General features: G+C 40.9%; 2 protein-coding genes across 2 annotated transcripts in view; both read left to right on the top strand.

Moving 5' to 3' along the window:
• The window catches only part of LOC106592618 (A disintegrin and metalloproteinase with thrombospondin motifs 7-like), a 166,638-nt gene extending 131,721 nt beyond the window's left edge, over positions 1–34,917 (top strand). The window contains 2 exon segments of the mRNA XM_045708312.1: positions 6,776–6,938; positions 31,907–34,917. Of these exon segments, the coding sequence (XP_045564268.1) occupies positions 6,776–6,938; positions 31,907–32,055 (312 nt within the window). The 3' untranslated portion in view covers positions 32,056–34,917.
• Positions 34,918–48,281: 13,364 nt separating this feature from the next.
• LOC106562772 (neuronal acetylcholine receptor subunit alpha-7) lies at positions 48,282–207,764 on the top strand. The gene is made up of 10 exons (XM_045708899.1): positions 48,282–48,473; positions 57,410–57,549; positions 58,411–58,455; positions 60,964–61,073; positions 62,984–63,063; positions 200,538–200,705; positions 201,670–201,864; positions 204,431–204,517; positions 204,901–205,010; positions 205,512–207,764. The coding sequence occupies exons 1-10, from the start codon at positions 48,416–48,418 to the stop codon at positions 206,043–206,045; spliced, it is 1,527 nt and encodes a 508-aa protein (XP_045564855.1). The 5' UTR covers positions 48,282–48,415; the 3' UTR covers positions 206,046–207,764.
• The last annotated feature ends 3,440 nt before the right edge of the window (positions 207,765–211,204 follow it).

Genomic DNA, 211,204 nt, shown 5'->3' with positions numbered 1-211,204 from the left:
GAGAGTGGAATAGAATGGAACTCCTAGGTGACAGAATAGAATAGAATGGAACTCCTAGGTGGGAGAATAGAATAGAATGGAACTCCTGGGTGGGAGAATAGAATAGAATGGAACTCCTAGGTGACAGAATAGAATAGAAAGGAACTCCTTGGTGGGAGAGTAGAATAGAATGGAACTCCTAGGTGACAGAATAGAATAGAAAGGAACTCCTAGGTGGGAAATTCACAAACGCATGCAAATTGTAACTGAATAGAAATGGAGCTGAAGCTCTGCTTTGAATAACACAGAAACCCATATTACCTAATGAGAACTCTACAAAGACTTCTCTTCAACAAAGAATAGAATGACTGTGGTTTTGTTAAAACCCGCAATACAACGCAATTTCTGAGTCTGAACTAGAAAACTACAAAAATGATTATTGACTTCAAGCTGCAGAAGATGAGCACCCCAACTTGTTTCAGACCTCATGCTGTTCAGCCAGCAATTACATGACTCATCCAGAGTCCACACCTCCCCATCACTCCTTCCATCCTCCCTCAGAAGTTGTAGCCAAACCAGTCTTTGATAGCAGCGAATACTGTTTTAATCCCAAACCACGTCAAAACTGCAAGACACCCTTTACTAGGAGGGAGAGAGGAAGAGAAAAAAAAATTCACACACACCAAGTCCTCCACTAAGCCTTTGTATTGCCTCCCTCAAGCTAATGTCTGACCTAGCTTAACACGAGCACACACACAGAGTCAGGCTCCCTATGGATTTGTGTGTTTGTGTGTGCCAGGCACGTGCCCACCTCAGGGGCTTGATGAGGAATGACTTTCACCATGATTAGAATGTGGGGGGAGATGGAGCCATCAGGCCTGCTGCTGTGTAGCTGATGTGCTTTGATTTGCTTGGTGGTAATGGCCATAAGAGGAGGGAGAGCCAGGCTGGTGTGGTGCACTATAGGAAGCAAGGACGCTATTGACGAGGGTAGCCTAGGTTTGTGGCAGATGCTGTGCATCTATTCTAATTACTGTGATCAAGAACCCTCTATAAATGGAAGTTACTGCTCATTACCGACCGGATCAATCACCCCCTGTTGTCAATCAATGTTCTTGGTGAACTGTGATTAAAACTGTGTTTGCCTGTTCTTCTGTGGAATACACTTTGTCTTGTTACTGCCATAGGATTGGATCATTATTGAACCTTTTTGGAGGATTGCACTCCATTTCTTTATCTGTTAAGGGGGACACATAACACCAGTACAGTACTGCAGCAGGTAGTCACATGTAGGGCTTTAGCTGTCACTGAATAATGCCAGCTGGTGAATGTCAAGCAAATAACTGCCGGTCTCACGGTAATTGACCATTAATTAACATTAACACATTTAGCATCTTCTAGCTTCCACACATAGCCTACAAGCCACTAACGCAGACCTTTGGAACATCTACATTTTAAAAAGTCTAATAAATCCATGTAATATAGCCTCCATTATTTATTACAGACAGGTCTAAAGAAACATGATATGAAGAAGAACAGAATAGCATACTCTGAGTTGTCCTTATGTTAGGTCCTGATCCGGCTATGTCATATGGCTATGGGCTGCACTAGTTCATTTAGCAGACAAGATTTGGTTAGAATGGGATTATTTTATATTACTTTATAGTATGAAGAATACCATTGAAGAAAGCTGAATAAAATAGTAATATTTTCTCAATGATTTGAGGAAGTGCTCATATGCAGCTATTCTGTGTTGAGCGGTTAACAAAGAAACAGGTACTCCTATATGCTTAATTTAAATTTATTAATGTAACTTTGTTCTACAAACGTTGGGGTATATGTTTTGATTTTTTTATATATTGATGCGACTCTAGAATTATTTGTAAAAAATTGCATTAAAAAGCATTTTTTTGTGCAGGCTGTACACACTTCATCAGTCTCTCCATTCACAATTTGACAAGCACTTGATAATGTCTCGAAATTCCCAGCGTCATCCCCATTATGTGGCCGTAATGCCCTCTAAAAAAATATTTGCCTTTTGTGGCAGTTGTGCCCTTGAGCTGAATATAATAATTATAATTCCCTTCTCCCTACGTGCTCCGAAGCACCTCTCACTCACATAGCTCTCTGTCACGTGATCAGGTCTTTCTCACAGGCTACAAGTGAAAACAGACACATCAGGGACGCAACTGCGCATGTAGATATTGGAAGAACTGTCCACATTTAATTTTCGTCAGCCAACAAGATCAGTAGGCCTAACGAACATCAAAAGCACTAGCCTATGTCAATCTACTATCCCCCATTAGTACAAAAGTTGACCTATTCTGTGCGAGAAATAAATATTTCAAACATAGTCTAAGACAGTTGTGGGATGCAATAGTTTGCAAATTAATACAACCACTAGCATCCAAATCCCTTTTTTACACAATGAGGCTAATGCAACAGATCAGAACGTTTAGCTTCAAATGTTGATAAACTATTAGGCTATTTCTTCACATTATAAGCACAGCAATGTGCACACAGCAATAGGTCATAAGCGTGAATGTTCCATTAACAGGAAAACACCATTATCAAAAGTGACCGCAAATGTGATTATGCATGTCATGCTTTTATTAACCTCTCTAGGGTACGTGGGACGCTACCATCCCACCTGACCAACATCCAGTGAAAGTGCAGGGCGCCAAATTCAAACAACAGAAATTTCATAATTAAAATTCCTCAAACATACAAGCATTATACACCATTTTAAAGATAAACTTCATGTTAATCCAATCACAGTGTCCGATTTCAAAAAGGCTTTACGGCGAAAGCATACCATGCGATTATGTTAGGTCAGCGCCTAGTCACAAAATAACATACAGCCATTTTCCAGCCAAAGAGAGGAGTCACAAAAAGCAGAAATAGAGATAAAATGAATCACTAACCTTGGATGATCTTCATCAGATGGCACTCATAGGACTTCATGTTACACAATACATGTATGTTTTGTTTGACAAAGTTCATATTTATATCCAAAAATCTCAGTTTACATTGGCGCGTTATGTTCAGTAATGTTTTGCCTCAAAAACATCCGGTGATTTTGCAGAGAGCCACATCAATTTACAGAAATACTCATCATAAACGTTGATGAAAGATAAACTTCTCCTTAATGCAACCGCTTTACGGTGAAAGCACACCATGCGATAATCTGAGTACAGCGCTCAGCCACCACAACAAGCCATACAGATACCCGCCATGTTGTGGAGTCAACAAAAGTCAGAAATAGCGTTATAAATATTCACTTACAGTGAGGGAAACAAGTATTTGATTCCCTGCTGATTTTGTACGTTTGCCCACTGACAAAGAAATGATCAGTCTATAATTTTAATGGTAGGTTTATTTTAACAGTGAGAGACAGAATAACAACAAAGAAATCCAGAAAAATGCATGTCAAAAATGTTATAAATTGATTTGCATTTTAATGAGGGAAATAAGTATCTGACCCCCTCTCAATCAGAAAGATTTCTGGCTCCCAGGTGTCTTTTATACAGGTAACGAGCTGAGATTAGGAGCACACTCTTAATCTCAGTTTGTTACCTGTATAAAAGACACCTGTCCACAGAAGCAATCAATCAATCAGATTCCAAACTCTCCACCATGGCCAAGACCAAAGAGCTCTCCAAGGATGTCAGGGACAAGATTGTAGACCTACACAAGGCTGGAATGGGCTACAAGACCATCGCCAAGCAGCTTGGTGAGAAGGTGACAACAGGAAAAACACAAAAGAACTGTCAATCTCTCTCGGCCTGGGGCTCCGTGCAATGATCATGAGAACGGTGAGGAATCAGCCCAGAACTACATGGGAAGATCTACAAAAATGAAGAACTACAAAAATGACTAAAATCTTGTCAATGATCTCAAGGGAGCTGGGAGCATAGTCACCAAGAAAACAATTGGTAACACACTACGCCGTGAAGGACTGAAATCCTGCAGCGCCCGCAAGGTCCCCCTGCTCAAGAAAGCACATATACATGCCCGTCTGAAGTTTGCCAATGAACATCTGAATGATTCAGAGGACAACTGGGTGAAAGTGTTGTGGTCAGATGAGACCAAGATGGAGCTCTTTGGCATCAACTCAACTCGCCGTGTTGGAGGAGGAGGAATGCTGCCTATGACCCCAAACATTATGCTTTGGGGGTGTTTTTCTGCTAAGGGGACAGGACAACTTCACCGCATCAAAGGGATGATGGACGGGGCCATGTACCGTCAAATCTTGAGTGAGAACCTCCTTCCCTCAGCCAGGGCATTGAAAATGGGTCGTGGATGGGTATTCCAGCATGACAATGACCCAAAACACACGGCCAAGGCAACAAGGGAGTGGCTCAAGAAGAAGCACATTAAGGTCCTGGAGTGGCCTAGCCAGTCTCCAGACCTTAATCCCATAGAAAATCTGTGGAGGGAGCTGAAGGTTCGACTTGCCAAACGTCAGCCTCGAAACCTTAATGACTTGGAGAAGATCTGCAAAGAGGAGTGGGACAAAATCCCTCCTGAGATGTGTGCAAACCTGGTGGCCAACTACAAGAAACGTCTGACCTCTGTGATTGCCAACAAGGGTTTTGCCACCAAGTACTAAGTCATGTTTTGCAGAGGGGTCAAATACTTATTTCCTTCATTAAAATGCAAATCATTTTATAACATTTTTGACATGCGTTTTGCTGGATTTTTTTGTTGTTATTCTGTCTCTCACTGTTCAAATAAACCTACCATTAAAATTATAGACTGATCGTTTCTTTGTCAGTGGGCAAACGTACAAAATCAGCAGGGGATCAAATACTTTTTTCCCTATCTGTACCTTTGATGATCTTCACCGGAATGCACTCCCAGGAATCCCAGTTCCACAATAAATGTTGTTTTGTTCGATAAAGTCCATCTTTATGTCCAAATACCTCCTTTTTGTTTGCGCGATTAGTTCACTAATCCAAATGCACAAAGCGCAGGCACTAAGTCCAGACGAAAAGTCAAAAGAAATTCCATTAAAGTTCGTAGAAACATGTCAAACGATGTATATAATCAATCTTTAGGATTTTTTTTATCATAAATCTTCAATAATATTCCAACCGGACGATTTGGTTGTCATTAGAAAGGAAAGGGAACGGAGCTCGCACTCACGGCCGCGCGCGATAAAGAACTAAAGGCTTTCAGCTGAGCCACTTACTGTGAGTGGTCTTATTCTCTCCCCTTTCACAATAGAAGCCTGAAACAACTTTCTAAAGACTGTTGACATCTAGTGGAAGCCTTAGGAAGTGCAATCTGACCCCATTTACACTGGATGTTGGATAGGCAATCACTTGAAAAACTACAAACCTCAGATTTCCCACTTCCTGGTTGGATTTCTCTCAGGTTTTCGCCTGCCATATGAGTTCTGTTATACTCACAGACATCATTCAAACCGTTTTAGAAACTTCAGAGTGTTTTCTATCCAAATCTACTAATAATATGCATATCCTAGCTTCTGGGCCTGAGTAGCAGGCAGTTTACTTTGGGCACCTTAGTCATCCAAACTTCGAATACTCCCCCCTACCCCGAAGAAGTTAAAAAAGTGCATTTTTATGGTGACAATTATCTTTCTCCAAACTCGAAACTCCCGCATTGCGTATGTATGCAAGTTAGGCTCTACACCCACTATGAAGGTGATTTAATGTGCTTAATTTTAAGAAGTTATTTTTACACTTTAGTTGGGATACAAACCTTATCAAAACATATAGGCCTATGGGCTAGGTTACATGAGGTGTGTCACTATGATATGAAAAGTGGCAAAAAAAGATGGGCATCATTCACAAGTAATTATAATATAAATTACAAGTGATCGGCTAATGTTGTCACCCATCAGAATATTTTGTATTTAATCTTGTCATTACATATGCTAAATAATATATGTGTGACATTTTGTTTTGATTTAGAATTAACCATTATCATGCACCTGTCTCGATGTCATCTATGCACTTAAATAGCGAATGGAAGATGCTTTTCCAGCGGTTCATTTTCATGCCAGACAGGTAGCCTATACTCCTGTTGTAAAGAGAAGCAATGTGCTTAATATGACGAAAGTTGAGAAATACATTTAGTAGGCCTAGCCTATAGAAAGCTGATGGGATCCTGCTTTTTTTAATAGAGGCCATCACTCTGTTTTCTCACACAATTGCATAGCCTATAGAAATGTTGAGCAGCATGAGCTCATGGGCTCTCATGAAGTGTTTGATTAGATTTTCGATTACATTTGCATTGATGTCAGAGTGATTAGAGGGACAATAGAGTGCTGTGTACCAGGCAGTTAGCAAGTTTGGTAGGCCTCTAATGACCATCAGCAGCAGCAGAGCTTGGAGAAGCCTAATTACCGTGACTAAACGGTCACGTGGAATTTGACTACCTTCATGGCTCGTGACTGCTGGTGTGGCGGTGACACGGTCACCGTAACAGGCCTAGCCACATTAAGCCATTCTTCATGTTACTTGTCCTGTCTTGAAGATGTGGTGTTTCTTTAAGTTTGCCTGTCTCTACAGTATAGTACAGAAGCAGTGATCTAATGTGTTAGTGTTTAGTTTCTGTTCTATGTCTTATCTGTGTGTGTGTGTGTGTGTGTGTGTGTGTGTGTGTGTGTGTGTGTGTGTGTGTGTGTGTGTGTGTGTGTGTGTGTGTGGTGTGTGTGCATGAGGTTGCATGCCTGTGTGCTTATGACTTAACGTGATGCAGCCTACAGCTTGTCTATCACTGTGTCCAAACAGCCCTCTGTATATCAGTGTGTGTGTCCCATCCCCAGTGCTCTGCATCCTGTGGTGGTGGCATGCAGCGGAGGCTGGTGAAATGTGTGAACACCAAGACGGAGCCTGGGGAGGAGGAGGAGCATGCCCAGTGTGACCCTGAGCCCTGGCCAGAAAACAGCCAGAAGTGTAACCTGAATGAGTGTGACAGCAGCCCCGCTGGTAAGTAAACCACACAACAGCTTTCTGTCTTAAATAATCTATATGATAATATACACCATTTAGCAGATGCTTTCATCCAATGCGACTTATTGTCATGCGTGCATACATTTGACGTGTAGGTCATGGGGGTCCCTATGGGTGGCCTTGGGAATGGAACCCACAGTCCTGAGGTATTAAACACCGTGCTCCACCAACTCGAATTTTCATTTCCCAGAAAATTCTACACTTCCTCTGATTTTAGCTGAATGGATGGGTTAGATGGATAGACAGGCACGTAGACAGTCACGCCGGAAGGCAATCGGGCAGAGAGAGAGAGATAGACAGACGGAGAGAGAGAATCAAACAGACAAACAGACCAAGTTACAGACTCCATTACCAAGTTACAGAGTCCGGTACCAAAGATGTTGGTACAGTAAGCCAATAAATCATGGGAAGAACATCACCACTCTCCTTTCATGGCCAAATTGTTCTGTGCCGTCTTGTAGATTTCTGTAATACAAAGAACTAGTTTTGCAAGAACACTAAGACTTTCCTTGGTCTTTGTCAGTGTTCAAGGCTGTGGCTGTCACCACTTCCATACTCATAACTGACCTTTTCATGCTCTGTGTAGGAGAACTCTTATGTCAGAGTTATTTCACGGCCATACATTTCATAAAACATTTTCTTAACAGTCACTTAGTATTAGATTTGGAATATACAGGTAACTGCCAGAATAAAGGAAATACCAACATAAAGTGTCTTAATAGGGCGTTGGGCCGCCAGAACAGCTTCAATGCACCTTGGCATAGATTCTAGAAGTGTCTGGAACTCTATTGGAGGGCTGCTACACCATTCTTCCACAATAAATTCATTTGGTGTTTTGTTGATGGTGGTGGAAAACACTGTCTCGGGCATCGCTCCAGAATCTCCCATTAGTGTTAAATTGGGTTGAGATCTGGTGACTGAGATACGCGCACGCACGCACGCACGCAGGCACGCACCCACACACACACACACACACACACACACACACACACACACACACACACACACACACACACACACACACACACACACACACACACACACACACACACGTTCCTTTGAGACCCCTCTTTCAAAGTCACTGAGATCTCTTCTTCTAGCCATGGTAGGCAAAATAATGGGCAACTGGGTATTTTTATGCATGACCCTAAGCATGATGGGATGTTAATTTCTTAATTAACTCAGGAACCACACCTATGTGGAAGCACCTGCTTTCAATATACTTTGTATGCTTCATTTACTCAAGTGTTTCCTTTATTTTGGCAGTTAAATGTTGGTTGTAAACTCATATGGTGGTGAAATGCAATATTGTGTGCTAGCTTGTGAGGCATGCCAGTAAACTAAATGTGTCCTAGTTAGTTGAGAAAGACTGACTCAACAGCCATGTCTGATATAACCAGCAAACTCAATGTTTCCTAGTTAGTTGAGAAAGACTGATTCAACAATAACGTGAAGAAGTTGGATGGCTAACTACATTTGACGTTTCAGTCATTTAGCAGACTCTCTTATCCAGAGCATCTTACAGAAGTTAGTCCATACATTTTTGTACTGGTCCCCCTTGGGAATCAAGCCCACAACCCTGGAGTTGCAATTGCCATGCTCTACCAACTGAGCCACACAGGACTCGTTTATCGATCCTGTTTTGTGATATACACCTCTAATGTCGAGCCACTGTGGTTTCTGTATTGTTTATGTTATTCTCATCCTTACAGCTTGTAGCAGTTTATCTGACAATATCAATTATTGATTTTAGAGAGAGAGAGACCTCCCCAAGTAACATACTGAAGCCATGCTATCACAAGAAGCATGTTACACTACCTTATACAGTACCTGGAATCCAAGTCAGAGGAAGGTGTGCTAACTTGGTTGACTTGCGTGTGTACATGTTTGTGCCAACGTGTGTGTTCATGTGTGAATCCCTGGGGTTTAGTGGAGGGTCAGTCTGAATGCCATAAACAGCCTCCAGCAAGGATTGGACACTTCAACAGTTCTCTGACCCTCCTGTTCCTCCTTCCACTTCAGCCTCTCTCCCATGGGTCACTGGCTTTCTCGCACCCTAATTGAAGGGTGCCACCTGCTCCCCACCAAACACCACGCAAACAAGATTACACAGTGGAAAATCTGATCCTTGTGAGAAAGGTAGCTGGCTCTTCTCTGTCGTGTGTAAAGCAAAGAGAGAATCTAACTGTGCTAAATATTGACCTTTAGTATGTATCATGCTAATGCAACATGAAATATGTTATTATATAGATTTTAAACATACAGTGAAATAAATGATATAGATTTTAAACATACAGTGAAATAACATGGCCAAATGTTAATAAATAGTCAATCAGTTTTTAGGGCTGACCCAAGTTTTGTACACTACAAGACTGTTAGCCCACTGAGCTAAAGCATTAGCTTGGAAAGCTAACACAAGTCTAACTAATCACGCATTTAGAGTTCACCGAACCACCTCTGCAACAGATGTGTCTAGAACAGTGGTTCCCAACCTTTTTTGAATTTTCCAAGCGCTGAATTTTCCAGCACACCTAAAATGTCCCTATTAATTTATTTTGTGGTAATGACCTCCATCTCATCTGATCCATATTGAAAATCATCGATTTTCTGTGACAAACATTTTTTATAGGTTAAATACGGTTTATTTGAACTATTTTCATAGTTCCTTAGTCATGATTCATGTGTGTGTACCCCTTTAAGAGCGTCCCGCAAATCCCTGCTAGAAATATATTTTTTTGATCTGGTAAAATATATATTTACTTTTAAACCGTTCGGGCTACAGGCGAGTGTTTTTCTGCATTGTAAAGCTGCAAACAGACCCAAAGCCATGCTCTGTTTGTTGTTTGTTTCTATGGCAGAGGCTGTGCTACAACTAAACCTGTGCTAATGGATCTCACAGGCTAGGAGAAATGATACAAATGCTTGTGATGCAGGCCTCACAAATGATAATAAATGTAACCACAGCCTGAGCGCACTGGACTTGAAACAACCATACAGATGTATCCATGTGCCATTCAATGAATTATCTAAGAGGCTCTGGTGCTCCCAAGTACAAAATTCCCCCTACATTCCACAGGTCACGTTTAGAAGTGAGTGTTCCAAGAAATAATGAAGATTATGAAAGGTTTCGCGGCACACCTGGGAGTTCCTCAAGGCACACCAGTGTGCCGTGACACCGGTTGAAAACTGCTGGTCTAGAGCTCCACTTAAAGTGGCATTCATTATTGGCCCAGCTTATCTCTCCCTCTATCAGCTGGTAACACATATTACAACTTTAAAGACTGAGATTATCATCGACTCGTTTGACTTTCTAAATGAACGTTAGCCTTATTTCTACCCTTCCAGTCACGTCCATCTCATTCCAATCACACAGGGACCTTTGTCTTGCGGTGCATAATTACCTTGGTCACCCTTGAAACGGACTAACTGAACTGTCATTTAAAAACCCATAGAAAATTGCCTTGGCAGTGTTAGCTAATTAAAACAAGATTTAAACTGATGGTTGCTGTGTCCATTTTAGGTCTCCCAGAAATATCTCCCCATACACTATCTTCTAAGGACATGTTTTTATGTGTTAAAATTGTGTTTTCTGAGACCGGTTTGGGGCTCACAGGAGGTACATTTAGACTCGTGGAAAGTTGTTTTAGGAGATACCCACTGGGCACACACATCAATCAGTTCAACAACTAGATTTGATTTACATTTGGTTGAGTTGTCAACTACCATGAATTCAACGTGAAAACAACCGAACAATGTCATCACATTATTGGATTTAGGTCTCTTACATTGATGACTTTTTACAAATCCAAATCTTTTCCCAAGTTGATTCAACGTCAACACATTTTGATTTTTTATTTTATTTTTATTATTACGTGAAAACATTTATTCAACCAGTGTTTGCCCAGTGGGTAATAGGATAATAATACATAATAATTCCCTTCTTGATTCAAACATATCTGACCTATCTGCTGATGTCAGGTGCAATCCTGAAATGATACCTTGATATCACAACATCTTGCATCTGATTGACAGTTGTTACCTCGTCTAACCTTTTACCGTTCTGTGTAAACCAATCTTCCAATGCCTGTCACTGTTGAAATTGACGGTAGAGGTGAAAATCTTTTGAGATGGGCTTCTCATCCAGAATACAGATTTTACAGGCATCATCCCTGTGCAACTACAGTTTATAATCCCTACGGCTCTTCGAAGACTGATACGTGTTGAAATTGATTTTACGAGACAGGGCAGTAGCGATTCAGAATATTTATGTGCAGTAATTTAGCGAAGAACCTTGATACTAAATCTTAGTGGGAATAACACAGGCCTTAACCTATCCTGAAAGGATTTGATTGCTTGATATGGAATGTCATCACTTCTGCATTTTATTATCAAGGAGAAACCACAAGACAAAAAGGAGTGTGAGATCAGTGTCTGGGTTTTGTCTCTTGCCTTTGAGTTTGATTCGTAACGTAGTGAGAGAGAGAAGAATCCATCCACTTAGAAGGTCCAGTGCCAAGACTGTGGTTAATGGTGGCCATTTTGGAAACCACTGCCACACAAATTAGTTGTTGCTTTTAAAAACTGGTCAAGTACCAGATGTGTTAAGTTAAAGCAATAGTTCGTCCATATTTCATTACAAAATGGCTTATTTGTTTCCTTACCCTAAAAGCAGTCTGGACAAAGAGAGACATTAACCCACATTTGTTTTGTGTACGTAGCCACTGTCACCAACCGCTATCCTTAGCATTTTCTAACTAAAAACATTTACATTTTAGTCATTTAGCTTATGTTCTTATCCAGAGCGAGTGTTAGTTCACAAAAAAAAAATTATAATTGTGAGGGGAGCATGTGCTGTGGGGTTATTACAAATATTGTATGAATGTTATGACCAAGCTATATGATCAGTTTTTACTTAGTGAACACCCTGGCTGTATAAAGTGTCACAAAGAGAGATAGTGAAAAGGAGAGCAAGGCAGACTGACTTCTTACCCATCCATCAACCAGACTGGTGCTTTATTGCTACAGCTGGTGAGTTCTGCTGGTATTGACTTGTTTGTATCCTAAGGCTAACAGAAGTGTAATCCCAGAGCCATCTGTTGAATAGGCTGCTGTATAGACAGTTCAACCTCAGGTAATGGGAGGTTTATGTTGTCTACTACTGTAGGAACGTTTTTAAAGACATGCATTGTTACTTGTTAAATATACCAGACATTGCACCATTCCCATCTGCCTTGGAGGGATATAAAAGGAAGAATATAACAGACTGGGAAGTCCAGGAGTCAACCACATTTGAACCCACATGTCGAGCACATTGTTCAGACCCTTCTATGCAAAAAATACGCACTGCAGTTTACCAGTCTCCCCCCCAAAAATGAGTTGCTCTAGTCGCTATTGCAAATGATTTGATTTCAACACGTATTCAGAACAGGCCCACGCCGTTACATAGGAAGTACAGTATGCAGACTTATATTTTGAACATGTTTTGTATTAACATCACAGTTCAGGCCTTATGGTAATCCACTATATAATCCACTATATTTAGTATAGTTGTCTACGTCCTGCTTGCTATGTTTTGATTTGAAGCTTCTGAAAGAGGTTGCTAAGCTATGAAAGATAACAGCATCAGCGTTGTAGAGACTTCTCTTCTAACCATTCCCCTAATGGTGTGGAATGTCTGTTGCTATTTCACAAAGCCTGTGGAATACCAGACAACAGTTTGCCACCATGAAAGCCTTTTTGTTTGGGCGGATGATGTTTGATCACAAGAATGAGATGTTTTGGAATGGTTGGCGTTTGAAAAGTGAAAGCAGAGAGTGAATAAGGGAAATTATCATGATGGCTGTCATGCCTCTGTCTTTAATGGAAGCCTTGAAGTCCATGACCCACATGAGTTTGGGCCTGGAGCTCCAGTTCTGTTGAAACAGAGGAAGGTTCTGACTCATGGCCAAGTCCACAACAACTCTTGGCTCTTGGCTGTGCATGTAATTCCATTTATATGAGTGTTGATAATGGCCCACTGTGTGTTAGTTGAATTGCATAAGAATGTCTCATTATTCTTCGGCTGAAGACTCGCACAGCTGATTGTGACATAGGGACCTTGCGTAACTCTGTTATCAACCCAGAAAAAAACATTACTCTGACATAAATGTAACATTATTCGGAGACAAGTTATTTTGGCTCATTTGCGGTGTCTGTGGTATTTGGACTTGTGTGCTCCGTTGAGCAGTCCACATTTCTCTTGCAGCACAATTCTATTTTAGTGATCAATCAACGAGGCCTGCTTTTGCAGATTTTCTTCAATAAGATTTTGGCATGCAAAAGTTTTCCCTTCAAAAAACACTCAAGGCTAAGTTTTCTTTTGCTCATTTGTGCTGTCTGTGAGGTTGGTACTCACATGCCCTGTGAAGACAATTGGTTGGCTAGTACAAAGCTTCTATTTTTGTGTTTGCAGATATTTTATTATTTCTGTTTGTCTGACTTTAGGATGTTGACTGGAGAAGTTTTCCTGTCGCAATATTGCTGTGGCATTTCAAATGCTTCTATCTCCAAATAATGATCTGTGGCATGAAAGCATAATCTCTGTTATCCCGTCTCAGAGAGGGGTAGATGTGAGACAGAGGTGATGTGGCGCGGATCCTGTCTTAACTGCTGACATTCACAACTACCCAGAGAGGTGTTTCTTCCAATCACTGAGGCATGTCATAATGTGTGTTGAGAATGGTGGCCATTTTGTCTTTTTAAAGTCTCTGTGTGGTCCATCTCCTGGAGGATTTGACCTTGATATGACTTGTCCTTGTCCAGATGACATCATGGAAATAACACTGGTTGAGGGCGGTTGTAAATCACTGTTTATTAAGCTTGCAGCATAAACTTTGTAGCTAACAATTCAAAACCACATTGTTATGTTGTGCTGAATACTTTAATATAGTGTTTTATGGTTCACGTTTTTTACTGCAGCAGTTCAGTTTTTCCAGTGGGGTGAGGGTGTGTGCGTACAGTGTGTGTGTGCGCGTTAGAGGTCACCTGTACCCGAAGACACGATCCGGGACCCAGGAAGATCCAGAATTCTAAATAATATCACGGGTCTGGGTTGGATCTGATATGATTGCCTCGGGTATGTGTAATTTTAACTGACTTGAGAGCAAACTGCAAAAACATATATATTATCAAATACAAATTACCTATCAACTATTAAAGACTACCAGAACCCACTGGATTCTCCAATTACATTGAATGAACTACAGGACAAAATAAAAACCCTCCAACCCAAAAAGGCCTGTGGGGTTGATAGTATCCTAAATGAAATTATAAAATGTACAGACCACAAATTCCAATTGGCTATACTTTAACATCATCCTCAGCTGTGGAATCTTTCCCAATATTTGGAACCAAGGACTGATCACCCCAATCCACAAAAGTGGAGATACATTTGACCCCAAGAACTACTGGGGGATATGCGTCAACAGCAACCTTGGGAAAATCCTCTGCATTATTAGAGAGAGAGAGCGAGAGAGAGCAAGAGGACCTAACTCACTCTATTAAATTAATCAAAACAGGAACATTTTACATTTGGGTGGAAATTATCTCAGCAGAGAAAAATGTCATCCTGTGTGCTACCTATATCCCCCAGTAGAATCCTCATACTTTAATGAAGACAGCATCTCCATCCTGGAGGGGGAAATCAATCATTTCCAGGCCCAGGGACATGTACTAGTCTGTAGCGACCTAAATGACAGAACTGGATAAGAACCTGACATCCTCAGCACACGGGGACAAACACCGACCTGGAGGTGACAGTATTCCCCGCCCCATATGCCCCCCTAGGCACAACTACGACATCATAACCAACAAAAACGGGTCACAACTCCTGCAGCTCTGTCGCTCGCTGGGTATGTACATAGTCAATGGTAGGCTTCGAGGGGACTCCTGTAGACTACTTTATCACTGACCTCAACCCAGAGCCTCTCAGCATTCAGTCAGTCCACTGACACCCTTATCACATCACAGCAAAATTACAGTCTACTTGAACAGAGCAATACTCAATCATGAGGCATCAAAGCCAAAGGAACTAAATAATATTAAGAAATGCTATAGATGGAAGGAAAGTAGATTGGAAACCTACCAAAAAACTATTAGGCAGCAACAAATTCAATCCCTTTTTGACAACTTCCTAGACAAAATGTTTCACTGAAATAGTGAAGTTGTAAACTTGGTAGTAGAAAACCTGAACCATATATTTGACCTCTTAGCTTCCCTATCAAATCTAAACATTTCAAACAGAAAAAAAGGAACAGCACATCAGAAATCAGCTCAATGTAATTGAAGAATCCATAGACTCTAACCACTTCTGTGAAAATTGGAAAACACTAAACAAACCTCAACACAAAGAGTTTCAGTTGAAGTTGGAAGTTTACATACACCTTAGCCAAATACATTTAAACTCAGCTTTTCACAATTCCTGACATTTAATTCGAGTAAAAATTCCCTGTTTTAGGTCAGTTAGGATCACCACTTTATTTTAAGAATGTGAAATGTCAGAATAATAGTAAAGAGAATGATTTATTTCAGCTTTTATTTCTTTCATCACATTCCCAATCAGAACTTTACATACACTCAATTAGTATTTGGTAGCATTGCCTTTAAATTGTTTAACTTGGGTCAAACTTTTCGGGTAGCCTTCCACAAGCTCCCACAATAAGTTGGGTGAATTTTGGCCCATTCCTCCTGACAGAGCTGGTGTAACCGAGTCAGGTTTGTAGGCCTCCTTGCTCGCACACACTTTTTCAGTTCTGCCCACACATTTTCTATAGGATTGAGGTCAGAGCTTTGTGATGGCCATTCCAATACCTTGACTTTGTTGTCCTTAAGCCATTTTGCCACAACTTTGGAAGTATGCTTGAGGTCATTGTCCATTTCGAAGACCCATTTGCGACCAAGCTTTAACTTCCTGACTGATGTCTTGAGATGTTGCTTCAATATATCCACATGATTTTCCTACCTCATGATGCCACCTATTTTGTGAAGTCCCTCCTGCACCAGTCCCTCCTGCAGCAAAGCACCCCCACAACATGATGCTGCCACCCCCATGCTTCACGGTTGGGATGGTGTTCTTCGGCTTGCAAGCCTACCCGTTTTCCTCCAAACATAACGATTGTCATTATGGCCAAACAGTAGTCTGGCTTTTTTTATGACGATTTTGGAGCAGTGGCTTCTTCCTTGCTGAGGGGCCTTTCAAGTCATTTTTTATTTATTACCTTTATTTAACTAGGCAAGTCAGTTAAGAACACAGTCTTATTTTCAATGGCAGCCTAGGAACAGTGGGTTAACTGCCTTGTTCAGGGGTAGAACGACAGATTTTTACCTCGTCAGCTCAGAGATTCAATCTTGCAACCTTTCGGTTACTAGTCCAATGCAATAACCACTAGGCTACCTGCCGCCCCATTATGTCGATATAGGACTTGTTTTACTGAGGATATAGATACTTTTATACCTGTTTCCTCCAGCATCTTCACAAGGTCCTTTCCTGTTGTTCTGGGATTGATTTGCACTTTTCGCACCAAAGTACGTTCATCTCTAGGAGACAGAACGCGTCTCCTTCCTGAACGGTATGGCGGCTGCGTGGTCCCATGGTGTTTACACTTGCATAATATTGTTTGTACAGACGAATATGGTACCTTCAGGTGTTTGGAAATTGCTCCCAAGGATGAACCAAACTTGTGGAGGTCTACAATTTGTTTTCTGAGGTCTTGGCTGATTTCTTTTGATTTTCCCATGATGTCAAGCAAAGAGGCACTGGGTTTGAAGGTAGGCCTTGGAATACATCCACAGGTACACCTCCAATTGACTCAAATGGGGTCAATTAGCCTATCAGAAGCTTCTAAAGCCATGACATAATTTTCAGGAATTTTCCAAGCTGTCACAGTCACAGTCAACTTAGTGTATGTAAACTTCTGACCCACTGGAATTGTGATACATTGAATTATATGTGAAATAATCTGTCTGTAAACAATTATTGGAAAAATGACTTGTGTCATGCACAAAGTAGATGTCCTAACCAACTTGCCAAAACTATAGTTTGTTACCAAGAAATTTGTGGAGTGGTTGAAAAACAGGTTTTAGTGACTCCAAGCGTATGTACAAGTGTAGGTACATTTCATACAAAGTCATCAAAGCGGCAATAGGCTACAGTCATAGAGATTCCGTGTGTGGAAAAGTTTTTTATTTAACTAGGCAAGTCAGTTAAGAGCAAATTCTTATTTACAATGATGTCCTACCCCGGACGATGCTGGGCCAATTGTGCGCCGCCCTATGGGACTCCCAATCACGTCCGGATGTGATACAGCCTGGATTTGAACCAGGGACTGTAGTGACACCTCTTGCACTGAGATGCAGTGCCTTAGACCGCTGTGCCACTCGGGAGCCAGTCAGGAATTAGGAGATGTCTAATCAGTGGAAGAGTTAAAGTTAAAGGAGAAGAATGGGGTACAATGACCAAGAGCCAAAAGGTAGGCTGCTACTTTATATTCTGAATGGTGTTGTTATTTGTAACTGAGAAAAGCACATTCATTGCAGCCTCAATTAGCCTATCTAGCTAATGTTAGCTCGCTTAACTAGCTTTGCCCTGTTTGATGCAGTCAAGACATGTACTATGCAATCATATTTGATGATAAAAAACCTAGCTACGGCAGCTATTAGACTAGTATCGTGCGACTCGGCTTGGTTGGTTGCTGTCTCTCCCTCCCTCCTCGCTTCTCTCCGTGTCACTCATTCACAGTACAGCCGCTCCCCCGCCTGCTAGAGCGGCATCTCTCTCTCCCTCCTCGCTAATACATTTTTTTAGCTTAAAATAATACTTTGCTGCTGCTTCCATCACTCGGATGGGATCGGGTACTGATACTATCAGGTCTATATGGAACGGGTCTAGTTGTCCTTGGGTCCGTTCGGAACAGGTCTCTATATTTCAAAAATATATATTCATGTATATCCGGTCCGGGTGTGAAAGCCGCAGGTCCATTTCGGAACGGGTCTAACTTTTTGGACCCGTGAAGACCTCTAGCATGCGTGCATACGTTCATTCATGTGTGTTCATGCATGTGAGTGTGTGTCTATGTGTTCATGCATGTGAGTGTGTGTGTCTATGTGTTCATGCATGCGAGTGTGTGTCTCTGTGTGTTCATGCATGCGAGTGTGTGTCTCTGTGTGTTCATGCATGTGAGTGTCATGGCTATCCCCCCAGAGGGAAGTGTGTGTACCTGGGCTTTACCAAGTGTCAGGTGTGTCACGCCATCAAGGCCTTATGGGAGAGAACCAGTCCAGAACCAGTCCAGGGTCAGAAACAGAAACATACAATTCCCAAACTATGTCGATGTCACTGGTACTGACGGACTGGGGGGGGTCCTGGTACTGACTGACTGGGGGATCCTGGTACTGACTGACTGGGGGGTCCTGGTACTGACGGACTGGGGGGTCCTGGTACTGACTGACTGGGGGGTACTGGAACTGACGGACTGGGGGTCCTGGTACTGATGGACTGGGGGGTAATGACGGACTGGGGGTACTGGTATTGACTGACTGGGGGTACTGGTACTGACGGACTGGGGGGTCCTGGCACTGACTAACTGGGGGGTTCTGGTACTGATGGACTGGGGGTACTGATGGACTGGGAGGTACTAGTACTGACTGACTGGGGGGTACTGGTACTGACTGACTGGGGATACTGGTACTGACTGACTGGGGGGTACTGGTACTGACTGACTGGGAGATACTGGTACTGACGGACTGGGGGGTCCTGGCAATGACTAACTGGGGGTACTGGTACTGATGGACCGTGGAGTACTGACGGACTGGGAGGTACTGGTACTGACTGACTGGGGGGTACTGGTACTGACTGACTGGGGGGTACTGGTATTGACTGACTGGGATATACTGGTACTGACTGACTGGGGGGTACTGACTGACTGGGGGGTACTGGTACTGACTGACTGGGAGATACTGGTACTGACGGACTGGGGGGTCCTGGCAATGACTAACTGGGGGGTACTGGTACTGATGGACCGGGGAGTACTGGTACTGACGGACTGCGGGGTCCTGGTGGGCGCATGAATCTCATTATGGTTTGTTCATGCTACACAAGCAGCACTACAACACATCTAATAACAATAGCAACCTGATTTGAAGAATACTAAAGAATACTGGTGTGGTGACCGTTTTATGTAATGTGTAAAAGCTCTGTCCTCCACTGAAGTGCTCCAACACCATGAATAAAAGTAGGGCAGTATGTTCATATGCACACAACATGGCCTCTCACTGACTCAATAACAGTTTGAGTGAACATCAGGTGTCTTCTACGGTAGTGCTGCTGGTGCAGTGAATATGCTGTGCCTTGTTCTTCCATTAGCCCTGTATAGAGCCAGATGAAACCCATCAGTGCTTCTTCCCTCAAATTGGACCAGTCCACACAAAGCCTTCTTCACATTCTATTACTGGACCTTGGATGAAATAGTTCATAATAGAGAATTCATGTGGTTTCTCTGCCTGGAACACCCAGGAGAAAAAGCTAATAAGACAGACAAAAGCTTATAGAAAAACATGAATAAACCAGGTTGGATTGGCACTGAGCAGGTCTGTGTTATCACACGTGTCCACCTGTCTGATACATGTGGTAGGGGACATTAATGGAGCTTCTCTGGTGGAAAGAAATTCATTCTGCTGTTGCCCCTCTCTACCATGTGAATCATATAAGCAGACAGAAGGACTAGTCAATAAGGGGCTAAGAACAAAACAAAATAAAAGACCATTTAAAAGGCCATTTCCGTCAAACTTCGCTCTCGTGCTTCAAACAGGAAGTGTGTGTGTGTGTGTGTGTGCTACATAGTGAAGAAGAGAGAGGTAAAGCATGAGCCAGCATGTGATAAACAGTTACATTTCTCGTCTACAGCAACAGGGAAATCACTGTATGCTTCAGGCTTCCCTCATTATGCTTTATGCTTCAGGCTTCCCTTCCTAATGCTTCAGGCTTCTCTTCCTAATGCTTCAGGCTTCCCTTCCTAATGCTTCAGGCTTCCCTCATTATGCATCAGGCTTCCCTCATTATGCTTCAGGCTTCCCTCCATTATGCTTCAGGCTTCCCTCATTATGCTTCAGGCTTCCCTCCATTATGCTTCAGGCTTCCCTCATGCTTCAGGCTTCCCTCATTATGATTCAGGCTTCCCTTCCTAATGCTTCAGGCTTCCCTCCCTAATGCTTCAGGCTTCCCTCCCTAATGCTTCGGGCTTCCCTCCCTAATGCTTCAGGCTTCCCTCCCTAATGCTTCAGGCTTCCCTCATTATGATTCAGGCTTCCCTCCCTAATGCTTCAGGCTTCCCTCCCTAATGCTTCAGGCTTCCCTCCCTAATGCTTCAGGCTTCCCTCCCTAATGCTTTAGGCTTCCCTCCATTATGCTTCTGGCTTCCCTCCCTTATGCTTCAGGCTTCCCTCTATTATGCTTTGTACTATTTAATTGTTAACTCCGTTTGTACACTCCTCGATTCCTCATCTCTGTGCCTTTCTGTTTCTGTCCAGCACCGGACTATTGGATGTGTGCATGGGGCGGCAGGCAGCCTAGTGGTTAGAGCATTGGGACAGTAACCGAAAGGTTGCTGGATTGAATCCCCGAGCTGACAAGGTTGTTCTGCCCCTGAAACCCACTGTTTCCCGGTAGGCTGTCATTATAAATAAGAATTTGTTCTTAACTGACTTGCCTGGTTAAATACAAAAAAAGGTTTCCTTTTTCACTACCTGATTTATTACTATGGACAGTGAGGGGAGGCTGCCTGTCCTTGTTAATTACCATGGACAGTGAGGGAGGCTGCCAGGCCTTGTTAATTACCATGGACAGTGAGGGAGGCTGCCAGGCCTTGTTAATTACCATGGACAGTGAGGGGAGGCTGCCAGGCCTTGTTAATTACCATGGACAGTGAGGGAAGCTGCCAGGCCTTGTTAATTACCATGGACAGTGAGGGAAGCTGCCAGGCCTTGTTAATTACCATGGACAGTGAGGGGAGGCTGCCAGGCCTGGTTTATTGCTATGGACAGTGAGGGAAGCTGCCAGGCCTTGTTAATTACCATGGACAGTGAGGGAAGCTGCCAGGCCTTGTTAATTACCATGGACAGTGAGGGGAGGCTGCCAGGCCTTGTTAATTACCATGGACAGTGAGGGGAGGCTGCCAGGCCTTGTTAATTACCATGGACAGTGAGGGAAGCTGCCAGGCCTTGTTAATTACCATGGACAGTGAGGGAAGCTGCCAGGCCTTGTTAATTACCATGGACAGTGAGGGGAGGCTGCCAGGCCTTGTTAATTACCATGGACAGTGAGGGAAGCTGCCAGGCCTTGTTAATTACCATGGACAGTGAGGGGAGGCTGCCAGGCCTTGTTAATTACCATGGACAGTGAGGGGAGGCTGCCAGGCCTTGTTAATTACCATGGACAGTGAGGGGAGGCTGCCAGGCCTTGTTAATTACCATGGACAGTGAGGGGAGGCTGCCAGGCCTGGTTTATTACTATGGACAGTGAGGGGAGGCTGCCAGGCCTTGTTAATTACCATGGACAGTGAGGGGAGGCTGCCAGGCCTGGTTAATTACTATGGACAGTGAGGGAAGCTGCCAGGCCTTGTTAATTACCATGGACAGTGAGGGGAGGCTGCCAGGCCTGGTTTATTGCTATGGACAGTGAGGGGAGGCTGCCAGGCCTGGTTTATTACTATGGACAGTGAGGGGAGGCTGCCAGGCCTGGTTTATTACTATGGACAGTGAGGGGAGGCTGCCAGGCCTGGTTTATTACTATGGACAGTGAGGGGAGGCTGCCAGGCAAGGGGGAATGTGGAAAATGTGCAGTGGGCTGTGACTGAGTGCAAAGCCTTCTGTCTCAGTGAACTCAGCAAGTCTAATGGTGTGTATCCCAATCTCACTTTCTCTTCTCCTCTAATTGTCACACCTCTTCTCTTATTTCGCTCTAATTTCTCTCTCTCTCTCAACCCCCCCACCCCACCCTCTCTCTCTCTCTGTCAACCCCCCCACCCTCTCTCTCTGTCTCTCTCTCTGTGTGAAAGTTGACAGCGCTGGGCAGCTTCCACAAGTCAGTAATGAGGGGTACTCTGGGGAAGCCCCTGCCCAAGGAGAGACTCATTGATCCAGACAGACCGACAGGCCGGCTAGTAGTTCCAAACCCCACAGCTCCCTCTCCAAAGCGCTTTTCCCCTGAGCACACACAGACAGGTTTGGTAGAAAGTTTGAGATTTAAAGTTGGAATTGATAGATCACAACTCTGGTTGTTACTTGGTAGGGAAAAAAGGTACTTATAAACTTGGTGGTTCTAGTCCTGAATGCTGATTGGCTAACAGCTGTGGTATATCAGACCGTATACCACGGGTATGACAAAACATTTATTGCCTAAATATGCTTTGTCTGATATGTCATTGGGTTGTTTGGAAGGTGGTCATTCATATACATTCATATTCATTAACATAGGCGGTGACCCGATCCTGTAGGTTCATGCTCTACAACATTTGCAGAGTACGACCCTGCCTCACACAGGAAGCGGCGCAGGTCCTAATCCAGGCACTTGTCATCTCCCGTCTGGATTACTGCAACTCGCTGTTGGCTGGGCTCCCTGCCTGTGCCATTAAACCCCTACAACTCATCCAGAACGCCGCAGCCCGTCTGGTGTTCAACCTTCCCAAGTTCTCTCACGTCACCCCGCTCCTCCGCTCTCTCCACTGGCTTCCAGTTGAAGCTCGCATCCGCTACAAGACCATGGTGATTGCCTACGGAGCTGTGAAGGGAACGGCACCTCCATACCTTCAGGCTCTGATCAGGCCCTACACCCAAACAAGGGCACTGCGTTCATCCACCACTGGCCTGCTGGCCCCCTACCTCTGAGGAAGCACAGTTCCCGCTCAGCCCAGTCAAAACTGTTCGCTGCTCTGGCACCCCAATGGTGGAACAAGCTCCCTCACGACGCCAGGACAGCGGAGTCAATCACCACCTTCCGGAGACACCTGAAACCCCACCTCTTTAAGGAATACCTAGGATAGGATAAAGTAATCCTTCTAACCCCCCCCCTTAAAAGATTTAGATGCACTATTGTAAAGTGGTTGTTCCACTGGATATCATAAGGTGAATGCACCATTTTGTAAGTCGCTCTGGATAAGAGCGTCTGCTAAATGACTTAAATGTAATGTAAAAATGTAAATATATCACTGTTCCTCTACATAGACTATATGCAGTATGCCATGGTTGAACCTTTAGTAATGGTCCTTGTTCATTTTGGTAGTTATTTTAGATTTAGTCTTAGTTTTAATCTTAAAATACCTTTTTAATCACATTTTAGTAATTTCATCCTTCCTTAGTTTTAGTTATCAGTTTTAGTCTAGCTTTAGTCAGACATTTTAGTCACCATAGTCAGTGTGTTTGTTTCTATTAAATAATGAATATTTAGGCTTCCTGTAACTTCCATCATGTGCACATTTCATATCAAATTAAATGTCCATTAGTTTCATGTGGAATTCTCGTCTCGTTACATTTTCATCTACTAAAATGTATTTGTAATAGTTATTGTTTTTTTTCCAGGGCGTCTCGTCTCGTTATCGTCATAGTTTTAGTCAGGAAAAGTAGGTTGTTGAGTATTTTTCATCATAGTTGTTGTTGATGTAGCTTTAAACCAGTGCGTTGTGATCCTCTTGCCAGGTCCAACCTCTCCCTGGTCTACTGGCCTGCATTTCCAATGTGAATGAGGTCATCCCATCTCTCCCGGAGTCATGCCCCAGTAGTACGTCTAATGAACCCTGGGTTATATTCAGTCACTGTGAAGAGGATGCAAAGAAATGCACCCTCTTTTCAAACAGTGCAGTACAGTGGCGTGGGACGAGAGTACGAGGTCTGTGAACAAGAGGCTCCAGTTGCTTCAAATTTCCCCCCGGTGCTATAATAGTCCATGGATACTGCTGCTTCCAGTACAGTTTGAGAGTGGAAAGCCAGAGGAAGTCCACATAAAGCAGGCCTACAGGATGTGCCTCTCTCCCCCCTCTCTCTGTGTACTGTCATGTTGTTCCATGTGGGAGGGGTTGGACGGTTAGTGGGGGAGTGGATCATACCATAAGAAGGGGAGGTGGTGGGGGGAGGGGTGCAGGAAACGGTGTGGGATAGCATTTCAGCTGTGACCTCTGACCCCTGTGATGTTAGGGCACTCTGTGATCTGGGGCAGCATAGGGAAATTATGTTGCGCTGACAGAAGCTTCTGAGGACTGTGAGATAAATTGGTTTCTCTGTGGTGGAGCTGGTGGTTAAGACAGGAGTGTAGTGGACTTGACTGAATCCTCTGTGGTGGAGCTGGTTGTTAAGACAGAAGTGTAGTGGACTTGACTGAATCCTCTGTGGTGGAGCTGGTTAAGACAGGAGGGTAGTGGACTTGACTGAATCCTCTGTGGTGGAGCTGGTGGTTAAGACAGGAGGGTAGTGAACTTGACTGAATCCTCTGTGGTGGAGCTGGTGGTTAAGACAGAAGTGTAGTGGACTTGACTGAATCCTCTGTGGTGGAGCTGGTTGTTAAGACAGAAGTGTAGTGGACTTGACTGAATCCTCTGTGGTGGAGCTGGTTAAGACAGGAGGGTAGTGGACTTGACTGAATCCTCTGTGGTGGAGCTGGTGGTTAAGACAGGAGGGTAGTGAACTTGACTGAATCCTCTGTGGTGGAGCTGGTTGTTAAGACAGAAGTGTAGTGGACTTGACTGAACCCTCTGTGGTGGAGCTGGTTAAGACAGGAGGGTAGTGGACTTGACTGAACCCTCTGTGGTGGAGCTGGTGGTTAAGACAGGAGTGTAGTGGACTTGACTGAATCCTCTGTGGTGGAGCTGGTGGTTAAGACAGGAGTGTAGTGGACTTGACTGAATCCTCTGTGGTGGAGCTGGTTGTTAAGACAGAAGTGTAGTGGACTTGACTGAATCCTCTGTGGTGGAGCTGGTTGTTAAGACAGAAGTGTAGTGGACTTGACTGAACCCTCTGTGGTGGAGCTGGTTAAGACAGGAGGGTAGTGGACTTGACTGAACCCTCTGTGGTGGAGCTGGTTGTTAAGACAGGAGTGTAGTGGACTTGACTGAACCCTCTGTGGTGGAGCTGGTTGTTAAGACAGGAGGGTAGTGGACTTGACTGAATCCTCTGTGGTGGAGCTGGTTGTTAAGACAGAAGTGTAGTGGACTTGACTGAACCCTCTGTGGTGGAGCTGGTTGTTAAGACAGGAGTGTAGTGGACTTGACTGAACCCTCTGTGGTGGAGCTGGTTGTTAAGACAGGAGTGTAGTGGACTTGACTGAACCCTCTGTGGTGGAGCTGGTTGTTAAGACAGGAGTGTAGTGGACTTGACTGAATCCTCTGTGGTGGAGCTGGTTGTTAAGACAGAAGTGTAGTGGACTTGACTGAACCCTCTGTGGTGGAGCTGGTTAAGACAGGAGGGTAGTGGACTTGACTGAACCCTCTGTGGTGGAGCTGGTGGTTAAGACAGGAGTGTAGTGGACTTGACTGAATCCTCTGTGGTGGAGCTGGTTGTTAAGACAGAAGTGTAGTGGACTTGACTGAACCCTCTGTGGTGGAGCTGGTTAAGACAGGAGGGTAGTGGACTTGACTGAACCCTCGGTGGTGGAGCTGGTTAAGACAGGAGGGTAGTGGACTTGACTGAACCCTCTGTGGTGGAGCTGGTGGTTAAGACAGGAGGGTAGTGGACTTGACTGAACCCTCTGTGGTGGAGCTGGTTGTTAAGATAGAAGTGTAGTGGACTTGACTGAACCCTCTGTGGTGGAGCTGGTGGTTAAGACAGGAGGGTAGTGGACTTGACTGAACCCTCTGTGGTGGAGCTGGTTAAGACAGGAGGATAGTGGACTTGACTGAACCCTCTGTGGTGGAGCTGGTTGTTAAGATAGAAGTGTAGTGGACTTGACTGAACCCTCTGTGGTGGAGCTGGTTGTTAAGACAGAAGTGTAGTGGACTTGACTGAACCCTCTGTGGTGGAGCTGGTTGTTAAGATAGAAGTGTAGTGGATTTGACTGAATGCTCTCAAGCCATGGCTTGTCTTCCAGCTACATTAGGGGCGAAAAACACTGAGGCGGATTGTTAAGTACTTTCCGTGTGCCCATGTCTGTCCAATGATGAAGTACAGTAGGAGGATTACTGTGTGTGGAAGAGTTGTGTTGGAACATTTGACACAATAATGTACTTGTTCCTAACTTGTACAAGTCTGAACAACCGGAGTTCATCTCGCTGTTTATTAGCTCAAGATTGGCTGTAGACTGTTGTATTTGAGCAAGACGCTCTTTGTATGTTTTTGTGATCCATTTTAAAATGGAATAAAGTATATTGTATGTCTTGGATGTGTGTCAGAGGGGATAGATAGAAAGCCTGCAGCCGGCATATTCTGTACCACATGCTTCAGTCGACCTCGCTTCACAATATACTGCGCTTTCTTTATTCCTATCACTGTGTATTGTGGAGCTGGCTGAGGAAAGCATATGGGAACAGAATATACTACTATCTCCTCCTTGACTACTATCTTGACCTTGACCTAGAATTCCCCATTTAAGATGGCTCATCTACCATGATTCAGATTCATGAGACACGGATATGTTCCTATACCACCACTTCATTGCTGGTTATTGTTTGTATATGTTTTGTATATTTTGTTCTGAATGTTCTTGCTGTTGGGCTCTGGTGGGTAAGATTTCCAAACTTGAAACGTACTCACCAGTGAGGAAAAAAACATGGCTCCTCTAGCTAATTAGTCTGCAATGAGATTTGCTTGTTGTGAGATATTTTGTGAAATGTACAAAATATTACCCTGGACTCTATAGTTTAAGCAAGGAGTCAACTCAGGATGTTGGAATTTCAGCATTACAAATTACTCCAGTTCCTAGAATAGTTTCAGCAAATGGTCTGTGCCAAGAAAAGCATATTTATTTCAATCTCTATTGCGTTTCCTGGGTTTACTGTGATAACAACCCAGCTCTCTGGGGGGTCTCGCTACCTAGCATTACAGCAATATTAGAATTTGACTGGAGAAGGAAGCTTTGTGCACACTTAAAGCACACTGTAGACAGGATACCTCCACGAAATCGCTGCTGACAAAGGTGAGTCGTGGTTAAAAATAAAGCTTTGCTTTTCGGTGACTGTTAGTGTATGTGCGTATCCTGTCTGCTTTTATTCACAGGATTATGTCTTGTTTTTACTCAGCACCTGCAACTCAACACCTCAGCAACTCATCCAAACTCACCTTCCACTGTCGCTACGCTAACTCACCCAGACTCAACTTCCTCCAGTCTCTACTCTAACTCATCCAGACTCACCTTCCTCTGTTGCTACGCTAGCTCATCCAGACTCACTTTCCTATGTTGCTACGCTAGCTCATCCAGACTCACCTTCCTCTGTTGCTACGCTAGCTCATCCAGACTCACCTTCCTCCCAGTCGCTACTCTAACTCATCCAGACTCACCTTCCTCTGTTGCTACGCTAGCTCATCCAGACTCACCTTCCTCTGTTGCTACGCTAGCTCATCCAGACTCACCTTCCACTCAGTCCCTACGCTAGCTCATCCACACCCACCTTCCTCTGTTGCTACGCTAGCTCATCCAGACTCACCTTCCTCTGTTGCTACGCTAGCTCATCCAGACTCACCTTCCACTCAGTCCCTACGCTAGCTCATCCAGACTCACCTTCCTCTGTTGCTACGCTAGCTCATCCAGACTCACCTTCCTCTGTTGCTACGCTAGCTCATCCAGACTCACCTTCCTCCAGTCTCTACTCTAACTCATCTCAACTCACCTTCCTCCAGTCTCTACTCTAACTCATCCAAACTCACCTTCCTCTGTTGCTACGCTTGCTCATCCAGACTCACCTTCCTCCCATTTGCTACTCTAACTCATCCAAACTCACCTTCCTCTGTTGCTACGCTAGCTCATCCAGACTCACCTTCCTCCAGTCTCTACTCTAACTCATCCAGACTCACCTTCCTCTGTTGCTACGCTAGCTCATCCAGACTCACCTTCCTCCAGTCTCTACTCTAACTCATCCAGACTCACCTTCCTCCAGTCTCTACTCTAACTCATCCAAACTCACCTTCCTCTGTTGCTACGCTAGCTCATCCAGACTCACCTTCCTCTGTTGCTACGCTAGCTCATCCAGACTCACCTTCCACTCAGTCCCTACGCTAGCTCATCCAGACTCACCTTCCTCTGTTGCTACGCTAGCTCATCCAGACTCACCTTCCTCTGTTGCTACGCTAGCTCATCCAGACTCACCTTCCTCTGTTGCTACGCTAGCTCATCCAGACTCACCTTCCTCTGTTGCTACGCTAGCTCATCCAGACTCACCTTCCTCCAGTCTCTACTCTAACTCATCTGAACTCACCTTCCTCCAGTCTCTACTCTAACTCATCCAAACTCACCTTCCTCTGTTGCTACGCTTGCTCATCCAGACTCACCTTCCTCCCAGTTGCTACTCTAACTCATCCAAACTCACCTTCCTCTGTTGCTACGCTAGCTCATCCAGACTCACCTTCCTCCAGTCTCTACTCTAACTCATCCAAACTCACCTTCCTCTGTTGCTACGCTAGCTCATCCAGACTCACCTTCCTCCAGTCTCTACTCTAACTCATCCAGACTCACCTTCCTCCAGTCTCTACCCTAACTCATCCAAACTCACCTTCCTCTGTTGCTACGCTAGCTCATCCAGACTCACCTTCCTCTGTTGCTACGCTAGCTCATCCAGACTCAGCTTCCACTCAGTCCCTACGCTAGCTCATCCAGACTCACCTTCCTCTGTTGCTACGCTAGCTCATCCAGACTCACCTTCCTCTGTTGCTACGCTAGCTCATCCAGACTCACCTTCCTCTGTTGCTACGCTAGCTCATCCAGACTCACCTTCCTCTGTTGCTACGCTAGCTCATCCAGACTCACCTTCCTCTGTTGCTACGCTAGCTCATCCAGACTCACCTTCCACTGTTGCTACGCTAGCTCATCCAGACTCGCCTTCCTCTGTTGCTACGCTAGCTCATCCAGACTCACCTTCCACTCAGTCCCTATGCTAACTCACCCGGACTCACCTTCCTCTGTTGCTACGCTAACTCATCCAGACTCACCTTCCTCTGTTGCTACGCTAGCTTACAGAGACTCACCTTCCTCTCAGCTCCTGGTTCTCAGGTAGTCCTGCCCCCAGAGCATCACTTGAGGTTTAGGAGAATGAGGCAGAGAACAGGAGAGGAAGGCTTCAGTTAAATCCTTCCCTCCACTCCCCTGCAGTGGGATGATAAAGGCAGTAGAACAATGAAGTCATTTCTAGTCCAGATGCTGAGAGGTTGGTTTTAAGAGACTATGGTGAACACTCTGAAAAACTGCTGAGATTTAGTACCTCTGAGATCTCTCTTTGTGTACAGCAGAGCTCAAGACCATCTCAACTTGACTTTGTTACAGAATGGTCCTGTAAAGCGTTCATAACTGTATATATAGCTTACGATGGATTAATTCCATTGCACTTTCCCATCATTGCTGGCCTTGTTTTTAGTTGGTACTTTAAACCAAATTGGTTACAGATTCATCACAATGTTCATGTAGCACTCAAGAAGACATCTAACTCCATCGCTTACTATTCATTTTTCAATTACATTTCTCTTTTCAATGCAAGAGGTGATCGATCATGCACAATCTTCCAAGAACTCAACATCCTCATCTCTACTTCTAAGGACATATCCTTGTAACCAGTGTTGGGGATAACTTTACAAAAGTAGAGTGTTACGTAATCTGATACATTTTTATGAGTCACTAGTAATATAACGCTTTACTTTCCATTCAAAGTAATATTGTAAAGTAAGTAATATGTAATATATTTCTATTTCAAGTAACTAATCCCAACAACTGCCTTCATTTCTTTTCATTGTGATTCTAATCACTAAGATCTGGCCTTGCATTATCAGTTGAAAAAAATGTAGGATAAAAGATAAATCTTACTGTAGACTGGAAAAGACCGCTTGAGAGCAGAGTTTAGCTCATTATTGTTTTTATTTCTGTTAGTTAGTTTTCAATATAGTTTTCAATATACCTCTGGCAATGTTTTATTAATTGAATAACTTATTCCTTTTTCCATTTCATATTCACTGATGTGCTTTTAATGGTGCTGTGAGAGGATAAATATTCCAAAGAACTTCTGCCCTCAATTTCCCTCGGCAACCGTGGCTTCAATCTATTATTCCCACAATACATCTGCAGGCGCTGAAAACGTTTTCATCCATTACAGGAGGTTAGCTACAGTCACAAGCTACAGTCATTTTGCACCCAATGGGGATATTATTTGGTTATTAAACCCCACATTATCTTTTTTTTAATCTGGGATTTCTCAGGGGAATTATTTGAAATGTTTTAATTATACAGTATTTGTCTAAATTTCCCATTGACAGCGAGGTATGATTTGATCTAAAGATATACTCTACTAAGTTAAAATCATACAGGGTTGACCTCTATCTCCCTTCCAAAGCACAGATGAATGGGGACGTATACCGCATAACTATATTGTTCTTCATCACTTTTAATGTCTCATAAGTGTCTTTCATTTGTGTGTTTTTGTTGAAAGGATCTGTATTGCTAGGACAAAATGGACAACGTCAGCAACACCCACTACAATCACTAAGATCTGGTACATGTCAGCCCTGAGGCCTCAGCAGACTTTAATTTCCCCTTTCTCTCTGTCTCAGATCAGGCCCCTATATGCTTTACATGTATATTTTAGCATAGGATTTGTCTTAATTACATCATGCATACAGATGATAGTGATTTGGCATTGTTAGCATCTCGTACTAGCTATACCTTGTTTAAGTGACCTTGGATGACTGGTCAACTCCTCAAAGGAGGTCTGTGACCATTAGTGATGAAAGATTATATCAGCTGATCTAAGAAGGGCTATATAAATACATTTGATTTGATTAGGAAAATTCCTCATCACCTTGTAAAATGCACAATAGCTGATTTGGTGATGATGATGTTTCTCATTATGTAACTTGTGAAATGTCATTATAATATTATGCAATGAACAAATCACATTATAATGAAGCAATCCCATAATCATGAAGACTTGTTTCGTTGTGTCATTCCATCATACTCTTATGACATCCATGTAATGTGAACCATGTGCTGCTTCGCTAGTGGTATTTGTGGCTATAGCCAGTCGTTGTCATGCTGGTAAGTCCCTCTCAGCTTTCCCTATATGAGAAAACCATGCTTGCATTTTGGTTATTTCACAATCACATAGTTACATTCTCACCACACATGTAATGTGAACCATGACCCTGACAACAACATACTGTATCATATGAGTGTTGCTAGTGTCTGTGCTTTTGTATTGCTGCAAAGCTGTGACTTTCAGATTCCTTTAAGTTGTTGTCCCCATGGTGCACATCTCTGTTGAATTCAGACGTCCCAGTGCCCTGACCTGAAGGAGCCTGTCAAGCATTTATAACACAAACAACCTTCGTTAGCACGCCTCTGTGAGCCTTGTTAGCGCGCCTCTGTGAGCCTCGTTAGCGCGCCTCTGTGAGCCTCGTTAGCGCGCCACTGTGAGCCTCGTTAGCGCGCCTCTGTGAGCACAGGGTAATAGAGCATGAGCAGGAATGCCTATGAGCCATCTGAGCAGTGACCTTTGAACTTAAGGGGCTCAGTGGTCCTGGTGTGTAGTTATTCAACCTTTAAGATCTCTTCATAGTACAAAGTCTGACTTGGGTCACAGTCTCTATTGGGCATAGGTAGCAATTATCTTTTCTATTAAGGGAACTTAGTTATGCAGAAGCTGTTGGTGTCCTTATTATGTCCTTATTATACCGAATTATTATACCGAATTGTCTCACAGATAACTCTCTCTGTGTCTCTGTCTCTCTCTCTCTCTCAGGGCTCACGTGTCTTCGTGACCGCCTCACATTCCGTTTCTGTCAGACCCTCCAGTGGCTTGGCCGATGCCACCTGCCCGCCGTGCGAACGCAGTGCTGCAAGACCTGCGGCCGGCGTTCCCGTGGCAACGAGCGCACGTCCCGTCGCTGAGGTCAGCGATCAATATAGGGTGGACACGGTCACCCACACTCTTACACTCTCACACGCACAGACATGGACACGCACAGACATGGACACGCACACACATGGACACGCACAGACATGGACACGCACACACATGGACATGCACACACATGGACACGCACACACATGGACACACATGGACACACACAACACATACAGATGATCAGGTAACAGCTCTGGACTTGCAAAATTGCAGCATCCATCTTGTCTATCTGTCATTGAAGGGTGAATCTTGAGCTGGATACACACACACACAATTTCTCATACAGGGGTCTAGTGTCAAATTGGTAGCTACACTCACCCTGCTGTCCTGGCTGCTGGGTCAGAGCTGCTGGGTCAGAGCTGCTGGGTCAGAGCTGTTGGGATAGAGCCACATTCTGGGGGGTAGGAAAACCATACCTGAGCTGTGCTTGATTAGTTTGCCTGGTATAATGGAACCAATGGAATAGTCCCAAAGGTGCTAATAGAATTATATCAAGCACTCCTCAAAAAAATGATTTAACACATAGTAGGATGGAACCACATGTCACAACACAAATTCCGCCAAACTGTATAAAGAAGAAACATGGTTGTTGCTCTCTCTACTGTTGAGATAATGATGTGTTTGTTTGCACTTTTCTCTCTGATGGATCCAACTGTTATTCTGTTTTGATTGTGAGAAATGTTGCAGCTGGAACACGGGGTTTAGTCATATGTCTGGTTCAGCCAGTAGCAACGTGGACTGGAACACGTGGTTTAGTCATATGTCTGGTTCAGCCAGTAGCAACTCGGACTGGAACACGTGGTTTAGTCATATGTCTGGTTCAGCCAGTAGCAACGTGGACTGGAACACGTGGTTTAGTCATATGTCTGGTTCAGCCAGTAGCAACGTGGACTGGAACACGTGGTTTAGTCATATGTCTGGTTCAGCCAGTAGCAACGTGGACTGGAACACGTGGTTTAGTCATATGTCTGGTTCAGCCAGTAGCAACTCGGACTGGAACACGTGGTTTAGTCATATGTCTGGTTCAGCCAGTAGCAACGTGGACTGGAACACGTGGTTTAGTCATATGTCTGGTTCAGCCAGTAGCAACGTGGACTGGAACACGTGGTTTAGTCATATGTCTGGTTCAGCCAGTAGCAACGTGGACTGGACCAGCGTACTGATTTAGCATACAGTTGTTACACATTGGTTAACTACAAGATTACCTTGTAGCTCGTACAATGCTTTGTCTTGATAGCAGCTGATGTAGCGACAAGTACATGTAGTGTAAGCAACACCACTTGTCAAGTTGGTTCCCAGCTTGTGAATAATGCTTTATAAAGCAGCTACGTAGTGTAATTAGAGTTTCATGAATGCTTATGAAGTGAGTAAAAAAAAAAAGCCAAATTCTTTGACAATGGTGCTGCGAAAATAACCTGGTGCTAGAGGCGGCCTCGAGCGTCAAACTCCGTCAGGTGTTGGCTGACCAGTGCCTTTTCTACTTGAATCCTTCCTTCCATTAAAGTATTTGTCTCTAAATTCTGCCGTTTTAGTATTTGACATTTTAGTATTTGTCTCTAAATCTCAGTAGAATTCAGCTTTGACCTTACGTACAGTAATGGGAGAATTGTTGTTCAGTGTACAGGTGAATAGAATCATTAGAGTAATGTTACTTTTAGCCATTCTCAGAGAATTACGGAGGGCATAGAGGTTTTAGAACAACAGCAAGGGAGGAATATATGAATTGCTAATTTAAGTTATCAGTGCATTGCTTTTATAAATTAGAATGAATAATTTTGTATGCCTCCAAGATTGAGTATTTCTACTGTCATTTTGATGTAGTGAGTGGCTGTCATATTTTGTTTAGGCAATATGCAAACACTTGACCCGCCTCCCCTAATTTATGCACTCAGATGTGTAATTATTACTAATGATGATACATTGTTCTAAGAATTAATTTCCTGTCAAATGTTTCGCTTTTAAATCAGTTCTTTCAGAATTCCTTTGTTTTTGAGGATACTCTGTTAAAAAACAACTAAATATTTTCTTATCATGGCACTGATAAATCAGCAATACTTACAGTAGTTTCAACTCTGAGACCTTTATTCTTATTCACCTTTCTTTTAACCACTTTTTTTGACAACTTAGTTTATTTTGTAAATCTGTGACCACTGAGAGATACCGTATATGTGTCACTTTTGACTTTGAAATGTCCTTTTTTAGTTTGACCATACACATTAGAGTTGATAATGATGATAAACCTTCAGCAGTCCTTTACGAGACTCAGAAGCAGTTTATATCACTCCTGATTCAGGGATCCTTTTAGTCATGCAACCTGAGGAAATTAGGATTTACCACAAGGTTTGTTCTGACAGATGAGTGATTAGTCTTGTAAATGTTTTGCTTTATAAGTGATGTATCCTCTATGTACAGTCATGTTTTTCCAGCAGCTTCCCATTCCTGTAGGGGTGGGACAGAGGTTATTCTATGCTCTGGGCTATATTGGCACCATCTGTAAGCGCTGTGGTGAGGTTGAACTCTGACTTCCACCTGAGGTTGATGGTGAGAACCAGGGCAGAGTAGCTGCCTGAGGCTTTCCTGCAGTGGATATGTGGCATACTACTATTTGTGAAACAACGTTTGCATATTCATCTCTAAAGGGCACAGGGAAAGATCTCTTTTGTTGTTTCATCTTGCCTCTTAACAATGCTCAGCATGTTCAACAGCACTCAAACCCATCCACTTACAAAATCCATTTCATCATGCTTTTTTGTGTTCATCAATAGTACATTTATTTTGTAACATAAATGTTTGTACTTTACATTTTGTATTTATACCACTTCAAATAAAATTGTTGAAAATAAAAACCCAGTTTGATGCATTATTCTGCTGTGTTTCATGATTAAAAAGAATATTCCATGTACAGTGTTTCCATTCAAAGCTACAGGGAGGCTGGTTGTCAAGTATTTCATGTCTCCAGTCAGAAAGTCACAGATCTGAAACTCTTTATGCAGGCAGCTTTTCACTTGAGACGATTCAGACCAGAAGCCAACGTCCTCAGAGGAAGTAAAGCACTGCTGAGGGTTTTTATGTACACCAGTTTCTTTTCTTCTTCTTTTGTAAGATTCTTTTTTTGTAACAATACAAACGACAACATACAAGACACTCACAAACATCCACAACATCACCCCTGCCCGGACCCAAGTGCTCACACCCTCCATCTCCAGCGCATCAAACTGCACCATTTTGTTTCTCTCTGTCGCACATGCACTTTCAACATTTAGATAATAAAACATCTGACCTTTCCATTGTGTTAACAATGGAGGATTGGTTGATTTCCAGTTTTGTAAGTATACGTTTTTTTCAAGATGATTGATGAGAAAATTATCGTCCAACCCATCGGGTATCTCACTGCACCTTCATATGTCTTGAAATATGCAGACAGACAAATTAAAAGTAAATTTACATTGTAATACAGCCAACAGCCAACTTTGTCCACCATTTTAAAAAAAACACATCACTCTTTTCCACCCAGCCTTCGTTATCTCAGACACATGGACTGGAGGGTGATTTACACTTTTTCAATTAACAATCATTTAGATAGGTAAAGAAGTGGTGGAGTTTTGGAGAAAGGAGCCCCCTCTGAGATGTGCAATAATAACTTCAGAGTTATTTTTTTACTGTTACAGCTTCATTCTGTAATCACATGGTGGTGTTTTGTGAGTTCTCTTCAGTAACAAAGCCTTGAAGATGAGCTAATAACCACTGAACACTTGTTGTATTCGGCGCATGTGGCAAATAAAGTTTTATTTGATAAGCATTCATAACCATTGATAATGTTCATAACCATTGATAACATTTTTTTTTCTCCAATTTCATGGTATCCAATTGGTTGTAGTTACAGTCTTGTCTCATCGCTGCAACTCCCGTACGGACTCAGGAGAGGTGAAGGTCGAGAGCCATGCGTCCTCCGTAACACTGCTTCTTGACACAATGCCCATCCAACCCAGAAGCACCAATGTGTCAGAGGAAACACCGTACACCTGGCGACCTGGTCAGCGTGCACTGCACCTGGGCCCACCACAGGAATAGCTGAGATAAGGATATCCCTGCCGGCCAAACCCTCCCTAACCCGGACGACGCTGGGCCAGTTGTGCGCTGCCCCATGGGCCTCCCGGTCGCAGCCGGGTGCGATAGAGCCTGGACTCGAACCCAGAATCTCTGGTGGCACAGCTAGCACTGTGATGTAGTGCCTTAGACCACTGCCCCACCCGGGAGGCCACATTCAGAACCATTGATAACATTCAGAACCATTCATAACATAGATAACATTCATAACCATTCATAACATTGATAACATTCAGAACCATTCATAACCATTCATAACATTCAGACCCATTCATAACATTGATAACATTCATAACCATTTATAACATTCATAACCATTCATAACCATTAATAACATTCAGAACCATTCATTCATGTATGCAGTTAGACCCTCAAAGTCATACCAGTTAGTGTTACCAGATCAGTATGATTGCTACCCAGAGAATACCATGCTTTAGTTCTACCACTATGGACTCCAATGAGGCTTCACTAAGGGTCTTTTACAGCCTGGGGCCACAGGGACAGTTAAACCCCTTCCACTGGGCCTTGTTTTGTTATGGGTCTCAACAGCTTGTTAAAGGTCTCCCTTGTATAAGCACAGTGGAGCTAGTCTCTACTCTTTCACAGAGGATCACTTGGCCTGTGTCATGATACCCACAAACACAGTTCTATTCAATCTGGAAAGATGAACAGATTCCTGGATAGAAATGAAAAGCCGACATTTGCAGTCTCTGCTAAAGCGGGAACATGTCCTTTTAAATGTCATTTCTGCGGTAAAGCTGAATTTCTGCCATGCTGATTGAATAGAACCCAGTAAGATAAGGTGGGATAGTAATGTCTGTGTGGTGTCCATATGTCCACAGTTCTGTCCATTACTTCTGAATCAAAGGAAACATGATGTTAACATACACATACTGTAGTTCTGGGGTGGGTTGAAGTAGGAGCGGCAGGACAATAACAGCTTTTGTTGACCAGATTCACAGCTTTGCACAGTGTTAACAATGACTTTGCACTGTGTTAACAATGACTTTGCACAGTGTTAACAATGACTTTGCACAGTGTTAACAATGACTTTGCACAGTGTTAACAATGACTTTGCACAGTGTTAACAATGACTTTGCGCTGTGTTAACAATGACTTTGCACAGTGTTAACAATGACTTTGCACAGTGTTAACAATGACTTTGCACAGTGTTAACAATGACTTTGCACAGTGTTAACAATGACACGTGACTACTCTTGTTGATGCTGCTCCAGCTGACGACTTCATCACAATTGAACTCTTCAGTTTCCACCGACTTCCATTCGGATTGCAGCAGGTATCTGAGGATTTCTTGAAAAGGACAGCTAACAAAATGTCACACCAAAAACATTGCTATCTGGTCATGCCGCAAAGCTTGCTGTCAAAATGTGTGTTTAACCAACCCTAACCTTTTAATCAACCCTACCTCTATCAACAGCCGTGTATCCCACAAACAATGCAAAGTGGTGTGATAATTGAAAACAAGCTTTATCTTCAACCTCAACGCTTAACCTTTACCATTTATCCACCTTGCTACCATGGTAACAGACACAAGGCTGTAAACCAATCAAAGCAAGCAATGTCTGACTTTAGACATCAAAATCTTGTGAAAGTTTACACAGTTCTCACTATAATCATGCTGCAACAAAGGAAATGTAGGTGTTTTATCTCTGTTTTATCTCTCCTGTTGCACCAAACATTAGTTTGTTTGTTGGTGATTTCCTGTTGAAAGATGTGGCTGATACAATCAACTACAGAACACATCTGGTTTCCAAATGTTACATAAGCTCGTAACAGGATCTGCTAACAATTAGAGGGATGCAGAGGAAAGAAAAGTGGATTTTATTGTCTATTGAGTGTAGACAAATTAATGCAGATTGTATTTTCCCTTGGGTGATTGCCAGGCTACACTGTTCACAGAAACTAATTTCATTAGAGAAGCTCCACAATGGCACCGTTGCTGGTTGGCTTTATCTCTGGCCTGAGGGCATGGTGTCCCACTCTGAAGCTCTCTTAAATACGGATCAGTCACTCAGAACCGGACTAATGCCAGTCTCATTCTGATCCCACCAGTCTTGAGATGGACTTGATTACCAATAGGAAGGGTCTCGAGGTACACTGTACACAGCCTCAAATAAATATAGAGCCCTAGAAGGTACACTGTACACAGCCTCAAATAAATATAGAGCCCTAGAAGGTACACTGTACACAGCCTCAAATAAATATAGAGCCCTAGAAGGTACACTGTACACAGCCTCAAATAAATATAGAGCCCTAGAAGGTACACTGTACACAGCCTCAAATAAATATAGAGCCCTAGAAGGTACACTGTACACAGCCTCAAATAAATATAGAGCCCTAGAAGGTACACTGTACACAGCCTCAAATAAATATAGAGCCCTAGAAGTGGGTGTCTCCCTTTAAGCCAAGTTCAATCAATTCCTTCATTTTAAACTGCCATGAAGCCACATGAGATTGCTTGGAGGAGCTGGGTTCAATTTGGTGCTCAGAAAAAGTGATTGTTGTTTTGTTGCTTTGGAAATGATTCCGCTGCCAGTAGAGCACAATTACAATACAACCATAACAACAGCTAAAAATATGAAACTGAATGGCTTTGTGTCTCTGAAGATTTAAAGTAATCAGTTATATTTGGCTGTGTCTAAAGCCTGTCTATTGTGCTTGTGACTTGTTTTTCAAGTATAAATGTAGCCTATTATCACTTAAATGTGAAATCCATCTATGGAAGTTAATACTACTAATTACCTTGTTGTCCTCAGTGTGTTATGTAAAACTCGAGCATGTTGTTATGTCATCTTTTAACAACGCAATCGCAATTTGAGAGTTCTACGTTGCAAATGATAGTGTATGATTGTACCGCAACTTAACTTCATTGTTGTCACATTCAATGGTTCATGAAAGAACCAGAAGTAGAAACACCATTCACACCAAAGCAACCCCTCCACTAGTCCAGAACAAATAGGTACTCTGTCACAGAAGATTTCTCCATTGGTACCATAACTTATCAAGCCTGTGGTAACATAGCAGGCCATCCCCACTGGGCACACACTGGTTGAATCAACGTTGTTTCCACGTCATTAAAATGAAAATCCGTTGAACCCTACGTGGAATAGACGTTGAATTGACGTCTGTGCCCAGTGGGTTCCTGCCATTACAATAAGTTGTAGTAGGAGACCTACACTGCCTCCAGAAAGGATTCACACCCCTTGACTTTTTCCACATCTTGTTGTGTTACAGCCTGAATTGAAAATGGATTATATTGAGATGGTGTGTCACTGACCTACACACAATACCTCATAATGTCAAAGTGGAATAAAGCTTTTAGAAATTGTTACAAATTAATAAAAAATTAAAGCTGCATTGTCTTGAGTCAATAAGTACTCAATCCCTTTGTTATGGCAAGTAAAAATGTGCTTAACAAGTCACATAAGTTGCATGGACTCACTGTGTGCAGTAATATAGTGTTTAATATAATTTTTTTATGATTACCTCATCTCTGTACCCTACACATACAATTATCTGTACGTTTCCTCAATCAAGCAGGGAATTTCAAACACTGATTCAACCACAAAGACCGGGAGGTTTTCCAATGCCTCGCAAAGAAGGGCACCTATTGGTAGATGGGTGAAAAAAATGAATAAAGGTTTATGAATACTTTCTGAAGGCACTGTATGTTTAGAGAAGAGAAACAGCGCCCCTCACTGGCAGAATTAGTACATTACATGGCAAATGATAATCTCTAAGGTAACAGGAAAGATATCATAATGGGACCCATTGATCATAACCACTGTCTCTCTAGCTCTCTCTCTCTGCATCTCTCTCTCTCTCCAGTTCTCTCTCTCCATCTCTCTCTCTCCCCTCTTGTGTTCTTGTCTTCTTCCATCAGTTTTCCTAGGGGCCTTTAAGTGTTGAAATATTGTAGCCTTAAGCATCACCTCAAGCACTGGTTTTCATCCCTGAGCATTGCTTTTCACAGTAAATCTGTGAAATCTGTTAAATCTTTTCAGGGAGATTAGAAGTGAGACTTTAATTGTCTGGTCTATAGGGTAATATCTTGTCTGACTTTGGGAACTAAGTGATGGTGGGTTAGGTGGGTTGTCATGTAAGGCTATATATAGAAATCACCTTAAACTGTTTTGCAGTAAATTGCCATTAGGTTTTAGCTCGTAGGCTATTGCAGTTTTAAAACACATGGACAACCTGATTCCTAGTCCCTGAACATAAACCAGATGGCACTTCTCTGTTTTGTTTCAATGTGTTTGTCCCCATCTCGTTACCACCAGGTAGAGCATCTAGTCTCACGCTGCATTCATTTCAAAGTTCTCTAAGGTACAGTATAACAATTAACTAAGCCCTTGCACTCGTGGGAATTGGCCTATATGGATAGGGCTACATTGAAATGTTTCTTACAGAAGAAATATGGAACGCATAACCATGGTAACAATGAAAAGGGAACAGTTTGGCATTTATGGGAACATTATTAGACTAAAGGTGAGGACACAACAGGTCACCTAACACAAGACTGAATTCAAACCTTACACTGTTGATTTGATGTGCATTTTAAATGAACCGTACTTTTCGCCGAGAGGTCTAACTGGTGTTTCCGAGTGGCCACAGACCTCTCCAAAGTGTGCACATTTCTTTAAAGGAAAGATTCATAGATGTTATATTGTATGTGTGCGTCCTTTGAGCGACATTCTATCGATTCCCGGAATAATTTCATGTTTTGAAGTGTATCGGAACTATTCGCCATTCAAGCAGGCAGAAATACAGGCGGTATGATGACTTTTACATCCGTCTGCTTCAAGCATGCAGCAGTTTAATATTGGAAATGAGAGGAGCATAATTTTACAACGAACCGGAACAGAGCCCTAGGCACTAGATATGGTGAAGGAGATGTTTTGGCATCACACTGAATATCACAGTTCTGTTGTACAAATTGGGATGTTTTGCCGACAGCCTAACTCTCGTTAGATGAATGAAAAGTCAGCTGAGGATTTAACCTCACGGCCAACAGCTCTACTTCTACAGCTGATCTGTGCACTGTAGAATAGATACACTGTGTCAGCAGGTTTCAATAGTTCAATTGTGTCAAGATGAATGAGCGTACAGTACTGCTCTTAGATACGGTATAACAACCACAATATGATGGAGTATCATTTCTGTCTTGGCTGTGAAGACTGCAGTATGAAAAACACAAGGGAAGCAACATAAAAAATGATGTATGAGAAGTTCTCTACCGGTCTGATCTAGTAAATGGTATTACTGTTCCATTTCTCCATAGTTCAAATGCTTAACAATTTAGTTATTGTGGTGGGTCATTCTTGAATTGTGGTGGAAATGCTGTCCTTTGACTTTGGCACCATGTAAAAACACTTTACAATTACAAAAACATGACAAATACTAAATGTTCAGTTTTATTTAACTGTTGTTTAATAACAAAACATGTGTACATCCTTTATACTGCAACACATATATTTGTATGCATTGTAGAAACTACTGGGGGCCAGCAAATTGGCTTGTGCCACTGGTGATGTGTAGTGACATGGTTTTGGGATTTAGAGCCAAGGAAGCAGCTACTCTTCCTGGGGTCCAACCAGGCTTAAAGCAATTACATCGCAACAAAACACAACAGCAACCTACATCCTCAATAAAACAATACACCATAAAAAGGTATTATTCTAATGTGAGCCAGAGGTGTCAGGGAGGGACAGAACGATCGGTCAGTGATATACCAAAACACATTCCTGGTGTTGTAGTAAGGACACTACAAAAAGAAAAGCACTGTCCAAAAGGTCCAGTTGAACATTTTCCACAACTTGTATGCTCACCCCAACCAGCTCTTAAAAAAAATCCTTAAAGGGGCAGTCGGCAGGTCCTACATCAATGTTTGTATAAATAAATGAATTTGATGTACTCATTGATTCTTGAAAAACTTAATGAGCTTAGTTCAGCTGTCACACCCCATCAAAACCCAACATAGAAGCTTGTTTTACTCCTATGTTTGTAAACAATGAAAATGTAAACAAACATTGTAGCCTCAACTTGGTTAAAACTATAATTTTGATATCATAGATGGTCAGTCCTTTCATCCATAGCACTGTCTATGAATTAGGTGGTTACATTTCTCCATCCCCATCCCTCAGAAATACTTTTTTCAACTGCTGATTGCCCCTTTAACATTGTAAAATTGATTCAATTGTTTTTTTACATCTACACACAATACCCCACAATGACAAAGCAAAACCAGGTTTTTAGAAAAATGTTCACATTCATTCAAAATAAAAAACAGAAATACCTTTATTTACGTAAGAATTCAGACCTTTTGTTATGAGACTAGAAACTGAGCTCAGGTGCATTCTGTTTCCATTGATCATCCTTGAGATGATTCTACAACTTGATTGGAGTCCACCTGTGGTAAATTATATTGATTGGACATGATTTGGAAAGGCACATTTGGAAAGGCACGGTACAACAGTTACCAGTGCATGTCAGAGCAAAAACCAAGCCATGAGGTCAAAGTAATTGTCCGTAGAGCGCCGAGACGACAGGATTGAGTCGAGGCACAGATCTAGGGAAGGGTACCAAAACATTTCTGCAGCATGGAAGGTCCCCAAGAACACAATGGTCTCCATCATTCTTAAATGGAAGAAGTTTGGAACCACCAAAGACTCTTCCAAGAGCTGGCCGCCCGGCCAAACTGAGCGATCAGTTATAGGTTTGAAGAACTCCTCAGGACATTTCCTCACACCGTATTATAAACAGACCTTGATTTTCATCTCAAGAAAGCTTTTGATGTTTTTTCTCTCTGTCCATCCTTGTAGCCACATTCAAAGGGTAAGAAAGAGAACATTAGTGGTTGGTATTCCGCAAATACATATGCAAATACACTTCAATAATGAACACAAATAGGCCCGCTCAATACATTATGGAAACAGAACAAAACTGTAATTCTCTTGGACGATCACTAGATGTCACCTCATCTTTAAAATAGAATATCTGTATCTGTGTTCCCTTTTGAGCATACATTTATACATTATATGTTGGGGTGTTGTCTGTGAATGGAAATAGAAGAAACCAACAGGGTTAGAAACCCAGATCTCCTGCGCACCAGAAAATAGTTGGCCTTTTATTTCACCTTTATTTAACCAGGTAGGCTAGTTGAGAACAAGTTCTCATTTGCAACTGCGACCTGGCCAAGATAAAGCACAGCAGTTTGACACATACAACAACACAGAGTTACATATGGAATAAACAAACATACAGTCAATAATACAGTAGAAAAAATACAAATCTATATACAGTGAGTGCAAATGAGGTAAAATAAGGGAGGTAAGGCAATAAATAGGCGATGGTGGCGAAGTAATTACAACATAGCAATTAGACACTGGAATGGTAGATGTGCAGAAGATGAATGTGCAATTAGAGATACTGGGGTGCAAAGGAGCAAGATAAATAAATAAATACAGTATGGGGATGAGGTAGTTGGATGGGCTGTTTACAGATGGGCTATGTACAGGTGCAGTGATCTGTGAGCTGCTCTGACAGCTGGTGCTTAAAGCTAGTGAGGGAGATATGGGTCTCCAGCTTCAGTGATTTTTGCAGTTCGTTCCAGTCATTGGCAGCAGAGAACTGGAAGGAAAGGCGGCCAAAGGAGGAATTGGCTTTGGGGGTGACCAGTGAGATATACCTGCTGGAGCTCGTGCTACGGGTGGGTGCTGCTATGGTGACCAGTGAGCTGAGATAAGGTGGGCTTTACCTAGCAGAGACTTGTAGATGACCTGGAGCCAGTGGGTTTGGCGACGAGTATGAAGCGATGGCCAGCCAACGAGAGTGTACAGGTCGCAGTGGTGGGTGATATATGGGGCTTTGGTGACAAAACGTATGGCACTGTGATAGACTGCATCCAATTTGTGGAGTAGAGTGTTGGAGGCTATTTTATAGATGACATCGCCGAAGTCGAGGATCGGCAGGATGGTGGTATGTACAAGGGTATGTTTGGCAGCATGAGTGAAGGATGCGTTGTTGCGAAATAGGAAGCCGATTCAAGATTTAATTTTGGATTGGAGATTCTTAATGTGAGTCTGGAAGGAGAGTTTACAGTCTAGCCAGACACCTAGATATTTGTAGTTGTCCACATATTCTATGTCAGAACCGTCCAGAGTAGTGATGCTGGACGGGTGGGCAGGTGCGGGTAGTGATCGGTTGAAGAGCATGCATTTAGTTTTACTTGCATTTAAGAGCAGTTGGAGGCCACGGAAGGAGAGTGGTATGGCATTGAAGCTTGTCTGGAGGTTAGTTAACACAGTGTCCAAAGAAGGGCCAGAAGTATACAGAATGGTGTCGTCTGCGTAGAGGTGGATCAGAGAATCACCAGCAGCGAGAGCGACATCATTGATGTATACAGAGAAGAGATTCGGCCCGAGAATTGAACCCTGTGGCACCCCCATAGAGACTGCCTGAGGTCCGGACAACAGGCCCTCCGATTTGACACACTGAACTCTGTCTGAGAAGTAGTTGGTGAACCAGGCGAGGCAATCATTTGAGAAACCAAGGCTGTTGAGTCTGCCAATAAGAATGTGGTGATTGACAGAGTCGAAAGCCTTGGCCAGGTCGATGAATACGGCTGCACAGTAATGTCTCTTATCGATGGCGGTTATGCTATCGTTTAGGACCTTGATCGTGCCTGAGATGCACCCATGACCAGCTCGGAAACCAGATTGCATAGCGGAGAAGGTACGGTGGGATTCGAAATGGTCGGTAATCTGTTTGTTGACTTGGCTTTCGAAGACCTTAGAAAGGCAGGGTAGGATAGATATAGGTCTGTAGCAATTTGGGTCTAGAGTGTCTCCCCCCTTTGAAGAGGGGGATGACCGTGGCAGCTTTCCAATCTTTGGGGATCTCAGACGATACGAAAGAGAGGTTGAACAGGCTAGTAATAGGGGTTGCAACATTTTCGGCAGATTATCCCGCTAAGCCAAAGCCTGTAGCAAATGCAACTCTTCAGGTATCAGGCAAGGTTACTCATCATGTGAACAACTAGCCAGGAAGAGTCATTACCAGAGGAAGCTGTGGGATTGTATTGTGATTGAAGTTGTCTTTCAGTGTGCCTGGTGCTAGTGTAATGGAGGCAGTTCGGTGGCCACGCACATGACGAGTAACTTTGCCTAGTGTTGAGTAACTTTCCCTGACACTTGAAATATTTCATTGCATCCCCAAGCTATACTGAACAAAAATATAAATGCAACATGTAAAGAGATGGTTTCATGATGTCATGACGTTGGCCTGTTGGGGGAGGTTTATGACCCCCATATATACCTTTCCCCTTTTCTCTCTCTCTACTTTATAGAGTTGACTCTTGTAAAGCCTTTTTAACATAGAGAGTCTAGTAACATCAAAACGTGGGAAACAGAACCATATTTCGGTAATCCAACCAGTTGAAAATATGCGTTGGTACTTAATGAATATGATCTCAGATCAGTTGTTGTCTGAGACATTACTACTAATGACAGGATGACATAAACTGTATCTTGGAAAGTCGACACATTCTAGTTATCAGATTCACATGGAATTGTTGTGCAATTTTAAATGTTTAAATATGAAACTATTTGTGAAAAGATTAAATGTAATTTCAACGTGAAGATGACGATCAACACGCCGAAAGGATGAATTTCGACTATACCAGCCAGAATATAGCATGAGCTTAAAGTATGGCAACTTGGTGTAAACTTTGAACTCTTATTCACTAAAGAAGTGATACCTCCTAGCCGATTGAGTTAGCCGCAGCAACGGTAAACGTGGGCTAGGAGAGGACGGACAGAGTATCTATTCTACCATGCTTCAGTTCACCACTAGACATTCTTCAGAGGACAAGAGATCCATGCTGGACAACCCGGCCTTCTATCTACGACCAATCTACCGAAGCGCAGCTCAGAGTAAATATTTATTGCATTTTCCTTTTCAAATGGACGGTTATTTAGAATGCATAAAATACTGTATTTACGATAGCATAGCTTCTCCCTTTGTTACTCAGTCTTCCCCGTCTTTCACTCAAACCCAACCCCCTTTCTTTGTGTAACCAGCCGTCATATCTGTTCTGTCCGCTAGGGACGTTTTGCTTTATGACATAATTAGTATTCAATGTATGATCTATTCTGTGTACATGTAATTCTGTGTGATTATTTAGGTATTTAGTAAATAAATAATTAAACCAAATTTTGCATTGCTGATTCAACTTGTGAGCCAGGGTTCGTGAAGATAACCAAGAATTTACAACTTTCAGATGAGACTGAATAAGGTGAGGATTAAATATTGAGTGCTACTGATGCAAAAGATTACTAGGTCTTTAAGAGTTTATTCGGAAGATAACAGCTCTATAAACAATCTTTCGTGGTGCCCCGACTTTCTAGTTAATTACATTTACCTGATTAGCTTAATCAGGTAATATTAATTACAGAGAAATTATTTTTTAGAATAGCATGTCATATCACTTAATCCGGCATAGCCAAAGACACGACAATGAGCAGAAATAAAAGATCCCAGACATTTTCCATATGCACAATGTAAAATTAGTTTACATCCCTGTTAGTCAGCATTTCTCCTTTGCCAAGATAATCCATCCACCCTACAGGTGTGGCATATCAAGAAGCTGACTAAACAGGATGATCATTACACAGGTGAACCTTGTGCTGGGTACAATAAAAGGCCACTCTAAAATGTGCAGTTTTGTCACACCACACAATGCCACAGATGTCTCAAGTTTTGAGGGAGCATGCAATTGGCATGCTGACTGCAGGAATGTCCACCAGAGCTTTTGCCAGTGAATTGAATGTTCAATTTTCTATCACAACGTCGTTTTAGAGAATTTGGCAGTACGTTCAACAGGCCTCACAACCACAGACCATGTATGCCCGGACCTCCACATCCGGCTTCTTCACCTATGGGATCATCTGAGACCAGACATCCGGACAGCTGATGAAACTGAGGAGTATTTCTGTTTGTAATAAAGCCCTTTTGTGGGGAAAAACTGGGCCTGGCTCCCCAGTGGGTGGGCTTGGCTCCCAAGTGGGTGGGCCTATGCCCTTCCAGGCCCACCCATAGCTGTGCCCCTGCCCAGTCATGTGAAATCCATAGATTAGGGCCTAATGAATTCATTTAAATTTCCTTATATGAACTGTAACTCAGTAAAATTGTTGAAATTGTTGCATGTTGCATTTATATTTTTGGCTTAGCAGGCTAAAGTGTTGTTCTGGTGTACAGAACAGCAGGTTCCAACCCTGTCATTACACTAGTCTAAAATCAATGCGCAGAGAGCCCGACATGTCTAGGATGTACGGTGGTGCATGGTGGTGTTGTGTTGCTGTCCTGGTTCATGCCTCCAGGAAGCAATTTGCATACATTAAACAAATTTTAAAAATGCTAAATTAGGCAGTTGGAAAATGAAAACAGGCACTTTCCATTTCACATTGCATTTGCCATTTTCTGTATATCATTTACCATTTTCATGAAACATTTCGCTTTACATTTTCCATTTTTCAATTAACTATTTTCAGTTTAAATTTTTTATTACGTTTATTGTGGCAAAAATAATGACCACTAATATGAAAATATAAATACAATTATCTTTTTCACATTCCAATTTAGCATTTCATTTTCAAAGTGGCGCTGATTATCCTCCACATCAGCATGGTGTCAGAGAAAAATCCAATCAACTGCGTTACTGAAAGAAATCCGAAAACATTCAGAAACACTTCAGATGTCATGTTTTAATAGCCTGAACATTTACTTTTACATTTCCCTATTTGAAGTAACATGTAGACATCATTTGACAAGAAAAAGTGCTGTGCGTAAAGTTTGGCCACTGTAGCTATCGTCAACATTGCTGCGCGCATAAATTGTATAACTAGTCAGGTGGCACAATGTCTCCGGTATAGTGACAATGGTTTACTTTATTGTACTTTTGCAAAAGGCAACAGCAAGTCTGTCACTGCAGCGCAATGTGACAGACCCCTCTCTTGTCAAACATATTTAGTAGGAGGGGCGGCGGCTTTATCTAGGTCCCAGTCCCACTGCTGCCGCCTCCCCCCGCTCACATCTCTTCCAGCCTTCACACTTCAGTGAGGAAGACTATGGAGGATGATCATTGATGTTTGATATTTTTATGAATTAAAATACATCCGGAGTTCAGCGGGTCTATGCCAGACACTTCTATTGAAAGCAATGATGGGTCCATGGAATGCTCTCCTCTACATTGCAGTCACTGTCTGCCTATTGAAGGGTAAGAAGTAATGCATGTATTTTAATTGTATTGTTATGTGCATCCTAAATGTTCATTAGATGTGCTATTGGTGTTCAGTGCTGCTTTCAAATGAAGTTGTTGGTCAACGTCAGTTGTGCACAGGGGATACATTTTGACAGTTACTGTGCTGAACATACTGTATCACTCCATGTTTTCAATGCATGTATCCTAGCACCTCTGATCCTAATCTATCCATGTATTACTACTGTCTATTCACATGTTGAATCCCAGGACTGCTTCAACAGGCTTGATTCAGGCTGCTACTCAAAATCTGACATAAAAAGTTTTAAATGAATAAATAATATGACAGCTTGTAAATAGATTATAAATAGATGCTGTATTTACATCAGCAACATCACTATGCAGATGGCTTTGGCAGGCACAAAGAGAATGAACAATGACTTACGTGCCATGCATTTACATGTAGTTATAACCAGTAAGCCTAGTTAGTTATTCCCCATTAGAACTGTGATGAAAGCATGCACTCCATAAAACAAGGTGTGGACATGATCTGCATATTCAAGACAGTGAGAAATAAATTAAGCAACAATCTATTGTGAGAAAATTATGAGAAACAACCTTTGTTTGGACAGATGTGTTATACACCTCAACTTATATATGGTATACACCTCAACTTAGATATGATATACACCTCAACTTAGATATGATATACACCTCAACTTATATATGATATACACCTCAACTTAGATATGGTATACACCTCAACTTAGATATGATATACACCTCAACTTAGATATGATATACACCTCAACTTATATATGATATACACCTCATCTTATATATGATATACACCTCAACTTTGATATGGTATACACCTCATCTTAGATATGATATACACCTCAACTTCTATATGATATACACCTCATCTTAGATATGATATACACCTCAACTTAGATATGGTATACACCTCAACTTAGATATGATATACACCTCAACTTAGATATGATATACACCTCAACTTAGATATGATATACACCTCAACTTAGATATGATATACACCTCAACTTATATATGATTTACACCTCAACTTATATATGATATACACCTCAACTTAGATATGATATACACCTCAACTTATATATGATATACACCTCAACTTATATATGATTTACACCTCAACTTAGATATGATATACACCTCAACTTAGATATGATATACACCTCAACTTATATATGATATACACCTCAACTTAGATATGATATACACCTCAACTTAGATATGATATACACCTCAAGTTAGATATGGTATACACCTCAACTTATATATGATATACACCTCAACTTAGATATGATATACACCTCAAGTTAGATATGATATACACCTCAACTTATATATGATATACACCTCAACTTAGATATGATATACACCTCAACTTAGATATGATATACACCTCAACTTAGATATTGTATACACCTCAACTTAGATATGGTATACACCTCAACCTATAATCACACATAATAATAAGGAGATTAAGATCAATGACAATTTTAAGTCATAGGTCATAGGTCAATGAAATGGTCATTGTGACAAATATTACATCAGTATTGGCAAAGCATCATATTAATTTGCTTTCCAAGGTGATGTTTCCCATTGAGTGCTGCATTGTCATGGATGGTCACACTCCCATGTGGCTTGTAGCTCTTGTTTAAGACAAAGCTGTCACAAGATGTCATGACATTGCATCCTGAGTAACAGTATTACCCACTCCTCTTCCTGCCTGTGCTTACTCTGAAAGCATATATACTCTGTCTTTCCTTGTTCATGTTTGTTCATCAGTCATATATACAGTGCATTCGGAAAGTATTCAGATCCCTTGACTTTTTCTACATTTTGTTACGTTACAGCCTTATTCTAAAATTGATTAAATAGTTCGTTTTTTTCTCATTAATCTACACACAATACCCCATAATGACAAAGCAAAAACAGGTTTTTAGAATTAAATATCACATTTACATAAGTATTAAGACCCTTTACTCAGTACTTTGTTCAAGCATCTTCGGCAGCGATTACAGCCTCAAGTCTTCTTGGGTCAGCTTGGCACACCTGTATTTGGGGATTTTCTCCCATTCTTCTCTGCAGATCCTCTCAAGCTCTGTCAGGTTGGATGGGGAGCATTGCTGCACAGCTTTTTTTAGGTCTCTCCAGAGATGTTTGATCAGGTTCAAGTCCGGACTCTAGCTGGGCCACTCAAAGACATTCAAAGACTTGTGCAGAGGCGCTGAAAAACATCCCCACAGCATGATGCTGCCACCACCATGCATCACCGTAGGGATGGTGCCAGGTTTCCTCCAGACGTGACGCTTGGCATTCAGGCCAAAGAATTCCATCTTGGTTTCATCAGACCAGAGAATCTTGTTTCTCATGGTCTGAGAGTCCTTTAGGTGCCTTTTGGCAAACTCCAATGGGGCTGTAATGTGCCTTTGGTCCCATGTGGCTCAGTTGGTAGAGCATAGTGTTTGCAATGCCAGGGTTGTGGTTTCGATTCCCACGAGGGATCAGTATGAAAAGAAAAATGTATGAAATGTATGCATTCACTACTGTAAGTCGCTCTGGATAAGAGCGTCTGCTAAATGACTAAAATGTAAAATGAATGGTGGAGTGCTGCAGAGATGGTTGTCCTTCTGGAAGGTTCTCCCATCTCCACAGAGGAACTCTGGAGCTCTGTCAAACCATCGGCTACTTAGTCACCTCTCTCTCAAGGCCCTTATCCCCCGATTGCTCAGTTTGGCCGGGCGGCCAGCTCTAGGAAGAGTCTTGGCGGTTCCAAACTTCTTCCATTTAAGAATGATGGTGGCCACTGTGTTCTTGGAGACCTTCAATACTGCAGATCTGTACCTCGACACGATCCTGTCTCGGAGCTCTACAGACAATTCCTTCGACCTCATGGCTTGGTTTTTGCTCTGACATGCACTGTCAACTGTGGGACCTTATATAGACTTATATAGACAGGTGTGTGCCTTTCCAAATCATGTCCATTCAATTGAATTTACCACAGGTGGACTCCAATCAAGTTATAAAAAGCATATAAAGGATGATGAATGGAAACAGGCTGCACCTGAGCTTAATTTCCAGTTTCATAGCAAAGGATCGGAATACTTACGTAAATAAGGTATTTCTGTTTTTTATTTTTAATACTTTTGCAAAAATGCCTAAAAACCTGATTTGTCATTATCGGGTATTGTGTGCAGATTGATGAGGGAAAAACATTATTTAATAATATTTCTGAATACGGCTGTAACGTAACAAAATGTGGAAAAAGGGAAGGGGTCTGAATACATTCCGAATGCATTGTATACATGGAGTACACAGTGCAATGAAATGCTTACTTGCAGGTCCACATCTCATCAGGTTCACCTCTCGTCAGGTTCAACTCTCGTCAGGTTCAACTCTCGTCAGGTTCAACTCTCGTCAGGTTCAACTCTCGTCAGGTTCAACTCTCGTCAGGTTCACCTCTCGTCAGGTTCAACTCTCGTCAGGTTCAACTCTCGTCAGGTTCAACTCTCGTCAGGTTCAACTCTCGTCAGGTTCACCTCTCGTCAGGTTCACCTCTCGTCAGGTTCAACTCTCGTCAGGTTCACCTCTCGTCAGGTTCAACTCTCGTCAGGTTCAACTCTCGTCAGGTTCAACTCTCGTCAGGTTCACCTCTCGTCAGGTTCACCTCTCGTCAGGTTCAACTCTCGTCAGGTTCACCTCTCGTCAGGTTCAACTCTCGTCAGGTTCACCTCTCGTCAGGTTCACCTCTCGTTAGGTTCAACTCTCGTCAGGTTCACCTCTCGTCAGGTTCACCTCTCGTCAGGTTCACCTCTCGTCAGGTTCACCTCTCGTCAGGATCAACTCTCAACAGGTTCAGCAGCAAAAATAGAAGAAAGGAAAGGGTAATACAAAATGTAACTGTCTGCACTCCATTTAGTAAGACCTCCGCTCTGGAGTCTCCAGTCTATTTGCAATACCTAATTGAATTCTCGGAGGGAGAGAGAGATCGAGAGATTAAGAGTGAGATGTAGAGATGGAGAGAGGGGGGGAGAGATAGAGAGTCTTGGCCAGCTCTCTGCTTTATCTATCTAACTGACATTGGTGGGTCTCCTAGATTTAATCAAGAAGTACAGGAGATGCTTTGTCTCCGTCCTCTGTTCCCTAGCCACCCTTGGTATTGGAAAACATCAGAAAGCTACTTTGTATTACCGTCAGTAATATTACTAATGTACCCTGATGAATGACTGATACATCTTTACACAATAACACAGTGATGTTATCCCACTGATGGTAACACTGAAATGTGATTATGAAGAGGGCCCGCGATCCAGAGGGGAATCAGACCGTAGACAAAGAACAAGCTTTTATCTGATCTTCCAGTTCTGAGAGCCTCTGTATGCGACCTGGGTAACTGATGAGGGACATAGATGTTTTCTTACAGAACTTAGAAACAATTTCAAAATAGACAGTGAACCCTTGAGCTCTCCGAGCAACCAAATCAAATGAATAAAGTGCTTTCCCAGAGGTGTTTCTGGGTAATTGGGTTTTGGCTATTAGAAAAGTAAGTGGCCATCCGGCGTCTAAAGTGCCTTAAAATAGAGTAAGACCTTTTCAGAGAATTAAAGCGGGAGGACTCTGAATGAACTGAATACACTGTGTTGTTATGGTCCATGCGTAGCTGGTAGAAAACACCTGGGTTCTGTTCAGTGCAGCGCACCGTGACAATGTTTTGCAATAGTTAACAAAAATCTGTGATCTCACTGGACATTTTTAGGTAGTTTCAAAACGTTTTGTTTCTGTACTGAACATCACCATGGACATGCATTCCAATGACTGGTACTGTAGAAGGGCTTAGTAAGACATGTCAGAGATTACTGAGGTTCTGAGAGTTATAGGGTGTCAGTATGCTTCTAGCTGAATCTAGCTGGAGAAAGTTTGATGAGGCTCTTGGATCAATAAGCAAGCATCCAAATGAGCTGGACCGGCTGTCCACCAGGTGGTTTATAGTCTCTCGCTCTTGCTCTCGCTCTCTCTCTCTCTCTCTCTCTCTCTCTCTCATTCTCTCTCCCTCTCTCTCATTCTCTCTCTCTCATTCTCTCTCCCTCTCTCTCGTTCTCTCTCCCTCTCTCTCTCATTCTCTCTCTCTCTCATTCTCTCTCTCATTCTCTCTCTCTCTCTCTCTCTCTCTCTCATGCTTTCTCACATGCTCTCTCTCTCTCATTCTCTCTCTCTCTCTCTCATGCTCTCTCTCTCTCATACTCTCTCTCTCATTCTCTCTCTCACTCTCTCTCTCTCTCTCTCTCTCAAATTCAAGCTGCTTTATGAAAAACGTTGTGTCAATATTGCCAAAGCAATAATGTATACAATATACATTGTAATAAAATAGTAAAGAATAAAGAATAATAATATAAAATGGTAGTAAATAATAATACAAAACAATTCTAAAAGTAACAACAATAAAATGGTAACAGTCAATAGTAGAAATATAATACATAGAAAAGGCTAAACATGGAAAATGAAACTAGAACTAACTTAGAACTAACTGTCATCCTCACCATTACATCAATACTACAACTACCATCATCATTACTACTACCACCACCATTACATCGATACTACAACTACCATCATCATTACTACTACCACCACCATTACATCGATACTACAACTACCATCATCATTACTACTACCACCACCATTACATCGATACTACAACTACCATCATCATTACTACTACCACCACCATTACATCGATACTACAACTACCATCATCATTACTACTACCACCACCATTACATCGATACTACAACTACCATCATCATTACTACTACCACCACCATTACATCGATACTACAACTACCATCATCATTACTACTACATCAATACTACAACTACCATCATCATTACTACTACCACCACCATTACATCGATACTACAACTACCATCATCATTACTACTACCACCACCATTACATCGATACTATAACTACCATCATCATTACTACTACCACCACCATTACATCGATACTACAACTACCATCATCATTACTACTACCACCACCATTACATCAATACTACAACTACCATCATCATTACTACTACATCAATACTACAACTACCATCATCATTACTACTACCACCACCATTACATCGATACTACAACTACCATCATCATTACTACTACCACCACCATTACATCAATACTACAACTACCATCATCATTACTACTACCACCACCATTACATCGATACTACAACTACCATCATCATTACTACTACCACCACCATTACATCGATACTACAACTACCATCATCATTACTACTACATCAATACTACAACTACCATCATCATTACTACTACCACCACCATTACATCGATAGTACAACTACCATCATCATTACTACTACCACCACCATTACATCGATACTACAACTACCATCATCATTACTACTACCACCACCATTACATCGATACTATAACTACCATCATCATTACTACTACCACCACCATTACATCGATTCTACATCAATACTACAACTACCATCATCATTACTACTACCACCACCATTACATCAATACTACAACTACCATCATCATTACTACTACCACCACCATTACATCAATACTACAACTACCATCATCATTACTACTACCACCACCATTACATCAATACTACAACTACCATCATCATTACTACTACCACCACCATTACATCGATACTACAACTACCATCATCATTACTACTACCACCACCATTACATCAATACTACAACTACCATCATCATTACTACTACCACCACCATTACATCGATACTACAACTACCATCATCATTACTACTACCACCACCATTACATCGATACTACAACTACCATCATCATTACTACTACTACCACCTTTACATCAATACTACAACTACCATCATCATTACTACTACTACTACCACCACCATTACATCAATACTACAACTACCATCATCATTACTACTACTACTACCACCACTATTACATCAATACTACAACTACCATCATCATTACTACTACCACCACCATTACATCGATACTACAACTACCATCATCATTACTACTACCACCACCATTACATCAATACTACAACTACCATCATCATTACTACTACCACCACCATTACATCGATACTACAACTACCATCATCATTACTACTACCACCACCATTACATCGATACTACAACTACCATCATCATTACTACTACTACCACCTTTACATCAATACTACAACTACCATCATCATTACTACTACTACTACCACCACCATTACATCAATACTACAACTACCATCATCATTACTACTACTACTTCCACCACCTTACATCAATACTACAACTACCATCACCATTACTACTACTACTACCACCACCTTACATCAATACTACAACTACATCATCATCATTACTACTACTACTACCACCACCATTACATCAATACTACAACTACCATCATCATTACTACTACAACTACCACCATCATCATTACTACTACTACTACCACCACCATTACATCAATACTACAACTACCATCATCATTACTACTACAACTACCACCATCATCATTACTACTACTACTACCACCACCATTACATCAATACTACAACTACCATCATCATTACTACTACAACTACCACCATCATCATTACTACTACTACTACTACCACCACCATTACATCAATACTACAACTACCATCATCATTACTACTACTACTACCACCATCATCATTACTACTACTACTACCATCATCATTACTCCTACAACTACCACCATCATCATTACTACTACAACTACCACCATCATCATTACTACTACAACTACCACCATCATCATTACTGTTTACTATGCAGATGTTATTATTCAGTGTCCCTCAAGCAAATGCATATTTGTTTATTTGAATTCTTTCTTTTGAAGCAGTGCTGGTGTCAGTTTGGTTGGTTTGGTCCAACACCAGCTGACTGAGAGGGCTCGTTTCTGGGCTCAGTTCTTGGGTTTGAAGTGAATTTGGACTTGGACTTTAATTTAGGTGTAACCAAAATGTGTATGGTCTTCAGATATTTTTTTCAGATAGAATTCTGCATGTAGGGCTTCAATTGGATGTTTGTCCCACATTTTAAAGTCCAGTTTATTGAGTGGCCCCCAAACCTCACTTCCATAAAGAGCTATTGGTAGGATTAGGCTGTCAAATATTTTGGTCCAAATTCTAATTGGGATGTTGATTTTTTTATAATAACATTTTTATTGCATACAATGCTTTTTCTTTGAGTGCATTCATTGCCATATAAAAAATGTCCATATAAAAAAATTGCTGTCATTCTCTCTCACTCTCTCATTCTCTCTCTCATTCTCTCTCTCTCATTCTCTCACTATATTGAAGATTAAACGAAAAAGTGTATGGTCCATCTGCTGATCTAGTTTACAGCATTATCTCATTTGCTGCTCTAGTTTACAGCTTTATCTCATTTTGCTGCTCTAGTTTACAGCATTATCTCCTTTGCTGCTCTAGTTTACAGCATTATCTCATTTTGCTGCTCTAGTTTATAGCATTATATCATTTTGTTGCTCTAGTTTACAGCATTATCTTATTTTTCTGCTCTAGTTTATAGCAATTATATCATTTTGCCGCTTTAGTTTATAGCATTATATCATTTTGTTGCTCTAGTTTACAGCATTATCTTATTTTGCTTTGGGTCATGTATGTGACAGAGATAGTGAAAGGAATTAGTAAAAAAGCATGACCATTTTTTACCACACTGCGGTTAACAAGACATGTTATTTTCGACTGTACAACAGGGACTACATACACATCTACGCAAAGTCTATCGATCTTCAGAGAAGACCAAGCACATTTTAAAACAGAGGCTCAAATGTCTACATCTCTTGTGGTTTTTCCCCTGGCAGTGTCCCTCCAAGGGGAGCCCCAGCGGAGGCTGTACAAGGATCTTATGGCCAACTACAACCCACTAGAAAGGCCAGTGTTCAATGACACCCACTCCCTCACCGTCAACTTCAGCTTTAGTTTGATGCAGATCATGGACGTGGTGAGTTACTGTGGTATGCAAGTTAACAGAGCTGAGATTTTTGCGCTAACCCAACACTAACAGCCCTGATTCAACTCAAATCAAGGATGATTAGTTGTTTTGTATTATCAGATGTGTTAGCCCTGGGCTGGAACAAAAATGTTCACCTCTGGGGTCCTTCAGGAATGGATTGAGAAACACTGGGTTGTTGTATTACTTTATTCTCTGATGATACAAACTGACATGTTGATCTATCTCTCTCTGATGATACAAACTGACATGTTCATCTATCTCTCTCTGATGATACAAACTGACATGTTCATATATCTCTCTCTGATGATACAAATTGACATGTTCATCTATCTCTCTCTGATGTTACAAACTGACATGTTGATCTATCTCTCTCTGATGATACAAACTGACATGTTCATCTATCTCTCTCTGATGATACAAACTGACATGTTCATCTATCTCTCTCTGATGATACAAACAGACATGTTGATCTATCTCTCTCTGATGATACAAACTGACATGTTGATCTTTCTCTCTCTGATGATACAAACTGACATGTTCAGCTATCTCTCTATCATGTTACAAACTGACATGTTCATCTATCTCTCTCTGATGATACAAACTGACATGTTGATCTATCTCTCTCTGATGTTACAAACTGACATGTTCATCTATCTCTCTCTGATGATACAAACTGACATGTTCATCTATCTCTCTCTGATGATACAAACTGACATGTTAATCTATCTCTCTCTGATGTTACAAACTGACATGTTCATCTATCTCTCTATCATGTTACAAACTGACATGTTCATCTATCTCTCTCTGATGATACAAACGGACATGTTCATCTATCTCTCAATGCAACAGGATGAGAAGAACCAGGTTTTAACAACCAACATATGGCTGCAGCTGGTAAGACATTTTTCCATTTGCCTGTTTTAACACGTTTAATTTAGACTATATACTATACTGTACTATACTGCACTATACTATAGTGTACTGTACTGTACAATACACTAGACTACACTACACTATACAATATTATACCATACTGCACTACACTACACCTCCATCTATCTTGCAAATTGGTCAACTCAGGAACAATAACTAAGCTGCTCAGTCACACAAAACTGAATGAAGATGACGTTTATGTTTTATGACAGTTAGCCCTCTCCCGCTCTCGCCTCATCAGCAAACTGTATGAATGTTGTGTTGGCTGTTTTAAATCACCTTAACGAATGGACAACCTCCAGACAGTCAGTCCTTCATAGAGCCACTCCATAGACCTTATAGATAGATGTGACCTTACTCCAGAAATAGGCTATTATAGCATCCCTCTGATAACTATCCATTGTCTGTGGCTCAACCCCCTGGTGGGGAAGACAAAGTTACATTAAGACAATGAAATGTATACAAACCAACATCCATCTCTAGACTCTCTAATCTGTTTGAGCACCCAGGACAGCTTGCTAAAGAAAGTCATTGAGACCGTGTTGATATTGCTACACTTACAGTACACTCATAAGGTGGTGTAACCTCTATCTGTTATGTCTGCTAACACTTATTGATTACAACATGACTGCCAACCTCCCATATAAAGAATGAAAACTGACAATACACTGGCTAAAAAGCATGAACATGTAATTATTTGACAGGGTATGCTTAGTCATGCTCCATACTAGGGCTCCGTTTGTTGTGATGTGTCATGGCATATCAAACACGACGTATGGAAACCTCACCTTGCTACACCAGGCAACAGTCTGGTGTTGTTGAAATGATAAACAGTCCACGCTACCCATCTCAAATCTCAAAGTATGATACAGGATGTGTAGGCCATTGTAAGATTCATTACCTTTTCAAACCAATCATTTACAACCCTCAAACTGATTGATAATGGTCACTATGTCCATGACTTGTTTAGTCATCCACATTTGGACTAGAATTGGAATATACATGTAACTGCCAGAATAAAGGAAACACCAACATAAAGTGTCTTAATAGGGCGTCGGCCTGCCAGAATAGCTGCAATGCACCTTGGCATAGATTCTAGAAGTGTCTGGAACTCTATTGGAGGGATCCAACGCCATTCTTCCACGAGAAATTCCATATTGGTGTTTTGTTGATGGTGGTGGAAAACACTGTCTCAGGCATCGCTCCAGAATCTCCCATTAGTGTTTAATTGGGTTGAGATCTGGTGACTGAGACACACACACACACACACACACACACACACACACACACACACACACACACACACACACACACACACACACACACACACACACACACACACTTTAAACCCCCAATGCTCCTTTGAGACCCCTCTTTCAAAGTCACTGAGGCATTTTTATACATGACCCTAAGCATGATGGGATGTTAATTGCATAATTAACTCAGGAACCACATCTGTGTGGACGCACCTGCTTTCAATATACAGTACTTTGTATCCCTCATTTACTCAAGTGTTTCCTTTATTTTGGCAGTTAAATGTAGATCTTAGAAAAGATTGGAATATAGCCTTAATCCTATAAAATGTTTATTCCTTGATACAGTTGTTTATTATAGACTGGGACAGATTCTAATCTGATCTGCTCTGTGTGTTTAATAAAGACTGGGACAGATTCTAATCTGATCTGCTCTGTGTGTTTAATAAAGACTGGGACAGATTCTGATCCGATCTGCTCTGTGTGTTTAATAAAGACTGGGACAGATTCTAATCTGATCTGCTCTGTGTGTTTAATAAAGACTGGGACAGATTCTAATCTGATCTGCTCTGTGTGTTTATTAAAGACTGGGACAGATTCTAATCTGATCTGCTCTGGGTGTTTATTAAAGACTGGGACAGATTCTAATCTGATCTGCTCTGTGTGTTTAATAAAGACAGGGTTCTGTCAGCAATACCCTTAGAGTCCCACAGGAGGCTGCTGAGGGGAGGATGGCTCATAATAATGCATTGCATTTAATGGAATGGTATCAAACACATGGAAATTAGGTGTTTGATGTGTTCGATAACATTCCATTTATTCCATTCCAGCCATTACTATGAGCCCGTCCCCCCCCAATTAATGTGCCGGCAGTCGCCTGTGCCTTAAACATAACAAGCAGTAATACAAACAGCTAGTCATGACAAACAGCTATAGTTAACACTCCTACACTTCTTATACCCTTTAAAGATGTTCCTTTTTAACAGCTTCTCAATTGTTGCTATGCAATGCCTGATTTCCCCAGTTACCACAAAACTTTTACCATTTCCATTTTCAGATGAATCTGCATAGATGGATACATTGTTTATCAAACCCTGATTAGGTTCAACAAGCGATGCGAGGCCACAGAACCTCCCACTAATGGATTTAGCTTGTCTGGAAAGGTGTGTGGAGGAGTGGTGAGAATATGATGAGTGTGTTATGTTTCTCTCTCCAGTACTGGAATGATTATTACCTGCAGTGGAATCAGTCTGAGTACCCTGGGGTGGCCAATGTGAGATTCCCTGATAGCCAAATCTGGAAGCCAGACATCCTGCTGTATAACAGGTTAGTACTATACCAGTGATCTTGGACCCCATAACCAATTCTTGCTCTATACAGCTGGCCAACTCCATTATTATGGCCTCTAATGTATTACCATGAAGTGGAAGCAGGACTTATATAGTTTGTAAGACAGGTGTTGAGCTCATACCTCTTGTACATGAAATTCTTTTAGACATATTGCCATATGACAGTGTTGATTTGAGGAAATAAATTGGAAATGGAAATGTACAATACACAGATTATAATAGCATGAACTGCTTCTTTAGGAGCCAGCCTGATCTCGTGAGCTCACAGAATGATGTGCATTTTAAGTAAGGCTGGCCAGCAATGCTATTCTTCATGCAAATAAAGTCAGAAAAAAGCAAAAGAGTATTTCACCAAAAATGCAGATTTCCATATGCTATTGTATACCATTAACCCTCATAGGCTTTCTTCAAGGACAATCACAGTGATGAAATTGGAAATACATGTAAATAAAATGGTAACAGCAGAACCCCCTGCCTTTTTCCCCCTGCAGACAACAACATTCTCACCCCTATCTGTCACTGTTCTATTGAACAAAGCCTTAGCTTCACCCCAGTCGATTACATTCCACTATGGTGACTTTTTGCCTCCCATGGAATGGCAACTCTTTTAACTTGAGCTCACCTTCCTCCATTCCTATTGAAACCGCTGGGAGTTCATTTGGAGGAGTGCATTATGTGTTGCGAGAGACAGCGCTCTACACTGACTAGGCCATCTCTAGGGGAATGTAGCTGTTGCTATGCTGCAACAAAGGAACCATACTTCAGGTCTTCTATCACACGGTAACCTAGAAAATAATGAGACAGGAATACTAATTTCGAAGGCAGGCATATCTTTTTAACGTTTTAACACCAGCTACAGTATTAGAATTGATACAGTACATTTTCTTTGCCATGTAATCCTTTGTGAGTAGTATGAATGGAAGTGGAGCTACATCATGATTAACAGTCTATGTTGCTCTAGTGATTTATAGCCGTATGATTCATGATCATGGTTTTCACAGCTCAAGGTCATACTACCACACCAATAAAAGACTGTTGTGTTGCTGTCTGCACATTAATGTAGTGGGTCCCAACCCTCTTGTAAGGGCCTGCCTATACATTAATGTAGTGGGTCCCAACCCTCTTGTAAGGGCCTGCCTATACATTAATGTAGTGGGTCCCAACCCTCTTGTAAGGGCCTGCCTATACATTAATGTAGTGGGTCCCAACCCTCTTGTAAGGGCCTGCCTATACATTAATGTAGTGTGTCCCAACCCTCTTGTAAGGGCCTGCCTATACATTAATGTAGTGGGTCCCAACCCTCTTGTAAGGGCCTGCCTATACATTAATGTAGTGGGTCCCAACCCTCTTGTAAGGGCCTGCCTATACATTAATGTAGTGGGTCCCAACCCTCTTGTAAGGGCCTGCCTATACATTAATGTAGTGGGTCCCAACCCTCTTGTAAGGGCCTGTCTATACATTAATGTAGTGGGTCCCAACCCTCTTGTAAGGGCCTGCCTATACATTAATGTAGTGGGTCTCAACCCTCTTGTAAGGGCCTGCCTATACATTAATGTAGTGGGTCCCAACCCTCTTGTAAGGGCCTGCCTATACATTAATGTAGTGGGTCCCAACCCTCTTGTAAGGGCCTGCCAACCGCTCCGTCGTGCAAGCACACCTAATTCCACTAGTCAACCAATCAGAACATCTAATTCCACTAAGCAACCAGTCAGCACACCGAATTCAACTAGTCAACCAATCAGCAAGGCAATCATTAGTTAAATCAGCTGTGCTACTGTAGTGTTGTAATGTAACTCGTATTTGGGATGGCTGGGCATCCCCAAGGAGCGGGTTTGGGAACGACTGCACTAATGCCCACTTACTGAACACATCCATGTTCTCCCATAGTGCCGACGAGAGGTTTGATGCTACCTTCCATACCAATGTGTTGGTCAACTCCTCTGGGTCCTGCTCCTACTTGCCTCCAGGTAAGTATAGCTCAAGTACCATCCCTGGATATCCATATTCAATACCTTCCACATTAACTCTGTTTTCCCAAGTCAGTTCCACTGAACCATAAAAGCTCACCTTCTATGGTTTTGACCTGTTCAGTTGGCTGGGGTCTAAGCTAGATGCCCTCAATCTCACCCAAATAATCATGGAACCTACCAGGTACAACCCCAAATCCGTAAACACGGGCACCCTCATAGATATCATCCTGAACAACCTGCCCTCTAAATACATCTCTGCTATCTTCAACCAGGATCTCAGCGATCACTGCCTCATTGCCTGCGTCCGTAATGGGTCCGCGGTCAAACGCTCCCTAAAACACTTCAGCGAGCAGGCCTTTCTAATCGACCTGGCCCGGGTATCGTGGAAGGATATTGACCTCATTCCGTCAGTAGAGGATGCCTGGTTATTCTTTAAAAGTGCTTTCCTCACCATCTTAAATAAGCATGCCCCATTCAAAAAATGTAGAACTAGGAAACAGATATAGCCCTTGGTTCACTCCAGACCTGACTGCCCTTGACCACCACAAAAACATCCTGTGGCGTACTGCATTAGCATCAAATAGCCTCCGCGATATGCAACTTTTCAGGGAAGTTAGGAACCGATATACACAGGCAGTTAGGAAAGCAAAGGCTAGCTTTTTCAAACAGAAATTTTCATCCTGTAGCACAAACTCCAAAAGGTTCTGGGACACTGTAAAGTCCATGGAGAATAAGAGCACCTCCTCCCAGCTACCTACTGCACTGAGGCTAGGAAACACTGTCACCACCGATAAATCCACGATAAATGAGAAATTCAATAAGCATTTTTCTACAGCTTTCCACCTGGCTACCCCTACCCTGGTCAACAGCTCTGCACCCCCCCACAACAACTTGCCCAAGCCTCCCCTATTTCTCCTTCACCCAAATCCAGATAGCTGATGTTCTGAAAGAGCTTCAAGTTCTGGACCCCTACAAATCAGCTGGGTTAGACAATCTGGACCCTCTCTTCCTAAAATTATCCGCCGCAATTGTTGCAACCCCTATTACTAGCCTGTTCAACCTCTCTTTCGTATCATCTGAGATCCCCAAAGATTGGAAAGCTGCTGCGGTCATCCCCTCTTCAAAGGGGGAGACACTCTAGACCCAAACTGTTACAGACTTATATCTATCCTACCCTGCCATTCTAAGGTCTTCAAAAGCCAAGTTAACAAACAGATCACCGGCCATTTCGAATGCCACCGTACCTTCTCCGCTATGCAATCTGGTTTCCAAGCTGGTCATGGGTGCACCTCAGCCACGCTCAAGGTTCTAAACGATATCATAACCGCCATCGATAAAAGACATTACTGTGCAGCTGTCTTCATTGATCTGGCCAAGGCTTTCGACTCTGTCAATCACAACATTCTTATCGGCAGACTCAACAGTCTTGGTTTCTCAAATGACTGCCTCGCCTGGTTCACCAACTACTTCTCTGACAGAGTTCAGTGTGTCAAATTGGAGGGCCTGTTGTCCGGACCTCTGGCAGTCTCTGTTGGGCTGCCACAGGGTTCAATTCTCGAGCCGACTCTGTTCTCTGTATACATCAATGATGTCGCTCTTGTTACTGGTGATTCTCTGATCCACCTCTACGCAGACGACGCCATTCTGTATACTTCTGGCCCTTCTTTGGACACTGTGTTAACTAACCTCCAGATGAGCTTCAATGCCATACAACTTTCCTTCCGTGGCCTCCAACTGCTCTTAAATGCAAGTACAACTAATTGCATGCTCTTCAACAGATCGCTGCCCGCACCTGCCAGCCCATCTAGCATCACTACTCTGGATGGTTCTGACTTAGAATATGTGGACAACCACAAATATCTAGGTGTCTGGTTAGACTGTAAACTCTCCTTCCAGTACCTTTATTTGCACATTCATCTTCTGCACATCTATCACTCCAGTGTTTAATTTCTAAATTGTAATTATTTCCCCACTATGGCCTATTTATTGCCTTACCTCTCTAATCTTACTTCATTTGCACACACTGTATATAGACTTTTCTATTGTGTTATTGACTGTACGTTTGTTTATTCCATGTGTAACTCTATGTTGTTGTTTGTGTTGCACTGCTTTGCTTTATCTTGGCCAGGTCGCAGTTGTAAATGAGAACTTGTTCTCAACTGGCCTACTTGGTTAAATAAAGGTGAAACAAAAATCAAAATAAAAAAGTTTTCGCTAGGAACAGTGGCTTGCGAAAGTACTCACCCCCCTTGGCATTTTTCCTATTTTGTTGCCTTACAACCTGGTATTAAAATAGATTTTTGGGGGGTTTGTATCATTTGATTTACACAACATGCCTACCACTTTGAAGATTTTTTTATTGTGAAACAAACAAGAAATAAGACAAAGAAACGGCAAACTTGAGCGTGCATAACTATTCACCCCCCCCCCCAACGTCAATACTTTGTAGAGCCACCTTTTGCAGCAATTACAGCTGCAAGTCACTTGGGGTATGTCTCTATAAGCTTGGCACATCTAGCCACTGAGATTTTTGCCCAATCTTTAAGGCAAAACTGCTACCGCTCCTTCAAGTTGGATGGGTTCCCCTGGCGTACAGCAATCTTTAAGTCATACCACAGATTCTCAATTAGATTGAGGTCTGGGATTTGACTAGGCCATTCTAAGACATTTAAATGTTTCCCCTTAAACCACTCAAGTGTTGCTTTGGCAGTATGCTTAGGGTCATTGTCCTGCTGGAATGTGAACCTCTATCCTAGTCTCAAATCTCTGGAAGACTGAAATACGTTTCCCTCAAGAATTTCCCTGTATTTAGCGCCATCCATCATTCCTTCTATTCTGACCAGTTTCCCAGTCCCTGCCGATGAAAAACATCCCCACAGCATGATGCTGCCACCACCATGCTTCACTGTGGGGATGGTGTTCTCGGGGTGATGAGAGGTGATGAGAGGTGTTGGGTTTGCGCCAGACATAGCGTTTGCCTTGATGGCCAAAAAGCTCAATTTTAGTCTCATCTGACCAGAGTACCTTCTTCCATATGTTTGGGGAGTCTCCCACATGCCTAATGGCGAACACCAAATGTGTTTGCTTATTTTTTTATTTAAGCAATAGCTTTTTTCTGGCCACTCTTCCGTAAAGCCCAGCTCTGTGGAGTGTATGGCTTAAAGTGGTCCTATGGACAGAAAGTCCAATCTCCGCTGTGGAGCTTTGCAGATCCTTCATGGTTATTTTTGGTGTCTTTGTTGCCTCTCTGATTAATGCCCTTCTTGCCTGGTCTGTGAGTTTTGGTGGGCGGCCCTCTCTTGGCAGGTTTGTTGTGGTGCCATATTCTTTCCATTTTTTAATAATGGATTTAATGGTGCTCTGTGGGATGTTCAACATTTCTGATATTTTTTATAACCCAACCCTGATCTGTACTTCTCCACAACTTTGTCCCTGACCTGTTTGGAGAGCTCCTTCGTCTTCATGGTGCCGCTTTCTAGGTGGTGTCCCTTGCTTAGTGGTGTTGCAGACACTGGGGCCTTTCAGAACAGGTGTATATATTCTGAGATCATGTGACACTTAGATTGCAGACAGGTGGACTTTATTTAACTAATTATGTGACTTCTGAAGGTAATTGGTTGCACCATATCTTATATATAAGCTTCATAGCAAAGGGGGTGAATACATACGCACGCACCACTTTTCGTATTTATTTATTTATTAATTTTTAAACAATTATTTATTTTTTTCATTTCACTTCAGCAATTTGGACTATTTTGTGTATGTCCATTACATTAAATCCAAATAAAAATCCATTTAAATTACATGTTTTGCAACAAAATAGTAAAAATGCCAAGGGGCCACTGTACATATCCAGGATCAGCTTTCATAACTTTAACCGTTAACTTCACTCTACTCCTGGAAAGAAAGTGTACCCAAACGCGCTTTAGCCCAGCTTGAAAAAATGTATTGACCCGTTGAAGTATCCTGGTGTAAGGAATGATTTTTGGATTCACTCTACTCGTTTCAGTTACCTTGAGTTAATGTCAGGTTTCAGGGAAGATGACGCCACAGCGTGAGGCTAGTCTTGCTAGGACTATCTGACCTCCACTGCACAAGCCAAATGCACAGTCAGTCATTAGATCAAGATCGTGGTAGGAAGGATGTTTTGGCTTTCAAAGCACTTTATTTATTATTTTGTCCAACATCCCGGAACCATAATCCAATTTCATCTTTGATATCAGATGATTCTGAAAGCTCTACCACTATGTTCAATTGACCATCTGTTCTTTAAAGGGGCAATCTGCAGTAGCTACATCCATTTTTGGACTTATGAAATAAATATATGTACCCATTGATTATTTAAGAATATAACTTATAAATGCCCCATGAGCTTAGTTCAACTGTCGTACCCCATTGTAACCCAAAATATAAGTTTGTTTTACTCCAATGTTTGTAAACAAACACTCTATAGCCTCGAAACATGGTTTAAACTATAATTTTGATATCATGGCTGGTCAGTCATGCATCTATAGCTCTGTATATGAATTTGAGTGGTTGCATTTCTCTAGCCCCATCCCTCAGCTTTTTAGCGAAACAGTGGCTGGGAGTTTGCTTTGTTATTGTTTCAACCGCTGATTGCCGCTTTTAAAGATGTGTCCAGATATGACAATAAACCATTCTCAACATTTAACCCAGCGTGAGAAAGAAATGCAATTGATTTTGGTTGAGCGGGATTTTTATACAGTAAGTTAAATTAACCCAGTTAACCCAATCTAATATTTTCGGACATTTGATATCCATACTAAGCAGATTTAGCACTATTCTGTCATTTGAGAAATATTGCTTTGAAATACTTGTCTTTGTATTATCACAAAATACACTACTTAAATGTTGCCCTATTATTATCTGTCTATTTCTACACTTCTGGGAGCCTGAAATTGGTGCAGAATAATAATAGTAAGAAGAATTACGAAGAAGAAGATGAAGAAGATAATTAGAATGCTGTGTCTTTCATTCCAACCAATACAAGACCACTCCCGTTTTAGCCCCACTTCACTGCAGATTAAATCCATTTATTTGTTACTTTTCTAGATTGTCCACGTTTTTTTTTTCTCCCACCCAAGAGACCCGACAATCCTCCTGTAACTTTCCTTCAGTCGTTCAGGATGCAGGTCATCATGCTTGCGTCCCAAACAGCACCCTATTCCCTATGTAGTTCACATGCACTACTTTTGACTAAGCCTGTATCACATGTAGGGAATAGGGTGCCTTTCGAGACATAGCCATAGTCCCTGAAGATATGAAAGAGAACAGTAGGTGGTAAAATCTTATATAGAATTGCAACATTCTACCAAGGAGCTGTGGGTGTGAAAACACAATGTTAAAGGTCCGATGCAGACGTTTTTATCTCTATCAAATCATTTCTGGGTAACAATTAAGTACCTTACTGTGATAGTTTTCAACTAAACGGGTCAAAAAGAAACAAAAATGTCTTCTTAGCAAAGATTTCTCAAGATAGAATTCAACTAGGACTGTCTGGGAGTGTTCTGAGTGAGGAGGGGGAAACAGAGAATTCAACTAGGACTGTCTGGGAGTGGTCTGAGTGAGGAGGGGAAACAGAAAATTCAACTAGGACTGTCTGGGAGTGTTCTGAGTGGGGAGGGGGAAACAGAGAATTCAACTAGGACTGTCTGGGAGTGGTCTGAGTGGGGAGGGGGAAACAGAGAATTCAACTAGGACTGTCTGGGAGTGGTCTGAGTGGGGAGGGGAAAACAGAGAATTCAACTAGGACTGTCTGGGAGTGGTCTGAGTGGGGAGGGGGAAACAGAGAATTCAACTAGGACTGTCTGGGAGTGGTCTGAGTGGGGAGGGGACAACTGAAAACTAGCTGTTATTGGCAGAGAGGTTTGGAACTCTCTTTCTTATTGTTCTATTAACTAATTCACTGCCTGGTGATGTCACCAAGCAGGCAAAAACTCCATAACACCAAAACAGGCTGAAATGTATTTTTAAACAGCTCTTCTGAAAACAACGCTGGGCATTATCATAATTTTCACAATTTCACAGTATTATTCCAAACTCATAGTGTGGAAATATATATTTAAAAAAAGTTGAAAATCACATTTTTGACTGCACTGGGCCTTTAAACTACATTTTTAACTGTGGTTGGGTGAGGAGTAGATTTTTTTCAGTTGCTACAATCTTCAACACTGTCATTCTTATTTTGTCTTCAGACAACACAATAACTCCAAGTATTTTTCAGTTTCTGTTTTACTTTGGCCGACAGTCTGATTCCCTAACAAACTAGTTTTATTAATTGGATTACTTCGTATCCATCGAGTGTTTCCTCCGTTGCATTGATGTTCATTTGTGATGTGTTTAAAATGCATTCTACATTTTAATTCCACATCAGTGCTGCTTGGTTCATAAGATTGGCTCTGTTCATTCTGTAGAATAACATGCGTAGGATTGAGATTGGCTCTGTTCATTCTGTAGAATAACATGCGTAGGATTGAGATTGGCTCTGTTCATTCTGTAGAATAACATGCGTAGGATTGAGATTGGCTCTGTTCATTCTGTATAATAACATGCGTAGGATTGAGATTGGCTCTGTTCATTCTGTAGAATAACATGCGTAGGATTGAGATTGGCTCTGTTCATTCTGTAGAATAACATGCGTAGGATTGAGATTGGCTCTGTTCATTCTGTATAATAACATGCGTAGGATTGAGATTGGCTCTGTTCATTCTGTATAATAACATGCGTAGGATTGAGATTGGCTCTGTTCATTCTGTAGAATAACATGCGTAGGATTGAGATTGGCTCTGTTCATTCTGTATAATAACATGCGTAGGATTGAGATTGGCTCTGTTCATTCTGTATAATAACATGCGTAGGATTGAGATTGGCTCTGTTCATTCTGTATAATAACATGCGTAGGATTGAGATTGGCTCTGTTCATTCTGTAGAATAACATGCGTAGGGTTGAGATTGGTTCACTCTGTTTTTGTCAGAGGTCTGGGAAGTGGGAAGATACTGTAGTGTAAGTGAAGTCTGACCAAGCACTTAATATACTGTAGTGTAGGCAGAGCCGGTCCTGTCCTCCCTGGGGCCCTAAGCAACATTCTGCTAAGGGGCCCTCCTACCTGACCCGTGAGCCATGTAAACCGTTTACCATTGCCATACAGTCACACCTGACACCTCAGTGCTCCCACTACAACCCTCTCTCCTTTAAAACAGTTTTCTCCATCTGTCAGTCTAAGAATAAGTAGACCTATACAGAACAGACTGAGGTATAAACAAGCAATATTTATTTAATATAATATCTTAAGATAAGTGTATATTAACATTAACATAAATAATAAATTGCAGAAAATATAAAATATATAAAATAACAAAATATAACACTGAGCTTTGGCTCTGCTGTTTGGTAATTAGTCCAGTCCTCACAATATTATACAATTAGCTTTGTCTATACAATGTAAACATAAGCCTATGGGCTATGGCTGCAGCTATATGTTTCAAAATAGTCAAATAAAACCTACAGTTGAAGTGGGAGGTTTACATACACTTAGGTTGGAGTCATTAAAACTCATTTTTCAACCACTCCACAAATTTCTTGGTAACAAACTATAGTTTTGGCAAGTCGGTTAGGACATCTACTTTGTGCATGACACAAGTCATTTTTCCAATAATTGTTTACAGACAGATTATTTCACATATAATTCAATGTATCACAATTCCAGTGGGTCAGAAGTTTACATACAGTAAGTTGACTGTGTCTTTAAACAGCTTGGAAAATTCCAGAAAATTATGTCATGGCTTTAGAAGCTTCTGATAGGCTAATTGACATCATTTGAGTCAATTGGAGGTGTACCTGTGGATGTATTTCAAGGCCTACCTTCAAACGCAGTGCCTCTTTGCTTGACATCATGGGAAAATCAAAAGAAATCAGCCAAGACCTCAGAAAACAATTGTAGACCTCCACAAGTCTGGTTCATCCTTGGGAGCAATTTCCAAATGCCTGAAGGTACCACGTTCATCTGTACAAACAATAGTACGCAAGGATAAACACCATGGGACCACGCAGCCGTCATACCGCTCAGGAAGGGGACGCGTTCTTTCTCCTAGAGATGAACGTACTTTGGTGCGAAAAGTGCAAATCAATCCCAGAACAACAGCAAAGGACCTTGTGAAGATGCTGGAGGAAACAGGGTCAAAAGTATCTATATCCACAGTAATACAAGTCCTATATCGACATAACCTGAAAGGCCACTCAGCAAGGAAGAAGCCACTGCTCCAAAACCGCCATAAAAAAAGCCAGACTACGGTTTGCAACTGCACATGGGAACAAAGATCGTACTTTTTGGAGAAATGTCCTCTGGTCTGATGAAACAAAAATGCCCATAATGGCCATAAAGACCATCGTTATGTTTGGAGGAAAAAGAGGGAGGCTTCAAGCCAAAGAACACCAACCCAACCGCGAAGCATGGGGATGGCAGCATCATGTTGTGGGGGTGCTTTGCTACAGGAGGGACTGGTGCACTTCACAAAATAGATGGTATCATGAGGGGGGGAAATGATGTGGATATATTGAAGAAACATCTGAAGACGTCAGTCAGGAAGTTAAAGCTTGGTCGCAAATGGGTCTTCCAAATGAACAATGACCCCAAGCATACTTCTAAAGTTGGCCCATCCAAAGGAATGGGCCAAAATTCACCCAACTTATTGTGGGAAGCTTGTGGAAGGCTACCCAAAACGTTTGACCCAAGTTAAACAATGCTACCAAATACTAATTGAGTGTATGTAAACTTCTGACCCACTGGGAATGTGATGAAAGAAATAAAAGCTGAAATAAATAATTCTCTCTACTATTATTCTGACATTTAACATTTAAAAAAAAAAATGTTGATCCTAACTGACCTAAGACAGAGGATTTTTACTAGGATTAAATGTCAGGAATTGTGAAAAATTAAATGTATTTGGCTGAGGTGTATGTAAACTTCCGACTTAAACTGTATACAGCTATGTGATTATCTTTGGTTCCCTCTACAGCCTGGGCATTTTCATTATCAGCATGGGCACCAGTCTATCTGGACTGTCTGGAAGAAATTGAGAAAGTATGTCACATAGTTAGTTAAGAAGTCATTTACACAAATGCACTTCTGCTATACAATCTTAAATCTTACTACGTGTGTAAACATTTGAATGTTTGAATTAAAATCTTACCATCAAAATATTCCTCTTCTGCACTTTCTTGAGGCAAAATCCTCAACGATGTCATAATAGGACATGTGATTCCCCACGTCATGATTTATACTCATGATGGCCAGACCAATCAAACATTCCTGTGACATGGAAGACCTCAGGTAGCTTTTGATGAGCTTTCATTTTGAAAAGGTTAGGATAGAGTTCCTCCAGGTTTTTCTCACCGAGAAAGGAAAGCAGCTCAAAGGCACTCATCTTGTCTGATGGCAGATCAGGTCAATTCTGAATCTCGTGTGCCAGATCCATTCCACTGATGTCACAGTCATCTCTGACGGTTAGAGTGTTTTCAACTTCCATGCAGTGAGCCTTTAAAGATTCACTGGACATCTGAGAGGCAGTGCTGAAGTTCAGAAGCACTCCATATTTGGTTTTCACCTGGTTGAGTGTTTCAAATCTCTCATCCATGGATGTCACAGCAGAGTCGACCACAATGTTGAAGTAGTTGACTTCAAGTTTTTCAGTGCATCAGTCACTGGTTCATCAGGAGCATCATAGCTGAAATGCCTCTTGCTGTTTCTCAGTCTCTTCTCTTTCAGAAAAGCCTCCACATTCATTTCTTCACAAATGCTTTTGGCTGTTGTCTGGGCCTCAGAGAATCCAGTTTCCCGGTATGTAATGAGGGAGGCCTTTGCATTTGAGATTAAATTCACTGTGATATCCAACTGCATTGAGGCGGATTGGAGGAGCTTGTTCGCCTTCTGTGTCATTGTCAGTATCTCACACCATAGGACACGGCAAATCAACAAGAGGTAGGATCCAACTTCCTCTGCAAGTGCTCGTGCCTCCACTTTGGCCACAGGATCATTGATCGTCTGTCTGGCTTCCAGTAATGCCTCCCGAACCTCAGAAGCCTGATACCTGATTGCATGAACACTTTGGAGCCTACTCTCCCATCTTGTGTCACTCCATAACTTCACGGTTATGTTCACATGTTTCTTCAAAACACTCCATCTTTGTGTGCCAGCTGAAAAGAAGGTAAAGAGCTTTTGCACATGCCCAAAAAACCGAACTGCATCTTTTGAAGATTTGGCAGCATCTGCAATGACAAGGTTTAGAGTATGTACTCCACATAGCAGTCTGGCTTTACTCCTTGTTGCTTGCCCTTCATGTTGGCCCCATTATCATAAGCTTGCCCTCTGCATTCCTCAAATGGAATCTTGAGCTCGTTCAGCTTATGTAAAATGACAGTGGACAGATTCAAGCCTGTTGTAACCTCAACATTCACAAAGCCGAGGAAGTGATCCTTGATCTCTGGCTTTCCCTTTAAAGCCACACTTCTCAGAATAATGGACATTTGCTCCTGGTGACTAATGTCAGGTGTACAGTCCAAGATAATAGAGATGTACTTGGAGATGTACTCTCTGTAACCAAGCCTCTCGAATGATGGGGGGGGGGGGGGGTGGAATCAGGAGCAGGAGAGCAGAAGGGTTCCAGGAAAATCCCCCGTTTATTTTGGCAGAACCGAAAAGCACAACGACACATACAGGGGAGAAACCTCAACTCCGTTATGCCACAAGCAAAATGTCCACGGTAAAACACGTACCGTACAAACAACAAACAACACCCGTGGTGCAGGCACGCACCCCTTACATGTTGCCTACAGCAAGATAATCCCGCACACAGCCTAACCTGCTGCGGGGAAATATAAACCCACCAAAATCAAACAAAACAAGACACTGGTGTGTAAAACCAGACAGAACTAAATGAAAAGGAAAATGGGATCGTGGGCAGTTGGTAGGCCGGCGACAACGTCCGCCGAGCACCGCCCGAACAGGGAGAGGAGCCACCTTCGGTGAAAGTCGTGACGGTCTCTTACTTGAGTCACTATTGCTTCCAGAATCTTGTCACTCACAATCTGTATCAGCTCATTCTGTGTGCGCTTCCCAAGGTAATGAGCATGTGTCTCTCCATCTTTAATTTTGTTGAGATGATTTTCCATAACGGGGTCAAATTTAGCCAATAATTCAACCTCTTTTAGGAAGTTTCCATTATCTGGTTGGAAGAGTTTGTCTGATGAACCCCTGAGAATGCTAGGTTTCTTTCAGCCAGAGATTGGGTGATACTTATTAAACATGTAAGGACATCCCGTAATCTCTTTCTTTCAGCCTCCAAAACTGTCATTTGTATCTGGTCAAGAGTCTGTCCCCAACTTAGGTGCAGATCAAGTTCTCTCCACTTAATTATATTGTTTGTGTTCAGGACTACCCTCATGGTGTTTCAGAATGGCGTTAACATTTGACCAGTCATTCACGCCTTCCTTTATTATTTTGTAGCCTTTGGTAGAAAATAGCTTATAGCAAAAACAATACACAGCGTTGTTTTTGATTGAGTATGAAAGCCAGCTCCTTGTAATCTTTTCCCCATTTGACAGCTGTCTCTTTAATAAGCCTGAATGGAAGCAGCAACTGTTCTATTAGGGTCTGAGCTGCTTGTATCTGATGCTGGCTGTACACCTCTGGTTGTGCTAGTACTGGCTGAGGCTGCCTGTACTTCACCTGGGTCTGTGTTAGTACTTGCTGAAGACGGCTGTATTGGGTCTGTGTTAGTACTTGCTGAAGACGGCTGTATTGGGTCTGTGTTAGTACTTGCTGAAGCTGCCAGTACTGGGTCTGTGTTAGTACTTGCTGAAGCCGGCTGTACTGGGTCTGTGTTAGTATTTGCTGAAGCTGCCAGTGCTGGGTCTGTGTTAGTACTTGCTGAAGCCAGATGTACTGGGTCTGTGTTAGTACTTGCTGAAGCCGGCTGTACTGGGTCTGTGTTAGTATTTGCTGAAGCTGCCAGTACTGGGTCTGTGTTAGTATTTGCTGAAGCCAGATGTACTGGGTCTGTGTTAGTACTGGCTGAGGCTGGATGTGGATCAACTGAGTCTGTGCTTGTACTGGCTGATGACCCAGCATCTCCTCTACTGACAAACTTAAGCATAGCACCTGTAAATTATAGATAACAATACTATTTTCTCAGCTGCCTCAGGCCCATTCAAACTGGCTCCCCCAGATTTCCTTTTATACATTTTCAAGTATAATATACTATTTATACTATGGCTTGGCTGAATACTTGATGGTTATTATTTACTGAGAGATGTGCATCCATATTGCCCAATACGCCCAGCTAATCAACTTTTAAATTCAATATATAAATCAATATTCAATCCATTGCTTTCCATCTTACATTAGTCCAGAGTTGTAACTAAACCTTGATTGAGAGACTAGATAATCATTGTCTTGTTTTAAAATGATGTGCGCCTGTGAGGAGTGCCATCACGCCCATATTTTGTCTGGACTGGTCCCCACAGAGGTTGCTGCTGGAAAGTGCGAGTTTCATTTAGTGCACGCGCATATGAACGCATGTTCACGCGTGACACGGTTATCTTTTCCGAGTTGGAGTTTATAAACACAGTTGCCTGTTGGCGTTTATCAAACGTAATAAATAGTTGTATTTCACTCTCACTTTTGTCAGGCACAAAGTCACTGAACACAACCCTGGAAGTGGCTGGCAAACAAACAATACAGACAGACCAAGAGATGCACTGCCCAGCTAGGTTAGCAAGACAGACAGACTAGAGAGAGATGCACTGCCCAGCTAGGTTAGCAAGACAGACAGACTAGAGAGAGATGCACTGCCCAGCTAGGTTAGCAAGACAGACAGACTAGAGAGAGATGCACTGCCCAGCTAGGTTAGCAAGACAGACAGACTAGAGAGAGATGCACTGCCCAGCTAGGTTAGCAAGACAGACAGACTAGAGAGAGATGCACTGCAAGCTAGCACATCTACTTAACGTTACTGTTATTTGCTGACAAACTTGGAGAGGAGAGAACACAGGTTTACCTGATAGCTATTCCCGCAATTCACTCACATGGTGTTCTTTTTCGTGACCAGAAGGAAAGTTCTGCTTCATCCTCTCATCGAAGTTGTAAACATTGACACCCGCTTTAACACGAGGGGTTAGGTCTGTCTGAACAAACCCCTTAATATGCTGTAGTGTAAGTGCTGTCTACCCAAGCCCCTTAATGTACTATAGTGTAGGTGCTGTCTGACCAAGCCCTTAATATACTGTAGTGTAGGTGCTGTCTGACCAAGCCCTTAATATACTGTAGTGTAAGTGCTGTCTGCCCAAGCCCCTTAATGTACTATAGTGTAGGTGTTATCTGACCAAGCCCTTAATATACTGTAGTGTAGGTGTTATCTGACCAAGCCCTTAATATACTGTAGTGTAAGTGCTGTCTGAACAAGGCGCTTAATATACTGTAGTGTAGGTGCTGTCTGACCAAGCCCTTACATACATCTATCAAGACACACAGCGTCAAAAGAGCCATGACACTGTCTTATCAACTCCGCTCCTCTGACACACACACACACACACACACACACACACACACACACACACACACACACACACACACACACACACACACACACACACACACACACACACACACACACACACACACACACACACACACGTGCGTTTACCATGTGAGTAGGTCCTCAACCTGTCAGTGTGGGTGATTACTGTTCTGTTCCCTCTTACTTTTCCCTTACTGTAAGACAATACTGGGTCTCTGTACCTCAGCATCCAAATCAACATGGCTGGAAATAGCCCATTACTAGATTTCCTCTGAATTGATAGTGGCGTTGTGGACAAATTGCCTCCTAACTTTTCAAAATGAACACTTGTTCAATCAGACAAACCATTATGGCACAAAGATTTATCAATGCTTTACTGCACAAGAAAGCCATCGGGTAAGACCACAATAGTTGAGCAATATGAGTGAAGAGGCAGGCAGAAACATTGTAGAGAAGATCAGTGTTCAGAACCAAATTACATTTTCGGGCATTTGTCTTCGTGGGCCGGTCTCCATTACATGTAAATGGAAAACCATTTTGCACTGCCTTCTCTTTTATGGCCTTTGTCTCCCGCCAGAGAGTTGTTTTCTCATCCTCTAATAGATTTCTTTAATAAAGATGAAGATGTTTTATACCTGTCTTTCTCATGATCGAAAACTGGGCACTCATTCCTATTTCTCTGATTTGAGTTTACTGTTGTGGTGTATAGGCCTGTCTTTACTGTTGTTGTGCTGTAAAGGACTGTCTTTACTGTTGTTGTGGTGTATAGGACTGTCTTTACTGTGTTGGTGGTGTATAGGACTGTTGTGGTGTATAGGACTGTCTTTACTGTTGTTGTGGTGTATAGGACTGTCTTTACTGTTGTTGTGGTGTATAGGACTGTCTTTAATGTGTTGGTGGTGTATAGGACTGTTGTGGTGTATAGGACTGTCTTTACTGTTGTTGTGGTGTATAGGACTGTCTTTACTGTTGTTGTGGTGTATAGGACTGTCTTTACTGTTGTTGTGGTGTATAGGACTGTCTTTATTGTCGTTGTGGTGTATAGGACTGTTGTGGTGTATAGGACTGTCTTTACTGTTGTTGTGGTGTATGGGACTGTCTTTACTGTTGTTGTGGTGTATGGGACTGTCTTTACTGTCGTTGTGGTGTATAGGACTGTTGTGGTGTATAGGACTGTCTTTACTGTTGTTGTGGTGTATGGGACTGTCTTTACTGTTGTTGTGGTGTATAGGACTGTTGTTTACTGATGTTGTGGTGTATAGGACTGTTGTGGTGTATAGGATTGTCTTTACTGTTGTTGTGGTCTATAGGACTGTTGTGCTGTATAGGATTGTCTTTACTGTTGTTGTGGTGTATAGGACTGTCTTTACTGTTGTGTGGTGTATAGGACTGTCTTTACTGTTGTGTGGTGTATAGGACTGTCTTTACTGTTGTGTGGTGTATAGGACTGTCTTTACTGTTGTGTGGTGTATAGGACTGTCTTTACTGTTGTTGTGGTATATAGGACTGTCTTTACTGTTGTTGTGGTGTATTTTACTGTTGTGGTGTATAGACTGTTGTTGTGATGAATAGGAATGTTGTTTACTGTTGTTGTGGTGTATAGGACTGTCTTTACTGTTGATGTGGTGTATGGGACTGTATTTACTGTCGTTGTGATGTATAGGACTGTCTTTACTGTTGTTGTGGCATATAGGACTGTCTTTAATGTTGTTGTGGTATATAGGACTGTTGTTGTGGTGTATAGTACTGTTGTTTACTGTTGTGGTGTATAGACTGTTGTTGTGGTGTATAGGACTGTTTTTTTACTGTTGTTGTGGTGTATAGGACTGTCTTTACTGTTGTTGTTGTGTATAGGACTGTTGTGGTGTATAGGACTGTCTTTACTGTTGTTGTGGTGTATAGGATTGGCTTTACTGTTGTTGTGGTGTATCGGATTGGCTTTACTGTTGTTGTGCTGTAAAGGACTGTCTTTACTGTTGTTGTGGTGTATAGGATTGTCTTTACTGTGTTGGTGGTGTATAGGACTGTTGTGGTGTATAGGACTGTCTTTACTGTTGTTGTGGTGTATGGGACTGTCTTTACTGTTGTTGTGGTGTATGGGACTGTCTTTACTGTCGCTGTGGTGTATAGGACTGTTGTGGTGTATAGGACTGTCTTTACTGTTGTTGTGGTGTATGGGACTGTCTTTACTGTTGTTGTGGTGTATGGGACTGTCTTTACTGTCGTTGTGGTGTATAGGACTGTTGTGGTGTATAGGACTGTCTTTACTGTTGTTGTGGTGTATGGGACTGTCTTTACTGTTGTTGTGGTGTATAGGACTGTTGTTTACTGTTGTTGTGGTGTATAGGACTGTTGTGGTGTATAGGATTGTCTTTACTGTTGTTGTGGTCTATAGGACTGTTGTGCTGTATAGGATTGTCTTTACTGTTGTTGTGGTGTATAGGACTGTTGTAGTGTATAGGACTGTTGTGGTGTATAGGACAGTCTTTACTGTTGTTGTGGTGTATAGGACTGTCTTTACTGTTGTGTGGTGTATAGGACTGTCTTTACTGTTGTGTGGTGTATAGGACTGTCTTTACTGTTGTGTGGTGTATAGGACTGTCTTTACTGTTGTTTGGTGTATAGGACTGTCTTTACTGTTGTTGTGGTATATAGGACTGTCTTTACTGTTGTTGTGGTGTATTTTACTGTTGTGGTGTATAGACTGTTGTTGTGATGAATAGGACTGTTGTTTACTGTTGTTGTGGTGTATAGGACTGTCTTTACTGTTGATGTGGTGTATGGGACTGTATTTACTGTCGTTGTGATGTATAGGACTGTCTTTACTGTTGTTGTGGCATATAGGACTGTCTTTAATGTTGTTGTGGTATATAGGACTGTTGTTGTGGTGTATAGTACTGTTGTTTACTGTTGTGGTGTATAGACTGTTGTTGTGGTGTATAGGACTGTTTTGAAGGCTGTTTTTACTGTTGTTGTGAGGACTGTTGTGGTGTATAGGACTGTCTTTACTGTTGTTGTGGTGTATAGGATTGGCTTTACAGTTGTTGTGGTGTATAGGACTGTCTTTACTGTTGTTGTGGTGTATAGGACTGTCTTTACTGTTGTTGTGGTGTATAGGATTGTCTTTACTGTTGTTGTGGTGTATAGGATTGTCTTTACTGTTGTTGTGCTGTAAAGGACTGTCTTTACTGTTGTTGTGGTGTATAGGATTGTCTTTACTGTGTTGGTGGTGTATAGGACTGTTGTGGTGTATAGGACTGTCTTTACTGTTGTTGTGGTGTATGGGACTGTCTTTACTGTCGTTGTGGTGTAAGGACTGTTGTGGTGTATAGGACTGTCTTTACTGTTGTTGTGGTGTATGGGACTGTCTTTACTGTTGTGGTGTTGGACTGTTGTGGTGTATAGGACTGTCTTTACTGTTGTTGTGGTGTATGGGACTGTCTTTACTGTTGTTGTGGTGTATGGGACTGTCTTTACTGTCGTTGTGGTGTATAGGACTGTTGTGGTGTATAGGACTGTCTTTACTGTTGTGGTGATGGGCTGCCACACTTGTTTTCTGGGGGTTGTTTACTGTTGTTGTGGTGTATAGGACTGTTGTGGTGTATAGGATTGTCTTTACTGTTGTTGTGGTCTATAGGACTGTTGTGCTGTATAGGATTGTCTTTACTGTTGTTGTGGTGTATAGGACTGTTGTAGTGTATAGGACTGTTGTGGTGTATAGGACTGTCTTTACTGTTGTTGTGGTGTATAGGACTGTCTTTACTGTTGTGTGGTGTATAGGACTGTCTTTAATGTTGTGTGGTGTATAGGACTGTCTTTACTGTTGTGTGGTGTATAGGACTGTCTATACTGTTGTTGTGGTATATAGGACTGTCTTTACTGTTGTTGTGGTGTATTTTACTGTTGTGGTGTATAGACTGTTGTTGTGATGAATAGGACTGTTGTTTACTGTTGTTGTGGTGTATAGGACTGTCTTTACTGTTGATGTGGTGTATGGGACTGTATTTACTGTCGTTGTGATGTATAGGACTGTCTTTACTGTTGTTGTGGCATATAGGACTGTCTTTAATGTTGTTGTGGTATATAGGACTGTTTTTGTGGTGTATAGTACTGTTGTTTACTGTTGTGGTGTATAGACTGTTGTTGTGGTGTATAGGACTGTTTTTACTGTTGTTGTGGTGTATAGGACTGTCTTTACTGTTGTTGTTGTGTATAGGACTGTTGTGGTGTATAGGACTGTCTTTACTGTTGTTGTGGTGTGTAGGATTGGCTTTACTGTTGTTGTGGTGTATCGGATTGTCTTTACTGTTGTTGTGCTGTAAAGGACTGTCTTTACTGTTGTTGTGGTGTATAGGACTGTCTTTACTGTGTTGGTGGTGTATAGGACTGTTGTGGTGTATAGGACTGTCTTTACTGTTGTTGTGGTGTATGGACTGTCTTTACTGTTGTTGTGGTGTATAGGACTGTCTTTATTGTCGTTGTGGTGTATAGGACTGTTGTGGTGTATAGGACTGTCTTTACTGTTGTTGTGGTGTATGGGACTGTCTTTACTGTTGTTGTGGTGTATGGGACTGTCTTTACTGTCGTTGTGGTGTATAGGACTGTTGTGGTGTATAGGACTGTCTTTACTGTTGTTGTGGTGTATGGGACTGTCTTTACTGTTGTTGTGGTGTATAGGACTGTTGTTTACTGTTGTTGTGGTGTATAGGACTTTTGTAGTGTATAGGATTGTCTTTACTGTTGTTGTGGTCTATAGGACTGTTGTGCTGTATAGGATTGTCTTTACTGTTGTTGTGGTGTATAGGACTGTTGTGGTGTATAGGATTGTCTTTACTGTTGTTGTGGTGTATAGGACTGTTGTGGTGTATAGGACTGTTGTGGTGTATAGGACTGTCTTTACTGTTGTTGTGGTGTATAGGACTGTCTTTACTGTTGTGTGGTGTATGGGACTGTATTTACTGTCGTTGTGATGTATAGGACTGTCTTTACTGTTGTTGTGGCATATAGGACTGTCTTTAATGTTGTTGTGGTATATAGGACTGTTGTTGTGGTGTATAGTACTGTTGTTTACTGTTGTGGTGTATAGACTGTTGTTGTGGTGTATAGGACTGTTTTTTACTGTTGTTGTGGTGTATAGGACTGTCTTTACTGTTGTTGTTGTGTATAGGACTGTTGTGGTGTATAGGACTGTCTTTACTGTTGTTGTGGTGTATAGGATTGGCTTTACTGTTGTTGTGCTGTAAAGGACTGTCTTTACTGTTGTTGTGGTGTATTTTACTGTTGTGGTGTATAGACTGTTGTTGTGATGAATAGGACTGTTGTTTACTGTTGTTGTGGTGTATAGGACTGTCTTTACTGTTGATGTGGTGTATGGGACTGTATTTACTGTCGTTGTGGTGTATAAGACTGTCTTTACTGTTGTTGTGGCATATAGGACTGTCTTTAATGTTGTTGTGGTGTATAGGACTGTCTTTACTGTTGTGTGGTGTATAGGACTGTCTTTACTGTTGTGTGGTGTATAGGACTGTCTTTACTGTTGTGTGGTGTATAGGACTGTCTTTACTGTTGTTGTGGTATATAGGACTGTCTTTACTGTTGTTGTGGTGTATTTTACTGTTGTGGTGTATAGACTGTTGTTGTGATGAATAGGAATGTTGTTTACTGTTGTTGTGGTGTATAGGACTGTCTTTACTGTTGATGTGGTGTATGGGACTGTATTTACTGTCGTTGTGATGTATAGGACTGTCTTTACTGTTGTTGTGGCATATAGGATTGTCTTTAATGTTGTTGTGGTATATAGGACTGTTGTTGTGGTGTATAGTACTGTTGTTAACTGTTGTGGTGTATAGACTGTTGTTATGGTGTATAGGACTGTGTTTTACTGTTGTTGTGGTGTATAGGACTTTCTTTACTGTTGTTGTTGTGTATAGGACTGTTGTGGTGTATAGGACTGTCTTTACTGTTGTTGTGGTGTATAGGATTGGCTTTACTGTTGTTGTGGTGTATCGGATTGTCTTTACTGTTGTTGTGCTGTAAAGGACTGTCTTTACTGTTGTTGTGGTGTATAGGACTGTCTTTACTGTTGTGGGGGTGTATAAGACTGTTGTTTACTATTGTTCTGGTGTATAGGACTGTCTTTACTGTTGTTGTGGTGTATGGGACTGTCTTTACTGTCGTTGTGGTGTATAGGACTGTTGTGGTGTATAGGACTGTCTTTACTGTTGTTGTGGTGTATGGACTGTCTTTACTGTTGTTGTGGTGTATAGGACTGTTGTTTACTGTTGTTGAGGTGTATAGGACTGTTGTGGTGTATAGGATTGTCTTTACTGTTGTTGTGGTGTATGGGACTGTCTTTACTGTCGTTGTGGTGTATAGGACTGTTGTGGTGTATAGGACTGTCTTTACTGTTGTTGTGGTGTATAGGACTGTCTTTACTGTTGTTGTGGTGTATTTTACTGTTGTGGTGTATAGGATTGTCTTTACTGTTGTTGTGGTGTATGGGACTGTCTTTACTGTCGTTGTGGTGTATAGGACTGTTGTGGTGTATAGGACTGTCTTTACTGTTGTTGTGGTGTATGGGACTGTCTTTACTGTCGTTGTGGTGTATAGGACTGTTGTGGTGTATAGGACTGTCTTTACTGTTGTGTGGTGTATAGGACTGTCTTTACTGTTGTGTGGTGTATAGGACTGTCTTTACTGTTGTTGTGGTATATAGGACTGTCTTTACTGTTGTTGTGGTGTATTTTACTGTTGTGGTGTATAGACTGTTGTTGTGATGAATAGGACTGTTGTTTACTGTTGTTGTGGTGTATAGGACTGTCTTTACTGTTGTTGTGGTGTATGGGACTGTCTTTACTGTTGTTGTGGTGTATGGGACTGTCTTTACTGTCGTTGTGGTGTATAGGACTGTTGTGGTGTATAGGACTGTCTTTACTGTTGTTGTGGTGTATGGGACTGTCTTTACTGTTGTTGTGGTTTATAGGACTGTTGTTTACTGTTGTTGTGGTGTATAGGACTGTTGTGGTGTATAGGACTGTTTTGGTGTATAGGACTGTCTTTACTGTTGTTGTGGTGTATAGGACTGTCTTTACTGTTTTGTGGTGTATAGGACTGTCTTTACTGTTGTGTGGTGTATAGGACTGTCTTTACTGTTGTGTGGTGTATAGGACTGTCTTTACTGTTGATGTGGTGTATGGGACTGTCTTTACTGTTGTTGTGGTGTATAGGACTGTTGTTTACTGTTGTTGTGGTGTATAGGACTTTTGTAGTGTATAGGATTGTCTTTACTGTTGTTGTGGTCTATAGGACTGTTGTGCTGTATAGGATTGTCTTTACTGTTGTTGTGGTGTATAGGACTGTTGTGGTGTATAGGATTGTCTTTACTGTTGTTGTGGTGTATAGGACTGTTGTGGTGTATAGGACTGTTGTGGTGTATAGGACTGTCTTTATGTTGTTGTGGTGTATAGGACTGTCTTTACTGTTGTGTGGTGTATGGGACTGTATTTACTGTCGTTGTGATGTATAGGACTGTCTTTACTGTTGTTGTGGCATATAGGACTGTCTTTAATGTTGTTGTGGTATATAGGACTGTTGTTGTGGTGTATAGTACTGTTGTTTACTGTTGTGGTGTATAGACTGTTGTTGTGGTGTATAGGACTGTTTTTTACTGTTGTTGTGGTGTATAGGACTGTCTTTACTGTTGTTGTTGTGTATAGGACTGTTGTGGTGTATAGGACTGTCTTTACTGTTGTTGTGGTGTATAGGATTGGCTTTACTGTTGTTGTGCTGTAAAGGACTGTCTTTACTGTTGTTGTGGTGTATTTTACTGTTGTGGTGTATAGACTGTTGTTGTGATGAATAGGACTGTTGTTTACTGTTGTTGTGGTGTATAGGACTGTCTTTACTGTTGATGTGGTGTATGGGACTGTATTTACTGTCGTTGTGATGTATAAGACTGTCTTTACTGTTGTTGTGGCATATAGGACTGTCTTTACTGTTGTTGTGGTGTATAGGACTGTCTTTACTGTTGTGTGGTGTATAGGACTGTCTTTACTGTTGTGTGGTGTATAGGACTGTCTTTACTGTTGTGTGGTGTATAGGACTGTCTTTACTGTTGTTGTGGTATATAGGACTGTCTTTACTGTTGTTGTGGTGTATTTTACTGTTGTGGTGTATAGACTGTTGTTGTGATGAATAGGAATGTTGTTTACTGTTGTTGTGGTGTATAGGACTGTCTTTACTGTTGATGTGGTGTATGGGACTGTATTTACTGTCGTTGTGATGTATAGGACTGTCTTTACTGTTGTTGTGGCATATAGGACTGTCTTTAATGTTGTTGTGGTATATAGGACTGTTGTTGTGGTGTATAGTACTGTTGTTAACTGTTGTGGTGTATAGACTGTTGTTGTGGTGTATAGGACTGTTTTTACTGTTGTTGTGGTGTATAGGACTTTCTTTACTGTTGTTGTTGTGTATAGGACTGTTGTGGTGTATAGGACTGTCTTTACTGTTGTTGTGGTGTATAGGATTGGCTTTACTGTTGTTGTGGTGTATCGGATTGTCTTTACTGTTGTTGTGCTGTAAAGGACTGTCTTTACTGTTGTTGTGGTGTATAGGACTGTCTTTACTGTTGTGGGGGTGTATAAGACTGTTGTTTACTATTGTTGTGGTGTATAGGACTGTCTTTACTGTTGTTGTGGTGTATGGGACTGTCTTTACTGTCGTTGTGGTGTATAGGACTGTTGTGGTGTATAGGACTGTCTTTACTGTTGTGTGGTGTATAGGACTGTCTTTACTGTTGTGTGGTGTATAGGACTGTCTTTACTGTTGTGTGGTGTATAGGACTGTCTTTACTGTTGTTTGGTGTATAGGACTGTCTTTACTGTTGTTGTGGTATATAGGACTGTCTTTACTGTTGTTGTGGTGTATTTTACTGTTGTGGTGTATAGACTGTTGTTGTGATGAATAGGACTGTTGTTTACTGTTGTTGTGGTGTATAGGACTGTTTTTACTGTTGATGTGGTGTATGGGACTGTATTTACTGTCGTTGTGATGTATAGGACTGTCTTTACTGTTGTTGTGGCATATAGGACTGTCTTTAATGTTGTTGTGGTATATAGGACTGTTGTTGTGGTGTATAGTACTGTTGTTTACTGTTGTGGTGTATAGACTGTTGTTGTGGTGTATAGGACTGTTTTTTACTGTTGTTGTGGTGTATAGGACTGTCTTTACTGTTGTTGTTGTTGTGTATAGGACTGTTGTGGTGTATAGGACTGTCTTTACTGTTGTTGTGGTGTATAGGATTGGCTTTACAGTTGTTGTGGTGTATAGGACTGTCTTTACTGTTGTTGTGGTGTATAGGACTGTCTTTACTGTTGTGTGGTGTATAGGATTGGCTTTACTGTTGTTGTGGTGTATCGGATTGTCTTTACTGTTGTTGTGCTGTAAAGGACTGTCTTTACTGTTGTTGTGGTGAATAGGATTGTCTTTACTGTGTTGGTGGTGTATAGAACTGTTGTGGTGTATAGGACTGTCTTTACTGTTGTTGTGGTGTATGGGACTGTCTTTACTGTCGTTGTGGTGTATAGGACTGTTGTGGTGTATAGGACTGTCTTTACTGTTGTTGTGGTGTATGGGACTGTCTTTACTGTCGTTGTGGTGTATAGGACTGTTGTGGTGTATAGGACTGTCTTTACTGTTGTTGTGGTGTATGGGACTGTCTTTACTGTTGTTGTGGTGTATGGGACTGTCTTTACTGTCGTTGTGGTGTATAGGACTGTTGTGGTGTATAGGACTGTCTTTACTGTTGTTGTGGTGTATGGGACTGTCTTTACTGTTGTTGTGGTGTATAGGACTGTTGTTTACTGTTGTTGTGGTGTATAGGACTGTTGTGGTGTATAGGATTGTCTTTACTGTTGTTGTGGTCTATAGGACTGTTGTGCTGTATAGGATTGTCTTTACTGTTGTTGTGGTGTATAGGACTGTTGTAGTGTATAGGACTGTTGTGGTGTATAGGACTGTCTTTACTGTTGTTGTGGTGTATAGGACTGTCTTTACTGTTGTGTGGTGTATAGGACTGTCTTTAATGTTGTGTGGTGTATAGGACTGTCTTTACTGTTGTGTGGTGTATAGGACTGTCTATACTGTTGTTGTGGTATATAGGACTGTCTTTACTGTTGTTGTGGTGTATTTTACTGTTGTGGTGTATAGACTGTTGTTGTGATGAATAGGACTGTTGTTTACTGTTGTTGTGGTGTATAGGACTGTCTTTACTGTTGATGTGGTGTATGGGACTGTATTTACTGTCGTTGTGATGTATAAGACTGTCTTTACTGTTGTTGTGGCATATAGGACTGTCTTTAATGTTGTTGTGGTATATAGGACTGTTTTTGTGGTGTATAGTACTGTTGTTTACTGTTGTGGTGTATAGACTGTTGTTGTGGTGTATAGGACTGTTTTTTACTGTTGTTGTGGTGTATAGGACTGTCTTTACTGTTGTTGTTGTGTATAGGACTGTTGTGGTGTATAGGACTGTCTTTACTGTTGTTGTGGTGTGTAGGATTGGCTTTACTGTTGTTGTGGTGTATCGGATTGTCTTTACTGTTGTTGTGCTGTAAAGGACTGTCTTTACTGTTGTTGTGGTGTATAGGACTGTCTTTACTGTGTTGGTGGTGTATAGGACTGTTGTGGTGTATAGGACTGTCTTTACTGTTGTTGTGGTGTATAGGACTGTCTTTACTGTTGTTGTGGTGTATAGGACTGTCTTTATTGTCGTTGTGGTGTATAGGACTGTTGTGGTGTATAGGACTGTCTTTACTGTTGTTGTGGTGTATTGGACTGTCTTTACTGTTGTTGTGGTGTATGGGACTGTCTTTACTGTCGTTGTGGTGTATAGGACTGTTGTGGTGTATAGGACTGTCTTTACTGTTGTTGTGGTGTATGGGACTGTCTTTACTGTTGTTGTGGTGTATAGGACTGTTGTTTACTGTTGTTGTGGTGTATAGGACTTTTGTGGTGTATAGGATTGTCTTTACTGTTGTTGTGGTCTATAGGACTGTTGTGCTGTATAGGATTGTCTTTACTGTTGTTGTGGTGTATAGGACTGTTGTGGTGTATAGGATTGTCTTTACTGTTGTTGTGGTGTATAGGACTGTTGTGGTGTATAGGACTGTTGTGGTGTATAGGACTGTCTTTACTGTTGTTGTGGTGTATAGGACTGTCTTTACTGTTGTGTGGTGTATGGGACTGTATTTACTGTCGTTGTGATGTATAGGACTGTCTTTACTGTTGTTGTGGCATATAGGACTGTCTTTAATGTTGTTGTGGTATATAGGACTGTTGTTGTGGTGTATAGTACTGTTGTTTACTGTTGTGGTGTATAGACTGTTGTTGTGGTGTATAGGACTGTTTTTTACTGTTGTTGTGGTGTATAGGACTGTCTTTACTGTTGTTGTTGTGTATAGGACTGTTGTGGTGTATAGGACTGTCTTTACTGTTGTTGTGGTGTATAGGATTGGCTTTACTGTTGTTGTGCTGTAAAGGACTGTCTTTACTGTTGTTGTGGTGTATTTTACTGTTGTGGTGTATAGACTGTTGTTGTGATGAATAGGACTGTTGTTTACTGTTGTTGTGGTGTATAGGACTGTCTTTACTGTTGATGTGGTGTATGGGACTGTATTTACTGTTGTTGTGATGTATAGGACTGTCTTTACTGTTGTTGTGGCATATAGGACTGTCTTTAATGTTGTTGTGGTGTATAGGACTGTCTTTACTGTTGTGTGGTGTATAGGACTGTCTTTACTGTTGTGTGGTGTATAGGACTGTCTTTACTGTTGTGTGGTGTATAGGACTGTCTTTACTGTTGTTGTGGTATATAGGACTGTCTTTACTGTTGTTGTGGTGTATTTTACTGTTGTGGTGTATAGACTGTTGTTGTGATGAATAGGAATGTTGTTTACTGTTGTTGTGGTGTATAGGACTGTCTTTACTGTTGATGTGGTGTATGGGACTGTATTTACTGTCGTTGTGATGTATAGGACTGTCTTTACTGTTGTTGTGGCATATAGGATTGTCTTTAATGTTGTTGTGGTATATAGGACTGTTGTTGTGGTGTATAGTACTGTTGTTAACTGTTGTGGTGTATAGACTGTTGTTATGGTGTATAGGACTGTGTTTTACTGTTGTTGTGGTGTATAGGACTTTCTTTACTGTTGTTGTTGTGTATAGGACTGTTGTGGTGTATAGGACTGTCTTTACTGTTGTTGTGGTGTATAGGATTGGCTTTACTGTTGTTGTGGTGTATCGGATTGTCTTTACTGTTGTTGTGCTGTAAAGGACTGTCTTTACTGTTGTTGTGGTGTATAGGACTGTCTTTACTGTTGTGGGGGTGTATAAGACTGTTGTTTACTATTGTTGTGGTGTATAGGACTGTCTTTACTGTTGTTGTGGTGTATGGGACTGTCTTTACTGTCGTTGTGGTGTATAGGACTGTTGTGGTGTATAGGACTGTCTTTACTGTTGTTGTGGTGTATGGACTGTCTTTACTGTTGTTGTGGTGTATAGGACTGTTGTTTACTGTTGTTGAGGTGTATAGGACTGTTGTGGTGTATAGGATTGTCTTTACTGTTGTTGTGGTGTATGGGACTGTCTTTACTGTCGTTGTGGTGTATAGGACTGTTGTGGTGTATAGGACTGTCTTTACTGTTGTTGTGGTGTATAGGACTGTCTTTACTGTTGTTGTGGTGTATTTTACTGTTGTGGTGTATAGGATTGTCTTTACTGTTGTTGTGGTGTATGGGACTGTCTTTACTGTCGTTGTGGTGTATAGGACTGTTGTGGTGTATAGGACTGTCTTTACTGTTGTTGTGGTGTATGGGACTGTCTTTACTGTCGTTGTGGTGTATAGGACTGTTGTGGTGTATAGGACTGTCTTTACTGTTGTGTGGTGTATAGGACTGTCTTTACTGTTGTGTGGTGTATAGGACTGTCTTTACTGTTGTTGTGGTATATAGGACTGTCTTTACTGTTGTTGTGGTGTATTTTACTGTTGTGGTGTATAGACTGTTGTTGTGATGAATAGGACTGTTGTTTACTGTTGTTGTGGTGTATAGGACTGTCTTTACTGTTGTTGTGGTGTATGGGACTGTCTTTACTGTTGTTGTGGTGTATGGGACTGTCTTTACTGTCGTTGTGGTGTATAGGACTGTTGTGGTGTATAGGACTGTCTTTACTGTTGTTGTGGTGTATGGGACTGTCTTTACTGTTGTTGTGGTTTATAGGACTGTTGTTTACTGTTGTTGTGGTGTATAGGACTGTTGTGGTGTATAGGACTGTTTTGGTGTATAGGACTGTCTTTACTGTTGTTGTGGTGTATAGGACTGTCTTTACTGTTTTGTGGTGTATAGGACTGTCTTTACTGTTGTGTGGTGTATAGGACTGTCTTTACTGTTGTGTGGTGTATAGGACTGTCTTTACTGTTGTGTGGTGTATAGGACTGTCTTTACTGTTGTTGTGGTATATAGGACTGTCTTTACTGTTGTTGTGGTGTATTTTACTGTTGTGGTGTATAGACAGTTGTTGTGATGAATAGGACTGTTGTTTACTGTTGTTGTGGTGTATAGGACTGTCTTTACTGTTGATGTGGTGTATGGGACTGTCTTTACTGTTGTTGTGGTGTATAGGACTGTTGTTTACTGTTGTTGTGGTGTATAGGACTTTTGTAGTGTATAGGATTGTCTTTACTGTTGTTGTGGTCTATAGGACTGTTGTGCTGTATAGGATTGTCTTTACTGTTGTTGTGGTGTATAGGACTGTTGTGGTGTATAGGATTGTCTTTACTGTTGTTGTGGTGTATAGGACTGTTGTGGTGTATAGGACTGTTGTGGTGTATAGGACTGTCTTTACTGTTGTTGTGGTGTATAGGACTGTCTTTACTGTTGTGTGGTGTATGGGACTGTATTTACTGTCGTTGTGATGTATAGGACTGTCTTTACTGTTGTTGTGGCATATAGGACTGTCTTTAATGTTGTTGTGGTATATAGGACTGTTGTTGTGGTGTATAGTACTGTTGTTTACTGTTGTGGTGTATAGACTGTTGTTGTGGTGTATAGGACTGTTTTTTACTGTTGTTGTGGTGTATAGGACTGTCTTTACTGTTGTTGTTGTGTATAGGACTGTTGTGGTGTATAGGACTGTCTTTACTGTTGTTGTGGTGTATAGGATTGGCTTTACTGTTGTTGTGCTGTAAAGGACTGTCTTTACTGTTGTTGTGGTGTATGGTTTACTGTTGTGGTGTATAGACTGTTGTTGTGATGAATAGGACTGTTGTTTACTGTTGTTGTGGTGTATAGGACTGTCTTTACTGTTGATGTGGTGTATGGGACTGTATTTACTGTCGTTGTGATGTATAAGACTGTCTTTACTGTTGTTGTGGCATATAGGACTGTCTTTAATGTTGTTGTGGTGTATAGGACTGTCTTTACTGTTGTGTGGTGTATAGGACTGTCTTTACTGTTGTGTGGTGTATAGGACTGTCTTTACTGTTGTGTGGTGTATAGGACTGTCTTTACTGTTGTTGTGGTATATAGGACTGTCTTTACTGTTGTTGTGGTGTATTTTACTGTTGTGGTGTATAGACTGTTGTTGTGATGAATAGGAATGTTGTTTACTGTTGTTGTGGTGTATAGGACTGTCTTTACTGTTGATGTGGTGTATGGGACTGTATTTACTGTCGTTGTGATGTATAGGACTGTCTTTACTGTTGTTGTGGCATATAGGATTGTCTTTAATGTTGTTGTGGTATATAGGACTGTTGTTGTGGTGTATAGTACTGTTGTTAACTGTTGTGGTGTATAGACTGTTGTTATGGTGTATAGGACTGTGTTTTACTGTTGTTGTGGTGTATAGGACTTTCTTTACTGTTGTTGTTGTGTATAGGACTGTTGTGGTGTATAGGACTGTCTTTACTGTTGTTGTGGTGTATAGGATTGGCTTTACTGTTGTTGTGGTGTATCGGATTGTCTTTACTGTTGTTGTGCTGTAAAGGACTGTCTTTACTGTTGTTGTGGTGTATAGGACTGTCTTTACTGTTGTGGGGGTGTATAAGACTGTTGTTTACTATTGTTGTGGTGTATAGGACTGTCTTTACTGTTGTTGTGGTGTATGGGACTGTCTTTACTGTCGTTGTGGTGTATAGGACTGTTGTGGTGTATAGGACTGTCTTTACTGTTGTTGTGGTGTATGGACTGTCTTTACTGTTGTTGTGGTGTATAGGACTGTTGTTTACTGTTGTTGAGGTGTATAGGACTGTTGTGGTGTATAGGATTGTCTTTACTGTTGTTGTGGTGTATGGGACTGTCTTTACTGTCGTTGTGGTGTATAGGACTGTTGTGGTGTATAGGACTGTCTTTACTGTTGTTGTGGTGTATAGGACTGTCTTTACTGTTGTTGTGGTGTATTTTACTGTTGTGGTGTATAGGATTGTCTTTACTGTTGTTGTGGTGTATGGGACTGTCTTTACTGTCGTTGTGGTGTATAGGACTGTTGTGGTGTATAGGACTGTCTTTACTGTTGTTGTGGTGTATGGGACTGTCTTTACTGTCGTTGTGGTGTATAGGACTGTTGTGGTGTATAGGACTGTCTTTACTGTTGTGTGGTGTATAGGACTGTCTTTACTGTTGTGTGGTGTATAGGACTGTCTTTACTGTTGTTGTGGTATATAGGACTGTCTTTACTGTTGTTGTGGTGTATTTTACTGTTGTGGTGTATAGACTGTTGTTGTGATGAATAGGACTGTTGTTTACTGTTGTTGTGGTGTATAGGACTGTCTTTACTGTTGTTGTGGTGTATGGGACTGTCTTTACTGTTGTTGTGGTGTATGGGACTGTCTTTACTGTCGTTGTGGTGTATAGGACTGTTGTGGTGTATAGGACTGTCTTTACTGTTGTTGTGGTGTATGGGACTGTCTTTACTGTTGTTGTGGTTTATAGGACTGTTGTTTACTGTTGTTGTGGTGTATAGGACTGTTGTGGTGTATAGGACTGTTTTGGTGTATAGGACTGTCTTTACTGTTGTTGTGGTGTATAGGACTGTCTTTACTGTTTTGTGGTGTATAGGACTGTCTTTACTGTTGTGTGGTGTATAGGACTGTCTTTACTGTTGTGTGGTGTATAGGACTGTCTTTACTGTTGTGTGGTGTATAGGACTGTCTTTACTGTTGTTGTGGTATATAGGACTGTCTTTACTGTTGTTGTGGTGTATTTTACTGTTGTGGTGTATAGACAGTTGTTGTGATGAATAGGACTGTTGTTTACTGTTGTTGTGGTGTATAGGACTGTCTTTACTGTTGATGTGGTGTATGGGACTGTATTTACTGTCGTTGTGATGTATAGGACTGTCTTTACTGTTGTTGTGGCATATAGGACTGTCTTTAATGTTGTTGTGGTATATAGGACTGTTGTTGTGGTGTATAGTACTGTTGTTTACTGTTGTGGTGTATAGACTGTTGTTATGGTGTATAGGACTGTTTTTTACTGTTGTTGTGGTGTATAGGACTGTCTTTACTGTTGTTGTTGTGTATAGGACTGTTGTGGTGTATAGGACTGTCTTTACTGTTGTTGTGGTGTATAGGATTGGCTTTACTGTTGTTGTGGTGTATCGGATTGTCTTTACTGTTGTTGTGCTGTAAAGGACTGTCTTTACTGTTGTTGTGGTGTATAGGACTGTCTTTACTGTGTTGGTGGTGTATAGGACTGTTGTGGTGTATTGGACTGTCATTACTGTTGTTGTGGTGTATAGGACTGTCTTTACTGTTGTTGTGGTGTATAGGACTGTCTTTACTGTTTTGGGGGTGTATAGGACTGTTGTTTACTATTGTTGTGGTGTATAGGACTGTCTTTACTGTTGTTGTGGTGTATAGGACTGTCTTTACTGTTGTTGTGGTGTATGGGACTGTCTTTACTGTTGTTGTGGTGTATAGGACTGTTGTTTACTGTTGTTGTGGTGTATAGGACTGTTGTGGTGTATAGGATTGTCTTTACTGTTGTTGTGGTGTATGGGACTGTCTTTACTGTCGTTGTGGTGTATAGGACTGTTGTGGTGTATAGGACTGTCTTTACTGTTGTTGTGGTGTATAGGACTGTCTTTACTGGTGTGGTGTATAGGACTGTCTTTACTGTTGTTGTGGTTTTTAGGACTGTCTTTACTGTTGTTGTGGTGTATAGGACTGTCTTTACTGTTGTGTGGTGTATAGGACTGTGTTTACTGTTGTGTGGTGTATAGGACTGTCTTTACTGTTGTTGTGGTGTATTTTACTGTTGTGGTGTATAGACTGTTGTGGTGTTGAATAGGACTGTTGTTTACTGTTGTTGTGGTGTATAGGACTGTCTTTACTGTTGATGTGGTGTATGGGACTGTATTTACTGTCGTTGTGATGTATAGGACTGTCTTTACTGTTGTTGTGGCATATAGGACTGTCTTTAATGTTGTTGTGGTATATAGGACTGTTGTTGTGGTGTATAGTACTGTTGTTTACTGTTGTGGTGTATAGACTGTTGTTATGGTGTATAGGACTGTTTTTTACTGTTGTTGTGGTGTATAGGACTGTCTTTACTGTTGTTGTTGTGTATAGGACTGTTGTGGTGTATAGGACTGTCTTTACTGTTGTTGTGGTGTATAGGACTGTCTTTACTGTTGTGGGGGTGTATAGGACTGTTGTTTACTATTGTTGTGGTGTATAGGACTGTCTTTACTGTTGTTGTGGTGTATGGGACTGTCTTTACTGTCGTTGTGGTGTATAGGACTGTTGTGGTGTATAGGACTGTTGTGGTGTATAGGACTGTCTTTACTGTTGTTGTGGTGTATAGGACTGTCTTTACTGTTGTGTGGTGTATAGGACTGTCTTTAATGTTGTGTGGTGTATAGGACTGTCTTTACTGTTGTGTGGTGTATAGGACTGTCTATACTGTTGTTGTGGTATATAGGACTGTCTTTACTGTTGTTGTGGTGTATTTTACTGTTGTGGTGTATAGACTGTTGTTGTGATGAATAGGACTGTTGTTTACTGTTGTTGTGGTGTATAGGACTGTCTTTACTGTTGATGTGGTGTATGGGACTGTATTTACTGTCGTTGTGATGTATAGGACTGTCTTTACTGTTGTTGTGGCATATAGGACTGTCTTTAATGTTGTTGTGGTATATAGGACTGTTTTTGTGGTGTATAGTACTGTTGTTTACTGTTGTGGTGTATAGACTGTTGTTGTGGTGTATAGGACTGTTTTTTACTGTTGTTGTGGTGTATAGGACTGTCTTTACTGTTGTTGTTGTGTATAGGACTGTTGTGGTGTATAGGACTGTCTTTACTGTTGTTGTGGTGTGTAGGATTGGCTTTACTGTTGTTGTGGTGTATCGGATTGTCTTTACTGTTGTTGTGCTGTAAAGGACTTTCTTTACTGTTGTTGTGGTGTATAGGACTGTCTTTACTGTGTTGGTGGTGTATAGGACTGTTGTGGTGTATAGGACTGTCTTTACTGTTGTTGTGGTGTATAGGACTGTCTTTACTGTTGTTGTGGTGTATAGGACTGTCTTTATTGTCGTTGTGGTGTATAGGACTGTTGTGGTGTATAGGACTGTCTTTACTGTTGTTGTGGTGTATGGGACTGTCTTTACTGTTGTTGTGGTGTATGGGACTGTCTTTACTGTCGTTGTGGTGTATAGGACTGTTGTGGTGTATAGGACTGTCTTTACTGTTGTTGTGGTATATAGGACTGTCTTTACTGTTGTTGTGGTGTATTTTACTGTTGTGGTGTATAGACTGTTGTTGTGATGAATAGGACTGTTGTTTACTGTTGTTGTGGTGTATAGGACTGTCTTTACTGTTGTTGTGGTGTATGGGACTGTCTTTACTGTTGTTGTGGTGTATGGGACTGTCTTTACTGTCGTTGTGGTGTATAGGACTGTTGTGGTGTATAGGACTGTCTTTACTGTTGTTGTGGTGTATGGGACTGTCTTTACTGTTGTTGTGGTTTATAGGACTGTTGTTTACTGTTGTTGTGGTGTATAGGACTGTTGTGGTGTATAGGACTGTTTTGGTGTATAGGACTGTCTTTACTGTTGTTGTGGTGTATAGGACTGTCTTTACTGTTGTTGTGGTGTATAGGACTGTCTTTACTGTTGTGTGGTGTATAGGACTGTCTTTACTGTTGTTGTGGTGTATAGGACTGTCTTTACTGTTGTGTGGTGTATAGGACTGTCTTTACTGTTGTTGTGGTATATAGGACTGTCTTTACTGTTGTTGTGGTGTATTTTACTGTTGTGGTGTATAGACAGTTGTTGTGATGAATAGGACTGTTGTTTACTGTTGTTGTGGTGTATAGGACTGTCTTTACTGTTGATGTGGTGTATGGGACTGTCTTTACTGTTGTTGTGGTGTATAGGACTGTTGTTTACTGTTGTTGTGGTGTATAGGACTTTTGTGGTGTATAGGATTGTCTTTACTGTTGTTGTGGTCTATAGGACTGTTGTGCTGTATAGGATTGTCTTTACTGTTGTTGTGGTGTATAGGACTGTTGTGGTGTATAGGATTGTCTTTACTGTTGTTGTGGTGTATAGGACTGTTGTGGTGTATAGGACTGTTGTGGTGTATAGGACTGTCTTTACTGTTGTTGTGGTGTATAGGACTGTCTTTACTGTTGTGTGGTGTATGGGACTGTATTTACTGTCGTTGTGATGTATAGGACTGTCTTTACTGTTGTTGTGGCATATAGGACTGTCTTTAATGTTGTTGTGGTATATAGGACTGTTGTTGTGGTGTATAGTACTGTTGTTTACTGTTGTGGTGTATAGACTGTTGTTGTGGTGTATAGGACTGTTTTTACTGTTGTTGTGGTGTATAGGACTGTCTTTACTGTTGTTGTTGTGTATAGGACTGTTGTGGTGTATAGGACTGTCTTTACTGTTGTTGTGGTGTATAGGATTGGCTTTACTGTTGTTGTGCTGTAAAGGACTGTCTTTACTGTTGTTGTGGTGTAAGGATGTCTTTACTGTTGTGGTGTATAGGACTGTTGTTGTGATGAATAGGACTGTTGTTTACTGTTGTTGTGGTGTATAGGACTGTCTTTACTGTTGATGTGGTGTATGGGACTGTATTTACTGTCGTTGTGGTGTATAGGACTGTGTTTACTGTTGTTGTGGTATATAGGACTGTCTTTAATGTTGTTGTGGTGTATAGGACTGTCTTTACTGTTGTTGTGGTGTATAGGACTGTCTTTACTGTTGTGTGGTGTATAGGACTGTCTTTACTGTTGTGTGGTGTATAGGACTGTCTTTACTGTTGTTGTGGTGTATAGGACTGTCTTTACTGTTGTTGTGGTGTATTTTACTGTTGTGGTGTATAGACTGTTGTTGTGATGAATAGGAATGTTGTTTACTGTTGTTGTGGTGTATAGGACTGTCTTTACTGTTGATGTGGTGTATGGGACTGTATTTACTGTCGTTGTGATGTATAGGACTGTCTTTACTGTTGTTGTGGCATATAGGATTGTCTTTAATGTTGTTGTGGTATATAGGACTGTTGTTGTGGTGTATAGTACTGTTGTTTACTGTTGTGGTGTATAGACTGTTGTTATGGTGTATAGGACTGTGTTTTACTGTTGTTGTGGTGTATAGGACTTTCTTTACTGTTGTTGTTGTGTATAGGACTGTTGTGGTGTATAGGACTGTCTTTACTGTTGTTGTGGTGTATAGGATTGGCTTTACTGTTGTTGTGGTGTATCGGATTGTCTTTACTGTTGTTGTGCTGTAAAGGACTGTCTTTACTGTTGTTGTGGTGTATAGGACTGTCTTTACTGTTGTTGGGGGTGTATAAGACTGTTGTTTACTATTGTTGTGGTGTATAGGACTGTCTTTACTGTTGTTGTGGTGTATGGGACTGTCTTTACTGTCGTTGTGGTGTATAGGACTGTTGTGGTGTATAGGACTGTCTTTACTGTTGTTGTGGTGTATGGACTGTCTTTACTGTTGTTGTGGTGTATAGGACTGTTGTTTACTGTTGTTGAGGTGTATAGGACTGTTGTGGTGTATAGGATTGTCTTTACTGTTGTTGTGGTGTATGGGACTGTCTTTACTGTCGTTGTGGTGTATAGGACTGTTGTGGTGTATAGGACTGTCTTTACTGTTGTTGTGGTGTATAGGACTGTCTTTACTGTTGTTGTGGTGTATTTACTGTTGTGGTGTATAGGATTGTCTTTACTGTTGTTGTGGTGTATGGGACTGTCTTTACTGTGAACTGTTGTGGTGTATAGGACTGTCTTTACTGTTGTTGTGGTGTATGGGACTGTCTTTACTGTCTTGTTGTGTTGTGGTGTATAGGACTGTCTTTACTGTTGTGTGGTGTATAGGACTGTCTTTACTGTTGTTGTGGTGTATAGGACTGTCTTTACTGTTGTTGTGGTGTATAGGACTGTCTTTACTGTTGTTGTGGTGTATTTTACTGTTGTGGTGTATAGACTGTTGTTGTGGTGTATAGGACTGTTGTTTACTGTTGTTGTGGTGTATAGGACTGTCTTTACTGTTGTTGTGGTGTATGGGACTGTCTTTACTGTTGTTGTGGTGTATGGGACTGTCTTTACTGTTGTTGTGGTGTATAGGACTGTTGTGGTGTATAGGACTGTCTTTACTGTTGTTGTGGTGTATAGGACTGTCTTTACTGTTGTTGTGGTGTATAGGACTGTTGTTTACTGTTGTTGTGGTGTATAGGACTGTTGTGGTGTATAGGACTGTTTTGGTGTATAGGACTGTCTTTACTGTTGTTGTGGTGTATAGGACTGTCTTTACTGTTTTGTGGTGTATAGGACGTCTTACTGTGTGTGGTGTATAGGACTGTCTTTACTGTTGTTGTGGTGTATAGGACTGTCTTTACTGTTGTTGTGGTGTATAGGACTGTCTTTACTGTTGTTGTGGTGTATGTACTGTTGTGGTGTATAGGATTGTCTTTACTGTTGTTGTGGTGTATGGGACTGTCTTTACTGTCGTTGTGGTGTATAGGACTGTTGTGGTGTATAGGACTGTCTTTACTGTTGTTGTGGTGTATGGGACTGTCTTTACTGTTGTTGTGGTGTATAGGACTGTTGTGGTGTATAGGACTGTCTTTACTGTTGTGTGGTGTATAGGACTGTCTTTACTGTTGTGTGGTGTATAGGACTGTCTTTACTGTTGTTGTGGTATATAGGACTGTCTTTACTGTTGTTGTGGTGTATTTTACTGTTGTGGTGTATAGACTGTTGTTGTGATGAATAGGACTGTTGTTTACTGTTGTTGTGGTGTATAGGACTGTCTTTACTGTTGTTGTGGTGTATGGGACTGTCTTTACTGTTGTTGTGGTGTATGGGACTGTCTTTACTGTCGTTGTGGTGTATAGGACTGTTGTGGTGTATAGGACTGTCTTTACTGTTGTTGTGGTGTATGGGACTGTCTTTACTGTTGTTGTGGTTTATAGGACTGTTGTTTACTGTTGTTGTGGTGTATAGGACTGTTGTGGTGTATAGGACTGTTTTGGTGTATAGGACTGTCTTTACTGTTGTTGTGGTGTATAGGACTGTCTTTACTGTTGTTGTGGTGTATAGGACTGTCTTTACTGTTGTGTGGTGTATAGGACTGTCTTTACTGTTGTGTGGTGTATAGGACTGTCTTTACTGTTGTGTGGTGTATAGGACTGTCTTTACTGTTGTTGTGGTATATAGGACTGTCTTTACTGTTGTTGTGGTGTATTTTACTGTTGTGGTGTATAGACAGTTGTTGTGATGAATAGGACTGTTGTTTACTGTTGTTGTGGTGTATAGGACTGTCTTTACTGTTGATGTGGTGTATGGGACTGTATTTACTGTCGTTGTGATGTATAGGACTGTCTTTACTGTTGTTGTGGCATATAGGACTGTCTTTAATGTTGTTGTGGTATATAGGACTGTTGTTGTGGTGTATAGTACTGTTGTTTACTGTTGTGGTGTATAGACTGTTGTTGTGGTGTATAGGACTGTTTTTTACTGTTGTTGTGGTGTATAGGACTGTCTTTACTGTTGTTGTTGTGTATAGGACTGTTGTGGTGTATAGGACTGTCTTTACTGTTGTTGTGGTGTATAGGATTGGCTTTACTGTTGTTGTGGTGTATCGGATTGTCTTTACTGTTGTTGTGCTGTAAAGGACTGTCTTTACTGTTGTTGTGGTGTATAGGACTGTCTTTACTGTGTTGGTGGTGTATAGGACTGTTGTGGTGTATTGGACTGTCATTACTGTTGTTGTGGTGTATAGGACTGTCTTTACTGTTGTTGTGGTGTATAGGACTGTCTTTACTGTTTTTGGGGTGTATAGGACTGTTGTTTACTATTGTTGTGGTGTATAGGACTGTCTTTACTGTTGTTGTGGTGTATGGGACTGTCTTTACTGTTGTTGTGGTGTATGGGACTGTCTTTACTGTTGTTGTGGTGTATAGGACTGTTGTTTACTGTTGTTGTGGTGTATAGGACTGTTGTGGTGTATAGGATTGTCTTTACTGTTGTTGTGGTGTATGGGACTGTCTTTACTGTTGTTGTTGTGTATAGGACTGTTGTGGTGTATAGGACTGTCTTTACTGTTGTTGTGGTGTATAGGACTGTCTTTACTGTTGTGTGGTGTATAGGACTGTCTTTACTGTTGTTGTGGTGTATAGGACTGTCTTTACTGTTGTTGTGGTGTATAGGACTGTCTTTACTGTTGTGTGGTGTATAGGACTGTCTTTACTGTTGTGTGGTGTATAGGACTGTCTTTACTGTTGTTGTGGTGTATTTTACTGTTGTGGTGTATAGACTGTTGTGGTGATGAATAGGACTGTTGTTTACTGTTGTTGTGGTGTATAGGACTGTCTTTACTGTTGATGTGGTGTATGGGACTGTATTTACTGTCGTTGTGATGTATAGGACTGTCTTTACTGTTGTTGTGGCATATAGGACTGTCTTTAATGTTGTTGTGGTATATAGGACTGTTGTTGTGGTGTATAGTACTGTTGTTTACTGTTGTGGTGTATAGACTGTTGTTATGGTGTATAGGACTGTTTTTTACTGTTGTTGTGGTGTATAGGACTGTCTTTACTGTTGTTGTTGTGTATAGGACTGTTGTGGTGTATAGGACTGTCTTTACTGTTGTTGTGGTGTATAGGACTGTCTTTACTGTTGTTGTGGTGTATAGGACTGTTGTTTACTGTTGTTGTGGTGTATAGGACTGTCTTTACTGTTGTTGTGGTGTATGGGACTGTCTTTACTGTTGTTGTGGTGTATAGGACTGTTGTGGTGTATAGGACTGTTGTGGTGTATAGGACTGTCTTTACTGTTGTTGTGGTGTATGGATTGTCTTTACTGTTGTTGTGCTGTAAAGGACTGTCTTTACTGTTGTTGTGGTGTATAGGACTGTCTTTACTGTTGTGTGGTGTATAGGACTGTCTTTACTTTTGTGTGGTGTATAGGACTGTCTTTACTGTTGTGTGGTGTATAGGACTGTCTTTACTGTTGTTGTGGTATATAGGACTGTCTTTACTGTTGTTGTGGTGTATTTTACTGTTGTGGTGTATAGACTGTTGTTGTGATGAATAGGAATGTTGTTTACTGTTGTTGTGGTGTATAGGACTGTCTTTACTGTTGATGTGGTGTATGGGACTGTATTTACTGTCGTTGTGATGTATAGGACTGTCTTTACTGTTGTTGTGGCATATAGGACTGTCTTTAATGTTGTTGTGGTATATAGGACTGTTGTTGTGGTGTATAGTACTGTTGTTAACTGTTGTGGTGTATAGACTGTTGTTATGGTGTATAGGACTGTGTTTTACTGTTGTTGTGGTGTATAGGACTGTCTTTACTGTTGTTGTTGTGTATAGGACTGTTGTGGTGTATAGGACTGTCTTTACTGTTGTTGTGGTGTATAGGATTGGCTTTACTGTTGTTGTGGTGTATCGGATTGTCTTTACTGTTGTTGTGCTGTAAAGGACTGTCTTTACTGTTGTTGTGGTGTATAGGACTGTCTTTACTGTTGTGGGGGTGTATAAGACTGTTGTTTACTATTGTTGTGGTGTATAGGACTGTCTTTACTGTTGTTGTGGTGTATGGGACTGTCTTTACTGTCGTTGTGGTGTATAGGACTGTTGTGGTGTATAGGACTGTCTTTACTGTTGTTGTGGTGTATGGACTGTCTTTACTGTTGTTGTGGTGTATAGGACTGTTGTTTACTGTTGTTGTGGTGTATAGGACTGTTGTGGTGTATAGGATTGTCTTTACTGTTGTTGTGGTGTATGGGACTGTCTTTACTGTCGTTGTGGTGTATAGGACTGTTGTGGTGTATAGGACTGTCTTTACTGTTGTTGTGGTGTATAGGACTGTCTTTACTGTTGTGTGGTGTATAGGACTGTCTTTACTGTTGTGTGGTGTATAGGACTGTCTTTACTGTTGTGTGGTGTATAGGACTGTCTTTACTGTTGTTGTGGTATATAGGACTGTCTTTACTGTTGTTGTGGTGTATTTTACTGTTGTGGTGTATAGACTGTTGTTGTGATGAATAGGACTGTTGTTTACTGTTGTTGTGGTGTATAGGACTGTCTTTACTGTTGTTGTGGTGTATGGGACTGTCTTTACTGTTGTTGTGGTGTATGGGACTGTCTTTACTGTCGTTGTGGTGTATAGGACTGTTGTGGTGTATAGGACTGTCTTTACTGTTGTTGTGGTGTATGGGACTGTCTTTACTGTTGTTGTGGTTTATAGGACTGTTGTTTACTGTTGTTGTGGTGTATAGGACTGTTGTGGTGTATAGGACTGTTTTGGTGTATAGGACTGTCTTTACTGTTGTTGTGGTGTATGGGACTGTCTTTACTGTTGTTGTGCTGTATAGGATTGTCTTTACTGTTGTTGTGGTGTATAGGACTGTTGTGGTGTATAGGACTGTTTTGGTGTATAGGACTGTCTTTACTGTTGTTGTGGTGTATAGGACTGTCTTTACTGTTTTGTGGTGTATAGGACTGTCTTTACTGTTGTGTGGTGTATAGGACTGTCTTTACTGTTGTCTGGTGTATAGGACTGTCTTTACTGTTGTGTGGTGTATAGGACTGTCTTTACTGTTGTTGTGGTATATAGGACTGTCTTTACTGTTGTTGTGGTGTATTTTACTGTTGTGGTGTATAGACTGTTGTTGTGATGAATAGGACTGTTGTTTACTGTTGTTGTGGTGTATAGGACTGTCTTTACTGTTGATGTGGTGTATGGGACTGTATTTACTGTCGTTGTGATGTATAGGACTGTCTTTACTGTTGTTGTGGCATATAGGACTGTCTTTAATGTTGTTGTGGTATATAGGACTGTTGTTGTGGTGTATAGTACTGTTGTTTACTGTTGTGGTGTATAGACTGTTGTTATGGTGTATAGGACTGTTTTTTACTGTTGTTGTGGTGTATAGGACTGTCTTTACTGTTGTTGTTGTGTATAGGACTGTTGTGGTGTATAGGACTGTCTTTACTGTTGTTGTGGTGTATAGGATTGGCTTTACTGTTGTTGTGGTGTATCGGATTGTCTTTACTGTTGTTGTGCTGTAAAGGACTGTCTTTACTGTTGTTGTGGTGTATAGGACTGTCTTTACTGTTGTGGGGGTGTATAAGACTGTTGTTTACTATTGTTGTGGTGTATAGGACTGTCTTTACTGTTGTTGTGGTGTATGGGACTGTCTTTACTGTCGTTGTGGTGTATAGGACTGTTGTGGTGTATAGGACTGTCTTTACTGTTGTTGTGGTGTATGGACTGTCTTTACTGTTGTTGTGGTGTATAGGACTGTTGTTTACTGTTGTTGAGGTGTATAGGACTGTTGTGGTGTATAGGATTGTCTTTACTGTTGTTGTGGTGTATGGGACTGTCTTTACTGTCGTTGTGGTGTATAGGACTGTTGTGGTGTATAGGACTGTCTTTACTGTTGTTGTGGTGTATGGGACTGTCTTTACTGTTGTGTGGTGTATAGGACTGTCTTTACTGTTGTGTGGTGTATAGGACTGTCTTTACTGTTGTGTGGTGTATAGGACTGTCTTTACTGTTGTTGTGGTATATAGGACTGTCTTTATTGTTGTTGTGGTGTATTTTACTGTTGTGGTGTATAGACTGTTGTTGTGATGAATAGGACTGTTGTTTACTGTTGTTGTGGTGTATAGGACTGTCTTTACTGTTGTTGTGGTGTATGGGACTGTCTTTACTGTCGTTGTGGTGTATAGGACTGTTGTGGTGTATAGGACTGTCTTTACTGTTGTTGTGGTGTATGGGACTGTCTTTACTGTTGTTGTGGTTTATAGGACTGTTGTTTACTGTTGTTGTGGTGTATAGGACTGTTGTGGTGTATAGGACTGTTTTGGTGTATAGGACTGTCTTTACTGTTGTTGTGGTGTATGGGACTGTCTTTACTGTTGTTGTGCTGTATAGGATTGTCTTTACTGTTGTTGTGGTGTATAGGACTGTCTTTACTGTTGATGTGGTGTATGGGACTGTATTTACTGTCGTTGTGATGTATAGGACTGTCTTTACTGTTGTTGTGGCATATAGGACTGTCTTTAATGTTGTTGTGGTATATAGGACTGTTGTTGTGGTGTATAGTACTGTTGTTTACTGTTGTGGTGTATAGACTGTTGTTATGGTGTATAGGACTGTTTTTTACTGTTGTTGTGGTGTATAGGACTGTCTTTACTGTTGTTGTTGTGTATAGGACTGTTGTGGTGTATAGGACTGTCTTTACTGTTGTTGTGGTGTATAGGATTGGCTTTACTGTTGTTGTGGTGTATCGGATTGTCTTTACTGTTGTTGTGCTGTAAAGGACTGTCTTTACTGTTGTTGTGGTGTATAGGAATGTCTTTACTGTGTTGGTGGTGTATAGGACTGTTGTGGTGTATTGGACTGTCATTACTGTTGTTGTGGTGTATAGGACTGTCTTTACTGTTGTTGTGGGTTATAGGACTGTCTTTACTGTTTTGGGGGTGTATAGGACTGTTGTTTACTATTGTTGTGGTGTATAGGACTGTCTTTACTGTTGTTGTGGTGTATAGGACTGTCTTTACTGTTGTTGTGGTGTATGGGACTGTCTTTACTGTTGTTGTGGTGTATAGGACTGTTGTTTACTGTTGTTGTGGTGTATAGGACTGTTGTGGTGTATAGGATTGTCTTTACTGTTGTTGTGGTGTATGGGACTGTCTTTACTGTCGTTGTGGTGTATAGGACTGTTGTGGTGTATAGGACTGTCTTTACTGTTGTTGTGGTGTATAGGACTGTCTTTACTGTTGTGTGGTGTATAGGACTGTCTTTACTGTTGTTGTGGTTTTTAGGACTGTCTTTACTGTTGTTGTGGTGTATAGGACTGTCTTTACTGTTGTGTGGTGTATAGGACTGTCTTTACTGTTGTGTGGTGTATAGGACTGTCTTTACTGTTGTTGTGGTGTATTTTACTGTTGTGGTGTATAGACTGTTGTGGTGATGAATAGGACTGTTGTTTACTGTTGTTGTGGTGTATAGGACTGTCTTTACTGTTGATGTGGTGTATGGGACTGTATTTACTGTCGTTGTGATGTATAGGACTGTCTTTACTGTTGTTGTGGCATATAGGACTGTCTTTAATGTTGTTGTGGTATATAGGACTGTTGTTGTGGTGTATAGTACTGTTGTTTACTGTTGTGGTGTATAGACTGTTGTTATGGTGTATAGGACTGTTTTTTACTGTTGTTGTGGTGTATAGGACTGTCTTTACTGTTGTTGTTGTGTATAGGACTGTTGTGGTGTATAGGACTGTCTTTACTGTTGTTGTGGTGTATAGGACTGTCTTTACTGTTGTGGGGGTGTATTGGACTGTTGTTTACTATTGTTGTGGTGTATAGGACTGTCTTTACTGTTGTTGTGGTGTATGGGACTGTCTTTACTGTCGTTGTGGTGTATACGACTGTTGTTGTCTATAGGACTGTCTTTACTGTTGTTGTGGTGTATGGGACTGTCTTTACTGATGTTGTGGTGTATAGGACTGTTGTTTACTGTTGTTGTGGTGTATAGGACTGTTGTGGTGTATAGGATTGTCTTTACTGTTGTTGTGGTGTATGGGACTGTCTTTACTGTCGTTGTGGTGTATAGGACTGTTGTGGTGTATAGGACTGTCTTTACTGTTGTTGTGGTGTATAGGACTGTCTTTACTGTTGTGTGGTGTATAGGACTGTCTTTACTGTTGTGTGGTGTATAGGACTGTCTTTACTGTTGTGTGGTGTATAGGACTGTCTTTACTGTTGTTGTGGTGTATGGGACTGTCTTTACTGTTGTTGTGGTGTATAGGACTGTTGTTTACTGTTGTTGTGGTGTATAGGACTGTTGTGGTGTATAGGATTGTCTTTACTGTTGTTGTGGTCTATAGGACTGTTGTGCTGTATAGGATTGTCTTTACTGTTGTTGTGGTGTATAGGACTGTTGTGGTGTATAGGATTGTCTTTACTGTTGTTGTGGTGTATAGGACTGTTGTGGTGTATAGGACTGTTGTGGTGTATAGGACTGTCTTTACTGTTGTTGTGGTGTATAGGACTGTCTTTACTGTTGTGTGGTGTATGGGACTGTTTTTACTGTCGTTGTGATGTATAGGACTGTCTTTACTGTTGTTGTGGCATATAGGACTGTCTTTAATGTTGTTGTGGTATATAGGACTGTTGTTGTGGTGTATAGTACTGTTGTTTACTGTTGTGGTGTATAGACTTTTGTTGTGGTGTATAGGACTGTTTTTTACTGTTGTTGTGGTGTATAGGACTGTCTTTACTGTTGTTGTTGTGTATAGGACTGTTGTGGTGTATAGGACTGTCTTTACTGTTGTTGTGGTGTATAGGATTGGCTTTACTGTTGTTGTGGTGTATCGGATTGTCTTTACTGTTGTTGTGCTGTAAAGGACTGTCTTTACTGTTGTTGTGGTGTATAGGACTGTCTTTACTGTGTTGGTGGTGTATAGGACTGTTGTGGTGTATAGGACTGTCATTACTGTTGTTGTGGTGTATAGGACTGTCTTTACTGTTGTTGTGGTGTATATGACTGTCTTTCCTGTTGTGGGGGTGTATAGGACTGTTGTTTACTATTGTTGTGGTGTATAGGACTGTCTTTACTGTTGTTGTGGTGTATGGGACTGTCTTTACGGTCGTTGTGGTGTATAGGACTGTTGTGGTGTATAGGACTGTCTTTACTGTTGTTGTGGTGTATGGGACTGTCTTTACTGTTGTTGTGGTGTATAGGACTGTCTTTACTGTTGTGTGGTGTATAGGACTGTCTTTACTGTTGTGTGGTGTATAGGACTGTCTTTACTGTTGTGTGGTGTATAGGACTGTCTTTACTGTTGTGTGGTGTATAGGACTGTCTTTACTGTTGTTGTGGTATATAGGACTGTCTTTACTGTTGTTGTGGTGTATAGGACTGTCTTTACTGTTGATGTGGTGTATGGGACTGTATTTACTGTCGTTGTGATGTATAGGACTGTCTTTACTGTTGTTGTGCCATATAGGACTGTCTTTAATGTTGTTGTGGTATATAGGACTGTTGTTGTGGTGTATAGTACTGTTGTTTACTGTTGTGGTGTATAGACTGTTGTTGTGGTGTATAGGACTGTTTTTTACTGTTGTTGTGGTGTATAGGACTGTCTTTACTGTTGTTGTTGTGTATAGGACTGTTGTGGTGTATAGGACTGTCTTTACTGTTGTTGTGGTGTATAGGATTGGCTTTACTGTTGTTGTGGTGTATCGGATTGTCTTTACTGTTGTTGTGCTGTAAAGGACTGTCTTTACTGTTGTTGTGGTGTATAGGATTGTCTTTACTGTGTTGGTGGTGTATAGGACTGTTGTGGTGTATAGGACTGTCTTTACTGTTGTTGTGGTGTATGGGAAAGTCTTTACTGTTGTTGTGGTGTATGGGACTGTCTTTACTGTCGTTGTGGTGTATAGGACTGTTGTGGTGTAAATGTCTGTCTTTACTGTTGTTGTGGTGTATGGGACTGTCTTTACTGTCGTTGTGGTGTATAGGACTGTTGTGGTGTATAGGACTGTCTTTACTGTTGTTGTGGTGTATGGGACTGTCTTTACTGTTGTTGTGGTGTATGGGACTGTCTTTACTGTCGTTGTGGTGTATAGGACTGTTGTGGTGTATAGGACTGTCTTTACTGTTGTTGTGGTGTATGGGACTGTCTTTACTGTTGTTGTGGTGTATAGGACTGTTGTTTACTGTTGTTGTGGTGTATAGGACTGTTGTGGTGTATAGGATTGTCTTTACTGTTGTTGTGGTCTATAGGACTGTTGTGCTGTATAGGATTGTCTTTACTGTTGTTGTGGTGTATAGGACTGTTGTGGTGTATAGGACTGTTGTGGTGTATAGGACTGTCTTTACTGTTGTGTGGTGTATAGGACTGTCTTTACTGTTGTGTGGTGTATAGGACTGTCTTTACTGTTGTGTGTTGTATAGGACTGTCTTTACTGTTGTGTGGTGTATAGGACTGTCTTTACTGTTGTTGTGGTATATAGGACTGTCTTTACTGTTGTTGTGGTGTATTTTACTGTTGTGGTGTATAGACTGTTGTTGTGATGAATAGGACTGTTGTTTACTGTTGTTGTGGTGTATAGGACTGTCTTTACTGTTGATGTGGTGTATGGGACTGTCTTTAATGTTGTTGTGGTATATAGGACTGTTGTTGTGGTGTATAGTACTGTTGTTTACTGTTGTGGTGTATAGACTGTTGTTATGGTGTATAGGACTGTTTTTTACTGTTGTTGTGGTGTATAGGACTGTCTTTACTGTTGTTGTTGTGTATAGGACCGTTGTGATGTATAGGACTGTCTTTACTGTTGTTGTGGCATATAGGACTGTCTTTAATGTTGTTGTGGTATATAGGACTGTTGTTGTGGTGTATAGTACTGTTGTTTACTGTTGTGGTGTATAGACTGTTGTTATGGTGTATAGGACTGTTTTTTACTGTTGTTGTGGTGTATAGGACTGTCTTTACTGTTGTTGTGGTGTATGGGACTGTCTTTACTGTCGTTGTGGTGTATAGGACTGTTGTGGTGTATAGGACTGTCTTTACTGTTGTTGTGGTGTATGGGACTGTCTTTACTGTTGTTGTGGTGTATAGGACTGTTGTGGTGTATAGGACTGTCTTTACTGTTGTTGTGGTGTATGGGACTGTCTTTACTGTTGTTGTGGTGTATGGGACTGTCTTTACTGTCGTTGTGGTGTATAGGACTGTTGTGGTGTATAGGACTGTCTTTACTGTTGTTGTGGTGTATGGGACTGTCTTTACTGTTGTTGTGGTGTATAGGACTGTTGTTTACTGTTGTTGTGGTGTATAGGACTGTTGTGGTGTATAGGATTGTCTTTACTGTTGTTGTGGTCTATAGGACTGTTGTGCTGTATAGGATTGTCTTTACTGTTGTTGTGGTGTATAGGACTGTTGTGGTGTATAGGACTGTTGTGGTGTATAGGACTGTCTTTACTGTTGTTGTGGTGTATAGGACTGTCTTTACTGTTGTGTGGTGTATAGGACTGTCTTTACTGTTGTGTGGTGTATAGGACTGTCTTTACTGTTGTGTGGTGTATAGGACTGTCTTTACTGTTGTTGTGGTATATAGGACTGTCTTTACTGTTGTTGTGGTGTATTTTACTGTTGTGGTGTATAGACTGTTGTTGTGATGAATAGGACTGTTGTTTACTGTTGTTGTGGTGTATAGGACTGTCTTTACTGTTGATGTGGTGTATGGGACTGTCTTTAATGTTGTTGTGGTATATAGGACTGTTGTTGTGGTGTATAGTACTGTTGTTTACTGTTGTGGTGTATAGACTGTTGTTATGGTGTATAGGACTGTTTTTACTGTTGTTGTGGTGTATAGGACTGTCTTTACTGTTGTTGTTGTGTATAGGACCGTTGTGATGTATAGGACTGTCTTTACTGTTGTTGTGGCATATAGGACTGTCTTTAATGTTGTTGTGGTATATAGGACTGTTGTTGTGGTGTATAGTACTGTTGTTTACTGTTGTGGTGTATAGACTGTTGTTATGGTGTATAGGACTGTTTTTTACTGTTGTTGTGGTGTATAGGACTGTCTTTACTGTTGTTGTTGTGTATAGGACTGTTGTGGTGTATAGGACTGTCTTTACTGTTGTTGTGGTGTATAGGATTGGCTTTACTGTTGTTGTGGTGTATCGGATTGTCTTTACTGTTGTTGTGCTGTAAAGGACTGTCTTTACTGTTGTTGTGGTGTATAGGACTGTCTTTACTGTGTTGGTGGTGTATAGGACTGTTGTGGTGTATAGGACTGTCTTTACTGTTGTTGTGGTGTATAGGACTGTCTTTACTGTTGTTGTGGTGTATAGGACTGTCTTTACTGTTGTTGTGGTGTATGGGACTGTCTTTACTGTTGTTGTGGTGTATGGGACTGTCTTTACGGTCGTTGTGGTGTATAGGACTGTTGTGGTGTATAGGACTGTCTTTACTGTTGTTGTGGTGTATGGGACTGTCTTTACTGTTGTTGTGGTGTATAGGACTGTCTTTACTGTTGTGTGGTGTATAGGACTGTCTTTACTTTTGTGTGGTGTATAGGACTGTCTTTACTGTTGTGTGGTGTATAGGACTGTCTTTACTGTTGTTGTGGTATATAGGACTGTCTTTACTGTTGTTGTGGTGTATTTTACTGTTGTGGTGTATAGACTGTTGTTGTGATGAATAGGAATGTTGTTTACTGTTGTTGTGGTGTATAGGACTGTCTTTACTGTTGATGTGGTGTATGGGACTGTATTTACTGTCGTTGTGATGTATAGGACTGTCTTTACTGTTGTTGTGGCATATAGGATTGTCTTTAATGTTGTTGTGGTATATAGGACTGTTGTTGTGGTGTATAGTACTGTTGTTAACTGTTGTGGTGTATAGACTGTTGTTATGGTGTATAGGACTGTGTTTTACTGTTGTTGTGGTGTATAGGACTGTCTTTACTGTTGTTGTTGTGTATAGGACTGTTGTGGTGTATAGGACTGTCTTTACTGTTGTTGTGGTGTATAGGATTGGCTTTACTGTTGTTGTGGTGTATCGGATTGTCTTTACTGTTGTTGTGCTGTAAAGGACTGTCTTTACTGTTGTTGTGGTGTATAGGACTGTCTTTACTGTTGTGGGGGGTGTATAAGACTGTTGTTTACTATTGTTGTGGTGTATAGGACTGTCTTTACTGTTGTTGTGGTGTATGGGACTGTCTTTACTGTCGTTGTGGTGTATAGGACTGTTGTGGTGTATAGGACTGTCTTTACTGTTGTTGTGGTGTATGGACTGTCTTTACTGTTGTTGTGGTGTATAGGACTGTTGTTTACTGTTGTTGAGGTGTATAGGACTGTTGTGGTGTATAGGATTGTCTTTACTGTTGTTGTGGTGTATGGGACTGTCTTTACTGTCGTTGTGGTGTATAGGACTGTTGTGGTGTATAGGACTGTCTTTACTGTTGTTGTGGTGTATAGGACTGTCTTTACTGTTGTGTGGTGTATAGGACTGTCTTTACTGTTGTGTGGTGTATAGGACTGTCTTTACTGTTGTGTGGTGTATAGGACTGTCTTTACTGTTGTTGTGGTATATAGGACTGTCTTTACTGTTGTTGTGGTGTATTTTACTGTTGTGGTGTATAGACTGTTGTTGTGATGAATAGGACTGTTGTTTACTGTTGTTGTGGTGTATAGGACTGTCTTTACTGTTGTTGTGGTGTATGGGACTGTCTTTACTGTTGTTGTGGTGTATGGGACTGTCTTTACTGTCGTTGTGGTGTATAGGACTGTTGTGGTGTATAGGACTGTCTTTACTGTTGTTGTGGTGTATGGGACTGTCTTTACTGTTGTTGTGGTTTATAGGACTGTTGTTTACTGTTGTTGTGGTGTATAGGACTGTTGTGGTGTATAGGACTGTTTTGGTGTATAGGACTGTCTTTACTGTTGTTGTGGTGTATGGGACTGTCTTTACTGTTGTTGTGCTGTATAGGATTGTCTTTACTGTTGTTGTGGTGTATAGGACTGTTGTGGTGAATAGGACTGTTTTGGTGTATAGGACTGTCTTTACTGTTGTTGTGGTGTATAGGACTGTCTTTACTGTTTTGTGGTGTATAGGACTGTCTTTACTGTTGTGTGGTGTATAGGACTGTCTTTACTGTTGTGTGGTGTATAGGACTGTCTTTACTGTTGTGTGGTGTATAGGACTGTCTTTACTGTTGTTGTGGTATATAGGACTGTCTTTACTGTTGTTGTGGTGTATTTTACTGTTGTGGTGTATAGACAGTTGTTGTGATGAATAGGACTGTTGTTTACTGTTGTTGTGGTGTATAGGACTGTCTTTACTGTTGATGTGGTGTATGGGACTGTATTTACTGTCGTTGTGATGTATAGGACTGTCTTTACTGTTGTTGTGGCATATAGGACTGTCTTTAATGTTGTTGTGGTATATAGGACTGTTGTTGTGGTGTATAGTACTGTTGTTTACTGTTGTGGTGTATAGACTGTTGTTATGGTGTATAGGACTGTTTTTTACTGTTGTTGTGGTGTATAGGACTGTCTTTACTGTTGTTGTTGTGTATAGGACTGTTGTGGTGTATAGGACTGTCTTTACTGTTGTTGTGGTGTATAGGATTGGCTTTACTGTTGTTGTGGTGTATCGGATTGTCTTTACTGTTGTTGTGCTGTAAAGGACTGTCTTTACTGTTGTTGTGGTGTATAGGACTGTCTTTACTGTGTTGGTGGTGTATAGGACTGTTGTGGTGTATTGGACTGTCATTACTGTTGTTGTGGTGTATAGGACTGTCTTTACTGTTGTTGTGGTGTATAGGACTGTCTTTACTGTTTTGGGGGTGTATAGGACTGTTGTTTACTATTGTTGTGGTGTATAGGACTGTCTTTACTGTTGTTGTGGTGTATAGGACTGTCTTTACTGTTGTTGTGGTGTATGGGACTGTCTTTACTGTTGTTGTGGTGTATAGGACTGTTGTTTACTGTTGTTGTGGTGTATAGGACTGTTGTGGTGTATAGGATTGTCTTTACTGTTGTTGTGGTGTATGGGACTGTCTTTACTGTCGTTGTGGTGTATAGGACTGTTGTGGTGTATAGGACTGTCTTTACTGTTGTTGTGGTGTATAGGACTGTCTTTACTGTTGTTGTGGTGTATAGGACTGTCTTTACTGTTGTGTGGTGTATAGGACTGTCTTTACTGTTGTTGTGGTGTATAGGACTGTCTTTACTGTTGTTGTGGTGTATTTTACTGTTGTGGTGTATAGACTGTTGTGGTGATGAATAGGACTGTTGTTTACTGTTGTTGTGGTGTATAGGACTGTCTTTACTGTTGATGTGGTGTATGGGACTGTATTTACTGTCGTTGTGATGTATAGGACTGTCTTTACTGTTGTTGTGGCATATAGGACTGTCTTTAATGTTGTTGTGGTATATAGGACTGTTGTTGTGGTGTATAGTACTGTTGTTTACTGTTGTGGTGTATAGACTGTTGTTGTGGTGTATAGGACTGTTTTTTACTGTTGTTGTGGTGTATAGGACTGTCTTTACTGTTGTTGTTGTGTATAGGACTGTTGTGGTGTATAGGACTGTCTTTACTGTTGTTGTGGTGTATAGGACTGTCTTTACTGTTGTTGGGGTGTATAGGACTGTTGTTTACTGTTGTTGTGGTGTATAGGACTGTCTTTACTGTTGTTGTGGTGTATGGGACTGTCTTTACTGTCGTTGTGGTGTATAGGACTGTTGTGGTGTATAGGACTGTCTTTACTGTTGTTGTGGTGTATGGGACTGTCTTTACTGTTGTTGTGGTGTATAGGACTGTTGTTTACTGTTGTTGTGGTGTATAGGACTGTTGTGGTGTATAGGATTGTCTTTACTGTTGTTGTGGTGTATGGGACTGTCTTTACTGTCGTTGTGGTGTATAGGACTGTTGTGGTGTATAGGACTGTCTTTACTGTTGTTGTGGTGTTTAGGACTGTCTTTACTGTTGTTGTGGTGTATAGGACTGTCTTTACTGTTGTTGTGGTGTATAGGACTGTCTTTACTGTTGTGTGGTGTATAGGACTGTCTTTACTGTTGTGTGGTGTATAGGACTGTCTTTACTGTTGTTGTGGTGTATAGGACTGTCTTTACTGTTGTTGTGGTGTATTTTACTGTTGTGGTGTATAGACTGTTGTTGTGATGAATAGGACTGTTGTTTACTGTTGTTGTGGTGTATAGGACTGTCTTTACTGTTGTTGTGGTGTATGGGACTGTCTTTACTGTTGTTGTGGTGTATGGGACTGTCTTTACTGTTGTTGTGGTGTATAGGACTGTTGTGGTGTAGGCTCGTTGTTGTGGTGTATGGGACTGTCTTTACTGTTGTTGTGGTGTATAGGACTGTGTCTGTGGTGTATAGGACTGTTGTGGTGTATAGGACTGTCTTTACTGTTGTTGTGGTGTATGGGACTGTCTTTACTGTTGTTGTGGTGTATAGGACTGTCTTTACTGTTGTTGTGGTGTATAGGACTGTTGTTGCTGTTTGGTGTATAGGACTGTCTTTACTGTTGTTGTGGTGTATAGGACTGTCTTTACTGTTGTTGTGGTGTATAGGACTGTCTTTACTGTTGTGTGGTGTATAGGACTGTCTTTACTGTTGTGTGGTGTATAGGACTGTCTTTACTGTTGTTGTGGTATATAGGACTGTCTTTACTGTTGTTGTGGTGTATTTTACTGTTGTGGTGTATAGACTGTTGTTGTGATGAATAGGACTGTTGTTTACTGTTGTTGTGGTGTATAGGACTGTCTTTACTGTTGATGTGGTGTATGGGACTGTATTTACTGTCGTTGTGATGTATAGGACTGTCTTTACTGTTGTTGTGGCATATAGGACTGTCTTTAATGTTGTTGTGGTATATAGGACTGTTGTTGTGGTGTATAGTACTGTTGTTTACTGTTGTGGTGTATAGACTGTTGTTATGGTGTATAGGACTGTTTTTTACTGTTGTTGTGGTGTATAGGACTGTTGTGGTGAATAGGACTGTTTTGGTGTATAGGACTGTCTTTACTGTTGTTGTGGTGTATAGGACTGTCTTTACTGTTTTGTGGTGTATAGGACTGTCTTTACTGTTGTTGTTGTGTATAGGACTGTTGTGGTGTATAGGACTGTCTTTACTGTTGTTGTGGTGTATAGGATTGGCTTTACTGTTGTTGTGGTGTATCGGATTGTCTTTACTGTTGTTGTGGTGTAAAGGACTGTCTTTACTGTTGTTGTGGTGTATAGGACTGTCTTTACTGTTGTTGGTGGTGTATAGGACTGTTGTGGTGTATAGGACTGTCTTTACTGTTGTTGTGGTGTATGGGACTGTCTTTACTGTTGTTGTGGTGTATAGGACATTCTTTACTGTTTTGGGGTGTATAGGACTGTTGTTTACTATTGTTGTGGTGTATAGGACTGTCTTTACTGTTGTGTGGTGTATAGGACTGTCTTTACTGTTGTGTGGTGTATAGGACTGTCTTTACTGTTGTGTGGTGTATAGGACTGTCTTTACTGTTGTGTGGTGTATAGGACTGTCTTTACTGTTGTTGTGGTGTATTTTACTGTTGTGGTGTATAGACTGTTGTGGTGATGAATAGGACTGTTGTTTACTGTTGTTGTGGTGTATAGGACTGTCTTTACTGTTGATGTGGTGTATGGGACTGTATTTACTGTCGTTGTGATGTATAGGACTGTCTTTACTGTTGTTGTGGCATATAGGACTGTCTTTAATGTTGTTGTGGTATATAGGACTGTTGTTGTGGTGTATAGTACTGTTGTTTACTGTTGTGGTGTATAGACTGTTGTTATGGTGTATAGGACTGTTTTTTACTGTTGTTGTGGTGTATAGGACTGTCTTTACTGTTGTTGTTGTGTATAGGACTGTTGTGGTGTATAGGACTGTCTTTACTGTTGTTGTGGTGTATAGGACTGTCTTTACTGTTGTGGGGGTGTATAGGACTGTTGTTTACTATTGTTGTGGTGTATAGGACTGTCTTTACTGTTGTTGTGGTGTATGGGACTGTCTTTACTGTCGTTGTGGTGTATAGGACTGTTGTGGTGTATAGGACTGTCTTTACTGTTGTTGTGGTGTATGGGACTGTCTTTACTGTTGTTGTGGTGTATAGGACTGTTGTTTACTGTTGTTGTGGTGTATAGGACTGTTGTGGTGTATAGGATTGTCTTTACTGTTGTTGTGGTGTATGGGACTGTCTTTACTGTCGTTGTGGTGTATAGGACTGTTGTGGTGTATAGGACTGTCTTTACTGTTGTTGTGGTGTATAGGACTGTCTTTACTGTTGTGTGGTGTATAGGACTGTCTTTACTGTTGTGTGGTGTATAGGACTGTCTTTACTGTTGTGTGGTGTATAGGACTGTCTTTACTGTTGTGTGGTGTATAGGACTGTCTTTACTGTTGTTGTGGTATATAGGACTGTCTTTACTGTTGTTGTGGTGTATTTTACTGTTGTGGTGTATAGACTGTTGTTGTGATGAATAGGACTGTTGTTTACTGTTGTTGTGGTGTATAGGACTGTCTTTACTGTTTATGTGGTGTATGGGACTGTATTTACTGTCGTTGTGATGTATAGGACTGTCTTTACTGTTGTTGTGGCATATAGGACTGTCTTTAATGTTGTTGTGGTATATAGGACTGTTGTTGTGGTGTATAGTACTGTTGTTTACTGTTGTGGTGTATAGACTGTTGTTATGGTGTATAGGACAATTTTTTACTGTTGTTGTGGTGTATAGGACTGTCTTTACTGTTGTTGTTGTGTATAGGACTGTTGTGGTGTATAGGACTGTCTTTACTGTTGTTGTGGTGTATCGGATTGTCTTTACTGTTGTTGTGCTGTAAAGGACTGTCTTTACTGTTGTTGTGGTGTATAGGACTGTCTTTACTGTGTTGGTGGTGTATAGGAATGTTGTGGTGTATAGGACTGTCTTTACTGTTGTTGTGGTGTATAGGACTGTCTTTACTGTTGTTGTGGTGTATAGGACTGTCTTTATTGTCGTTGTGGTGTATAGGACTGTTGTGGTGTATAGGACTGTCTTTACTGTTGTTGTGGTGTATGGGACTGTCTTTACTGTTGTTGTGGTGTATAGGACTGTTGTTTACTGTTGTTGTGGTGTATAGGACTGTTGTGGTGTATAGGATTGTCTTTACTGTTGTTGTGGTCTATAGGACTGTTGTGCTGTATAGGATTGTCTTTACTGTTGTTGTGGTGTATAGGACGGGTTGCTGTTGTTGTGGTGTATAGGACTGTTGTGGTGTATAGGATTGTCTTTACTGTTGTTGTGGTGTATAGGACTGTTGTGGTGTATAGGACTGTTGTGGTGTATAGGACTGTCTTTACTGTTGTTGTGGTGTATAGGACTGTCTTTACTGTTGTGTGGTGTATGGGACTGTATTTACTGTCGTTGTGATGTATAGGACTGTCTTTACTGTTGTTGTGGCATATAGGACTGTCTTTAATGTTGTTGTGGTATATAGGACTGTTGTTGTGGTGTATAGTACTGTTGTTTACTGTTGTGGTGTATAGACTGTTGTTGTGGTGTATAGGACTGTTTTTTACTGTTGTTGTGGTGTATAGGACTGTCTTTACTGTTGTTGTTGTGTATAGGACTGTTGTGGTGTATAGGACTGTCTTTACTGTTGTTGTGGTGTATAGGACTGTCTTTACTGTTGTTGTGGTGTATCGGATTGTGTTTACTGTTGTTGTGGTGTATAGGACTTGTTGTTGTGGTGTATAGGACTGTCTTTACTGTTGTTGTGGTGTATAGGACTGTTGTGGTGTATAGGATTGTCTTTACTGTTGTTGTGGTGTATAGGACTGTTTACTGTTGTTGTGGTGTATAGGACTGTCTTTACTGTTGTTGTGGTGTATAGGACTGTTGTGGTGTATAGGACGCATTGTTGTGGTGTATGGGACTGTCTTTACTGTTGTTGTGGTGTATAGGACTGTTGTTTACTGTTGTTGTGGTGTATAGGACTGTTGTGGTGTATAGGATTGTCTTTACTGTTGTTGTGGTGTATAGGACTGTCTTTACTGTGTGGTGTATAGGACTGTTGTGGTGTATAGGACTGTTTTACTGTTGTGGTGTATAGGACTGTCTTTACTGTTGTTGTGGTGTATAGGACTGTCTTTACTGTTGTGTGGTGTATAGGACTGTCTTTACTGTTGTGTGGTGTATAGGACTGTCTTTACTGTTGTGTGGTGTATAGGACTGTCTTTACTGTTGTTGTGGTGTATAGGACTGTCTTTACTGTTGTTGTGGTGTATTTTACTGTTGTGGTGTATAGACTGTTGTTGTGATGAATAGGACTGTTGTTTACTGTTGTTGTGGTGTATAGGACTGTCTTTACTGTTGATGTGGTGTATGGGACTGTATTTACTGTCGTTGTGATGTATAGGACTGTCTTTACTGTTGTTGTGGCATATAGGACTGTCTTTACTGTTGTTGTGGTATATAGGACTGTTGTTGTGGTGTATAGTACTGTTGTTTACTGTTGTGGTGTATAGACTGTTGTTGTGGTGTATAGGACTGTTTTTTACTGTTGTTGTGGTGTATAGGACTGTCTTTACTGTTGTTGTTGTGTATAGGACTGTTGTGGTGTATAGGACTGTCTTTACTGTTGTTGTGGTGTATAGGATTGTCTTTACTGTTGTTGTGGTGTATAGGATTGTCTTTACTGTTGTTGTGGTGTATAGGACTGTCTTTACTGTTGTTGTGGTGTATAGGACTGTTGTGGTGTATAGGACTGTCTTTACTGTTGTTGTGGTGTATAGGACTGTCTTTACTGTTGTTGTGGTGTATAGGACTGTCTTTACTGTTGTTGTGGTGTATAGGACTGTCTTTACTGTTGTTGTGGTGTATAGGACTGTTGTGGTGTATAGGACTGTCTTTACTGTTGTTGTGGTGTATGGGACTGTCTTTACTGTTGTTGTGGTGTATAGGACTGTGTTTACTGTTGTTGTGGTGTATAGGACTGTTGTGGTGTATAGGATTGTCTTTACTGTTGTTGTGGTGTATAGGTACTGTTGTGGTGTATAGGATTGTCTTTACTGTTGTTGTGGTGTATAGGACTGTTGTGGTGTATAGGATTGTCTTTACTGTTGTTGTGGTGTATAGGACTGTCTGTGGTGTATAGGACTGTTGTGGTGTATAGGACTGTCTTTACTGTTGTTGTGGTGTATAGGACTGTCTTTACTGTTGATGTGGTGTATGGGACTGTATTTACTGTCGTTGTGATGTATAGGACTGTCTTTACTGTTGTTGTGGCATATAGGACTGTCTTTAATGTTGTTGTGGTATATAGGACTGTTGTTGTGGTGTATAGTACTGTTGTTTACTGTTGTGGTGTATAGACTGTTGTTGTGGTGTATAGGACTGTTTTTTACTGTTGTTGTGGTGTATAGGACTGTCTTTACTGTTGTTGTTGTGTATAGGACTGTTGTGGTGTATAGGACTGTCTTTACTGTTGTTGTGGTGTATAGGATTGGCTTTACTGTTGTTGTGGTGTATCGGATTGTCTTTACTGTTGTTGTGCTGTAAAGGACTGTCTTTACTGTTGTTGTGGTGTATAGGACTGTCTTTACTGTGTTGGTGGTGTATAGGACTGTTGTGGTGTATTGGACTGTCTTTACTGTTGTTGTGGTGTATAGGACTGTCTTTACTGTTGTTGTGGTGTATAGGACTGTCTTTACTGTTGTTGGGGTGTATAGGACTGTGTTTACTGTTGTTGTGGTGTATAGGACTGTCTTTACTGTTGTTGTGGTGTATAGGACTGTCTTTACTGTTGTTGTGGTGTATAGGACTGTCTTTACTGTTGTTGTGGTGTATAGGACTGTCTTTACTGTTGTGTGGTGTATAGGACTGTCTTTACTGTTGTGTGGTGTATAGGACTGTCTTTACTGTTGTTGTGGTGTATAGGACTGTCTTTACTGTTGTTGTGGTATATAGGACTGTCTTTACTGTTGTTGTGGTGTATTTTACTGTTGTGGTGTATAGACTGTTGTTGTGATGAATAGGACTGTTCTTTACTGTTGTTGTGGTGTATAGGACTGTCTTTACTGTTGTTGTGGTGTATAGGACTGTTTTACTGTTGTTGTGGTGTATAGGACTGTCTTTACTGTTGTTGTGGTGTATAGGATTGTCTTTACTGTTGTTGTGGTGTATAGGATTGTCTTTACTGTTGTTGTGGTGTATAGGACTGTCTTTACTGTTGTTGTGGTGTATAGGACTGTCTTTACTGTTGTGGGGGTGTATAGGACTGTTGTTTACTGTTGTTGTGGTGTATAGGACTGTCTTTACTGTTGTTGTGGTGTATGGGACTGTCTTTACTGTCGTTGTGGTGTATAGGACTGTTGTGGTGTATAGGACTGTCTTTACTGTTGTTGTGGTGTATGGGACTGTCTTTACTGTTGTTGTGGTGTATAGGACTGTGTTTACTGTTGTTGTGGTGTATAGGACTGTTGTGGTGTATAGGATTGTCTTTACTGTTGTTGTGGTGTATGGGACTGTCTTTACTGTTGTTGTGGTGTATAGGACTGTTGTGGTGTATAGGACTGTCTTTACTGTTGTTGTGGTGTATAGGACTGTCTTTACTGTTGTGTGGTGTATAGGACTGTCTTTACTGTTGTGTGGTGTATAGGACTGTTTTACTGTGTGTGGTGTATAGGACTGTCTTTACTGTTGTGTGGTGTATAGGACTGTCTTTACTGTTGTTGTGGTATATAGGACTGTCTTTACTGTTGTTGTGGTGTATTTTACTGTTGTGGTGTATAGACTGTTGTTGTGATGAATAGGACTGTTGTTTACTGTTGTTGTGGTGTATAGGACTGTCTTTACTGTTGATGTGGTGTATGGGACTGTATTTACTGTCGTTGTGATGTATAGGACTGTCTTTACTGTTGTTGTGGCATATAGGACTGTTTAATGTTGTTGTGGTATATAGGGCTTACTGTTGTTGTGGTGTATAGTACTGTTGTTTACTGTTGTGGTGTATAGACTGTTGTTATGGTGTATAGGACTGTTTTTACTGTTGTTGTGGTGTATAGGACTGTCTTTGTTGTTGTGTATAGGACTGTTGTGGTGTATAGGACTGTCTTTACTGTTGTTGTGGTGTATAGGATTGTCTTTACTGTTGTTGTGGTGTATAGGATTGTCTTTACTGTTGTTGTGGTGTATAGGACTGTTGTTGGTGGTGTATAGGACTGTTGTGGTGTATAGGACTGTCTTTACTGTTGTTGTGGTGTATAGGACTGTCTTTACTGTTGTTGTGGTGTATAGGACTGTCTTTACTGTTGTTGTGGTGTATAGGACTGTTGTGGTGTATAGGACTGTCTTTACTGTTGTTGTGGTGTATGGGACTGTCTTTACTGTTGTTGTGGTGTATAGGACTGTTGTTTACTGTTGTTGTGGTGTATAGGACTGTTGTGGTGTATAGGATTGTCTTTACTGTTGTTGTGGTCTGGGGTGTATAGGACTGTCTTTACTGTTGTTGTGGTGTATAGGACTGTTGTGGTGTATAGGATTGTCTTTACTGTTGTTGTGGTGTATAGGACTGTTGTGGTGTATAGGACTGTTGTGGTGTATAGGACTGTCTTTACTGTTGTTGTGGTGTATAGGACTGTCTTTACTGTTGTGTGGTGTATGGGACTGTATTTACTGTCGTTGTGGTGTATAGGACTGTCTTTACTGTTGTTGTGGCGTATAGGACTGTCTTTAATGTTGTTGTGGTATATAGGACTGTTGTTGTGGTGTATAGTACTGTTGTTTACTGTTGTGGTGTATAGACTGTTGTTGTGGTGTATAGGACTGTTTTTACTGTTGTTGTGGTGTATAGGACTGTCTTTACTGTTGTTGTTGTGTATAGGACTGTTGTGGTGTATAGGACTGTCTTTACTGTTGTTGTGGTGTATAGGATTGGCTTTACTGTTGTTGTGGTGTATCGGATTGTCTTTACTGTTGTTGTGGTGTAAAGGACTGTCTTTACTGTTGTTGTGGTGTATAGGACTGTCTTTACTGTGTTGGTGGTGTATAGGACTGTTGTGGTGTATAGGACTGTCTTTACTGTTGTTGTGGTGTATAGGACTGTCTTTACTGTTGTTGTGGTGTATAGGACTGTCTTTACTGTTGTGGGGGTGTATAGGACTGTTGTGGTGTATAGGACTGTCTTTACTGTTGTTGTGGTGTATGGGACTGTCTTTACTGTTGTTGTGGTGTATAGGACTGTCTTTACTGTTGTTGTGGTGTATAGGACTGTCTTTACTGTTGTTGTGGTGTATAGGACTGTCTTTACTGTTGTTGTGGTGTATAGGACTGTCTTACTGTTGTTGTGGTGTATAGGACTGTCTTTACGTTGTTGTGGTGTATGGGACTGTCTACTGTTGTTGTGGTGTATAGGACTGTGTTTACTGTTGTTGTGGTGTATAGGACTGTCTTTACTGTTGTTGTGGTTCTGTATAGGACTGTCTTTACTGTTGTTGTGGTGTATAGGACTGTCTTTACTGTTGTTGTGGTGTATAGGACTGTTGTGGTGTATAGGACTGTCTTTACTGTTGTTGTGGTGTATAGGACTGTTGTTTACTGTTGTTGTGGTGTATAGGACTGTCTTTACTGTTGTTGTGGTGTATAGGACTGTCTTTACTGTTGTTGTGGTGTATAGGACTGTGTTGTGGTGTATAGGACTGTCTTTACTGTCGTTGTGGTGTATAGGACTGTTGTGGTGTATAGGACTGTCTTTACTGTTGTTGTGGTGTATGGGACTGTCTTTACTGTTGTTGTGGTGTATAGGACTGTCTTTACTGTTGTTGTGGTGTATAGGACTGTTGTGGTGTAAGGACTGTCTTTACTGTTGTTGTGGATAGGACTGTTGTGCTGTATAGGACTGTCTTTACTGTTGTTGTGGTGTATAGGACGTTGGTGTTAGGATTGTCTTTACTGTTGTTGTGGTGTATGGGACTAGGTTGTGGTGTATAGGACTGTTGTGGTGTATAGGACTGTCTTTACTGTTGTTGTGGTGTATGGGACTGTCTTTACTGTTGTTGTGGTGTATGGGACTGTTGTTTACTGTTGTTGTGGTGTATAGGACTGTTGTTGTGGTATAGGACTGTCTTTAATGTTGTTGTGGTAAGGACTGTTGTTGTGGTGTATAGTACTGTCTTTACTGTTGTGGTGTATAGGACTTGTTGTGGTGTATAGGACTGTCTTTACTGTTGTTGTGGTGTATAGGACTGTCTTTACTGTTGTTTGTTGTGGTGTATAGGACTGTCTTTACTGTTGTGTGGTGTATAGGACTGTCTTTACTGTTGTTGTGGTGTATAGGACTGTCTTTACTGTTGTTGTGGTGTATAGGACTGTCTTTACTGTTGTTGTGGTATATAGGATTGTCTTTACTGTTGTTGTGGTGTATATTACTGTTGTGGTGTATAGACTGTTGTTGTGATGAATAGGACTGTTGTTTACTGTTGTTGTGGTGTATAGGACTGTCTTTACTGTTTATGTGGTGTATGGGACTGTATTTACTGTCGTTGTGATGTATAGGACTGTCTTTACTGTTGTTGTGGCATATAGGACTGTCTTTAATGTTGTTGTGGTATATAGGACTGTTGTTGTGGTGTATAGTACTGTTGTTTACTGTTGTGGTGTATAGACTGTTGTTATGGTGTATAGGACTATTTTTTACTGTTGTTGTGGTGTATAGGACTGTCTTTACTGTTGTTGTTGTGTATAGGAATGTTGTGGTGTATAGGACTGTCTTTACTGTTGTTGTGGTGTATAGGACTGTCTTTACTGTTGTGTGGTGTATGGGACTGTATTTACTGTCGTTGTGGTGTATAGGACTGTCTTTACTGTTGTTGTGGCATATAGGACTGTCTTTAATGTTGTTGTGGTATATAGGACTGTTGTTGTGGTGTATAGTACTGTTGTTTACTGTTGTGGTGTATAGACTTTTGTTGTGGTGTATAGGACTGTTTTTTACTGTTGTTGTGGTGTATAGGACTGTCTTTACTGTTGTTGTTGTGTATAGGACTGTTGTGGTGTATAGGACTGACTGTACTGTTGTTGTGGAGTATGGGACTGTCTTTACTGTTGTTGTGGTGTATAGGACTGTTGTTTACTGTTGTTGTGGTGTATAGGACTGTTGTGGTGTATAGGATTGTCTTTACTGTTGTTGTGGTCTATAGGACTGTTGTGCTGTATAGGATTGTCTTTACTGTTGTTGTGGTGTATAGGACTGTTGTGGTGTATAGGATTGTCTTTACTGTTGTTGTGGTGTATAGGACTGTTGTGGTGTATAGGACTGTTGTGGTGTATAGGACTGTCTTTACTGTTGTTGTGGTGTATAGGACTGTCTTTACTGTTTTGTGGTGTATGGGACTGTATTTACTGTCGTTGTGATGTATAGGACTGTCTTTACTGTTGTTGTGGCATATAGGACTGTCTTTACTGTTGTTGTGGTATATAGGACTGTTGTTGTGGTGTATAGTACTGTTGTTTACTGTTGTGGTGTATAGACTTTTGTTGTGGTGTATAGGACTGTTTTTTACTGTTGTTGTGGTGTATAGGACTGTCTTTACTGTTGTTGTTGTGTATAGGACTGTTGTGGTGTATAGGACTGTCTTTACTGTTGTTGTGGTGTATAGGATTGGCTTTACTGTTGTTGTGGTGTATCGGATTGTCTTTACTGTTGTTGTGCTGTAAAGGACTGTCTTTACTGTTGTTGTGGTGTATAGGACTGTCTTTACTGTGTTGGTGGTGTATAGGACTGTTGTGGTGTATAGGACTGTCATTACTGTTGTTGTGGTGTATAGGACTGTCTTTACTGTTGTTGTGGTGTATATGACTGTCTTTACTGTTGTGGGGGTGTATAGGACTGTTGTTTACTATTGTTGTGGTGTATAGGACTGTCTTTACTGTTGTTGTGGTGTATGGGACTGTCTTTACGGTCGTTGTGGTGTATAGGACTGTTGTGGTGTATAGGACTGTCTTTACTGTTGTTGTGGTGTATGGGACTGTCTTTACTGTTGTTGTGGTGTATAGGACTGTCTTTACTGTTGTGTGGTGTATAGGACTGTCTTTACTGTTGTGTGGTGTATAGGACTGTCTTTACTGTTGTTGTGGTGTATAGGACTTTCTTTACTGTTGTTGTGGTGTATAGGACTGTCTTTACTGTTGTTGTGGTGTATAGGACTGTCTTTACTGTTGTTGTGGTGTATAGGACTGTCTTTACTGTTGATGTGGTGTATGGGACTGTATTTACTGTCGTTGTGATGTATAGGACTGTCTTTACTGTTGTTGTGGCATATAGGACTGTCTTTAATGTTGTTGTGGTATATAGGACTGTTGTTGTGGTGTATAGTACTGTTGTTTACTGTTGTGGTGTATAGACTGTTGTTGTGGTGTATAGGACTGTTTTTTACTGTTGTTGTGGTGTATAGGACTGTCTTTACTGTTGTTGTTGTGTATAGGACTGTTGTGGTGTATAGGACTGTCTTTACTGTTGTTGTGGTGTATAGGATTGGCTTTACTGTTGTTGTGGTGTATCGGATTGTCTTTACTGTTGTTGTGCTGTAAAGGACTGTCTTTACTGTTGTTGTGGTGTATAGGACTGTCTTTACTGTGTTGGTGGTGTATAGGACTGTTGTGGTGTATTGGACTGTCTTTACTGTTGTTGTGGTGTATGGGACTGTCTTTACTGTTGTTGTGGTGTATAGGACTGTCTTTACTGTTGTTGTGGTGTATAGGACTGTTGTGGTGTAAGGACTGTCTTTACTGTTGTTGTGGTGTATGGGACTGTCTGTTGTGGTGTATAGGACTGTCTTTACTGTTGTTGTGGTGTATGGGACTGTCTTTACTGTTGTTGTGGTGTATAGGACTGTTGTTTACTGTTGTTGTGGTGTATAGGTGTCTTTACTGTTGTGGTGTATAGGACTGTTGTGGTGTATAGGACTGTCTTTACTGTTGTTGTGGTGTATAGGACTGTTGTGGTGTACTGTTGTGGTGTATAGGACTGTCTTTACTGTTGTTGTGGTGTATAGGACTGTCTTTACTGTTGTGTGGTGTATAGGACTGTCTTTACTGTTGTGTGGTGTATAGGACTGTCTTTACTGTTGTGTGGTGTATAGGACTGTCTTTACTGTTGTTGTGGTATATAGGACTGTCTTTACTGTTGTTGTGGTGTATTTTACTGTTGTGGTGTATAGACTGTTGTTGTGATGAATAGGACTGTTGTTTACTGTTGTTGTGGTGTATAGGACTGTCTTTACTGTTGATGTGGTGTATGGGACTGTCTTTAACTGTTGTTGTGGTATATAGGACTGTCTTGTTGTGGTGTATAGTACTGTTGTTTACTGTTGTGGTGTATAGACTGTTGTTATGGTGTATAGGACTGTTTTTACTGTTGTTGTGGTGTATAGGACTGTCTTTACTGTTGTTGTGTGTATAGGACCGTTGTGGTGTATAGGACTGTCTTTACTGTTGTTGTGGTGTATGGGACTGTCTTTACTGTTGTTGTGGTGTATGGGACTGTCTTTGGACTGTGTTGTGGTGTATGGGACTGTCTTTACTGTTGTTGTGGTGTATGGGACTGTCTTTACTGTCGTTGTGGTGTATAGGACTGTTGTGGTGTATAGGACTGTCTTTACTGTTGTTGTGGTGTATGGGACTGTCTTTACTGTTGTTGTGGTGTATAGGACTGTTGTTTACTGTTGTTGTGGTGTATAGGACTGTTGTGGTGTATAGGATTGTCTTTACTGTTGTTGTGGTCTATAGGACTGTTGTGGTGTATAGGATTGTCTTTACTGTTGTTGTGGTGTATAGGACTGTTGTGGTGTATAGGATTGTCTTTACTGTTGTTGTGGTGTATAGGACTGTTGGTGTTTTACTGTTGTTGTGGTGTATAGGACTGTCTTTACTGTTGTGTGGTGTATGGGACTGTATTTACTGTCGTTGTGATGTATAGGACTGTCTTTACTGTTGTTGTGGCATATAGGACTGTCTTTAATGTTGTTGTGGTATATAGGACTGTTGTTGTGGTGTATAGTACTGTTGTTTACTGTTGTGGTGTATAGACTGTTGTTGTGGTGTATAGGACTGTTTTTTACTGTTGTTGTGGTGTATAGGACTGTCTTTACTGTTGTTGTTGTGTATAGGACTGTTGTGGTGTATAGGACTGTCTTTACTGTTGTTGTGGTGTATAGGACTGGCTTTACTGTTGTTGTGGTGTATAGGATTGTCTTTACTGTTGTTGTGGTGTATAGGACTGTCTTTACTGTTGTTGTGGTGTATAGGACTGTCTTTACGTGTTGTTGTGGTGTATAGGACTGTCTTTACTGTTGTTGTGGTGTATAGGACTGTCTTTACTGTTGTTGTGGTGTATAGGACTGTCTTTACTGTTGTTGTGGTGTATAGGACTGTGTTTACTGTTGTTGTGGTGTATAGGACTGTCTTTACTGTTGTTGTGGTGTATAGGACTGTTGTGTGGTGTATAGGACTGTCTTTACTGTTGTTGTGGTGTATAGGACTGTTCTTTACTGTTGTTGTGGTGTATAGGACTGTCTTGTTGTGGTGTATAGGATTGTCTTTACTGTTGTTGTGGTGTATGGGACTGTCTTTACTGTCGTTGTGGTGTATAGGACTGTTGTGGTGTATAGGACTGTCTTTACTGTTGTTGTGGTGTATAGGACTGTCTTTACTGTTGTTGTGGTGTATAGGACTGTCTTTACTGTTGTGTGGTGTATAGGACTGTCTTTACTGTTGTGTGGTGTATAGGACTGTCTTTACTGTTGTGTGGTGTATAGGACTGTCTTTACTGTTGTGTGGTGTATAGGACTGTCTTTACTGTTGTTGTGGTGTATAGGACTGTCTTTACTGTTGTTGTGGTGTATTTTACTGTTGTGGTGTATAGACTGTTGTTGTGATGAATAGGACTGTTGTTTACTGTTGTTGTGGTGTATAGGACAGTCTTTACTGTTGATGTGGTGTATGGGACTGTATTTACTGTCGTTGTGATGTATAGGACTGTCTTTACTGTTGTTGTGGCATATAGGACTGTCTTTAATGTTGTTGTGGTATATAGGACTGTTGTTGTGGTGTATAGTACTGTTGTTTACTGTTGTGGTGTATAGACTGTTGTTATGGTGTATAGGACTGTTTTTTACTGTTGTTGTGGTGTATAGGACTGTCTTTACTGTTGTTGTTGTGTATAGGACTGTTGTGGTGTATAGGACTGTCTTTACTGTTGTTGTGGTGTATAGGACTGGCTTTACTGTTGTTGTGGTGTATCGGATTGTTCTTTACTGTGTTGGTGGTGTATAGGACTGTTGTTGTGGTGTATTGGACTGTCTTTACTGTTGTTGTGGTGTATAGGACTGTCTTTACTGTTGTTGTGGTGTATAGGACTGTCTTTACTGTTGTTGTATAGCTGTTTTTACATGTTGTGGTGTATAGGACTGTCTTTACTGTTGTTGTGGTGTATGGGACTGTCTTTACTGTCGTTGTGGTGTATAGGACTGTTGTGGTGTATAGGACTGTCTTTACTGTTGTTGTGGTGTATAGGACTGTTGTGGTGTATAGGATTGTCTTTACTGTTGTTGTGGTGTATAGGACTGTCTTTATTGTTGTGTGGTGTATAGGACTGTCTTTACTGTTGTGTGGTGTATAGGACTGTCTTTACTGTTGTGTGGTGTATAGGACTGTCTTTACTGTTGTGTGGTGTATAGGACTGTCTTTACTGTTGTTGTGGTATATAGGACTGTCTTTACTGTTGTTGTGGTGTATTTTACTGTTGTGGTGTATAGACTGTTGTTGTGATGAATAGGACTGTTGTTTACTGTTGTTGTGGTGTATAGGACTGTCTTTACTGTTTATGTGGTGTATGGGACTGTATTTACTGTCGTTGTGATGTATAGGACTGTCTTTACTGTTGTTGTGGCATATAGGACTGTCTTTAATGTTGTTGTGGTATATAGGACTGTTGTTGTGGTGTATAGTACTGTTGTTTACTGTTGTGGTGTATAGACTGTTGTTATGGTGTATAGGACTGTCTTTACTGTTGTTGTGGTGTATAGGACTGTCTTTACTGTTGTTGTTGTGTATAGGACTGTTGTGGTGTATAGGACTGTCTTTACTGTTGTTGTGGTGTATCGGATTGTCTTTACTGTTGTTGTGCTGTAAAGGACTGTCTTTACTGTTGTTGTGGTGTATAGGACTGTCTTTACTGTGTTGGTGGTGTATAGGAATGTTGTGGTGTATAGGACTGTCTTTACTGTTGTTGTGGTGTATAGGACTGTCTTTACTGTTGTTGTGGTGTATAGGACTGTCTTTACTGTTGTTGTGGTGTATAGGACTGTCTTTATTGTCGTTGTGGTGTATAGGACTTGTTGTGGTGTATAGGACTGTCTTTACTGTTGTTGTGGTGTATGGGACTGTCTTTACTGTTGTTGTGGTGTATAGGACTGTTGTTTACTGTTGTTGTGGTGTATAGGACTGTTGTGGTGTATAGGATTGTCTTTACTGTTGTTGTGGTCTATAGGACTGTTGTGCTGTATAGGATTGTCTTTACTGTTGTTGTGGTGTATAGGACTGTTGTGGTGTATAGGATTGTCTTTACTGTTGTTGTGGTGTATAGGACTGTTGTGGTGTATAGGACTGTTGTGGTGTATAGGACTGTCTTTACTGTTGTTGTGGTGTATAGGACTGTCTTTACTGTTGTGTGGTGTATGGGACTGTATTTACTGTCGTTGTGATGTATAGGACTGTCTTTACTGTTGTTGTGGCATATAGGACTGTCTTTAATGTTGTTGTGGTATATAGGACTGTTGTTGTGGTGTATAGTACTGTTGTTTACTGTTGTGGTGTATAGACTGTTGTTGTGGTGTATAGGACTGTTTTTTACAGTTGTTGTGGTGTATAGGACTGTCTTTACTGTTGTTGTTGTGTATAGGACTGTTGTGGTGTATAGGACTGTCTTTACTGTTGTTGTGGTGTATAGGATTGGCTTTACTGTTGTTGTGGTGTATAGGATTGGCTTTACTGTTGTTGTGCTGTAAAGGACTGTCTTTACCATTGTTGTGGTGTATAGGACTGTCTTTACTGTGTTGGTGGTGTATAGGACTGTTGTGGTGTATAGGACTGTCATTACTGTTGTTGTGGTGTATAGGACTGTCTTTATGTTGTTGTGGTGTATAGGACTGTCTTTACTGTTGTGGGGGTGTATAGGACTGTTGATGTTGTGGTGTATAGGACTGTCTACTTTGTTGTGGTGTATAGGACTGTCTTTACTGTTGTTGTGGTGTATGGGACTGTCTTTACTGTTGTTGTGGTGTATAGGACTGTTGTTTACTGTTGTTGTGGTGTATAGGACTGTTGTGGTGTATAGGATTGTCTTTACTGTTGTTGTGGTGTATGGGACTGTCTTTACTGTCGTTGTGGTGTATAGGACTGTTGTGGTGTATAGGACTGTCTTTACTGTTGTTGTGGTGTATAGGACTGTCTTTACTGTTGTTGTGGTGTATAGGACTGTCTTTACTGTTGTGTGGGAGGTGTATAGGACTGTCTTTACTGTTGTGTGGTGTATAGGACTGTCTTTACTGTTGTGTGGTGTATAGGACTGTCTTTACTGTTGTTGTGGTATATAGGACTGTCTTTACTGTTGTTGTGGTGTATTTTACTGTTGTGGTGTATAGACTGTTGTTGTGATGAATAGGACTGTTGTTTACTGTTGTTGTGGTGTATAGGACTGTCTTTACTGTTGATGTGGTGTATGGGACTGTATTTACTGTCGTTGTGATGTATAGGACTGTCTTTACTGTTGTTGTGGCATATAGGACTGTCTTTAATGTTGTTGTGGTATATAGGACTGTTGTTGTGGTGTATAGTACTGTTGTTTACTGTTGTGGTGTATAGACTGTTGTTGTGGTGTATAGGACTGTTTTTTACTGTTGTTGTGGTGTATAGGACTGTCTTTACTGTTGTTGTTGTGTATAGGACTGTTGTGGTGTATAGGACTGTCTTTACTGTTGTTGTGGTGTATAGGATTGTCTTTACTGTTGTTGTGGTGTATCGGATTGTCTTTACTGTGTTGGTGGTGTATAGGACTGTTGTGGTGTATTGGACTGTCATTACTGTTGTTGTGGTGTATAGGACTGGCTTTACTGTTGTTGTGGTGTATAGGACTGTCTTTACTGTTGTGGTGTATAGGACTGTTGTTTACTATTGTTGTGGTGTATAGGACTGTCTTTACTGTTGTTGTGGTGTATGGGACTGTCTTTACTGTTGTTGTGGTGTATAGGACTGTTGTGGTGTATAGGATTGTCTTTACTGTTGTTGTGGTGTATGGGACTGTCTTTACTGTTGTTGTGGTGTATAGGACTGTTGTGGTGTATAGGACTGTCTTTACTGTTGTTGTGGTGTATAGGACTGTCTTTACTGTTGTGTGGTGTATAGGACTGTCTTTACTGTTGTGTGGTGTATAGGACTGTCTTTACTGTTGTGTGGTGTATAGGACTGTCTTTACTGTTGTGTGGTGTATAGGACTGTCTTTAATGTTGTTGTGGTATATAGGACTGTCTTTACTGTTGTTGTGGTGTATTTTACTGTTGTGGTGTATAGACTGTTGTTGTGATGAATAGGACTGTTGTTTACTGTTGTTGTGGTGTATAGGACTGTCTTTACTGTTTATGTGGTGTATGGGACTGTATTTACTGTCGTTGTGATGTATAGGACTGTCTTTACTGTTGTTGTGGCATATAGGACTGTCTTTAATGTTGTTGTGGTATATAGGACTGTTGTTGTGGTGTATAGTACTGTTGTTTACTGTTGTGGTGTATAGACTGTTGTTGTGGTGTATAGGACTGTTTTTACTGTTGTTGTGGTGTATAGGACTGTCTTTACTGTTGTTGTTGTGTATAGGACTGTTGTGGTGTATAGGACTGTCTTTACTGTTGTTGTGGTGTATCGGATTGTCTTTACTGTTGTTGTGCTGTAAAGGACTGTCTTTACTGTTGTTGTGGTGTATAGGACTGTCTTTACTGTGTTGGTGGTGTATAGGAATGTTGTGGTGTATAGGACTGTCTTTACTGTTGTTGTGGTGTATAGGACTGTCTTTACTGTTGTTGTGGTGTATAGGACTGTCTTTACTGTTGTTGTGGTGTATAGGACTGTCTTTATTGTCGTTGTGGTGTATAGGACTGTTGTGGTGTATAGGACTGTCTTTACTGTTGTTGTGGTGTATGGGACTGTCTTTACTGTTGTTGTGGTGTATAGGACTGTTGTTTACTGTTGTTGTGGTGTATAGGACTGTTGTGGTGTATAGGATTGTCTTTACTGTTGTTGTGGTCTATAGGACTGTTGTGCTGTATAGGATTGTCTTTACTGTTGTTGTGGTGTATAGGACTGTTGTGGTGTATAGGATTGTCTTTACTGTTGTTGTGGTGTATAGGACTGTTGTGGTGTATAGGACTGTTGTGGTGTATAGGACTGTCTTTACTGTTGTTGTGGTGTATAGGACTGTCTTTACTGTTGTGTGGTGTATGGGACTGTATTTACTGTCGTTGTGATGTATAGGACTGTCTTTACTGTTGTTGTGGCATATAGGACTGTCTTTAATGTTGTTGTGGTATATAGGACTGTTGTTGTGGTGTATAGTACTGTTGTTTACTGTTGTTGTGTATAGACTGTTGTTGTGGTGTATAGGACTGTTTTTACTGTTGTTGTGGTGTATAGGACTGTCTTTACTGTTGTTGTTGTGTATAGGACTGTTGTGGTGTATAGGACTGTCTTTACTGTTGTTGTGGTGTATAGGATTGGCTTTACTGTTGTTGTGGTGTATCGGATTGTCTTTACTGTTGTTGTGCTGTAAAGGACTGTCTTTACTGTTGTTCTGGTGTATAGGACTGTCTTTACTGTGTTGGTGGTGTATAGGACTGTTGTGGTGTATAGGACTGTCATTACTGTTGTTGTGGTGTATAGGACTGTCTTTACTGTTGTTGTGGTGTATAGGACTGTCTTTACTGTTGTGGGGGTGTATAGGACTGTTTTAATTGTTGTGGTGTATAGGACTGTCTTTACTGTTGTTGTGGTGTATGGGACTGTCTTTACGGTCGTTGTGGTGTATAGGACTGTTGTGGTGTATAGGACTGTCTTTACTGTTGTTGTGGTGTATAGGACTGTCTTTACTGTTGTGTGGTGTATAGGACTGTCTTTACTGTTGTGTGGTGTATAGGACTGTCTTTACTGTTGTGTGGTGTATAGGACTGTCTTTACTGTTGTTGTGGTATATAGGACTGTCTTTACTGTTGTTGTGGTGTATTTTACTGTTGTGGTGTATAGACTGTTGTTGTGATGAATAGGAATGTTGTTTACTGTTGTTGTGGTGTATAGGACTGTCTTTACTGTTGTTGTGGTGTATGGGACTGTATTTACTGTCGTTGTGGTGTATGGGACTGTCTTTACTGTTGTTGTGGTGTATAGGATTGGCTTTACTGTTGTTGTGGTGTATCGGATTGTCTTTACTGTTGTTGTGCTGTAAAGGACTGTCTTTACTGTTGTTGTGGTGTATAGGATTGTCTTTACTGTGTTGTGGTGTATAGGACTGTTGTGGTGTATAGGACTGTCTTTACTGTTGTTGTGGTGTATGGGACTGTCTTTACTGTTGTTGTGGTGTATGGGACTGTCTTTACTGTTGTTGTGGTGTATAGGACTGTTGTGGTGTAAATGACTGTCTTTACTGTTGTTGTGGTGTATGGGACTGTCTTACTGTTGTGGTGTATATGACTGTTGTGGTGTATAGGACTGTCTTTACTGTTGTTGTGGTGTATGGGACTGTCTTTACTGTTGTTGTGGTGTATGGGACTGTCTTTACTGTCGTTGTGGTGTATAGGACTGTTGTGGTGTATAGGACTGTCTTTACTGTTGTTGTGGTGTATGGGACTGTCTTTACTGTTGTTGTGGTGTATAGGACTGTTACTGTGTGTGGTGTATAGGACTGTCTTTACTGTTGTGTGGTGTATAGGACTGTCTTTACTGTTGTTGTGGTGTATAGGACTGTCTTTACTGTTGTGTGGTGTATAGGACTGTCTTTACTGTTGTTGTGGTGTATAGGACTGTCTTTACTGTTGTTGTGGTGTATTTTACTGTTGTGGTGTATAGACTGTTGTTGTGATGAATAGGAATGTTGTTTACTGTTGTTGTGGTGTATAGGACTGTCTTTACTGTTGATGTGGTGTATGGGACTGTATTTACTGTCGTTGTGGTGTATAGGACTGTCTTTACTGTTGTTGTGGTGTATAGGATTGGCTTTACTGTTGTTGTGGTTTATAGGATTGTCTTTACTGTTGTTGTGGTGTAAAGGACTGTCTTTACTGTTGTTGTGGTGTATAGGATTGTCTTTACTGTGTTGGTGGTGTATAGGACTGTTGTGGTGTATAGGACTGTCTTTACTGTTGTTGTGGTGTATAGGACTTTGTTGTGGTGTATGGGACTGTCTTTACTGTTGTTGTGGTGTATGGGACTGTCTTTACTGTCGTTGTGGTGTATAGGACTGTTGTGGTGTAAAGGACTGTCTTTACTGTTGTTGTGGTGTATGGGACTGTCTTTACTGTCGTTGTGGTGTATAGGACTGTTGTGGTGTATAGGACTGTCTTTACTGTTGTTGTGGTGTATGGGACTGTCTTTACTGATGTTGTGGTGTATGGGACTGTCTTTACTGTCGTTGTGGTGTATAGGACTGTTGTGGTGTATAGGACTGTCTTTACTGTTGTTGTGGTGTATAGGACTGTCTTTACTGTTGTGTGTGGTGTATAGGACTGTCTTTACTGTTGTGTGGTGTATAGGACTGTCTTTACTGTTGTGTGGTGTATAGGACTGTCTTTACTGTTGTGTGGTGTATAGGACTGTCTTTACTGTTGTGTGGTGTATAGGACTGTCTTTACTGTTGTTGTGGTATATAGGACTGTCTTTACTGTTGTTGTGGTGTATTTTACTGTTGTGGTGTATAGACTGTTGTTGTGATGAATAGGACTGTTGTTTACTTTGTGGGTGACTGTTGTTATGGTGTTAGGACTGTTTTTACTGTTGTTGTGGTGTATAGGACTGTCTTTACTGTTGTTGTGGTATATAGGACTGTTGTTGTGGTGTATAGTACTGTTGTTTACTGTTGTGGTGTATAGACTGTTGTTATGGTGTATAGGACTGTTTTTACTGTTGTTGTGGTGTATAGGACTGTCTTTACTGTTGTTGTTGTGTATAGGACTGTGATGTATAGGACTGTCTTTAATGTTGTTGTGGTATATAGGACTGTTGTTGTGGTGTATAGTACTGTTGTTTACTGTTGTGGTGTATAGACTGTTGTTATGGTGTATAGGACTGTTTTTTACTGTTGTTGTGGTGTATAGGACTGTCTTTACTGTTGTTGTTGTGTATAGGACTGTTGTGGTGTATAGGACTGTCTTTACTGTTGTTGTGCTGTAACGGATTGTCTTTACTGTTGTTGTGGTGTATAGGACTGTCTTTACTGTGTTGGTGGTGTATAGGACTGTTGTGGTGTATAGGACTGTCTTTACTGTTGTTGTGGTGTATAGGACTGTCTTTACTGTTGTTGTGGTGTATAGGACTGTCTTTACTGTTGTTGTGGTGTATGGGACTGTCTTTACTGTTGTTGTGGTGTATGGGACTGTCTTTACTGTCGTTGTGGTGTATAGGACTGTTGTGGTGTATAGGACTGTCTTTACTGTTGTTGTGGTGTATGGGACTGTCTTTACTGTTGTTGTGGTGTATGGGACTGTCTTTACTGTCGTTGTGGTGTATAGGACTGTTGTGGTGTATAGGATTGTCTTTACTGTTGTTGTGGTCTATAGGACTGTTGTGCTGTATAGGATTGTCTTTACTGTTGTTGTGGTGTATAGGACTGTTGTGGTGTATAGGATTGTCTTTACTGTTGTTGTGGTGTATAGGACTGTTGTGGTGTATAGGACTGTTGTGGTGTATAGGACTGTCTTTACTGTTGTTGTGGTGTATAGGACTGTCTTTACTGTTGTGTGGTGTATGGGACTGTATTTACTGTCGTTGTGATGTATAGGACTGTCTTTACTGTTGTTGTGGCATATAGGACTGTCTTTAATGTTGTTGTGGTATATAGGACTGTTGTTGTGGTGTATAGTACTGTTGTTTACTGTTGTGGTGTATAGACTGTTGTTGTGGTGTATAGGACTGTTTTATACTGTTGTTGTGGTGTATAGGACTGTCTTTACTGTTGTTGTTGTGTATATGACTGTTGTGGTGTATAGGACTGTCTTTACTGTTGTTGTGGTGTATAGGACTGTCTTTACTGTTGTTGTGGTGTATGGGACTGTATTTACTGTTGTTGTGATGTATAGGACTGTCTTTACTGTTGTTGTGGCTATAGGACTGTCTTTAATGTTGTTGTGGTATATAGGACTGTGTTGTGGTGTATAGTACTGTTGTTTACTGTTGTGGTGTATAGACTGTTGTTGTGGTGTATAGGACTGTTTTTTACTGTTGTTGTGGTGTATAGGACTGTCTTTACTGTTGTTGTTGTGTATAGGACTGTTGTGGTGTATAGGACTGTCTTTACTGTTGTTGTGGTGTATAGGATTGGCTTTACTGTTGTTGTGGTGTATAGGATTGTCTTTACTGTTGTTGTGGTGTATAGGACTGTCTTTACTGTTGTTGTGGTGTATAGGACTGTCTTTACTGTGTTGGTGGTGTATAGGACTGTTGTGGTGTATAGGACTGTCTTTACTGTTGTTGTGGTGTATAGGACTGTCTTTACTGTTGTTGTGGTGTATAGGACTGTCTTTACTGTTGTGGGGGTGTATAGGACTGTTGTTTACTATTGTTGTGGTGTATAGGACTGTCTTTACTGTTGTTGTGGTGTATGGGACTGTCTTTACGGTCGTTGTGGTGTATAGGACTGTTGTGGTGTATAGGACTGTCTTTACTGTTGTTGTGGTGTATGGGACTGTCTTTACTGTTGTTGTGGTGTATAGGACTGTCTTTACTGTTGTGTGGTGTATAGGACTGTCTTTACTTTTGTGTGGTGTATAGGACTGTCTTTACTGTTGTGTGGTGTATAGGACTGTCTTTACTGTTGTGTGGTGTATAGTACTGTCTTTACTGTTGTTGTGGTATAAGACTGTCTTTACTGTTGTTGTGGTGTATTTTACTGTTGTGGTGTATAGACTATTGTTGTGATGAATAGGAATGTTGTTTACTGTTGTTGTGGTGTATAGGACTGTCTTTACTGTTGTTGTGGTGTATGGGACTGTATTTACTGTCGTTGTGATGTATAGGACTGTCTTTACTGTTGTTGTGGCATATAGGACTGTCTAATGTTGTTGTGGTATATAGGACTGTTGTTGTGGTGTATAGTACTGTTGTTTACTGTTGTGGTGTATAGACTGTTGTTGTGGTGTATAGGACTGTTTTTTACTGTTGTTGTGGTGTATAGGACTGTCTTTACTGTTGATGTTGTGTATAGGACTGTTGTGGTGTATAGGACTGTCTTTACTGTTGTTGTGGTGTATCGGATTGTCTTTACTGTGTGGCTGTTGTGGTGTATTGGACTGTCATTACTGTTGTTGTGGTGTATAGGATTGGCTTTACTGTTGTTGTGGTGTATCGGATTGTCTTTACTGTTGTTGTGGTGTAAAGGACTGTCTTTACTGTTGTTGTGGTGTATAGGACTGTCTTTACTGTTGTTGGTGGTGTATAGGACTGTTGTGGTGTATAGGACTGTCATTACTGTTGTTGTGGTGTATAGGACTGTCTTTACTGTTGTTGTGGTGTATAGGACTGTCTTTACTGTTGTGGGGGTGTATAGGACTGTTGTTTACTATTGTTGTGGTGTATAGGACTGTCTTTACTGTTGTTGTGGTGTATGGGACTGTCTTTACGGTCGTTGTGGTGTATAGGACTGTTGTGGTGTATAGGACTGTCTTTACTGTTGTTGTGGTGTATGGGACTGTCTTTACTGTTGTTGTGGTGTATAGGACTGTCTTTACTGTTGTGTGGTGTATAGGACTGTCTTTACTGTTGTTGTGGTGTATAGGACTGTCTTTACTGTTGTGTGGTGTATAGGACTGTCTTTACTGTTGTGTGGTGTATAGGACTGTCTTTACTGTTGTTGTGGTATATAGGACTGTCTTTACTGTTGTTGTGGTGTATTTTACTGTTGTGGTGTATAGACTGTTGTTGTGATGAATAGGAATGTTGTTTACTGTTGTTGTGGTGTATAGGACTGTCTTTACTGTTGATGTGGTGTATGGGACTGTATTTACTGTCGTTGTGGTGTATAGGACTGTCTTTACTGTTGTTGTGGTGTATAGGATTGGCTTTACTGTTGTTGTGGTTTATCGGATTGTCTTTACTGTTGTTGTGGTGTAAAGGACTGTCTTTACTGTTGTTGTGGTGTATAGGATTGTCTTTACTGTGTTGGTGGTGTATAGGACTGTTGTGGTGTATAGGACTGTCTTTACTGTTGTTGTGGTGTATGGGACTGTCTTTACTGTTGTTGTGGTGTATGGGACTGTCTTTACTGTCGTTGTGGTGTATAGGACTGTTGTGGTGTAAATGACTGTCTTTACTGTTGTTGTGGTGTATGGGACTGTCTTTACTGTTGTTGTGGTGTATAGGACTGTTGTGGTGTATAGGACTGTCTTTACTGTTGTTGTGGTGTATGGGACTGTCTTTACTGTTGTTGTGGTGTATGGGACTGTCTTTACTGTCGTTGTGGTGTATAGGACTGTTGTGGTGTATAGGACTGTCTTTACTGTTGTGTGGTGTATAGGACTGTCTTTACTGTTGTGTGGTGTATAGGACTGTCTTTACTGTTGTGTGGTGTATAGGACTGTCTTTACTGTTGTGTGGTGTATAGGACTGTCTTTACTGTTGTGTGGGTGTATAGGACTGTCTTTACTGTTGTTGTGGTATATAGGACTGTCTTTACTGTTGTTGTGGTGTATTTTACTGTTGTGGTGTATAGACTGTTGTTGTGATGAATAGGACTGTTGTTTACTGTTGTGGTGTATAGGACTGTATGTTATGTGGTGTATAGGACTGTTTTTACTGTTGTTGTGGTGTATAGGACTGTCTTTACTGTTGTTGTGGTATATAGGACTGTTGTTGTGGTGTATAGTACTGTTGTTTACTGTTGTGGTGTATAGACTGTTGTTATGGTGTATAGGACTGTTTTTTACTGTTGTTGTGGTGTATAGGACTGTCTTTACTGTTGTTGTTGTGTATAGGACTGTTGTGGTGTATAGGACTGTCTTTACTGTTGTTGTGGTATATAGGATGTCTTTAATTTGTGGTATAAGGACTGTTGTTGTGGTGTGACTGTTGTTACTGTTGTGGTGTATAGACTGTTGTTATGGTGTATAGGACTGTTTTTACTGTTGTTGTGGTGTATAGGACTGTCTTTACTGTTGTTGTTGTGTATAGGACTGTTGTGGTGTATAGGACTGTCTTTACTGTTGTTGTGGTGTATAGGACTGTCTTTACTGTTGTTGTGGTGTATAGGACTGTCTTTACTGTGTTGGTGGTGTATAGGACTGTTGTGGTGTATAGGACTGTCTTTACTGTTGTTGTGGTGTATGGGACTGTCTTTACTGTTGTTGTGGTGTATAGGACTGTCTTTACTGTTGTTGTGGTGTATGGGACTGTCTTTACTGTTGTTGTGGTGTATGGGACTGTCTTTACTGTCGTTGTGGTGTATAGGACTGTTGTGGTGTATAGGACTGTCTTTACTGTTGTTGTGGTGTATGGGACTGTCTTTACTGTTGTTGTGGTGTATGGGACTGCCTTTACTGTCGTTGTGGTGTATAGGACTGTTGTGGTGTATAGGATTGTCTTTACTGTTGTTGTGGTGTATAGGACTGTTGTGCTGTATAGGATTGTCTTTACTGTTGTTGTGGTGTATAGGACTGTTGTGGTGTATAGGATTGTCTTTACTGTTGTTGTGGCATATAGGACTGTCTTTAATGTTGTTGTGGTATATAGGACTGTTGTTGTGGTGTATAGTACTGTTGTTTACTGTTGTGGTGTATAGACTTTTGTTGTGGTGTATAGGACTGTTTTTTACTGTTGTTGTGGTGTATAGGACTGTCTTTACTGTTGTTGTTGTGTATAGGACTGTTGTGGTGTATAGGACTGACTGTACTGTTGTTGTGGAGTATGGACTGTCTTTACTGTTGTTGTGGTGTATAGGACTGTTGTTTACTGTTGTTGTGGTGTATAGGACTGTTGTGGTGTATAGGATTGTCTTTACTGTTGTTGTGGTCTATAGGACTGTTGTGCTGTATAGGATTGTCTTTACTGTTGTTGTGGTGTATAGGACTGTTGTGGTGTATAGGATTGTCTTTACTGTTGTTGTGGTGTATAGGACTGTTGTGGTGTATAGGACTGTTGTGGTGTATAGGACTGTCTTTACTGTTGTTGTGGTGTATAGGACTGTCTTTACTGTTTTGTGGTGTATGGGACTGTATTTACTGTCGTTGTGATGTATAGGACTGTCTTTACTGTTGTTGTGGCATATAGGACTGTCTTTAATGTTGTTGTGGTATATAGGACTGTTGTTGTGGTGTATAGTACTGTTGTTTACTGTTGTGGTGTATAGACTTTTGTTGTGGTGTATAGGACTGTTTTTTACTGTTGTTGTGGTGTATAGGACTGTCTTTACTGTTGTTGTTGTGTATAGGACTGTTGTGGTGTATAGGACTGTCTTTACTGTTGTTGTGGTGTATAGGATTGGCTTTACTGTTGTTGTGGTGTATCGGATTGTCTTTACTGTTGTTGTGCTGTAAAGGACTGTCTTTACTGTTGTTGTGGTGTATAGGACTGTCTTTACTGTGTTGGTGGTGTATAGGACTGTTGTGGTGTATAGGACTGTCATTACTGTTGTTGTGGTGTATAGGACTGTCTTTACTGTTGTTGTGGTGTATATGACTGTCTTTCCTGTTGTGGGGGTGTATAGGACTGTTGTTTACTATTGTTGTGGTGTATAGGACTGTCTTTACTGTTGTTGTGGTGTATGGGACTGTCTTTACGGTCGTTGTGGTGTATAGGACTGTTGTGGTGTATAGGACTGTCTTTACTGTTGTTGTGGTGTATGGGACTGTCTTTACTGTTGTTGTGGTGTATAGGACTGTCTTTATTGTCGTTGTGGTGTATAGGACTGTTGTGGTGTATAGGACTGTCTTTACTGTTGTTGTGGTGTATGGGACTGTCTTTACTGTTGTTGTGGTGTATAGGACTGTTGTTTACTGTTGTTGTGGTGTATAGGACTGTTGTGGTGTATAGGATTGTCTTTACTGTTGTTGTGGTCTATAGGACTGTTGTGCTGTATAGGATTGTCTTTACTGTTGTTGTGGTCTATAGGACTGTTGTGCTGTATAGGATTGTCTTTACTGTTGTTGTGGTGTATAGGACTGTTGTGGTGTATAGGATTGTCTTTACTGTTGTTGTGGTGTATAGGACTGTTGTGGTGTATAGGACTGTTGTGGTGTATAGGACTGTCTTTACTGTTGTTGTGGTGTATAGGACTGTCTTTACTGTTGTTGTGGTGTATAGGACTGTCTTTACTGTTGTTGTGGTGTATAGGACTGTCTTTATTGTCGTTGTGGTGTATAGGACTGTTGTGGTGTATAGGACTGTCTTTACTGTTGTTGTGGTGTATGGGACTGTCTTTACTGTTGTTGTGGTGTATAGGACTGTTGTTTACTGTTGTTGTGGTGTATAGGACTGTTGTGGTGTATAGGATTGTCTTTACTGTTGTTGTGGTCTATAGGACTGTTGTGCTGTATAGGATTGTCTTTACTGTTGTTGTGGTCTATAGGACTGTTGTGCTGTATAGGATTGTCTTTACTGTTGTTGTGGTGTATAGGACTGTTGTGGTGTATAGGATTGTCTTTACTGTTGTTGTGGTGTATAGGACTGTTGTGGTGTATAGGACTGTTGTGGTGTATAGGACTGTCTTTACTGTTGTTGTGGTGTATAGGACTGTCTTTACTGTTGTGTGGTGTATGGGACTGTATTTACTGTCGTTGTGATGTATAGGACTGTCTTTACTGTTGTTGTGGCATATAGGACTGTCTTTAATGTTGTTGTGGTATATAGGACTGTTGTTGTGGTGTATAGTACTGTTGTTTACTGTTGTGGTGTATAGACTTTTGTTGTGGTGTATAGGACTGTTTTTTACTGTTGTTGTGGTGTATAGGACTGTCTTTACTGTTGTTGTTGTGTATAGGACTGTTGTGGTGTATAGGACTGACTGTACTGTTGTTGTGGAGTATGGACTGTCTTTACTGTTGTTGTGGTGTATAGGACTGTTGTTTACTGTTGTTGTGGTGTATAGGACTGTTGTGGTGTATAGGATTGTCTTTACTGTTGTTGTGGTCTATAGGACTGTTGTGCTGTATAGGATTGTCTTTACTGTTGTTGTGGTGTATAGGACTGTTGTGGTGTATAGGATTGTCTTTACTGTTGTTGTGGTGTATAGGACTGTTGTGGTGTATAGGACTGTTGTGGTGTATAGGACTGTCTTTACTGTTGTTGTGGTGTATAGGACTGTCTTTACTGTTTTGTGGTGTATGGGACTGTATTTACTGTCGTTGTGATGTATAGGACTGTCTTTACTGTTGTTGTGGCATATAGGACTGTCTTTAATGTTGTTGTGGTATATAGGACTGTTGTTGTGGTGTATAGTACTGTTGTTTACTGTTGTGGTGTATAGACTTTTGTTGTGGTGTATAGGACTGTTTTTTACTGTTGTTGTGGTGTATAGGACTGTCTTTACTGTTGTTGTTGTGTATAGGACTGTTGTGGTGTATAGGACTGTCTTTACTGTTGTTGTGGTGTATAGGATTGGCTTTACTGTTGTTGTGGTGTATCGGATTGTCTTTACTGTTGTTGTGCTGTAAAGGACTGTCTTTACTGTTGTTGTGGTGTATAGGACTGTCTTTACTGTGTTGGTGGTGTATAGGACTGTTGTGGTGTATAGGACTGTCATTACTGTTGTTGTGGTGTATAGGACTGTCTTTACTGTTGTTGTGGTGTATAGGACTGTCTTTACTGTTGTGGGGGTGTATAGGACTGTTGTTTACTATTGTTGTGGTGTATAGGACTGTCTTTACTGTTGTTGTGGTGTATGGGACTGTCTTTACGGTCGTTGTGGTGTATAGGACTGTTGTGGTGTATAGGACTGTCTTTACTGTTGTTGTGGTGTATGGGACTGTCTTTACTGTTGTTGTGGTGTATAGGACTGTCTTTATTGTCGTTGTGGTGTATAGGACTGTTGTGGTGTATAGGACTGTCTTTACTGTTGTTGTGGTGTATGGGACTGTCTTTACTGTTGTTGTGGTGTATAGGACTGTTGTTTACTGTTGTTGTGGTGTATAGGACTGTTGTGGTGTATAGGATTGTCTTTACTGTTGTTGTGGTCTATAGGACTGTTGTGCTGTATAGGATTGTCTTTACTGTTGTTGTGGTCTATAGGACTGTTGTGCTGTATAGGATTGTCTTTACTGTTGTTGTGGTGTATAGGACTGTTGTGGTGTATAGGATTGTCTTTACTGTTGTTGTGGTGTATAGGACTGTTGTGGTGTATAGGACTGTTGTGGTGTATAGGACTGTCTTTACTGTTGTTGTGGTGTATAGGACTGTCTTTACTGTTGTGTGGTGTATGGGACTGTATTTACTGTCGTTGTGATGTATAGGACTGTCTTTACTGTTGTTGTGGCATATAGGACTGTCTTTAATGTTGTTGTGGTATATAGGACTGTTGTTGTGGTGTATAGTACTGTTGTTTACTGTTGTGGTGTATAGACTTTTGTTGTGGTGTATAGGACTGTTTTTTACTGTTGTTGTGGTGTATAGGACTGTCTTTACTGTTGTTGTTGTGTATAGGACTGTTGTGGTGTATAGGACTGACTGTACTGTTGTTGTGGAGTATGGACTGTCTTTACTGTTGTTGTGGTGTATAGGACTGTTGTTTACTGTTGTTGTGGTGTATAGGACTGTTGTGGTGTATAGGATTGTCTTTACTGTTGTTGTGGTCTATAGGACTGTTGTGCTGTATAGGATTGTCTTTACTGTTGTTGTGGTGTATAGGACTGTTGTGGTGTATAGGATTGTCTTTACTGTTGTTGTGGTGTATAGGACTGTTGTGGTGTATAGGACTGTTGTGGTGTATAGGACTGTCTTTACTGTTGTTGTGGTGTATAGGACTGTCTTTACTGTTTTGTGGTGTATGGGACTGTATTTACTGTCGTTGTGATGTATAGGACTGTCTTTACTGTTGTTGTGGCATATAGGACTGTCTTTAATGTTGTTGTGGTATATAGGACTGTTGTTGTGGTGTATAGTACTGTTGTTTACTGTTGTGGTGTATAGACTTTTGTTGTGGTGTATAGGACTGTTTTTTACTGTTGTTGTGGTGTATAGGACTGTCTTTACTGTTGTTGTTGTGTATAGGACTGTTGTGGTGTATAGGACTGTCTTTACTGTTGTTGTGGTGTATAGGATTGGCTTTACTGTTGTTGTGGTGTATCGGATTGTCTTTACTGTTGTTGTGCTGTAAAGGACTGTCTTTACTGTTGTTGTGGTGTATAGGACTGTCTTTACTGTGTTGGTGGTGTATAGGACTGTTGTGGTGTATAGGACTGTCATTACTGTTGTTGTGGTGTATAGGACTGTCTTTACTGTTGTTGTGGTGTATATGACTGTCTTTCCTGTTGTGGGGGTGTATAGGACTGTTGTTTACTATTGTTGTGGTGTATAGGACTGTCTTTACTGTTGTTGTGGTGTATGGGACTGTCTTTACGGTCGTTGTGGTGTATAGGACTGTTGTGGTGTATAGGACTGTCTTTACTGTTGTTGTGGTGTATGGGACTGTCTTTACTGTTGTTGTGGTGTATAGGACTGTCTTTACTGTTGTGTGGTGTATAGGACTGTCTTTACTGTTGTGTGGTGTATAGGACTGTCTTTACTGTTGTGTGGTGTATAGGACTGTCTTTACTGTTGTGTGGTGTATAGGACTGTCTTTACTGTTGTTGTGGTATATAGGACTGTCTTTACTGTTGTTGTGGTGTATAGGGCTGTCTTTACTGTTGATGTGGTGTATGGGACTGTATTTACTGTCGTTGTGATGTATAGGACTGTCTTTACTGTTGTTGTGCCATATAGGACTGTCTTTAATGTTGTTGTGGTATATAGGACTGTTGTTGTGGTGTATAGTACTGTTGTTTACTGTTGTGGTGTATAGACTGTTGTTGTGGTGTATAGGACTGTTTTTTACTGTTGTTGTGGTGTATAGGACTGTCTTTACTGTTGTTGTTGTGTATAGGACTGTTGTGGTGTATAGGACTGTCTTTACTGTTGTTGTGGTGTATAGGATTGGCTTTACTGTTGTTGTGGTGTATCGGATTGTCTTTACTGTTGTTGTGCTGTAAAGGACTGTCTTTACTGTTGTTGTGGTGTATAGGATTGTCTTTACTGTGTTGGTGGTGTATAGGACTGTTGTGGTGTATAGGACTGTCTTTACTGTTGTTGTGGTGTATGGGACTGTCTTTACTGTTGTTGTGGTGTATGGGACTGTCTTTACTGTCGTTGTGGTGTATAGGACTGTTGTGGTGTAAATGTCTGTCTTTACTGTTGTTGTGGTGTATGGGACTGTCTTTACTGTCGTTGTGGTGTATAGGACTGTTGTGGTGTATAGGACTGTCTTTACTGTTGTTGTGGTGTATGGGACTGTCTTTACTGTTGTTGTGGTGTATGGGACTGTCTTTACTGTCGTTGTGGTGTATAGGACTGTTGTGGTGTATAGGACTGTCTTTACTGTTGTTGTGGTGTATGGGACTGTCTTTACTGTTGTTGTGGTGTATAGGACTGTTGTTTACTGTTGTTGTGGTGTATAGGACTGTTGTGGTGTATAGGATTGTCTTTACTGTTGTTGTGGTCTATAGGACTGTTGTGCTGTATAGGATTGTCTTTACTGTTGTTGTGGTGTATAGGACTGTTGTGGTGTATAGGACTGTTGTGGTGTATAGGACTGTCTTTACTGTTGTGTGGTGTATAGGACTGTCTTTACTGTTGTGTGGTGTATAGGACTGTCTTTACTGTTGTGTGTTGTATAGGACTGTCTTTACTGTTGTGTGGTGTATAGGACTGTCTTTACTGTTGTTGTGGTATATAGGACTGTCTTTACTGTTGTTGTGGTGTATTTTACTGTTGTGGTGTATAGACTGTTGTTGTGATGAATAGGACTGTTGTTTACTGTTGTTGTGGTGTATAGGACTGTCTTTACTGTTGATGTGGTGTATGGGACTGTCTTTAATGTTGTTGTGGTATATAGGACTGTTGTTGTGGTGTATAGTACTGTTGTTTACTGTTGTGGTGTATAGACTGTTGTTATGGTGTATAGGACTGTTTTTTACTGTTGTTGTGGTGTATAGGACTGTCTTTACTGTTGTTGTTGTGTATAGGACCGTTGTGATGTATAGGACTGTCTTTACTGTTGTTGTGGTGTATGGGACTGTCTTTACTGTTGTTGTGGTGTATGGGACTGTCTTTACTGTCGTTGTGGTGTATAGGACTGTTGTGGTGTATAGGACTGTCTTTACTGTTGTTGTGGTGTATGGGACTGTCTTTACTGTTGTTGTGGTCTATGGGACTGTCTTTACTGTCGTTGTGGTGTATAGGACTGTTGTGGTGTATAGGACTGTCTTTACTGTTGTTGTGTAGTATGGGACTGTCTTTACTGTTGTTGTGGTGTATAGGACTGTTGTTTACTGTTGTTGTGGTGTATAGGACTGTTGTGGTGTATAGGATTGTCTTTACTGTTGTTGTGGTCTATAGGACTGTTGTGGTGTATAGGATTGTCTTTACTGTTGTTGTGGTGTATAGGACTGTTGTGGTGTATAGGATTGTCTTTACTGTTGTTGTGGTGTATAGGACTGTTGTGGTGTATAGGACTGTTGTGGTGTATAGGACTGTCTTTACTGTTGTTGTGGTGTATAGGACTGTCTTTACTGTTGTGTGGTGTATGGGACTGTATTTACTGTCGTTGTGATGTATAGGACTGTCTTTACTGTTGTTGTGGCATATAGGACTGTCTTTAATGTTGTTGTGGTATATAGGACTGTTGTTATGGTGTATAGTACTGTTGTTTACTGTTGTGGTGTATAGACTGTTGTTGTGGTGTATAGGACTGTTTTTTACTGTTGTTGTGGTGTATAGGACTTTCTTTACTGTTGTTGTTGTGTATATAACTGTTGTGGTGTATAGGACTGTCTTTACTGTTGTTGTGGTGTATAGGACTGTCTTTACTGTTGTGTGGTGTATGGGACTGTATTTACTGTCGTTGTGATGTATAGGACTGTCTTTACTGTTGTTGTGGCATATAGGACTGTCTTTAATGTTGTTGTTGTATATAGGACTGTTGTTGTGGTGTATAGTACTGTTGTTTACTGTTGTGGTGTATAGACTGTTGTTGTGGTGTATAGGACTGTTTTTTACTGTTGTTGTGGTGTATAGGACTGTCTTTACTGTTGTTGTTGTGTATAGGACTGTTGTGGTGTATAGGACTGTCTTTACTGTTGTTGTGGTGTATAGGATTGGCTTTACTGTTGTTGTGGTGTATAGGACTGTCTTTACTGTGTTGGTGGTGTATAGGACTGTTGTGGTGTATTGGACTGTCATTACTGTTGTTGTGGTGTATAGGACTGTCTTTACTGTTGTTGGGGTGTATAGGACTGTGTTTACTGTTTTGGGGGTGTATAGGACTGTTGTTTACTATTGTTGTGGTGTATAGGACTGTCTTTACTATTGTTGTGGTGTATAGGACTGTCTTTACTGTTGTTGTGGTGTATGGGACTGTCTTTACTGTTGTTGTGGTGTATAGGACTGTTGTTTACTGTTGTTGTGGTGTATAGGACTGTTGTGGTGTATAGGATTGTCTTTACTGTTGTTGTGGTGTATGGGACTGTCTTTACTGTCGTTGTGGTGTATAGGACTGTTGTGGTGTATAGGACTGTCTTTACTGTTGTTGTGGTGTATAGGACTGTCTTTACTGTTGTTGTGGTGTATAGGACTGTCTTTACTGTTGTGTGGTGTATAGGACTGTCTTTACTGTTGTGTGGTGTATAGGACTGTCTTTACTGTTGTGTGGTGTATAGGACTGTCTTTACTGTTGTGTGGTGTATAGGACTGTCTTTACTGTTGTTGTGGTATATAGGACTGTCTTTACTGTTGTTGTGGTGTATTTTACTGTTGTGGTGTATAGACTGTTGTTGTGATGAATAGGACTGTTGTTTACTGTTGTTGTGGTGTATAGGACTGTCTTTACTGTTGATGTGGTGTATGGGACTGTATTTACTGTCGTTGTGATGTATAGGACTGTCTTTACTGTTGTTGTGGCATATAGGACTGTCTTTAATGTTGTTGTGGTATATAGGACTGTTGTTGTGGTGTATAGTACTGTTGTTTACTGTTGTGGTGTATAGACTGTTGTTATGGTGTATAGGACTGTTTTTTACTGTTGTTGTGGTGTATAGGACTGTCTTTACTGTTGTTGTTGTGTATAGGACTGTTGTGGTGTATAGGACTGTCTTTACTGTTGTTGTGGTGTATAGGATTGGCTTTACTGTTGTTGTGGTGTATCGGATTGTCTTTACTGTGTTGGTGGTGTATAGGACTGTTGTGGTGTATTGGACTGTCATTACTGTTGTTGTGGTGTATAGGACTGTCTTTACTGTTGTTGTGGTGTATAGGACTGTCTTTACTGTTGTGGGGGTGTATAGGACTGTTGTTTACTATTGTTGTGGTGTATAGGACTGTCTTTACTGTTGTTGTGGTGTATGGGACTGTCTTTACTGTCGTTGTGGTGTATAGGACTGTTGTGGTGTATAGGATTGTCTTTACTGTTGTTGTGGTGTATGGGACTGTCTTTACTGTTGTTGTGGTGTATAGGACTGTTGTGGTGTATAGGACTGTCTTTACTGTTGTTGTGGTGTATAGGACTGTCTTTATTGTTGTGTGGTGTATAGGACTGTCTTTACTGTTGTGTGGTGTATAGGACTGTCTTTACTGTTGTGTGGTGTATAGGACTGTCTTTACTGTTGTGTGGTGTATAGGACTGTCTTTAATGTTGTTGTGGTATATAGGACTGTCTTTACTGTTGTTGTGGTGTATTTTACTGTTGTGGTGTATAGACTGTTGTTGTGATGAATAGGACTGTTGTTTACTGTTGTTGTGGTGTATAGGACTGTCTTTACTGTTTATGTGGTGTATGGGACTGTATTTACTGTCGTTGTGATGTATAGGACTGTCTTTACTGTTGTTGTGGCATATAGGACTGTCTTTAATGTTGTTGTGGTATATAGGACTGTTGTTGTGGTGTATAGTACTGTTGTTTACTGTTGTGGTGTATAGACTGTTGTTATGGTGTATAGGACTGTTTTTTACTGTTGTTGTGGTGTATAGGACTGTCTTTACTGTTGTTGTTGTGTATAGGACTGTTGTGGTGTATAGGACTGTCTTTACTGTTGTTGTGGTGTATCGGATTGTCTTTACTGTTGTTGTGCTGTAAAGGACTGTCTTTACTGTTGTTGTGGTGTATAGGACTGTCTTTACTGTGTTGGTGGTGTATAGGAATGTTGTGGTGTATAGGACTGTCTTTACTGTTGTTGTGGTGTATAGGACTGTCTTTACTGTTGTTGTGGTGTATAGGACTGTCTTTACTGTTGTTGTGGTGTATAGGACTGTCTTTATTGTCGTTGTGGTGTATAGGACTGTTGTGGTGTATAGGACTGTCTTTACTGTTGTTGTGGTGTATGGGACTGTCTTTACTGTTGTTGTGGTGTATAGGACTGTTGTTTACTGTTGTTGTGGTGTATAGGACTGTTGTGGTGTATAGGATTGTCTTTACTGTTGTTGTGGTCTATAGGACTGTTGTGCTGTATAGGATTGTCTTTACTGTTGTTGTGGTGTATAGGACTGTTGTGGTGTATAGGATTGTCTTTACTGTTGTTGTGGTGTATAGGACTGTTGTGGTGTATAGGACTGTTGTGGTGTATAGGACTGTCTTTACTGTTGTTGTGGTGTATAGGACTGTCTTTACTGTTGTGTGGTGTATGGGACTGTATTTACTGTCGTTGTGATGTATAGGACTGTCTTTACTGTTGTTGTGGCATATAGGACTGTCTTTAATGTTGTTGTGGTATATAGGACTGTTGTTGTGGTGTATAGTACTGTTGTTTACTGTTGTGGTGTATAGACTGTTGTTGTGGTGTATAGGACTGTTTTTTACAGTTGTTGTGGTGTATAGGACTGTCTTTACTGTTGTTGTTGTGTATAGGACTGTTGTGGTGTATAGGACTGTCTTTACTGTTGTTGTGGTGTATAGGATTGGCTTTACTGTTGTTGTGGTGTATCGGATTGTCTTTACTGTTGTTGTGCTGTAAAGGACTGTCTTTACTGTTGTTCTGGTGTATAGGACTGTCTTTACTGTGTTGGTGGTGTATAGGACTGTTGTGGTGTATAGGACTGTCATTACTGTTGTTGTGGTGTATAGGACTGTCTTTACTGTTGTTGTGGTGTATAGGACTGTCTTTACTGTTGTGGGGGTGTATAGGACTGTTGTTTACTATTGTTGTGGTGTATAGGACTGTCTTTACTATTGTTGTGGTGTATAGGACTGTCTTTACTGTTGTTGTGGTGTATGGGACTGTCTTTACTGTTGTTGTGGTGTATAGGACTGTTGTTTACTGTTGTTGTGGTGTATAGGACTGTTGTGGTGTATAGGATTGTCTTTACTGTTGTTGTGGTGTATGGGACTGTCTTTACTGTCGTTGTGGTGTATAGGACTGTTGTGGTGTATAGGACTGTCTTTACTGTTGTTGTGGTGTATAGGACTGTCTTTACTGTTGTTGTGGTGTATAGGACTGTCTTTACTGTTGTGTGGTGTATAGGACTGTCTTTACTGTTGTGTGGTGTATAGGACTGTCTTTACTGTTGTGTGGTGTATAGGACTGTCTTTACTGTTGTGTGGTGTATAGGACTGTCTTTACTGTTGTTGTGGTATATAGGACTGTCTTTACTGTTGTTGTGGTGTATTTTACTGTTGTGGTGTATAGACTGTTGTTGTGATGAATAGGACTGTTGTTTACTGTTGTTGTGGTGTATAGGACAGTCTTTACTGTTGATGTGGTGTATGGGACTGTATTTACTGTCGTTGTGATGTATAGGACTGTCTTTACTGTTGTTGTGGCATATAGGACTGTCTTTAATGTTGTTGTGGTATATAGGACTGTTGTTGTGGTGTATAGTACTGTTGTTTACTGTTGTGGTGTATAGACTGTTGTTATGGTGTATAGGACTGTTTTTTACTGTTGTTGTGGTGTATAGGACTGTCTTTACTGTTGTTGTTGTGTATAGGACTGTTGTGGTGTATAGGACTGTCTTTACTGTTGTTGTGGTGTATAGGATTGGCTTTACTGTTGTTGTGGTGTATCGGATTGTCTTTACTGTGTTGGTGGTGTATAGGACTGTTGTGGTGTATTGGACTGTCATTACTGTTGTTGTGGTGTATAGGACTGTCTTTACTGTTGTTGTGGTGTATAGGACTGTCTTTACTGTTGTGGGGGTGTATAGGACTGTTGTTTACTATTGTTGTGGTGTATAGGACTGTCTTTACTGTTGTTGTGGTGTATGGGACTGTCTTTACTGTCGTTGTGGTGTATAGGACTGTTGTGGTGTATAGGATTGTCTTTACTGTTGTTGTGGTGTATGGGACTGTCTTTACTGTTGTTGTGGTGTATAGGACTGTTGTGGTGTATAGGACTGTCTTTACTGTTGTTGTGGTGTATAGGACTGTCTTTATTGTTGTGTGGTGTATAGGACTGTCTTTACTGTTGTGTGGTGTATAGGACTGTCTTTACTGTTGTGTGGTGTATAGGACTGTCTTTACTGTTGTGTGGTGTATAGGACTGTCTTTAATGTTGTTGTGGTATATAGGACTGTCTTTACTGTTGTTGTGGTGTATTTTACTGTTGTGGTGTATAGTCTGTTGTTGTGATGAATAGGACTGTTGTTTACTGTTGTTGTGGTGTATAGGACTGTCTTTACTGTTTATGTGGTGTATGGGACTGTATTTACTGTCGTTGTGATGTATAGGACTGTCTTTACTGTTGTTGTGGCATATAGGACTGTCTTTAATGTTGTTGTGGTATATAGGACTGTTGTTGTGGTGTATAGTACTGTTGTTTACTGTTGTGGTGTATAGACTGTTGTTATGGTGTATAGGACTGTTTTTTACTGTTGTTGTGGTGTATAGGACTGTCTTTACTGTTGTTGTTGTGTATAGGACTGTTGTGGTGTATAGGACTGTCTTTACTGTTGTTGTGGTGTATCGGATTGTCTTTACTGTTGTTGTGCTGTAAAGGACTGTCTTTACTGTTGTTGTGGTGTATAGGACTGTCTTTACTGTGTTGGTGGTGTATAGGAATGTTGTGGTGTATAGGACTGTCTTTACTGTTGTTGTGGTGTATAGGACTGTCTTTACTGTTGTTGTGGTGTATAGGACTGTCTTTACTGTTGTTGTGGTGTATAGGACTGTCTTTATTGTCGTTGTGGTGTATAGGACTGTTGTGGTGTATAGGACTGTCTTTACTGTTGTTGTGGTGTATGGGACTGTCTTTACTGTTGTTGTGGTGTATAGGACTGTTGTTTACTGTTGTTGTGGTGTATAGGACTGTTGTGGTGTATAGGATTGTCTTTACTGTTGTTGTGGTCTATAGGACTGTTGTGCTGTATAGGATTGTCTTTACTGTTGTTGTGGTGTATAGGACTGTTGTGGTGTATAGGATTGTCTTTACTGTTGTTGTGGTGTATAGGACTGTTGTGGTGTATAGGACTGTTGTGGTGTATAGGACTGTCTTTACTGTTGTTGTGGTGTATAGGACTGTCTTTACTGTTGTGTGGTGTATGGGACTGTATTTACTGTCGTTGTGATGTATAGGACTGTCTTTACTGTTGTTGTGGCATATAGGACTGTCTTTAATGTTGTTGTGGTATATAGGACTGTTGTTGTGATGTATAGTACTGTTGTTTACTGTTGTTGTGTATAGACTGTTGTTGTGGTGTATAGGACTGTTTTTTACAGTTGTTGTGGTGTATAGGACTGTCTTTACTGTTGTTGTTGTGTATAGGACTGTTGTGGTGTATAGGACTGTCTTTACTGTTGTTGTGGTGTATAGGATTGGCTTTACTGTTGTTGTGGTGTATCGGATTGTCTTTACTGTTGTTGTGCTGTAAAGGACTGTCTTTACTGTTGTTCTGGTGTATAGGACTGTCTTTACTGTGTTGGTGGTGTATAGGACTGTTGTGGTGTATAGGACTGTCATTACTGTTGTTGTGGTGTATAGGACTGTCTTTACTGTTGTTGTGGTGTATAGGACTGTCTTTACTGTTGTGGGGGTGTATAGGACTGTTGTTTACTATTGTTGTGGTGTATAGGACTGTCTTTACTGTTGTTGTGGTGTATGGGACTGTCTTTACGGTCGTTGTGGTGTATAGGACTGTTGTGGTGTATAGGACTGTCTTTACTGTTGTGTGGTGTATAGGACTGTCTTTACTGTTGTGTGGTGTATAGGACTGTCTTTACTGTTGTGTGGTGTATAGGACTGTCTTTACTGTTGTGTGGTGTATAGGACTGTCTTTACTGTTGTTGTGGTATATAGGACTGTCTTTACTGTTGTTGTGGTGTATTTTACTGTTGTGGTGTATAGACTGTTGTTGTGATGAATAGGAATGTTGTTTACTGTTGTTGTGGTGTATAGGACTGTCTTTACTGTTGATGTGGTGTATGGGACTGTATTTACTGTCGTTGTGGTGTATAGGACTGTCTTTACTGTTGTTGTGGTGTATAGGATTGGCTTTACTGTTGTTGTGGTTTATCGGATTGTCTTTACTGTTGTTGTGCTGTAAAGGACTGTCTTTACTGTTGTTGTGGTGTATAGGATTGTCTTTACTGTGTTGGTGGTGTATAGGACTGTTGTGGTGTATAGGACTGTCTTTACTGTTGTTGTGGTGTATGGGACTGTCTTTACTGTTGTTGTGGTGTATGGGACTGTCTTTACTGTCGTTGTGGTGTATAGGACTGTTGTGGTGTAAATGACTGTCTTTACTGTTGTTGTGGTCTATGGGACTGTCTTTACTGTCGTTGTGGTGTATATGACTGTTGTGGTGTATAGGACTGTCTTTACTGTTGTTGTGGTGTATGGGACTGTCTTTACTGTTGTTGTGGTGTATGGGACTGTCTTTACGGTCGTTGTGGTGTATAGGACTGTTGTGGTGTATAGGACTGTCTTTACTGTTGTTGTGGTGTATGGGACTGTCTTTACTGTTGTTGTGGTGTATAGGACTGTCTTTACTGTTGTGTGGTGTATAGGACTGTCTTTACTGTTGTGTGGTGTATAGGACTGTCTTTACTGTTGTGTGGTGTATAGGACTGTCTTTACTGTTGTGTGGTGTATAGGACTGTCTTTACTGTTGTTGTGGTATATAGGACTGTCTTTACTGTTGTTGTGGTGTATTTTACTGTTGTGGTGTATAGACTGTTGTTGTGATGAATAGGAATGTTGTTTACTGTTGTTGTGGTGTATAGGACTGTCTTTACTGTTGATGTGGTGTATGGGACTGTATTTACTGTCGTTGTGGTGTATAGGACTGTCTTTACTGTTGTTGTGGTGTATAGGATTGGCTTTACTGTTGTTGTGGTTTATCGGATTGTCTTTACTGTTGTTGTGCTGTAAAGGACTGTCTTTACTGTTGTTGTGGTGTATAGGATTGTCTTTACTGTGTTGGTGGTGTATAGGACTGTTGTGGTGTATAGGACTGTCATTACTGTTGTTGTGGTGTATAGGACTGTCTTTACTGTTGTTGTGGTGTATGGGACTGTCTTTACTGTTGTTGTGGTGTATGGGACTGTCTTTACTGTCGTTGTGGTGTATAGGACTGTTGTGGTGTAAATGACTGTCTTTACTGTTGTTGTGGTGTATGGGACTGTCTTTACTGTCGTTGTGGTGTATATGACTGTTGTGGTGTATAGGACTGTCTTTACTGTTGTTGTGGTGTATGGGACTGTCTTTACTGTTGTTGTGGTGTATGGGACTGTCTTTACTGTCGTTGTGGTGTATAGGACTGTTGTGGTGTATAGGACTGTCTTTACTGTTGTGTGGTGTATAGGACTGTCTTTACTGTTGTGTGGTGTATAGGACTGTCTTTACTGTTGTGTGGTGTATAGGACTGTCTTTACTGTTGTGTGGTGTATAGGACTGTCTTTACTGTTGTGTGGTGTATAGGACTGTCTTTACTGTTGTGTGGTGTATAGGACTGTCTTTACTGTTGTTGTGGTATATAGGACTGTCTTTACTGTTGTTGTGGTGTATTTTACTGTTGTGGTGTATAGACTGTTGTTGTGATGAATAGGACTGTTGTTTACTGTTGTGGTGTATAGACTGTTGTTATGGTGTATAGGACTGTTTTTTACTGTTGTTGTGGTGTATAGGACTGTCTTTACTGTTGTTGTGGTATATAGGACTGTTGTTGTGGTGTATAGTACTGTTGTTTACTGTTGTGGTGTATAGACTGTTGTTATGGTGTATAGGACTGTTTTTTACTGTTGTTGTGGTGTATAGGACTGTCTTTACTGTTGTTGTTGTGTATAGGACTGTTGTGATGTATAGGACTGTCTTTAATGTTGTTGTGGTATATAGGACTGTTGTTGTGGTGTATAGTACTGTTGTTTACTGTTGTGGTGTATAGACTGTTGTTATGGTGTATAGGACTGTTTTTTACTGTTGTTGTGGTGTATAGGACTGTCTTTACTGTTGTTGTTGTGTATAGGACTGTTGTGGTGTATAGGACTGTCTTTACTGTTGTTGTGCTGTAAAGGACTGTCTTTACTGTTGTTGTGGTGTATAGGACTGTCTTTACTGTGTTGGTGGTGTATAGGACTGTTGTGGTGTATAGGACTGTCTTTACTGTTGTTGTGGTGTATAGGACTGTCTTTACTGTTGTTGTGGTGTATAGGACTGTCTTTACTGTTGTTGTGGTGTATGGGACTGTCTTTACTGTTGTTGTGGTGTATGGGACTGTCTTTACTGTCGTTGTGGTGTATAGGACTGTTGTGGTGTATAGGACTGTCTTTACTGTTGTTGTGGTGTATGGGACTGTCTTTACTGTTGTTGTGGTGTATGGGACTGCCTTTACTGTCGTTGTGGTGTATAGGACTGTTGTGGTGTATAGGATTGTCTTTACTGTTGTTGTGGTCTATAGGACTGTTGTGCTGTATAGGATTGTCTTTACTGTTGTTGTGGTGTATAGGACTGTTGTGGTGTATAGGATTGTCTTTACTGTTGTTGTGGTGTATAGGACTGTTGTGGTGTATAGGACTGTTGTGGTGTATAGGACTGTCTTTACTGTTGTTGTGGTGTATAGGACTGTCTTTACTGTTGTGTGGTGTATGGGACTGTATTTACTGTCGTTGTGATGTATAGGACTGTCTTTACTGTTGTTGTGGCATATAGGACTGTCTTTAATGTTGTTGTGGTATATAGGACTGTTGTTGTGGTGTATAGTACTGTTGTTTACTGTTGTGGTGTATAGACTGTTGTTGTGGTGTATAGGACTGTTTTATACTGTTGTTGTGGTGTATAGGACTGTCTTTACTGTTGTTGTTGTGTATATAACTGTTGTGGTGTATAGGACTGTCTTTACTGTTGTTGTGGTGTATAGGACTGTCTTTACTGTTGTGTGGTGTATGGGACTGTATTTACTGTCGTTGTGATGTATAGGACTGTCTTTACTGTTGTTGTGGCATATAGGACTGTCTTTAATGTTGTTGTGGTATATAGGACTGTTGTTGTGGTGTATAGTACTGTTGTTTACTGTTGTGGTGTATAGACTGTTGTTGTGGTGTATAGGACTGTTTTTTACTGTTGTTGTGGTGTATAGGACTGTCTTTACTGTTGTTGTTGTGTATAGGACTGTTGTGGTGTATAGGACTGTCTTTACTGTTGTTGTGGTGTATAGGATTGGCTTTACTGTTGTTGTGGTGTATCGGATTGTCTTTACTGTTGTTGTGCTGTAAAGGACTGTCTTTACTGTTGTTGTGGTGTATAGGACTGTCTTTACTGTGTTGGTGGTGTATAGGACTGTTGTGGTGTATAGGACTGTCATTACTGTTGTTGTGGTGTATAGGACTGTCTTTACTGTTGTTGTGGTGTATAGGACTGTCTTTACTGTTGTGGGGGTGTATAGGACTGTTGTTTACTATTTTTGTGGTGTATAGGACTGTCTTTACTGTTGTTGTGGTGTATGGGACTGTCTTTACGGTCGTTGTGGTGTATAGGACTGTTGTGGTGTATAGGACTGTCTTTACTGTTGTTGTGGTGTATGGGACTGTCTTTACTGTTGTTGTGGTGTATAGGACTGTCTTTACTGTTGTGTGGTGTATAGGACTGTCTTTACTGTTGTGTGGTGTATAGGACTGTCTTTACTGTTGTGTGGTGTATAGGACTGTCTTTACTGTTGTGTGGTGTATAGTTCTGTCTTTACTGTTGTTGTGGTATAAGACTGTCTTTCCTGTTGTTGTGGTGTATTTTACTGTTGTGGTGTATAGACTATTGTTGTGATGAATAGGAATGTTGTTTACTGTTGTTGTGGTGTATAGGACTGTCTTTACTGTTGATGTGGTGTATGGGACTGTATTTACTGTCGTTGTGATGTATAGGACTGTCTTTACTGTTGTTGTGGCATATAGGACTGTCTTTAATGTTGTTGTGGTATATAGGACTGTTGTTGTGGTGTATAGTACTGTTGTTTACTGTTGTGGTGTATAGACTGTTGTTGTGGTGTATAGGACTGTTTTTTACTGTTGTTGTGGTGTATAGGACTGTCTTTACTGTTGATGTTGTGTATAGGACTGTTGAGGTGTATAGGACTGTCTTTACTGTTGTTGTGGTGTACGTCTACTGTTTGGTGGTGTATAGGACTGTTGTGGTGTATTGGACTGTCATTACTGTTGTTGTGGTGTATAGGATTGGCTTTACTGTTGTTGTGGTGTATCGGATTGTCTTTACTGTTGTTGTGCTGTAAAGGACTGTCTTTACTGTTGTTGTGGTGTATAGGACTGTCTTTACTGTGTTGGTGGTGTATAGGACTGTTGTGGTGTATAGGACTGTCATTACTGTTGTTGTGGTGTATAGGACTGTCTTTACTGTTGTTGTGGTGTATAGGACTGTCTTTACTGTTGTGGGGGTGTATAGGACTGTTGTTTACTATTGTTGTGGTGTATAGGACTGTCTTTACTGTTGTTGTGGTGTATGGGACTGTCTTTACGGTCGTTGTGGTGTATAGGACTGTTGTGGTGTATAGGACTGTCTTTACTGTTGTTGTGGTGTATGGGACTGTCTTTACTGTTGTTGTGGTGTATAGGACTGTCTTTACTGTTGTGTGGTGTATAGGACTGTCTTTACTGTTGTGTGGTGTATAGGACTGTCTTTACTGTTGTGTGGTGTATAGGACTGTCTTTACTGTTGGTGTGGTGTATAGGACTGTCTTTACTGTTGTTGTGGTATATAGGACTGTCTTTACTGTTGTTGTGGTGTATTTTACTGTTGTGGTGTATAGACTGTTGTTGTGATGAATAGGAATGTTGTTTACTGTTGTTGTGGTGTATAGGACTGTCTTTACTGTTGATGTGGTGTATGGGACTGTATTTACTGTCGTTGTGGTGTATAGGACTGTCTTTACTGTTGTTGTGGTGTATAGGATTGGCTTTACTGTTGTTGTGGTTTATCGGATTGTCTTTACTGTTGTTGTGCTGTAAAGGACTGTCTTTACTGTTGTTGTGGTGTATAGGATTGTCTTTACTGTGTTGGTGGTGTATAGGACTGTTGTGGTGTATAGGACTGTCTTTACTGTTGTTGTGGTGTATGGGACTGTCTTTACTGTTGTTGTGGTGTATGGGACTGTCTTTACTGTCGTTGTGGTGTATAGGACTGTTGTGGTGTAAATGACTGTCTTTACTGTTGTTGTGGTGTATGGGACTGTCTTTACTGTCGTTGTGGTGTATAGGACTGTTGTGGTGTATAGGACTGTCTTTACTGTTGTTGTGGTGTATGGGACTGTCTTTACTGTTGTTGTGGTGTATGGGACTGTCTTTACTGTCGTTGTGGTGTATAGGACTGTTGTGGTGTATAGGACTGTCTTTACTGTTGTGTGGTGTATAGGACTGTCTTTACTGTTGTGTGGTGTATAGGACTGTCTTTACTGTTGTGTGGTGTATAGGACTGTCTTTACTGTTGTGTGGTGTATAGGACTGTCTTTACTGTTGTGTGGTGTATAGGACTGTCTTTACTGTTGTGTGGTGTATAGGACTGTCTTTACTGTTGTTGTGGTATATAGGACTGTCTTTACTGTTGTTGTGGTGTATTTTACTGTTGTGGTGTATAGACTGTTGTTGTGATGAATAGGACTGTTGTTTACTGTTGTGGTGTATAGACTGTTGTTATGGTGTATAGGACTGTTTTTTACTGTTGTTGTGGTGTATAGGACTGTCTTTACTGTTGTTGTGGTATATAGGACTGTTGTTGTGGTGTATAGTACTGTTGTTTACTGTTGTGGTGTATAGACTGTTGTTATGGTGTATAGGACTGTTTTTTACTGTTGTTGTGGTGTATAGGACTGTCTTTACTGTTGTTGTTGTGTATAGGACTGTTGTGATGTATAGGACTGTCTTTACTGTTGTTGTGGCATATAGGACTGTCTTTAATGTTGTTGTGGTATATAGGACTGTTGTTGTGGTGTATAGTACTGTTGTTTACTGTTGTGGTGTATAGACTGTTGTTATGGTGTATAGGACTGTTTTTTACTGTTGTTGTGGTGTATAGGACTGTCTTTACTGTTGTTGTTGTGTATAGGACTGTTGTGGTGTATAGGACTGTCTTTACTGTTGTTGTGCTGTAAAGGACTGTCTTTACTGTTGTTGTGGTGTATAGGACTGTCTTTACTGTGTTGGTGGTGTATAGGACTGTTGTGGTGTATAGGACTGTCTTTACTGTTGTTGTGGTGTATAGGACTGTCTTTACTGTTGTTGTGGTGTATAGGACTGTCTTTACTGTTGTTGTGGTGTATGGGACTGTCTTTACTGTTGTTGTGGTGTATGGGACTGTCTTTACTGTCGTTGTGGTGTATAGGACTGTTGTGGTGTATAGGACTGTCTTTACTGTTGTTGTGGTGTATGGGACTGTCTTTACTGTTGTTGTGGTGTATGGGACTGTCTTTACTGTCGTTGTGGTGTATAGGACTGTTGTGGTGTATAGGATTGTCTTTACTGTTGTTGTGGTCTATAGGACTGTTGTGCTGTATAGGATTGTCTTTACTGTTGTTGTGGTGTATAGGACTGTTGTGGTGTATAGGATTGTCTTTACTGTTGTTGTGGTGTATAGGACTGTTGTGGTGTATAGGACTGTTGTGGTGTATAGGACTGTCTTTACTGTTGTTGTGGTGTATAGGACTGTCTTTACTGTTGTGTGGTGTATGGGACTGTATTTACTGTCGTTGTGATGTATAGGACTGTCTTTACTGTTGTTGTGGTGTATAGGACTGTCTTTACTGTTGTTGTTGTGTATATAACTGTTGTGGTGTATAGGACTGTCTTTACTGTTGTTGTGGTGTATAGGACTGTCTTTACTGTTGTGTGGTGTATGGGACTGTATTTACTGTCGTTGTGATGTATAGGACTGTCTTTACTGTTGTTGTGGCATATAGGACTGTCTTTAATGTTGTTGTGGTATATAGGACTGTTGTTGTGGTGTATAGTACTGTTGTTTACTGTTGTGGTGTATAGACTGTTGTTGTGGTGTATAGGACTGTTTTTTACTGTTGTTGTGGTGTATAGGACTGTCTTTACTGTTGTTGTTGTGTATAGGACTGTTGTGGTGTATAGGACTGTCTTTACTGTTGTTGTGGTGTATAGGATTGGCTTTACTGTTGTTGTGGTGTATCGGATTGTCTTTACTGTTGTTGTGCTGTAAAGGACTGTCTTTACTGTTGTTGTGGTGTATAGGACTGTCTTTACTGTGTTGGTGGTGTATAGGACTGTTGTGGTGTATAGGACTGTCATTACTGTTGTTGTGGTGTATAGGACTGTCTTTACTGTGTTGGTGGTGTATAGGACTGTTGTGGTGTATGGGACTGTCTTTACGGTCGTTGTGGTGTATAGGACTGTTGTGGTGTATAGGACTGTCTTTACTGTTGTTGTGGTGTATGGGACTGTCTTTACTGTTGTTGTGGTGTATAGGACTGTCTTTACTGTTGTGTGGTGTATAGGACTGTCTTTACTGTTGTGTGGTGTATAGGACTGTCTTTACTGTTGTGTGGTGTATAGGACTGTCTTTACTGTTGTGTGGTGTATAGTTCTGTCTTTACTGTTGTTGTGGTATAAGACTGTCTTTCCTGTTGTTGTGGTGTATTTTACTGTTGTGGTGTATAGACTATTGTTGTGATGAATAGGAATGTTGTTTACTGTTGTTGTGGTGTATAGGACTGTCTTTACTGTTGATGTGGTGTATGGGACTGTATTTACTGTCGTTGTGATGTATAGGACTGTCTTTACTGTTGTTGTGGCATATAGGACTGTCTTTAATGTTGTTGTGGTATATAGGACTGTTGTTGTGGTGTATAGTACTGTTGTTTACTGTTGTGGTGTATAGACTGTTGTTGTGGTGTATAGGACTGTTTTTTACTGTTGTTGTGGTGTATAGGACTGTCTTTACTGTTGATGTTGTGTATAGGACTGTTGAGGTGTATAGGACTGTCTTTACTGTTGTTGTGGTGTATCGGATTGTCTTTACTGTGTTGGTGGTGTATAGGACTGTTGTGGTGTATAGGACTGTCATTACTGTTGTTGTGGTGTATAGGACTGTCTTTACTGTTGTTGTGGTGTATAGGACTGTCTTTACTGTTGTGGGGGTGTATAGGACTGTTGTTTACTATTGTTGTGGTGTATAGGACTGTCTTTACTGTTGTTGTGGTGTATGGGACTGTCTTTACTGTCGTTGTGGTGTATAGGACTGTTGTGGTGTATAGGACTGTCTTTACTGTTGTTGTGGTGTATGGGACTGTCTTTACTGTTGTGTGGTGTATAGGACTGTCTTTACTGTTGTGTGGTGTATAGGACTGTCTTTACTGTTGTTGTGGTATATAGGACTGTCTTTACTGTTGTTGTGGTGTATTTTACTGTTGTGGTGTATAGACTGTTGTTGTGATGAATACGACTGTTGTTTACTGTTGTTGTGGTGTATAGGACTGTCTTTACTGTTTATGTGGTGTATGGGACTGTATTTACTGTCGTTGTGATGTATAGGACTGTCTTTACTGTTGTTGTGGCATATAGGACTGTCTTTAATGTTGTTGTGGTATATAGGACTGTTGTTGTGGTGTATAGTACTGTTGTTTACTGTTGTGGTGTATAGACTGTTGTTGTGGTGTATAGGACTGTTTTTTACTGTTGTTGTGGTGTATAGGACTGTCTTTACTGTTGTTGTTGTGTATAGGACTGTTGTGGTGTATAGGACTGTCTTTACTGTTGTTGTGGTGTATCGGATTGTCTTTACTGTTGTTGTGCTGTAAAGGACTGTCTTTACTGTTGTTGTGGTGTATAGGACTGTCTTTACTGTGTTGGTGGTGTATAGGAATGTTGTGGTGTATAGGACTGTCTTAACTGTTGTTGTGGTGTATAGGACTGTCTTTACTGTTGTTGTGGTGTATAGGACTGTCTTTACTGTTGTTGTGGTGTATAGGACTGTCTTTATTGTCGTTGTGGTGTATTTGACTGTTGTGGTGTATAGGACTGTCTTTACTGTTGTTGTGGTGTATGGGACTGTCTTTACTGTTGTTGTGGTGTATAGGACTGTTGTTTACTGTTGTTGTGGTGTATAGGACTGTTGTGGTGTATAGGATTGTCTTTACTGTTGTTGTGGTCTATAGGACTGTTGTGCTGTATAGGATTGTCTTTACTGTTGTTGTGGTGTATAGGACTGTTGTGGTGTATAGGATTGTCTTTACTGTTGTTGTGGTGTATAGGACTGTTGTGGTGTATAGGACTGTTGTGGTGTATAGGACTGTCTTTACTGTTGTTGTGGTGTATAGGACTGTCTTTACTGTTGTGTGGTGTATGGGACTGTATTTACTGTCGTTGTGATGTATAGGACTGTCTTTACTGTTGTTGTGGCATATAGGACTGTCTTTAATGTTGTTGTGGTATATAGGACTGTTGATGTGGTGTATAGTACTGTTGTTTACTGTTGTGGTGTATAGACTGTTGTTGTGGTGTATAGGACTGTTTTTTACAGTTGTTGTGGTGTATAGGACTGTCTTTACTGTTGTTGTTGTGTATAGGACTGTTGTGGTGTATAGGACTGTCTTTACTGTTGTTGTGGTGTATAGGATTGGCTTTACTGTTGTTGTGGTGTATCGGATTGTCTTTACTGTTGTTGTGCTGTAAAGGACTGTCTTTACTGTTGTTGTGGTGTATAGGACTGTCTTTACTGTGTTGGTGGTGTATAGGACTGTTGTGGTGTATAGGACTGTCATTACTGTTGTTGTGGTGTATAGGACTGTCTTTACTGTTGTTGTGGTGTATAGGACTGTCTTTACTGTTGTGGGGGTGTATAGGACTGTTGTTTACTATTGTTGTGGTGTATAGGACTGTCTTTACTGTTGTTGTGGTGTATGGGACTGTCTTTACGGTCGTTGTGGTGTATAGGACTGTTGTGGTGTATAGGACTGTCTTTACTGTTGTTGTGGTGTATGGGACTGTCTTTACTGTTGTTGTGGTGTATAGGACTGTCTTTACTGTTGTGTGGTGTATAGGACTGTCTTTACTGTTGTGTGGTGTATAGGACTGTCTTTACTGTTGTGTGGTGTATAGGACTGTCTTTACTGTTGTGTGGTGTATAGGACTGTCTTTACTGTTGTTGTGGTATATAGGACTGTCTTTACTGTTGTTGTGGTGTATTTTACTGTTGTGGTGTATAGACTGTTGTTGTGATGAATAGGAATGTTGTTTACTGTTGTTGTGGTGTATAGGACTGTCTTTACTGTTGATGTGGTGTATGGGACTGTATTTACTGTCGTTGTGATGTATAGGACTGTCTTTACTGTTGTTGTGCCATATAAGACTGTCTTTAATGTTGTTGTGGTATATAGGACTGTTGTTGTGGTGTATAGTACTGTTGTTTACTGTTGTGGTGTATAGACTGTTGTTGTGGTGTATAGGACTGTCTTTACTGTTGTTGTGGTGTATGGGACTGTCTTTACTGTTGTTGTGGTGTATAGGACTGTTGTGGTGTATAGGACTGTCTTTACTGTTGTTGTGGTGTATGGGACTGTCTTTACTGTCGTTGTGGTGTATAGGACTGTTGTGGTGGATAGGACTGTCTTTACTGTTGTTGTGGTGTATGGGACTGTCTTTACTGTTGTTGTGGTGTATGGGACTGTCTTTACTGTTGTTGTGGTGTATAGGACTGTTGTGGTGTATAGGACTGTCTTTACTGTTGTTGTGGTGTATGGGAACCTGTCTTTACTGTTGTTGTGGTGTATGGGACTGTTGTTTACTGTTGTTGTGGTGTATAGGACTGTTGTGGTGTATAGGATTGTCTTTACTGTTGTTGTGGTCTATAGGACTGTTGTGCTGTATAGGATTGTCTTTACTGTTGTTGTGGTGTATAGGACTGTTGTGGTGTATAGGACTGTTGTGGTGTATAGGACTGTCTTTACTGTTGTGTGGTGTATAGGACTGTCTTTACTGTTGTGTGGTGTATAGGACTGTCTTTACTGTTGTGTGGTGTATAGGACTGTCTTTACTGTTGTGTGGTGTATAGGACTGTCTTTACTGTTGTTGTGGTATATAGGACTGTCTTTACTGTTGTTGTGGTGTATTTTACTGTTGTGGTGTATAGACTGTTGTTGTGATGAATAGGACTGTTGTTTACTGTTGTTGTGGTGTATAGGACGGTCTTTACTGTTGATGTGGTGTATGGGACTGTATTTAGTGTCGTTGTGATGTATAGGACTGTCTTTACTGTTGTTGTGGCATATAGGACTGTCTTTAATGTTGTTGTGGTATATAGGACTGTTGTTGTGGTGTATAGTACTGTTGTTTACTGTTGTGGTGTATAGACTGTTGTTGTGGTGTATAGGACTGTTTTTTACTGTTGTTGTGGTGTATAGGACTGTCTTTACTGTTGTTGTTGTGTATAGGACTGTTGTGGTGTATAGGACTGTCTTTACTGTTGTTGTGGTGTATAGGATTGGCTTTACTGTTGTTGTGGTGTATCGGATTGTCTTTACTGTTGTTGTGCTGTAAAGGACTGTCTTTACTGTTGTTGTGGTGTATAGGACTGTCTTTACTGTGTTGGTGGTGTATAGGACTGTTGTGGTGTATAGGACTGTCTTTACTGTTGTTGTGGTGTATAGGACTGTCTTTACTGTTGTTGTGGTGTATAGGACTGTCTTTACTGTTGTTGTGGTGTATAGGACTGTCTTTATTGTCGTTGTGGTGTATAGGACTGTTGTGGTGTATAGGACTGTCTTTACTGTTGTTGTGGTGTATGGGACTGTCTTTACTGTTGTTGTGGTGTATGGGACTGTTCTTTACTGTTGTTGTGGTGTATAGGACTGTTGTGGTGTATAGGATTGTCTTTACTGTTGTTGTGGAGTATGGGACTGTCTTTACTGTTGTTGTGGTGTATAGGACTGTTGTTTACTGTTGTTGTGGTGTATAGGACTGTTGTGGTGTATAGGATTGTCTTTACTGTTGTTGTGGTCTATAGGACTGTTGTGCTGTATAGGATTGTCTTTACTGTTGTTGTGGTGTATAGGACTGTTGTGGTGTATAGGATTGTCTTTACTGTTGTTGTGGTGTATAGGACTGTTGTGGTGTATAGGACTGTTGTGGTGTATAGGACTGTCTTTACTGTTGTTGTGGTGTATAGGACTGTCTTTACTGTTGTGTGGTGTATGGGACTGTATTTACTGTCGTTGTGATGTATAGGACTGTCTTTACTGTTGTTGTGGCATATAGGACTGTCTTTAATGTTGTTGTGGTATATAGGACTGTTGTTGTGGTGTATAGTACTGTTGTTTACTGTTGTGGTGTATAGACTGTTGTTGTGGTGTATAGGACTGTTTTTTACTGTTGTTGTGGTGTATAGGACTGTCTTTACTGTTGTTGTTGTGTATAGGACTGTTGTGGTGTATAGGACTGTCTTTACTGTTGTTGTGGTGTATAGGATTGGCTTTACTGTTGTTGTGGTGTATCGGATTGTCTTTACTGTTGTTGTGCTGTAAAGGACTGTCTTTACTGTTGTTGTGGTGTATAGGACTGTCTTTACTGTGTTGGTGGAGTATAGGACTGTTGTGGTGTATAGGACTGTCATTACTGTTGTTGTGGTGTATAGGACTGTCTTTACTGTTGTTGTGGTGTATAGGACTGTCTTTACTGTTGTGGGGGTGTATAGGACTGTTGTTTACTATTGTTGTGGTGTATAGGACTGTCTTTACTGTTGTTGTGGTGTATGGGACTGTCTTTACGGTCGTTGTGGTGTATAGGACTGTTGTGGTGTATAGGACTGTCTTTACTGTTGTTGTGGTGTATGGGACTGTCTTTACTGTTGTTGTGGTGTATAGGACTGTCTTTACTGTTGTGTGGTGTATAGGACTGTCTTTACTGTTGTGTGGTGTATAGGACTGTCTTTACTGTTGTGTGGTGTATAGGACTGTCTTTACTGTTGTGTGGTGTATAGGACTGTCTTTACTGTTGTTGTGGTATATAGGACTGTCTTTACTGTTGTTGTGGTGTATTTTACTGTTGTGGTGTATAGACTGTTGTTGTGATGAATAGGAATGTTGTTTACTGTTGTTGTGGTGTATAGGACTGTCTTTACTGTTGATGTGGTGTATGGGACTGTATTTACTGTCGTTGTGATGTATAGGACTGTCTTTACTGTTGTTGTGGCATATAGGACTGTCTTTAATGTTGTTGTGGTATATAGGACTGTTGTTGTGGTGTATAGTACTGTTGTTTACTGTTGTGGTGTATAGACTGTTGTTGTGGTGTATAGGACTGTTTTTTACTGTTGTTGTGGTGTATAGGACTGTCTTTACTGTTGTTGTTGTGTATAGGACTGTTGTGGTGTATAGGACTGTCTTTACTGTTGTTGTGGTGTATAGGATTGGCTTTACTGTTGTTGTGGTGTATCGGATTGTCTTTACTGTTGTTGTGCTGTAAAGGACTGTCTTTACTGTTGTTGTGGTGTATAGGACTTATGTGGTGTATAGGACTGTCATTACTGTTGTTGTGGTGTATAGGACTGTCTTTACTGTTGTTGTGGTGTATGGGACTGTCTTTACGGTCGTTGTGGTGTATAGGACTGTTGTGGTGTATAGGACTGTCTTTACTGTTGTTGTGGTGTATGGGACTGTCTTTACTGTTGTTGTGGTGTATAGGACTGTCTTTACTGTTGTGTGGTGTATAGGACTGTCTTTACTGTTGTGTGGTGTATAGGACTGTCTTTACTGTTGTGTGGTGTATAGGACTGTCTTTACTGTTGTGTGGTGTATAGGACTGTCTTTACTGTTGTTGTGGTATATAGGACTGTCTTTACTGTTGTTGTGGTGTATTTTACTGTTGTGGTGTATAGACTGTTGTTGTGATGAATAGGAATGTTGTTTACTGTTGTTGTGGTGTATAGGACTGTCTTTACTGTTGATGTGGTGTATGGGACTGTATTTACTGTCGTTGTGATGTATAGGACTGTCTTTACTGTTGTTGTGGCATATAGGACTGTCTTTAATGTTGTTGTGGTATATAGGACTGTTGTTGTGGTGTATAGTACTGTTGTTTACTGTTGTGGTGTATAGACTGTTGTTGTGGTGTATAGGACTGTCTTTACTGTTGTTGTTGTGTATAGGACTGTTGTGGTGTATAGGACTGTCTTTACTGTTGTTGTGGTGTATAGGATTGGCTTTACTGTTGTTGTGGTGTATCGGATTGTCTTTACTGTTGTTGTGCTGTAAAGGACTGTCTTTACTGTTGTCGTGGTGTATAGGACTGTCTTTACTGTGTTGGTGGTGTATAGGACTGTTGTGGTGTATAGGACTGTCATTACTGTTGTTGTGGTGTATAGGACTGTCTTTACTGTTGTTGTGGTGTATAGGACTGTCTTTACTGTTGTGGGGGTGTATAGGACTGTTGTTTACTATTGTTGTGGTGTATAGGACTGTCTTTACTGTTGTGGGGGTGTATAGGACTGTTGTTTACTATTGTTGTGGTGTATAGGAATGTCTTTACTGTTGTTGTGGTGTATGGGACTGTCTTTACTGTCGTTGTGGTGTATAGGACTGTTGTGGTGTATAGGACTGTCTTTACTGTTGTTGTGGTGTATGGGACTGTCTTTACTGTTGTTGTGGTGTATAGGACTGTCTTTACTGTTGTGTGGTGTATAGGACTGTCTTTACTGTTGTGTGGTGTATAGGACTGTCTTTACTGTTGTGTGGTGTATAGGACTGTCTTTACTGTTGTTGTGGTATATAGGACTGTCTTTACTGTTGTTGTGGTGTATTTTACTGTTGTGGTGTATAGACTGTTGTTGTGATGAATAGGAATGTTGTTTACTGTTGTTGTGGTGTATAGGACTGTCTTTACTGTTGATGTGGTGTATGGGACTGTATTTACTGTCGTTGTGATGTATAGGACTGTCTTTACTGTTGTTGTGGTATATAGGACTGTTGTTGTGGTGTATAGTACTGTTGTTTACTGTTGTGGTGTATAGACTGTTGTTGTGGTGTATAGGACTGTTTTTTACTGTTGTTGTGGTGTATAGGACTGTCTTTACTGTTGTTGTTGTGTATAGGACTGTTGTGGTGTATAGGACTGTCTTTACTGTTGTTGTGGTGTATAGGATTGGCTTTACTGTTGTTGTGGTGTATCGGATTGTCTTTACTGTTGTTGTGCTGTAAAGGACTGTCTTTACTGTTGTTGTGGTGTATAGGATTGTCTTTACTGTGTTGGTGGTGTATAGGACTGTTGTGGTGTATAGGACTGTCTTTACTGTTGTTGTGGTGTATGGGACTGTCTTTACTGTTGTTGTGGTGTATAGGACTGTTGTGGTGTATAGGACTGTCTTTACTGTTGTTGTGGTGTATGGGACTGTCTTTACTGTCGTTGTGGTGTATAGGACTGTTGTGGTGGATAGGACTGTCTTTACTGTTGTTGTGGTGTATGGGACTGTCTTTACTGTCGTTGTGGTGTATAGGACTGTTGTGGTGTATAGGACTGTCTTTACTGTTGTTGTGGTGTATGGGAACCTGTTTATCCTGTTGTTGTGGTGTATAGGACTGTTGTTTACTGTTGTTGTGGTGTATAGGACTGTTGTGGTGTATAGGATTGTCTTTACTGTTGTTGTGGTCTATAGGACTGTTGTGCTGTATAGGATTGTCTTTACTGTTGTTGTGGTGTATAGGACTGTTGTGGTGTATAGGACTGTTGTGGTGTATAGGACTGTCTTTACTGTTGTGTGGTGTATAGGACTGTCTTTACTGTTGTGTGGTGTATAGGACTGTCTTTACTGTTGTGTGGTGTATAGGACTGTCTTTACTGTTGTGTGGTGTATAGGACTGTCTTTACTGTTGTTGTGGTATATAGGACTGTCTTTACTGTTGTTGTGGTGTATTTTACTGTTGTGGTGTATAGACTGTTGTTGTGATGAATAGGACTGTTGTTTACTGTTGTTGTGGTGTATAGGACGGTCTTTACTGTTGATGTGGTGTATGGGACTGTATTTAGTGTCGTTGTGATGTATAGGACTGTCTTTACTGTTGTTGTGGCATATAGGACTGTCTTTAATGTTGTTGTGGTATATAGGACTGTTGTTGTGGTGTATAGTACTGTTGTTTACTGTTGTGGTGTATAGACTGTTGTTATGGTGTATAGGACTGTTTTTTACTGTTGTTGTGGTGTATAGGACTGTCTTTACTGTTGTTGTTGTGTATAGGACTGTTGTGGTGTATAGGACTGTCTTTACTGTTGTTGTGGTGTATAGGACTGTCTTTACTGTTGTTGTGGTGTATGGGACTGTCTTTACTGTCGTTGTGGTGTATAGGACTGTTGTGGTGTATAGGACTGTCTTTACTGTTGTTGTGGAGTATGGGACTGTCTTTACTGTTGTTGTGGTGTATAAGACTGTTGTTTACTGTTGTTGTGGTGTATAGGACTGTTGTGGTGTATAGGATTGTCTTTACTGTTGTTGTGGTCTATAGGACTGTTGTGCTGTATAGGATTGTCTTTACTGTTGTTGTGGTGTATAGGACTGTTGTGGTGTATAGGATTGTCTTTACTGTTGTTGTGGTGTATAGGACTGTTGTGGTGTATAGGACTGTTGTGGGGTATAGGACTGTCTTTACTTTTGTTGTGGTGTATAGGACTGTCTTTACTGTTGTGTGGTGTATGGGACTGTATTTACTGTCGTTGTGATGTATAGGACTGTCTTTACTGTTGTTGTGGCATATAGGACTGTCTTTAATGTTGTTGTGGTATATAGGACTGTTGTTGTGGTGTATAGTACTGTTGTTTACTGTTGTGGTGTATAGACTGTTGTTGTGGTGTATAGGACTGTTTTTTACTGTTGTTGTGGTGTATAGGACTGTCTTTACTGTTGTTGTTGTGTATAGGACTGTTGTGGTGTATAGGACTGTCTTTACTGTTGTTGTGGTGTATAGGATTGGCTTTACTGTTGTTGTGGTGTATCGGATTGTCTTTACTGTTGTTGTGCTGTAAAGGACTGTCTTTACTGTTGTTGTGGTGTATAGGACTGTCTTTACTGTGTTGGTGGAGTATAGGACTGTTGTGGTGTATAGGACTGTCATTACTGTTGTTGTGGTGTATAGGACTGTCTTTACTGTTGTTGTGGTGTATAGGACTGTCTTTACTGTTGTGGGGGTGTATAGGACTGTTGTTTACTATTGTTGTGGTGTATAGGACTGTCTTTACTGTTGTTGTGGTGTATGGGACTGTCTTTACGGTCGTTGTGGTGTATAGGACTGTTGTGGTGTATAGGACTGTCTTTACTGTTGTTGTGGTGTATGGGACTGTCTTTACTGTTGTTGTGGTGTATAGGACTGTCTTTACTGTTGTGTGGTGTATAGGACTGTCTTTACTGTTGTGTGGTGTATAGGACTGTCTTTACTGTTGTGTGGTGTATAGGACTGTCTTTACTGTTGTGTGGTGTATAGGACTGTCTTTACTGTTGTTGTGGTATATAGGACTGTCTTTACTGTTGTTGTGGTGTATTTTACTGTTGTGGTGTATAGACTGTTGTTGTGATGAATAGGAATGTTGTTTACTGTTGTTGTGGTGTATAGGACTGTCTTTACTGTTGATGTGGTGTATGGGACTGTATTTACTGTCGTTGTGATGTATAGGACTGTCTTTACTGTTGTTGTGGCATATAGGACTGTCTTTAATGTTGTTGTGGTATATAGGACTGTTGTTGTGGTGTATAGTACTGTTGTTTACTGTTGTGGTGTATAGACTGTTGTTGTGGTGTATAGGACTGTTTTTTACTGTTGTTGTGGTGTATAGGACTGTCTTTACTGTTGTTGTTGTGTATAGGACTGTTGTGGTGTATAGGACTGTCTTTACTGTTGTTGTGGTGTATAGGATTGGCTTTACTGTTGTTGTGGTGTATCGGATTGTCTTTACTGTTGTTGTGCTGTAAAGGACTGTCTTTACTGTTGTTGTGGTGTATAGGATTGTCTTTACTGTGTTGGTGGTGTATGGGACTGTCTACTGTTGTTGTGGTGTATGGGACTGTCTTTACTGTCGTTCTGGTGTATAGGACTGTTGTGGTGTATAGGACTGTCTTTACTGTTGTTGTGGAGTATGGGACTGTCTTTACTGTTGTTGTGGTGTATAGGACTGTTGTTTACTGTTGTTGTGGTGTATAGGACTGTTGTGGTGTATAGGATTGTCTTTACTGTTGTTGTGGTGTATAGGACTGTTGTGGTGTATAGGACTGTTGTGGTGTATAGGACTGTCTTTACTGTTGTTGTGGTGTATGGACTGTCTTTACTGTTATTGTGGTGTATAGGACTGTCTTTACTGTTGTTGTGGTGTATAGGACTGTCTTTCTGTTGTTGTGGTATATAGGACTGTCTTTACTGTTGTTGTGGTGTATGGGACTGTCTTTACTGATGTTGTGGTGTATAGGACTGTTGTTTACTGTTGTTGTGGTGTATAGGACTGTTGTGGTGTATAGGATTGTCTTTACTGTTGTTGTGGTGTATGGGACTGTCTTTACTGTCGTTGTGGTGTATAGGACTGTTGTGGTGTATAGGACTGTCTTTACTGTTGTTGTGGTGTATAGGACTGTCTTTACTGTTGTGTGGTGTATAGGACTGTCTTTACTGTTGTGTGGTGTATAGGACTGTCTTTACTGTTGTGTGGTGTATAGGACTGTCTTTACTGTTGTGTGGTGTATAGGACTGTCTTTACTGTTGTTGTGGTATATAGGACTGTCTTTACTGTTGTTGTGGTGTATTTTACTGTTGTGGTGTATAGACTGTTGTTGTGATGAATAGGACTGTTGTTTACTGTTGTTGTGGTGTATAGGACGGTCTTTACTGTTGATGTGGTGTATGGGACTGTATTTAGTGTCGTTGTGATGTATAGGACTGTCTTTACTGTTGTTGTGGCATATAGGACTGTCTTTAATGTTGTTGTGGTATATAGGACTGTTGTTGTGGTGTATAGTACTGTTGTTTACTGTTGTGGTGTATAGACTGTTGTTGTGGTGTATAGGACTGTTTTTTACTGTTGTTGTGGTGTATAGGACTGTCTTTACTGTTGTTGTTGTGTATAGGACTGTTGTGGTGTATAGGACTGTCTTTACTGTTGTTGTGGTGTATAGGATTGGCTTTACTGTTGTTGTGGTGTATCGGATTGTCTTTACTGTTGTTGTGCTGTAAAGGACTGTCTTTACTGTTGTTGTGGTGTATAGGACTGTCTTTACTGTGTTGGTGGTGTATAGGACTGTTGTGGTGTATAGGACTGTCTTTACTGTTGTTGTGGTGTATAGGACTGTCTTTACTGTTGTTGTGGTGTATAGGACTGTCTTTACTGTTGTTGTGGTGTATAGGACTGTCTTTATTGTTGTTGTGGTGTATAGGACTGTTGTGGTGTATAGGACTGTCTTTACTGTTGTTGTGGTGTATGGGACTGTCTTTACTGTTGTTGTGGTGTATGGGACTGTCTTTACTGTCGTTGTGGTGTATAGGACTGTTGTGGTGTATAGGACTGTCTTTACTGTTGTTGTGGAGTATGGGACTGTCTTTACTGTTGTTGTGGTGTATAGGACTGTTGTTTACTGTTGTTGTGGTGTATAGGACTGTTGTGGTGTATAGGATTGTCTTTACTGTTGTTGTGGTCTATAGGACTGTTGTGCTGTATAGGATTGTCTTTACTGTTGTTGTGGTGTATAGGACTGTTGTGGTGTATAGGATTGTCTTTACTGTTGTTGTGGTGTATAGGACTGTTGTGGTGTATAGGACTGTTGTGGTGTATAGGACTGTCTTTACTGTTGTTGTGGTGTATAGGACTGTCTTTACTGTTGTGTGGTGTATGGGACTGTATTTACTGTCGTTGTGATGTATAGGACTGTCTTTACTGTTGTTGTGGCATATAGGACTGTCTTTAATGTTGTTGTGGTGTATAGGATTGGCTTTACTGTTGTTGTGGTATATAGGACTGTTGTTGTGGTGTATAGTACTTTTGTTTACTGTTGTGGTGTATAGACTGTTGTTGTGGTGTATAGGACTGTTTTTTACTGTTGTTGTGGTGTATAGGACTGTCTTTACTGTTGTTGTTGTGTATAGGACTGTTGTGGTGTATAGGACTGTCTTTACTGTTGTTGTGGTGTATAGGATTGGCTTTACTGTTGTTGTGGTGTATCGGATTGTCTTTACTGTTGTTGTGCTGTAAAGGACTGTCTTTACTGTTTTTGTGGTGTATAGGACTGTCTTTACTGTGTTGGTTGAGTATAGGACTGTTGTGGTGTATAGGACTGTCATTTACTGTTGTTGTGGTGTATAGGACTGTCTTTACTGTTGTTGTGGTGTATAGGACTGTCTTTACTGTTGTTGTGGTGTATGGGACTGTCTTTACTGTTGTTGTGGTGTATAGGACTGTTGTGGTGTATAGGACTGTCTTTACTGTTGTTTTGGTGTATGGGACTGTCTTTACTGTTGTTGTGGTGTATAGGACTGTCTTTACTGTTGTGTGGTGTATAGGACTGTCTTTACTGTTGTGTGGTGTATAGGACTGTCTTTACTGTTGTGTGGTGTATAGGACTGTCTTTACTGTTGTGTGGTGTATAGGACTGTCTTTACTGTTGTTGTGGTATATAGGACTGTCTTTACTGTTGTTGTGGTGTATTTTACTGTTGTGGTGTATAGACTGTTGTTGTGATGAATAGGAATGTTGTTTACTGTTGTTGTGGTGTATTGGACTGTCTTTACTGTTGATGTGGTGTATGGGACTGTATTTACTGTCGTTGTGATATATAGGACTGTCTTTAATGTTGTTGTGGTATATAGGACTGTTGTTGTGGTGTATAGTACTGTTGTTTACTGTTGTGGTGTATAGTCTGTTGTTGTGGTGTATAGGACTGTTTTTTACTGTTGTTGTGGTGTATAGGACTGTCTTTACTGTTGTTGTTGTGTATAGGACTGTTGTGGTGTATAGGACTGTCTTTACTGTTGTTGTGGTGTATAGGATTGGCTTTACTGTTGTTGTGGTGTATCGGATTGTCTTTACTGTTGTTATGCTGTAAAGGACTGTCTTTACTGTTGTTGTGGTGTATAGGATTGTCTTTACTGTGTTGGTGGTGTATGGGACTGTCTTTACTGTTGTTGTGGTGTATGGGACTGTCTTTACTGTCGTTCTGGTGTATAGGACTGTTGTGGTGTATAGGACTGTCTTTACTGTTGTTGTGGAGTATGGGACTGTCTTTACTGTTGTTGTGGTGTATAGGACTGTTGTTTACTGTTGTTGTGGTGTATAGGACTGTTGTGCTGTATAGGATTGTCTTTACTGTTGTTGTGGTGTATAGGACTGTTGTGGTGTATAGGACTGTTGTGGTGTATAGGACTGTCTTTACTGTTGTTGTGGTGTATAGGACGCTTACTGTTGTGTGGTGTATAGGACTGTCTTTACTGTTGTTGTGGTGTATAGGACTGTCTTTACTGTTGTGTGGTGTATAGGACTTTGTGTTGTGGTATATAGGACTGTCTTTACTGTTGTTGTGGTGTATTTTACTGTTGTGGTGTATAGACTGTTGTTGTGTGAATAGGACTGTTGTTTACTGTTGTTGTGGTGTATAGGACTGTCTTTACTGTTGATGTGGTGTATGGGACTGTATTTAGTGTCGTTGTGATGTATAGGACTGTCTTTACTGTTGTTGTGGCATATAGGACTGTCTTTAATGTTGTTGTGGTATATAGGACTGTTGTTGTGGTGTATAGTACTGTTGTTTACTGTTGTGGTGTATAGACTGTTGTTGTGGTGTATAGGACTGTTTTTTACTGTTGTTGTGGTGTATAGGACTGTCTTCTTTTTGTTGTTGTGTATAGGACTGTTGTGGTGTATAGGACTGTCTTTACTGTTGTTGTGGTGTATAGGATTGGCTTTACTGTTGTTGTGGTGTATCGGATTGTCTTTACTGTTGTTGTGGTGTATAGGACTGTCTTTACTGTTGTTGTGGTGTATAGGATTGGCTTTACTGTTGTTGTGGTGTATCGGATTGTCTTTACTGTTGTTGTGCTGTAAAGGACTGTCTTTACTGTTGTTGTGGTGTATAGGACTGTCTTTACTGTGTTGGTGGTGTATAGGACTGTTGTGGTGTATAGGACTGTCATTACTGTTGTTGTGGTGTATAGGACTGTCTTTACTGTTGTTGTGGTGTATAGGACTGTCTTTACTGTTGTGGGGGTGTATAGGACTGTTGTTTACTATTGTTGTGGTGTATAGGACTGTCTTTACTGTTGTTGTGGTGTATGGGACTGTCTTTACGGTCGTTGTGGTGTATAGGACTGTTGTGGTGTATAGGACTGTCTTTACTGTTGTTGTGGTGTATGGGACTGTCTTTACTGTTGTTGTGGTGTATAGGACTGTCTTTACTGTTGTGTGGTGTATAGGACTGTCTTTTCTGTTGTGTGGTGTATAGGACTGTCTTTACTGTTGTGTGGTGTATAGGACTGTCTTTACTGTTGTGTGGTGTATAGGACTGTCTTTACTGTTGTTGTGGTATATAGGACTGTCTTTACTGTTGTTGTGGTGTATTTTACTGTTGTGGTGTATAGACTGTTGTTGTGATGAATAGGAATGTTGTTTACTGTTGTTGTGGTGTATAGGACTGTCTTTACTGTTGATGTGGTGTATGGGACTGTATTTACTGTCGTTGTGATGTATAGGACTGTCTTTACTGTTGTTGTGGCATATAGGACTGTCTTTAATGTTGTTGTGGTATATAGGACTGTTGTTGTGGTGTATAGTACTGTTGTTTACTGTTGTGGTGTATAGACTGTTGTTGTGGTGTATAGGACTGTTTTTTACTGTTGTTGTGGTGTATAGGACTGTCTTTACTGTTGTTGTTGTGTATAGGACTGTTGTGGTGTATAGGACTGTCTTTACTGTTGTTGTGGTGTATAGGATTGGCTTTACTGTTGTTGTGGTGTATCGGATTGTCTTTACTGTTGTTGTGCTGTAAAGGACTGTCTTTACTGTTGTTGTGGTGTATAGGATTGTCTTTACTGTGTTGGTGGTGTATGGGACTGTCTTTACTGTTGTTGTGGTGTATGGGACTGTCTTTACTGTCGTTGTGGTGTATAGGACTGTTTTGGTGTATAGGACTGTCTTTACTGTTGTTGTGGAGTATGGGACTGTCTTTACTGTTGTTGTGGTGTATAGGACTGTTGTTTACTGTTGTTGTGGTGTATAGGACTGTTGTGGTGTATAGGATTGTCTTTACTGTTGTTGTGGTCTATAGGACTGTTGTGCTGTATAGGATTGTCTTTACTGTTGTTGTGGTGTATAGGACTGTTGTGGTGTATATGATTGTCTTTACTGTTGTTGTGGTGTATAGGACTGTTGTGGTGTATAGGACTGTTGTGGTGTATAGGACTGTCTTTACTGTTGTTGTGGTGTATAGGACTGTCTTTACTGTTGTGTGGTGTATGGGACTGTATTTACTGTCGTTGTGATGTATAGGACTGTCTTTACTGTTGTTGTGGCATATAGGACTGTCTTTAATGTTGTTGTGGTATATAGGACTGTTGTTGTGGTGTATAGTACTGTTGTTTACTGTTGTGGTGTATAGACTGTTGTTGTGGTGTATAGGACTGTTTTTTACTGTTGTTGTGGTGTATAGGACTGTCTTTACTGTTGTTGTTGTGTATAGGACTGTTGTGGTGTATAGGACTGTCTTTACTGTTGTTGTGGTGTATAGGATTGGCTTTACTGCTGTTGTGGTGTATCGGATTGTCTTTACTGTTGTTGTGCTGTAAAGGACTGTCTTTACTGTTGTTGTGGTGTATAGGACTGTCTTTACTGTGTTGGTGGTGTATAGGACTGTTGTGGTGTATAGGACTGTCTTTACTGTTGTTGTGGTGTATAGGACTGTCTTTACTGTTGTTGTGGTGTATGGGACTGTCTTTACTGTTGTTGTGGTGTATAGGACTGTCTTTATTATCGTTGTGGTGTATAGGACTGTTGTGGTGTATAGGACTGTCTTTACTGTTGTTGTGGTGTATGGGACTGTCTTTACTGTTGTTGTGGTGTATGGGACTGTCTTTACTGTCGTTGTGGTGTATAGGACTGTTGTGGTGTATAGGATTGTCTTTACTGTTGTTGTGGTCTATAGGACTGTTGTGCTGTATAGGATTGTCTTTACTGTTGTTGTGGTGTATAGGACTGTTGTGGTGTATAGGATTGTCTTTACTGTTGTTGTGGTGTATAGGACTGTTGTGGTGTATAGGACTGTTGTGGTGTATAGGACTGTCTTTACTGTTGTTGTGGTGTATAGGACTGTCTTTACTGTTGTGTGGTGTATGGGACTGTATTTACTGTCGTTGTGATGTATAGGACTGTCTTTACTGTTGTTGTGGCATATAGGACTGTCTTTAATGTTGTTGTGGTATATAGGACTGTTGTTGTGGTGTATAGTACTGTTGTTTACTGTTGTGGTGTATAGACTGTTGTTGTGGTGTATAGGACTGTTTTTTACTGTTGTTGTGGTGTATAGGACTGTCTTTACTGTTGTTGTTGTGTATAGGACTGTTGTGGTGTATAGGACTGTCTTTACTGTTGTTGTGGTGTATAGGATTGGCTTTACTGTTGTTGTGGTGTATCGGATTGTCTTTACTGTTGTTGTGCTGTAAAGGACTGTCTTTACTGTTTTTGTGGTGTATAGGACTGTCTTTACTGTGTTGGTGGTGTATAGGACTGTTGTGGTGTATAGGACTGTCATTACTGTTGTTGTGGTGTATAGGACTGTCTTTACTGTTGTTGTGGTGTATAGGACTGTCTTTACTGTTGTGGGGGTGTATAGGACTGTTGTTTACTATTGTTGTGGTGTATAGGACTGTCTTTACTGTTGTTGTGGTGTATGGGACTGTCTTTACGGTCGTTGTGGTGTATAGGACTGTTGTGGTGTATAGGACTGTCTTTACTGTTGTTGTGGTGTATGGGACTGTCTTTACTGTTGTTGTGGTGTATAGGACTGTCTTTACTGTTGTGTGGTGTATAGGACTGTCTTTTCTGTTGTGTGGTGTATAGGACTGTCTTTACTGTTGTGTGGTGTATAGGACTGTCTTTACTGTTGTGTGGTGTATAGGACTGTCTTTACTGTTGTTGTGGTATATAGGACTGTCTTTACTGTTGTTGTGGTGTATTTTACTGTTGTGGTGTATAGACTGTTGTTGTGATGAATAGGAATGTTGTTTACTGTTGTTGTGGTGTATAGGACTGTCTTTACTGTTGATGTGGTGTATGGGACTGTATTTACTGTCGTTGTGATGTATAGGACTGTCTTTACTGTTGTTGTGGCATATAGGACTGTCTTTAATGTTGTTGTGGTATATAGGACTGTTGTTGTGGTGTATAGTACTGTTGTTTACTGTTGTGGTGTATAGACTGTTGTTGTGGTGTATAGGACTGTTTTTTACTGTTGTTGTGGTGTATAGGACTGTCTTTACTGTTGTTGTTGTGTATAGGACTGTTGTGGTGTATAGGACTGTCTTTACTGTTGTTGTGGTGTATAGGATTGGCTTTACTGTTGTTGTGGTGTATCGGATTGTCTTTACTGTTGTTGTGCTGTAAAGGACTGTCTTTACTGTTGTTGTGGTGTATAGGATTGTCTTTACTGTGTTGGTGGTGTATGGGACTGTTTACTGTTGTTGTGGTGTATGGACTGTCTTTACTGTTGTTGTGGTGTATAGGACTGTTTTGGTGTATAGGACTGTCTTTACTGTTGTTGTGGAGTATGGGACTGTCTTTACTGTTGTTGTGGTGTATAGGACTGTTGTTTACTGTTGTTGTGGTGTATAGGACTGTTGTGGTGTATAGGATTGTCTTTACTGTTGTTGTGGTCTATAGGACTGTTGTGCTGTATAGGATTGTCTTTACTGTTGTTGTGGTGTATAGGACTGTTGTGGTGTATAGGATTGTCTTTACTGTTGTTGTGGTGTATAGGACTGTTGTGGTGTATAGGACTGTTGTGGTGTATAGGACTGTCTTTACTGTTGTTGTGGTGTATAGGACTGTCTTTACTGTTGTGTGGTGTATGGGACTGTATTTACTGTCGTTGTGATGTATAGGACTGTCTTTACTGTTGTTGTGGCATATAGGACTGTCTTTAATGTTGTTGTGGTATATAGGACTGTTGTTGTGGTGTATAGTACTGTTGTTTACTGTTGTGGTGTATAGACTGTTGTTGTGGTGTATAGGACTGTTTTTTACTGTTGTTGTGGTGTATAGGACTGTCTTTACTGTTGTTGTTGTGTATAGGACTGTTGTGGTGTATAGGACTGTCTTTACTGTTGTTGTGGTGTATAGGATTGGCTTTACTGTTGTTGTGGTGTATCGGATTGTCTTTACTGTTGTTGTGCTGTAAAGGACTGTCTTTACTGTTGTTGTGGTGTATAGGACTGTCTTTACTGTGTTGGTGGTGTATAGGACTGTTGTGGTGTATAGGACTGTCTTTACTGTTGTTGTGGTGTATAGGACTGTCTTTACTGTTGTTGTGGTGTATAGGGACTGTCTTTACTGTTGTTGTGGTGTATAGGACTGTCTTTATTATCGTGGTGTATAGGACTGTTGTGGTGTATAGGACTGTCTTTACTGTTGTTGTGGTGTATGGGACTGTCTTTACTGTTGTTGTGGTGTATAGGACTGTTGTTTACTGTTGTTGTGGTGTATAGGACTGTTGTGGTGTATAGGATTGTCTTTACTGTTGTTGTGGTCTATAGGACTGTTGTGCTGTATAGGATTGTCTTTACTGTTGTTGTGGTGTATAGGACTGTTGTGGTGTATAGGATTGTCTTTACTGTTGTTGTGGTGTATAGGACTGTTGTGGTGTATAGGACTGTTGTGGTGTATAGGACTGTCTTTACTGTTGTTGTGGTGTATAGGACTGTCTTTACTGTTGTGTGGTGTATGGGACTGTATTTACTGTCGTTGTGATGTATAGGACTGCCTTTACTGTTGTTGTGGCATATAGGACTGTCTTTAATGTTGTTGTGGTATATAGGACTGTTGTTGTGGTGTAAAGTACTGTTGTTTACTGTTGTGGTGTATAGACTGTTGTTGTGGTGTATAGGACTGTTTTTTACTGTTGTTGTGGTGTATAGGACTGTCTTTACTGTTGTTGTTGTGTATAGGACTGTTGTGGTGTATAGGACTGTCTTTACTGTTGTTGTGGTGTATAGGATTGGCTTTACTGTTGTTGTGGTGTATCGGATTGTCTTTACTGTTGTTGTGCTGTAAAGGACTGTCTTTACTGTTGTTGTGGTGTATAGGACTGTCTTTACTGTGTTGGTGGTGTATAGGACTGTTGTGGTGTATAGGACTGTCATTACTGTTGTTGTGGTGTATAGGACTGTCTTTACTGTTGTTGTGGTGTATAGGACTGTCTTTACTGTGTTGGTGGTGTATAGGACTGTTGTGGTGTATAACTGTTACTTGTTGTGGTGTATAGGACTGTCTTTACTGTTGTTGTGGTGTATGGGACTGTCTTTACTGTTGTTGTGGTGTATAGGACTGTCTTTATTATCGTTGTGGTGTATAGGACTGTTGTGGTGTATAGGACTGTCTTTACTGTTGTTGTGGTGTATGGGACTGTCTTTACTGTTGTTGTGGTGTATGGGACTGTCTTTACTGTCGTTGTGGTGTATAGGACTGTTGTGGTGTATAGGATTGTCTTTACTGTTGTTGTGGTCTATAGGACTGTTGTGCTGTATAGGATTGTCTTTACTGTTGTTGTGGTGTATAGGACTGTTGTGGTGTATAGGATTGTCTTTACTGTTGTTGTGGTGTATAGGACTGTTGTGGTGTATAGGACTGTTGTGGTGTATAGGACTGTCTTTACTGTTGTTGTGGTGTATAGGACTGTCTTTACTGTTGTGTGGTGTATGGGACTGTATTTACTGTCGTTGTGATGTATAGGACTGCCTTTACTGTTGTTGTGGCATATAGGACTGTCTTTAATGTTGTTGTGGTATATAGGACTGTTGTTGTGGTGTATAGTACTGTTGTTTACTGTTGTGGTGTATAGACTGTTGTTGTGGTGTATAGGACTGTTTTTTACTGTTGTTGTGGTGTATAGGACTGTCTTTACTGTTGTTGTTGTGTATAGGACTGTTGTGGTGTATAGGACTGTCTTTACTGTTGTTGTGGTGTATAGGATTGGCTTTACTGTTGTTGTGGTGTATCGGATTGTCTTTACTGTTGTTGTGCTGTAAAGGACTGTCTTTACTGTTGTTGTGGTGTATAGGACTGTCTTTACTGTGTTGGTGGTGTATAGGACTGTTGTGGTGTATAGGACTGTCATTACTGTTGTTGTGGTGTATAGGACTGTCTTTACTGTTGTTGTGGTGTATAGGACTGTCTTTACTGTTGTGGGGGTGTATAGGACTGTTGTTTACTATTGTTGTGGTGTATAGGACTGTCTTTACTGTTGTTGTGGTGTATGGGACTGTCTTTACTGTTGTTGTGGTGTATAGGACTGTTGTTTACTGTTGTTGTGGTGTATAGGACTGTTGTGGTGTATAGGATTGTCTTTACTGTTGTTGTGGTCTATAGGACTGTTGTGCTGTATAGGATTGTCTTTACTGTTGTTGTGGTGTATAGGACTGTTGTGGTGTATAGGATTGTCTTTACTGTTGTTGTGGTGTATAGGACTGTTTTGGTGTATAGGACTGTCTTTACTGTTGTTGTGGTGTATAGGACTGTCTTTACTGTTGTGTGGTGTATGGGACTGTATTTACTGTCGTTGTGATGTATAGGACTGTCTTTACTGTTGTTGTGGCATATAGGACTGTCTTTAATGTTGTTGTGGTATATAGGACTGTTGTTGTGGTGTATAGTACTGTTGTTTACTGTTGTGGTGTATAGACTGTTGTTGTGGTGTATAGGACTGTTTTTTACTGTTGTTGTGGTGTATAGGACTGTCTTTACTGTTGTTGTTGTTGTGTATAGGACTGTTGTGGTGTATAGGACTGTCTTTACTGTTGTTGTGGTGTATAGGATTGGCTTTACTGTTGTTGTGGTGTATCGGATTGTCTTTACTGTTGTTGTGCTGTAAAGGACTGTCTTTACTGTTGTTGTGGTGTATAGGACTGTCTTTACTGTGTTGGTGGTGTATAGGACTGTTGTGGTGTATAGGACTGTCATTACTGTTGTTGTGGTGTATAGGACTGTCTTTACTGTTGTTGTGGTGTATAGGACTGTCTTTACTGTTGTGGGGGTGTATAGGACTGTTGTTTACTATTGTTGTGGTGTATAGGACTGTCTTTACTGTTGTTGTGGTGTATGGGACTGTCTTTACGGTCGTTGTGGTGTATAGGACTGTTGTGGTGTATAGGACTGTCTTTACTGTTGTTGTGGTGTATGGATATGTCTTTACTGTTGTTGTGGTGTATAGGACTGTCTTTACTGTTGTGTGGTGTATAGGACTGTCTTTTCTGTTGTGTGGTGTATAGGACTGTCTTTACTGTTGTGTGGTGTATAGGACTGTCTTTACTGTTGTGTGGTGTATAGGACTGTCTTTACTGTTGTTGTGGTATATAGGACTGTCTTTACTGTTGTTGTGGTGTATTTTACTGTTGTGGTGTATAGACTGTTGTTGTGATGAATAGGAATGTTGTTTACTGTTGTTGTGGTGTATAGGACTGTCTTTACTGTTGATGTGGTGTATGGGACTGTATTTACTGTCGTTGTGATGTATAGGACTGTCTTTACTGTTGTTGTGGCATATAGGACTGTCTTTAATGTTGTTGTGGTATATAGGACTGTTGTTGTGGTGTATAGTACTGTTGTTTACTGTTGTGGTGTATAGACTGTTGTTGTGGTGTATAGGACTGTTTTTTACTGTTGTTGTGGTGTATAGGACTGTCTTTACTGTTGTTGTTGTGTATAGGACTGTTGTGGTGTATAGGACTGTCTTTACTGTTGTTGTGGTGTATAGGATTGGCTTTACTGTTGTTGTGGTGTATCGGATTGTCTTTACTGTTGTTGTGCTGTAAAGGACTGTCTTTACTGTTGTTGTGGTGTATAGGATTGTCTTTACTGTGTTGGTGGTGTATAGGACTGTTGTGGTGTATAGGACTGTCTTTACTGTTGTTGTGGAGTATGGGACTGTCTTTACTGTTGTTGTGGTGTATAGGACTGTTGTTTACTGTTGTTGTGGTGTATAGGACTGTTGTGGTGTATAGGATTGTCTTTACTGTTGTTGTGGTCTATAGGACTGTTGTGCTGTATAGGATTGTCTTTACTGTTGTTGTGGTGTATAGGACTGTTGTGGTGTATAGGATTGTCTTTACTGTTGTTGTGGTGTATAGGACTGTTGTGGTGTATAATTCTGTTGTGGTGTATAGGACTGTCTTTACTGTTGTTGTGGTGTATAGGACTGTCTTTACTGTTGTGTGGTGTATGGGACTGTATTTACTGTCGTTGTGATGTATAGGACTGTCTTTACTGTTGTTGTGGCATATAGGACTGTCTTTAATGTTGTTGTGGTATATAGGACTGTTGTTGTGGTGTATAGTACTGTTGTTTACTGTTGTGGTGTATAGACTGTTGTTGTGGTGTATAGGACTGTCTTTACTGTGTTGGTGGTGTATAGGACTGTTGTGGTGTATAGGACTGTCTTTACTGTTGTTGTGGTGTATAGGACTGTCTTTACTGTTGTTGTGGTGTATAGGACTGTCTTTATTGTCGTTGTGGTGTATAGGACTGTTGTGGTGTATAGGACTGTCTTTACTGTTGTTGTGGTGTATGGGACTGTCTTTACTGTTGTTGTGGTGTATGGGACTGTCTTTACTGTCGTTGTGGTGTATAGGACTGTTGTGGTGTATAGGACTGTCTTTACTGTTGTTGTGGAGTATGGGACTGTCTTTACTGTTGTTGTGGTGTATAGGACTGTTGTTTACTGTTGTTGTGGTGTATAGGACTGTTGTGGTGTATAGGATTGTCTTTACTGTTGTTGTGGTCTATAGGACTGTTGTGCTGTATAGGATTGTCTTTACTGTTGTTGTGGTGTATAGGACTGTTGTGGTGTATAGGATTGTCTTTACTGTTGTTGTGGTGTATAGGACTGTTGTGGTGTATAGGACTGTTGTGGTGTATAGGACTGTCTTTACTGTTGTTGTGGTGTATAGGACTGTCTTTACTGTTGTGTGGTGTATGGGACTGTATTTACTGTCGTTGTGATGTATAGGACTGTCTTTACTGTTGTTGTGGCATATAGGACTGTCTTTAATGTTGTTGTGGTATATAGGACTGTTGTTGTGGTGTATAGTACTGTTGTTTACTGTTGTGGTGTATAGACTGTTGTTGTGGTGTATAGGACTGTTTTTTACTGTTGTTGTGGTGTATAGGACTGTCTTTACTGTTGTTGTTGTGTATAGGACTGTTGTGGTGTATAGGACTGTCTTTACTGTTGTTGTGGTGTATAGGATTGGCTTTACTGTTGTTGTGGTGTATCGGATTGTCTTTACTGTTGTTGTGCTGTAAAGGACTGTCTTTACTGTTGTTGTGGTGTATAGGACTGTCTTTACTGTGTTGGTGGTGTATAGGACTGTTGTGGTGTATAGGACTGTCATTACTGTTGTTGTGGTGTATAGGACTGTCTTTACTGTTGTTGTGGTGTATAGGACTGTCTTTACTGTTGTGGGGGTGTATAGGACTGTTGTTTACTATTGTTGTGGTGTATAGGACTGTCTTTACTGTTGTTGTGGTGTATGGGACTGTCTTTACTGTTGTTGTGGTGTATAGGACTGTCTTTACTGTTGTGTGGTGTATAGGACTGTCTTTTCTGTTGTGTGGTGTATAGGACTGTCTTTACTGTTGTGTGGTGTATAGGACTGTCTTTACTGTTGTGTGGTGTATAGGACTGTCTTTACTGTTGTTGTGGTATATAGGACTGTCTTTACTGTTGTTGTGGTGTATTTTACTGTTGTGGTGTATAGACTGTTGTTGTGATGAATAGGAATGTTGTTTACTGTTGTTGTGGTGTATAGGACTGTCTTTACTGTTGATGTGGTGTATGGGACTGTATTTACTGTCGTTGTGATGTATAGGACTGTCTTTACTGTTGTTGTGGCATATAGGACTGTCTTTAATGTTGTTGTGGTATATAGGACTGTTGTTGTGGTGTATAGTACTGTTGTTTACTGTTGTGGTGTATAGACTGTTGTTGTGGTGTATAGGACTGTTTTTTACTGTTGTTGTGGTGTATAGGACTGTCTTTACTGTTGTTGTTGTGTATAGGACTGTTGTGGTGTATAGGACTGTCTTTACTGTTGTTGTGGTGTATAGGATTGGCTTTACTGTTGTTGTGGTGTATCGGATTGTCTTTACTGTTGTTGTGCTGTAAAGGACTGTCTTTACTGTTGTTGTGGTGTATAGGATTGTCTTTACTGTGTTGGTGGTGTATAGGACTGTTGTGGTGTATAGGACTGTCTTTACTGTTGTTGTGGAGTATGGGACTGTCTTTACTGTTGTTGTGGTGTATAGGACTGTTGTTTACTGTTGTTGTGGTGTATAGGACTGTTGTGGTGTATAGGATTGTCTTTACTGTTGTTGTGGTCTATAGTACTGTTGTGCTGTATAGGATTGTCTTTACTGTTGTTGTGGTGTATAGGACTGTTGTGGTGTATAGGATTGTCTTTACTGTTGTTGTGGTGTATAGGACTGTTGTGGTGTATAGGACTGTTGTTTACTGTTGTGGTGTATAGACTGTTGTTGTGGTGTATAGGACTGTTTTTTACTGTTGTTGTGGTGTATAGGACTGTCTTTACTGTTGTTGTTGTGTATAGGACTGTTGTGGTGTATAGGACTGTCTTTACTGTTGTTGTGGTGTATAGGATTGGCTTTACTGTTGTTGTGGTGTATCGGATTGTCTTTACTGTTGTTGTGCTGTAAAGGACTGTCTTTACTGTTGTTGTGGTGTATAGGACTGTCTTTACTGTGTTGGTGGTGTATAGGACTGTTGTGGTGTATAGGACTGTCTTTACTGTTGTTGTGGTGTATAGGACTGTCTTTACTGTTGTTGTGGTGTATAGGGACTGTCTTTACTGTTGTTGTGGTGTATAGGACTGTCTTTATTGTCGTTGTGGTGTATAGGACTGTTGTGGTGTATAGGACTGTCTTTACTGTTGTTGTGGAGTATGGGACTGTCTTTACTGTTGTTGTGGTGTATAGGACTGTTGTTTACTGTTGTTGTGGTGTATAGGACTGTTGTGGTGTATAGGATTGTCTTTACTGTTGTTGTGGTCTATAGGACTGTTGTGCTGTATAGGATTGTCTTTACTGTTGTTGTGGTGTATAGGACTGTTGTGGTGTATAGGATTGTCTTTACTGTTGTTGTGGTGTATAGGACTGTTGTGGTGTATAGGACTGTTGTGGTGTATAGGACTGTCTTTACTGTTGTTGTGGTGTATAGGACTGTCTTTACTGTTGTGTGGTGTATGGGACTGTATTTACTGTCGTTGTGATGTATAGGACTGTCTTTACTGTTGTTGTGGCATATAGGACTGTCTTTAATGTTGTTGTGGTATATAGGACTGTTGTTGTGGTGTATAGTACTGTTGTTTACTGTTGTGGTGTATAGACTGTTGTTGTGGTGTATAGGACTGTTTTTTACTGTTGTTGTGGTGTATAGGACTGTCTTTACTGTTGTTGTTGTGTATAGGACTGTTGTGGTGTATAGGACTGTCTTTACTGTTGTTGTGGTGTATAGGATTGGCTTTACTGTTGTTGTGGTGTATCGGATTGTCTTTACTGTTGTTGTGCTGTAAAGGACTGTCTTTACTGTTGTTGTGGTGTATAGGACTGTCTTTACTGTGTTGGTGGTGTATAGGACTGTTGTGGTGTATAGGACTGTCTTTACTGTTGTTGTGGTGTATAGGACTGTCTTTACTGTTGTTGTGGTGTATAGGACTGTCTTTACTGTTGTGGGGGTGTATAGGACTGTTGTTTACTATTGTTGTGGTGTATAGGACTGTCTTTACTGTTGTTGTGGTGTATGGGACTGTCTTTACTGTTGTTGTGGTGTATAGGACTGTTGTTTACTGTTGTTGTGGTGTATAGGACTGTCTGTGTGGTGTATAGGATTGTCTTTACTGTTGTTGTGGGTGTATAGGACTGTCTTTACTGTTGTTGTGGTGTATAGGACTGTTTGTGGTGTATAGGATTGTCTTTACTGTTGTTGTGGTGTATAGGACTGTTGTGGTGTATAGGACTGTCTTTACTGTTGTTGTGGTGTATAGGACTGTCTTTACTGTTGTGTGGTGTATGGGACTGTATTTACTGTCGTTGTGATGTATAGGACTGTCTTTACTGTTGTTGTGGCATATAGGACTGTCTTTAATGTTGTTGTGGTATATAGGACTGTTGTTGTGGTGTATAGTACTGTTGTTTACTGTTGTGGTGTATAGACTGTTGTTGTGGTGTATAGGACTGTTTTTTACTGTTGTTGTGGTGTATAGGACTGTCTTTACTGTTGTTGTTGTGTATAGGACTGTTGTGGTGTATAGGACTGTCTTTACTGTTGTTGTGGTGTATAGGATTGGCTTTACTGTTGTTGTGGTGTATCGGATTGTCTTTACTGTTGTTGTGCTGTAAAGGACTGTCTTTACTGTTGTTGTGGTGTATAGGATTGTCTTTACTGTGTTGGTGGTGTATAGGACTGTTGTGGTGTATAGGACTGTCTTTACTGTTGTTGTGGTGTATAGGACTGTCTTTACTGTTGTTGTGGTGTATAGGACTGTCTTTATTGTCGTTGTGGTGTATAGGACTGTCTTTACTGTCATTGTGGTGTATAGGACTGTTGTGGTGTATAGGACTGTCTTTACTGTTGTTGTGGAGTATGGGACTGTCTTTACTGTTGTTGTGGTGTATAGGACTGTTGTTTACTGTTGTTGTGGTGTATAGGACTGTTGTGGTGTATAGGATTGTCTTTACTGTTGTTGTGGTCTATAGGACTGTTGTGCTGTATAGGATTGTCTTTACTGTTGTTGTGGTGTATAGGACTGTTGTGGTGTATAGGATTGTCTTTACTGTTGTTGTGGTGTATAGGACTGTTGTGGTGTATAGGACTGTTGTGGTGTATAGGACTGTCTTTACTGTTGTTGTGGTGTATAGGACTGTCTTTACTGTTGTGTGGTGTATGGGACTGTATTTACTGTTGTTGTGATGTATAGGACTGTCTTTACTGTTGTTGTGGCATATAGGACTGTCTTTAATGTTGTTGTGGTATATAGGACTGTTGTTGTGGTGTATAGTACTGTTGTTTACTGTTGTGGTGTATAGACTGTTGTTGTGGTGTATAGGACTGTTTTTTACTGTTGTTGTGGTGTATAGGACTGTCTTTACTGTTGTTGTTGTGTATAGGACTGTTGTGGTGTATAGGACTGTCTTTACTGTTGTTGTGGTGTATAGGATTGGCTTTACTGTTGTTGTGGTGTATCGGATTGTCTTTACTGTTGTTGTGCTGTAAAGGACTGTCTTTACTGTTGTTGTGGTGTATAGGACTGTCTTTACTGTGTTGGTGGTGTATAGGACTGTTGTGGTGTATAGGACTGTCATTACTGTTGTTGTGGTGTATAGGACTGTCTTTACTGTTGTTGTGGTGTATAGGACTGTCTTTACTGTTGTGGGGGTGTATAGGACTGTCTTTACTGTTGTTGTGGTGTATAGGACTGTCTTTACTGTTGTTGTGGTGTATAGGACTGTCTTTACTGTTGTTGTGGTGTATAGGACTGTCTTTACTGTTGTTGTGGTGTAGGACTGTTGTGGTGTATAGGACTGTCTTTACTGTTGTTGTGGTGTATAGGACTGTCTTTACTGTTGTTGTGGTGTATAGGACTGTCTTTACTGTTGTTGTGGTGTATAGGACTGTCTTTACTGTTGTGTGGTGTATAGGACTGTCTTTACTGTTGTTGTGGTGTATAGGACTGTCTTTACTGTTGTTGTGGTGTATTTTACTGTTGTGGTGTATAGACTGTTGTTGTGATGAATAGGAATGTTGTTTACTGTTGTTGTGGTGTATAGGACTGTCTTTACTGTTGATGTGGTGTATGGGACTGTATTTACTGTCGTTGTGATGTATAGGACTGTCTTTACTGTTGTTGTGGCATATAGGACTGTCTTTAATGTTGTTGTGGTATATAGGACTGTTGTTGTGGGTGTATAGTACTGTTGTTTACTGTTGTGGTGTATAGACTGTTGTTGTGGTGTATAGGACTGTTTTTTACTGTTGTTGTGGTGTATAGGACTGTCTTAAACAAAGAGGTGGATATATAGACTGGTTTATATGGTACTGTTGTTGTTGTGTATAGGACTGTTGTGGTGTATAGGACTGTCTTTACTGTTGTTGTGGTGTATAGGATTGGCTTTACTGTTGTTGTGGTGTATCGGATTGTCTTTACTGTTGTTGTGCTGTAAAGGACTGTCTTTACTGTTGTTGTGGTGTATAGGACTGTCTTTACTGTGTTGGTGGTGTATAGGACTGTTGTGGTGTATAGGACTGTCTTTACTGTTGTTGTGGTGTATAGGACTGTCTTTACTGTTGTTGTGGTGTATAGGACTGTCTTTATTGTCGTTGTGGTGTATAGGACTGTTGTGGTGTATAGGATTGTCTTTACTGTTGTTGTGGTGTATAGGGACTGTCTTTACTGTTGTTGTGGTGTATGGGACTGTCTTTACTGTCGTTGTGGTGTATAGGACTGTTGTGGTGTATAGGACTGTCTTTACTGTTGTTGTGGAGTATGGGACTGTCTTTACTGTTGTTGTGGTGTATAGGACTGTTGTTTACTGTTGTTGTGGTGTATAGGACTGTTGTGGTGTATAGGATTGTCTTTACTGTTGTTGTGGTCTATAGGACTGTTGTGCTGTATAGGATTGTCTTTACTGTTGTTGTGGTGTATAGGACTGTTGTGGTGTATAGGATTGTCTTTACTGTTGTTGTGGTGTATAGGACTGTTGTGGTGTATAGGACTGTTGTGGTGTATAGGACTGTCTTTACTGTTGTTGTGGTGTATAGGACTGTCTTTACTGTTGTGTGGTGTATGGGACTGTATTTACTGTCGTTGTGATGTATAGGACTGTCTTTACTGTTGTTGTGGCATATAGGACTGTCTTTAATGTTGTTGTGGTATATAGGACTGTTGTTGTGGTGTATAGTACTGTTGTTTACTGTTGTGGTGTATAGACTGTTGTTGTGGTGTATAGGACTGTTTTTTACTGTTGTTGTGGTGTATAGGACTGTCTTTACTGTTGTTGTTGTGTATAGGACTGTTGTGGTGTATAGGACTGTCTTTACTGTTGTTGTGGTGTATAGGATTGGCTTTACTGTTGTTGTGGTGTATCGGATTGTCTTTACTGTTGTTGTGCTGTAAAGGACTGTCTTTACTGTTGTTGTGGTGTATAGGACTGTCTTTACTGTGTTGGTGGTGTATAGGACTGTTGTGGTGTATAGGACTGTCATTACTGTTGTTGTGGTGTATAGGACTGTCTTTACTGTTGTTGTGGTGTATAGGACTGTCTTTACTGTTGTGGGGGTGTATAGGACTGTTGTTTACTATTGTTGTGGTGTATAGGACTGTCTTTACTGTTGTTGTGGTGTATGGGACTGTCTTTACTGTTGTTGTGGTGTATAGGACTGTCTTTACTGTTGTGTGGTGTATAGGACTGTCTTTTCTGTTGTGTGGTGTATAGGACTGTCTTTACTGTTGTGTGGTGTATAGGACTGTCTTTACTGTTGTGTGGTGTATAGGACTGTCTTTACTGTTGTTGTGGTATATAGGACTGTCTTTACTGTTGTTGTGGTGTATTTTACTGTTGTGGTGTATAGACTGTTGTTGTGATGAATAGGAATGTTGTTTACTGTTGTTGTGGTGTATAGGACTGTCTTTACTGTTGATGTGGTGTATGGGACTGTATTTACTGTCGTTGTGATGTATAGGACTGTCTTTACTGTTGTTGTGGCATATAGGACTGTCTTTAATGTTGTTGTGGTATATAGGACTGTTGTTGTGGTGTATAGTACTGTTGTTTACTGTTGTGGTGTATAGACTGTTGTTGTGGTGTATAGGACTGTTTTTTACTGTTGTTGTGGTGTATAGGACTGTCTTTACTGTTGTTGTTGTGTATAGGACTGTTGTGGTGTATAGGACTGTCTTTACTGTTGTTGTGGTGTATAGGATTGGCTTTACTGTTGTTGTGGTGTATCGGATTGTCTTTACTGTTGTTGTGCTGTAAAGGACTGTCTTTACTGTTGTTGTGGTGTATAGGATTGTCTTTACTGTGTTGGTGGTGTATAGGACTGTTGTGGTGTATAGGACTGTCTTTACTGTTGTTGTGGAGTATGGGACTGTCTTTACTGTTGTTGTGGTGTATAGGACTGTTGTTTACTGTTGTTGTGGTGTATAGGACTGTTGTGGTGTATAGGATTGTCTTTACTGTTGTTGTGGTCTATAGGACTGTTGTGCTGTATAGGATTGTCTTTACTGTTGTTGTGGTGTATAGGACTGTTGTGGTGTATAGGATTGTCTTTACTGTTGTTGTGGTGTATAGGACTGTTGTGGTGTATAGGACTGTTGTGGTGTATAGGACTGTCTTTACTGTTGTTGTGGTGTATAGGACTGTCTTTACTGTTGTGTGGTGTATGGGACTGTATTTACTGTCGTTGTGATGTATAGGACTGTCTTTACTGTTGTTGTGGCATATAGGACTGTCTTTAATGTTGTTGTGGTATATAGGACTGTTGTTGTGGTGTATAGTACTGTTGTTTACTGTTGTGGTGTATAGACTGTTGTTGTGGTGTATAGGACTGTTTTTTACTGTTGTTGTGGTGTATAGGACTGTCTTTACTGTTGTTGTTGTGTATAGGACTGTTGTGGTGTATAGGACTGTCTTTACTGTTGTTGTGGTGTATAGGATTGGCTTTACTGTTGTTGTGGTGTATCGGATTGTCTTTACTGTTGTTGTGCTGTAAAGGACTGTCTTTACTGTTGTTGTGGTGTATAGGACTGTCTTTACTGTGTTGGTGGTGTATAGGACTGTGTTGTGGTGTATAGGACTGTCTTTACTGTTGTTGTGGTGTATAGGACTGTCTTTACTGTTGTTGTGGTGTATAGGACTGTCTTTATTGTCGTTGTGGTGTATAGGACTGTTGTGGTGTATAGGACTGTCTTTACTGTTGTTGTGGTGTATGGGACTGTCTTTACTGTTGTTGTGGTGTATGGGACTGTCTTTACTGTCGTTGTGGTGTATAGGACTGTTGTGGTGTATAGGACTGTCTTTACTGTTGTTGTGGAGTATGGGACTGTCTTTACTGTTGTTGTGGTGTATAGGACTGTTGTTTACTGTTGTTGTGGTGTATAGGACTGTTGTGGTGTATAGGATTGTCTTTACTGTTGTTGTGGTCTATAGGACTGTTGTGCTGTATAGGATTGTCTTTACTGTTGTTGTGGTGTATAGGACTGTTGTGGTGTATAGGATTGTCTTTACTGTTGTTGTGGTGTATGGGACTGTCTTTACTGTCGTTGTGGTGTATAGGACTGTTGTGGTGTATAGGACTGTCTTTACTGTTGTTGTGGAGTATGGGACTGTCTTTACTGTTGTTGTGGTGTATAGGACTGTTGTTTATTGTTGTTGTGGTGTATAGGACTGTTGTGGTGTATAGGATTGTCTTTACTGTTGTTGTGGTCTATAGGACTGTTGTGCTGTATAGGATTGTCTTTACTGTTGTTGTGGTGTATAGGACTGTTGTGGTGTATAGGATTGTCTTTACTGTTGTTGTGGTGTATAGGACTGTTGTGGTGTATAGGACTGTTGTGGTGTATAGGACTGTCTTTACTGTTGTTGTGGTGTATAGGACTGTCTTTACTGTTGTGTGGTGTATGGGACTGTATTTACTGTCGTTGTGATGTATAGGACTGTCTTTACTGTTGTTGTGGCATATAGGACTGTCTTTAATGTTGTTGTGGTATATAGGACTGTTGTTGTGGTGTATAGTACTGTTGTTTACTGTTGTGGTGTATAGACTGTTGTTGTGGTGTATAGGACTGTTTTTTACTGTTGTTGTGGTGTATAGGACTGTCTTTACTGTTGTTGTTGTGTATAGGACTGTTGTGGTGTATAGGACTGTCTTTACTGTTGTTGTGGTGTATAGGATTGGCTTTACTGTTGTTGTGGTGTATCGGATTGTCTTTACTGTTGTTGTGCTGTAAAGGACTGTCTTTACTGTTGTTGTGGTGTATAGGACTGTCTTTACTGTGTTGGTGGTGTATAGGACTGTTGTGGTGTATAGGACTGTCTTTACTGTTGTTGTGGTGTATAGGACTGTCTTTACTGTTGTTGTGGTGTATAGGACTGTCTTTACTGTTGTTGTGGTGTATAGGACTGTCTTTATTGTCGTTGTGGTGTATAGGACTGTTGTGGTGTATAGGACTGTCTTTACTGTTGTTGTGGTGTATGGGACTGTCTTTACTGTTGTTGTGGTGTATGGGACTGTCTTTACTGTTGTTGTGGTGTATAGGACTGTTGTGGTGTATAGGACTGTCTTTACTGTTGTTGTGGAGTATGGGACTGTCTTTACTGTTGTTGTGGTGTATAGGACTGTTGTGCTGTATAGGATTGTCTTTACTGTTGTTGTGGTGTATAGGACTGTTGTGGTGTATAGGATTGTCTTTACTGTTGTTGTGGTGTATAGGACTGTTGTGGTGTATAGGACTGTTGTGGTGTATAGGACTGTCTTTACTGTTGTGTGGTGTATGGGACTGTATTTACTGTCGTTGTGATGTATAGGACTGTCTTTACTGTTGTTGTGGCATATAGGACTGTCTTTAATGTTGTTGTGGTATATAGGACTGTTGTTGTGGTGTATAGTACTGTTGTTTACTGTTGTGGTGTATAGACTGTTGTTGTGGTGTATAGGACTGTTTTTTACTGTTGTTGTGGTGTATAGGACTGTCTTTACTGTTGTTGTTGTGTATAGGACTGTTGTGGTGTATAGGACTGTCTTTACTGTTGTTGTGGTGTATAGGATTGGCTTTACTGTTGTTGTGGTGTATCGGATTGTCTTTACTGTTGTTGTGCTGTAAAGGACTGTCTTTACTGTTGTTGTGGTGTATAGGACTGTCTTTACTGTGTTGGTGGTGTATAGGACTGTTGTGGTGTATAGGACTGTCATTACTGTTGTTGTGGTGTATAGGACTGTCTTTACTGTTGTTGTGGTGTATAGGACTGTCTTTACTGTTGTGGGGGTGTATAGGACTGTTGTTTACTATTGTTGTGGTGTATAGGACTGTCTTTACTGTTGTTGTGGTGTATGGGACTGTCTTTACGGTCGTTGTGGTGTATAGGACTGTTGTGGTGTATAGGACTGTCTTTACTGTTGTTGTGGTGTATTCGACTGTCTTTACTGTTGTTGTGGTGTATAGGACTGTCTTTACTGTTGTGTGGTGTATAGGACTGTTGTGGTGTATAGGACTGTCATTACTGTTGTTGTGGTGTATAGGACTGTCTTTACTGTTGTGTGGTGTATAGGACTGTCTTTACTGTTGTGTGGTGTATAGGACTGTCTTTACTGTTGTGTGGTGTATAGGACTGTCTTTACTGTTGTTGTGGTATATAGGACTGTCTTTACTGTTGTTGTGGTGTATGGGACTGTATTTACTGTCGTTGTGATGTATAGGACTGTCTTTACTGTTGTTGTGGCATATAGGACTGTCTTTAATGTTGTTGTGGTATATAGGACTGTTGTTGTGGTGTATTGTACTGTTGTTTACTGTTGTGGTGTATAGACTGTTGTTGTGGTGTATAGGACTGTTTTTTACTGTTGTTGTGGTGTATAGGACTGTCTTTACTGTTGTTGTGGTGTATAGGATTGGCTTTACTGTTGTTGTGGTGTATCGGATTGTCTTTACTGTTGTTGTGCTGTAAAGGACTGTCTTTACTGTTGTTGTGGTGTATAGGATTGTCTTTACTGTGTTGGTGGTGTATAGGACTGTTGTGGTGTATAGGACTGTCTTTACTGTTGTTGTGGTGTATGGGACTGTCTTTACTGTTGTTGTGGTGTATGGGACTGTCTTTACTGTCGTTGTGGTGTATAGGACTGTTGTGGTGTATAGGACTGTCTTTACTGTTGTTGTGGTGTATGGGACTGTCTTTACTGTCGTTGTGGTGTATAGGACTGTTGTGGTGTATAGGACTGTCTTTACTGTTGTTGTTGTGTATAGGACTGTTGTGGTGTATAGGACTGTCTTTACTGTTGTTGTGGTGTATAGGATTGGCTTTACTGTTGTTGTGGTGTATCGGATTGTCTTTACTGTTGTTGTGCTGTAAAGGACTGTCTTTACTGTTGTTGTGGTGTATAGGACTGTCTTTACTGTGTTGGTGGTGTATAGGACTGTTGTGGTGTATTGGACTGTCATTACTGTTGTTGTGGTGTATAGGACTGTCTTTACTGTTGTTTTGGTGTATAGGACTGTCTTTACTGTTGTGGGGGTGTATAGGACTGTTGTTTACTATTGTTGTGGTGTATAGGACTGTCTTTACTGTTGTTGTGGTGTATGGGACTGTCTTTACTGTCGTTGTGGTGTATAGGACTGTTGTGGTGTATAGGACTGTCTTTACTGTTGTTGTGGTGTATGGGACTGTCTTTACTGTTGTTGTGGTGTATAGGACTGTTGTTTACTGTTGTTGAGGTGTATAGGACTGTTGTGGTGTATAGGATTGTCTTTACTGTCGTTGTGATGTATAGGACTGTCTTTACTGTTGTTGTGGTGTATAGGACTGTTGTGGTGTATAGGACTGTCTTTACTGTTGTTGTGGTGTATAGGACTGTCTTTACTGTTGTGTGGTGTATAGGACTGTCTTTACTGTTGTGTGGTGTATAGGACTGTCTTTACTGTTGTGTGGTGTATAGGACTGTCTTTACTGTTGTTGTGGTATATAGGACTGTCTTTACTGTTGTTGTGGTGTATTTTACTGTTGTGGTGTATAGACTGTTGTTGTGATGAATAGGACTGTTGTTTACTGTTTTTGTGGTGTATAGGACTGTCTTTACTGTTGTTGTGGCATATAGCACTGTCTTTAATGTTGTTGTGGTATATAGGATTGTTGTTGTGGTGTATAGTACTGTTGTTTACTGTTGTGGTGTATAGACTATTGTTATGGTGTATAGGACTGTTTTTTACTGTTGTTGTGGTGTATAGGACTGTCTTTACTGTTGTTGTTGTGTATAGGATTGGCTTTACTGTTGTTGTGGTGTATCGGATTGTCTTTACTGTTGTTGTGCTGTAAAGGACTGTCTTTACTGTTGTTGTGGTGTATAGGACTGTCTTTACTGTGTTGGTGGTGTATAGGACTGTTGTGGTGTATTGGACTGTCATTACTGTTGTTGTGGTGTATAGGACTGTCTTTACTGTTGTTGTGGTGTATAGGACTGTCTTTACTGTTGTAGGGGTGTATAGGACTGTTGTTTACTATTGTTGTGGTGTATAGGACTGTCTTTACTGTTGTTGTGGTGTATGGGACTGTCTTTACTGTTGTTGTGGTGTATAGGACTGTTGTGGTGTATAGGATTGTCTTTACTGTTGTTGTGGTGTATAGGACTGTTGTGGTGTATAGGACTGTTGTGGTGTATAGGACTGTCTTTACTGTTGTTGTGGTGTATAGGACTGTCTTTACTGTTGTGTGGTGTATAGGACTGTCTTTACTGTTGTGTGGTGTATAGGACTGTGTTTACTGTTGTGTGGTGTATAGCACTGTCTTTACTGTTGTGTGGTGTATAGGACTGTCTTTACTGTTGTTGTGGCATATAGCACTGTCTTTAATGTTGTTGTGGTATATAGGATTGTTGTTGTGGTGTATAGTACTGTTGTTTACTGTTGTGGTGTATAGACTATTGTTATGGTGTATAGGACTGTTTTTTACTGTTGTTGTGGTGTATAGGACTGTCTTTACTGTTGTTGTGGTGTATAGGATTGGCTTTACTGTTGTTGTGGTGTATCGGATTGTCTTTACTGTTGTTGTGCTGTAAAGGACTGTTTTTTACTGTTGTTGTGGTGTATAGGACTGTCTTTACTGTGTTGGTGGTGTATAGGACTGTTGTGGTGTATTGGACTGTCATTACTGTTGTTGTGGTGTATAGGACTGTCTTTACTGTTGTTGTGGTGTATAGGACTGTCTTTACTGTTGTAGGGGTGTATAGGACTGTTGTTTACTATTGTTGTGGTGTATAGGACTGTCTTTACTGTTGTTGTGGTGTATGGGACTGTCTTTACTGTCGTTGTGGTGTATAGGACTGTTGTGGTGTATAGGATTGTCTTTACTGTTGTTGTGGTGTATAGGACTGTTGTGGTGTATAGGACTGTTGTGGTGTATAGGACTGTCTTTACTGTTGTTGTGGTGTATAGGACTGTCTTTACTGTTGTGTGGTGTATAGGACTGTCTTTACTGTTGTGTGGTGTATAGGACTGTGTTTACTGTTGTGTGGTGTATAGCACTGTCTTTACTGTTGTGTGGTGTATAGGACTGTCTTTACTGTTGTTGTGGTATATAGGACTGTCTTTACTGTTGTTGTGGTGTATTTTACTGTTGTGGTGTATAGACTGTTGTTGTGATGAATTGGACTGTTGTTTACTGTTGTTGTGGTGTATAGGACTGTCTTTACTGTTGATGTGGTGTATGGGACTGTATTTACTGTCGTTGTGATGTATAGGACTGTCTTTACTGTTGTTGTGGCATATAGGACTGTCTTTAATGTTGTTGTGGTATATAGGACTGTTGTTGTGGTGTATAGTACTGTTGTTTACTGTTGTGGTGTATAGACTGTTGTTGTGGTGTATAGGACTGTTTTTTACTGTTGTTGTGGTGTATAGAACTGTCTTTACTGTTGTTGTTGTGTATAGGACTGTTGTGGTGTATAGGACTGTCTTTACTGTTGTTGTGGTGTATAGGATTGGCTTTACTGTTGTTGTGGTGTATCGGATTGTCTTTACTGTTGTTGTGCTGTAAAGGACTGTCTTTACTGTTGTTGTGGTGTATAGGACTGTCTTTACTGTGTTGGTGGTGTATAGGACTGTTGTGGTGTATAGGACTGTCTTTACTGTTGTTGTGGTGTATAGGACTGTCTTTACTGTTGTTGTGGTGTATAGGACTGTCTTTACTGTTGTGGGGGTGTATAGGACTGTTGTTTACTGTTGTATTGGTGTATAGGACTGTATTTACTGTTGTTGTGGTGTATGGGACTGTCTTTACTGTCGTTGTGGTGTATAGGACTGTTGTGGTGTATAGGACTGTCTTTACTGTTGTTGTGGTGTATGGGACTGTCTTTACTGTTGTTGTGGTGTATAGGACTGTTGTTTACTGTTGTTGTGGTGTATAGGACTGTTGTGGTGTATAGGATTGTCTTTACTGTTGTTGTGGTGTATAGGACTGTTGTGGTGTATAGGATTGTCTTTACTGTTGTTGTGGTGTATAGGACTGTTGTGGTGTATAGGATTGTCTTTACTGTTGTTGTGGTGTATAGGACTGTTGTGGTGTATAGGACTGTTGTGGTGTATAGGACTGTCTTTACTGTTGTTGTGGTGTACAGGACTGTCTTTACTGTTGTGTGGTGTATAGGACTGTATTTACTGTTGTGTGGTGTATAGGACTGTCTTTACTGTTGTGTGGTGTATAGGACTGTCTTTACTGTTTTTGTGGTATATAGGACTGTCTTTACTGTTGTTGTGGTGTATTTTACTGTTGTGGTGTATAGACTGTTGTTGTGATGAATAGGACTGTTGTTTACCGTTGTTGTGGTGTATAGGACTGTCTTTACTGTTGTTGTGGTGTATAGGACTGTTGTTTACTGTTGTGTGGTGTATAGGACTGTTGTTTACTGTTGTTGTGGTGTATAGGACTGTCTTTACTGTTGTTGTGGTATATAGGACTGTCTTTACTGTTGTTGTGGTGTATTTTACTGTTGTGGTGTATAGACTGTTGTTGTGATGAATAGGACTGTTGTTTACTGTTTTTGTGGTGTATAGGACTGTCTTTACTGTTGATGTGGTGTATGGGACTCTATTTACTGTCGTTGTGATGTATAGGACTGTCTTTACTGTTGTTGTGGCATATAGGACTGTCTTTAATGTTGTTGTGGTATATAGGACTGTTGTTGTGGTGTATAGTACTGTTGTTTACTGTTGTGGTGTATACACTGTTGTTGTGGTGTATAGGACTGTTTTTACTGTTGTTGTGGTGTATAGGACTGTCTTTACTGTTGTTGTGGTGTATCGGATTGTCTTTACTGTTGTTGTGGTATATTAGACTGTCTTTACTGTTGTTGTGGTGTATAGGATTGTTGTGGTGTATAGGACTGTCTTTACTGTTGTTGTGGTGTATAGGACTGTCTTTACTGTTGTTGTGGTGTATACGACTGTCTTTACTGTTGTTGTGGTGTATAGGACTGTTGTGGTGTATAGGATTGTCTTTACTGTTGATATGGTGTATAGGACTGTTGTGGTGTGTAGGATTGTCTTTACTGTTCTTATGGTGTGTAGGACTGTTGTGGTGTATAGGATTGTCTTTACTGTTGTTGTGGTGTATAGGACTGTCTTTACTGTTGTTGTGGTGTATAGGACTGTCTTTACTGTTGTTGTGGTGTATAGGACTGTTGTGGTGTATAGGATTGTCTTTACTGTTGTTGTGGTGTATAGGACTGTTGTGGTGTATAGGATTGTCTTTACTGTTGTTATGGTGTATAGGACTCTGTCTTTCATATCTTTATACCCTCTGAAAATTATCTCTCTAGCTCTAACTTTTGTTTCTCGCTCTCTCCCTCTCTCTCTCGCTCAATACCTCCCATTTATCTCCCTCTCTTTCTCTCCTCTTTCATGTTCCTACACAGGCATCTTCAAGAGCACCTGCTACATCGATGTGCGCTGGTTTCCCTTTGATCTCCAGAGGTGTGACCTGAAATTTGGCTCTTGGACATATGGGGGCTGGTCTCTGGACCTACAGATGATCGAGGCAGATATCACAGGTTACATCCCCAACGGAGAGTGGGACCTAGTGGGTAAGAGTTAGTGGCTGGCCAGTATTGGACAAGATATTGTCACCACAAAACCTGGGTTCCGATGGCAAGGTTGTTTGGAAGACTGTGCTGCCAGTCCTGTATGGGCCATATACCGGTTTTCTTCTTACAGTATGTGTTTTGGATAAAAGTGTCTAAATTACATAAAATTGTTATTACAATAACTGTTTTGAACAAGCATGGAAGTTTGGGATAACTCACAAATATACCCAGACTATTATTTTTTTATTTTGAGTTTAACTTTCAAACTCGATGGTCAAACTATAAAAGCTTGGTCCTGTATGTACGAGTGATCACATTCAAATAAAATAGGATAATTAATTCAAAAGGCTTTTCCTCAGCAGTACAGATCTTTAGTGAAATTGGCTTCTACAGAATCCCTGGCAAATCGACTAATGTATTTACAAGAGAGGGGTTGTAATGAAATGCCATCCCAGTGCTGGCAGCCAGTGGTAGTCTTTACTCATTTCAATATAGTTTTTCTTGCATGTTGGACTGCTTACCCCTCATAGCCTGGTTCGTCTCTAGGTTTCTTCCTAGGTTTTTGGCCTTTCTAGGGAGTTTTTCCTAGGGAGTTTTTCCTAGCCACCGTGCTTCTTTCACATGCTTTGCTTGCTGTTTGGGGTTTTAGGCTGGGTTTCTGTACAGCACTTTGAGATATCAGCTGATGTACGAAGGGCTATATAAAAATAAATTTGATTTATAAAGAAAAATGGCAGACACTATTACTGCAATGGGGAACTGATGAAAACTAACAGGATCATTTGATTCAGGGTCAAACTCTCAACACCCTTAACTTACAAAGGTTTCCTATTGTGAAACACCATTAATTTGCCTGGGGGAAAAAAAGACATCCATTACTGTGAATCATTTTAGTACAACCCAAATTGAGTCCTCAAACTGTAATTGACTTCCTATATTGTTGTCTTCCTGGTGTATGATACAGAAGTGCCGGGGCGCAGAAACGAGCGCTTCTACGACTGTTGTAAGGAGCCTTACCCTGACGTAACCTTTACTGTGGTGATGCGTAGACGTACCCTCTACTACGGCCTCAACCTCCTCATCCCATGTGTTCTCATCTCCACCTTGGCCCTGCTCGTCTTCCTGCTGCCTGCAGACTCTGGGGAGAAGATATCACTGGGTCAGCTCCGTGGGTGGGTGGGTGGGTGGGGGGGTGGATTACTACTATTGGACATTGAACATAAATAGGTTATTAAATCAACAACTGTAACCAGGGGTGTGGGGTTGTTCTCGTTGTGACAAATTCTAAAATGAAAGTACAAGCATCATGATATTCATTGATGTCAATGGGAGATTTGTGTGGCAATTAAGCGTATATTTCAAGCTAGGATCAACCTACATGCCAGGCAAGACACCCTATACTTCTCACAAGGTAATGCACTTATTATTATTATTATTATGAGTTTATAACTCAGTATTCACTCAATACTCACTGAGGGAAACCAGCCACTGGAAAAAAATATTCATGAAAAGCTCCAGCAGTTGGCCATCAAGAAAATTCTTATGCAGAAGTCAGGCTTCAGTCTCCAGATTACTCTGATTTATCATTCAGTGCTAAGAGAATCATATTGAAAATCCTATTTCCATCTCTCAGAACCTGGCTGAGTGCTGACTGCTGGCTTCGAGCTGTAAAAGGCATCAAGGCATGCCGGGCGATTTATGTATGTCTACACGTCTCGTTGGAAAGATTAGGAGCCTACAATGGAGATGGTTTCCTTAATTAACCCAGTGTTTCTCCAAAAGAGCTGTGTGTGTGTGTGTGGCAGCTGTTTGGGTGTCTGGAGGGGTGATGGGGAAAGCAGGAAATGTATTTGATGTAGTCAGTCAAACTTCAAATGAAGAAAAATACATCTTTCTGTAATGTATATGATTTAATACTGCCATGTTGTTTTTAGTACAGTATTTACACACTATGCAACATGAAAGATTTATGAATCAAACTTAGTTGAAAGTGTGACCATCACAAAACACCTGCCTTTATGATCACGACTTACTGTATCAACCAACCAACACCATTATCTGTCAGCCTTTTTAGAAGTGATCAATGCACAACAGAAGATGTATTCAGATTCAGTTCCTTCTGAGGAAACTGCCGTTGCTGACTTGAACAGGGACTGTTGATCAGGGGAAAGAGAGACATGAATATCCAGGCAGGGTCAACACTGCTGTTATCTTTATGGTCCTTGGGTGTGCAGTGAACACACCTGCCAACAATATCTTGTGTCTCAAATGGAACCCTATTCCCTTAATGGTGCACTACTTTTGACCAGAGCCCTATGGGTAAAAGGGTTCCATTTGGGACATACCTGACATCCCTGACAGTGAGTCACAGGTCAAGCCTCTACGATCAATAGCTGTCGGAAATTAAATCCGCGAGCTGTCTGCTCAGTTTAAGTCTTATTTTAGACATGCCTGGCTGATGTTTTTTATTTAGCGAGGAGAATTGTGCTTCAATCTGAGAACGCATCGAGTGAGTCATGGCCGTTAATAATTATATTTCTACTGTCTTTAGTTTTTAGTCTTAGTTGTTTTATTTTCTTAGTTCAACCATGCTCAGACTCTGGGTGGATTAGATAGAGATATTTTCAACATTTCCCTTTTGTAATGTGGCAATTGATAACCTATATGCCATTCAGCAGATGCTTTCATCCAAAGCGATTTACAGTCATGCGTACATAGATTGTTTACGTATGGGTGGTGCCGAGAATCAAACCCAGAATCCTTGAGTTGCAAGCGCCATGCTCTACCAACTGAGCTGCAGAGGACCTACTGCAGAGGACCTACTGCAGAGGACCTACTGCAGAGGACCTACTGCAGAGGACCTACTGCAGAGGACCTACTGCAGAGGACCTACTTAGGATATATGGCTACTATTTGTCTAAGATTGAAATAATTTAGCTACCAAGCACCTTATTTACTGAGTTGTTACCTGGCTGGCAGTTTGTTACCTGGCTGACAAGTTTGACATTTGGGAAAAGTAGCTGTTGCCATGGTTATTGTCAGGAACACACAGAAGAGAAGTTCCTAGCAAGTGAAAGGTGAGCCAGTGTGCTTTGAGATACCCAGGAATTGACACCTAATCACTTAGAGATATTCAGCCCCCTTCTATCTCTGGAATTCAGTGGCTTAGAGACCCAGCCAGCTCATTAGCAAGCTTCAGGGGGGATTGCCTTAAATCTCCACCCACAGGTGTTTGATGTCGTTCCCACATTTCCACTCGAACCCTGTAAGCCTCAAGGCAGTATGATGATGAACCACAATAGTAGATGTTGCTATTTCAGATCCCTTTGTCATTGTAGGCTGAAACCCAGTGAAGCAGCACTGGATTCTGACAAAAGCAGGAAACGGAAGACTGTGTAAATTAGCATAATAATTACATGGATGGGATAAACAATAGAACACAGCACAGTGAAATGCAGACAAGAATAGAACAGAATACAATGCCACTCAATATACCTTGGTGAAATCCAGTTGAACCCATTGGGTACACAGGGATAATATGCTGCATTGTGACACAATACAGCAGATGATTCCACCTGAATAAATTAGAGATTGGTATTCATAGCAAGCTATTTTGTTAAATGTGCAAAATAATGGTAGGCCTATGTGTAAAATGGTGTTTGTTAAAATGTGTAATGTCTGTTTAACCCCTTCCTGAGTGCTAACTAATTTATGTTTTGTTCCAGGGATAACAGTGCTGCTCTCACTGACCGTCTTCATGTTGCTGGTTGCAGAGATCATGCCTGCAACCTCTGACTCAGTACCTCTAATCGGTAAGATTGTCTATTTTTAAATTGGAAATTACAATTGTAATGGCTGTCATTTTGAAAAGGCCAACAGTATAATTTAATCATCTTCAGGAGAGGAAGAGCTATTGGAGGCTTGGAAGTGACTTAGTGTAAATTCCGAATCTCTGTATTTATCAAACCACTCAATTTGGTGGGGGGCTATTTCTCAACCTGAAAGATATTGATTCGGAAGAGTGACAAATGAGAACCTCTCATTGAGATAAAATCATGCCCATTTCAGTAACTTATGGTATGGGGAGTTCTGTCATTTAGCCACTAGTCCTCTGTCCACATTCATCTCTTTTCCTCTACGTCCTCTCTTTCTCTCTATCTTTCTCTCTCTCTCTCTCTTGCTCTCTGTATTGTAGCTCAGTACTTTGCCACCACCATGGTCATTGTGGGTCTCTCTGTGATCGCTACGGTTCTGGTCTTACAATATCACCATCACGATCCTGATGGAAGCAAGATGCCTAAGTGGGTGAGTGTATTTTTACACAAACCCATTATCTGAAATTACAATGAAATCTTATTAGTTACTCACTATTTCTACATCCGGACTCCCATTGTTGTGATTCTGCCAAAGAAAGCCTTTCAGTGGTAGAGTGCTTTATAATAGGTCTCAAAACCCTTTGCCTGGTAAGGGGGAAGTCATTCACTGACAATGTGTAGCACCAATCTGAGTGATGCCCAGCAGCCATTCTGTGCTAGAACATTGGCTATCATAGTGGAGGGCTGAGGAAGACATTTGGACAATTAGAAGCAGGGGAGGATTAGGCAGCCATGATAGCGTGAGGGGCCAGGGAACACTGTTGCTGTGCGATCGTCACCGCTGACCACTGAGTGTCAGAACACCTCATTCAAAGGAATCATGCAGGGAGGATTTGAGTAAAAGTTTCATATTCTCTCTCTTAGTATCTCCAGTCAGTACACTGCCCTGCACAGTACATTCATTCTGGTTTTCCTCTCTGATTGTGTGAAGACTCGGGTGATTCTGCTCAACTGGTGCGCCTGGTTTCTGCGTATGAAGCGGCCCGGTGAGGGCCGTGTACGCCTGGCCTGCCACAACAAGCATCCCCGTGGGAGCCTCATCAGCATGGACCTGAACGCCAGCGCCTCGGCCCCCCACTCCACCAACGGCAACATGCTCTACATCGGCCTGGAGAGCATGCACTACGCTACAGCTGCCACCTCCCCCGACTCCGGGGTGCTGTGCGGCCGTCTGGTGTGTGGTGGGGGGGAGGACGAGGTGCTCTTGCCCACGCGGCCCACCACTTCAGCGGGGAGCCTGGAGCCCGATCTGGCCAAGATCCTGGATGAGGTGCGCTACATCGCCAAGCGTTTCCGTGACCAAGATGAGGATGAGTTGGTGTGCAACGAGTGGAAGTTTGCTGCGTCAGTGATCGACCGGCTCTGTCTCATGGCCTTCTCTCTCTTCACCATCCTTTGCACCATCGGTATCCTCATGTCGGCACCTAACTTTGTAGAAGCCATTTCCAAAGACTTCTTTACCTGAGAGCTTGAAACGGTCACATGCTTTAGCCAATAAATACACTACATTGTTTTTGAAATCTTATGATTGCATAATCACATTACAAGACACATAGATTACTTATATCAAATGATTGAATATTTGTCTGTGATATAGAGAGAGAATACATTATGTCTGCATAAATATTCAATTTACAAGATGTACAGTTTTTTTCACATTCAACTATTTCCCTGCAGGATGCTGCAGGATGTCATCTGGTGGAAAATCGTGTTGTATGTAACTGGCTTAAAGGAATCTAGGCCTTAGATGTTACAGCCAACCAACACAGAAGAGTTAATAGCCATGCCTTGTATAGCTTTATAAATACCAAGGTTACTTCAATTGAATCCAATGTGTTTTTGTCCACTTGAGTAATTCCTTATTGGCTACCCTTTATAACGCACTCAGTTCAAAACGTTTTAAACGTTTTCTCTTATGTGGTGTAAAGAAACATTTATGGATACCTTTGGGTTCAAGGTTTCTGTCAAAGTTATTGTTGGTTTTGTGTTTGTAGATCATGTGGTGATATGTAGTGTGTAGTTTTCTGTGATTTGAAAATATCCATCACAAAAACACCTTTTTGAGTTTCGGCAACTTTATTGCATCATCATCATCATCATTATGTCTACAAGAACAAAACACAATACTCCATCAGAATTATGTTTGCAACTGTACATTTAAAAAAAACGAAAACTGATTTAATTGCCTTTTTGTTTATTTACTGATCATTTCCATACGTCGTAGTGCTTGGGCTTATAAAGCATCCCTAGAAGATTTGTAACAGGTGCAGCATGTCCTCCATCAGCCTGGTCTCATAGACTATACGTAACATAGTAAATATAAATCCGGGACTCTCAAATTAGTATATTTTATGTTTGGTATGGTTACATAAGACAGAAGGTTACTTAAGGCAAAAACAAAAGGAGGGTGGTTGGACGGGGTAGATGGGTAGGCGTATAATGCGAATGTCTAACAACGCAAAGGTTGAATGTTCAAATCTCATTATGGACAACTTTAAAATTGTAGCTAATTAGCAACTTTTCAACTACTTGCTACTTTTTAACAACTTTGTAACTACTTAGCATGTTAGCTAACTCTAACCTTAACCCCTAACCCCTAGCCTAGCTAACGTTAGCCACAATAAATTGGAATTCGTAACACATTGTACATTTTTGAAAATTCGTAACACACTGTACGTTTAGCAGATTCGTAACATATCATGCGAATTGTAATTTGTAACATAGCATACGAAATGGATGATGGACATCCACAAATTAATACAAACCATACGAAACGTAACATATCATACTAAATCAAGTGTCTTGGACTTACGTAAATAATAATATGAAATGCTCTGTGACCAGGTGGCCTCCATTCAGGACATTCTCACTAAAGTGTTTGTTACCACTTGTTTTGTTGTTGTTTTTTTAACAGTTTTACTGTAGATGCTGTACATGGAATTTGAGGACTGATTATGTCAGTGCATACTCCCTCTCTAAAACACATGAATGGAATTGAACCTGTTTTGATTTCACCTGTTTTTATTCTATTATCAAGTATGTGTTCTAATTTAACCTGTTTTTATTCTATTATCAAGTATGTGTTCTAATTTAACCTGTTTTTATTCTATTATCAAGTATGTGTGCTACATACAGTATATGTTTTGTGGACTCTCACAAATAAATGTATTTCTCTAGATGTGAACTACAATGTATCTTGATTTAATTACAATTTCGTTATCATTTACTGAGTATGTGTAAAGTGGGATATTTACGCAGTATATTGCAGTTAATATTGCTATACTTTCAGCACTTCAGTTCATCAATAAGAGCATACACTTTATTACAGTATCACCTACATAACATGTAATGTCCATATTGTCTTCAAACAGCAAGAGCAAACCTGATATGGTGATCCCTCAGAAATGTAGTCATTGTTTATATGGCTATTCAAGAGCAGAAATAATGATCAGTAAGATATACATTTACTTTATAATCCAATCAAATCAAATCAAATGTATTTATATAGCCCTTCTTACATCAGCTGATATCACAAAGTGCTGTACAGAAACCCAGCCTAAAATCCCAAACAGCAAGCAATGCAGGTGTAGAAGCACGGTGGCTAGGAAAAACTCCCTAGAAAGGCCAAAACCTAGGAAGAAACCTAGAGAGGAACCAGGCTATGAGGGGTGGCCAGTCCTCTTCTGGCTGTGCCGGGTGGAGATTATAACAACACATGGCCTAGATGTTCAAATGTTCATAAATGACCAGCATTGTCAAATAATAATAATCATAGTAGTTGTCGAGGGTGCAACAAGTCAGTAACACAGGAGTAAGTGTCAGTTGGCTTTTTCATAGCCGATCTTTGAGAGTATCTCTACCGCTCCTGCTGTCTCTAGAGAGTTGAAAACAGCAGGTCTGGGACAGGTAGCACGTCCGGTGAATAGGTCAGGGTTCCAGCAGGTCTGGGACAACAGGTCTGGGACAGGTAGCACGTCCGGCGAAGAGGTCAGGGTTCCATAGCTGCAGGCAGAACAGTTGGAACTGGAGCAGCAGGACGGCCAGGTGAACTGGGGACAGCAAGGAGTCATCAAGCCAGGTCGTCCTGATGCATGGTCCTAGGGCTCAGGTCCTACGAGAGAGAGAAAGAAAGAAAGAAAGAAAGAGAAAGAGAGAATTAGAGAGAGCATATTTAAATTCACACAGGACACCGGAAAAGACAAGAGAAATGCTCCAGGTGTGATAGACTGACCCTAGCCCCCCGACACATAAACTACTGCAGCATAAATACTGGAGGCTGAGACAGGAGGGGTCAGGAGACACTGTGGCCCCATCTGATGAACCCCCAGACAGGGCCAAACAGGTAGGATATAACCCCACCCACTTTGCCAAAGCACAGCCTGCACACCACTGGAGGCATATCTCCAACCACCAACATACCATCCCGGGACAAGGCCGAGTATAGCCCACAAAGATCTCCGCCACGGCACAGCCCAAGGGGGGGCGCCAACCCAGACAGGAAGACCACGTCAGTGACTCAACCCACTCAAGTGACGCACCCCTCCCAGGGACGGCATGGAAGAACACCAGTAAGCCAGTGACTCAGCCCCCTTAATAGGGGTAGAGGCAGAAAATCCCAGTGGAAAGAGGGGAAACCGGCCAGGCAGAGACAGCAAGGGCGGTTCGTTGCTCCAGCCTTTCCGTTCACCTTCACACCCCTGGGCCAGACTACACTTAATCATAGGACCTACTGAAAAGATATGACTTGATCTCCCATTTTAGGCTAATATTACAATGTTATGATTATGAATACATAAAGCTGTTGGCAATTTACTTTTTGCAGTATATAGGATGGAAACATATTGCCATAAGGCTGTTGTTATTTTCTATTGCAATCCATTTTAAGAATCAGACTAAGCATAATGATTCTGAAATGCAGCTCTTAAATGCCATTGTTTACAACATTGGGATGTCATTTATAGCCAGCAGCACATTATTTATTACATATAATCCACCTTTGTCAGATAGTCAGTGCTTAACTTGGGCAGGCGCTCACCTGAGCTGAGGACCGGCACCTACATTTTTCTACTGCTGGAGCTCCTGTTCCTCTTAAAGAATATTAGCCCAAAAGTACTGTGGAGCTCCTGTTCCTCTTATAGAATACTAGCCTAAAAGTACTGTGGAGCTCCTGTTCCTCTTATAGAATATTATCCCAAAAGCACTGTGGAGCTCCTGTTCCTCTTATAGAATACTCTCCCAAAAGTACTGTGGAGCTCCTGTTCCTCTTATAGAATACTAGCTTAAAAGTACTGTGTAGCTCCTATTCCTCTTATAGAATACTAGCCTAAAAGTACTGTGGAGCTCTTGCACCTAAATATAAACAGTACCGGCACCCAACATTAGTACTGACACCTATTTCAGTCCAAGTCAAGCACAGCAGATAGTCAAGATTTCACTTGGAGCTCATTCAACAGAGCCATTATGCTAAAAAGGAAACTAAGTGGATTGTGCTAAATATTTGCTGAGTGTGACAAACCACCGACACCCATTTCTTAAATAAATCTTTGTTATCAAAAGAGCATTTGAGCACTAGATAATTTAATGCTGCAGTAATGGATAGGCATATTCCAATTAGTATTTTGGCAACCCTTTCCATAATCATACTGGCAGTATAATGTTGAACAAATCAGACTTGAGGTATTGGAACCATGGCTCATAAAAGGCATTGTAAAGAGTATTTGGTATCTACTATATAACAATGATGCGCCTATAAAGTTTTATTCTCCCTGCAAGTACAATGAAGTTGAAATTTTGTCTATTGATTTCAGATTGAGGCCTAGGTGGGTCTACGACTAACAGACTTCTGAAAAAATCTTTCTGATTAGGGCATTTATATAGGCCTAGTTGCTTACTGTATTTACATTTATAAAGGCAGATTTTTAAAATTACATTATTTGTGGCTATTTGATGTTCTCCGGTTAACTTTAGATGAGCTAAACTTCTACATACGCTAGAAATGTGTATCTAACTACACCTAACTCAACTTTCAGGGAAAGTAGGCTATGCTTATTGCAGTCTCCCTAGGCAGACGGGTTGCCTCCCAGGCTCCCACATGCCCTAGGTCTTGGATTGAGAATACCTATTGCATACATTTGATACCAGTTCACTGAGATGTTCATTCCATATAGATGTATAGAGGACTCTAGTGCCCAGAAGCCTGTTAATTCTCTCTTTCTCTCTTTCTTTCTTTCTTTCTTTCTCTCTCTCGGAGGACCTGAGCCCTAGGACCATGCCTCAGGACTACCTGGCATGATGACTCCTTGCTGTCCCCAGTCCACCTGGCCTTGCTGCTGCTCCAGTTTCAACTGTTCTGCCTGCAGCCATGGAACCCTAACCTGTTCACCGGACGTGCTACCTGTCTCAGACCTGCTGTTTTCAACTCTCTAGAGACAGCAGGAGCGGTACAGATACTCTCAATGATAGGCTATGAAAAGCCAACTGACATTTACTCTTGAGGTTCTGACTTGTTGCACCCTCCACAACTACTGTGATTATTATTATTTGACCATGCTGGTCATTTATGAACATTTGAACATCTTGGCCATGTTCTGTTATAATCTCCACCCGGCACAGCCAGAAGAGGAC

This window comes from Salmo salar, chromosome ssa26 (genome assembly GCF_905237065.1).
Source record: "Salmo salar chromosome ssa26, Ssal_v3.1, whole genome shotgun sequence".
Taxonomy (NCBI): Eukaryota; Metazoa; Chordata; class Actinopteri; order Salmoniformes; family Salmonidae; genus Salmo; species Salmo salar.
Note: the sequence above shows the minus strand (reverse complement) of the source record. Positions and strands in the feature narration are given on the sequence as shown.

Bases quoted from the DNA above. Each gene is read 5' to 3' on its own strand.
- LOC106562772 (XM_045708899.1), top strand. From the start codon at position 48,416: ATGATGGGTCCATGGAATGCTCTCCTCTACATTGCAGTCACTGTCTGC. The intron at 57,550-58,410 runs GTGAGTTACTGT...TCAATGCAACAG, and splicing joins TGATGCAGATCATGGACGTG to GATGAGAAGAACCAGGTTTT. The intron at 204,518-204,900 runs GTAAGATTGTCT...TCTGTATTGTAG, and splicing joins TGACTCAGTACCTCTAATCG to CTCAGTACTTTGCCACCACC.